Source organism: Aulonocara stuartgranti, assembly GCF_965226115.1.
Source record: "Aulonocara stuartgranti genome assembly, chromosome: 4".
NCBI lineage: Eukaryota > Metazoa > Chordata > Actinopteri > Cichliformes > Cichlidae > Aulonocara > Aulonocara stuartgranti.
The window spans coordinates 33,612,639-33,857,117 of NC_138942.1; the positions used below are offsets into that span (position 1 = coordinate 33,612,639).

Below are 244,479 nucleotides of genomic sequence, written 5' to 3' on the forward strand. Positions count from 1 at the left end.
CGTGTTACAGTAGTGTCCTCAATAAACACTTTGCTGATGGGCTCAATTTTCAGTTTTAACTCATACTGAACACAGCATGGTTTATATGTTCTAAATGATGGTACCGTGCAGTGCACTCATTTACACAAAAAACTACACCACTCAGGTTTTACAAAGGGACTTTCCAAACCAGGGAGTTAGCAGAATGTAGCTACATCCTTTACATACAGTAAAGGTGCAAATATTAACTTTTTCCCCATAAAGACAACATTTAACTGCTTCCACTTTACCCTTAACGGTGAGTTTTGCCATCTGAGTATATCAATAAAGACGTGATTTGACCATTAGAATCGTTTCTGGGTTTTTCCAGTGGTAGCTGTATATGCAGAGACCAGTTTGACTAACTTCTGATTTAAAACCAGTCATTTTGTTCTACAAGCATGAAAGAAAAAAAAAAAGTAAAACTCAAGCACGATTATTGTTTAGAAAACCAACACTGTTTCTGTTTTGCTCCTAGTTTTTGGTGAAGTTTAGCAGTGACAGCTTTGCCATTTATGATATGCTGTGTAAACTCAGACAAGCGTAATAATGTTAAACTGTCTAAATTGTATATATTGTGTATATTTTTTGTTTTATTCTTGATTTTATTTTCATCATGACTGAGATAAAGTGAGAAAATCAGAGCTCGACTCTACCGAGCTAAAAAAGTAAAGAAAAGAAACGTCATCATCCGTTTAATATACAAAATTGCCTTTATTTAATAAAATATACAAAGAGCACAAAAAACTCAAAATCAAATCTCACGAGTGGAGTCACTCATGACAGCCGTCTGCGTTCACAGGACGATGGATAGGTAGTCACAAACCTAAAGTGAGAGTAAACGAGAACATCTGGATGTTTTAGACCGACAGCACCTCAAACTCTGAGACGTTAATGACACTTGACGTGCGAGCTGTGTGGATGAACGGGCACCATACCTTGCAGCTTATCATGAGGTTGGGAGAGCCTTCTATGTTAGGAGCTACAGAGAACACCGGGTTGTGGAGACAGTCTTCCATGTGCTCCGACACCCTGGACTCCAGAAGATGCTGCAGGACATCAGGAGTGATGCTCTGCTTCTAAGGACAATGCAGACATTTCATCATGTTTCCACTTTCTCTCCTCTTCCTTTACCTTCACAGGCTTTCAGCATATTTTAGCCACGTACACTATTTTTATTTTATTCAAATCAAGACAGTCCATACAGTCATTCTAATAAGAAAGTTTTCAAATAAAACATCTGGTCCTCAGCAGGTTTGCCAAGTCTCTAAAAAGAACACAGTAGCTCAGCTTAGGTCTGGAAGGCTGCATATGAAGGAACTACAAGGAAAACCAAAAGAACAAATTCCTTTTAATACTACAAGTGGAGATGTTTGGCCATAACAGCTGTGAAGCACAGTGGAGGAGGGGTCATGATTTGGGCGCCTTGCAGTAACAGAGTCACACATCTGAAGAGTCAAATGTGAGGACATTAGTCCAACAGTTACAGCTGGGCTGAAACTAGATCATGCAACAGGACAATGATCCAAGAACAGCAACAACAACAGAAGGGCTCAGAAGAAGAAAAAATACTGAAATGTTGTGGTAGAAACTTAAGAGCAAAATTCTGGTGGTAATACAGGAAATGATGGCTTCAGGTTATTGCAGCTAAAGGTGCTTTTGCAAGGTTCTGTAGTTGTATTTAGATCATTTTAAAAGCTTAGTTTTTATAATGGCCTGTTCTTTTTCATGCAACCATAATTGTTGTGGTTAGGATGAACAGGCTAGGGAATACACTGTGAAGGAATCTCCTCACTAAGGCAATCGAGCTGACACAGCACTGTGTGCCCGTACACACAGAGAGGAGCAGGTTGTCACTTTTGGGGCATTTTAGCCTAAATCTAAACTCGGGACAGACGGCTGCTGGGACAGGGGAAGAACACACAGGCCTACGAAACTGTGTCAAATTATTAAGGAGGAGAACAAAGACTGAATTTACGATGCAAACTGACAGAAATAAGGCTATCATGGACAATAACAGAGTGCCAACCAGCTATGATTTCTAAAGTTAGTGAAGCCTTCATAATGAGTTGTTTTTTTTAATAGATTAGAGTTCAGCAGACAAACCTTAGTGTTGATATAAACTCCACAGGGGCAGGAGATAAAGAAGCTGTTGAGGTTCAAGTTGTTCCTGTAAGATTAAGAAGCAAGCTCAGGTTGACTGACAGGATCGCATGCCAAAAATTCTGAATTTCATGTCAGTGTTTCATGACACACTCGGTGTGAAATGGCCTTCAGATTCTATTTGTGACAAAGAAGAAAGTGTGCGTGCGACCGCTCTGACAGAAAACATTTTAAGGCAAGTCGACCGCTTTAAATCCCAGTTAGAAATCGCGAAATGAGAAACAACCGATTGTTGCTGTCACGTGTTTAAAGCGATTGATTTCCAAACTCACGTGTGACATATGGGGCAAATAATACGCATCTCATCCATTCCTTCCACGACAGATGATATGTACTGCTGCTCAAACAGCTGGTTCTTCTCGTACTCTTCAATAATGGACATCTCTGCAGCACAGAGAAACACAGAGGCTCAGAATCAACAGGAGCACACAGGCTGGATCTCCACTGAAAATACCCGTGTTACCTTCAGACATGAGCTCCTGCTGGATTTCCTCAAGCACCGCCAGTTCATCGTACTCCCTCATTACACCCAACATCTGTAAAGAAAAGTGTCAGACCAGTTCTCCTTCAGATTACACCAACTAAGCTCTCGTCTGCTCTCAGTGATTGTAATCAAGCCTTTACATGCAGCACAGTGTGAACGCCAAAGCAGTTTTCACATTATAAAGATTTGTATCTAAATTAACAGCTAAAAATGACCAAATAATGAGAGACAAACGAAATCCAAACACAGAAGATATTCCTAATAAGAAATGAGGATATGCTGGGAGAGACAGACCTCTGCCATGCCCGCAGGTCCCCACAGTGAGGGCAGTCTCTGGTCCTCGGACTGCAGCGCGCTCCACTCCTCCTCCATCACCTCCTGGACGATGATGGAGGCCCCGGAGCTGCTACACTGCTGGCTCTCCCCCATTTGCCGGTATTTCTCCAGCAGCCTGGCCCGACTGTTTTTTAGCCTGTCTACACAGCGCTTAAAAGCACAAGAAAATATCGCACTGCAGCGTTAGAGTCATAGCCTGAAAAAGTTAGCAACACGCTAGCTAACTAGCTCTCCGACACCTTGCAATACCTTGCGATATGTTTCTCTCCATGGCGGAGTCGTTCCTTTATAAAGTGAGCGGTGCCTGTGCAGAGCGTCCATCAACCGTCTGTGGAGGATGTCCGTTTACAATTGCTCTTTGAAACAACCGGCTAAAGTTGGAGAAGACTTCAAAATCAAAACATTCCGGCTTTACGCCCCGCCACCCGGAAGTTGACGTGTACTGGACCGGATTGCATGATGGGTTATGTCGTTTTTGACTGAAAAATACTAAAACAATAGATAAATAAATAATAAAATAAATAAAATAAAAGTCCTGTCAGCTTTAAAGAATTGAAATAATATGGGTAATGAATAATTGGATTCCCCACATTACTCATATCAGAGGCAAAATATCGAAGTCTCTATAAGGTCAAGGATCTCATAAATCAAACATCATTATATACTCTCTATTGTTCTATTATACATGACATACTGTGTGGAAGTGTGGGGAAACACGTATAAGACACACACTTATCCAATATACATTCTGCAAAAAAGAGCAATAAGGATAATAAATAAAGCTACTTCAAGGGAACCATCAAATCCACTTTTTATCAAATTAAATATTCTCAAATTTAAAGTGCAAACAATGTATAAAGCAGCAAATAAATCTTTTCCCCACAACATTCAGAACTTGTTCCAAATAAGACCAAATACTCATGACCTGAGAGGAATCCTTGTGTTCAGCAGGCCAGTAGTAAGGACAAATGTAAAATATCAGAGCATTACAGTCAGAGGAGTTAGTGTGTGGAACACCTGTACAGATGAAATCAAGACAAGTACATCAATACAAAAATTCACATGATTGTTCAAAAATAATAAATTGCATGAATATAAGAAATCTTCCTCTCAGTGACTGAGTTGTCTCATTGTGTCCTCATTTTTTTGTTTTATATAGATCAAGGCCTGAGTAACCCAACCTTAAGTGTTCATTAAGGTGTTTGTCACATAGATATAAAACAAGCTCAGAGATTAAGCGGGTGTTATAGACAGGGTGATTCGTTTATGTAAAAATGTAGTTTGTTGTTGTTCTGGTTTACGTGCTGAAAATGGTTTTTATTTGTGTATGTTCAATGTGTTAGACTTGTACATAGTTAACCATATATGATCAAATAATGTTGAATCCTGGATATGGATTTGTAAGCAATGAAATTTGAAATAAGGGGGTAGGAACAAGAAAAGTGTAAACTTCATCTACTCCTTTTCGAGCGCACGCATTCTGTAGACAAAGATATATTCATGAAAACTTGATGATTTTTAAGTTTTGTTTTTTGTTTTTTTCTGTTGTTATTTCAATTATATTTGCATGTTCGAAATAAATTATATCTATATCTATTATATCTATAGATTAGACACGAGTGTATTAAAATTTATGAAAGTCAAACTGATTTTACTTCATGGACCACGCAAATCCCACTTTAATCTTCTATCAGCATAAAGAGGTTTAATTGCATATTTAAGCCCTGAGATACATTAAAATAATAAGAAGTATAATTTCTACAGAGCATCTCAATGTTTCTACATGATAAAGAAACTGTACGGAAATAAACGTGTCAAATTTTAGAAAAACTTCTGGAAGGTGTAGCTCAGTGACTCGCCTCTAAAATTGAATGGGGGGGGGGGTTAAGTCACTGTGAAAAAGTGAAAAAACAGGAACTTTCCTCTTTCGTGTATTTTTTTAAATCTATTTCCTGATTACTTTGGTGTAACATTAGTAAAAATAAATAAATAAATAAAGCTGTAAAACTTAAACAGTTAAAAGTCCAAAAATGTAATTTTTCCTCCTTCATGTTTTCCAATGCAGCAGGGCCAGAATGGAGCTTTTGCCAGGCCAATTATGGCACCCAGGGCTTATGTTTGACACCCTTGCTTTAAAGATTTCTAAACTGTGTCCAAACCACCATTTATGGAATAGATGTTATGAGAGAAAACACCAAAAAACGAATATAAAGACATGTTTTTACTGTAGTAAGAAACTGAAGATATTTCAGAGGTTTTATTGGAGGGGTGCTTTGACCCTTTAAGATACTATACCACAAACAAAATTAATAAATTACACCTGAAATAATAAATAATAATAACAATAATAAGTTAAATATAATATTTCTAATTCAACAAAGCAAAACAATCAAATGTTAAAATTTTTAAAAGCTTTCCTGATCTGTTATACAGTAATGCATATACTATTATATATTGTACATATATTTATTAGTCTTAGATTTAGCCATTCTTATATTTTGCTTGTTTTATGTTATTGTATTTTTGCACAACTCTGTTGCTTGTGAAGCTCGCACACAAGAATTTCACTCACATGTACTGCACCAGTGTACCTGCACATGTGATGTGACAATAAAAGTGATTTGATTTATTCAGCTGTTGACACACAGTCTTGTGTCATCCTCAGTCTCCTACACTCATTTAAATCCTAAAATTACTTCTGCTCATTGCCAGGTTAACTACGGGCCACAGGAAAGGAAAAAGGATGTCGCTGGGCCAACTGGGAACCAACCAGGATGCAGAAATGTATCTGGCAACAGTTTGGTAATTTAAAAAAAGTTTTGTTCACTGAACAAACTGTAATTAAAGACAATTGTAAGTTGTAACCTTAGTGGAATAAGCTGAGGGTTATACCACAAGACACAGGACAAAGGACCAGGGAGAGATGACACAATGGTGCAAGAGGTGAGCCTGAATACTGCTTTGTTTCGGCATCCTGAATGCATCATGCCACAAAGCATAAGCTCAACAGCAACGCACTGATTGCTGATCAATACTGTATCCCCACTGTGCTTCATTGTACCTTTAAGAATATTGAAAATCATTAAGCATCTGATCCATAAATCTGAATATTAATTTATTTGTCATATATTCATACAGTCACCCATCAGCTGTGCTTTACTGTGTATCTTATTCTTTGCAGGATTTAGATAAAGCTTCCTCTTTAAGAAGCTTTACAAAAGTCCCTCCTCGTGTGCACTCAGTGGCCTCTGTTGCCCGTGGGTAGAGCTGTATTTGGGAAGAGAGCCATTCAGATAAATCCATTTTCCAGCTCACTGCCTTTTTACGGAGTCTGGATCATGGATGAAAAAGTGTTACTGCTGTTGGAAAACAGCTGTACAGGCTGATTTTACACTGACTTTCATCTGGAGAGAGACTGCGGGAAGCATCGGGTTTTGGTGTCTGCTGCAGAGTGTCAGGGAAGTGGCTGCAAAAGGGTTTGTGATTTTCCTCCTGATCAGTGCTGGTTGTCATTTTTAAATAATGTCATAACTAAGTACATTTTGGAAATATCTGGGTAGTGATTGGCTGAACTGACAAACTGATTATTGTCTCATTATCTTCTTTCAGAGTTACACTAGTTTTCCTTTTTTTTAAAAGCATTTTGCTGTTCACTGACTTCATCAAAATAATGCCTTCTTTGATTAATTGTGCTGACAGACCCTTAAACCTAATTTCACTGAAGTCACTGTTTATTTTCATAATAGTTTCCAATTTTAGATATTGTTTAATGCTACTTAAGTGTTAAATGACATTTTAGGTGAACACTCTCCTTAGCCAAAAAAGAGCAGCGGCGTCAGATCTGTATGTGTAAGTGCAACGTGTGTGTGGATGGGGGGGGGGGTATTTCCAGTAATCAGTGCTTTGATGAGCAGGAGGGTTGTGATGAAGGCCATAGCTCTAAGGAAGCAATTGTTTTTCAGTCTGTGCGTGTGGGCATTGATTGTTCTGAGCCGTCTGCCAGATTGCTGTGATTCAATCAAGGGGTGGCCAATGTAACACAGTTGGAAAGAGCACGCTCTTCATGGTTTTTATTGCAAAAAATAAGTAAATAAATGTACCAGCAATATCTGTGTGAACCGAGCCAGCTTCAGCTTTCTAACCAGGTTCTGATTGTGAGACGTCATCCCTGCTGTTGTAGTGATGTCAACCAGTTTACGGATAAAACGGTTCAGAAAGCAGGAATGTAGGAGTCGTGGTTTCAGGATCAGAGTGGAAGTTTCAGCTCTGAGGAAATCATGATCCCAGTAAACAAGGACAAAACACCTAAGGAGTCCTGAGGTCCCTTCTCAGGCGCAGGATGAGGTGGGGGAAGATCTCATCTCTTTACTGGGGTTTCACCCTTAATCCCGGTGATGATAAAGATCCACGCCTTTTTTCACACCTTGGCTCATGTGATGACTCGCATGATTAATAGGGTTAGTGACCCTCAGAACTATGGGAACAATCCCTACTAGGAGTTAAATACCTGGGACTCTCCACCATTTGGTTTTAGAACTGAAGAAACCTCTTGGATGAAGTCCATTTGACTTCCTTTTTTCAACCACTCAAAGAAGCCCTGACCTGGACAGCCACAACCTGCGCGGACACACTGGGAACATGTATGTAGCTTTCTGTCTCTTTAAGAATGTTAAATAGAAAATATAGTCCCAGGGCGCTACATTTATGTAGATTGTGTATGTAAGGAGAAAATAATTTTTTAACATCTTTCTGAGAGAGGAGCTGGTTAAGACTGAGTCAGCTGACTAAATGGTTCTTATCTACTCAGCTTGCGCACTTTATACAACCCCTTTCACTCATTTATACAACATAAGTTCTTTCTGTCTAACCTTCACACACATTCATATTTCAGTGAACACATCAGAGAGCAACTAGTACATCCCTCAGTATTAGCCCTGTGATGGAAGGGAAGGGGTGTGTGTGTGTGTGTGTGTGTGTGTGTGTGTGTGTGTGTGTGTGTGTGTGTGTGTGTGTGTGTGTGTGTGTGTGTGTGTGTGTGTGTACCTGTAAGAGGTGGATTCGCCTGTGAATCTGCTATTTTTGTTAGCAAACACGGTGTTAACGGGGCCTCACTCGCTGTGATGAAGTGATTCACAAAAATCACTGCGCTGATCCTCAGCAGCCACCCTCCACCACCTCCACCACCACAGCACGGCAGCAGCAGCTTCGACACGTTTGGCCGGCTGCTTCAGCACCTCGGAGAGCGATAGGCTGAACGACTTCAGCGGCGGCAGCAGCATCCAGGCAGCAGCCAATGAGAGAGCGCCGTTTCTCTCGCACATCCAACCCGAATAAGTGCTGATGCCCGCATCTCTCTCTCTCTCCCTGTCTCGCTCGCTCTTTGCTTTGCTGCTTTACTGAGGGAATAAGCTGCCGTCTATTTTTGGACTTTATCTTGGCCATGTTTTTCTGTCCCCCTCTCTCTCTGTCGCCGCTTTTTTGTGTTAATGTAGGTTTTTAGACCAGCGGGCCGGCGTGCTGTTTGATTCATGTCTGGGCGAGTTGTGAGCATCAAACAGCCTCCACCGTGTAGTTTTTTGGGCTTCTCAATGGAAGACATCTCTCCACTCGCTGCGAGCGAAGGAGTGCGGCACATATTCGCTTTGCGTGTGTATTCCCGCAGAGGAGCGAGAGACTCTTTCTGAATGAGGCTCTGAAGGGAAGGGGCGCGGGCAGCAGACCTGTCGGTGTTCGAGCGAGACCCGTTTGGCTGGACGAGCTCGTGCCGGCGGTTGTGGATTCCGTGGGCGGAAAGCCTTTTCACATTTTGATCTTACCCAGCAGCGAGGGTACGGGGGAGGTCAAGGTGGGATACATGGATTTCACAAGAAGAGAAGATTAATTAGAAGGTAGGAAACATGTTTTTCCCTGTAACACCAGCCTTGTGAGGTGATGAAATATTAAAGACGCTCAAATAATTCTCAGATAAACGCAGGATCAGTCAGTACACAGCCACCTGCTCAAAAAGAGAGAAAAAAGCATTTTCTCCTAATGTTCAGGGCTGCCTCTCGGTGTGTGCTTCTGATGCTGCCTGGTGTTGGTGGTGTTCGGGGGTGGGGGGGTGTTCAAGGCTTCCATTTTGAAGCTAAGATGGATGCTTGCGCACATTTCTTTTCCCTGCCTCCGTGGCCTTATCTCGGTTCTTATATAATGCTGGTGAACACTGGTAGGCCCATGCTGGGGCTACCAGTGCCGTCTATATGCAGCTTTATGTGGGGAGGTGCGCCATTTATACATGACTGCTGTGATGGAATGCCAGCTATTTGTGTGGCTGCACGATTTATTATGAAGTTTCTGCACAGACACCTAATGCAGTTGGCTGACTCTTTCTCTCGTTGGTATATTGCTGTAACCATAAGCTCTGGGGTGCTTTTCTTCACTTAATGAACATACAGTACCAACAGCTCAATGTGGACCTTGGAAGCAGAGATTTGCGCAGTAAAAAAAAAAAACCCACTCCCACCACCTAACCTAAACTCATCTTATTGACGTGTTCTGAAAGGGGAAGCTGGTCTTGTGACCTGCTTTCATCTGCATTTGCAGGCTCTTCCTCCAGGCAGGAGCTTCTTCAGTTGTCATTGTTACAAGTGGACAGCAGATTCACTGTGTAAATATCTATCTGGCCGGTTACAGGTTGTTTCTCATGGTCTAGCAGATAAGAATCCAGGTTTTTCACCAATGATCACCAATGATATATGTGTGATTTGTAAACATTGATATGATTGATATTTATTGTATGTTACTGCAGCTAGCAGGCAGCTAGCAGTGTTGCATCACAACAAAATTTTCCTGTAGCTTGAAAACCATGTTTGTCCACTGGGTTTTCTCCAGGAGCTTGGATTTCTTCCTCCATCAAAAGAAAACAAAAAGTGTCTGAATGCTGTTTGCAAAAGAGATACTGAAATGTCATGAATTTGACTTCCTCGTTAAAAGAAAATTTAGCCAAGCTGAGGGCCTTGGAGGAATAACTAGCAAGAAGACCTTGAGAACTGTTGTTTGGGCCATTTTCATCTGACTTGCTTTTGCTTTCACAAAGTAGGAACCAGAGTGTCCTTTCTGGTTTCGAAAACTAACCTCACTTTCTAAAATCATATTCAAGGTCTTTGTTACTTGGAAACCCAAGAGGAACAAATAGAAAGTATATCTTGATAGGTTTTCCCAAACATTTTCCCATGTTTTCCCATTTTCCCTCACTAAAACAAATAGAATGTTTCTGATCTTAAAGATATCAAAATATCTTTGGACTCTCAACCAAATTTGTCACTTTTTATGGTTAAAAGAAGGTAAGGGGTCATTTCTAGACTAGTGTGAAGACCTCGAGCACCAAAGTGTGTGCGGTCCTTTTTGGACTTAAATAGCCTTTCAACCACATTTCATGGTTGACTGGAGCCGACAGTAGTCAAACTCAATGGGCCTCAATGGTTACTTTCTTTACTCTTTTTTCAAAAGGAGAAGTAAAAACTCTCCTCAGTCCTGTGCGAGAAAACTGTGAAAAGTCTTATCTGAAAGTCCAGCAGCCATTTGGGGTGTTTCATCTGGATACCTTGTCATGGCTGTAGGCTTCAGTTCATTCTGCTCTTGGAAAACTAGTTTGTGTATAACCCAACCCATTTAACTCAGGGTCCACTTACAGATGTTTTGGGGAGATTTTAACAATGTTTCTTGGTTTTCCTCATTCTCTCCTCACCAAAACAAGCCAAAGCTCAGACGTGAGGATTGTAGCATTTGAAATAGTAAAAAGAAAACTTAACTCATACTACGATTACTACGAGCCTTTCTTTCATCCCAGGATCTTTTTCAGAGACTGTAGCTCATTTTTCATGTTTGACAAGGCTGACAGCAGCAACCTCATGAAATTATCTAACTGGATGGTTGAATTCATAGTGAGGAAAGTCTCTTAGCAGAGGAAGGCGATAGACTGAACGCTCTAGGGGAAAGTTCACCATCCCAACGATAAATATTCTCTTTTGAGTCAGTGTCTTATGTCACTTCTGGTCTTGCAAACAGGCAAAAAATATTCATCATTCATGTTCAATATTCATCAGCGAGTGGAGTGTTAAGTTGTCATGGTTGTGCAAAACTTTAGCGTCTAGGTCTATTCTTTGCTTTGATAAACCACTCCACATCTACATCTCATTCTCTACTGAGAGAAGACTGATGAAACTTCATCAGTTGAAATGAAATCGAACTAATATTGCTGCTTTTTTTTCTGTTGTTTGTTTGTTCACAGGTTCAAACTCCTCCAGAAGTGAGACGCTGACCCTTTCCAAGCTTTTTGTCTAGACTAGTCAAAGAGCTTTCCCCCACTACTTTCCACTGTACCCTGTTTCTGCTGCTAACTCTAACCAGACATCATGGGTACAGTGTTATCGCTGTCTCCTAGCTACCGCAAGGCAGCCTTGTTTGAGGATGGGCCGGCCACGGTGGGCCACTACACCGCCGTCCAGAACAGCAAGAATGCCAAGGATGCCGCTGCTGCAGCAGCAAAGTCCCTAAAACGTCCCTCAATCATCAGTGTGCTCCCATGGAAACGTATAGTGGCTGTATCAGCGAAGAGGAAGGGGTCCAAGAAATTACAGTCAGACAGCGGGGATGGGGGGAAAGGAAGCTCTCCGGATGGTCATGCAGCCGCCACCACCAACTCAGCCTCCAATAGCCTGAAGCTCAAGAAGTCTCAGTCCTGTGCTAACCTCTCATCCTATTCATCCAGCCAGGACCCAGCAGCCACCACTACCACTACCTCCTCCCACCTGCCCGCCTCCAAAACCTTGGCTAACGTAGCTACTGTCGTTGCCAAAAAGAATTCCCTCACAGGTTCTGGGATCCAGCCTTCCACTGCAGCTGGAACGCCAAAACGAGTCATTGTTCAGGTAACCTTCACTCTATAGCAAAAGGAAAACTAAAAACTCACGCATGCATAATTTGATCAAGTCTTCTCTCCTTCCCTCCTAAACACAGGCATCCACGAGTGAACTTATGCGTAGCCTGGGCGAGTTCCTGTGCCGTCGGTGTTACAGATTAAAGCGTCTATCCCCGACAGATCCAGTGCTTTGGCTGCGCAGTGTGGACCGCTCCCTCCTTCTTCAGGGCTGGCAGGATCAGGGCTTCATTACTCCAGCCAACGTGGTCTTCCTCTACATGCTGTGCCGCGACGTGGTCTCAGCTGAGGTGGCCTCGGAGCGCGAGCTGCAGGCCTCACTGCTTACCTGCCTCTACCTGTCCTACTCCTACATGGGCAACGAGATCTCCTACCCACTGAAGCCCTTCTTGGTGGAAGCAGAGAAAGAAGCCTTCTGGGACCGCTGCCTGGACATCATCAACCGCATGAGTGGCAAGATGCTCCAGATCAACACCGACCCACACTTCTTTACCCAGGTGTTTGCTGATCTGAAAAATGAGAGCAAGAAAGAGGAAGAGAAGACCAAGCTCCTCATAGGCCTTGACCGATAAGAGGGCGCCGGGAGTGGGGGGGTGGGGGTGGAAGGATAGACAGTGAATATGTTAAGGACAGGAAGACTAATGTAATCCAGTGTAATGTTACCTTTGAGCTGTAATGTTGTCTGGCGTCTCTACTGGTGATGATTAACCAACTTTTCAAATGTAGAAGATAGAGCTCGTTGTATGAAACAGTGTTGATGATAAATTTACCCGAAGGCTGCAGTTAAACAACAAAGTAGATAAAATCAGGGTTGCTGAGGTGTTTCTCAAACCGCCAGTCATGTTGACTGGATCTGATTAGATTCCCAAGATTAACAGGCTACTTGTTGGCATTCAGCATCCAGGTCCCTGAGCTCAGGGTAACAAGTTTTAAAGCTGAGATACAATTGTTGAGATAAGATAAGAGGAGATAAGATAAAACTTTATTAATCCCTCGGGTGGGTTCCTCTGGGAAATTCGGTGATTCCCAGTAACAATATATCTGACAATGAAGAAAAGGAAAGTCATATTTCATCAAAAGCATGACTAGCAGAGATCATGATGTGACATTAACAGCATGATAGAGAGAGCAAGAGATCCATTGTACTTACCTTTTACCTTGGGTGTAAAGAAATTTGTCAGTCTGGCCTTTATGTTAAGAAATAAAGTCCTGACTAAGTTTTATTGTGAAAGTTAATAGAAACATAAATGGGTTTAGAGACGCCAGACAACACAGATTTAGTTACTGAGGCTGGATATATAAATATATATATATACTGTATATGTATACAGTATATATTTAGCATTGAGGCATTTTTATCTATAGAGAATTGAACCATTGCATGAGGTCACTTCATATGTCCTTGCACATGACCACTTGCTTATTGCCAACTCCGCTTTACCTTATTCCTAAAGTCCTTCCCAAGCTTTATTGCACTCATCAAAAGTGGTTCTGCAAGGTCCATTCACATAACATAAAGAGTATTAACTTGCATAGCGTGGATGAGATCAAGTCAACCAGATTGTTTAATTGGCACTCCTATTTATTGTACTGAAGTGGATTCATGCATCCGCATATTATATAAAGTACTGTAGTTTTAAAGGAACATTTGGGTTTATCCAGTCAAATATTCTGGGAATTAGGAGACCATTTGTCTATTTTTAAGAGGATGACATGCTAAACCTTTTGGCACAGATGAATAATTATTAAACAAGCCCTTGTGTAAGCTGTTTACAAATACGTGGGAAAATGCAATACTGACTCCTCCAGGGCACATTTTACACAGGGAATGAGCTCATTTATTTCTCTTACCCTGCACTTTCTCCTGCAGTCCATATTGGTGCTGACGAAAGAAAGAAAGAAAGAAAGAAAGAAAGAAAGAAAGAAAGAAAGAAAGAAAGAATACTTTTAAACGACTACACTCGTGTTGGGTGCATCACACTGTGTGAATGACTGGTGGTGATGGGTCATGGAGGATATGTTCTTATAGCAGATCATGTGATCGCTTTTCTCGGCCAATGACTACACACATTAGTAATCAAAAGTAAATGTGAGTATGCTCCAGCTGTGGAAGTGCAGAGCCAGACACAACAATTGTAGATGTGACTTTTCTTCCACAACAACACTTTGATGTTGCCGTCACCACTTGGTACCAGAGACCTCGGCTGCTGTTTGAAGTCCCAACACCCACCCCTCTTTCTTCTGCTCATGGCTTTCCACAGCAACATGGACAAAATAAATCAACACAGATTCTCTCTCTCTCATTTCGATCGCTCCGGTCTGGTCTGAACCGGTCGTGTCCTGTCTGGTGCAGTTCAGTCCAGTTGTCCCATATTTAGAGACTCTCTGGTCCACTGACCTGATGGCTTACTTATTCACGGAGTTGTTTGACATGCATGTGTGCTTCTATAGGTTTCCTAGCATGCTGCTTTGTGTTGGGCATGCCATGCCTCATGTTACGAAAGAGACTGAGCAGTTGCTATGCTGAACTGCTGAAAGCTAGACTGAGTGATGTGACATCCAGGCGCAAGGACGATCCAATGAGGACAATATGTGAAAGGTTAGAAGTGGACATGCCATTACTATAAATCCATCAGTCAAGGCAAGGTCAAACACTTGCCCTTAAAACAGGTTTTTGGTATTCATGTACACAGAGGACTAAAAGAGCCCACCGAGATTAGCCTCTATGTCTCTTTGGTCACTTATTTGGTATGTCCAAAGAGAAATCTGAGAACTAATGAACTGTAAAAGCAAAATGTTTTACATTTTGGATCAAACGTAAATGCGATCTTAGTAAGAATTGATTTAGAAGGTAATTTCATCTCGTTTCTGCAACTATACCTGTTGAGCATGTTGCTAAAATGCATTTCATCCCTAATCCTACCCCTATGTGGCTCTACAGCAACCTATTGTACATTAACCATCTGAGATCTAAGCCCCAAACCCTAAGTTTTGTAGACAAGAAAAACAGGGGTTTTTTTGACAAACGTCAACACATTTTGATGTGTCGGTTAGAACCAATATGTTCTTTGTCCCCTTATTGCTAGAAAAAATGAACAAATATTACATATTCTGATAGTATAGGGTGATTACCCTCAGAGGGTAAAGAGTACAATAGTTCTGACTTTTGGTAAGCAGCCATGTTTTCAGGCTGAAAACTTTTAAAAGGCAGAATAAAATCTCCAGACTTCCTGTCTAAAAATGCGTGATCAAACAATTTCCATAATGTGCTTAAATCTGGTGCTTTTTTCTTCCTAAATCACCTAAAGTCCACCTTTAAAGACCCCACATCTTCAGATTGTATGGGTCTTTCTTGTTAGAAGCTTCAAGCCCAAAACTGAATTTTATGAAGAAGCTCAAAGGAATTATGATTCGGTTTTGGAAAGCTCCTCCAGAATCACAAGAGAGATTATAGAAGAGTTTTCAGTCTGTGTCACCAATAAATTTATGGAAAACTTTGATGGTCCATTACAGGACCATTGTAAGGGTAGTCCTTCAAAACATTATGATGGATAAATGGATATACTGATCCTATACATGTCCCCCTGAGGTGAGAGTGTTATCCTTGATGATGTCATATCTCTAAGTCTAACAACGGCCAATAAGATGTTTTCAGTTTTTGAAAACCTGCGCCCTGTCGGCAGGGCGGAGGTCTTGTGCCATATCATTCTAAGACTCATTATTTCATACAAAAAGAAAAAGAAAACAAAAAAACATGAGCCAAGAAAGACTATAAAGTTGTCATGAGTAAGCTTTTCATAATGTTGCTGCATTGTACATCCGACATGTAGACCAGAAGAAAAAGACTTTCTTTACATGGTAAGGAATACATGCCAAAATGGAAAGCTTGTAAATTCAATATACAGAGAAGTTGTGTGTGTCACTTTGCAAAATGTATGCCAAAATTGGAGTCATCCAACACTGGAGCGTTCAACATTCAGTTTAATTTGTGTATAATAATATTTGGCCTTCCCTTGTAATATGAAAAAAACAAAACAAACACAGAAATGAAGACTTTACTTTTAAAAATGAGGAAATGGATTTTTAATCAAACAGAATGTCATGCCTCTTTCCAGACTCGTGTCTTCACAAAGCAGGAGATGTTTCATGTTCAGATGATTACCAACTGGGCTGCAGCGCTTTCATGCTCTGAAGAAAAACATGTAGCCTTGTTCCAGAGTCAGACCTCATGAGACAAATATGCACTCTATGAATCCATGGCAAACATGCTTGTTTACATGTCCTTCCTCCTAGCTGTTTCTGATGGGTTGAATAGTAGACAAGTAGCATATTCCTCAAAGGCATTCACAAGATGACTGTTGAATAATCCTGTTTGTAATTTGTTGTACTTGACGATCCAGAAGGATCTCTCTCTGCAGGCAAAAGGATAAAAGAAAGGTCAAATGGTTACAAATCATCAACTCCATAACAAGATGTATGTGAACTGTAATAAGTTAATGTTATACAAGAATTTGCAATTTTTATTCATGTCAGTACTTTCAGTATCTAACAGATTTAATAGGAGAATGACACAGTTTTCCAATTAAAGGGTAAAGGTTTGCTTAGCCCCACAACACAGGCCAGGCCTTTAGTTGTCTAATCTTACATTGATAAGGGCAGCAGGTGTGGTGGCAAATCTTAGATTGTAATTGATACAAAAGTAAATAATTAATTCATTACTTAAAAGAATTCCATTAAACAAATTTCTCATTTCTAGCTAACAACGGTTACTGGCTTAAAGAACAACAGTCAAAGGCTAACTAACTTGATGGCTATTTGACATAAACATTAGCTAAAATATTCTCTAAATTATTTTTTATTAATCATAGCTGAGTCATGTCAAAATTACTTGTTGGAATGAATTCTGTCTGTAAAATGCAGAGGTGAACTGTGAATGCTAACAATAGCATTTGCCTTGTTTGTGTCACTATAATAAACCAGTAGCTGAAGCGAGCTATTGCTTTAGTGGCTAGTATTTTTTTTAAAGAAACCCTATCGCTGACACTTAATGGATAAAGTGTGCATATATGGTTGCTAATAAACAGCTAAATTGAAACAGGGAAAGCAAAACAACAGGTTTCCTAATGAGATGTAATTGTCCAACACCCATGGCTCTGTTAAATGGGGATTAGATGTCACTGTGGTTGCCAGTGTTTGTTCGTCACTGGTAGTCTCTTACAAAACAACCTTTAACCAAAGTATGTTCAGCAAAACACACCAAAAGTAAGGGTGAAGTAGATGAACATTTATCAAGAGTTTTAAGAACAGACACACTCAAGCGGATACAAAAAGTTATTGATTTATTAGAGAGATATGAAAAGGCTTTTAATGAAGCAACTGGTTGCTACAAACAACTTCATGCTTGAAGACAAAGGCTACAGCTAACAAGCATAAAGATTGCTTCTTCACCAAATAAAAACATTGGTCTTATCAACTTAGTCTGTTCAGTTCATACCTTATAGGGAATAATGTCAATAGGACTCTTATTTTTTCTTCCTTTTAATGCTAGGACAGTAAGATGTCTGTTAAATGTGACGTTATCTTGGGTGATGCTAGCTAGGGTTGCTACAGTAAATGTTATTGGATCTAATGGACAACACTGCTAACACTAGCTTAAACTCTGATAGGATCAACGTCACAGATAGTGTATATACAACTAAGTGGGTGTGCTAGTGATAAAAGGGGCACTGCATTATTTAAAAAATTAGCTGCTTGGCCTTTTAGGTAACAACTGTTGGTTAAGCTAATGATTGTATCTTATGTTAGCGATGAGAAACACACCTTAACTCATTTGTCATGGAATGGCACCGATAAGGAACCACCTTAAACTCTGGAAATACGTCTTTCCACATTGTGAACAAACCCAAAGCTTGAAAGACCTTTTGTGCTGCGTTACAGTTGCTAAGCTGTGATTGAACAATCATTAAACAAGCCGTGATTTTTCACAAGCGGTCAGCGCTACTCGTTCTCTGATACACTGAATATTCTATTTTCTGTATTCAGTACCCTTGTAGTGTCAGATTTTGACACTGATGTTAGGAGTGATGATTCTTAATGTGTAAAATTACCAAAATATTTATGACCACTTTCCACCTGCTCCAGGCCTGTCAGCTGTGCAGGGACAACAAAGAAAGAGAAAACTGAAGGTAAAGGAAAGCCGTCCTCTAAATGAACCTTTTTCTTGCAATGGAGAATGAAAGTATGAGTTGATAACACCCCCTCCGATTCATGCTCTCATTGATTAACTCATAACCATGTGCCATATTTTATCTTGCGAGACATACAAGACAAAAAAACAACAAAAAACAAAAGAAAAAAACTATTGTGTGACATATGCTTCTAATGATGAAGTTGGTTTTCCTTCCTTTTCATTTGTGAATCATATTGTGTAAACAAGAATCTTTGGTGAACAAAGTCAAGGCTACTAGTGTTACTAGAGTGCTGATGCTGCAATCTGTTACTATGTGGATGTATGAATATGTATGTGAGAAATAAGAATACTTTGATCAACTGTTACAGGTACTTTATATAAAAACCTTTACAAGCATGGTGTTCTGTATTTTGTTCAGGTGTTATGACTGACATTGAGACAGTTCTTACTCGGACCACAGAAAGGCAGCAGAGAGTCTCTGAAGCTGCACATTTGAGGCAGCTGAAGAGGAGCTGGGAGGAAGAGCATCATAATAATTTTGAAAAAATGCAATTACTGCTCACTAGCTCCCTAACCTGACACTTGAGAGTCATTAAGAGCAGGTTTAATTTTTATTGGTGATAAAAATTTTAATACCAAATCCCTCAATTCATTGATTATTCTGCTCTATACATCTGACATAAAGAGAAACGTACTGATAATGCTAAACACTTAAATACTTGAACTTTAATCGTAGTTTCTGATGAGTTTATATTCAATTGAAAAACTGATCATACTAACCTCTGTAGTCTGATAAAAAGCGAGAAACAAAACAAAACAAAAAAACAACGGCTGCTAGGCTTCTGAGCATATAGTACATACAGTCCTTCTACAGACCTAGTTTTACACTAGACTGAAGGGACAAAAGACCCAAGGTATTACCAGAGACTTGTCTAAGAAAGAGACACAGCACAGCATCCTGATTTCAATCCTGATTTGACACCAGGGACCGTTTGCAACTTTTATTAAAGAGGCTATGAAATTCACAGAAAGAGACCTTTAGGTCTGGTGAGTATAGCAAGTCTATAGATTATTTACAAGAGCCTAAATGGAAATATAGTTTGTTTCTTTAAGGTGGTGATGGTGGGGTAGCAGGCAGGCCAAGATAATCAACAAGAAGTGAGAAGAAGGGCAGTGGAGAATGGTCAGGTAGGCGAGATGCAGGTAGGTGCTGGTCGTGAGTGCAGGTGAACTGTTATTCGTGAGAGTTTATTTTTCCTCTGTGCTTACAGGAACCAGAGAGGATAACCATCCAACCATCTTTGAAGAAGAACATTTCACACCACCAGGATGGAGGCCCAAACTGGTCCTTAGATCCTGCATGGTGAGAAAATGACTAAGAAACAGACGAAAAGAGAAGAACGAGGCAGACTTACAGAACAGACCTCATATGACACAATATGACTGTACATAAGTCAGCTGATGTAACCTCTGACCTGCTTCCTTTGAATGCTTGGAAAACAAAGGAGCCCAATCAGTTGCTTTTCCCAGTGTAGTTGCCCCACTCTGGCAGGAATAACTTTGTGATTCCATTTTTTTAACAATAAATCACCATAACTAACTAAAGTGTGGAGTTGTCTGAATCTGAATCAAACACTAGTGAATATAGACGAGTCTAATTCTGTACATTTAAACTGAACTTAACTGAACTCTGTCAGCTAACCTTCTACCTCAACAGCTGAAGAAGTTACGCATGTTTGATCAAAGTTAGAGTCAAACTCAAAATTTTGGAAACTTAAAGATTGAAATGAAGTAATTAAAGTGCAGTAACAATCTTCTACTTCTTCCCTTAGCAAGTCTCAGCTGCTGTCAGGACCTTTAAGCGATCAAACAAACATACAGCCTGGACGGAGCGCTGCTGTCCGTGGTGCTGAATTAGTTCAGCCGTGGGGTGGTGCAGTTCAGCAGCGTGTGGGGCAGAGCGCTGTCCGTGGTGCTGACATGCAGAAATCTGAGGCTCTGGTTTCATTTACCAAAAAATAAAAAGCCGATGAATGGAGGCGGGATGACACTTACTGCACTGAAAGTCACTTTAGAATTTAGAGAGTTCACATTATTGTTATTAGAAAAAGGGAAAAGAAACTGTCTAATATATGTGCGCGTGCCAAATATGCAAACGCTATCCACCGGGATGCCACCCTTAACAATGTAGACCCACTTTTGCTCAAAGAGCCAGACGAGTAGGGTGACGTCTCCCTCCGCTTCCGCTCGAATCAGCCAATCAGAGCCGAGTGCGCCGCAGCTTATAAGCCCATCTGCTGTCGATCCTTTCGCCCTGACCGTCCCTGCTGTCCTGTGTGCCGCTGACTCAAACTGCAGCCCCTGATCTACCGCAACCGTGAAGATGGCGACCCGGGTAAGCTCCGTGCGCTGCGTTTATTCCTGTAACAAATCGCTCTCAGTCCGGCTCGTGGCTGGTAATGAAAGAAGCGCACCCGCAGAGCAAAATGTCGGACGAGCCGTATGTGCGGACTGTCAGGGGTCTCGGTACACGGAGCACCTGAATGTCACCGCGACTGCGGACTCTGGTGTTTATTTCACACCGTGTGATAACGCGTAGCTTGTGCAGCAATTTGCTACAGGACGGTGTGTTCGCCACCAGCCCCCCCACCCCCCCACCCCGTTACAGCTGCTTCGGTGCTTAATCCTGGGCTCTGCTTGTCCTTGACGCGACTGCGTGAAAAGCGACCACTGAGAAGCTTCGTGGATGCGTGGAAGGGTGCACGGTGTTGTGTGGGACGCGCAGAGTGGTGCTTTGGTGACAAGGGTGAAAACAGCCTTACGTGCTCCAGTGTGTGTGTGTGTGTGTGTGTGTGTGTGTGTGTGTGTGTTTGGCGTTAGGGAGCGCTGGATGCGGTGTGAAGCAGCAGAGCAGCACGGCTGACTGGTGGGCTGTAACCTACCTACATATGCACATGTAGGTTGCGTGCAACCTGTCGAAAAGGAGGGAGGATGATGTCAGGTAACCGGCCTCAGCTTCCCCTAGTGGCCCGGTGTCATTCTCACACAGCCCCAGTTATACAGGTCACACCTGGCAATAACACCAGGACTGGTACTGCAGTAGGAATTATTGGGTTAAACCCTGATACCCCCAAACTGCTGCCTTTATTATGCAACGCAGTAAATAGCAACCTGGTCACTAGGGTGGCATATACTGAGAAAAGCTAGCACCAACACCTCTGTGTCTGTGTTGTAATTTATTAGCCCTTTGTCCTCAGCCAACAGAGAAATCTTTGTAAACAAACAATACTGTTTGCAGGGCTTCTGAACTTTTAGCCAACACAAAAGATAAATATCGACAGTTGACAGATGTTCTCGTTTTTGCGGATGTATATATATCATTATTCCAGGCCTCTTTTACCTCCATGACTCCATGTATGACTTTGGAGAAACATATTGACACCTGCTATCACTATGATACTACGTCCAGCAGCTGCTCAGCTTAGCTTAGCATAAAACAGGCAAACAGTGGACATGGTTAGTCAAGTCAGACTAAGCTCTTCTCTAAAGCTTACCAGATAACGTTTTATCACATTTGTTTTCACTGTGTAAAAAGAAAGTGCCAAGACTACACTGTTATAATGGTGAATTATAGGGCAATATATCGAATGTACTCGATGTGTTCGTTTGTCCACGTACAATGGTTAAAATGGCTTTATCGTAACCATCGAGTATAAATTGCGATGGCAATATTAAGCTGTCTGCATGTAATCAACTTTGGGGGATTTTTTTCTCCTACATGCTGCGAATCGGAAAGTTTTCTACCTGCCCTGAGCAGGCGCCGCACAGTTTCAATTACAAAAAATAATTCAAGTTAATTTCTGTGAAATTAAGATCAGCAGTGTCATAAATAACCCAAACATTGAAATTCATTTAACTGAGTTTCACTCCTTACCCATATGGAAAAGATATATATAAATCTTATAAAGTTTGTATCTGTCTTGTGTGAAACTTGTATGAAAAGCATACAAGAGTGAAAACAGATATAAGATCCCTTGAAAAATTATATAATGAAACTTGTATGTTTTGGATACTTACTAAAACAATGTATGAAAGTAATGAGAAAGTGGCCACTTTCATGAGTAAATCATATAAGTTTTTACTATTTCTTTTCCATATGGGTATTCTCAGTGTTCCACAGCTTATTTGCATTGAGTCTGTCCCACCAGCTCTCCAGTTTAAGATAAATTTGACATCTGGCATCATGTAAGTCAGTTTGTCTCAGAGTGACAGAATTTTATCACTAGATACATGCGTGTCTGTCATTTTTTTGTAACTGCGAAGACCTTTTTACAAGATACTACACTATGATGCTAACTTACACATGTTCACTTCAGGCAAACTTTAAGTGGACTTGAAAAGCCAGTAATGACTATTTGTCCGCACCCTCTTACGCTGCTACGTGTCCATGACCGAGCACAAACCCTACCCTACAGGAAACACTGAACTGAGGAGCAGCATCGCATCCCAGTATAGAAGTTTTTCATGCAACATTATGTGGACTTTACACAAGAGCTTTCCACCATATAGGATGTGATACAACTACTAGTTACAAGGGGAAATGTGTATCTGATTGGAGAGTGGTTCCTGACGGTCACCAGTTGTCGCTGGAGTGTCTGTACCAAAAACCTCCTTATGATTTATATATGATAGCTTCCGCTTGACTATTATTGTTTGCAGACAAACTGATGTCTTCCATTCATATGGAAGGTTGCTGGGGCAGCTTTACTTTGGATGGAAGACATGTATTTGTCTGCAAACATTAATAGGCAATCACAGATTCCCAGCATGTTCCAGTGACTGTACCAGTCTGCCAGCAACCCAAAGCAGTTGCAGAGAGGTGTTTGCCTCACCGACAGTGGTTGCCAGATGGTTGTGGATCAGTCTGTAGGCCTGCATGACTCTGGGACTTTGTGCACTCACTCTACATTGTCACCATGATTGTCACTTATCCAAAATGGCGGGCAAGTTAATGACACAGTTAGCAGTCACATGATTCCTCAGTGAGATAAATAAGCAACTTCTGTAGACACAGATGATAAAATATGGAACTTGAAATTAATATAAGAAGTCCCCTTTATTAGTTATTGCCTGGAGATTCTTAATGTCTCAGGTTCTGCTGTTTTAACATGAAATCTTAGGTAAACAGTGGTGTTACCAACTGCATTAATGAAGGTCCAGCTTTATTTAGGTGCAGAACTTTAATTAGTATGGTTAACACCTATTTTTAATGTCAAATGGATGTTATGAAATAGGTCTTTAGCCTGGCACAAAGTTCTTCTTAAAAGGACAATTCTCATTTTTCCAACTCCGCATCCAGGCTTTGTGCTGAGCTAAGCACATCAGCTGTTGGCTACATACTACACAAATATGAGAAAGGTTTAAACCTTCTCATGTCACCATTGGCCAGAAGGCAAATGGATCAAACCAACAAGTCACTTATAAAGTCTACGACACAATGGCTTTCTGAAAAAAGCCCATCCTACCATGTCACCATGTAAATGGTGCAGTGCAGCTTCATTTCCAGTGCAGAGCTTGTATTAATTTGAGTTGAAGACAGACTCATCAGCACAAAAGTGCAGGTGGTCTGCCGAGTCATGATGCAAGGTGCTAACAGCCTTAGCATTCCACACAACAACTTTCTCACTGTGCTCATCTAAAAACAGTGAAACCCAGTGTGCTTCTGATTGAGGGTGTGCCTTGTGCTGGTACATTTACTGTATTTTAACATAACCTCTTTAACCTCTTGATCACCTCTCTGCATGCTAAAGCTGGAGAGTAGCACAAGCACACACCATTAGCTTGGTGCTGTTATCCAACGAGCCTCAAGCTGCGTGTGCCCGGATTTCATGTGTCAGTGGAAAACATGACTGCTACATCACACTTAAAGTGGAAGCACCTCCTCCCTCAGTGGGACTGTTTTCTGATACTCCAGCAGTCGTTTTACTCTATCAGCATGTCTTTACATTCCAACTGCTGCCTGATTTATGAGGTTCAGCATTCAAGGGAGCTCAGTCAACACTGCATGGAAATGACCACAGGTTTTATTTTTATCATGATTTAGATGAGGAATCTGCCTGCGTGTTATTAATGTGTTTTTGTCATTATATTGCTGTATATAACAACAATTCATAGTACTATATTTTAACAACTTAACATGAGCTAGACCCACGCATCATTTAATAATAACTGTGTGGCCAAAGCTTCCTGTATGCACAGAGACAAAAAGAGCATAAAAGAACAAAAAGACATGGACGATCATCACAAAGAGGCTCATACAAACTATTCAAGCCTATACGACTATGGAGACACAAAATGAGCACAAAGGATCAATAAAACTGCACAAAGACTCAAAACCAACGCAAACTAATACAAATGAAGTTGACAAGCCATGAAGACCATAAAGATTCAAGATGGAAATTTTTCTAAAACATTTTTAGAGGGAGCAGAAATCAAAGCTTCTTAAGATTTTTTTTAACACTTAGAGAAACCTTTCCCTGTCAAACAGCTTCTTTGGAGTTTACTCTGACAACAGAGGCTAGTTTAATTTCCATGTTCTTAGCTGTTTTTATGAAGCAATGCTTTTTAAAAAAAAATCTGTTAAGGGAACAAGCAGCTTCTTATTTCACATTAGCTAGCAAGCTAATTGTGCTAACCTCAGTTCTCCAAGTAAACTGACAAAACAAGATTGCATCTGTCTGAGTTTTTGATGTTTCCAGTTAATTTATTTTTAAAAGAAGTGCATAAAGTAAAAGAGTTACATCCTTAAAATCATGCTAAAAGACTGAAACTAGCTCTCTGTCACCAGGAAAAATGTCTTCCTTTCTCGAGCCATGAAGAATTAGCTTACATTTCAGTGTAAAAAAAAAAAATTAAATCTTAAGACCTTCACAGACCTGACACATAAAATTTGTATTAATATTTTGTGCATTCGATTTTTTTCTGCCAACTCACCTGTTCTTTATCAGCCATTTACACTGAACACATAACTTTAAAGGACCAATTTGCAGTATTTATTTTATCAGCTCAATAAACAGATCTGACCAATCAGACCACTGCATTTGGCAACAAGTGCACTCTGAGTTGAAAATGGTCACCAGTACTGAATATGCAATAATCTAAGATACTATTGTACCTGACACATACACACAGCTAGATGCCGATAAAGCTTCAACTCCTGGAAACCTTGAAATTCTCCCTGCTGCTGTCTTCTCCTGAGAATCGTTTGAACCCAGAATCTTTTCTTTCTTTCTTTTCTTGTTTAGAAGCATCATCATCTTTTTACAGTGCATGTTTTTATTCACAAACATCTAATGCTTCCAGTGTATATATACGTTGGGCCTCAAATTCACATCAGAAAATTTTTAAACTTTTCACAATTTTTTGACTTTAGTTTTACAAGATAAAAGGAAATCAATGACCGTGCTCTAATACTGAAAACATTCTGCTGTCTATATTACATTCTAATCATTACTGTGCATTCATTATCTTCTACCTCTTTGTTGTAGCACTGAGCAGTGTCTTTGCATTAGAGCATGTTCCACAAATGAATACAAAGCTTATCATGTTTCCCTTTACCAGACTTAGTAATGTATCACATTTCCCCAAGTCTGTGTGCAGTGTGTGTGTGTGTGTGTGTGTGTGTGTGTGTGTGTGTGTGTGTGTGTGTGTGTGTGTGTGTGTGAGATAGCATGTCCTCCCCCCTGGTCACCCAGCTTGTCAGAAGTGTCCACAGGCATGATTTTTGATGTCCCCAGCTGGCACTCACTCGTATACCCTTCATTCTGAAGTGCCCAGCACAGTTTGTACTGTTTCAGGGCATAAAGTCATCTGTCAGAGGATATCAGGACAAAGCAAACAGTTCCCCAAACTGAAACGGTCCTGGCATCAACAACAGTCTCAGCAAGAGAATCCTGTTCTAAAGCATATTACCACACAAGCTAGCAAGCATGAAATTATCAAAGAAACTTGCTAGGTCTGCTAAGAGCCTTAACATTTATTTCACTGGTGACCAAGATACAAATAAATACTTCAATATAAGTACATGCAAACTTGAGATATGGATACGATTAGTCAATAAAAACAAGAACGCTTATGCCCTCTAATATCTCACATGTTTACTATGGTAACCATACACCGGGACCATAATATAGGAAGATCGCACTGTCAACACTGTTATCACTGTTGTCACTGTTGTCACTGCAACACATCAGCTCATATGTTTTCTTGGTTCAGCTTTTCTCTGATTCTTTGCTGTTGAGGGTAGAAAAATGCTGCCTGTAGCATTTTGGAGTTTTCCGATGGATTGCTGTTCAGGAGTCCATGAATGCCACATCTCCTGTTTATAATCAGCCAGAAACCATTAAAGATTTTGTCTGCGAAACATTCAGAAAGTCTATGAAAGCAGTTTACAGTGTGCACAGTCATCCAGCAAAATGTACGCGTTAAGCCCAGAGCGTGGAAAGCTCGTGTGGCTTGTCAGCAAGCAATTTTTATTCAAGTGCATCCAGCTTTGAGGTTAGAAGGCAGTAGAGAAAAATCCTTAATGGACCAGACGTCGGCACGAGTTAGCATATTTGTAAAAGCCCAGCATTCATCTCCTGTTTCTGACACTGTGTTGGCTTTGCTCTAGAGGCGGGAATGACAAAAAAAGATACAACTATGGGTTTCCCGCTGTGATGCTGAACTCACAGTGTTTACACAGCTGCTAGCCTGACAATACAGATCAGGTGTGTAAAGACTAAAAGAAAGTGTGGCTCAATACCTTTGCCCATATCATACAGGTTTAGTTTATGCATCCACACCAGACCTCCAAAATCACAAAAACCCCACATTATGTTTTCACTTACTGAGTTTGCCCACTTTTTTTTAAACTCTCCATAAAATACAGCTTGTTAACAGAGTCTGTAACAGGTTACAGGAATGAATGAACAGCTGTTCATTGGAGCCTTTCCTCTGGGTTCACTACCGGCAATACCAGTCAGCAGCAGGACCCAGAGTTGTGCATTACACTAATAATAAATAACCACAGTCAAAGTGCTTATAATAAACCTTACATCACCTTTAAGAACAAGATGTGTCGACCCTGGGTAGTATGGTGAGGCAGTAAGTGACTATTGATCTGAGGTTAAATGCTAAACTGAAATTAGAATTCATGTGGGAATATTCTGCCTTTGCCTCGTAATAGCTTTCGTGCCAATTTGCAGCGAGTCAGGTTATGGTTGGAGAGAAGTAAATGGTTTAGTAAGACACTTGGGTTCCCTTTGCCGATTGAACTAATGACCTTTGGCTCACTATTCAGTCTCACCAGCCATCTGGTCCTCATAAAGCCTTCTGGATTAGAGAGCACAAGCTCAAGACTTAAAGCCAAAGTTACTGTAAATGCACCATACTGCTTGATTTACTGTATAAACCGTTTTGGTCTAGCATGTCCCATTTTTGATTTTTAGCTTTTATGTTCCAAGGATTGGACAACTAGGATGACTGGACAGAAATGTCAGTGAGATTCAGAATTTAAGAAATAAGTTCAGTCTTATGAAAAGTGACACCACATCCAATGTTTGTTGGTAAACTGATTCTTGACAAGGAGTTCAGTAAATCAGCACGGGGAATGCATTGGTGCGAGATGTCCAGAATTTTCTTGGCAATCACAGAGCAGAGAATTATGCTGAGCTTGTGGATAAAATCCTGAAACCATATCAGCTAATGAGGGCCAGAACGTCGCTGACGACGCACTTTTTACTTTCTCATCTCGACTTTTTTTAAACTAAATGTAGGCGATTATGAGCATGGGCCAAGAGTTCACCAAGACATAAAAGTGATGGAAAACCGTTATCAGGGAAATTTTAATCCAAACATGATATGTGACTATTGTCAGTTTTACAATACAGTAGGTTAGGTTTTTGATAGTGTTTGCGTGCGCGTCATTCTGTCTATAAAGACAATAGCTCGAAAAGTTTTCAATTAATTCTGATAAAACTTTGGAGGTGCGCAGAGTGGAGTCATGCTAACAGCTGATTAAAATTTGGCTTACATCCACCTTGGACTTCAGTGTCAACATATTTATTGATTTACTGGTCAAAAACTGACAAAAGGCTTAGACCTTTGACCTCAAGGTCAGCAGATTGATCTGAAGGTCAAAGTGATAATATTGAGACATTTAAACTATGTTTCTTCCCACCATCATTTGAATTGACAACATATAGGCATATAGGGAATGATATATGGGGACTTTGGACCTCTGGCCTCATCTTCAAGGTCAAATAAGGTCAAACTTTCAAAAAAATGTCTTTAAAACCTTATAAAACGAGCTGTTATCCATCACTTACCCTTTGTGCAATCAAACGAAATATCTGTCATGCTACTCTTGTCTGATTTTCACTGCATTATAAACAATATAGGAATATGAATGTAAACAACATACAGGACTATTACTGTTACAAAATACAATCCTGCTCAGAGAGTGAGCTGCCTTGCACTCTCATAGTGCTTCGTGATTTGAGCTAGTGTGTGTTAGAATCGTCTGACTGTGTTTTGCTTTTCTTACAGCTGATCCTGAATCAGCCCTGACCTGGACATGTAATGTTCATGCTATGGAAGCTATTTGTCAGGGTGATACTGTAACACTTAGGTTGCACGTATCATCAGGCAGCGCGGCAGTGCAGTGGTTAAAAGAGCACGGATCTTGGGGCCTCTCTGTGTGGAGCTGGCGTGTTCTGTCTGTGCCTGCGTGGGTTTCCTCCAGTGCTTTGGTTTTCTCATCTTTGTTAGCTTAATAGTTGCTTCTAAATTAGCCGTAGGTGTGGATGGGGGTGTATTGTGCCTCTGTTTGCTGGGATATGCTGCAGTTGGAATGGTTAAGAAATTGGACGGATGATTTGTAGCACCAAACTCAATTTAACCCTTCACACATGATTTTGCGTATGTAATTGAAAATCTAGCTGTTGTTGCCAGTGCTGATTCTTGCTTTCCAGCCTGCGCTGAGTAGGTGCTCTCAAGGACTGATTTAATTGTATCAGAATCAATAGCTGAATTGATTCCAGTCAATGAAGGGAAGAAAGAAACGCACACCTACTAGTGCAGCTGAACAAGTGAGTGGGCTACAGAAGATGACAGCTCATCTATTATGTGCATCTCCTTCCCAGTGGTCTCCGTCTCCTTCTCAACCTAATCAGCTGTTTGTTTCCTTCATAATTTCCCCCACTCATCTTCTGCTTTGAAGACATTTCCCAACAGTCTGTTATTCGTTCCTCTGCTCCCAACTTTTTTTTAGCACCTACACCCAAGCAGCAGACATCATTAAGGTGGGATCCTCAAAGACTTCCTCTGTCACATTCTGCATAAAATGTCTTCATCTGGGATTTTTTTAGGTTACTGATCAAACAGTTATGCTTTACAACCTTTGGCCCACTTTAAAGAAAACAGATGCAGCACCCAGTTGATCTCCTTTCTTCTAGTTACAGGGAGCAACGCAAAAGACACTGCTGTGCAATATCACAGCATCACCTTACAGTAAATGCACTAGTTGCAATTTGAACCCTAAAGTACTAAAATTATAGATTTACCACATTAAAAATGCAGCTCAATATTTTATTCTATTTTATTTTATTTTATTTTTATTTGGATGCCTGAATCTTCCTCTGTGTCGAGGATAGGAAAAAGGTGTTCTGCTATCCTTCACAGAGATGGGTTTTTGCTGGAGGGGTTGTGTTACTCTGTCTTTTACATACAGTAAAATAGGTGCTGTGTTGGTCTGAAGTCTTACTTTTCAACTTGTGTTGTTCTGTAGTAGTTCTTGTATCATTTTGACAGTTTACACTGGAAGGATGTTTTTATTTCAGGATGGTAGAGACTGGGAGTCTTAACATCCGATGTGCCAACTATAAATAACCTCTATGTCCTGTATTTTTTTACTGTGTGGAGTCCTGGTCAAATTTACACCGGGATTGTTCAGCCAGTCATTTTAAGTGCAAGCCATGCAAGTTCTTCTTCTCATTATAAGCGTGTGTTACATGTAGCCAGCTGTCTCGGTGCCTGCATTTTCCCCCTTTGAAACAAACTCTATTTGCGTATAACTCGCCTGTTTGGCCTTATTACACACCTTCACTCAGTCCAACAAATACTCTTGCTGCCTATGATTCAGACCCAGTGGTCTTTTAAAGTAGGCCAGGTTTCTCTCAGAGCAGATGTTTGGCATTAAAAGGACCTTCTTCAGCTTGTTTGCCACAATGTTACAATTTGATGACTTCTTCAGACAGTTATTGGACTTGCTCCTTTAGCTTGTTTGGCAAAAATGTGTCAGGAGGTAGAGCAGGTTATCTTTTAATTGGAATGTTGGTGGTTTGATCTTTGGCTGCTCCAGTCTGCTGCAGCCCAAATTGCTCCTGATGCAGTCGTTAGAAGTGCTTTGAGTGCTCAAGTATTTTGGAAAAGCGCAATATAAGAACAAGTCAATTTACCATGTATTACTTTTTGTGCAGTTGTACACTGAAGTACCAATGCATGGTCCAAACAAAATCACAAGGCACACCCAAACTTTCCTTATGATACATCATTTGGGAGGCACTGTGATAAACAAAGCCAAACAGACAACAAACATATTTTGATCTCATCTCTTAGAGGATTGTGCTCTCTGTAGTCACCAGTTCTTCTCCTTGGTGGCGCTGTCACTTGGTGTTTGCTCGCTCTGTGGTAGAGTATCACTTCCTGTTCCTGCTCAAACACAGTGGTGTTTCTGAGTAGCTTATCTGCTTAGAAATTTAATTAAAAACTTTTAAATACATTCTTTTCTCATAGTATAATCTTCACGTGCTTTATCCGAAGCACACTTTCTGTGTACTCACTACCTAATTTATACCCAAAGTATTCACTGACTGTCTCTGTACTGTTTCGCTAGCTTAGCTTAGCTCGTAGCCGACTCGTTAGCACCATGGCTACTTCATCTGTCCCTCCTGCACTTTCCTGCTCATTGTGTCAGATGTTTAGTTACTCCTCGGCCTCCTTTAGCAGTAATGATATCTGTAACAAATGTAGCATATTTGCAGCTCTGGAGGCCAGGATTACTGAATTGGAGACTCGGCTTCACACCCTTCATTCACCCGTAGCTAGCCAGGCCCCTGTAGCTGGTGCAGCCGAAGATAGCGTAGGCCCCGCTAGCTGTTCCCCGGCAGACCCCAAGCAGCTGGGGAAAGAGGGCGGCTGGGTCACGGTGAGGAGGAACATAGTCCTAAACAGAAGCCCCAGGTACACCACCAACCCGTTCATGTGTCTAACTGTTTTTCCCCACTCGGTGACACACCCGCCGGGGGTCAAACTCTGGTAATTGGTGATTCTGTTCTCAGACACGTGAAGCTAGAGACACCGGCAACCATAGTGAATTGTCTTCCAGGGGCCAGAGCAGGCGACATTGAAGGAAATTTAAAACTGCTGGCTAAGCGTAAACGTAAATTCAGTAAAATCATAATTCACGTCGGCAGTAATGACACCCGGTTACGCCAATCGGAGGTCACTAAAATCAGTATTGAATCGGTGTGTAACTTTGCCAAAACAATGTCGGACTCTGTAGTTTTCTCTGGTCCCCTCCCCAATCAGACCAGGAGTGACATGTTTAGCCGCATGTTCTCCTTAAATTGCTGGCTGTCTGAGTGGTGTCCCAGAAACGATGTGGGCTTCATAGATAATTGGCAAACCTTGTGGAGGAAACCTGGCCTTGTTAGGAGAGACGGCATCCATCCCACTTTGGATGGAGCAGCTCTCATTTCTAGAAATATGGACAAATTTATTAAACCCCCCAAAATATGACTATCCAGAGTTGGGACCAGGAAGCAGAGTTGCAGTCTTACACGCCTCTCTGCAGCTTCTCTCCTCCTGCTACCCCCCCAAAAACCCATCTCCATAGAGACTGTGTCAGCTCCCAAACAGACAAAAAACAAACTAAAAACCAGCAACAAACAACTTAAACATAAACAGTTACAAAGAAAGAACAATAAAGTATCCACATCTGAACCAAAGAGTAAAACAGTGAAATGTGGATTATTAAATATTAGGTCTCTCTCCTCCAAGTCTCTGTTAGTACATGACTTAATAATTGATCAACAAATTGATTTACTCTGCCTTACAGAAACCTGGTTGCAGCAGGATGATTATGTTAGTTTAAATGAATCAACACCCCCGAGTCATTCTAACTACCAGAAACCTCGAAGCACAGGCCGAGGGGCGGTGTGGCAGCAATTTTTCGCACCAGCCTATTAATCAACCAAAGACCCAGACAGACTTTTAATCCATTTGAAAGCCTGATGCTTAGCCTTGTGTAAAACTCAGAAACCAGTCTTACTTGTCCACCTGGGCCTTACACAGAGTTTCTGTCTGATTTCTCAGACTTTTTATCTGATTTGGTTCTCAGCTCAGATAAAATAATTATTGTGGGTGATTTTAACATCCATGTAGATGCTAAAAATGACAGCCTCAACATGGCATTTAATCTGTTATTAGACTCAATTGGCTTCTCTCAAAATGTAAAAGAACCCACCCACCACTTTAATCACACTCTAGATCTTGTTTTAACATATGGCATAGAAACTGAACATTTAACAGTGTTTCCTGAAAACCCTCTCCTGTCTGATCATTTCCTGATAACATTTACATTTACAATAATTGATTACACAGCAGTGGAGAGTAGACTTTATCAAAGTAGATGTCTTTCTGAAAGCGCTGTAACTAAGTTTAAGAATACAATCCACCCACTGTTATCATCTTCAATGCCCTGTACCAACACAGAGCAGAGCAGCTATCTGAACGCTGCTCCAACAGAGGTCGATTATCTTGTTAATAATTTTACCTCCTCACTACGTACAACTCTGGATACTGTAGCTCCTGTGAAAACTAAGGTCTCTAATCAGAAGTATTTGACTCCGTGGTATAATTCTCAAACACGTAGCTTAAAGCAGATGACTCGTAATCTGGAGAGGAAATGGTGTGTCACAAATTTAGAGGATCATCATTTAGCCTGGAGAAATAGTTTGCTGCTTTATAAGAAAGCCCTCCGCAAAGCCAGAACATCTTACTATTCATCACTGATTGAAGAAAACAAGAACAACCCCAGGTTTCTCTTCAGCACTGTAGCCAGGCTGACAAAAAGTCAGAGCTCTTTTGAGCCAACCATCCCTTTAACGTTAACTAGTAATGACTTCATGAACTTCTTCACAAATAACATTTTTATCATTAGAGAAAAAATTACCAATAATCATCCCACAGATGTAATATTATCTACAGCTACTTTCAGTACCATCGATATTCATTTAGACTCTTTTTCTCCAATTGATCTTTCTGAGTTAACTTCAATAATTACTTCCTCCAAACCATCAGCGTGTCTTTTAGACCCCATTCCTACAAAACTGCTCAAAGAAGTCCTGCCATTAATAAATGCTTCGATCTTAAATATGATCAACCTATCTCTAATAATCGGCTATGTACCACAGGCCTTCAAGCTAGCTGTAGTTAAACCTTTACTTAAAAAGCATCTCTAGACCCAGCAGTCTTAGCTAATTATAGGCCAATCTCCAACCTTCCTTTCATATCAGAAATCCTTGAAAGAGTAGTTGTCAAACAGCTAACAGATCATCTGCAGAGGAATGGTTTATTTGAAGAGTTTCAGTCAGGTTTCAGAGCTCATCACAGCACAGAAACAGCTTTAGTGAAGGTTACAAATGATCTTCTTATGGCCTCTGACAGTGGACTCATCTCTGTGCTTGTCCTGCAGCGTTCAATACTGTCGACCATAATATCCTGTTAGAGCGATTAAAACATGCTGTAGGTATTACAGGTACTGTGCTGCAGTGGTTTGTATCATATCTATCTAACAGACTCTGGTTTGTACATGTAAATGGAGAGTCCTCTTCACACACTGAGGTTAATTATGGAGTTCCACAGGGTTCGGTGCTAGGACCAATTCTGTTTACATTATACATGCTTCCCTTAGGCTGCATCATTAGAAGACATAGCATACATTTTCACTGCTATGCAGATGACACCCAGCTCTATCTGTCCATGAAGCCAGATAACACACACCAATTAGTTAAACTACAGGAATGTCTTAAAGACATAAAGACCTGGATGGCCGCTACCTTTCTGCTTCTTAATTCAGATCAAACTGAGGTTATTGTACTCGGCCCTGAAAAGCTTAGAAATATGGTATCTAAGCAGATTCTTACTCTGGATGGCATTACCTTGGCCTCCAGTAACACTGTGAGGAACCTTGGAGTCATTTTTGACCAGGACATGTCCTTCAACGCACATATTAAACAAATATGTAAGACTGCGTTCTTCCATTTGCGCAACATCTTTCTCACTCACTATGTATTAATAGACCTCTCTGCATTGAATCATATCTGTTATTAACCTCTGTCTCTCTTCCACAGCATGTCTTTGTCCTGTCTTCCTTCTCTCACCTCAACCAATCACAGCAGATGGCCCCGCCCCTCCCTGAGCCTGGTTCTGCCAGAGGTTTCTTCCTGTTAAAAGGGAGTTTTTCCTTCCCACTGTCGCCAAAGTGCTTGCTCATAGGGGGTCATATGATTGTTGGGTTTTTCTCTATATCTATGAAGCGCCTTGAGGCGACTTTTGTTGTGATTTGGCGCTATATGAATAAAATTGAATTGAATTATAACATTCTTAACAAATTATAATCTTGACATTTTGTGCCAAACAGCAAATGAGGACATCCATCTGGGATGCCATCCATATCCAGATGATCCCGCTGCCAAGGAACTTGCCTTTCAGAGTCTGTAGCGTTAATCTGGGATGGGAACTGCATTTCTGATTGGTAGAACTATGACTGATTTTGCACAGCTTGGTTATTCCTGGGTCTTTCATCATTTTACACCTTGTCAAGTCTTGCAATAAGATTATTCATCCCTGGCCATTCCTCTTGTGGAGCCATGTTATGGAGATTGAGTTAAATGAGCAAATTATGTTGATGCAAGTGGCAATCAATAGGAATGAAAGATACCTTTTCAAAATTAAACTCTCCTTCTGAATGTAATGGCATCGAAAGTAAATTGAGAAACACGGTAAACCTTTCTACAATTGATAAGAAAGCAGCATTTTAATGAGGCCGCATTTTTCCCAACCGGATTGCTATAATGATCTATTTTTATTAATGATCACAACTGAATTTCTATATCTACTCATGATGATAGAATTTCATGCTAATTCAAACAGAAACTCATATTAATGTGGTTTCAGTGAGATTTAGGCCAGACAGTAATGCTTGTTGTGGAACAGCTCACCTATAACAGTTATGTTTACAGCAGCTTACAGTCTCATTTACAGCACTTACCAAAACACTGCCAGAGATTTAAAACATTTTATGTTACATCATCATATTTACAGTTATAGTAAAACGAAGCTACACCTTAATTAAAGTCTAAGATTTTATGTCTCAGGACATAATAATAATCGGGTCATTAGGAGGTTTTAATATTAGGTAAATACAAGCTCAGATGAAGCCTGTAATATGATATATTAGGCAAGGCAAGGCAAATTTATTTGTATAGCACAATTCAACAACAAGGTGATTCAAAGTGCTTTACAGAGACATTAGAAACAAAAACAAATAAAAAGCATGATTTAAAATTGATTAAAACAAGCAAACAAACAAACTAACTAAACACACACATTTCACACCTGTTCGCGCGATCTGAACCCTTATCGTAAGGGGAGCTACCAGTCCTTCTGTGGACGAGCTACTTTCTATTTTAAATTCCCTGAATTTAAAATACTCTCTAGACCCAGTCTAGACCCAGTTGGGGAGCTACCCAGAGCTCTAATCCCACACCTGTTCGCGCGATCTGAACCCTTATCGTAAGGGGAGCTACCAGTCCTTCTGTGGACGAGCTACTTTCTATTTTAAATTCTCTGAATTTAAAATACTCTCTAGACCCAGTCTAGACCCAGCTGGGGAGCTACCCAGAGCTCTAAACCCACTTAACAAACAAACAAACAAACAAAACAGTATATAAAATCAAAACAGATAAAATCAGAAATAGATAAGATCAGTAGTTAGTGTAAGTTTTGAAATTTAAGCTTAAAAGTGTGGATTTGGTGCTTTATTCAAATGCAGCTGAGAATAGGTGAGTCTTCAACCTGGATTTAAATAAATTGAGTGTTTCAGCTGATCTGAGGCTTTCTGGGAGTTTGTTCCAGATATAAGGAGCATAAAAGCTGAATGCAGCTTCTCCGTGTCTGGTTCTGACTCTGGGAACTGATAAAAGACCGGATCCAGATGACCTGAGGGATCTGGAAGGTTCATACTGGGTCAGGAGGTCACTGATGTATTTCGGTCCTAAACCATTCAGAGCTTTATAGACCAGCATCAGAACTTTAAAGTCTATCCTCTGACGGACAGGCAGCCAGTGTAAGGACCTCAGAGCTGGACTGATGTGGTCCACTTTTTTGGTCTTAGTGAGGACTCGAGCAGCAGAGTTCTGAATGAGCTGTAGTTGTCTGACTGATTTTTTAGGTAGACCTGTAAAGATGCTGTTACAGTAATCAAGCCTACTAAAAATGAATGCATGGACTAGTTTTTCCAGGTCCTGTTGAGACATCAGATCTTTTATCCTTGAAATATTCTTGAGGTGATAGTAAGCTGATTTTGTTATTGTCTTAATGTGTTTTTCTAAGTTTAGGTCTGCATCCATCACTACACCCAAATTTCTCGCCTGGTTTGTGGTTTTTAGATGTATAGATTGAAGTTCTCTGGTGACCTGTAATCGTTTTTCTTTGGCGCCAAAGACTATTACCTCAGTTTTGTTTTTGTTTAGCTGGAGAAAATTGTGGCACAACCAGTCATTAATTTCCTCAATGCATTTACCAAGAGCCTGTACAGGGCCTCGGTCTCCTGGTGACATTGTGATATATATTTGTGTGTCATCTGCATAGCTGTGATAGTTTATTTTGTTGTTGTTTATAATCTGTGCCAGTGGGAGCATGTAGATGTTAAACAGAAGGGGTCCCAAGATGGAACCTTGGGGAACTCCACATGTGATACTTGTCTGCTCAGATGTGAAGTTACCTATTGATACAAAGTATTTCCTGTTTTCTAAGTATGTTTTGAACCAGTTTAGTACAGTTCCTGAAAGACCTGCCCAGTTCTCCAGTCGTTTGAGTAATATGTTGTGGTCAACTGTATCAAATGCTGCACTGAGATCCAGTAAAACTAGGACTGACATTTTTCCACTGTCTGTGTTCAGACATATGTCATTAAACACTTTTGTCAGAGCGGTTTCAGTGCTGTGGTTCTGTCTAAAACCTGACTGGAAGGCATCGTAGCAGTTATTCTGTTTTAAGAAGTAACTGAGCTGTTGAGAAACTGCTTTTTCAATGATCTTACTTAAAAATGGGAGATTTGAGATCGGCCTGTAGTTGTTCATTTGTGTCTTGTCAAGATTGTCCTTTTTCAGTATAGATTTGATTACAGCAGTTTTTAGTGATTCTGGAAACACACCTGATAATAAAGAAAAGTTGACGATCTGTAACAGGTCTGACTCTAAAGTCTTTGAGACCTTTTTGAAAAAACTTGTTGGCAGGACATCTAAACAGCAAGAGGAGGAGTTCAGTTGACCTAAGATGTCCTCCAGGTCTTTGCTGTTAATAGGTTGAAACTGTTTCATGGTGTTTAAACAGTTTTTCGGTGGACACAGTACATATCCTGGATCTGCTGTTGATGTACCAACTGCTTGTCTAATCTTTTGGATTTTGTCTGTGAAGAATTTGGCAAAGTCATTGCAGGCCATGGTTGAATGAAGTTCAGCTGCCACTGGCACAGGAGGGTTTGTTAGCCTGTCAACTGTAGAAAATAAGACCCGAGCATTATGGCTGTTTTTAGTGATGATGTCAGAGAAGTAGGACCTTCTTGCACTCCTCAGTTGTAAATTATAATTGTGAAGTTTCTCTTTAGGCAGCACGGTGGCACGGTGGTTAGCACTGTTGCCGCACAGCAAGAAGGTCCTGAGTTCAATTCCAACATCAGGCCGGGGTCTTTCTGTGTGGAGTTTGCATGTTCTCCCCGTGTTTGCGTGGGTTCCCTCCGGGTACTCCGGCTTCCTCCCACCGTCCAAAGACATGCACTTCGTGGGGATAGGTTAATTGGATAATCCAAATTGTCACTAGGTGCGAATGAAAGTGAGTGCGAATGGTTGTCTGTCCCTGTATGTTGGCCCTGCGACAGACTGGCGACCCGTCCAGGGTGTACCCCGCCTCTCGCCCTATGACAGCTGGGATAGGCTCCAGCGCCCCTGAAAAAGGATAAGCGGAAGTGAATGGATGGATGGATGGAAGTTTCTCTTTATAGATGTCATAATGAACCTGGAGGTTTGTTTTTCTCCATCTGCGCTCAGCTTTCCTACACTCTCTTTTTTCATTTTTCACCAGTGTGGAGTTTCTCCATGGAGACTTTTTCCTTCCAGAGATAACCTTCACCTTAATGGGGGCAATAGTGTCCATTACATTTAACATTTTTGCATTAAAGCTATTGACGAGCTCATTGACTGAACCTTTGGACAGGTCAGGTGTTAATGGGAAGACCTGGTTAAAGATCTCACTACTGTGTTCAGTTATACACCGTTTTGTGATCACTGCTGTTGATATATTTGTGTGGGCTGAGATTTTACTTTCAAAGAAAACACAGTAATGATCAGATAAGCCCACATCAGACACAGTAATGTTTGAAATGCTCAGGCTCTTGGAGATCAGTAGGTCAAGAGTGTGTCCTCTATTATGTGTGGCCTCTGTTACATGCTGAGTCAGCCCAAAGTTGCCCAGAGTGTTACTCAGGTCTTTAGTCCCTTTGTCCTGAGGGTTGTCCACATGGATGTTAAAATCCCCAACAATAATTACACAGTCGAAATCAACACAGATCACAGACAGCAGTTCACTGAGGTCATTAAAAAAGTCTGTGCAGTATTTGGGAGGCCTGTAAACATTAAGAAACACAACTTTGGATGGGGCCTTCAGCTGTAAAGCCACATATTCAAAAGACTGAAAACTTCCAGGAGATAGCTGCTTACATTGAAATGATTCATTAAATAAGACAGCAACCCCTCCTCCTCTCCTGCTCACCCTGGCCTCACTGATAAAACTGTAGTTAGGAGGGGTCGTCTCGATGAGAACAGCTCCACTGTTATTTTGGTCCAACCAAGTTTCAGTTAAAAACATAAAATCAAGGCTGTGCTCAGTAATTAAATCATTAATTAAAAATGTTTTCCCAGCTAAAGATCTAACGTTTAATAAAGCCAACTTAAGTGTTTTAGAGGCATTACTTGTCCCCTCGTGTTTGGGAGCAGTCTGTGGCACACGAGGTATGTTTACTATATTTAAAGATCTTTTAGAGTGCAGCTCTCTGTGTTTTGACCAGGCCACATGTCTCCTGTCACCTAAAAGTACAGAAATTTTAAAACCTTCTAGTAAACAGGGTCCCAGCTTCTCCTGGGAAAAGTCACCACTGCCATAATCCTCGCAGCCCGGACCCTTCACATATCACACATCAGACTGCGGAGACAAAGCATGAAGGTGGTAAGGAGGAACTAAGGGGGGCGAGGCTGGGCAATGTGACTTCGATTGCTCTGTTGAGGGTGGGGCTCGGTGGCGAACCTTTGGCTGCTTTGGTGGGGGGTTTATGGGGGACAAAGAGGGATTGGGCCGGGGGGTAGATCTGAGCCCAGCATTGACCCGCTCCATCATCTCTTCAGTGAATTTCAGGTGTGGGGAGGAGGGAGAAAGGGAGGGGGAGGAGGGTGATGGGGGTGTCATTATTTATTTAACAGTGTGTGTAAAAACTAAGTAAACCTTTACTGTTCTATAGGAATTAGGTTCTGGTTCTGCCAGAGATCTCTTCCTGTTTTCCTTCCCACTGTTGCCAAGTGTTTGTTCAAAGGGGGTCATCTGATTATTGGGGTTTTCTCTGTATTATTATTACTAGCTTAAGTACCTTGAGGCAACTGTTGTTGTGATTTGGCGCAATATAAATAAAAATTAAATTCAACTGAATTTTTGGCCATAATGTACAGTAGCATGAATTCAAACACCTCATCATAACTCTCAATCACGGTGGAGGGGTGATGATTTGGGCTTGTTTTGCAGTCACAAGACTCCAAAGTATTCTAGAGTCAAATGTGAGCCCATCTGTCTGACATCTAAAGCTTGGCTAAAATTGGGTCATGCAGCTGGACAAGCACAGCAGCAAATGGACAATTGAATTTCTATCAGTGTTTGACTTAGTTTATATTAAATATTAAATTATTAGACTGAGTAATTAGTCATCTGCAGTTTTTCATCTGATGTATCTAAATCATTTTAAGACCAAATTATTTTTATTATGTCCTGATACACATGTAAAGCCAAAGAACTGATAGATGTATTTTCCTTCTAGCATTACTAAATATGCCAAGGTGTTGTCCAGATGTTTCTCACTACTACCTGATGTTGCCATTCTTCCTTGCTATTGCCGTACCTTCTAGATCATCAATTTTAAAAACATTAATTTAATATATAGCCCTCGTTTGTTCAAATTAACCTTGAGTGTAATCTATTACACTGTTGACGTAAAGAGGAAAAGATGGTCTTCTGTTTTTTATAAACCTAATTTTTAACATTCATTTCTGTTAGCACTTTTATTTTGGTCCTCGTAGATATTCATTATTGGAATATTTTTCATTTTATCTACATATTAATTAACTAAATTATAAAATTACTTAACGTCAGTCCTTCAGTGTGACAGCCACTTATGTGTATGTCTTCTCTATGCATACTGTGTGTGCATCAAATACTTGTACGTTTGTGTTTAGAGTGGGAGTGTCTAAGTGCGTGTCTTTGTGTGAGTCAGACAGAGTAATGGTTAATCCCTGGATGTGTGAAGGGCCTTCCTCTGTGAGCCCTGAGCTGCAGCTATATTTAGATAGCTGCTTTCTGCTGTTGGGCAGCCAACACAGCAACACACAGATACTCACATTAAAGCACACAGCTGATAAATGGATGCACAACAGTGCAAACAGTGAGAAACACATACATACACTAATAATAATAATAATAATAATAATAATAATGGATTGCATTTATATAGCGCTTTTCTAGGCACCCAAATCGCTTTACAATTCCACTATTCATTCACTCTCACATTCACACACTGGTGAAGGCAAACCACAGTTGTAGCCACAGCTGTCCTGGGGCATACACACCTGGAAATGCGCAGGTTGACAAGTATACCCAGGATGAACTGAAAAAAATAATTGCACTGCAGTAACTGCTGGAATATTTAACTCTTATTATCCATTCTGTGCTTATGCCATTGTTCTGTTATTCCTTGAAATGTGAGTAGCCATTGTAAAGGTGTGTCCAGACTGAAACTAGTTACCATCATCAGGCATCAAAGGGTAACACTCTCATTTGTCTTATCTGTATATAATAATTTTTAGCACATTCTTTAAACACACTAATGACACAGACATAAACTGCAGCATTACTAAGGGTTCATTATATCTGTAATAATCAATATAATTGTTTACCAAAGTGTGATTAAAAATCAATTTTGTCCACGTAGGATCAGTGAGTCCAAACCTGTGATGGAATTTAATGAACTTTAGAAACAATGAGTTGTGAGTGTATCTGTAACTGTGTTGGGTTTGTGATGCACCAGTTTGAGGACTGGTTCAGGTGGACCCAGCTCTTTGTACTATAATAAGAGGGATAGGCCCTGTAACACCTGCTTAGTATAGTAGGGTTAAACTTATAGACTAGATTCGAGAGGAGTAAAATAAATTTGAGAGAATTGAGTGTTGAACAGCCGGCAGATTTATTACAATGTTACAGTGGTGCAATAATCCAATGTAAACAGCATAGAAAATTAACAGAAGATCAACAGAGAAGAGCGCTCTTTTGAAAATAACAACAAAATAAAATAAAATAAGTAGTCTCTTTAGACCTGACTCCTGATGAGCAGGATATTGGGAGTTCAATAGTTTCCCAGAGAAACAATCCGTATCAAGTAAGCAGTTTTTGCTCTTGCTTATCTGAAATCCTGCGATTCGAAGTAATTCAGACTGTAGCTCTACTCCTGCATCCAGAACAGCTGGCCACACTGCTTTTGGATTCGCCAAGAGTTTTCACAGGGTCTGGCTCACCATCCATATCCAGAACCACTTCAGATCCAGGATCACAAAAAACCAGTCTGCACATACAGTACAGAGCAATAAACAAAATAGTTCTTAACAGTTTTTCTAAATAAAATGAGATCTCATAAAGTTTTCAAAATCAAGTACACTGTCGTTTTAACATTGTTCTGTCTCTATGAATTCCATTTGTATTGCTTTACAGCATTACAATCAATTGTATTTATATACCCCTTTTTAAGGCATATGTAATCACATCATGAAATGTTTGTAACGTAACTAGTTTTAAATAACTTATTTACATGTATTAACCTATAACTGAAATGACAAAGTGCAGAAAAGCCACTGGACAACATTTATGGCTAAAAGAAAAGTGCATCCTGCATTAGTTTTGCACATTTGTGAAGATGCCCAATCAAATAGACAATAAAATAAAATACGACATTCCATTTCACATACGATTCAAGTACTCCGACTGGTTTTAGCTTTTTTTAGACAATACGGAATTCGCACTGTTGCAGTGTTTACCACATGTAAAATTAGCATAAGTTTTCCTGCTAACTTATCATCTCTAGTAACTCACCGGAATTCCCAAGAAACAAATACACGCTCTGCCTGGTTTTGGTCGAGAGTAAAACACATAAAGGCCTCTGAAAAGTACATAACTTTAAGTTAGAGACTGTTGAAAATACTTTATAACACTTATTTTATACCAAAAGACTCACTGTGTAGCTTGTTATTTGCTCTCGGTGTCTTGCTCCGTTTTGCCTAGCTTAATGCAGCAACGTGCTTTTGTTGCATTCACTGAACTACGGAAAATCAAAGTGTGTTCAAGGGGTGTCGGAAATAATAATACCAGGTAAAAACAAGAAAATACTAGTAACCATGTCTATAGGGGTTACAGGCCCCCACACCCCAAACAACCCCAAGTTTGGTACACAGTAAGGAAAAGTTTTACAAGGTATAATTTGCTATAATAGTGTATCAAAACTATATCTCTTATAGGTTTTATAAGAGATATAGTTTTAAATTGCTGAAGGAGAGACGTAAATGTTTGAATGGGCAACAACAAATACCATGTTTGAGTATAAGGCTGTACACAAGTCCACTTTTCACCATAACACCCCAGGTCACAGGTTGATGAAGAGTCTAGCAATCATCAGACCTGTAGCTGTATGTCTTGGGCACTTGGGTGAAAAGAGGATCAGAGCTGTCAGCTGATCAGCACCTGGTTGTGAGTTGGGTCAGGTAACAAGGGACGATGCTGAACAGACTTGGTGTATCCAAACATGTGGTTAGGGTGAGTTGGGAGCATCTGGAGAAGGCCCTGGTCTGCAAGAGTTTCATATTCCACCATCAGCAGAGCTTCAAAGTAGCTTAAGGGTGGCTGGAAACATTGAGTCCAAGTGGACTTTGTTCCAAACCAAGGTGCTGTGGCTGCAAGGTGGTTGGTGCCTGTTGTAGTGCTAATACCTGAAACAGATGGTGGATGCCAGAGATGAAGAGAACTATAAAGCTAAAGGAGCCCTATCAAACTTGGCTGGCTTGTGGGACTCTTGTAGACAGGCCAAGTGAAAGGCAGCCCTAGCACTAGCTAAAGCAGGACTGTGAGCAGGACTTCTGGTTGGCCTTGAGGCAATTCTGGGATATCGTCAGGCGACTCAGAAAGGGGATGAAGCTTTGATGATCTCCTCAATTCCACTAACACATCTTGTGTAGTGGAAGCTGAGTCTAGGGAGAAATGCTTAGACTCACCCATCACTGTGGGTGAGGTCACTGGAATGGTCAAAAACCTCTATGCTGACGGGTCTTTGGGGAGGGAAGGGATTCACTGTTCCCTCACCAGGAAACAGTGCTCTGGATGTTGTAGGGCTGTCTTCAATGACACACCTCTGCAGCACTGTGTGGAATTTGGGGATATTGCCTCTGCACTGGCAGACCAGGTGATTTGGTCCCCATTTTCAAGAAGTTTCAGAGAAAACACACTCCTCGGTCTCTCCAGGAAGCTCTATGCCAGTATAATCTGTCCACTAGTGGAATCTTGGATCCAGGAAGAGCAAAGCAGTTTCCGTCCTAGTTGTGGGACACTGGACTAATCCTCTCAAGGTTATGAGAAAGTGCATGGGAGTTTACCCAACTACTCTTCATGTGTTTTGTGGACTTGGAAAAGGCAACTGACCGTGTACCTCGGAGTATCCTATGGGAGACATGGTGACTGGCCTATACTGGCAATAAAGTCCCTGTAATACTGTAGTGAGATTGGTTTGCATTGCTGGTAGTAAAGTGAGAGCTACACTCCATAGGATTGCCATTTGTCACCAATTCTGTTTATAACTTTTATGGGTACAATTTCTTGGCACAGGTAGGAGTAGGAGAACATTTCTCCTTCGGTGGCCTCAGGTTCATGTTCTTCGTACATGTGGACATGTAGTTCTTCTTGCTTCACCAGCTAGTGACCTCCAGCATGCACTAGGGCAATTTAGCAGATGTGTTCTCGAGTCTAAGGTTGTTATCCTCAACCAGAAAAATGTTGAGCCTCACTCTGGGTCAGGAATGAGTTACGGCTCCAAGTGAAGAAGTTTAAGGATGTCAGGGTCTTGTTCATTAGTGAAGGGAGAGAGGAGCAAGAGATGGATTGATGAGTCATAAGCGTTGATGTGGACACTGTATCTGTCTGCTGTGGTAAAGGCAAAGCAAAGCTGATGATTTACTTGTCAATATATGTTCCTTCACTTTCACTTGGCTCAGGGGGCTGGGAAGCGTATCTATAACCGGAAGGTCGCCTGTTCGATCCCCGGGCTCTCTGTCCTGGTCGTTGTGTCCTTGGGCAAGACACTTTACCCTACCGCCTACTGGTGTTGGCCAGAGGGGCCAATGGCGCGATATGGCAGCCACGCTTCTGTCAGTCTGCCCCAGGGCAGCTGTGGCTACAACCGTAGCTGCCTCCACCAGTGTGTGAATGTGAGAGTGAATGAATAGTGGCATTGTAAAGCGCTTTGGGTGCCTTGAAAAGTGCTATATAAATCCAATCCATTATTATTATTACTTAAACAGAGATTGCCAATACAAGTGGCAGAAGTTTCCAGAAACTTCCTGCTTCTAAATTCAGATAAAATTGAGGTTATTGCACCCAGCTCTTATAACCTTAAAAGCATGGTGTCTAATGGCACATACTTGCACATACTTGTACAACACAGTTTTTGTGGCACTTCAACCGGTCGTTTTTGCACCACAGCTGGGTTGAAGACGTGAGTGTGTCCGTTTTTAACACCATTTTAATGGCAGAGGGAGATGCTAGAAAACCTGAGAGTTTGTGTAAAAAAATTTTTTTGACTTCCTTTCCTCCTATATCAGAGTTTATGTGGCGATATTGTGTTAGGAGAGCTGCAACGACTTCCTGCACCATAATGATGGGTATGTGGGACAAGTTTTGTTTTATTATTACATTTTTAACATGTTCCACTATAACCAGTGTATTGTATTGCTGACAAACCTACGTAAAACCTGAAGCATCTTTTATAAATCGATTACACCAAATGGGAGCAACCTTAAGACTGAGTTCAAGTATAAGAGAACATTTTTATAAATGTATGCAGGAGTGTGGAAGTGAGGACATCTGTCTCTGCCTCTGTCTCTGTTTGCTTCCAACAGAGATGATTTTCCAGCATGTTAGTGAGAGCTTATGCAAGTGTATTGTATATATTATGAATTCCAAAACACAAGGTTTAAAATGCTTGCAGGGCTGATGGAATTAACTGTGGGGCTTCACTGATTCTTTCACTTGGATGGAAAGAAATATCCATCTGATTCCCTTACAGGGAAGCAAATGTAACAAACGTTTTTTTTCTGAAGTACTGTTTACTGAACCGACAGGTTTATAGGGATACGCTTAAATGATTAAGACTGAAGATTAAAGATCATAACTAGGGCTAGGTTCTTGTAATGGAAGAACACAGCGTGTATTCCCTCTGGATGCTTCGACATCTCCCACATTACAAAGACATATTAGACTAGCTGGTAATTCTAAATTGGCCATAAGAGAGAATGGAAGCCTTGTAATAGACTAGCTACCTGTTTTGCACCCTGCCTCTTGCCTTCTGATAGCTGGGATAGACAGTATATATCGTATTATTTGATCATAGAGAACAGACATACATAAATACACTAACTTCTCTAATTAATCAATCTGGATTAAATTTACTACGTAAATTGCTTATGTAACCCACCTAAAATCTGCCTCATGAAAATGAACTGCTGTTCCCCAAGAATGTCAGTAGGTGGCACTATGAGATTGTTTAGTGCTTGTGAACTTGAGTTGAGAACTATAGAGAAGGAGAATAGCGCTAAGGCTACGTATGCTGGTCGGAGCTACTCACAGAGTTTTTCCTTAACCTTTTTCTTGAACAAGGATTGTGTGTGGAGACACAAATTGGATTTTACTTTTCCGCTTGTTGGGAAACGCGGACACTTTTTGTTGATGCTGATGTACCTCTGTTTTTGTGTTTTTTGTTCATTTCCGGTGAGTTGACTAACTGCGCTAGCATAGCAAGCTAATCGTTAGCTCAGTATAATGTAAATTTCATGTGTTCCTTTTAAGTGCTGTATTATCTTTTTATTTCTTCACTTGTGAATGTTTTAAGCCAATCGGAAATATTTCTTTGGAAGCTAGTAGGTAAGTTTTATTTATTGTAATGAGATGATAAATATGAGCAGTCTTTGGCTAAATAGTACTGCGACCACGTTTTGCACTTTCCTCGTGCATCAGTAATGTACATTCTCTCAATTCATTGGATTGATGTGACTGCTGTTCACAAAATATGAGATTTGAGTTAAATTTGTATGATGTGGAAATTGTTTTAAGGTTCTTTGATTAATTTTATTATTGATTGCATTAAGTCGTTATATACAAAGAGTGAGAGACATTTGGTCACTAGTGTTGATTAAGTTGTTATATGATATTCATGTAAAATATGTTCACTGCCCTGTGCAGGTTGGTTTTTTTTGTTGGAGTCTAAAGTTGCGAGCCAGGATTCCGGATCCCCAGCTGCGATGCAGGAAAGATTTCCAGCCTACTTAGAAGTGACAACTGCGTTACTTCTTGACAGATAAGCTTATGAGATCTCAGAACAATACACTACCCGGGTAGTACTACTAACATTAACACTATACACACACACTCACACACCTGAACTGAAAAGACTGAAAAGAACTCTGAACACTGAACTCTGAACTCTAAAACTGAATACACAGACTGACAAATATGGACAATTGGAACTGTTGTGAACTGTTGAATGACTGTTTTTGGTTTTGTTTTGAATAAATGTTGACTGTTCTTTTAGCTGTGTGTCATTCGCTCCTTAGTCGATTCCTAGAGGCCATAAGCCTAAGATCCTAACTTTCTCTACATTCAGTAGTGGTAAAGTATCGTGTGTTACATAGTACCTTTTCGTGGCGAGCCAGCCAGGAGCGATTAAGACACAGCTAATATTGAAATTACAGCATTCTGCAATAGCATAGTTAATTTTGAGATTGTGATTTATTGTGATAAGCTTTCAACTAAGACAACATTGAAAAGAGATGGATTTGGTACAGAATTACGGGGTGGATTTTAAACGGTCCATCAGTATTACTGGAGTTACTAGTTTCGATTCTGATGCTGATATTATTGCTTCCTTAGAGAAGTATGGGGTGGTAACAAGGATTCTGAGGGTCCCAAATGCACAACCAGATTGTGGGGAAACTGTTATTGCTGAGTTTGAGTCAGAGATTACAATGGGGGATAACGAGTCAGATTTTCCCCTTGAGATTGAAAATGTGACCAACAAGAATGTAAAATGGCAGGCTAGTCGCATTGAAATGCCAGCACTCCATCAAACTCCAGACCCTGTTTTGGCTGACTCAAGTGATGAAAGTGTTGACAGTTATTCTGACCACAGTACTACACCCTTGATAAAGACAGCAAAGTTAAAGTACAACCACAGACGGCCCCTTACATCCCAGCCAGTCACCCATTCAACTAAATCTCAGACTTGTAGAGTTGTTAAACCAAAGACTACTCCAACCAGACTTCCAGTGGTGACAGATGAAGTAACAAACCCACCAGAGATACAGCGTATAGTAGTGGAACATGTAATCAGAAATGACTCTGTCGCTACACATGGCCAATCCAAATGGTTACGCTCATTCTCAGGCCGTGTGCCAAAACCCCCCGGAGAAGTGGATTTTGAAACGTGGTGTTTACATGTTGAACTAATGTTCAATGATGGCACTCCAGTTGACATTCAGCGGAGGAAAATACTAGAGAGTCTTCTTCCCCCAGCATCAGATGTTGTGAAGCAACTTGGTTATTCAGCACATCCACGAGAATATGTCAGGCTGTTAGATTCTGCATATGGTCTTGTGGAGGATGGTGAGGAGATATTTGCAAGGTTCCTGAACACAAATCAAAATCCAGGTGAGAAAGCTTCTGATTACCTACAGAGGCTGCAAGCTCTCCTTAACACTGCTGTAAGCAGGAATGGTGTGATTCCAGCAGATGCAAGTCGACATTTGCTAAAGCAGTTCAAACGGGGTTGCTGGGACCATAACTTGGTCCTGCAACTGGAACTAAAGAAAGAGACCACGCCTGAGTTTGCAGAGCTTCTGCTAGAGCTGAGGACTGAAGAGGACAGAAGGGCTTCTAAGCTGGACCGGATGCAACGTCATTTTGGGCCTACCAAGATAAAACCAATTGCACACATGCATTCTGTCCCTGACTTCCCACATCACACTGACCCAAGTGCAAGTGTATTGCAGGCCTATATCTCTGAAACTGAGAGTCTAAAGAAGCAGGTTGCAGAACTGCAATTGCAACTGATGACAAAACCATCTAAAAAGCAAAGAAAGCGACAAGTTAAAGCAATGGAAACAACACAAGAGCCACCCGTACCTGTAATTGAAACTCTGGTACACCAAATTCCACCACGAACCCAAGTGAGAGCTGAGCCCAAGGCTTGGTTCTGTTTTAGGTGCGGTGAAGACGGCCACATAGCCAGGAACTGTGAAAATGCTATAAACAAGGCTGTGGTTGATCAAAAGTACAAAGAACTAAAAGCCAGACAGGAAGAATGGAAAGCCCAGCAGCAGGGTCAAGCTTTAAACTGGAGCAGGTTCCGGTAAGGGGACATACGGGAACCAAGAACATTCACAATAGTCCCAAGTCAGAACAGAGATGTCAAAGTAAACAACAACATGCTGAATCCATTCCGAATCACCTTCCAAATAGATTAGTTGGATCAAGATCTCTTGCAGAGGTTAAGATTGGGGAACTATCACATGGTTGCCTCATTGATTCAGGGTCTCAGGTTACCACAATTTCAAAATCATTTCAGTTGACCCACTTACCTTCTCATCCTCTTTTGCCATTAAATGATCTGTTAGAGGTTGAAGGTGCTGCAGGCCAAATTGTCCCTTATCTTGGGTACATTGAAGTTGACATCACTTTCCCACAGAGTTTCACGGGGAAGGACAAAGTTGTAACTATTCTAGCTTTAATTGTCCCAGATCACAGAGCAAATTCGGAAATTCCAGTCCTCATTGGTACAAATGCCCTTGACGTCTTGTATGAGGACTTCAATGAGCAAATGACCATTCCTGAGCATTGTGCTTACGCCCCTCTCATTAGACATTTGCATGCTATCTACAGAAGTAAAACAAAAACTGATAGTTTTGTGGGGACAGTCAAGTCACAATGTAAAACCAACTTAGTAATTCCAGCTGGTCAGAAAATAGCCTTAAATGGTCGTGTCAGAAATGTCTGTGCAGGCCCTGGATCCACTCTTCTAGTCGAACCCCACAGCCAGTCCAGCCTACCAGGTGGCTTGATATTTTCCAGCTATGTAATGTCAAAGCCACGACAGACATCCTTCAAAGTTCCCATTCTCCTAAAAAATGAGACAACGCATGATATCATTCTGCCAGCTCACCGTCCTTTGGCAGCGATATCTGTCCCACTTTCAGTTTCTCCTGCGAGGTCTGAATGTATGAATCGAACTGGAAGTTCAGAGCAGAAACATGCTCAGTGTTACACCACCCACGAAGTACAACCAAGTGACAAAATCCAGTTCGATTTTGGTGACTCACCCCTGTCAAACGAGTGGAAAGACAGGATCGCCGAGAAGCTGAATTCCGTGTCTGATGTTTTTGCTAGGGGTGAACTTGATTATGGTCACACCACAGTGGTGAGACATAAGATTCGGCTCTCTGATCCAACGCCTTTTAAACAAAGGCCAAGGCCCATTCATCCCTCTGATTATGAAGCTGTCCGCCTTCATTTGGAGCAGCTGTGCAACAGCAACATTATTAGAGAGTCCGAGAGTCCATTTGCTTCACCAATTGTAGTTGTGAAAAAGAAAAATGGGCAGATCCGCCTTTGTGTGGATTACAGAAAGTTGAACAACCAGACGATCAAAGACGCTTATGCCTTGCCCAATATAGAAGAGGCATTTACAGCTCTGTCAGGATCCAAATGGTTTTCTGTTATGGATTTAAAGTCTGGATATTACCAGGTAGAGGTGGAAGAAGAGGATAAACACAAGACGGCTTTTGTCACACCCATGGGGTTTTGGGAATTCAACAGGATGCCCCAAGGAGTCACTAATGCTCCAAGCACTTTTCAAAGAGTTATGGAGAAATGCATGGGCTCCATGAACCTCAAGGAAGTACTGGTCTTTCTTGATGATCTTATAGTGTTCTCCAATACTTTGGAGGAACATGAAGAAAGGCTCCTGCGAGTTCTGAACAGACTAAAAGAATTTGGTCTCAAACTTTCACCTGAGAAATGTCACTTTTTCCAAAAGTCAGTGAGGTATTTAGGACACATTGTCTCAGAACAGGGAGTGAAGACTGATCCTGATAAAATATCTGCCCTCACCACATGGCCCAGACCCACAAACCTGTCAGAACTGAAGTCATTTTTAGGCTTCACTGGCTATTATCGCAGGTTTGTCAAAGACTATTCTAAAATTGCTAGGCCATTGAATGATTTGACAGCTGGTTATGTCCCTGCCAGGAAGCTGAAACACCACAAATCACCGTCAAACGGCGACTTGAACAGTCCTTTTAATGAGAAATGGACTCCCTCATGTGAGGAAGCTTTCACGACCCTCATTGAGAAGTTGACATCTGCACCAGTGCTTGGGTTTGCTGACCCCAGAAAAGCCTATGTTTTACACACCGATGCCAGTTCACATGGACTTGGTGCAGCCCTATACCAGGAAGAAGATGGTCGGTTAAGAGTCATTGCCTATGCTAGCAGAGGGCTGTCTAACTGTGAAAGAAGGTACCCCACTCACAAACTTGAATTTCTTGCGTTGAAGTGGGCAGTTACTGACAAGTTTGCTGATTATTTGTATGGAGCTGACTTCACTGTCATGACTGACAATAACCCACTGACCTACGTGTTAACATCTGCTAAACTTGATGCAACTGGACACCGATGGCTTGCTGCTTTGTCGAATTTCAATTTCAACATACAGTACAGAGCCGGAAAAAGAAATCAGGATGCGGATGGATTATCGAGACGGCCGCATGTTTCTGTTGAAACTGATGACAGTACAACTGCTGAGGATGAGAGAGTAAAGCAATTCATTGCAAAGTTTACGGAAGAGGGAAATAGTGCAACATTTCCAAAGGATGCTCTAAAAGCTGTATGCGAGAAGCACCAAGTACACATATCTCCTGACACTACTTACCACTACTGCCACTACTTACCTGCTGCAGTGGAGTGTTTGGCAGTGGATGCAAGTGCGATACCTGACGAGTTTGTTCAAGCCGACATTCTGACTGGTACTAGCACTCTTCCTCAACTCTCCCAACAAGATTGGGCTGCAGAACAAAGGCGTGACCCTATAATAAGCAGAGTCATAGACCTTGTCCATACAGGAAAACGCCTTTCCTATCGTCTTAGGCAAAAGGAGGAAAGGGAAGTCCAACTCATGTTAAGAGTACAGGATCAGTTGTCCCTAATAGATAATGTCTTGTACCGGAAACGAGTGAGCCAGGGCCAGACTCTTTTTCAACTAGTGCTTCCGAAGGAGTACAGGGAAGTAGCTCTTGAAAGTCTTCATGATGCAGTAGGTCACATGGGATTGGAAAGAACTGTTGACCTTGTGAGAACACGTTTCTTTTGGCCCCGAATGTTCCTAGATGTTGAAATGAAAATCAGAACATGTGAAAGGTGCATCCGCCGCAAGGCTAGAGCTGAGAAATCTGCCCCACTGGTAAATATTAAAACCAGTCGACCACTTGAGTTGGTGTGCATGGACTATTTGTCTCTAGAACCTGATAGCCGAGGAACAAAGAATATTCTGGTGATAACGGATCACTTTACGAAGTTTGCTGTTGCAGTGCCAACTCCAGACCAGAAGGAAAAGACCGTTGCCAAGGCCCTGTGGGACAAATTCATCATTCACTATGGCATACCAGAGCGGTTGCATAGTGATCAAGGCCGTAATTTTGAATCTGCAGTCATCAAAAACTTATGCCAAATGTTAGGCATAAAAAAATCAAGAACAACCCCCTATCATCCCCGTGGTAATCCAGTAGAACGGTTTAACCGTACACTGCTAGGGATGCTTGGAACACTCCAAGAAGACGACAAACTAAAATGGCGTGATCATGTGCAGCCATTGGCTCACGCCTACAATTGCACAAAAAATGACACAACTGGGTATTCACCCTATCAGCTCATGTTTGGGAGACAGCCAAATCTTCCAATTGATGTGGCTTTTGGACTTAATGTGAGTAGGCAGGACAGTGTAACTCACAGTGAATATGTGAAGAAGCTCAGGGAAAGCCTACAGGAAAGTTACAAACTTGCTGTGGAACATAGCGAGAAAGCTGCCCTACGCAATAAGTCAAGATATGATCTAAAAGTGAGAGAATCCACCTTGGAGGTTGGAGATCGTGTTCTTGTCAAGAATGTTGGAATACGAGGGAAACACAAACTAGCTGACAGATGGAGTCAGACGGTCTACAAAGTTGTAAAACAGCTCAATGACTCTCCTGTATATGTTGTTGCTCCACTCAAGTCAGATGGGCCTGAGAGGACACTGCATAGAGACTTACTGTTACCGTGTGGGTTTCTGTCATGCTCAGCGCCAATCGAACCCAGTCATGGAAGCCGAGAGAAAGAGACACCCAAAGGCGACACCTCCAAAGAGAATCCATTTTCTGAAGTTGAAGGAGACTATCATTATCTGGGTGATAATGACATTGTGGATTATGACTTTCCAGTAGTTTACGAAGAAGTCAATTACCCGGCTTTCATTACTGTCAGTGAAATCCCCAAAGCAACTGAGTCTGTGTCAGAACAAAGTGTGGACCGGGACGAGTCTGATCTAAACCCTGCAGTAAAGGAGTTTCATTCTGCACCCGTGGAGCTGGATGAGGGCGATGGTTCACTTCAAGGTTCTAGTGGAAATGACATTGGAAATGACCCTCCAATGAAAGAAACAGGTGTTATTGTTAATGAGGAATATTCATCTGTTCATGATTCATGTGCTGATATAGATCCAGCTACAGAAAATGATGTTGAACCTTTGGAAAAGGTTATTGACGTAACTCAGGAGCAGTACCAAACTGAAACAACCGGGTTGTCGGATGGAAAAGAGGGGAGTGATAGATATGGATTGGAGGCAGAAGTTGCTAAAGATGAAAAACCTCCAGAAACAAGAGAAATCAGGCGGTCAACTAGGAACAGGACTGAACCTAGCAGACTAACCTACAACACCTTGGGAAATCCCTTAACATTAGTGATGCATTCTCTTTTAAACAGTCTTGATCAGGTTTTTTCACATGCCCTTGACTCAAACCCTTCCCCATGTGTTGGTAGAGTAAAAACCATTTAAAGTGACTGCTGTCATGCAGGGATGCATGCCCATTTAGGGGGGGAGGGATGTAACCCACCTAAAATCTGCCTCATGAAAATGAACTGCTGTTCCCCAAGAATGTCAGTAGGTGGCACTATGAGATTGTTTAGTGCTTGTGAACTTGAGTTGAGAACTATAGAGAAGGAGAATAGCGCTAAGGCTACGTATGCTGGTCGGAGCTACTCACAGAGTTTTTCCTTAACCTTTTTCTTGAACAAGGATTGTGTGTGGAGACACAAATTGGATTTTACTTTTCCGCTTGTTGGGAAACGCGGACACTTTTTGTTGATGCTGATGTACCTCTGTTTTTGTGTTTTTTGTTCATTTCCGGTGAGTTGACTAACTGCGCTAGCATAGCAAGCTAATCGTTAGCTCAGTATAATGTAAATTTCATGTGTTCCTTTTAAGTGCTGTATTATCTTTTTATTTCTTCACTTGTGAATGTTTTAAGCCAATCGGAAATATTTCTTTGGAAGCTAGTAGGTAAGTTTTATTTATTGTAATGAGATGATAAATATGAGCAGTCTTTGGCTAAATAGTACTGCGACCACGTTTTGCACTTTCCTCGTGCATCAGTAATGTACATTCTCTCAATTCATTGGATTGATGTGACTGCTGTTCACAAAATATGAGATTTGAGTTAAATTTGTATGATGTGGAAATTGTTTTAAGGTTCTTTGATTAATTTTATTATTGATTGCATTAAGTCGTTATATACAAAGAGTGAGAGACATTTGGTCACTAGTGTTGATTAAGTTGTTATATGATATTCATGTAAAATATGTTCACTGCCCTGTGCAGGTTGGTTTTTTTTGTTGGAGTCTAAAGTTGCGAGCCAGGATTCCGGATCCCCAGCTGCGATGCAGGAAAGATTTCCAGCCTACTTAGAAGTGACAACTGCGTTACTTCTTGACAGATAAGCTTATGAGATCTCAGAACAATACACTACCCGGGTAGTACTACTAACATTAACACTATACACACACACTCACACACCTGAACTGAAAAGACTGAAAAGAACTCTGAACACTGAACTCTGAACTCTAAAACTGAATACACAGACTGACAAATATGGACAATTGGAACTGTTGTGAACTGTTGAATGACTGTTTTTGGTTTTGTTTTGAATAAATGTTGACTGTTCTTTTAGCTGTGTGTCATTCGCTCCTTAGTCGATTCCTAGAGGCCATAAGCCTAAGATCCTAACTTTCTCTACATTCAGTAGTGGTAAAGTATCGTGTGTTACACTTAGGGTACCAGAATTATCAACATCTGTTCAGCTTTTGGAAATTATTTTTAGATGATCGTAAAAGAGGAACAACATATAATGGTAAAGGAAAAAAAACTGTAATAACAAGTCAATTTAAAGTCCACAGATTGGATTTTCCTTAAAAATAAGCTAACTAGAAGATGTGGATGAAAGATATGACCAATGAGGTTAGAACCCTTGGACACAAAATATGATAATGTCTCAGACGCATGTGCTATTTGATAAGTACAGAAAAACCCTAAGTGGGAAAGTGTATAGCTTAGCCAAGCTCAACAGGGAACAGCAGATGCGAAGCTATCTAATGAGTCACTATCTTGGGCACTGCAGATGCAGCTTCATTACCCATCGACTGCCAGAGAAGACATCTGACTGGATGAATAATTTAATGGGATGCTGGGATTAGAAAAATATTTAGAATGAAAGGGAGATGCAGGGAGTGTAGTAATTCAGCCACTCCCTGCTTCCACGGCACATTGCCAAAAGAGAAGAACGCTTTCTGAATAAAAAAATCAAGGAACCTGGAGGCAGCCAATTGGCTAGTTGTCTCATGGGAGAGACACAGGCAGATTATTAATTCAGGCTTTATTAAAAACGTGGAGAAAAATCTGGGTTATTAAATAATTAGTCAACAAAGAATTTTTGTCACAGTTGTGATGTATGCTGGCGTGAATGCAGAGCTATTAGATGAGGGAAGTGCAGTGAAATCAAAGTCATTTGACACTGAATACTTTGGATTACTTAATATATTATCATCCTTTTCATGACTACATGAATGTACTATTGCTGTGTGATTTATTACTATTACTGAAGGTTACCCGCCATACCAACACCAACTAGATTTTTAAATCTTAATATAAAATGAGTAACAGTATGTGGACATTAGGTAAGGCTGCACTTTTTGCAGCGATCTCGTATAGAAAACTATTTCACGCTTATATAAAACAGGTCTGCGGCTCCGAACCGTAGTAAAGGAACCTCTGACTAATACGTCGGGTTCGTGTCGGGCTCGTAGCTGAAAACTAGCTTTACTTTGTTGATTGGGTCAACTTTGCTAGCGAGAGACAGAGAGAGGCGCTGAAAGGCTGCTCCAATGGAACTTATTTTTTCAGAGGAAAACACAAATACAGCGTACAGTCAAGTCTTAATAGCTTACTTACAACTGGGCTCGTCAGGCACTCTGTTTGGCTGCAGTGGTTATTATTATATTTACATGCTTCCTGCTTCCGTTTCTGCTCGGTGACAACTCGTACTTTTCGACTGTCCTTTTTCTCCCTTCCTCACACTCACAGTCACATAACGGGTATGGCAGTCCATTCTCCCTGCAGCACGGACTACACTGCCCATGAGGCTACATTCTTTAGAGCTATGCCTGTAACTCTCTGCCCATTGCCTTCATATTAAATCGTTTTTTGACAGAATTGTTGTCTTAAGGCCAAGAAAGATGCCAAGCGGATTTATTTTACCAAGTGGATCATCATGGCCTTGCCATATTGGTCCATTTGATTGACCTTTATTATAATTATGAATTTATTTTATTTTCAAAAAAAACAGCACCATCACAATAAACTAGCTGGCAGTAGATATCAGTAGATACTAAATAATAAACGATATTGTGCAGCACGCAAGATAGACAGCGCACCATGTGCTTTGAGGCAGCAGCCAAGAAAGGTGTAGTCCGCGTCTGTGAACACCCGTGTGTACACCTGTGTGCACACCTGTGTGGATCAGCATGCTTGTATTCCAAAGGTTTCTCCATGTAACGATCTGCTAGGGAGTGTGGGGAGCCACAGCCCCGTCCCCCAGGGTATGAAGCAGGTATGGAGGAGATCCAGGCCCCAGATACTAGCGTCTTTGAAGAGACAGTTTAGGTCTTCCTGGCATTTAATATCTATATATATGGTTTCAGGTCGAAATATTGGAAGGTCTCTAGTCTTGTACTAGTGCAAACAAGAGATTCCAAGGACAGATTTTACCAAGTGGTTTGATAAGCTTGATTCTAACTGATGGGTCGATTGCACCAACCATACCTACCAACTTAGCCTTGGCTATGGCTGGTAGTGTTCAGGTGAGCCCACGAGTGACTTTGCCTGTTGCCTTGAGGCAAGTCATTGTGTTCTGCCAATTCTTGGTTTGAGCTTTCCATGGTCAAAGGAAAATGAAAGGCAATTTAACAGACCGCTACGGTCAGCACCAAAACATTATTTTTCAAGCAGTATAACTGAATAACAATCAACAAGAAGCAGTCATGTAGAAAATACTATATCTTTTTATTTGATTTGGGATCCTTTGCTCATAGAATTATGTGAGAAAAACTGGAAAGAACGCCAGAGTACATCAGCTGCAAAGGCTCGTACCCCCACGCTAAGCATGCCTACCGCAGACACGAGCAAAACAGATAAATATGAAGTCATGCCAGCTCGGATGTTGCCCTGATCCAGCAGATACCAGGAACAACATCAGAGATCTCTGTCCAGAAGAGTGCAGTCCTAGGAACAGCTAAGATACTGTGCAGGACCCTCAAACTCCCAGGCCTCTGGTAGAGAACCCAAGCTTGAAGGCTAGACTGCCTTCAGAGGCGAGAGGGGAATTAATAATAATAATAATAATGGATTGCATTTATATAGTGCTTTTCGGGGCCCTCAAAGCACTGTAGAATTCCACTATTCATTCACTCTCACATTCACACACTGGTGGAGGCAGCTACAGTTGTAGCCACAGCTGCCCTGGGGCAGACTGACAGAAGCGAGGCTGCCATATTGCAGCAGGTGAAGTGTCTTGCCCAAGGACACAACAAGTGAGACTGTCCGAGCTGGGGCTCGAACTGGCAACCTTCCGGTTACAAGACGAACTGCCAACTCTTTGAGCCACGATCGCCCCGATACTATAAAAAAAATTATATATAAGTAAAATATACCTGTTATATACTTGACGAGTGACGAATCATGCTTCTCTGTCTGACAATTTGATGGACAAGTCTGGATTTGGTAGTTGCCAGGAGAACGATTCTTGTTTGATTGAGCTGTTCCAAGTGTAAAGTTTGGTTGGGGGGGGGAGAGATTATGGTGTGGGTGGTTAAGGTTGTTTTTCAAGAGTTGGGTTTGTCCCTTAGTTCCAGTCAAAGGAACTCTTAATGCTTCAGCATACCAAGATATTTTGGACAATTACATGCTCCCAGCTTTGTGGACCACTTTCGGGACTTTGCACAAAGCAAGGTCCATACAGACATGGATTAGTAGAACTTGACTGACCTGCACAGAAATGTGACTTCAACCTGAGAGAACATCTTTGGGATAAATTAGCTTGGAGACTTTGAGTCAAAGATTCCCATGAACACACTCCTGAACCTTGTGGTAAACCTTCCCATAAGAGTTGAGTCGCTGTTTCTGATCTTTTAATGATGATAAATCAATCAGTTGCAAGGTCCAAAATTCAGCATACTTACTGAGACCAAAGTGAGTCTGTCTGTCTCTGTCTCACAGTGAGAGTTAGAGACTGACAACACAATGAAGCCTTTGAAAGGCTTTTGATAGATAGATAGATAGATAGATAGATAGATAGATAGATATGAAATCAAATGATCTTGTGTATCCTGTGTACTCTCGCAAGGTTGCTTCCTTTAAAGTTATTCACATGTTTTTTGTGCAGGTTGTATCCCTTTGCTGTTCCTACTGTGTTAAAAGAGCTGTCATAGGGGGGTCAGAGCACTGAGGCAAACACAGGTTTACTGATGACACAGAGCAAAATTGAAGACAAATGATGCTTGTTAAAGACCTGTTAATCTGTTTGCTTGTGGCTTTGGTACCCTTCCTGTGATATATGTTGTCTGTTTGAGCATGCTGGCTAATGCTAACTGATGCTAACAATGCTAGCAGCCATAACAGAACAAAGCAATTGCTTTGGAGCAATTCTAATCAAATTTTCAGATGTTACATTTTCCAAAATTTTGCCTCGTGATTGACTTGTTTATTGACAAAATTGGATGTGAAGTTGTTGTCATTTCACACACTGCAGTGAAAGTTTTCATTACCAGTATGATTACATTAATGCCATGTCACAATCCATCCATTATAAATGAATATTCACAAATCAGGGGAAAAAATGGCTGACTTCTTTCTCTGTCCATCATCTCTCACCACAGTGTTGCAGCTGTCACTTTGTCTCCAGTGTGTGGAAGACATATTGTCCTGTGACATGCATAACATTTTGTGCATGAGCCCACCAGACTTGGGGTTTATTTATTGGGAAAAAGTTCCAAAGAACATTACAGACATTTGTAAGTCTAAGTCTTTTAGTCTAAGCAAACCCCAACTCTGGCTTGTATGCACTTCTAACCCCTCACCACCCCAGGTAATCTGTATATGTACATGCATGAGTCATTCCATACATGTGAATGCAGTTTAAGTGCACCTGTCTGCAGCCACCACAGCTTCGCACCTTAGCTCCAGCAGCTTGCTGCTCTGAGTCCCCCTCCTTCTCAAATGCTGTCTTCTGTCCTTCCTCTCTGCTTGCCTCCACTGGCGCCCACAAGGTCGTAATATTTTTCAAGGTATGTATGGGTGTATAACTCTCAAAGAGAGCTGCCATCTTCTTTTATGTGGGATATATCTGCTATTTTCTGCTCACTCTCTGACCGAAGAGTCGGTTCTATAGCTTGCTTGCGTCACTGCTGTCAGCCTCCCGCTGCTGCCTGGATATCTGGCTCGAACCTCAAGAGATGTGAGGCAACCACCGGCAACCACCGAGTCTTTGGCAGCAAACTCAAGCTGGTGTCACATGTTGATTGGATGGAAATGCTAGCTCCTGAGCATCCATTAATCAACTCCCCTGTGAAACTGCAAGTCTCCAGAACAAAATGGATGTGTTCCATTAGGAACTTACCATTTTGATTCAGCAGGCAGATAGTTTGCAGAAATATATAATACTGTGAGGTGGATCCAAGCTTTACAGCATCTTAGCTAACTTTGCTGACACCAAAAATCCTAAAGTGAACAGTTGGCATTCCTTAACATTTGTGAAGAGGTTTTTGGCTTTAGCTATGATTAATGTATCATTTCATCAGAAGATTTTAATGACTATGATCCTAGGCTTAGCATATTGTTGAGCTCAGTAGTTACATATGAACAAGTTCTTCTTACTGTTCCAACTCATAGGTGAAGTTGGAGTCTGTCCATCCGTGGAATGACTGGGTAGCTGCCAGGCCAGGTTGGTTAGAAATGAATGAGTGAGAGGTATGACTTCTACTAAATCAGTTGCTGATTGTGTTGTTCTGTCAGAAGGATGAAAATAAAATATAAACACTGACCTTGGGCCAAAGTACAAAAGCTAGAAAATGTACTTGAAATGCACTGTAGCTGTCAAAAGAGCTAAAAGACAAAGGGTTGTGCTAGAGATGGACATCAAAAGGGGTTCTTTTCAAGGTATTGTGTTTTGTAAAGCTTTATACATCATTGCTATGCGTTAACCATAATAATAATACATGAACATGGATTATAGCTTGAAAACGCTTTAGACTGGGTGAGTCATCAGAATATGGTAGCTATATATACTCAGGACATCTGTCAGTTTTCTGGGTAGGCCTTAATGTTGTAAAACTGAGAACACTTACAAAGGGAAGCAGGGAAGCACCAGGAGTGGCAGTTTTCTTTTTCCTCTCGATATTTTGTCTTAAACACATTTTTCTGCTGCGATGTTCATGATACAGAATGTGAACAGAGAGAATAAGGAACCTGCTATCATTAGCTGGTCGTAATTTCCTGGATAACTCCTAATGACTTTGGTGATCCCTGCAGACATTCATGTTCTCCAAAGCAAGAAATAAATTTGCGAATGTGCATCCACGGTCTTCATCAGAGTGATTTAGTGGATTGTGAAAAACAGCCTGCAGTGCAAAATCCAAATGAGGATGGTCTGATATGCCCTGCTTATTATCTGAGTTGTTTTTTCACAGTTGATTCATTTTTACTCATAAATACCCCGGTGAAGTACTGCAGCGACAGCTTACTACTACCCCTAATGCACCTTAATCATTTGGCCATGAGGTTAAAAATAAAATGGCGAGAATTTACATGCAGACAGACTCTTACACAATGAGGAAATGTGATACATGGACTCATAAATTAACTTTCAGACAATGTTAATATAATCACAACAGGCTAGCAGTTGCTCTCTCTCTCTCTCAATGGAAAGTTCTGGACCGTTGCAACGATTTGTATGTCAGCACATTCAGCCACCATGCTGGATATGTGCATGCTCAATTTCTGAATATAAAAATGATCTTTATCTAGTATTATTTGGGCAAAAGACTTGGAAACTCCTGAAGATATCACACCTAAAGCAAGTGGCCAACACATCCCACATTTACCTCCACTTTATATGTTGAAGTATGCATAAGACAACCCACTCACCTCTTCTAATCATAGTGAATTTTATCACAAATGTTTGACAGACAGCCTTTAAAAATTAATTAGATCAGAGGCATGGCCTTTGGTTATAAATAGTCTGTTTAATATTCACTGTGTATAAGATGTTTTCTAGGTTAGCCTGGATGAGATGCAGCTGGCAAGCTTGTACACAGGGCTGGGTATCGTCACTCATTTCTAGAATCGATTCGATTCCGATTCACAAGGTCCCGAATTGATTCGATCCACGATTCGATTCAATTCGATTTGAATATGGGAAATTTTGCCTCAGACAGTCAGAAATATTATAATTTAGATCAGTACATTTACATATTTTTGTATCTATAAAAAGGAAGCTGACACTTTCCAGACTTTATCAAAGGTGTGAGCGTCACAGCAGATGCCTTTGTGTCAAAGTAGCTGAGGATAAAACACAGAAAAACATGAAGGTTTTCCTTTCCTGGGATTTTATAAAAAATATTCTGCAGTACATCAAAAACGAAAGAAAACCATTAATGAACATATGAACATTACCTGATGCTGCCGGCATGAAGCAGAGCAAAGTTACAGAGGTTTGATTACAGACACAGCTGAGCATTTTGCAATTTTGCATAATTTTAAAAAGTTTAAATTTGTTCAGTATTGAACGGCAGAAATGAGGCTTTGTTTTCGGAAGTACAAGAAAAAAAAACAGTGTCTGACAGGCTGTAAACAACCGTAGACTTGTGCGTAACAAGCAAGGGAATAATGCAGAAAACAGGTTTTTAGACGGGAAACTGTTCTTGAAGTACAGAGAGAGAGAGAGCTGTGCATGAAGTGTGATTTTATCGTGGTGGAAGCAAAACAATCAGAGGGAATTCATGACGATGTTTATGTGAAGCGTAGTTTGGATCTTCTTTTGCTGCTGGTTTACTCAATATTGTTTGGAGAGAGAAAAACCTGCAGCTTCAGAATCAGCGCAAAAACGACGTAAACACAAAACGCGGACCCGCCGAAACATCAGAATCAGCGAGCTGTCGGCTTTCAGCTCGTGTCCGTGCAGTCAGGTGAGAAAGTCTCACTGATTCTGATGCGTCGGCGGCTCCGCGCTTTGTGTTTATGTCTTTGTGCAGAATCCGTGTTGTTTTAGCTGTTTGGTGGTTGTTGAAATTTTGGGAGGTTTAACCTGAGATTCTGGCGTTTTGGCCAAAATAAATTTATATTAAAAAATCAATTCAGGATTTTAATGAATCGATTTCACGTTATCCAAGCGAGAATCAATAATAAATCGATAATCAAAACCCACCCCTACTTGTACAGTATTTGTGTTCCAAGTGTTTTTGCTTTTTACAGCATCACACGCATCAATTTCTTTGCCACTGCTAAAAGCATCAGCGTTACCGCATCTGTCATCAATTGCACTCTGCTCCAGAAAGTTAATTCATTTTCATTCCTTCTGACTAGAAAATGGCTTTCTCTGATCCCCCATGGTTAGATGTTGGTCTGTGATGATTTGCAAATGAACTCTAATGCATCATGCTTCCTCTGTGCACATTTGGACTAGTGAGGATAGTCTAGGCTTACTTGTACTTGAAAGAGCATCTTTTGAAATCTAAGAAAATCGAAGAAATTACAAACTGTATACTATATCATCAAATATATGGCATGTAAAGTGCGCCTGTATTTGAACAAGTTAGGACATCTGAGTTATTGTAGAAATAAATAATAACTCCTTTTTCTTCCCCACCAAAGGTTTTCACTCAGCTACGAGTTTCTCCTCGACACGTTCTCACTTCCAAAGCGTAACATTTTACGCTAGGTGACAAATCGTCAGTATATTACACTTCCGGGCACCCAACGCATGCCTATATTATGAGATCGCAAAAATGAGGAAACATGAGAGCCATTTGGAATGAATCTACACATGTACGTTTGTTTTACTCTCTAATGTCATTAAAGTGCTGGTTAAGGTTATGGTTAGGGCTGGAATACAGGGCTGGAACGTGTATTACCGAGGCGCGTCATTCTATGGATTTCATCCATAATATAAGAACGCGGAAGGTCACCTGTTGCGTTCCTCAGGAACGGCTCGGGACTTGACAAATGGTCTCTATATTACGCCTCGGGAGTGAGAATGGTCTTTTCTTCTTGGCTTCACAAAATTTACAGTATCTTTGAGCTCAGAGTTTAGTTTTATGAACTACAACTGCAGCTGCAGCAGTGTAGCACTTCCTTTTTTTATTTTGGCATAATTAAAAAACAAACTTCCCATTGCTTTAGTTGTTGTGTCCACATAGGGTCTGGAAGAAAGCACAGTCGATAAACAAGCTCATAATATACTTAAAACGTTTTTGATAGAACAAAAAATGTTCCACGTGGATTTATAGCAGCGGCATCTTCCACTGGTTGAATCAAAAGGGGAAAAGCCTTTTTTTCCATTGAACTAATGGAATAGATTATATCAACAAGTAGGGCAGTGCTAGGAAGATTCATCCAGAGCTACCATAATATCATAGCTTTCTTTTTCTATCGAGGCCTTAAACATCATGCATAATTTATATGCCTTAAATATTTGTATTTATTGAATCTATCTATATTATTAACATCAGTAAAGGTGAGAGAGTTTGTGTTTCGTATTTCTTTTGAAATAGTAGTAAATTGAAATGTAGCGTTAAATCAACAGACCACCAGAAATCCTCAGAAATATTTATACATACATTTGATTAGCTTTGATTAAAAACTACAGTCACTATGCACAGTTTTGTGTGTTGTGGGTTTTCCTGCATGTACCTCTTTATATTTGAGCACTACAGTGTACAGTATGCGATAAAGCTACACTGACTGGTGCTATGTAAGTTTTAAAACATGACGGCAAACCATAGAAATGACTAGAAACAAGCAGAGGCCATTTATTTTGATGATGTGAGATGCCCCTTTAAGGGTCTTGGACACAGCGGTCTTGCTCTGAATCACCTCTGTCTGCTCAGACTTGCTGAGGTGCAGGTGATGTGGGCACAGTGCCAACACTGCAGTGTTTGCCTCTCCTACCAGTATCGTGCTACAGCTGATGCATTTCATTCATTTTAGATGCAACAAACAGTTAATATTAAAAGATGTGTTTTCTCTTTATAATGTTGCTGTCATTTAAAGACACAAAGAATGTGCAGTATTGCAGTATTACACACATTCAGATACAGAAAATGACAAACTAAAGAAAAATGCATGCTAATGCATCGTAGTAAGGGTTGAAAAGTCTGTCATGGGATAAAGGTGGCTCTAGACAAGCTCGGATTTGCAGTGACGCTTCCCTCTAAGTGGACTCGGACCATTGTAGCAACATGTCGCCTGTCTATATTTTCTAGTGGACGTGAAAGAGTCAAAAAGAGCATGTAAACTTTGTAATCCATATGCGATTAACTGTGAGGTCATATTTCTGCTTGGACCTAAATCCCATTGAGATTAAAGTTGGATTTGGCAGAATTTTGGAGAACAGATTAAAGCAAAGATTGTTTTGTTACTCAGTGATCTGAATATGGAATTTTGCCAGTGCAACAATTTTCTGTTGACAGCTATTTTCCAGATGAGGAGGCTAAACACTCGAGCTGCATGCTGCTCTTTTTTTAATACCATCTCTTAATTACCAGATGCAAAAGTGATGAATGTAAAAACAAGTTACAGAAATTTAAGTGAGTCTTACCTGACTCCTAAATCTGCCGTTGCAAGCAGTGGAAGGAATTCCATCTCTAGAGCATTAATTATGAAGCATTTCAGTGAAATTTAGGGCAGCTGGTAACTCATCACTAAGTGTTCCAGGCTTCATTTACCAGAAAAGACTCACAGCAGTCTCACTTTTTCTCTGTGTTGTGAAAGCATCCGCTTTACACTTCCTGCACTATAAATACCAGATGTGGATGCATAAAAGTATAGCTGATGATAAGTCAGGGGTACCTTTTATTTTTATCTATCATTTATGATACTGGAATATAACTAATTATGGACGATGAAGACGCCAGTTTAAGATGTTTTTACTCTGAGGTTGCTTTCAATCTTTCAGATGAGCCAAATTAACAACTCCCTGTCATCAAAGGAGCTTGTAAAGAAAAGCGTCTGGACTTCTTTAAGTTGCTTGAAGACGTTTCACCTCTCATCCGAGAAGCTTCTTCAGTTCTAAGGTCAAATGGTGGAGAGTCCCAGATATAAACCTAGTGGGAGTTTCCCCCCACAGAGGGACAAAAGGACCCCCTGATGATCCTCTAATCGCCTGAGCCAAGCTGTGAAACTGGGTGTGGGTCCCAATCAGCCAGAGTTTCGGGTGTGTTCATTGTGAAACCTGGCCCCACCTTATCATGCGAATTCCTGAGGTCAGATGGCCCAGGATGTGAGTGGGCGTTAAGGCGTCTGGGAAGGGATCTCAAAACTGATTATAGATGGCAGAGAGTTGGTGTCGTAAACCCCCGCCTCTGTTCAAAGATGGTCGCTCACAGTGGACATAGATGGATTCTTTCACTCCTCTTTCAAACCATCTGTCCTCTCTGTCCAAAATGTGAACATTGGCATCCTCGAAAGAGTGACCTTTGACCTTAAGATGCAGATGGACAGCTGAGTCTTGTCCTGTGGAGGTGGCTCTTCTGTGTTGTGCCATGCGCTTGTGAAGTGGCTGTTTGGTCTCTCCAATGTAGAGGTCCGGGCATTCCTCACTGCACTGTACAGCATACACCACATTGTTAAGTTTGTGTTTTGGTGTTTTGTCTTTCGGGTGAACCAGTTTCTGTCTGAGCGTGTTGCTGGGTCTGAAATACACTGGGATGTCATGCTTGGAGAAAACTCTCCTGAGTTTCTCTGATACACCGGCTACATAGGGGATGACAATGTTGTTGCGTCTGTCCTTCTTATCCTCCCTCGCTGGTGTCTGATCTTCTTTTCTGTGCCTCTTTGCTGACTTTAAGAACGCCCATTTAGGATAGCCGCACGTTTTGAGTGCTTCCTTTACATGTGTGTGTTCCTTCTTTTTCCCTTCAGGCTTAGAGGGAACATGTTCTGCCCGGTGGTGTAGGGTCCTGATTACTCCAAGTTTGTGTTCCAGAGGGTGATGGGAGTCAAAGAGGAGGTACTGTTCCGTGTGTGTGGGCTTCCGGTAAACTTCGATGTTGAGTTTGCTGTTCTCTTCAATGTGCACAGCGCAGTCCAGGAAAGGCAAACAGTTATCCCTGTGCCATGGGCTCCCCCGTGTCACCTATTGTAGCCAACCTTTACATGGAGGAAGTGGAAAGGAAGGCTCTTGGCTCTTTCAAAGGAAGAGTACCCAGCCACTGGTACAGATATGTAGACGACACCTGGGTCAAAATCAAGACGCAAGAAGTGGAATCCTTCACTGCGCACATTAACGCTGTGGATAAAAACATCAAGTTCACCAGGGAAGACACAAAGGACAACTGTTTGCCTTTCCTGTACTGCGCTGTGCACATTGAAGAGAACGGCAACCTCAACATCGAAGTTTACCGGAAGCCCACACACACGGACCAGTACCTCCTCTTTGACTCCCATCACCCTCTGGAACACAAACTTGGATTAATTAGGACCCTACACCACCGGGCAGAACATGTTCCCTCTAAGCCTGAAGGGAAAAAGAAGGAACACACACATGTAAAGGAAGCACTCAAAACGTGCGGCTATCCTAAATGGGCGTTCTTAAAGTCAGCAAAGAGGCACAGAAAAGAAGACCAGACACCAGCGAGGGAGGACAGACGCAACAACATTGTCATCCCCTATGTAGCCGGTGTATCAGAAAAACTCAGGAGAGTTTTCTCCAAGCATGACATCCCGGTGCATTTCAGACCCAGCAACACACTCAGACAGAAACTGGTTCACCCGAAAGACAAAACACCAAAACACAAACTTAACAATGTGGTGTATGCTGTACAGTGCAGCGAGGAATGCCCGGACCTCTACATCGGAGAGACCAAACAACCACTTCACAAGCGCATGGCACAACACAGAAGAGCCACCTCCACAGGACAAGACTCAGCTGTCCATCTGCATCTTAAGGTCAAAGGTCACTCTTTCGAGGATGCCAATGTTCACATTTTGGACAGAGAGGACAGATGGTTTGAAAGAGGAGTGAAAGAATCCATCTATGTCCACTGTGAGCGACCATCTTTGAACAGAGGCGGGGTTTACGACACCAACTCTCTGCCATCTATAATCCAGTTTTGAGTTCCCTCCCAGACGCCTTAACGCCCACTCACATCCTGGGCCATCTGATCTCAGTAATTCGCATGATAAGGTGGGGCCAGGTTTCACAATGAACTCACCCGAAACTCTGGCTGATTGGGACCCACACCCAGTTTCACAGCTTGGCTCAGGCGATTAGAGGATCATCAGGGGGTCCTTTTGTCCCTCTGTGGGGGGAAACTCCCACTAGGTTTATATCTGGGACTCTCCACCATTTGACCTTAGAACTGAAGAAGCTTCTCGGATGAGAGGTGAAACGTCTTCAAGCAACTTAAAGAAGTCCAGACGCTTTTCTTTACAAGCTCCTTTGACTACGATGACCTGGATGACTGAGAACCTTCACAGACAAGTCCCTGTCATATTTTGCCATGTGCATGTATATAAATGCTGTGTGGATGACTATTATGAATGCCTGATTATTACATCAATTATTGACCACTGACATAGTGGGCCATCAAATCCTCTTGTAGTAGGCTACTGTGGTTAAACCTTTGCCAAACTTCACTTGATTTTCTCTGGGACACCCCAGTTGTTGCTGGGTCCTCTTTTCTTCCTAACATTATGAAGTTTCAAAGGTTGGTCGACACACACACTATGCTGACAATACCCAATTGTATCTGCTTCCCAGCCTGCTGCAAGACAGTTTTAGAGAAGAGAACTTGACACTATGGAAAGAGAAATGGGGGGTTGGATTTCATCTTTCAGAATTCAGAGAAGAAAGCCAGAATTTTGAGATTAATGTCAGAAATCTGATTTTTCTCACAATTCTGATCCCCCAACACACACACACACTTTTTTTTCCCTATTGGTCCTAATCCTCTTCTGTACAATTCAGAACTGGGGTGTGGCACTACTCTTATGTCCATCCACTGAGACCAAAGTCCTGGTGTACTCACAGACAGCTAAAGACAGCTATAGGCACTGTGGCACTGAAAGTAATGTAACAAATTACTTACTTACTTTACTCATTACTTGAAAAAAGTAATTGGATTACAGTAAAGTGTTATTTGTAACGCGTTACTGCCCATATCTGCCTGTAACCAGAGGACACTATTTATGCTCCTATGACAGTAAATTATTAATTCAACTTTTCCCTTTTTAGGAAAATGCTGTTAACCAATCATTCGACTGAAATCGTGGCCAGAGTTTAAGATGTTTGGCAGTACAGTGTACCCGTGTGCATAAATGTGATTTCTTTGCCAGTGAAAGACTTTGAAATTTTGAAATGCTAATATTGCTTATGTTCTTTGTGCCACTTGATTATATCACTTCTTACATTAAAGGAAAAGGGGGAATAATACAATAAAATGCTCTGTCTTAAACCAGCTCACATCACGCTCTGTGTTTCATTCCTCTCCACTGGGTCCCTGCAGCTGCTCACATTACGTTGCTAGCAGCATAGCACCCACCCACCTGAATTTTCTTTTTCAGATTTGTCAGCCTCCTTGTTAACTGCAGTTGGCAAAAAGCAACCAAAATTGATCTAAGCGCCAAGACGTGATGGATGACAAAGGTGTCTCCGTAAATCTTCTGCAGCTTAAAATGTACCAGGTACCCATTGCTGTCCACAAAATATGGCTCCCATAGACATCTGAACATAAGACCTCACCACTGAAACTGGGATATTTGCTTCAAAGGACCAAGTTTCCTCAGCATACGTCACAAACTTCTAAGAATGAAGAGCTTCAGTAAAAACAAAAAGCATGTGTTCACAGTGAGCGCAGATCTGTAGCCTGTGCTCCCGCCGAGGGATTCACATAGCAGAAAAGTAGGGCTGGGTATCGTCACTGACTTCTAGAATCGATTCAATTCACAAGGTCCTGAATCGATTCAATTCAATTTGATTCAATTCGATTTGAATCTGGGAAATTTTGCCTCAGACAGTCAGAAATATTATAATTCAGATCAGTACATTTACATATTTTTGTATCTATAATAAGGAAGCTGACACTTTCCAGACTTTATCAAAGGTGTGAGCATCACAGCAGATGCTTTTGTTTCAAAGTAGCTGAAGATAAAACACAGAAAAACATGAAGGTGATTTTCCTGTTCTGGGATTTTATAAAAAATATTCTGCAGTAGATCAAAAACGAAAGAAAACCATTAATCAACATATGAACATCACCTCTGAAGTTACAGCAGTTTTATTACAGACACAGCATTTTGCATTTTGTATAATTTTAAAAAGTTTAAATTTGTTCAGAAGGGCGTAAACACAAAGCGCGGACCCGCCGAAACATCAGAATCAGCGAGCTGTCGGCTTTCAGCCCCGACCGTGTCCGTGCCGTCGGGTGAGAAAGGCGACATCTCACTGATTCTGATCCATCGGCGGGTCCGCGCTTTGTGTTTACGTCTTTGTGCAGAAGCCGTGCTCCTGCTCTCATTTACTGTTTTAAATGTTTGGTGGTTGTCAAAATTTTGTGACGTTTCACCTGAGATTCTGGAATTTTGGGCAAAATACATTTATATATAAAAAAATCGATTCAGGATTTAATGAAACGATATCACGTTATCCAAGCCAGAATCGATTTTAATCGATGAATCGATTATTAAAACCCACCCCTACAGAAAAGCAAAACTCATTTATCACTCTCCGTCGTCACTTAATGCAGTAACCATGGCTACCACTTCATGTGGTCATGCTGCAGCAATGTGCAATGGAATTTCTCTATCTGCCTACTTTTGTTCAGTGTGGCAGACGTGGTTGTTCTGCAAAGGATTTCAATTTGTGTTCAAATGAGAGTGTGTCAGTGTGTTCGCTGCTGTGTCAGTGGAAAAGTGGATGAACTGAAAGAAGGGATTCATACTCAGAAAATTCCTCTCTTGAGTTGGAAGGTTGGTTGAGATTTGACATGGACTGAATGTAAAGCAGCAGGACACCCTTAGACGATGATGAGACTGGCTGTCATGAATATTGTGAAGAAAAATGAGACAAAAAGAAAAGCGTGTGCTCATTTGTTGGTTGCAAATCAAAATTTCTCATTCTTCCACATCCTGAAGGTGTTCTACAGAATATTGGGATTTCATAACTGTAGAGGCTCGAATTCACTGTTTGAGTGAGAACTAGTTTGAGATGATTGGAGCTTTGTGGGAAGGTGTGTTGTCCAGCTGGAAGCATCCATCAGAAAATGGGTATACTGAAGTCAGAAAGAAATTGACATGGTCAGCAACAACACTCAGGTAAGCTGTGACATTTAAATGATGTCTGTGGTGAAATGTGAGAAGTCAGATGCATTGCAACTTAAGACAACACCAGCTATCTCTTCCTACGAAGATGGTCATTTGTTGAGGTGAATGCTCATGTATCTGTAGCTCTCCATTAATGCTACGTCTTCTCCCAGAATGGAAATGTGTTCACTTTGTCCTAAAAGTTATCACCATTTCCTTTGTCTCTGCCACATTTTGGAGGAGGTACCACCCCACTGCACAGTGTGGTCCAACAGTTCCCTATACTCTGTCTCCTCCTCACTCCCGTCAGCCAAGAAGATGAAAATGAAGCTGCAGTTCACACAGGCTCACAACTGGACAATAGAAAATGATCTGATGAGTCTCGATTTCTGCTGTTATGTTCAGATGGGGAATTCAGAAACATGTAAACATGTGAATACAAGGATCCATCCATCCTGGTTTGCACCAACAGTTCAGGCTGTAATGATGTGGGGGCTTTGGGCCCCTTAGGACCAAATAAGCATCAGTTAAACACTACAGTCCACCCGAGTATTGTTGCTGACCACGTCCACCAATTTATGAAAAGAGTGGACCCATCGTCTTCCAGCAGGATAATGTCCCACGTCAAAAAGCTCAAATCATCTGAGAATGTTGCACCGAAATCTCTGAGGGATGTTTGAATTTGTGCCATGAAGAATTAAGGTGATTCTGAAGGCAAAGGGGGTGTCCGACCTGGTATTAGCACGGTGTCTCAGCAGCTGGATAGTGTAGTGGTAAGACTACACACCTTTTGGAGTGGTAATCGCATGTTCAATTCCCACCTGGTATCCAGTAAGGGTCCTGGCTAGATCCCCCATGCTAAAAAAACCAAGCCCTGGAATGGCGCAGCTAGGTCTTCATCTTGGACACAAGCATTTCACTACATGTTGTACTCTGTATGATTGTGTACGTGACAAATAAAGTTTGTGTATCTAATAGTGGGTATCTCAGGTTGGACCACCTTGTTTCTAACAGGTGGAATGCATCTACTTGAGCTATCATGTCAGTAATGTTACAACTGAATAGAAAAATATCACGGCAGTGTCCTATATTTCAAAAATTCAGTTTATAATACATTGTGTTTATTTTTCCTCCTTACATGACATTTCACAGGCTCAGTGCCCGCTAGGAGGAAATTCTTATAACAATCCCAAGTTAAAAGAATATAAAAAAGTGTACTGGAATAAAATGTGTGTGGTCATTCCCAGTATCTCTCAAACAATTATGGTTCTTTGCATCTCTGTCCTTCCTCTGCTATCTTTCTCTCTGCAGACCATGCAAGCGGCACGATGCCCGACAGACGAGCTGTCGCTGACTAACTGTGCCGTGGTGAGTGAGAAGGATCTGCAGTCAGGACAGTGAGTACTTCCTATTACCTAATCACCGTCGCATTTATCAATCTGAGCACACACCCGGGCATCTCTCCAATCAGTTTTCCAAATACCCACCTGACCGCCCACTTTATCACCCATTATTCATCCTGGAGACGACAGTCGGTGATCTGATGGAGTGACTTGCAGCGGATGATTATCATTTCACTTTATTATGGAACAATGATAAGTAAAGCTGCAGGAATCTGATGAAAATCTGCACTCAGGTCAAACTGAAGATTCTGTTGTCTGCCATGGGGCAAGAGGTGGGTCACATCCTGTACAGGTCTTCACTTTGGGGCTATCCTGGAGCTTCTGAGGTTATCATAGGTGTGGATTCCAACCCTGTGATGACTCAGAACTCAGAAGGTTAAAATCTACACATCTAATACACGGTTCATTGTGTTGCTTTTAAAAAGGGTAACATCTGATGTGATCCGCAGTCCATCCATCCATCCATTCGCTTCCCCCTATCCTTTTTCAGGGTCGCTGGGGGCCGGAGCCTATCCCAGTTGTCTTAGGGCGAGAGGCAGGCTACACCCTGGACAGGTCGCCAGTCTGTCGCAGGGCTTCATAAGTAAAACAATGAAGAATCTGTAGTACATGAAAGACTCTTCCCATTTGTTGGTTGTGTGTGGTGAACCAATAAGGCTGCTCTATCAAGAGATACCTAAAAGTGTGAGAACATGGAAGGTAAAGGCCAGGGCGCTGGAGCTGGTGATGCTCCCTGATTTATGGTCCAAGTTCTTCTCTGTCAATGACTGTTGACCACGTAATGAAACTAGGGGAGGTTTTCTTTGTATTTTGGGGTCTGTAATTATTGCCAGTGAAATCCACAACAGTGGGAATGTCGAGTGTCAAACACAGCAGATACAGCTGCGTTGTTTCGTGCGTAATTTTTTTCTCTTATTGTCACACTCACCTCAGTCTTGTTGGGTCAAGTCAAGTCAAGTCAAGTTTATTTATAGAGCACATTTAAAAACAACCAAGGCTGACCAAAGTGCTGTACAGTAAATACAGATAAAAATACAATAGAACACAATTTCGTAATAACACCTCGCTGATAAAAATAAAGTAAAAATATGGCATTGAGGCATTCTTCACAGTCCTCCTTATATTCATTTTTTGTGTGTGTTTGCATCATTTTGCACTTCTTGATAAGCATTTCAACCCTTCGCCTGTCATGTGATTCTTGCTGCATTTGGCATTTTAAAGTGAGAGACAGCAGATCAGTTCAGCAGAAGCAATAAATTTAAAAAAAGAAAATTAAAGAAAAAAAAAATCACAAACCACATACAGATAAGCTAGATACCAGTGAATCATACTATGCTTTTTGACATATATAGTGGGATGCAAAAGTTTGGGCAGCCTTGTTCATAGTCATTATTTTCCTGTATAAATCGTTGGTTGTTACAATAAAATGTCAGTTAAATATGGTACATGGCCTGTATTTATATAGCGCTTTACATATCCAGTCATCCACCCATTTACACACACACTGGTGATGGCAAGCTACATTGTAGCCACAGCCACCCTGGGGCGCACTGACAGAGGCGAGGCTGCCCTCTGACCACCACCAGTAGGCAACGGGTGAAGAGTCTTGCCAAAGGACACAACGACCGAGACTGTCCAAGCCGGGACTCGAACCGGCAACCTTCCGATTACAAGGCGAACTGCCAACTCTTGAGCCAGGATCGCCCTAATATAAAATATATGATATAGGAGACACACACAGTGATATTTAAGAAGTGAAATGAAGTTTATTGGATTTACAGAAAGTGTGCAATAATTGTTTAAACAAAATCGGGCAGGTGCATAAATTTGGGCACCACATAAAAAGAAATGAAATCAATATTTAGTAGATCCGCCTTTTGCAGAAATTCCAGCCTCTAAACGCTTCCTGTAGGTTCCAATGAGAGTCTGGATTGTGGTTGAAGGTATTTTGGACCTTTCCTCTTTACAAAACATCTCTAGTTCATTCAGGTTTGATGGCTTATGAGCATGGACAGCACTCTTTAACTCACACAACAGATGTTCAATAATATTCAGGTCTGGGCTGAGATGGCCGTTCCAGAACGTTGTACTTGTTCCTCTGCATGAATGCCTTAGTGGATTTTCAGCAGTGTTTCAGGTCATTGTCTTGTTGAAAGATCCAGCCCCGGCGCAGCTTCAGCTTTGTCACTGATTCCTGGACATTGGTCTCCAGAATCTGCTGATACTGAGTGGAATCCATGTGTCCCTCAACTTTGACAAGATTCCCAGTCCCTGCACTGGCCACACAGCCCCACGGCATGATGAAACCACCACCATATTTTACTGTAGGTAGCAGGTGTTTTTCTTTTTCCTCCATGCATAACACCCCTTGTTATGCCCAAATAACTTTTCATTTCATCAGCCCACAGCACCTTATTCCAGAATGAAGCTGGTTTGTCCAAATGTGCTTTAGCAAACCTCAAGCAGCCCTGTTTGTGCTGTGGGCAGAGAAAAGGCTTCCTCTGCATCACTCTCACGTACAGCATCTCCTTGTGTAAAGTGCGCCGAATGGTTGAACGATGCACAGCGACTCCATCTGCTGCAAGATGATGTTGTAGGTCTTTGGTGCTGGTCTGTGGGTTGACTCTGACTGTTCTCACCGTCGCTTCAGTCTATCCGAGATTTTTCTTGGTCTGCCACTTCCAGCCTTAACTTGAACTGAGCCTGTGGTCTCCCATTTTCCTCAATATGTTCCTAACTGTGGAAACAGACGGCTTTCTATATCCTTCCCCTAAACCATGATGGTGAATAATCTTTGTCTTCAGGTCATTTGAGAGTTGTTTTGAGACCCCCATGTTGCTACTCTTCAGAGAAAATTAAAAGAGGAGGGAAACTTACAACTGACTCTGTTCACCTGTATATGTAGGTCAGGGGTCACTGTGTCATGGATCGCTGTGTGGCAGGAGGAGGACCCAAATTGCAAAACTCACAGACTCGGGGATGAACTCAAAAATCACAGCTTTAATGCTGGAGAGGCAGAACGTAGGAAATACAAAACTAAACTGGGAAACTAAATACAAAGCTCGCTGAGGAACACACACGGCCATGAGGGAGAACGCGACACAGAACTGAGGGAGACGCAGACATAAATACACAGAGGGTTAACGAGGGAAGTTGGAGCACACGGGGAACACAGGTGACACTGATAGTCATAACAAGACACGGCAGGAGTGAACGCAACACTGACGGGAAACGGGCAAAGTAAAACAGGAAGTACAGAGGTTCAGACAGGAGGAGAGAGAGCGCGGGGAAAACACAGACATAACAGGCTGGGGAAAACAGAATAAAACACAAGGAGAGACGAGGGCTCACAGATACACAGGGGCACACAGGAGGTAACCAAATAAGGAACATTTTAACTAAATAATCCTAGGAACCAAGGCATAACTAGGGAATAAAATACAAAACACACAAAAACTGAGAATACTGGGCCCACATGGCCCAGGACCATGACACACTGAGGTTACCAAGCCAATTTGAGTTCCAATAATCAGTCCTAAAGGGTTTGGAATCAATAAAATGACAACAGTGCCCAAATTTATGCAGCTGCCTGATTTTGTTTAAACAATTATTGCACACTTTCTGTAAATCCAATGAACTTCATTTCACTTCTCAAATATCACTGTGTGTGTCTCCTATATGATATATTTAACTGACATTTTTTATTGTAACAACCAACGATTTATACAGGAAAATAATGACTATTAACAAGGTTGCCCAAACTTTTGCATCCCACTGTACAATAATTGCATATTTCAGCATCTGCAACCTTTATTTATTTACAATGCACAAGAGAAAAGCGCTTGGCTGGTTTAGACTGAGAGGGCAGATTGCTCTTAGTGATAGACGGAGTAAAGGGATGCAATGTGTCAGCCAATAGTCATCGTAATAGAGGCTTGCTTGTATAAGTGAGCACCAAGGGCACAGGAGAGGGTTGACTGAAGGTGAACAGGCTGAGGTTTGAAGGAATGCGGTGGAGAGTGGGCAGACAGGTATGATCCAAAGGATTCCAAGGTAAGTAGATATCCTGCAGTGCCTCAGTTTTTCCAGAGGGCAGGTGAAGAAAGAATTCACTTGAAGGTGAGAAGTCCAAGAACCATTAAGAAGATCAACTGGGAATAAAAAGGATTAAGTCACACTGAGGTTGGCCAAGTTATCCCTGTAATGGAGACAATGATCTTGTAGAGAACTGCTGCCACAGCCACTACTTAAATATCCGGTAGGGATAAAGGAGAATGACAAACAGGAGTGCGGGAGCAAGCACTGGAAATACAGCTCTGCCCACAGTTCTACCTGCTGCAAGAGAAAGAGAAGCTCCAACCAGCCCACAGTCCTAACAGCACCGTTTAATGTCTGACTGTTAACAAGTTCATGTGAGGTGGCAGAGCTGGGATCCTCCAGGCTTGGAGGCCATGGGCTCCATTCTTTTGCTATCTCAGAGTTGCTATCTCAAAAAATCTAAATAACCTTAAAGACACCTTCAGCTTCAACTTGAGCAATAACTATAAACTATAGCTATAACTATAAACATGTAATGTAAGATAAAAATTGTAATCCAATCTCTCTCCACAGACATGTGAGTGTGAAGACCACACCCAACCACAAGTTTGTGTTTACAGTCAAGACCCACCACACTGTGGCTGCAGGAAGCATCGCCTTCAGCCTGCCACAGGTACACACATGCAAAAACTCACAGACTTGTTAAGTACGTGTTAGCCACATGCTCAGGCTTTTCTTCTTGGTTTTTTCTCTCCTGTAGAGGAAATGGGCTGGTCTCTCCATAGGTCAGGAGGTGGAAGGTATGAAATGCGCTTCTCTGATTGCTGATTTTGATGTTTAAGAATACCAACTCAAAACCTCTGTAGTTACTGTTTTCAAGCTTTCAGCTGCTGCATATAGATGCACTCGTAAATTAAGACAGTTTACTTTCTGTGATAAATACTGACTTTTCAAGACAGCGAGTCATTAATGTAAAACTCCATTTTATTCAAATATAATATGTTAGGCACGAAGATTACATATTGCATTTTCAAATGAACTACGTTGGTTTTGCAGACTTTTCTCGGGTAATGTAAGTAATCTCAGGCACACAATAAAGTGCAGGACAGGGTGGTGTCTGCACTGCAGTTCCTTAAGATGTATTTTATGCTGAAATTAGAAGCATGTGATGTTAAACGTCCTTTTTTTAAAAGCTCCTTGAGCTCCCAGAGCTAATAATGTTAGCATAATAGCAGTTGTCCTATTAGATTGTTACAGATATTCTTGCATTTATTATTATTATTATTATGTAGTTCTAGAAATCACTGAGGCAGTTATATAGTAGCATTGGCCTGTTAGCTTGTTAAAGATAAACAGTTAAGAACTGTGACACGTGTTGAAAAAATAAATGAAAAACTTTCATTAACTTCTTGTGCTTTTTTCCCATATTTGAGAAGTATAAGACGAATACATTTTTAAATCTTTGCTTTAATTTCTTGTGCAGGCCACTTGGGCTTTAATGCCTAAGCATGTAGCTTAATTGCTACAGTTAAAATTGGACAGTTTACCTTTAGGATGGGGCTTTGCAAACTATTAATAATGTCAAATACTGCAAATTGTTCCTATTTAAAAAATCCATTAGAATCTCTTCTGTAATGGTTTATTATTAGTTGTTCATTTATATCCTCATGTGTTACATACATCTGATGTGTTACCAGTGACAGCTTTTACTTTTAGATTCATTGGGTTTTTTTTAAGGTTTGTTATAAAAATCCAAAGCAGATTTTGACTCATTAACCTAAATATGATAGTAATTGTAGCCTTGTTTGTCCAATCAGTGGCCAACTACAATTTTGACAAGTCCAAGCAGTGCATTGGCGCCATGACAATCGAAATCGACTTCCTGCAGAAGAAGAGTACTGACTCCTCTCCCTACGACTCAGACAAGATGGCCGCCGAGTTCATCCAGCAGTTCAACAACCAGGCCTTCTCTGTCACCCAGCAGGTTTTTAGTTCCATGCCTCAAAGTGTCAGACTCACACACACATCGATATTCAGAGGCATAACATTTGACTTTTGATGTACCATCATCTGCTTTCCTGTCTTTCAGCTAGTGTTTAGTTTCTGTGACAAGCTGTTTGGCTTGGTGGTAAAGGATATTGAGGCCATGGATGCCAGCATCCTCAAAGGAGAACCAGCGTCTGGAAAGAAACCGCAAAAGGTACTGAGTCACAATAACAAGATCAGCCAAATTATCCCAGGGAAAGTAAAGTAAATCAGGGTTTTGATGTAGAGGCTCTGAGTTATACAGCTTGGAAATCGCTCATTGGTAAAAAACTGGAACTGAGCAGTAACAGCCTGGTTGTTACTGGAAGTGCCTGCGGTTAGGGCTCGTTTAGTGGGGACGGGAGTCTGGATGTGAGTCAGTCCTGGCACCTGCGGGACTTTGTTGTTTGTGCTGGACTAACGCATTACGCTTTCATAATTAAACTCCAGGGAGGAAGCTTGAAATTGATTTGCATTTGAGAAATGAAGCCCTACTCATAATATTACCTCCTCCTCTACAAAGGAGGTTATGTTTTTGGAATGATGATTTTTTTACATACTTTTATCTTAATACAGTGTGCACAAATATAGTTAGACAAATAGAATAGACAAACTGAATTGTGCAGAGACTGAAAGCATGAAGAAGTGCAAAGTTTGTTGTTTTAATCAAAAATCGGTGTTGTTTGCAAATTATGCAAAAAAAATCCCTTTTAACTTTATTTCCAAGAAAGATGGGGGACTTCATCTCGTCAAGCTGTAGTCAAACCCCGCAGTGACAGCGCTGCGAGAATTTATGGATAAGGTGTCTAAATGAATTGTTGAGTTTCCTTTGTAAACACATTAGAGAGAATGTTACACCTCAAAGCTGTATTTCACATATAAAGAGTGATGATTCACTGTGTTCACTGAGGCCATCACAATCTTCCTGGTCTTGCATTACTACTGCAAAACAAGTCAAAGGTTGAATAACTGTCACAAGCTGCCAGGCTTACACCAAAACGTTCTGAAAAAGCTGTTCTAAAAGCTAAGAAGTAACAACTTGAGCTGGAAACTGTAACAGCAGGAGTGGCTATTTAGGGACATAAAGATTTGCATGATATTCCAAACCCTCCATGAAATGAAAGAGGATCTCACTGAGAGAAAACAAAGCGCTAAACAAAGCTTTAAAATTAAAGTGTTTCTGCAGAACAGCAGTTATTGAATTAAATGTAGTGCATTTAAATTCTTTTACTTTTTTTTCTAGACTTTTTGGTTTGAAAATGTCTTAAACTACAAGTCACATTCACCTGTTCACACTCGTGACACACTGGGGCAATATTGGGTCGACTTTCTTCCCCAACAACACTCTGACCCACTGCACCTACTGCCCCACAGCTGCACCTACTGCCCCACAGCTGCACCTATTGCCCCAAGATAGTGACTGAAGTATATTGCAAAGCCATACAACTCACCCAGATTCTTCTCAGATTCTTGTGGCGATCACAACTGTGTGTTAGAAAAGTAGAAGATGCTGCAGCTCTGGTGTCATATCCTGTCCTGTTTATAGTGTGCAGACCTTTTCCCTGTAATGTGCACAAGACAGTGTGGATTGAATAAATAGAAAAGCATTAAATCATTTTTAACTGGGCATCTTCCTAAATAAGTAGAGGATGAAGGGGAGGAACTGAAACTTGCACACAACTAACACTGTGTGGTAACAATGATTTCAAGTTAAACACCTTGCACAGTAAAAGCAGAACCATTAACCTTTCAGTACCTAAAGAGACGATAATAAAGAAGAACAAGTATCTGGACTTTAATGGGGATGCCAGACCTGTTGAAAGATCTCCAGCCATACAATGTTATACTGAAACAAACCTGTTTCAATTTAAATTCAATTTAAGAGACAAAACTCTCGCCAGGAGAGTTCACTTTTGATGTGAGCTCCATTTATTATTCATTGTCATCCACATTAAAGCTAATCCCACAAAAACTAACATGAATGAGGCTTGGATGGGACACAAAGATCCTTGAAGAGTTAAGCAATTAATAAACTCAAACCTGTGATTATTCCCAAATTGGAACTTACAGCTGCCATAGTAGCTCTGCTCATAGACCAGGTGACTGAGGAGGAAAATGAGCTTCCACTGTTGTTATTTGGAAATGCAAAAAAAAGAAAAAAAATGAGACATGGTCATTCCCGACCTTTGTCACCAACAGGGTTTTTGTAATGGGATGTTTTTTGATGTCATAAGACTCTGAGTGAATATACATGACGTTTATATTCAATCCAGTTTTAGTTATATATTACCAAATCATAACAGCTGTTATGTCAAGGTGGGTTTTTTACCACAAGGTAAAGACCCTACAGTAATACAGAAGCAACCCTAACAATCAGATGACCCCCTTTGAGCAAGCACTTGGTTAACGTGGAAAGGAAAAACTCGATTTTAACTGGAAGAAACCTTCAGCAGAACCAGGGTCAAAGAGCAGCAGCCATCTGTCATGACTGGTTGGGAATAAAGGGAGGGAGGCAAAGTAAAACATGCATGAATCCAGCTGATTCTATATAACGTCTCCATGTGTTTGAGATAAAGTGTAGCTACAGGTGCTGGAGAGTCAAAGCTAAAGATCTGACTCTGACAGGAAACAATTAGATATGAAGATATATTGTAATAAATGTTACCACAGTGACTCCAAAAGAATGCACCAGTGCATGCAAGAAGTTGCTGATGACACAAGAGAGCTGCTGTATGGCTTCTACCTTTAGCACATTTACTACATGTGTTTTTGGAAAGTACATCTTTTAAAAACAAAAGCAATTCTAGAACAAAGTTGTTTTGATAGTGCCCGAAGGTAAAACTACATGTACTATATGTACTACGTGTACTATATGTAATCACTGGGGCAGGTTTGTGGGAACCTGTACAACAACCACAGAATTCCTAGCAAGTTCAAAAATGAAACTAATAAAGTTCCCTATGATCTGAACTGTTAACGTTGTCCTATGTTACTAATAGGCTATGGTCGCTAAGCTAAGCCTGTTAGCTAACGCTTGTGCTGGTATACACAAAGCAGATACATGAATTTACCTCATGGTTAGACCAGGGGTCAGCAACCTTTAACACCCAAAGAGCCATTTGGAGCCGGTTTCCACGCAAAAGAAAACACTGGGAGCCGCAAATACTTTCTGACATCTAAAATGAAGATAACACTGTACATATTGTTTTTTTACTTTTATGCTTTGTGTGAACAACTAAGGTGTGTTGCTTATGAAATCCATGAAGTGCTACAGAGAAAATTACGTTTTATTTATGTAATGAACACATTTTGAACTCTTAAAGAAATATAACAAAAGGAAAGATGCTGAACTAAAATGATCCAGCAAACAAAAACTGTTATATCACCTTTGTGCTTTTGGAGCCTTGACCTGACTTTTAAAAACTAATTGGAAAAAAAGCACTATGCTGCTAAAAAATGAAAAATAGATATTTGCAAAATTCTGCCTAAATATGTATTTTACCTGGTTAATGTGTGTGGGTGGGCGTGGTCTGCAGCAGTCTTTATCCTCAAGTCTCAAGTCAAGTCTCAAGTAATGTCAGGCAAGTCAGAGTCGAGTCTCAAGTCACTGGCGTAAAAGTCCGAGTCAAGTCACAAGTCTGAAACTTTGAATTTCAAGTCCTTTCGAGTCTTTAAAAAAAAAAAAAAAACGAAAAAATAATGTTGCAGTTATGCTAAATGTAAATATTAGACCATGTAATTTTTAAATCTGTGTTTTTCTCAACACATGACAAAATAGGGAACTTAGAAAATATACACAAATTGTGAAATTGCACCTCTTTAGAATGCAGCTCAATTAAACCTAGCTCCAAGAATAATTTTCACCGACAGTTCTGAGATAAGCTGCATGTTATTCTTGGATGCGGTTGTAGGACCGGCTTTAAAATCGCATGACAAAAATATCATACATATTAAAAAAAACTGCATCACCAACGTAGCCTGGAAAACATTTGCTAGTTAGATGAAGTCAGCTATCTCATCGTAGCATATTTATATGCATATTTATAATCATACGGTTCTTGGAGTGAGCGCATACGATCATGAAGTTTAGTAACTTCAGGTCACTGCAACAAGCCCAGGTACAGTTTACCGCCGGATGGGTGCAGGACCTTGAAATGCACCGTGTAGAACGAAAGACCATCGTACCTATCATAAGTTTACCAGTCTCACAAATCGTCGTCATAAATACACATTCGTTAACCGTTTATTAATAGGACCTTTGAGCTCAACGGTAATTAATTAGTAGTGGAAATAATTTCTGGTAGCATCACAGAAATGTAGCAGTGACAACAATACTGTATGCTGTAATCGCACTGGACAATTAGTGATACAAAAAACCAGTTTTATCCTGTGAATAAAAGTATATGTTTTTGTCAATGTACCATAATAACAGAAGCGAAACGCAATATTGTGTCAGGACAATTCACTATTTATGCTCAATAAATAAAGGAGCATAGCGCGACAATTTCTGTTCAGCGCCAGACGTGCTTGTAACCTATATCACCAATTATGTTAAGAAAAATGACGCATTAACTACAACAGCAGACTGACCTTTGTGGAAATGCTTGGAGCAGACTAACCTGTGAGCTGGAGTGTTCTGGGACGTTATATTTGGTCTTTGAATGGCTGCAATCCAGGCCATCCGTCGCCTCTTTGTTACTTCGGAAACATGAACAATTTCTCTTCAACGACGTAATCCGATAAAAACGATATCTTTACCCGTCGGCTTCCCGTGGCTGTCATGCGACCGGCTATTGCAGTTAATAATACAACAGCTTCTTGACATTTTTGTGTTTCTTTTTATCGCTGTGTGACTGAGTTCAATTGAAAGCCTGCGTGCGCTAGTACCGCTTGCCACGAGTTCACAGAATCCTTTGCGGTTTTACCCCTGAATGACGTCACATTTTCAATCTCTATATAATATGCATGTTAAATTTTATATTTGGGGTGAAATATCAAGTCTTTTCAAGTAAACCGGTTCAAGTCCAATTCAAGTCCCAGGTCATTGGTGTAAAAGTCCAAGTCAAGTCACAAGTCTTAGAACATTTTTTCAAGTCAAGTCTAAAGTCATAAAATTAATGACTCGAGTCTGACTCGAGTCCAAGTCATGTGACTCGAGAAGTATTGACCCTAACTCTGATCTCTGACAGATCGACGTCGGTCTGATGGTCGGCAACAGCCAGGTGATTTTTGAGAAGGCTGAGAATTCATCCCTCACACTAGTCGGTACGTTCTGTCTTGTAGTTTGCTCATAGCAAGCATGAACAAAAAAAAAGCTTTGCAAACAGGCAAATTCAAGCTGTACTAACAATTCATGTCGGTATAAATACAAGTGCTCCACAAGATGGCAGCAAGAACACATTCTCAGAAAAAAGCATTTTCTATGCAGCACCTCTGCCCACAAGAAAAGCTTCAATGCTTTTTTTCCTCACTGACTTTTCCTTATATCTGAGAATCGTTCCCCTTTATGTTTTAACAGGCAAGGCAAAGACCAAGGAGGCACGACAGACAATCATCAACCCAGACTGGAACTTTGAAAAGATGGGAATTGGTGGTCTGGACAAGGAATTCTCAGACATTTTCCGCAGAGCCTTTGCCTCCCGAGTCTTTCCCCCTGACATTGTGGAGCAGATGGGTGAGGAACCATTCTCTCATTTGTACTAAGCTAGAGTGATTGTCTTTCTTGGAGTATTTCTTGCATCTTAACCTCTGTTTCCCATACCTTAATGGGCTGATGATGACAAAATGTATCTGTTTCTATTGTTTTTGCAAGACCTAAAAAATGCAACATAAGCAGCTTGTGACTTGTTATGGATCAAACATTGCTGGGAAAACCTCAGCATGTTGTATGTACTGTGTGTATTCCCCATGCTAATAAAAAATAATATATACTGCAATAACAGAGTGAAAGAACAAAGCCACAGTACCTGTACCATACCCTTTATTTTATTCATGATACACACAGAAAATAAGCATTTATATTGATTTTACAGCCCATTTTATGAATCTAGTCTCCTCCCTGTGGCACTGAACACATTGGACAACTTCATAGCATGTCTGGCATCATCTGACATCTTCAGTGTCATTCCCATTGTCTTTCCTGCCCCATCTTTTTCTTTTATTTTACATCTGCCTTTTCTTCTTTCTGATTCTTCTTCTTTGCTTTTTCCTCTCTGCCTCTGTCCCTTTAACATTCATCATGCCGTCAACTTTCCTTCTTCCAGGCTGCAAGCACGTGAAGGGCATCATGCTGTTTGGACCACCAGGATGTGGCAAAACGCTGATGGCCAGGCAGATTGGCAAGATGCTCAACGCCCGCGAGCCGAAGGTCGTCAACGGCCCAGAGATCCTGAACAAGTACGTGGGAGAGTCTGAGGCTAACATCCGCAAACTGTTCGCCGAGGCTGAGGAGGAACAGAAGAGGGTAAGTAATACTTGGTGTTTTTTTCTGTACTTGTATTAAGCTAAAAATAAATACACAACTTACAAAGTTATTCGGACTTTCAGCTGGGCGCTAACAGTGGCCTTCACATCATTATCTTTGACGAGCTGGACGCCATCTGCAAGCAGAGAGGAACGGGCGCCAGCAGCACAGGCGTGCACGACACTGTTGTCAACCAGCTTCTGTCCAAGATTGACGGCGTGGAGCAGCTTAACAACATCTTGGTCATTGGTAAGTAGCATCAGAGGAAATGACTGAACCCATTGTTTGTCATCGCTAGCTGTATATGTAATGGTTGGAGAGCAGGAGTCCCTTACGTTCGAACACATAAGAGGCCTATATGAGTCAACAACAATCATTTTTTTATTTCCATGAAAGCTGGGAAAACCATTTTATCCATATTAAACAATAAATTTAGTTAATGCAGTGTAGCATCTTTAACAGCATGAATTCTTCTGGGTTCACAGTTATCTTGCCTTCGCTCCTTCTCTCCAGGTATGACCAACAGGCCTGACTTGATAGATGACGCCCTGATGAGACCCGGCAGGTTTGAGGTGAAAATGGAAATCGGTGAGATTGCATTTTCTCTCTAAATACTTGATCCTCATTTGGGTACAAGTCTCAGGCACACGTGGAATAAAATGTGATGCAGTGTGCTCGTTTGAATGGCTTGCTATAAGGTGGGGCACCATTAATCCAAACCATTAAAATGTCAGCTAAATCCAAATAGCATCATTTCCACAGCAGAACCATGATGATATTTTTCTGGCATATAAACTGGATTACACGTGGATTATTTCAGAGTTTGTAGTTTTGAGGCTGCAGTAGTGGTATTACTGTAAACCCGGGCTTATCCAATCATTGAGGTAAATGGAAAATAAGGCAACCACCTTTAAGCTTCTGAATGACACAAACACATTTTATTATACTCGGCCTATAAGACGTCACAGTACAAAGTACATATTGTGTCAGGAAAATCAGTGTTGGAAAAAATGTTTCTTCTTTAAATAAACGTACTGTCCTGGCTTTCTCCTGATGGTATGTAGAGGCATGCCACGTTAACATACCCTTTTTTTTTCCATTTAATTGAATAACATTTTGAAAATCCAACCGCAGTTCCTCTTCCAAAAAACAGCGTCTTTGTTACTCTGAACAATCCACAGAACACAGTGTGCATGCCAAATGGAACAACTTTATCCAGAAAAAGTAGTCCCTGTTTCTCCTGTCTATAGCTCATGGCCCTGATCCTACTACACCCCTCTTTATAAATCTAGTTAGCATCAGACATACTACAGTTAGCAGCAGGTCCTTCGGTGAACTCAGTGTTTCCACAGATTAGATGTGTTGCCATGGTCAGCTTTCGTATTTTGCACTACACACTGGGTTTTGAAAAGTGTAACCACACGTGAGACTGCTTTCAGCTTGCCCTGGAGTGATGTCACATGGTCTTCCTTTCTTTCTCCCTTTAACTCAGATGTACTCAGATGTGCTGCTAATTTTTTTCTTTTTTTTTATTGAGCAATAGACTATGTGCGCCTTACCATATGCTACTTCCGGTGGGGAAACTCCTGTAGGGCGCTTCGTTTCCGGTGTGGTATTCGCAGCTTGTTTACGGTGGGGTTTTCCAAAAAAAGTCAACCAAATGGACGAATCAAGCGGCGATTTACATTTCTCAAGATGTCTTCAGCATTTACAGAATATATCTATAGATGATGTTCATCGACTTGTCGATATTTTTCCCTCGCGCCTCAGAGCAAAAGAGAGAAAGGATTGAAATTTCTTGGTATTTTATATATAGAGTTCCCTCGTTTATCGCAGGTGTTATGTTCTAAAAATAACCAGCGACAGGTGAAATCTGCGAAGTAGCCAGCTTTATTTTTTACAATTATTTTAGATGTTTTAAGACTAAAACCCATCACTACACACTTTATACACTTTTCTTAGACATGCATGAACAGTTTCACACTTTTCTCTCTTGTTTAAACTCTTTCAAAGTTCAAACCTTCGTTAAAAAAAAAAAGAGTCTATTACAGAATGAAACCAAAGATCAAAACCTGTTTTCAGTTCCAAACATTTATTTGAGAAATAAACCTACAGTATATTTGTTTTTCTATAAATAATAATGACAGTTTAAGCTTAATTGCACCTCAATGCACCATATATATATATATATATATATACACACACACACCTGTGTGGTATGGTAAAAAAAAAAAAAAACGATAACTTCTACCTTCCTTTAGCATGTCCAGTTTGTTGACATGCTGTGTAGGTGTGTACTGATATCGATATAACGGGGAAACATATGGCTTTGACTATTGTTCACCTGTAGTTTGAATGCTGGACATTTGCCTGATTAAATCATAAGAACTGTCACTATACAGAGATGTGCTCCTGAATGTGGACGATGTGTCTTCTGCATGCAGTAATGCAGTTCTGCTTGTGTTGAGTGATGTAAACCAGCGGTCCCCAACCCCCGGGCCTCGGACCGGTACCGGTCCGTGAGTCGTTTGGTACCGGGCCGCGAGAGTTGAGGCTCAGGTGTGAAATGTTTGGTTTTCAGGGTTTTTATCGGTTTTCAGCGTTATTTTGTTATCGTTTTTATCGTTAACTTGGTTTTCCTGGGTCTTTTCATGTGTGTTATGAATAAATCTTCTTTTTTTCGGTACCAGTACTAGTTTTATTTTGTTGTATTTATCCGTGACACGTTAAAGGCCGGCCCGTGAAAATATTGTCGGGCATAAACCGGTCTGTGGCGCAAAAAAGGTTGGAGACCGCTGATGTAAACAAACAATCGAGCTACGCTCTTCAAACATCAAAATTGATCATTCGATTTTTTTATGACACAGCAATGGTGAGTGTTCCCACCCTCTGCTCTTTGTAACTTAACGTAATCTTTCCGTTTTCGTATTTTGGACATGATTTTGGAGTCCACCTTCGCAGTAGCGATTGACTGCAAAATAAAGCTACCGAAAATGTACAACCCTACATCCGGTCTTAAAACAGGAAGTTAGCATTTTCTCGTGCACAGGGTCTAATGCAAAATACAAACTCTCTCTGCTGCTAAAATTTGATACCAATGGATTTAGTGTGAAGTGGTACTCAGTAGCACCCATGTAATTCAGTCAGCTCCGTAAAAAATATGAAGTTTGGGGCATAAGCTTCATTAAAGTGTCTCTAATCAGTAGCTAAAGCATTTCTGTTAGCTAGTTAATATTAGCACATAAAGCAAGCTAGTGCCCAGAGACAGTAGCTACTGTGCTTTCACCCACTAGTTTTTGATGACCCTTTCTCAAGCAACGAAATGAGTATTGTTACTGTTGCCATCTTGGATGTAACAAGAGTATGACCAAGACTTATAAAACCAACTTAATTTTTAATTCAGTATGAGTGACTGAGACCATGAACTCAGTAGGAAGGTTGTTCTCCCAAAGACTTGCAGTTCTTCTTGTAACCTCCGACATTGCTCCCTGGTGGGAGCAAATAATACACATTTAAGGGATTTGAATGTTGGCTTCCATTTTAATACCCAGAAGCTATATCCATCTTTTATACTGTCTACGGCTAGTGCTAGTTGGAAGCTCAGCTCGAATGTTTTTGAATAGAAGCCTGTATGCTAATGAACTTTCCTACTCTTTTTTTTTAACCCTCATTCTAATCTCTAGGTCTTCCTGATGAAAAGGGACGCGTCCAGATCCTAAACATCCACACCAACAAGATGCGAAGCTTCAACCTTCTCGCTTCCGACGTCAACGTCAAGGAACTGGCAGCAGAAACTAAGAACTACAGCGGTGCAGAGCTGGAGGGTCTGGTCAGGGCTGCGCAGTCAACCGCCATGAACCGGCACATCAAGGTCACAAGGCACTTCCTAATACACAAAGCATACATAGCGCTGTGTCAGTGTAATGACGAAGCAGAAACACCATCCACGTGAATAGTTTTCGTCTAAAACACAGATCAGATATCAGATTTAAATATCAGTGGCTGTAAAAACCATGGACAACAGCATCTCCCCAAAACTGAAGCAAAGATGTCACGTCAGTTTTGGTGCCTGGCAGCAGTATAGGTCATAAACCCTGCCTCCTCCAAGTTAGTGGATGGCACAAATATGCTTTCTGCCAATTTAGGTAGTTATGATTTTCTTTCTCATTAGTTCATTTTAATTACTGATTTGCTGCTGCGCATCTCTGTTCAAGAAATGCAGTTTACTGCAAACCACAGCAACTGATGCACTTCAGGGCAGGGGTGTTGAACTCCAGGCCTCGAGGGCCGGTGTCCTGCAGGTTTTAGATATCACCCTGGGTCGACACACCTGAATCAAATGATTAGTGCATTACCAGGCCTCTGGAGAACTTCAAGACATGTTGAAGAGGTAATTTAGCCATTTAAATCAGCTGTGTTGGATCAAGGACACATCTAAAACCTCCAGGACACCGGCCCTCAAGGCCTGGAGTTCGACATCCCTGCTTTAGGGCATCAATGCATTGTTTATATCACCCAATGCATATATATTACTGTCTCTAAGGGAGAGCCCAGACACACTTCAGTGGAGGTTAATTTCAGTGACCTCATTCTTTCGTCTACTACCCACAGCTCAAGGCCATAGATGAGGGTAGGAGCATAGATCAACCAGTAAATCGACAGCTGTACACTAGCTCCTCTGCTTTCCTTAGTCGATTTTATGCTCATCTGAAACTTACTGACTTTTGTTTTTTGTAGATATTTCAGATTAGTAGTGACAGGGGATTGAATTGATATTGCCCCATTAATTTGTCATAATTTAAATGTGATGATTTCATCTCCAGGCTACCTCTACAGTTGAGGTGGACATGGAAAGGGCAGAGAAGCTGCAGGTCACCAGAGATGACTTCATGGGATCCCTCAACAATGACATCAAACCAGTATGTCTCTGCTGTTTTCAGAGATGATGTCATGAGCTTATGTTATGAATACAGTTCAATCCAGTGATATGAAAAAGGCAAAACAACGTTCCTAATACTTCTTCTTTAAATTTTCTAAGGCATTTGGTACCAACCAGGAGGACTACTCCAGCTACATCATGAATGGCATCATAAAATGGGGCGACCCAGTCACTCATGTTCTGGATGATGGAGAGCTGCTGGTACAGCAGACCAAGAACAGTGATCGCACACCACTTGTTGCTGTTTTACTGGAGGGTAATTAGTCAGAAACACGTCCAGCTAGTACCCCTGCGAGGAGTATTAATAGAAAAATGTCCATCCATCAGTAGCAAACTGTACCTTCCCCTTTGCATTCCAACAGGCCCACCCCACAGTGGAAAGACAGCCCTGGCAGCTAAGATTGCAGAGGACTCACAGTTCCCCTTCATTAAGATTTGCTCTCCAGACAAGATGATTGGACACTCAGAGATCTCCAAGTGCCAGGCAATCAAAAAGGTAAATGCAGCAGTGTCTTTTTGACTTTACACCAGTTCATTAAATAATCAGATGTTTACATTTAAAATTGTAGGTTTTCTTGTCGTTTCTCATGCATTAATGCCTTTCTGTCTTCACTCTTCCTCTCTTTGTTTCAGGTCTTTGATGATGCTTATAAGTCTCAGCTGAGCTGTGTTGTGGTGGATGACATTGAGCGTTTGCTGGACTATGTGCCCATCGGTCCACGTTTCTCAAATCTGGTCCTTCAAGCTCTGCTGGTGCTACTCAAGAAAGCTCCACCCAAGGTCAGAGTTCATCTGAAAACTGTATACACACTTTAATGTTGTGAACAAATATATGTTCTATATGTATGTCTATATGTTTTAGCTCTGTGATGGATTAGCTACCGTATCCTTCTGTGGATAACTTAAAACCCCCTGAGATTTCAACAAGCCCATTTTTTTCAGCAGCTTTAGTGTAAGGAGATGCAAGCCAAAACCCCCCAGAAAACCCCCCAAACTATTTCACTAAAGCACCAAATGTGCATTATTACTATTATTAGTTTGAAAATAATAGAACAAACAAAACTACACTTACTTGTGATTCTTGTCCACTTGTTCTAGCAAAGAAATAAGCTGTGAATCAAATGTCGCAATATTTATTTATTGCAATACTACAATAATGATATCTCTAGTTTTATAAAGAATGGAGTGACATTATCTCTATTGTCTATAGTCTTTGTGGCACCAACATGTATGTTTCCTTATACGTAGTTCTGGTCTTTCTATGATATTCTGGTGATAATAAGAAAAATATAAAGCAAATCCAATGTCAGCGAAATTAGTTAGTTTCGTGCATACAGGTAGAAAAGTTCATCTGTATCTTCAGCTAGCTAGCTAATTTTCTTAGTTTAGCATAAATACTCAAAAACGGGCAGTAAAAATGAGTCCGTCGCTGTCCAGTAGGTAGGTTACACCACTTTATGCCACTTATCCTTCTAAAATTCATTGTTTGCCAGTTAGCAAGAGAAGTACTGGCATGTGGATTTGATTAGTTTTCAATAGAAGTGCTAGCTAATTTCCCCCATTAATAGGCTTTGTGCTAAGCTAAGCTAGGTTACAGCTTAGCAAAGAACAGATAAATATAGAATATAGAATATGAGTAAAACGCGCCGATTGTTGAGTGAAACGGATGAACCAGAATTTGGTTTGTAAAAATGGTGCAAGATCAGTGATGTGGAACTGGTTTGGTGTTTGTCAGATACAAAACAAAGCACATTTTTTGTAGAACATGCAAGCGGCCGTCGTTATTGTCATATTTGTCGAACTAAGGTGCTCGTAAATCTGGGAGTAATCTGGGTCCTAAACTCCGTTCCCTTCAGGCCCCAAAGTCAAACGAACACACAGCATCACTGAGAGTTAAAAACTATCTAAATTCTTTCATCTTTAATAAAACGATCAGCATTGCTGCTTTACCAGGTGCGACTATGAAGTTTAACAGCCAGGCATCCATGAAAACAGAATTTATTACATTTAACGGAGTTAGAAGTTAGCAGGAAGCTAGCGGAACTTAGCGCGCTAGTTTTGCTAGTTACCTAAACATGATATAGCATGTTCTGACTAAGAGATTTCTGAAAAAATTCAAACGTACAGCTCTGCTATCATTTCCAACATAAATGAAGACAGGAAACTAAACAGCAGTGACGTTTGTAGAGTTACTGAAGGAATAGAGCAGCTGTGATAGAATACAGCATTAATGAATTAATGGTACGGAAGTGGAGGAAGCAAGAAGAATGAGTTGAATAAAGTTTGATTTATCTGACTGCTTTGTTTCGCTTAATGTGCCTTATAATCCCGTGCACCTTATGGTCCGAGAAATACGTATTTGACTTTTTTATTTGGCACACTGCAGTTTAATGTAGCAAAGCACCTCTTTTTAACTTCAGTAGATATTATACATGGTTATACTCAGGATATGTCAGCCCATTTCTACTGGAAATGCCTTTTGGTTAAACTTTCAGCAAGGAATTTACATTTGCACTGTTAAATTGTTATATAGCTTTAATGCTTAAAAAACAGCTGCTTGTTTAAGTGAAAATAAATGGATGTTTTTTTGCGCTAGTAAAGTTGTGGAGTTGAATTTTGTCTCGCATCAATTATATCGTCAGTTATATCGTTATCGCAAATTTTCAAATATATATTGTGATAAATATTTTTGGTCATATCGCCCTGCTCTCTGTAGGTACTGATGGACATAACTGTGTTTGTTTTTCTGAAAAGTTTTGTGACATGAGATATGGTAGTAAATTTACTAATAACAAGAAAAACCTTTTGTAAAAATAAAGTCCACACAGGGCTTGTAAGACCTTTAATGAAGAAATTAATCATTCATAAGCACAGAAAATAACTGGATAATTTGCCGTAATTTATGTTGTAATCAACAACCTACAGAAACAAGTAATTTAAACCTCCTGCAGGGCCGGAAGCTGCTCATCATCGGCACCACCAGCAGGAAGGACGTCCTACAGGAGATGGAGATGTTAGATGCTTTTAGCACCACCATCCATATCCCCAACATCTCTACTGGGGACCAGCTAATCGATGCCTTAGAGGTAAGATGGCCCCATCGTTTCAGACGCACAAATGGCCACAACATACAGTACAGACAACAGAAAAAAATCACGTTCATTTTAGAATAGGTCAGCATGCATGTTTTATTGCTTAAAGATAAAAATAATCATAATTGTGCACTTAAACTAGCACTCAGAGGTGAAGGTGCTGAATTATACATAACCACCCCATTCCCAAAAGGATAAATGCATGCGCATACAAAAACAAGAAATCTTGTGGTGAAAAACCTATTTAACTGAAAATAAAAGCCTAGCTGCTAAAGCTGAAATAAAAGCATGTTTTTCCATAACTTATACCAGAGACTTTAAGTGCTGCTTGAATTGGCTTTATTGTCTTTGCAGCTACTGGGAAGCTTCACAGACAAAGAGCGGGCCAGCATCGCACATCAACTCAAAGGAAAGCGGGTCTGGATAGGTATTAAGAAACTCCTCGTGCTCATCGAGATGTCAATGCAGGTAGAGAAGCAAGGCGACATATTGAAAAAGTTTTGTGTGTGAGCTGTAGTGTGACAGACGAGTTGACTGATGGTTTAGTATTTATTTTAGTATTTATTTATTTATTGTCATTGTCAAGAACAATGAAATTGCGTTTGGGGCTTCCATACAACCCAAAAAAAAGAAGAAAATAATAAATACCCCTTAAAACCCAAGTGTACATATTTAACCCAGTGTGACTCCAATGCAATAAGACAATCCTTAGCAATAATGTTCGTAGAAATTCAGACAAAGACCTGAGAAACATGACAAAATACAACAATGCAACCCATTCAATATTATTGTACTGTGAGATATGATATCAGATATGATAGTTATCTATTTAAGAAAGAGGGGGGGGCAGGAGGGGGAAGAGAATAAAGATATGATGCACCAATGCAGACCAGTTCATTGCTATTAAGAAGTTGGATATGGTTATTGTCCGTGAGAGGGGGGCAGAGAGTTCAGGAGACTCACAGCCTGTGGATACAGGCTGTTGGCCAGTCTGGATGTTCTGGCCTGTATAGACCTGTACCTTCTCCCTGAGGGCAGCAGATGGAAAAGGTGGCGCGCAGGGTGATGTTGGTCCCGCAGGATACTGTGCACCCTCCTCAGACAGCGAGTGGGGAAGATATTACTGATCTCTGGCAGACTTGTTCCAATAATTCTGCCAGCTTCTTTCACCACCCGCTGGAGTGCTTGCTGATCGGCCTTGGTGCAGCTGGGGAACCACACTAGAAATCCATACGTCAATCCATACGTTTAAAGTTTGCTTGGTGATAAGCAGTAGTTTGGGAACTAGCAATAGAAATTCTAACTGGTCCATTTACTAGACCTTGAGAGGGCTTGTGTACCCATCTAAATTGTGTTGTTTGCTATATTTTCCAAAAGATGACATTCCTGGAGACAATTTGTGGCCCAAAACTATTTTAACTGTTCAGTATTTATCAGGTTATTACAAACACAATCAAGCTAGAATTGACTAGCATAGTGACTAGAGCCTTAGAAAGAGTTCTAGGGATGTAATGGAGCATCCTAGTGTCACTGCCTAATGTCGTTAGGAAATATGAGATGTGACTGTATGATTCAGTGTGAACCTTTTCCTTCTATTTCTACCACTCTTCAGTTCCTCTCCGTCTTTATTTTGTTGTCTCTAGATGGATCCAGATTACAGAGTGACCAAATTCTTGTCTCTGCTTAGAGACGAGGGGGCGTGAGTACAACTGCTCTGCAACAATTTCATTAACTTTCATTACCTACCATCATCTCTCATCAGCCTAAACCTTCTTATTTTTATCATTATCTCCTTTCCTTTCATATGTTTACCCCTTTTTTAAAATAGAGTATCAGGATGTTGGTAGCATCACTGAAAGAGTACACTTAACACATCTAATTTACAATAGCCAAGAACACAATTTGTTTTAAAAGGTTCAATCTTGTATTCCCAGATATAACAGATATAGTAGATGCTCCTATTGTGCCAGTAGCACAAAAAGGCTAACAATCAGCTACTCCGTTTTCAACACTTACTAACACTAATGGCTTTATTCTGCAATCACCAGGTTGAATGAAGGTGACCAAATCCGAATATAAGCTGTTGGTCGCTCTCGCTGTGTACTGGTAAGGTGAACAACAAAGCGATGAAACTAGAATATGGAGCTGTAGCTTGCTAATAAGGTATTAGCATTTTTACATAGAAATGGTAATTAATGGCCAAATATTACAACATTCACATTAGCATGTATAGTTTATTTTAGCTAAAATTGGCTATATTAAGGTTGTTGTAAAACCAAAAAAAGCATATAGACATAACATAAAAAATATATTGAAAGATATAGAAGAGAGCTCCCAGTGATTATTATTTATAATGGATTAAAGGTTGTAATTTGTAAAAGAAAAGGAATTATTGTTAATTAAATAGTTTAACTTAAAATGTTCCCGATTTTTCATTCATTATATCATCAGCACGTCATTTTTTTAATCCACATATATAAACATTATCTCATCAGCCTAACATGACATTCTAAATGTCATGCATGAAGTTTTACTACCCCTTTATTTTATTTCACTATCCCATGGTGCCTTAGTTCATGCTTATTAATCTTTGATTCAGAGTTTAAGTTTGTTTGCATGTTTTAGTTTTTATACAGGGTGGGCCATTTATATGGATACACTGTAATAACATGGGAATAGTTGCTGATATTATGTGAGGGGGCAAACTCCTCAAGATGGGCGGTGACCATGGTGGCCATTTAGAAGTCGGCCATCTTGGATACAACATTTGTTTTTTCAATAGGAAGAGGGCCATGTGACACATCAAACTTATTGGTAATGTCACAAGAAAAACAATGGTGTGCTTGGTTTCAACGTAACTTTATTCTTATTCATGAGTTATTTACAAGTTTCTGACCACTTATAAAATGTGTTCAATGTGCTGCCCATTGTGTTGGATTGTCAATGCAACCCTCTTCTCCCACTCTTCACATCCTGATAGCAACACCGCAGGAGAAATGCCAGCACAGGCATCCAGTATCCGTAGTTTCAGGTGCTGCACATCTCGTATCTTCACACCATAGACAATTGCCTTCAGATGACCCCAAAGATAAAAGTCTAAGGGGGTCAGATCGGGAGACCTTGGGGGCCATTCAACTGGCCCACGATGACCAATCCACTTTCCAGGAAACTGTTCATCTAGGAATGCTCGGACCTGGCACCCATAATGTGGTGGTGCACCATCTTGCTGGAAAAACTCAGGGAACGTGCCAGCTTCAGTGCATAATGTCATGATTCGGCTGTGTGGCAGGCAGGAGAGGACCCAAACGCAAACTCACGGAGACAAAACGTAAACTCAAAAACAGACGCAAAACTAGAAACACTCACATGAGGCATGGACCTTCAAAGTAAAACAGGAAACACACTGACTGAATTCTAAAACATGCAAACTTAACAGCAACTGGGGAGACAGAACATAGGAACCTGAAACATGGTACAAAACATCACAGTGGACATAACATGGAACACAGGGAAGCCATATAACAAAGCCAAAGAGCTAAACCTAAGATAACCATAACTGAGATCCAGGGAAACAAGAAACAGTACATCAAAGGACTCAAAACATAAACCATGATATAAAAGCACAGGATCTCTTCCAAATAAAATAGGAAACAAAGTGAGACGCAGACATGATAACCAGAACTTGACAACGTAAGACACAGACATGAAACACATGAAGAGCAGGGGAGACTTAACATGGGTTGGAAACACAAGGGGGAACTAATAAGCAAATGAACATAGGAGACCTAAAGAGCTTAACATACTATAAACATCAAAATGAACTAAAACTCAAAACACTGGCTCCTAAGACCCAGGATCGTGACACATAAAGAAGGAAACACATCATCATGTAGCAATTTCAAATATCCAGTGGCCTTGAGGTTTCCATTGAAGAATGGACCCACTATTGTTGTACCCCATATACCACACCAAACCATCACTTTGTTGTTCCAACAGTCTTGGAGGGATCCATCCAATGTAGGTTAGTGTCAGACTCATAATTCCGGTTGTGGCGTAAGATGGCTGCATCGACGAGAGCTCCCAGTCATCTCAGCAAAAATGTTATTATTTATTTTGTACTGCTTTCAATTTCTGTGCGCACAGCGCGATCATACACTCGGTATGACAAACAAACGCTTCTGGAGCTACGTTCGTCAGCCAGTTCGGACTTTACAGCGGGTTTCGACTCCGTGGACGCTCTGCTGTCTGGGATCCTTTGTTTACTCGCGCGACGTCGAGGTAAAACAAAGAGGGGGAAACGCGCTGGAGTTTTGTGCCGAACGCGACAGAGAAACAGCAAGCCACCTCTGCCCAGCATCCTGCTCGCGAATCTCCAGTCTCTGGACAACAAACTTGACGAGCTGCGTGCACGGATTAAACACCAACAAGACACCAGGAACTGCTGTGTTCTGGCCTTCACAGAGACATGGCTGGAGCCCAGCGTCCCCGACTGCGCCATCACGCCGGATGGATTCACTGTTTACCGGGGAGACCAAACGAAGGACTCAGGCAAGAAAAGGGGAGGAGGGGTGTGCCTTATGGTTAACTCCTCGTGGGCTAGAGATGTGTGTATCTTAAAAACTTACTGCTCTCAGAGCCTCGAGCTGCTGACCATTAAAGTCAGGCCTTTTTACCTCCCGAGGGAGATCAGCTCAGTTCTCCTCTCAGCTGTTTACATTCCCCCACATGCTGATAAAGCTAAAGCTATGGACGAACTGTATAACATCATTACTGGACTTGAGAACAAAAATCCATAAGCTGCCTTTATTGTGCTGGGAGACTTCAACAGAGCCAACATGAAGAAGGTTCTCCCCAAATACTATCAGCACATCTCCTTCCCCACAAGACGTGATCAAACACTGGACCATTGTTACACTCCATTCAAAGAGTGCTACAAACACCTCCCCCACCCAGCTTTTGGTAAGGCAGACCATTGTTCCATACTGCTGCTGCCTGCATACAGACAAAGACTGAAACAGGAAAAACCAGCTTCCAGGGTTATTTACAAACGGGACAGTGAGGCTGAGGAGGTCCTGCAGGACTGCTTTGACACAACTGACTGGCAGATATTTGTGGATGCAGCTGATGGCAACATCAATGAACTCACAGACTCTGTCATTGGATATATTGGAAAGTGCATGGATGATATCATCACAAAAACCACTGTCCGCATATATCCAAATCAGAAACCCTGGGTAAATAAAGACGTTCGCGCCAAGCTAAAAGTGCGGACCTCTGCCTTTAACTCCGGGGACGCTGATGCATATAAAGCAGCCAGGTACGACCTCCGAAAGTCCATAAAAAAGGCCAGAAAGGACTACAGGGACAAAATGGAGTCCAGCTACCACAGCTTTGACACCAGGCGACTGTGGAATGGACTGCACTGCATCACTGACTACAAGAAGGTCAACACAGGCAGTGTTCAGCCCGCTGCATCTCTTGCAGATGAGCTCAACAACTTCTATGCTCGTTTTGACGCAGACAACAGAGAGCAGATCCTCTACCCTCAGGAGGACAGTGAGGCTGCAACTCTAACTCTGAAAACAGAAGCTGTGAGATGGACCTTTAAAAGAGTAAATCCTCACAAAGCTCCAGGACCAGACGGCATCCCAGGCCGGCTACTCTGAGTGTGTGCCGACCAGCTGGCAGAGGTGTTCACCAACATCTTCAACCTCTCCCTGAGGCAGTCAGTGGTCCACACGTCCCTCAAAGCATCCACCATCATTCCCGTTCCCAAAAAATCAGTGGTCTCCTGTCTGAATGACTACCGTCCTGTTGCACTGACATCCGTCATCATGAAGTGCCTGGAGCGGCTGGGCAAAGGTCACATCTGCTCCTCCCTCCCTGACACACTGGACCCTCTTCAGTTTGCCTATCGGACAAACAGAGCCACGGAGGATGCCATCGCCCTGGCAACGCACACCACCCTCACTCACCTGGAGAAAGGGAATACATATGCAAGGATGCTCTTCATCGACTACAGCTCGGCATTTAACACCATCATCCCCTCAAAACTTGCCACGAAGCTCGTCGACCTTGGGCTGGGAACACCGATCTGCAGATGGATTCTAAACTTCCTCACAAACAGGCCCCAGGTGGTGAGAGTTGGTAAGCACACCTCCTCATCACTCATCCTGAACACAGGTACGCCACAGGGTTGTGTGCTTAGCCCCCTCCTATATTCCCTGTTCACACACGACTGTGTTGCTAAACACGAGTCCAACATCATCATCAACTTTGCGGATGACACAACCATCATAGGCCTCATCACAGACAACGATGAGACGGCCTATAGAGAGGAGGTGATGGCGCTGTACGAGTGGTGCCTGGAAAATAACCTGACTCTCAACATCAGCAAAACTAGAGAGATGATAGTGGACTACCGGAAACGCCCAGTCAGAGAACACCAGCCCATCCATATCAACGGTGTCAAGGTCGAAAGGGTCAGCAGCTTCAAGTTCCTTGGAGTCAACATCACTGAGGACTTCTCCTGGACCCTTCACACAGACGCTGCTATCAGGAAAGCTCGCCAGCGGCTTTACTTCCTGAGGAGGCTGAGGAAGTTTGGCATGAACTCCAACATCACCTCAAATTTTTACAGGTGTGCAATCGAGAGCTTGCTGACGAGCTGCATCACAGTTTGGTACAGAAGCTGCTCTGCCAGCAGCCGTAAATCACTACAGAGGGTGGTGAAGGCAGCAGAGCACATCACTGGCACGAGGCTTCCAGCCATTCAGGACATTTATCTCCAGCGATGCCTCCGTAAAGCACACAGCATCATCAAGGACCACAGCCACCCAGCACATCAGCTCTTCTCCTTGTTACCATCTGGCAGACGTTACAGTAGCCTGTCTGCTCGGACTACAAGACTCAAAAACAGTTTTTACCACCAAGCCATACGACACTACAACACTTAAACACACACAACACAGCACTCAGAAGCTACCCTGCAGCTTCACAAGTACTCTGTTTAATCTGCACTGGTCACTCCACTTTATTGTCATTGATATTTATATTTAAAAGTGCAATACTGTAATTTTCTGCTGCTCATTCCTGTGCAGTATCCCATCTGCCCTCCCGTCATATTTCTTTTCAAGATTTTCTTATTTAATCACTAGTGTACATATATTTATATTTATAGATACATATATATTTAGTCATCTTTTCTCTTTTACCATGTCTCTCTAATATTTTGCTCCTTACTATTTTTCTATTTTCTTTATTATTTTATTTTATTATATTTTCTCCTACTGTATCATGCTGCTGAGTGACTGCTGCTCGTCAAACACATTTTATTGCAATGTTGACCCTGTGCTAACTTCCATATGACAAATAAAACTGAAAACTGAAAAACTGAATAGTGGTGATTTTGTTTATTAACTTCAACACTCACATAGAAGTTTGTCTCATCACTGAACAAAATCTTCTGCGTGAACTGAGGGTCCTGTTCCAATTTTTGTTTTGCCCATTCTGCAAATTCTCCGCGCTGATCTGGGTCATCCTCGTTGAGATGCTGCAGTAGCTGGAGTTTGTAAGGGTGCCATTTGTGAGTAGCTAATATCCGCTGAAGGGATGTTTGACAGTTTGCTAACTGTAGCATGGGAGATGGGTGGTCTCGGTGTCTTGCATTGAAATCTGCTGCAATGACCCGGTTACTGCGTTCACCAGATATCAACACAATTTCGATCCGCTCCTCACATGTTAACCTCTTCGACATGTCAATGGCTGTGAACAAAGAGAAACTTGTAAATAACTCATGAAAGAATAAAGTTACGTTGAAACCAAGTCACTTAATCTATGACCTCAGTAAACACTGTCCTCTTGGGTTTGTCAGCTCAGCTTATCGAATACATTATGATGTTTATTTTATAAATTACAGTCTTTACAAGGAAGCTGAGAAAGAAGATAAAGCAGCGTGCGCTACCGCCATCTTTCACTGACAGTTTCTTGTTTACTACCCTGTTAAAGCCTGCTCATACCAAACAACGACTCTAGTGTTATGGTGGGGGTTGCTAAAACGGTTCAGTCTAAAATGGGAAGTGTGTTGATGGATGCAAACCAACCTGTAAGACAGCTTGCTTTCTTTTCCCACTCTTCCCTTTTGTAGTGATCGGAGCTTCTATGAGTAGAGCCAACCAGAGGAGCAAACCAAACACACGACAATAGACACGCCACCCAGAAATAAGGAAGAAGAGCAGGAAAAGAAGAGATCTTCCTCGAATCCATCGATGCATTTATCTATGTAACTACACACCTGGTCCAAGAGAGGAACAAACAGGTTCCTCTATAACTCGGCATGTATCTGTAGGCAATACCACAGAATCACTTCCCTCCTACTCGGCATTCTCATCATCAAGTACACACATCAGAGTAAAACACTGGAAGTCGTACTGTTAAAAAATATTATCTGTAAAAAAAACTAAAACCTGAAAAAAACAATAGATCATTGTAACAAAAAAAGTGGTGTTATGTGAATTGTGTGTATAAAAAGAAAAAAAGAAGAGTTAAGAATTTAAGTCATCTATGTTTTTAAGCTAGTCTTTGTTGTATTTGTTGCATACCTCTCGTCTGGCTGCAGGTAATTATTGTTATTATGTGTATCCTCACAAGCAGTATCAAATGGAGCACATGCAAAAATGCCGAAGCCTTTTGAATATCAAGATGTGATCACAAAGAGGCTTTTAGTGAATATTTAATAGTAGTTAAAAAAAGATGATGTTCCATGTGTAAATGTAATCCCTTTAAATATAAAGTATGTTTATGTTCTGTAAATAGTATACATAGATATAACGAAGATTATCATGAACTTAAGACTACTTCAAAATGTATCAGTATCACTCTTCTTCCCTGTTGCTATGGAGATGTTGACTTTACCAGATTAGTGTAATAGTGAAAGTAAATCTTGGATTGATGGCCGGCCTGTCTGTGTTGTGTACAGTACAGTTCAGTTTAGCTCTTATAGTTCTGGCATCATCAGTGTTAAAAACAAATCTATAAATATATCCTGCACTCTGAACATCCAGACCTTGACTACGTCTCTTGGTGGTCCTTTGTGGGAACTCGTGCGCGTGTGAGTGTGTGCGTGGAGTGTCGAATGGGATTGTGCGTGTGCGTTTCAGTCTGTGCATGTGAAGTGTAGAAAGCTGCTGGTTGATTTGCTACGTTTGTTTTCTCATGTCATGTGTTCAGTGCTTCAAAGTAAAAAGTTCTTGTTCTGTTTGACCATTGGCATCGTGAGCGTATGTGCGTGTGTGAGTGTAAATATATGTCAACATGCAGATATTGCAATAAAAAAAGAGCACATATGCACAGGAAATGGTGTCATTTCTTTTCTATGTGCCGTCCAGAACAAAAGGCTCTGAGATCCTGTAGATGCATTTTGAATTAACAAAGTGAATATTACATGAAAATTACTATAAAATGTTTATATTTTTATTGAAATGACTGCGTATGAGACAGCGCTACCCTTCTGTGTTCACATATAATTGGACACTAAAGATTCCGTAGTTTAGAATATTCTGGCTTAAATGTCAACGACAGGATTAGCAGACATCAGTGATTAGTTACTAACTCATTCAACTAATTGGCTTCCTGTAAAGACCAATGATGTTATGAAAGCATTATAATATCTGTAAAACAAACAAAAGAAACATCTTTACAATAATTCCAAATTATTTAGCTGAGCACTATAAATTTTAGGAATTGTTAGACATTTGCTAAGCCAAAGTGTCAAAAAACAAACAAAACTTTAGCTAAATCAATGGGAAGTGAAAACATACTTAATATAATAGAACTTGGAATATGAAATAAACTAAAATGTGCAAGCTGAGTAAGAAAGAGTCCTCAGCTACACTGTCACAGACTGCGTCTTTCAATCTTGTAATATATGTGAAAACACAGACTGTATATAAAAGATGGACAAAGCCACTGTTGCATTATGTATTAGTTTCTCCAGGACGTCACACCTTTTTGCTAGTATGCTTTGTTTGTTATTTAAGCCAGAACCACTTTTACTCCAACGAGTGAAATGCTAGGTTATTAGCTAACAGTAGCTTGCTCGGCTAGTATCTATAAACTTTACAGACGCAGAAACAAAGACACGTGGTGAGTGCGACAGACTGATGGAAGTATACTTTGCTGTGGTCTGTAGGGGAAGCAGCATCAGAGCTGGTAACACCAATAGACTGATTAAACTGATTAGGATGGCTGGTTCTGTGACTGGCTGACAACTGGACACTTGTGAGGTAGTGGAACTGTTATCCATCATGGATAATTCAGTTAACATGCTCCACAAGGTACCAACAGCCCAGTTCAGTAACTCACTGCTGGGCTTAGCAGAGGCCAAGCCCAGCAGTGAACAGCTACAGTGGCCTGTGTTCTCACACCTGTCAGTGAGAGTTCCTCCCCACTGATTTGCACTGAAGAGTCTCCAAACTGATGAATTGTAACTAAATGTATCAATAATTTTCTTATATGTGTGTATTTAAAAATGTGACCTGCTGTTACAGTTGGTGTTATATTTGGTACTCATTCAGTTTAAATAGGGTGCAGTCAGATTAGCATATCTTTTTAAGCTACTGGCCGAGACACAAGGGAAGGAAGTTCATGTCAGATAAATCCTTGGTCCTCTTCGGTCTTCAGCACTCTGGTACACTCTCTAAAAGTCTAAAATAAAACAACAGCAAAAGTCTGTTACTGTCAATATTGATACAATCTACAGATTTGTATCATCCAAGGCTAATTATTAAATGGACTGGTTCTTAAATAGCATTTTTCTACTCTGAGCACTCAAAGCCCTTTACACAACTTGCACCTTTACCCATGGACTTCTTTTTTTTCTACGCACTTCTTGTCTAACATTCACACACCGATGGATGCATCAGAGAGCAACATGGGGTCACTATACTTGGCATGCAGACTGGGATCAAACCACCAAACTTCCAGTTAGTAGGTGACCTGCTCTACTATCTGAGCTACAGCCACCACTACCTGCAGATAACTAAGTTCACCTTTTTAAGGTCCATGCACCATGTCTAGCAATCTGTGTTTGGGCAGAACAGGAAATATTTTTCTTGCTTATATTAAGAAGGTTTTACTGCTTCCTTTAAGTTGAATGAGAAATGTATATTTTGCCAAGTTGCCTTGTGTCTTAGCAATGTTATTTCATATGAAAAGGGTTCCTGAGGTCTCCATGATTAGAAGTCGGCTCTATGTACAGATGTGAAATAAGTCAAACCTCAAGTAGGCCAAAAAAACAACAAAATTAAACCCAAAACTGAAAGTGCTTTAAAAATGCCAGCCCTTTGCCTGTAGGAATGAATAGTAACAATGTATATTAATAGCAAACCTTTTTATAAGGTAAGCAAGTGTGTGGATTGTTTAAAAGGAAATTCATTTTAAAGCTTTTTATTTTGAATTTGCTGTAAAACAATTTTGTTTTACGCTAAACCTACAAAAAACTGAATTTTCAAGGCCAAGCAGTAATTCAAAACTGAGCTAGTCTGATGCAGCAGATGCACTTCTTAGTTGAATATGTCAGCAGTCACTGTCAAGGCTGTGAGGCCAGTCAGCAAAGGTGGACCCAAACGCAAAACCAACAGAGACTGGTGTCAAGTTTCACAGCCTTTACATTTACACACAAAACTAAGCATGAAGGTAAGTAACACAGGGACACGGACAATTATTTCTGATTACCACTAGCAGGTGTAGACGTGGACAGAACGATCCAAATATCAATACTTAGGCTACCAGGCGAAAGCGCATCAAATCCGACTTTTTTGACCCTATGCGACCCATATCCGATCATGCTATGACAGTGTGAACGGCACAAATCCGATATTTTCAAATCCGATCTGGGTCACTTTCGTATGTGGTACTGAATCCGATACATATCCGATGTTTTAGAAAGCGACTGCTGTTTGATGGTCATGTCGCATTAAATCCATCTTTTACGTCACTGACACAAGACAGACGCCAATTATCAGCGCCCGAGAAGACATCGCGAACGCTTCCTGGCCATCCTGTGTAGATGTTGGGAAGACAGCGTTGAAGAAAACGTGAACATTTCCTTTGAAGCCCTGCTCCTCTCTAAAACAGCAATAAGGATCATCATTACGCCATATGTAAATAACAAAATAACTTTATAACTTAAAGTAAAATTGGTAAACTTAAAGTCCGAAACAAGTCTTTATATTAAGGCCATCAGTCAAACAATACTGTTTGATCTGGGTCTAAACAGAGCGCGTTGTGCGTGACGTCTTCTTTTGCGCATGCGGCCGCTTTGATTCCGCGCGTTTGCTGTCACATTTTATTTGTAGTGTGAACAAGCAGACAAAAAAAATCGGAACTGAGCATTAAGACCTGCAGTGTGAACGTAGCCTTAGTTTCTATCCTCTCGGCTCAGTATGTAGCTCACTGGTGCAACACTAGCAGCTGGTCTGTTTGCACTGAAGTGGATAAACTTGATGGCAAACAGGTGCTACGACTGAGGAGCGGGAAAGTATACAACTCCACCCTAAAGGGAAGGAGAAAGGCAGCATGCGCTGTCAGGTTGGAGAAAGAAACAGAAACTGTGACAGCGATGCAAACATTTTTTGTCTTTCCGTTTGCAGTGCAGATGATCTTCTTGATTTTTAAAAAATTGAAATAAGTGTCAAATTAAAAGAAATACCTTCATCATTCAGCTTTACAGGGAGTGGATCTGGTAAGTTGGTGTTGGTTTTCAAGCTTTTTGTAAGTTTTGATATATGTTCTTCCTCTCAGTATGACTGTGCCTCCATTGAGAACAAGGGCTGATTTTAACAAAACAGAAATATTGATATTATCGGACGTTTATACTTTATTTAGTGTTAATGAAGTAAAAAACAAAACAGTATTATTGTTATCCAGGTTTTGTGCATTATATAACCCTCCGCGCTGGATGTTCACATCCGTCCGCTAGAGGGTGCTGCAGACCCTCGGTGTAGAGCCACCCTCGTAGGCTGCTGACCCGCGTTCACCCGTACTGTACAGGCATGGGGGAGGACCGAGCATAGAGAACTAGTAAACGCCGTGGGGTTCCCTGTGCACACCGTGGCCATGACTTTGACAGTACCGGCTAGCGGACGTTGCTCTCCCGTCTCCAGGCACCTGAAAGCGGACCGATAGAGGAGGCTAACACCGGAGGGAGAGGCATTAGCTGACGCCGGCTCGAGTCGGTAAAGCAGCTTTTATTTGATTTTTTTAACGTGTTTGTTGAGCTTGTTTCTTCACGAGATAACTGCCGCTCCTCGTTCAGCGGTTTTACGTGGACGCTACCGGGAGGCGCTTTTATTTGAGCGGTGGAGTGCTGCTGAGTGAGACAGTTTGACACTTTCAGCGAAAACAGGCTGAAAGCTTCTGCTCGGGGACGCCGGTGCAAGGTGAGCGCTGTCCTCACGGCCTGCTGTACTCCAGCTACAGGGAAACGCCGTCGTCGTGTGGCCGGTGCACTGCAGCTCTGTGACGTCCCCAGGTTCACCTACACCGGCTTCCTCTTACTGCCACCGCACTGTGTGAAACGAGTTACTCTACATTCTGCAGTCAGAGGTGAACGAGGGAAGATGTGACAACTATGTAGTGTCTGTGTGTGTCTGTAGTGTAATCTCCACCGTCACTGCTCGCTCCTTTGCTGTGACATGTGCCCATAGGTCGGTCTGTCCGTGGGCGCTTGCGTGCCAAAGTTTGCCTGAAAAGCTGCTGGAGGATTCAGAGTCATACCTGTGTCATAGGAAATGTGGCTCCCAGCCAATAGCTGCTTCTATAGGGAGAGGCCTAGTATATGAGTTTATGCCATTATGCACTGAGCTGCACATATAGGTATTAGCACCAGTCTGTTGTACTTCTCTGCAGTAAGGGTGTGGGTGGGTGTGTCGTTAATGTACGGCCTCACAATTCTTATTGCCATTCCTATTCATATGACTGAGTGTTTGCTAAGCATGTGGACCAGTCAAGGGGGGCTCAGTCATTCATTTTCTGTCCAGACTTGTAGTTCCAGACACCTTTGGTTTAAGTCAGGGATGTCAAACTCCTTTTCTATCGTTTGCCACTTACAGCCTGCATGATGAAACTGGAGTACTCGCAGCTGAAAATAGGAAGGTTTCATAAAATTAAAGAAAATGCCCTTTTCTTCCAAACAAACAAACTGTGGACTCACTATTAAAAGAAAACAGTTAATTCTATAGCAGATGATGGAAAACAGGAACTTATTTGTTATTTTGTTGTTTATCCATTACTTAATTACTTTTTTAGGGGGGCTGTCATACTTATGTAAATGCTGTTAAAAGTGTAAAATCTATGCACTCCTTTACATTTTCCAAAGCTTTTATGGTGGGCTGGAATGGTATGTTTGATACCCCTGGTTTGAGTGCTGCAACTAACTAGGGCATATACAGATACATGGCTCTAGTTTTTTAATAAATTGTAATCCTAATCTTTGAAAAATTCAGTAAAAGCTGATTTTTGGCTGCTTGCTGATTCATAAGGGGCTTGCACAGCAGGTAGCTCCACATGTGTGAGGTCTTTTTTTCTTCTTCTTTTTTAGCCAGATGCCGTTCTGGGGATTTGTCTCCTCCTGGATCTTTTACTTGTTTCGCAAATGTATAAACTACTTCACTGTGGTTTACACATTTGCACAGTATTATTCTTCTATCTGTAATTTAACATCCACCTTGAGCTACTCAGTGATTCATAACTTTGTAAAGTTACCTGCTTCACTGACTATTCAGTGCCTAGCAGAAGCTCCTGGCTACAGCTGCCTGTTTTGGCACAACTGTCAATCACAGCAGCCACCTCTGACTTAAAGCCTTAACATAATCCAAATGTGTATGTCTTAGAAGCATCTGAGGTTGTTATAGTGGAAGAATTAAGATGATATTCCTCCACCATAATATCATCATTAAAATCATATTACAGTATATTTAATCAACTCGCCCATCCAAATCATTGAAGTCATGTGTTCCAGTTCCTCGACCACAGGTGTATAAAATCAAGCACCTAGGCATTTATGAAGGAATGTGCTGCTCTAAGGAGCTCAGTGAAATCCAGTGTGGTACTATGATCAGATGCTAACTGTGCAACATGTCCGGTTGGTGCACTCAGTGACAGTCAGTCGCTACAGACCTCCAAAGTTCATGTGGCCTTCAGATTAGGTCAAGAACAGTGTTTAGAGAGCTTCGTGGAATGGGTTTCCACAGCTGAGCAGCTGCATCCAAGCCTTACATCACCAAGCACAACGCAAAGCGTCAGCTGCAGTGGTGTAAAGCACACCACCACTGGACTCTAGAGCAGTGGAGACGTGTTCTCTGGAATAACATATGACACTTCTCCATCTGGCAGTCTGGGTTTGGCGGTTGCCATGAGAACAATACTTGTGTGACTGCACTAGGCCAAGTGTAAAGTTTGGTAGAGGGGGAATTATGGTGTGGGGTTGTTTTTTGGTCCCTTTGTTCCAGTGAAAGTAACTCTTAATGCTTCATTTCATCCCCCCAACTTAGTGGGAACAGTTTGGGGATGGCCCATAAAGATGGATGAGTGAGTTTGGTGTAGGAGAACTTGACTGGCCTGCACAGACTCCTGACTAGGGATGGGTATCGTTCAGGTTTTATCCGATACCGGTGCCAAACCGGTACTTTTGAAACTGTGCCGGTGCTCAAACCGGTGCTTAAAGAATGGAGAACACAAAATTGGTCCAAAAACCTCTCATGTTCAGCTGGTTTTTGTAAAAAGATAACAATGTTAGCCTTTTCTGCAGCTATGGGGCATATATGGTATCACTCTTGGCTGGAAGCAGTGCTTAATCAATGGAAAAAATGCAAACTTTGTCCAAAACCTCTCATGTTTAACTGTTTTCCACTTCTTCTTTGGTCATTTTAGCCCTTCTGGCCAGGGTGAAGGGAGTATCTGCCATCAAACAAGAAGACAGCCGCATGTAGCTATGATGATGTTTGCTAGTTCACCTTACATGCATTAATGTAATAACGTGGTTAGCCTACTCAACGTAAATTACACACGAACAACATGAAGCTACTCACGCAGAGAAGAACGGCTGCTGCTGCATCATCATCCTCATCATTTCTGCTACACTGGCAGGGCTAGGGGCCAGGACTCTATTCTTCGGGTTCTTGGGGGATGTTGCGAACTCCGGGTCCGATAACTGGCAACCCACCCGCAGTAGATGTGCTCGGTGTGAGGTCTTGCAGCAAGCTATTAAATACGGCGCATTTCTCAGCTTTTAAAAAAACGCTATGCGTCGTCAGGTGTTTCATGGGATTTGAGGTGTTACCTCCTTTGACAGTATCACAGTATCACCTTAAAGCACTTGTTGCTGCTGAGTTTGCATCTTTTGCTGTGAAGTACAGCCAGACTTTTGACCGCTTCGCCTTGGACATTTTTAATCTGTAGCTCTGCTCTAAAAGAACGTACGTACCTGGCTCCGCCTACTATCCTCAGAAACGTAAAATGATTGGCTAGAATCTAAAGTGTATCACAGCTCAGGGAAAAAAAAGCACCGAAATGTGCGCTGCTTTTTGGTCTGGTTACTACCGTTTATGTCAGAACCGGTGCCATCCCTACTCCTGACCTCAACCTGAATGAACACCTTTGATATATTAGAGTGGAGACTGTGAGCCAGGCCTTCTCGTCATCCCCTTACAAATGCACCTCTGGAACAATGGTTATGAATTCCACAAAACACTCCTAACCTTGTGGAAAGTCAAAGCTGTTATAGCTGCAAAGGGTGGGCTGACATCATATTAAACCCTGTGGATTAAGAATAGGATGTCTCTCAACTTCATGTGTGTGACAGCAGATACTTCTGTGTCTGCGTCCATTTTCATAAATTTGTAGGGCTGAATGGGAGCTTGTACAAAGACAGTGATGAAGGACTGAAGGACTATAGGGGAAAAAACAAAAAACTCTGAGCAACAGCAGCCAATAAACTGGCTTCAGGGTTCTGGCAAAGAAAGTTTCCTTACTTGTAAGATTTCGTCCAGCATCGAGAGTCTGCACAGAACACTCCTTCAGTGTGTAGTGATGAATAAATGGAAGCAAAGAGACATTTTCCCCACATCTTTATTCATTTATCATTTTAAATAAAACACTGTCAGAGCCACAGCTGCGTATGAAACAAATTAATGTGGACCCCCCCTTTAGTATTTCCCCAGAGTGCAAAATCCAGACCTACATACAATTACATAGGAAGCACTCTTGAGTTCCTTAAGTTATGAGTTTGGTAGCTGGTGTTTTTTATTAGTTTTCAGCAGCCGTTTGAAAATGTATTCAGCTTTAAGAGTTTCCCCTCAGCTCTAGCTGAACCTCAGTGCCACAGCTTAATAAATCATTTCAAGGGTGCCTTTCATATATATTTTCTGTGTACAAGGCAACTCAGAGGATTTCATTTTATAAAGAGTTGTTTTTTTCTTTAAGGAATATTGCTGTTCTTAGTCCTTGTAAGGGAATTACAATGAACGAGTGGATGGAAGGAATTACAAAGCAAAGAAAGGCCATGTAAGTTTAAGCATGCGTACACATACAAAGCTTTAATCCCTGCCAGCAGCTGCAGGTGACCTCTTTTTGACATCCTCATTCTCCCTCCTCTAATGCAAGGCCTGCGTCCTTTTCTGAGGTTCAGAGTTAATGTGTAGCAAGAATGGGGTGCAGGCAGGGTGAGGAGAAAGTGGCATCCCCTCCACTGCCCGTCAACCCTTCACCCACTGATCCAGGCTCAGCGTGAGGGTTGCTGAGTGTGTTTGTCTGAGCTTGGTTACATAATGTGTGGAGGCAGCCGTTGCCCCAGTCCTCAGAGGTCCCTCGGCACGCTCGCATCACACAGATGTAGACGAGCGTGTGCGTTGGAGGGGTGGGGTTAAGTGTCAACATGGACCACAGAACTATTGTTTAAGTGCTTTTAGAATCAGATGGACATTTAGAATTTCACTGCAAGTAGTATTTGGGTGGCTGATGTGTTTCAGGCAAGAAAATGTCAAGAAAAAGTGACAACTTGAGCCAGTTTTGCCCTCTGCAATTGTAATTCAACCTGGGTAAACTAGCCTGTCTTCTCTGGGAACTCTCTGTCGACATTTTAGTGCAAGCAGCGGCACTAAAGCTGTTTTAAATGGCTCCCTATAGCATTATGGTCACTTTAACCTTCAGGTCAGTGTATTCACCTGGAAGGAGAGGTGAGAGGTCTAAGGCGACATATTTTAGATCTTTATACAGTGCGTTCTGTATGTTTACGATACACACCACACTTGTAAGAATCACAGTTTCCAAGTTCTAAGACTTTTTGTTGATATTTGATCAATAAATAAGTCGATCATGAAGAGCTTGGTGGATGTGGCAAATTGTTACCGTGACCCACTCCACACCCGTACAACGTTGATCAGAATGACATACACGTACCAAAGACACAACCTCCTTGGCAGCCGTTGTTAGTCATTAGCAGCTCTGATTCTCAGTGTACTCTTTCTGGGACCTCTAGAAGCATTTGTGGGCTTTTATTTAGAGACCGTGAATGTTTCAGTTGTCCTCAGTCTAAACGTACATGCAGATACAGCTGGCTGATAAAGTCCAATTTCACCTATGCAATCATTCTTTGGAGTTCGTTTTAACTGCAAAGCTCTTTGTATATTTTATTGTCAATAAATGAAATGCTTCCATTTCTTTACAGCAGCGTGCTTTTTCTCAACCCCAAAAGTTGTCAGTGGTTTACTTCAGCTGGAATCGCTAAAAAACAAGAACTTTGATCAACAAGAACCACCAAGATCTTTCCAAATCACCTCCTAAAGCTGGGCATACACTCTGCGATCTTTTGTTTTGTTTTTTTTCAGTGGCGTTATTCAGCTCCTGCTGAAACTGTACAATTGAATCGCAGGGGTTAGAAGTTCGTAGGTCACGATGCAGTCTCGCACTATATGACCTGATGCTCTGATGTGACCTGAGTGCTCAAACTGTGCGTCTATAACATGAAGCTTATCCAAAATCTTCCTCTCTGTCTTTCACTCACACAGACACACCACCACCATCAGCTTTGCTAAATTGCTAACGAAAACATTGACCAGGCAGCTGTGATTGAGCAGCAATGTCCATCCAACTATTTTCACGGTTGTTGTGGTCGTGATCATTTTGTGAGGCCACATCGAAAAGGCTCGGATGAAATTGCCAAAGTTCTACAAGTTGTGCCTCCATCGCTTGTGTCCAGATCACACGCTGCAGTGCTGCTCTCTTTTTCACTTTCATTCTTGTGTTTGCACGTGCGCAGTGTGAGAGGTTGCGTTGACACCCTCACGACAGGCGACAGGATTTCAAACAGGTTTGATTTTCTTGCAACCATACGATTGCTGGTCGTGAGGTGTTAATCGCGTCTCGTTATCCCACGTATACTTCACCATGCACGACACACGATTAAGGCAAAACTCGGGCCGATTTATTAATTTTTACTCTGTGATGTTTATAAAAATAATGTTAATAAGTAATTATTTAAAACAACTGAATTGAATATAGACCAGAATAAATGTGATTATGTTCCTTGCTGTAATGGAGCAGCATTCACATGTAAGCTGTTTTTGTATTCAGAGAAAGGAGTGTAACATGACACGGTCAGACGACTAATACGCAGAATGTTAATCCCTCGTATAAGAAACCATATAAACCTCCAGCTTAACTTTCTCATACAAACCTGTTGAAGGGAAACACTAACATACTGCAGATGGCTTCGTTCTCTTGGAAGGATAAAGGGGAAAAAGGGGCTGCCAAATAAACTTTGGCAGCCATTATCATACCTGGGCAGCAGCGCAAGTAAAAATCTGTGTGGAAACATTTTTCTAAACTTCATCAATCCTAGTTTGGCATTTTGTACTGCAGCTGTTGTTGCTTATTTACCAGCTTGTACAGTAACACTGATAAATCTGCTAATCTTAAATCCTGACTGACTGGTGCATTTACAGTCCAAAGTTTGGACACAAGTTTATTCAAAGCATTTTTTTTTTGGTAAAACAGCAGTGAAGACTTTACAATGATAAATATGAAATGTAGTACACAAAGTGTGTATACAAAGAAGGCATGTTTGTGTTGACTTGGAGCCTTCTAAGTAGAGCAGTTTCACCTTTGAGCCTTACCGGGTTCTCCCAGGATAATAAATTTAACATGTCATTACCTTGGAATTCTTTCCCAACAGTTCCCATTTAGTCTGAGCTCTCGATGAGTGCTTTTCTTAAACCCTGTGGTTCAGCTCCGCCCAAGTCATCTTGGGTGAGTTGAGGTTGCTAATTGTGGACTGCAACACGGCGTTGCTCTGCGTTTTGGTCAAAGAGGCCTTACAAAGTGTGGAGATGTGTTTGGTCCAGCTCTGCTTGGACTTGAAATGCATTAAGAAGTCAAAAACAGGGTCTTTCTGTGTGGAGTCTTCATGTTCTCCCCGTGTTTGGGTGGGTTCTCCCCGGGTACTCCAGCTTCCTCCCACAGTCCAAAGACATGCAGTTAGTGGGGAAAGGTTAATTGGAAACTCTAAATTGCCCATAGGTGTGAATGCAGGAGTGAATGTGAGCAAGACTGGTTGTCTCCGTCTATGAGTTAGCCCCACGACAGATTGGCGACCAGCCCAGGGTGTACCTTACCTCTCGCCCTAATACAGCTGGGATAGGCTCCAGCGCCCCATGTGACCCTGAAAAGGATAAGTGGAAGCGAATGGATGGATGGAGGATTTGAAGTCTTCAGTTTTGTCCTATGATATAAGAACTGTAAGCACATGTTAGTGTGAGCGCACCTTTTACAAAAATAGCTGTAATGTTCTCGTTGTGTTCTGTGGGTGTTCACACACAGACTCTGGTGATTATTGAAAAGAAAGAAAGCTTTTCCACAGCTTTCTTTGAAGTCATACTTTTCTGTTAAAGCAGGAACCTGCAGCTTCTGTTTAACAGAAGCTACAAACACCCACTGTTGAACTCTGCTTTATTGTTTGTGCTTGACAACCAGTTGTTGACTCCATAAAGATACTGATACAAAATATACTGCACTGAAATGAAATGCACGTTGGCCTTTATGATAGTCTGGACCTTTGTTTGAGGAAACTCTCTCTAACTGGAGTTTCTATACCAGTGCTATTCACCGTGAGTTGAGTACCAGTGGTGTTAGCTGTGGAAAAATGTGAGCACAGCCCACCTTTTTGCCTATTGTAATGAAACACATAAATAAATGAAACTAGGTGCTAGTAGTGTTACGTTTCGGTGTTGTCAGTTTTTTGTTTTTTTGCGTGACTGTCATGTATTTCCTGCTTTACTTTGAAAGTCTGTGTTATCTTAGTGTGTTCAGTTTACGTTTCCTTGTCTCGTCAGGTCTAATTTGCCCCAGCTGTGTTTCCCTCCTGTGGTCCATTCCCTGATTGCTCCTTCTATGTATTTAAGCCTTGTGTTTCAGTATGTCATGGTCGCGATCTCCCCCGTGTTGTAAATAGTTTGGTGTTTTGTTGTAAATAAATAGTTTGTTGTAAATAGATTTGTCGATACTTTCGTTTCGGGATTTTGGTGGTGAGCTTTAGTGGGGGGTTTTTGTGTGTGTGTGTTTTTTTTTTTTTTCCTTTATTTTTACTTTTTTCGTGTTGCACTCCGGTTGCCTAGGCCGGGGTGTAACATATGGGGGCTCGTCCGGGATTGCCTTCGCTGGGGGGTCCGGGGACCGCCCCAGCCTTTGTCGTCGCTGGAGGGTCCGTGGGACCGCTCCAGCCTTCATCCGCCTTCGCTGGAGGGTCCGTGGGACTGCTCCAGCCTTCATCCGCCTTCGCTGGAGGGTCCGAGGGACCGCTCCAGCCTTCGTCGTCTGCTGGAGGGTCAGTGGGACCGCTCCAGCCTTCATCATCTTCGTCTGCCTTCGCTTCAGCTGTCCGTCTCCGCTGGAGGGTCCGAGGGACCGCTCCAGCCTTCGTCGTCTGCTGGAGGGTCCGTGGGACCGCCCCAGCCTTTGTCGTCGCTGGAGGGTCCGTGGGACCGCTCCAGCCTTCATCCGCCTTCGCTGGAGGGTCCGAGGGACCGCTCCAGCCTTCGTCGTCTGCTGGAGGGTCAGTGGGACCGCTCCAGCCTTCATCAGCTTCGTCTGCCTTCGCTGAGGGGAGGGTCCGTGGGACCGCCCCAGCCTTCATCGGCTTCGTCTGTCTGGATCAAACTTTTCACTTGGTGTTAAATGTTTGATTTTTGGGTGGGGGGGAACTGTTACGTTTCGGTGTTGTCAGGGTGTTGTTTTTGGCGTGACTGTTATGTGTTTCCTGTTTTACTTTGAAAGTCTGTGTTATCTTAGTCTTTTCAGTTTACGTTTCCCTGTCTCGTCAGTTCTGAGTTGCCCCAGCTGTGTTTCCCTCTTGTTGTCCATTTTCCTGATTGCTCCCTCTAGGTATTTAAACCCTGTGTTTCAGTGTGTCATGGTCGCGATCTCCCCCCGTGTTGTAAATAAATAGTTTGTTGTAAATAGCTGTAAATGGGTTTTGTCAATACTTTCGTTTTGAGACACTTCCGTTTTGGGAATTTGGTGGAGAGCCTTATTGGGTTTTTTTGTCGTGTGTTTTTTCCTTATTTTTATTTTCCTGCGTTGCACGCCAGTTGCTTAGGCTAGGGTGTAACATATGGGGGCTCGTCCGGGATTGCCTTCGCTGGGGGGTCCGGGGACCGCCCTAGCCTTTGTCGTCTGCTGGAGGGTCCGAGGGACCGCTCCAGCCTTCATCCGCCTTCGCTGGAGGGTCCGAGGGACCGCTCCAGCCTCCATCAGCTTTGTCTGTTTTCATCCGCCGTCGCTGGAGGGTCCGTGGGACCGCCCCAGCCTTTGTCGTCTGCTGGAGGGTCCGTGGGACCGCTCCAGCCTTCATCCGCCTTCGCTGGAGGGTCCGAGGGACCGCTCCAGCCTTCGTCGTCTGCTGGAGGGTCAGTGGGACCGCTCCAGCCTTCATCAGCTTCGTCTGCCTTCGCTTCCGCCGTCCGTCTCCGCTGGAGGGTCCGAGGGACCGCTCCAGCCTTCATCCGCCTTCGCTGGAGGGTCCGAGGGGCCGCTCCAGCCTTCATCGTCTGCTGGAGGGTCCGTGGGACCGCTCCAGCCTTCATCGGCTTCATCTGTCTGGATCAAACTTTTCACTTGGGGTTACATGTTTGATTTTTGGGTGGGGGGGAAATGTTACGTTTCGGTGTTGTCAGTTTTTTGTTTTTTTGCGTGACTGTCATGTATTTCCTGCTTTACTTTGAAAGTCTGTGTTATCTTAGTGTGTTCAGTTTACGTTTCCTTGTCTCGTCAGGTCTAATTTGCCCCAGCTGTGTTTCCCTCCTGTGGTCCATTCCCTGATTGCTCCTTCTATGTATTTAAGCCTTGTGTTTCAGTATGTCATGGTCGCGATCTCCCCCGTGTTGTAAATAGTTTGGTGTTTTGTTGTAAATAAATAGTTTGTTGTAAATAGATTTGTCGATACTTTCGTTTCGGGATTTCGGTGGTGAGCTTTAGTGGGGGGTTTTTGTGTGTTTTTTTTTTTTTTTTTTTTTTCCTTTATTTTTACTTTTTTCGTGTTGCACTCCGGTTGCCTAGGCCGGGGTGTAACAGTAGTATGAAGCTGGGTTGTTTAACACAAACCTTAAAAAAGGGACTTATTGTTAGTTATGGATACTCTTTCCCGATGTTACAGTATTTGGCACCCAGGGGAATTGCTCCCAAATAAAAATGGCTGAACCTTGATTTAATCTTTATTGGTGTTTACTTGGTTTACAACCACCCAGTTTTGTCAGCACAGAGAGGTGTGTAGTGAGTTATTGGATTAGCTTAGCTTGGAAATCAGAACCTGTCACATAGCAATCACACAATAGTTTGTTGAAACACAAACTGACGCCAGAGTGCGCCCCAGTAAGAAAACGATTCTTTCCTAAATAGTTTTCACTTGTTAATTTGGAACTATAGAAAACAGTTAAAGGTTATTAAAGACTCAGAGTAGAAACCTTCATCCTTGGTTGTCCTGCACCAAAGATTTTTAAGATTTTTCAAGAACGACCCTTTTATATTTAAGGCTTCAGCTTTTATAAATGGTACTTTGTTCAGACTGTGTTACAATTACCTATTTATTATGGTAGTGCTAAAGAAGATTTAACTTCCTGTAATGGCCACTGGTGACTGGCTCCATGAGTGAGTCAGTGCCAATATTAAATCTTTACATCAAAGTACATTTTTATGGTTTTGTAGAAGAACAAAACAGTTCTGTCTGCTAAGTTTTATCTCTTAACCGTGTTTGCTGTGATGCTGCCTTTTGAAGCTTTTTTGGGGGTTTGTTTTGTAATTTTCTGACACAAACATGGTTTGCTACGAGGTACTGAACACAATTCTACTATTTAGTGTGTTGCCTTGTACTGATTAGCAAACATGGATCCAGCTAATGGTTGAACGTGCTAGTTTTGGCTTATAATTTAGCACGCCACCATCTGATCTTAATAAGGTCAATTATGATTAAATCTTTCAACACCGATGGCCACGAAGGAGCTGAACACGACAAATGTTTGTCTGCTTTTGTGCCACACCTAATATTTTGCTCACTTTAATCACCTGAATCCTCGGGGAAATCATGCATCTTGTCCGTGTGTTTCCACATTTGCTGTTACACAGTGATTGGTCAGACGGGGGCATTTTTGTCAGTCATTCATTTCATCGTCCAGTTGTCATGTGACAGTCCCGATCACCAGTGCGGTTCTGTTCCCCTTTGAACTGCTCTGATTGGCCTGTTTCTGTGATCAGTCTTCTCCCTCCATCCTTGGATCTGTTGCAGCACAGTTGCTCTTTCTTGCAGTTGCAGCTCTCAAGGGCTTTGTATTCTTTCAGGGGAGAGAAGAAAGACAAAATCTTAGTGAGATGAGAGAGATTTTATAACCGGCTTTTGTCTTTTGTGCCACATGCACACGCCCACATTCACTCTCTGGAACAAAGAATGGTGTCAGGAGTGGCCACAACAGGAAGTTGCCCAGGGATTAGATCAACAGTACAAGACTCTCTGAGGCCTTTGCTCCTCCCTCTGAGGGTTTGAGCAGTCCTATACAGTAAAGTTCACACTGTGAGTCTTGAAAGAATATTTTTCAGGAAGTTTGGTGTTTTCAATATCAGAGACACAACGAGAGAGAGAGAGAGAGAGAAACTGACTGCACAGCTGGGAGATCAAAATGGGAGGAGATGAAATAAGTGCAGGAAAGATCGTGCTCTGCACGTGGATCCACAGTGCTGGAAGGATTTGGGGTAGCTCCCCTGCTATTTCCAGCCCCAACTCAAAGAACTGCTGTACTCTGCTGGATTTAGTGAATGTTATCGGCTGCACCATAGGAACACTGATGGATATTTTAGGGTCACTAATTATTTCAGCTCTATTCAAAGATCATTCATAGAGTCATTGCTGTGCTTGGTTCCATCTGTCCACCAGTTCTTACATTGATCTTACTCAGTTATTATACACTAAAAGGAGTGTGTTGTAGTATTTTAACAGTCTGGCTGTTCAGCCTGACAGTGCTGTCTTTATAGTTCAGGAATTGCCATAGGCCAGCAGCTTTGCACGTCTTCTCACCTATGCAATATATTGAGCTGCTGCCAGTTCACCCGTTTGTAGATTCAATGTGTTTTTCCGCTTTCATTAAGCACTTTGGCTCGACGCCGGCAGCAGCTATTCAAAGGGAAGACTCAGGAGAAAAGTGTTAAGGTGGCTGGTAATGCTCCCTGATATCAGAGCCATGTTATCTGGCTTGAGGCACAACCTGTAATAAAGAGTGTTAACATCCAGATGATCAATGGATCAGGCTTTTTTTCTCCATTTTAAACAAAAACAGCTTAGTTAATCGTGTACACACACACAGTGGTGACCTATATTTTCTCCAGAGTCACAGAAATTTAATGAAACTTAATTAAAACTTAATTAGAGGCAGTGCTTTCTGGTAAATTCAGTGATTTAAAAAAATCCAAATTATAATCAAACGGCTCAGTTTCACATAAGAAAACGTCAAACTGAAAGTATTTAAGCCTCACTGCTTTTTGTAACTTGACACTAGCTGTCTGTTACTGGCCTACATAGCATTAAACATAATACTGTAAGCTAATAATAAGGTTTTTATATCTCTATGCATGTGTAGCACAACTTTAAACTAGTCTGTGAAAAGACTGACGGTGTATTCTACCCAGCGTGGGTTTACAGGGTCCCAGACACCAAATATTTTAACTCTTGAAAGATCAGGATTTCTTCACTGCAAGTAATTCAAACCATGCTGCAAAATATCATTGACTGTCCTCGTGTTGTGGACGGACTCATCTGTCTGATGTTTGGTGCATTTTGGCGTCTTCTTCCTGCCTTATGGTTTGTCTTTGCTGATTGGGAACACTGGACATGCTAAGTTGTTATTAAGAACAATTGAACTTGCAACATACTCACTGCTTTCGCCACTTCACCTCAAGGTAAATGTTGTTCCTTATATAGACAAGTATGCATTGGAAGGTTGGAAGCATGCAGGTTGTATTCAGATTTCCTGTTTGTTTTGAATGATTCTAATTCATTAACACATGCGTGGTGGTAAAAACAAAACAGGCTGGTGCAAAGCGGGAGTGTCAGTGCCAGCAGAGGGGACATCCCTGTATGTGCTTCTCTTATTATTGATCATTATTGTGCATTTTATGGTAGGTAATTTACCCGAAGAACATGCAAAGAATATTAGAACTTCACGAGCGAAGAGTTTTTCTCTTGCTAGCCTCAGAAATGACAAGCAAGCCATCTGGAAATACTGAAACAAAGAAGACTAAGCTGGCCAAACCAGTTACCTGCCCCGCTCCGAGCCTGGTTCTGCTCGAGGTTTCTTACTGTTAAAGGGAGTTTTTCCTTCCTACTGTCACCAAGTGCTTACTTGGCGACAGTATTATTGTCTATATTATTTTAGGGTCTTTACCTTACAGTAAAAAGCACCTTGGAGGTGACTGTTATTGTGATTCAGTCCTATATAAATGTAAGCATAAAGACTGGTGTTGTATAATATTTGTTAATAGAAATAATCATCTTGAAATATTTCTGTTTAACGCATTTTTTTCTTTTTTTTTCCCAGAGTTTCTGTGAAGGAAGACGCTTTGCCACATGATGTTTTCCAGTAAATATGTTGGTGAAGAAAGCCGGCCTCCCCCTCCATTGCACCAGGTGGGTTATCTGTTATTTCGTCTTCATAGCTGAACCGTTCACTCAAATTCATGCAGGTGGTTTAATTACTCATACTTTGTGTGCCAGTAATTGCACCAACACAGTGCTGTTCTGTAATTTTGTTGAAGTGTTTTCTTTATAATGTTAAAGATGTTCTCAAACCGTGCACCTGGATGTTAAAGTCATTCCTACTATGTATGCTGCAGAGCCCAGGCTCAGGAGTGAAATTGCATAAAACTAAGGAAAAGCAGGTTAAAGAACGTTTAAATAAAACACATAATTGTCAGCAGCTCTTTTTATGTCGCCTGTATCTGTGACACAGGCTGCTGCTATGATTGGTGGTTTCCAGCAGAACCTGTAAGTGAACTCAGGGTTTTTTGGTCAGCTCTGCCCTGTGACGCCTTCAGGGCAGAGGGCTGAGCATGTTCAGACTACAACTGAGAAACGTTTCTGCCACTGAAAGGTCTCAGAGAGAACTTTTTAATTAGATTGTGAGATGTGCTTTTTTGTGAGATTCTTTGCCTTTTTAGTGTTTGGGAGATTTTTTCTTTTCTGCAATAATGAGGACAGAATCTGCTGCAGCATAAAGAGCATGCTCGTGTTGCAGTGTTAACATACAAAGCAAAATCAAACTCAGCTGCTTTTCATTTGGTTCCCCCCAAAAAAGTCTTTGTTACATTTGTTACATTAGCTTGTCTGCATACACTGTAGCTTTTTTGGCAAATAAGCATCATAGGTTTTCTTTAAAAAGTGAATGTCTGCTAAACAAGAATAAACTCTCAAATCTGTATATTAACTTTTTTTTAAGGTGTGATTAAAAAGGAAGAGAGACTGTAATTGTGATAAGAGGAAAGGTGTTTTGCAGTGCAACACAACTCATACAATAATATAAAGGTTGAAGGTAATCAAACTGTTAGAGTCTACACAGTATGGATTCCTTATCTTTCTCTGTGTGCTGTAAATTTCCGCCTGCTCTTGTACCTCCTCGTTAGCTCTGCTGAGTGACTGTGGGGAAGGCAAAGCACAGAGAGCAGTGCAGCAGCAACACTCAGCCAGATGTTCTCTGATGCGATTCCCCACAACAGGACATATTGTGATCTGACATACTGTGTAGTTGATGTGATTTCTAATTTTAGTTCTCACATAGCCTCAAATCATTTTCACACCACTGAGTCCCCCATGATGCACATTTACAACACACGTTCAGCCCTTCCTGCCTTCTCATTATCCTAATTTCCTCACAAGCAACCAAAATCTCAACCAACTGATGTGCCAGCGTTATTCAGGAGTCAAATGTAATTAGGGTTGGCCTTGAAAACGCTCACTCACCACCTTGTAACAGCAACCCAGCTGTGTGGCTCATGCTTTATGCAGAACCTGCTGCACTGTGGTCATGCAGATGTGGTTTGGAACTCTTCCCCTTTAAGGCACAGTTGGACTGGCTGAACAGGGAAGCACCACAGTCAAGTACATTTATAAATATCAAGCAAAGCCACAGTTGACATATAAAGTGTGTGTGATGGTGTTGGTTGTTTCTTTTTGGTTTTGTTTGCATGCATTGAAAGCAGTAGACAGGGTGAGCAAGGCCCCAGCACAGAACAGAGTAGGCCTCAATTTAAATATACCCTGATAACATTATGACCACCTGCCTAATGTCGTGTCGGTCACCCTTTTGCTGCCAGACCAGCTCTGACCTCCAAGGCATGGACTCCACCAGATCTGTGAAGGTGTCCTGTGGTATCTGGCACCAAGATGTTAGCAAGAGTGTTCAATCAGACAAAGCCATCTTCCCTCATTGCTCCGTGGTCCAGTTGTGATGCTCATGTGCCCATTTTTGGTGCTCTCAGTGGCGAGCAGTAGTCAGCATGGACACCCTGACTGGTCTACGGCTACACAACCCCATACACAACAAACTCTGATGTGCTGTGTAGTCTGAAGCCTAACTCGTCTGTTGGATTGGACCACAGAGGCCAGCCTTTGCTCCACCATGACCCTGTTGCTGGTTCACCACTGTGCCACTTTTGATAAATACTGACCAACGCAGAGTGGGAATACCCCACAAGACCTGCAGATTTGGAGATGCTTTGACCCAGTTGTCTAGTCATCACAATCTGGCCCGACTCGCACAAATCTGCATACTTTGCCATTTGTTCTCCTTCTAACACGTCAAGTCTGAGGACAAAATGTTCACTTAATACATCCCACCCACTAACAGGTGCTTCAACGAAGAGATAATCACTGTTATTCCATTCACCTGATCGCCTGATCAGTGTGTAGTATAAGTTATAATAAGACTTTTCACCAAATGACTTGCTGTATTTGAAACAGTTTACAATAAGAATTACTGGTGTTTGTATTCAAAGTAGGTGGGGCCCAGCTGCCTGCACCTCTCACAGTAGGGAGTGAGGCACATCAGGGGGAGCAGCAAGGCTTCTGTGAATGCTTTTAAAGCTGTGACAGTCTTTTGCATCCTGAGCTCAATCAAACCAAAGGTACAGGATAGACGGACCTTTCTTGCTGATTAGTTAAGGAAACTGTCTGCAAGTTTTTCTTTTGTAACATAACAGCAAAAATGTTATTTGTAGGGACATTTGGATCAGATATCAGTCCAAGCTTACTCAGAAAGCTAGATCAATAACAAGTTGGTCTATATTTAAGAAACCTATACTACAGAAACACAGTACAATTAGTTCTACACTGTTTATGATGCTGACAGATGGTAGTTTCAAATTTGTCATCTATAAACACAGACTGTAAGATTTATTCTGCTCTCAACCTCCAGTGTCCTTTAGTGTTGCGTATTTTGGTTGTGAGGATTCAGACCCTGACCCAGTGACAGAAATACTTCAGCCTATATCAAAGAACAGGTGCTACTGCACATTCATAATGACATTTTTTTGTGTTTTACCAAGTGTGGAGAAATAAAAGCATGGCCTACTTTACTCTCAGGCACATGTTTCAAAAACCTTTGAAGGTCACCACATATGCAGACGGCTGCGCTCTCTAATGGTCATGGTAACTACCTTAGAACTACCTTTAACTACCTGGATGTCAAAGAGTTCATTCATTTCCACACAAAGTGCTCACTGCAAGAGTTTTTTTTTTTTTTTTTTTTTACATTAAAAAAACCCATTACTCACAGAGTACGTCATGAAGCTTGTCAGGTGCTCCTTTTTACAGCTTCTTCAGATTCTTTGTCTTCACCCGTGCTGCCCAGCCTCCACCTATAATGGCCTGCTAATGGGGGCACATCCTGCACACAACTTAAACTGCCCTCTGACCGTCTCGGCTTTCTATACTTTTAGTTGATCCACAGTGAAGCAAAGACAGAATTCATTGTCTGTTAAGTGCAGCTGCTGCAGAGTTATATATTGCATCATGCAGCTGGATAAAACTACACGCCTCTGGAGCGAGGATCGCAAGTTCGATTCCCACCTGGTATCCAGTAAGGGTCCTGGCTAGACCCCCCCATGCAAAAAAACAAAACAGCCCTGGAATGGAGCCTGTATGTCTGCAGCCTGTCCGCAGTTCAGGACACAAGCATTTCACTATATGTTGTACTGTGTATGTGACATATTAAATTTGTATGCCGGCATGGACGGGGCTTTGTAATTGTGGCTATATTTCTCATTTTGTTTACTGGTTTTGATGGGGTTTAACTCATTACCCCTTGAAAGCCTACTATGAGTAACCCCAGAAGCTGATTTCTGAGCTAAACAGTTGCTGTCATATTTCAGACCTGCTCATAGTACAACATGACTGGGTTTGTATCAGCCGTTAGAAATTAGTGAGGCTGGTCTCTGCCTATGCAGCCACCCTTGGAAAAATCCAGAAACTATGAGTAATGGTCAACAAACCACAACTTTATTGACAAATACTGAGGTATCAGAACGGGAACAGGGGAGGCTGTTACATGTTGTGTTTCCGGGAGAGAGAGTTAAAGCCGGTTATCTTTGAATTTGTTGTACAAATATATAAATGTCAAAGATGCTGAATTATTTTAGTCTGAAATAATCTGTCTTTACTCACAAAACTAAAGAAATGTAAAACAAACTTGGAGATCAGCTTGATGGTGTGATTTGTTTATACTCTGATCGTTTCCCTGTAGCCATTTTGCATGACTCTCATTTAGATTGAAATTTTGATTCATTTACATTTTTCATTTGCACCTTTCACCACGTATAGCTTTACCAAAGAAGACTGATTAAAATCCATCTGGGTTTTCTCACATTGGACATAAATTAGATGAAGCTTTACAGTCATTCGCTGGAAGCTGGTAATGCCTTTGAAGCGTTTTCATGAATGCCAAATATCAGCAGGGTGCTTTCTGCACAAGCTGGAGAAGATTTTACATGCTGTACAACTGCAAATTGACTTCATTATGATAAGACTTTGACTTTTTTTCCACACTCGTGAGAATTGGTATACTTCAGCATGTTTGATGTATTGTTCATTTAGCCTAATATGTTTAGCAGACTGTGTGCTGTGTATGAGTTCATCCAAAGGTCATGTGATGATGCCCCCCATCGCCAGCTGATTGGCTGAAGAGTAGATATGAGATTTGTTTTTATTATCTGTGCATCTTATTTACCTCATTATCCAAATCTGATCCAGTTTGCTGCCAAAACAGGGGAAAGAAAAACTCCTTGTCGCAGCCACATTGACTCCAATAGGAAATAACTCCAACAAGCAGGCACTCAACTGCTTGGGATTACCAGAAGTATGGGTAATAAGTAGCACTGAAGTAGGAAACCAATAGCACTTGCCATTTTGTCAATATTTTTGTCTGAAGTGCCTACATAAGCCTGAATCAATAGAAAACTATGTCCATCACACCACAGTTGCAGGAAAACCATTTGTTGTGTTGACAGATCTCGGGGGTTTCTCACTATTTTGTCATTCACAGGCAGCTCCAGAGTACATCAGCATTCTGCGTGAAACCGCTGAACAGAATCCCTGTAATCGTTTTTTACCTGAGGGATTTCAGTTGCATGAGCTGGTGTGTTATTCAGTAATCCCTCACATTTCCCGAGCAGTTTTAAAAAAAATAAAAACAATTTCAACAGAGAATCGTTCGAACAAAACGCGTATTTGCACACTTGTTCACACAGGAGATCAGAGCCGCTGAAGACAGCTTCTGCCCATGGGTGATATCCTCATTCACATTTCTCTGCTTCCAGTGTGTGATGTGATTAGGGCCTTACCCCAGCTGTGCATCAAATCAAATCACTTTTTTTATTGTCACATCACATGTGCAGGCACACTGGCACAGCACATGCGAGTGAAATTCTTGTGTGCGAGCCCCACAAGCAACAGAGATGTGCAAACACAACAACACAAACGAGCAAAATACAAGAATGGCCAACCTGAAACTAATAAATATATGTACAATATATAATAGTGTATGCATTTCTGGATGTGTATACTAAATATTTTCCTGTGTGTGTGTGTGTGTGTGTGTGTGTGTGTGTGTGTGTGTGTGTGTGTATACACATTTTTACAAATTAAATAGTAAAAAAATAAAATAATAATAATAATAATAATAATAATAATAATAAAAAAAAAATATATAAAATATACAGAGTTGAATATGTGCAAAACAAGTGGCATTTATATACAGTGTGGAGTGCATAATGTTGAAGTTCCAGTAGTGAAGCTGAGGTGTCTATGAAGTGTTCAGCAGTCTGATGGCCTGGTGGAAGAAGCTGTCTCTCAGTCTGCTGGTACGGGACCGGATGCTGCAGAACCTCCTTCCTGATGGAAGCAGTCTGAAGAGTTTATGGCTGGGGTGACTGGAGTCCTTGATGATCCTCCCCGCTTTCCTCAGGCACCGCTTCCTGTAGATGTCTTGGAGGGAGGGAAGCTCACCTCCAATTATCCGTTCAGAGCACCGCACTACTCGCTGGAGAGCTTTGCAGTTGTAGGCGGTGCTGTTGCCGTACCAGGTGGTGATGCATCCAGTGAGGATGCTCTCAATGGCACAGCGATAGAAGGTCCTGAGGATGCGGGGGCTCATGCCGAATCTTTTCAGTCTCCTGAGAAAGAAGAGGCGCTGCTGCGCCTTCTTCACTGTTTTGTTTGTGTGTACTGACCACGTAAGATCCTCAGCCAGGTGTACGCCAAGGAACCGGAAGCTGCTCACTCTCTCCACAGCAGCGCCGTTGATGGTGATGGGGGTGTGTACTTCTCTGCACCTCCGGAAGTCCACTATCAACTCCTTTGTCTTTGCGACGTTGAGGGTGAGATGGTTGTCTTGACACCAGTGGGTCAGGGCGCTGACCTCCTCCCTGTAAGCCGTCTCATCACCGTTGGTGATAAGACCCACCACTGTAGTGTCGTCCGCAAACTTCACAATGATGTTGGAGCTGTTAGTGGCTGTGCAGTCGTAGGTGTAGAGTGAGTACAGGAGAGGGCTCAGTACACACCCCTGTGGAGCACCAGTGTTCAGTGTGATGGGGGATGAGGTGATGCTGCCCAGTCTGACCACCTGGCGTCTGTCAGACAGGAAGCTAAGGATCCAGCTGCAGAGGGAGCTGCAGCTGAATATCCTCAGGGGAAACCTGCTGGTTTCTCCCAGCATGCTTTTAGAGTGGTGGTGGGGGAGGGAGGGTCACACCGTGGGGGTCCTCACAGAGCAAAAATGTTTATTTTCCAGGAAGGAAAATAATTTTAGTTCTTGACTTAATGAGCAATGGAAAAGGACCTATTGTACTCATTTCTGGCTGTAAGTTTTTTGTTTTGTTTTTTTTAACATTTGAACTCTACTAGAGTAGCTTTGCATGAGTCACGGCTCAAAATAATCCTTATTTATCTTATACTGGCACTCCAGTTCAGCCGCGGGACTGGTCTGAAGCTCGGGGGCCAGAATCAGGTCAGTAAAGGAGTCAAGCTGGACCACTGGAAAAACAACAACTTTTTGTTGTCCTTTTGAGGAGTGGGGGCTTTACGGCGGTTTACTGGTCCGACACTCTTGGGCTGTATGGGCCCTAAACTGAGTTTGACAGCCGCTGTGTAAAACAAAAGCATCAGACTTTGTGCTTTTCTGAGTAGACGCATGTTTGTCTTTTGGATGGATTTTACATCTTTCAACACACCAATGGAAACTTCGTTGAAACAGGTTGGGTTTTGGGGTTGTTTTGTATTTAGGTATTTTTGTCCTTTGCTTCTTGGTGTTGTTTTTATTTGCAGCGACAGACTGTGATCATTGCTAGATACATGGCTGCGTATCAGAAAGCCTATCTGACTCAGGCTGACAGTCCTTTCCATCTCTCCACATTCTAAATCCTCAGCAGTGACTTTTGCGGCTTCAGGCGCGTCTTTGATTGCTACAATTTGGATCCATTTTCCTGGTTGCTTGTGAAATTGGAAACAGCTGGCAAACACCAGAACAGAGCAGCGCATGTGGCTCTAATATAAATGATCTGCTGTCACCAGAGACCCGAGAACAGGAAAAGACGACCTGTTGGTCTCGTAGAATATCAGAAGGGGCTGCCGCTTGTGAAATTGACAGTATTGCCACTTGATATGTCCATGTCGGTGATTTTTTTTTTTTTTTTTTCCGGGGCTGCCTCATAAATATTAATCATCTCAGCTGTTAGTCAGCATGTGCAATCTCAGTGTGAGATTGAGATGAACCCAGAGAAACAATTAGCAAATTAAAAAAGATGAGCTTGTTTGTAGGGCTGTGCGATATGACCAAAATCTCATATCCCGATATCAGACATCTATCGTCCTGATAACGATATAAATCACAAAAATTTAACATTTTCTGTAAATTCTGTGAATCTCGGGCAGCTTGACTTGTGTGAAGTGTTTCCAGCTGCGCGTCGTGTAGCTGGAGTCGAGTGTTTTAACCGATGCATGAAACGATACATTTTTAGACATAAGTTGTAACGGCCGCCGTTTTCTTTGTATTCATTACACGGCGTGCTGCGGGGAAAAGCCTGTTCTAACGTTTGAGTCTAAGGTTTATTTTTTAGCACCTGACGGCTCTTTTTTACTTCTCATCCGTAAATAATCTGCTCTTTCACGTGATTCAGTTTATTTTGAAAAGTCTCAACAGGATCTTGAGCTTGATTGTGAAAGTTTTGTGTGGAACATAAACAAGCGGACACGCAAAGGTGTCACCGTCGCTGTTGCTAACGACAGCGCATAAAAACAGGTGCTTGTCCGTCCGTAGTGTGGTTATATTAAATATAAGAGAAGGAGAGAACTTTAAGACATTAATATAACCACTGCAGTGACCATCAGAACGATGAAAAAATATCGTAAACAGTTTATTTTGCGACACCACGAAACAAACGATAGCGTAAAATGAAACAATAGACGTTTTTATATCATCATCTGATATATATCGTTATATCAAACAGCCCTACTTGTTTGTTTTCTCTGGCTAGTTGCTTTTTTCTCGGGGTATCTGGGGAGTCTCAAATCAGAATATCCTCAGGGGAAACCTGCTGGTTTCTCCCAGCATGCTTTTAGAGTGGTGGTGGGGGAGGGAGGGTCACACCGTGGGGGTCCTCACAGAGCAAAAATGTTTATAAGCATAAACAGTCCATGAATGTGAAAATAAAGTGGAATAGCAGCTTGAGGTGTGAAACTTTTGTTCATTGTCATTTTGTTTATTTTGCGTTTGTTCTAAAAGAAGCACTGAGTAGCACCAGAGCCAACGCCGAGCTGTGAAAATGAGAGAATATGCATGTCTGCAGTGGCTAGTCTGGAAGGCTAGCTATTGCATTAGCATAATAACTAATTAGATACAATTACAGTCTATTACACGTTGTTCCATTGAGGTTTTATTCACATGCTAATCAGGGTACTGTGTTTCAGCATGTACCGACATTAATAGCTGTAAATAATTAGATTTTGATAATAGAATATTTCCATAACAGATTATTTTATGGAATACAACTTTCCATGTGCGTTATAATAACATCATGTGTTTTTTTTATCAATGTGTATCAAATTAAAGAAGTACATTTACTGTGCCATGAAAAAGGATTTAGCCCTTCCTGATTTCTTCTTCTTTGAGCTGACTATGGGTTGCCACAATACATCATCTGCTTCTGCCCTGTCCCATCTTTCCTCTGCATTTCCTCCTTCACTACATCCACAAAGCTCATCTGAGTCCCTCCTCTTCTCCTCCTGCCAGGCAGCTCCATATTCAGCATCCTGTATCTGATATATCCACCATCCCTCCCCTGCACATGTCCAAAGCATCTCAGCCTTACCTCCAAACTGCTCACCCTGAGCGGTTTCTCTGATGTACTCATTTCTAAATCTGTCCATTCTTCTCACTGCCAATGAAAATCTGAGCATCTCCACCTCGGCCTGCTGTCTTTATGTCAGCAACACAGTCTCCAAAGTACACATCGCAGCAGGTCTCAGCACCATCTTGCAAACCTTCGTATTCACTCTGCTGCCATCCTTCAGTCACAAATAAACCTCTGACACTCATCTCCACCTTGCTCACACTCTTCCTGTCCTCTATTGTGCACAGTCTGTTACTTTAGACAGTTGTCCTAAGGTGTACAAACTCATCCACCCACTCTGTCTCTACTCCTTACAGCTTCACCTGTCTCACTTTTATTTACTCCTGTAGTCTGTCTTGCTTTTACTGACTTTCATTCTTCTTCTCTCCAGATCATACCCCATCCTCTCCAGGCTCTTTTCCACCTGCTTTCTACTCTCACTGATCACAATGTTGTCTGCTATCATAGTCCACAGAGAGCCTTGCCTGACCTCATCAGTCAGCCTGTCCATCACCACTGCAAGTAAGAAGGGGCTCACAGCCGATCCCTGATGTGATCCCACCGCCTTGAATCCATCAGTCACTCCTACCGCACGCCTCACCAGTGTATCTGTCTGTCCTGCCCCACCTTCACATACTTCTCTGCCAATCATGCAGTACCACACTTCCTGTCTTGGCACCCTATCATACGCTTTCTGTTGATCCACAAATACACAGTGCAGCTCCTTCTGTCCACTGTCCTCTGTCCTAGACACCCGATACCTCTGAAGGCATGCCACCTGGACCAACCACCTTCTAATCCTCTGCACTTCCTCGCTGACTGTCCTTTTTTTTTTTTTTTTACTTTATTTATTAATTTTTTTAAGAAAAGGGGATTTTAAAAACCCCCATTGATGAGTGCTGACAAGACGAAACATTATTTGCATTTCTTGATATCATGCAGAAATATATGAAAGTTGAAAGAAATGTTTGTCTATGCTTCTTATTGCTGAGCCTGTAACCTTAGTCTGTTTGCACCATCTAAGCACAGCCAGCGATTGTTTCAAAGCCGCTACACTGACATTTACCTTGCAGATAAATAAAAGCTCAGTGAGATGTCATGCTCCTTTGCTTCCATATCCCTGTGAGTGAGTAAGAACCGACAGCTTTACGTCGTCACGTGTCGTAGTTTCCCTTAAAACGTTTGTGCTCATCAGACTCATCGTGCCATATTTTTCTGCGCTTGGACGAGTCGTGACTGAGGCGCCAAATGCTTTGACAACACAACAAACAGCCCAGCTCATTTAAAAAAAAACATTCAGCAGCATGAAGAATTAATGAAGCAGATCTGGGTATCCAGTGTCTTTGAGCGATGCCTGCTCATCTGTTCCAGGCCTTGTTTACAAAACCATAAAATGCTGCGGGTAGATCTGGATACTGGCTTAAAGCCCAGATGATACGGGTGAAGTGCACCACAAGAAAAGCCTTGTTCCCATCTAAGGGTAAGGCCCCCAACCCTAAAAGAAAAGAAAAAATCACTGTCATGAGAACTATCCTCCTTTTAGCTTTTGCATCTCTTTTTTTTTTTTTTTAACTTATTTTTCCTTTTCCTTAAGCTATCAGAGAGAATATGTCATCAGGCTGCAGTCAACCTTTGATTGTTGATATTGATGCCTTTTCTGGTTACATCTGTCCAGCTGTGATTGGACAGTTGCTTGGACAGTATCAAACTCGGCTGAGTTGCTGTGCTGTTGTTAAAGACGCATTCATAGGTGGAAAAGACAACACACAGAGTAGTGAAGCTAATAAGTCAGACATCGTAAGTGGGTCATTGGCTGTTTGAAAACACTGACGCTTCACTGCTCGGTCCTGAATAGGATTTTTCAGAGTTGGCTTGTGAGAGATTGGACATGACAAGAGACAGAGAAGCTGCCCTGTTTCATGAACAGTTCCCTGGGCTTGCTGAGAAAAGTCATCGAACACATTGACATAGATGCATTGGATGGAAGTAGAAGATTTGATTTGCTTTGATGTTTCAGATATCGCCCTCTAATGTAGCTCAGTATCAAAAAGACCTCAGTAATGTTATGTAAAGCTGCCTAACTGAAGATTTTTCTCAGGGCACCTTATCTGTGACAGCAAGTTAATCAGTCACTGAATTAATGACAGCAGCTGTATCAGCAGTGCTATCACTGCAGTTTTCCATTGTATTATACAGTACATTATACTGACTCTGTAATCAGAGTAATGTCTGTGACTGTTCCTGTTTGCCATCAGCTCTAAAAATGATAAACAAAACAGAAAATGGTGTCTGAGAATGGAAAGGGATATGATCTTCATCTGGATTTTAAATACAATTTTTATGGATTTTATGGCAGCAGATTAGCAGTTAGTTGAACTCTGCATAAATGGAGATCATGGTGTGGAGGTTTTGGGTTTGGTTTCTTGATGAGTTAAGTGAAAACCAGTGCGCATGCGCCAACCAGCGTGCAGCCTGTTACAGTCGCTCCTGCTTTTCTCTTAGTTTAGCTCTTTTTTCTTACGTATTCTTTTTTTTTCTGACTTGTATTTTCCTCCGTTTTCTATCTCTTACTCAATCATGTGGATTGAGAGAGTTTTTGTTCTTCTGGTGGCCGTGGAACTGTTACTTTTATCATGGAACGGGACCGCGGCACATCTCCTACACGCACGGACTGTTTACTCCAGAGATCAGCTGATCGCCCTGATGCCGGCCGGCTCGCTGGCCAGGCCCGCAGAAGTGCCCGCAGAAGTACCAGCTGAAATTTGGAGGAAAACACATCGGGGATGCAGAGGTCAAGGACAGAAGAGAAGAAAAAAGGTGACGGTGAGACAGCGGAGGCTCGAAGCGAGGAGGAGGTTTAAACCGTGTCTGCCGTCTATCGTGATGGGAAATGTGCGATCGTTGGCAAGTAAAATCGACGAGCTCTCAGCACTGGTACGGAGTCAGAGGGAATACCGAGAGTGTAGCCTGATGTGTTTCACCGAATCATGGCTGCACCAGGACATTCCCGATGAGAATGCTTCCGTGGAAGGCTTCCACACTGTTCGGGCGGACAGGGACAGCATCGCTAGCGGTAAGCGTAAAGGAGGTGGGCTTGCTGTTTTAGTTAACAACCGGTGGTGTAACCCTGCCAACATAACAATCAAAGAAAGGATTTGTTGCCCGGACACTGAACTGTGTGCTGTTGGACTCAGGCCGTATTATTTACCCAGGGAATTCTCTCACGTCATCTTGGTGGCTGTTTATGTTCCCCCCTCTGCTAACCCCACAGCTGCATGTGACACTATCCACTCTGCCATAGCTCGGCTACAGACTCAGCACCCGAGTGCCTTTATTGTGATCTCGGGTGACTTCAACCATGTATCACTGGACAATACACTACCATCATTCAAACAATATGTGGACTGTCCCACCAGGGGAGAGAAAACTTTAGACTTACTGTATGCTAACGTCAAGGATGCATACAGCTCCTCCTCCCTCCCCCCACTTGGTAGGTCAGATCATAACCTGATTCACCTCACCCCCCGCTATGTGCCAATTGTGAGGAGGGAACCTGTGACCACCAGGACTGTTAGGAGGTGGTCAGAGGAGGCAATAGCGGAACTACAGGGCTGTTTCGAGGTGACCGACTGGGAAACACTCTGTGAGCCTCACGCCGAGGACATCAATGGGCTTACTGAGTGTATCACAGACTACATAACTTTCTGCACCGACTCCATTGTTCCAGCTCAGACTGTTCATTGTTACCCAAATAACAAGCCGTGGGTGACTAAGGACATCAAAGCCCTCCTCAACAACAAGAAGAGGGCTTTCAGAGGGGGCAACAAAGAGGAGGTGAGGAAGGTCCAGGTGTTACTAAAGGACAAGATCAGAGAGGCTAAGGACAATTACAGGAGGAAGCTGGAGTGGAAACTCCAGCAGAACAGCATGAGAGAGGTGTGGAGGGGCATGAAGACCATCACTGGATTCAGGCCAACCAACAGCAGGGGAGCTGAGGGAGGTGAGAATAGAGCCGACGAGTTGAATCTGTTTTTCAATAGATTCGACACCACAGTGTCTGCTCCCACCCCCACAACCTCACCTGCAGTCAGCCTGGAATCCAGAGCCACACCACTGTGCCAGCCTCTCTCTTCACATGTTGCCTCCTGTGAGATTCCTGACACCCCTCCCCCACCCATCACCTTCACTCAATACCAGGTTGAGATGCAAATGAGGAGACTTCACTCAGGCAAGTCTGCTGGACCAGACGGAGTGAGTCCCCTTGTCCTCAAGGCCTGTGCCCCCCAGCTGTGTGGAGTCTTTCATAAACTGTTTATGCTGAGTCTGAGTCTGCAGAGGGTCCCGGTGATGTGGAAGACATCATGCCTCGTCCCTGTACCAAAGACGCCTCGTCCCAGTGGCCCCCAGGATTACAGGCCCGTGGCACTGACCTCCCACATCATGAAGACCCTGGAAAGGCTCATCCTGGACCAGCTGCGACCCATAGTAAGACCACATCTGGATCCCCTTCAGTTCGCTTATCAGCCTCGTCTCGGAACAGAGGACGCCATCATCTACCTGCTCAATCGTGTCTACACCCATCTGGACCAGCCGGCAAGCACTGTGAGGGTCATGTTTTTTGACTTTTCCAGTGCTTTCAACACCATCAGGCCGACCCTCCTGGGTGATAAGTTAGCAGCGATGCAGGTGGATGCTTCTCTGGTGTCCTGGATTGTTGATTACCTGACAGGAAGACCACAATATGTACGTCTCCCACAGTGTGTGTCTGACAAGGTGATTAGCAACACAGGGGCACCACAGGGGACTGTCCTCTCCCCCTTCCTCTTCACCCTCTACACCACAGACTTCAGCCACTGCACAGAGACCTGCCATCTTCAGAAGTTTTCTGATGACTCTGCGGTGGTTGGATGCATCAGCAGGGATGATGAGACAGAGTACCGGGCTGTGGTCGACTCCTTTGTCACGTGGTGTGAGCAGAATCATCTGCAGCTCAACGTGGCAAAGACCAAGGAACTGATCGTGGACTTCAGGAAGACCGGGAAACACTTGACCCCTGTTTCAATCCAGGGGGTCAGTGTTGACATTGTGGAGGACTATAAATACCTTGGAGTACACATTGACAATAAACTGGACTGGGCTAAAAACACCACAGCACTTTACAGGAAGGGCCAGAGTCGTCTCTATTTTTTTGAGGCGACTGAGGTCCTTCAACATCTGCCAGAAAATGCTGAGGATTTTCTATGAGTCTGTTGTGGCCAGTGCGATCCTCTATGCTGTTGCATGCTGGGGGAGCAGGCTGAGGGTCGCAGATGCCAACAGACTTAATAAACTGATCCGTAAGGCCAGCAATGTTGTGGGGATGGAGCTGGACTCCCTCAAGGTGGTGTCGGAGAGGCGGATGCTGTCCAAGATAAAGACAATGTTGGATAACACCTCCCACCCACTCCATGACATGCTGGTCAGTCACAGGAGCTCGTTCAGTGAGAGACTGAGATTACCGAAAAGCACCACTGAACGACACAGGAAATCTTTCCTGCCTGTGGCCATCTCCCTGTACAACGCATCCACTTAACACACTGGTTACTGCTCAGCTACACATGTTTCTTTTCCAAATATTTATTTATAAGTGACTTATGTATATATTGTACTATTCTTAGTTAGCGTATTGTCTGTCTTGTCTTAATGTTGGTTTAAAATGGAGCACTGTAACAAAAAATAATTTCCCCCAGGGATCAATAAAGTATTCTGATTCTGATTCTGATTCTGAAGGTGAAAAAGTTTTTATTGGTGCTTCCATTTTGAAACAGTGCTGGTATTTGCTTACGAAACTGCCATGTCCATTAAACTGAGCTTCAGGTCAAAGCACATTAAGGTGACTATTTAAGGACTCTGTTGTTTGCTAATGACTCTGGATTCTTACCTATCAAAGTGCAATTATTTTTAAAAGAGCTCATCGTCTTTGAACTTTTCCCAAATGATTCAGTCAATTGCACCCTTCCATATAGCACTACCAGGTCATTTCTGCAAATGCCATGGGAAACTGGTTCAGGGTTGGTGAGAGGTATAAACCCAGCCAGTAACGTGTCAAGAGCCCTAAACTAAAGTCCCATCTACATATGAAGAGATTTTCTTGTTGTGCATTGCTTTGTAGCTTAAACTTGGGCAGTTGTAGACATTGCAGGGGGAAGCTGTGTTGGTAGGTAGCTCACTTCATTTGCTTGCATCAACAGTGAGAGGAGCTTAACTCTGTAACCACTTAGATCGTCTCACTAATGATTATTGTGCCATTCCATCATCTCTGGTATTCAATTCAATTCAATGCAGTTTTATTCATACAGCTCCAAATCACAACAACAGTCGCCTCAAGGCGCTTTATATTGTAAGGTAGACCCTACAATAATACACACAGAGAAAAACCCAACAATCATATGACCCCCTATGAGCAAGCACTTTGGTGACAGCGGGAAAGAAAAACTCCCTTTTAACAGGAAGAAACCTCCAGCAGAACCAGGCTCAGGGAGGGGCGGGGCCATCTGCTGCGACTGCTGGGGTGAGAGAAGGAAGACAGGATGAAGACATGCTGTGGAAGACTGAGATTATTGTTTCAGTTTCTGTAGTCACAATGTCTCCTGCTTATTTCCATCATCCACTCGGAGCTAAGCATGTTTCTCTATACAGAGTAAGAGCGGAGTCATTCTGTTTCATAACAGCAGCAAGAACAAAATTGGCCGGTGTGCACGATTCAAGAATCTGATAGTTTGTTTTTTTGTTCAGGGTAAGAAAGGGTAAGTTAAGGTTATATTTTTCCTTTTTATGTTTCTTTTTAAATGATGGCTTAACCAGGAGCAGCGAGCTTTCATAGTGACACTGCTTTGACACCTTGTGTGACTTCAATGAGCTTCCTGTGGAGAGAATGCTTCACCGAGCGCAGAACAAGGAAAATAAAATGGATTTCAGTGTGGCTTGATCCGTTCGGAAAATGGGAACAGATCTGATGAGCGATCGTTCTAAAAGCGCTTTCATCATGGCTCGATGTGAGACTTTTTGTGGCTGTTTTTTCCCCTCGGCTGTGTGAGTGTCAGAGTGACACTTAAGAAGCAGACAGAGATGAAGTGCTCCCACCCTACAAAGTGCAGTCTCATTATCTCGGGCATGTCAAAAAGCCGCCTCTTTCTGAGGGCTTCTAACTGCTCCCTTTATGCATTTTTTTTCTTCACACCAAAGCGACGGCACTTTAAAAACCCATTTAAAGCAAAAAATGTTCCACAAACGAGACTGATGTGGCACCCGCTCCTTGCCATTATTTATGCTGTGGAGAGAAAATGACTGGCTGAGTGGAACTCAGCCTTGGCTCTCGAGAGGATCACAGCCATGTTCCACTTGGTAAATTACAGAAGGGCATATTTGCATTTAATAAAACGTCATTGATGTTACCTCAGAGCTAAATGAGATAACTTTTCGTACACGCCTTAACCCCTTAAGCCCAAAGCTACCTGGAAAGGTCATCCCAGCATTCAGCCGGGAAGTATGAGGTCTGAACAGGTCAATGGATATGAGAAATGAATCAGTACTGGTAGTAGCAGTTGTAGTATAAAGGTGAGTGAGCAACCCTTTAAAGTAGTACAGCTTTAGTTCATACTTACCCTTTTTGTAATTTCCTTGTATGTCTGGATCAAATTTTTATACCACTTTAAAGCACAAAAACAATATATTTTTTCGACAATAACACAGAATTGTGGATGTTGCTTTGTTACCACCTAGCACCTAGTGTTGTTGTAGGTGATGTGCAACCTTTCATGCATATTGTATTTCCTCATGGCTGTGGCCTCTTTCAGCAGTAAAGGGACCCTGACACAGAGCAAAAATGTTCAGGAATGGTTTTAGGAGCAGAGCAACGAGTTTGAGGTGTTGACTTCACTTCCAAATTCCCAGATCTCAATCCAACTGAGCATCTTTTCACTTTCCAAAAGAAAAATTCCAGTCTACAAAGAAACAATATTTGGTAGATGGTCATAATATGTTTGTTTTTTGTCTTCATCCACATCTGGAAGCTTTGTAGGATTTGCATGTGCAAGCTAACGTGTGTGTGTGTGTGTGTGTGTGTGTGTTGCACATTTGGGAGAATTATTTTGCCTTTGAGCGTTTGGAAAGGAGAGCTGTATGTTATTCCCCTTTTGGCAGCTTGAGCTCTGTTTTCAAATAGTTGCTATGCAACCATTAGAAGAACCTCTCCAGCTAATTCATATACATTTTATATCTTCGTCCACTCTATTTTCCCCCTCGTCCTCCTCATCCTTACCTCTGTTTCTTGTTCCAGGCATGTACTGCTTGTTTTCTTCTTGTTCCCGTTAGGAGGGCCAAATGATCCGCCCATCCTTTGGCTCTCCTGCCTCTCCTCCTTTCTCATCTTTCTGCCTGGCGGCTCTGCTCTCTGTTTTGATCTGGATGCTGGTGAAGCATCCAGTATCATACACACTGTACACTCAGTTTGACGAGGGGCCCAGTGTCAGTATATGTGTATAATGGTGTGGAGCACACACATCTGTGTGTGGCTGTCCCCTTACTGTACGCGTGTATGTTTGTCCTGCTTTGGGCTGCTTGTATAACTATTCTCTGTTCTAATGGAGGCACAGATGGAGAAAGCTACGTGAAACCAGCTTTCTGTCTGCATGAAAACTCGTCACTCAGCAAATATTGACCTCTGACTCTGGTTCAGAATGTAAGCAACGAATTGTCATTACAGTCTAAGCAAATAATGGAGTTTGAGTCTATGCAAGGTTACGTTATCAGTGATTATTAGTTCAGTAATCCTTTTGTACACTCCATGTATAAATCTGTCCATGACAGAAATTACACAATACATCGCTGCACTGTTAGAAATGACAAGTCTAGCAGGTTACACTACCTTCCAAAAGTATTTGGACAGTTTTTGAAAGAAGTTGTTGTTGTTGTTGTTATTATAAAAAACACAGCTTATCTGGGCATCAGTTTTCACATAATTTCTAATAATGTTGTTGAAATGGAAACTTTACTGACTTCTCATAATTCCTCAGAAATGTAGCTTCCTGTTATGAGATATGCTCAGTTGGTGGTGAGGTGCTGTGTACCTTTCTGAATTCAACCCCAACACTCCTACCTATGAGTTGTTTCCTCCTTATTTTCAATGGGCTTCCCCCAGAAGTCACCTTGAGGAAAAACTACCTCCGTTGTCAGGCGGCACATGGAGAGATGGGTTTCACGTTAGAGAGAAAAAATGGCAAGGAAAGATAAACCCCCACGTATAAGCTTAAAAACACTACAAAAGACCAAGGATAAAGGAGGATTAGAACTGCCTAACTTTCAGCACTACTTCTTAGCCAACAGGCTTCAGTTTATCTCAGGATGGCTAAAACACACCCTCTTAGATGAACCTTGGCTAGATGTAGAACAAGCACTTTGCAATAATCTAGAGATCTCAGACCTACCATTTATCAGCTCAAACATCCAACGACATGAATGCTTTAAAAGCATCAACATCAGCTCTTCTCTGACAGCATGGTGGGAGTTTCTAAAATTGACGGCGTCTTCATTAATCCCATGCAAACGTACACCTATCTGGAACAACCCTGACAAATCACAAAACAATAATATGATAAACTTTTCAGATTGGAGTGATAAAGGAATCAAATATTTAGAACATATACTAGAAGGAACAGAATTTATCTCATTTGACGGACTAGTTACACAATATGGGATCAACAAGAAAAGATTTTTAGAATATCAACAAATTAAATCCATAGTAAAAAAGAAATTTAAACCGGGTCAAGTTGAACTACAAACACCACCAAGTGTGGTTCAATTTCTTACTCTTAAAACCCCCAAATTACTATCCAAAATATACAGAATGCTTTCTAAAACAGATGAATCAATATCACTTCCTATTGCAAAATGGGAAGCGGATTTATCAGTTAACTTAGACCTAAACTTCTGGTCTCAGATTGGCTTAAAAACCTTTCATCTAATTAGAAATCCCAGTCTTCAATTAATTCAATACAAAATATTACATAGAGTGCACTATACAGGTCATCGGATGTTCAAGATGGGCTTTACGTCTACCAACAACTGCTCACACTGCCAAACCAATTCACCGGACAATTATATCCACGCTCTTTGGTTCTGTCCACCAGTTCAGAAGTTTTGGCGCGAGATATGTGAGGACTTATCAAAGTGTCTGAAATGTAACATTCCAACTTCCCCCTTAGTGTGTTTGTTGGGCAGCTTAGATAATGTCACTTCAGAAAAGAATATCGCCCATATGGTTTTCACTGCCCTATGCATAGCCAAGAAAACAGTCCTCATGAACTGGAAAAATAATTTCTAGAATTAAGATTATTTTTATCTATTAGATTACATTAGTCTTGATACAGCCTCTGCCACCACATCAGATCATCCATCACCTAGTGGGGGTGGGGGGTCATAGTTTGGTCCCACCTTCGCTGTTGTGATTGGTGTGGGGGTAGGGACAGGCTTGGGGCGTCGGGGGGTTCCCAGGAGCATCTTCCTTGGGGGACTCAACCCGGGGTTGCGGTTAGGGCTGCACGATTTTGCATAAAATGAGAATCACAATTTTTTGGCTTAGAATTGAGATCACGATTCTCTCACGATTTTCTTTTCCAGTATAAATATTTATTGCACTTATTAACTGCACATCAACTTCGTAACAGTTGAGACTGACCATAAAAACAATAAATAAACATAAAAACAACAAATGTCTCACGTTTTGTCGTTGCCGCAAAATGTTGTACTGCTTGAAATTCCGTCTCCACCATTGCTCGACGCTGCGTGTACAGAGCAGGTAGTGCAACAATAGAAAAATAGTTGCGGGACGGCACTGTGTAGCGTTTGTCTAGGGTGTTGATCATTTTCCTAAATCCCTCGTTTTGCACAGTGTTGATGGGAGCCATATCTTTGGTCAGGTGATAAGTGATAGCCTCCGTAATTTCTTTGTGCCTGTGGGAGTTCGACGGGTATAGGGAAGCGCTGTATAAGGTTCCCGTTATTGATGTTTGGGTGGTTGACTGGGACGGATTTTCTCCTGTCACTTTCTCGTCATCCGTGACGTGCTCTCCGTTGTTTTTTCCCTGCTAATTTTAGCATCACACGGCACAGCTTCTGTATCACGTGGTATAAGGCTCCGCCCTTGTCATTTGTTGAGCAGGAAGAGTGAGCGCTTGTTTTCATGCAGATTACGTCCCGGATCAAAATGCAGTACAATAGTCGTCGTCTTTTTTTCTTTTTCTTTTTTTTTTAAATTGTTGTCATTTGGAAATGAGATCGCACATAAGTATGAATCGAGATCGCGATTTTCTAACAATTAATCGTGCAGCCCTAGTTGCGGTCATGGCCCTTTAAGGGCTCTGTTGGCTCTTAGGTGACGGTTTCCTCGTGGCTGCGTGCAGCGGGGCTAGGGGAGGATCTGTGCTGACGGACATGGGTTACTGACCTGGTAGCCTGGCTGCCCCTGGGTGGGTCCTGGATGGGCGTGGGGTTCAGGGGGTGCTCCGTCTCTGGGCTGGGGCCCTGGGTGGGCCTTGGGGGCTTGGGTCCTGGTTGGTGTGTCGCCAGGGTTGTGGGCGGGTGGGTGTATGGGGACCCAGCCCTGGCGCAGGGTGCCGCCAGTGCATCGAGCCACCTGGGGGGCTCTTCAACTGGTGGGGGAGATTGTCACATCTTGCAGGAGGTCTCCTCTCTTCAGGAACTCTCTGCAGGAGTGGGAGATATAGGAGAGGTGGAGGAAGATCTCAGCCTGGGCGTCTGTTGTCTTGTGTAGTCTGGAAGATGAGTGGATGACGGGGTGGGTGCAGTTTTCTCTGTGGTGGGTTCGGGTGGGCTGTCCCGGGCTCTGTGAGTCTGGGCGGCGCTGCTAAACTGGGCCCCGGTCCGAATGGGCCTGGGCCCCCTTTCGCTGGCGGGGTCAGCGGGGGAGCTGGCCCCAGGGAGGGGTCACTTGCCTCTCCCTTCCCTCCCCATCTCCAGCTGCCTCCCTCTTTCCGCTCCACCACAATCACCCACACATGCAGGGCCTTGGAGTAAAGGTGTGTCACCAGGGTGCAGGGGAGGCATCCAAATTCAAATTCAAATTTTATTTGTCACGTACACAGTCATACACAGTACGATATGCAGTGAAATGCTTAGACAACTGCTCGTGACCTAAAGAAAAAAAGAAAGGAAATAAATATGAAAATTAAAAAGGGTAAATTTAACAAGGAAGGAATAAGATAAAATATATAAATTAAAGTTGAAAATAAAATAACTGTACAACAAAATACACAATATAGAAATATATAAGAATGTATGAAGAAATATAAATATATATATATACACAATAACAGCAGCTGTACAAGTATTAACTGGAAATGAAGAATATAGTGACCAGTGTTGTGCAATCCACATTATTTAGTGTCTTGTGCAGTGCAAATATGCTTAAAGTGATTTAAGTGATGAAGTGAAAACAATGTCCAGAATGTCCAGTGTGTGTGTAAGAACTATATGTGTGGGTCAGTACTGTGTGGTGGTGTGATTGAGAGACCGTAGCGCCTGCGGGAAGAAGCTCCTCCTAAGTCTCTCTGTGTTGGTCTTCAGGGAGCGGAATCGCTTTCACCAGTTCTCCAGATTCCTAATCTCCTTCAGGTAGGCCGTCTCGTTGTTATCAGAGATCAGGCCCACCACGACGGTGTCGTCAGCAAACTTGATGATGGTGGTGGAGCTGGTAGTGGCCACACAGTCATATGTGTACAAAGAGTACAGCAGGGGGCTCAGAACACACCCCTGGGGGGCTCCAGTGCTGAGAGTGGTGGAGGCTGAGACATGTCCGCCCATCCTTACTGCCTGTGGTCTGCCAGTTAGGAAGTTGGAGATCCACTGACACATAGATGAGCTGAGTCCCAGATGCTCCAGCTTGGTGGTGAGTGTGGAGGGAATTATGGTGTTAAATGCAGAGCTGTAGTCTATGAAGAGCATTTTAACATAATTCCCCCTTCTAGTGTCCAAGTGAGTGAGTGATGTGTGGAGGAGATGAGAGATGGCATCGTCTGTGGAACGATTTGGACGGTAAGCGAACTGTAGTGGGTCCAGTGTGTCTGGTAGTGAAGAAATGATGAAGTCTCTGACCAGGCGTTCAAAGCACTTCATCACTACTGAGGTGAGGGCTACAGGGCGATAGTCATTGAGAGAAGCAGGGTGGGGTTTCTTCGGGACAGGAACAATGATGGACTCTTTGAAGCATGTGGGGATCACCGACTGAGATAAAGAGATGTTGAATATCTCAGTGAACACAGGAGCTAGCTGGTATGCGCAGTCTCTTAGGATACGACCTGTCATTTTAATCTGTGTGCTGCTATCTTTAAGCTAACATGTGTGATCCAGCTACAGTCTGATGGAGGACCCTCAATAGAAAAAATAAAATGAGGCTCGACTTTCACATTTTCTCTGGAGAGAAGAGGTGATATGTGTCTTTAGCATGAAGTTGACTTGCATGAGTCTAAATGAGCCAGATAGTCACACAATGAGATGTGTGTCTGACAGAGAACCCGAGGCCAGCTCGCACAGATGGAGGGAGATTAACAGAGTGTGTGTGTGTGTGTGTGTGTGTGTGTGTGTGTGTGCGTGCATTTAAATGGGGGTGCCTATAATAGACTTTCCACCCAGTAGCTGCTTTGCATACTAAATAAGTCCTGTAGCTCTAGCAGATGCAAAATGACCTCCATGCATTTGTTGGTTATGAGCTCTATCGACACTACAGAGAAGCGCTGACGTGTAAGGAAGCACGTCATTGCATACTGCTGCTTTGTTTTTTTTTTTCTGCTGTGCATGAATCACTGTTCTTGTTTAACATGTCTGACATGAACAAATGTATGTAAATGCAGCCAGTGTTGAAGCGTCTTGATTATGCTTGAGAGCGTTTCCGTGAAGTACTCTGCCACTCCCAGCGCGCCTTCCTGCTGTACAAGCAACTCAGGGGTTTACACAGGGCCACCGACACAAACTGACAATGAAGTGCTTATCTGGATTATGGGTTGGAGTTATGGAGTGTAGCCTACTGTACCTTTACCTCATTGTATTGTGAGCTATACTGGTAACACCTCCTCCCCCACACTTTGGCTGAAAGGTAACTGTAGCACCCACATGGAGCTCTTCAAGCTCACAACTGGATACGCTCCACAGGCACGTAGCAGGGTTATCATAGTTGACTAAAACTAGATGTGAGAAAACATTCAGACGTTTGAAAAAAAAGTACAACTAACTAACTAAAAATAGAAATATAGAGGAAATCTGTTACTTTGGTTAAACTATTATTATACATTTTACGTCACCGAGTCGGTGACAGATGTGTTTGAGACTCTGGATGTCTACAAGACTGAGCCAGCTTCTTTCAAATAGAGTAGTAATACCTGTGCTGATTTTCCTGTAGGCCCTTCACACAGTAACAATTAAATGGACTGGTTCTTATATAGTGCTTTTCGACTCTCACTGAGCACAAAGACGATTTTATACAACTTGTCTCATTCACACAAATGTCGAACTGCCAAACTTCCAATTAGTAAATGATCTGCTCTACCTCCTGAGATACTGCCACCCCTAAAAAGATCAATTAAAAAGACAAATATAAACTCTGAAACGATTAAAACGAAGCTAAAACGAAACCTTTTGAAACAATAAAAACTAAACTGACAGAAGAATGAATTAAAAACAAATGAAATAAAATTAAAAACTCATTAGAAATGACAAAACTATAGAACCTCCAAACAGACTGAGTCAGAAACACTGCCTTTACACTGGGATTCTTTATTTGAAAAAGTAACTAAGCAACTGATTGCACGACTTGCATAAGCAGCCCTGTGGCCACACTCATTGTAATGCACGCAGACTTGCAGAGGATGGTGCGATATTACACTTCAGCTAGAATCAAATGAAAGCATCCAGCAGTGCTAAATTGCATGTGAGCCACTCTTGACCTCTTTAAGACCCCAGAATCTGCTAATGGGCCTTTCTGCCTATTGCCACAGTAACTTCTGACAAAAAGATTTGCTCTGTTTGTTGCTCTAAGAATCAAGCTCAATGCACAGCCGAACAAGAGCCAAAACAAATATTTATCGATCTGAATAGTTGTTGCCAAATCTTAACATGAGAGAATATTAATTTGGCAAAAAGCAAATTGTAGCAAATAAGAGTCCTGACCTTTGATGGTGATCTTTCTCTAATTTGTAATTTAAAAAAGTGTTCTTTTTTTAAAATCCATTTGACTTAAAGCACTTTGCAAAAAAAATTCTTAGAATGGTCAAAAATGATGGCTGGGTCAACAAAATGTGACTTTAACATCTGAGTCTAGTTTTTCATTTTATACATTGGGTGACATCACTGCTGTGATCTTTCCCAAGAAGATTCTTCACCTGTACAGACCTAATCCTCAACCATAGCAGCAGCTCATGGGTTGCCCCGATAATCTGTCTAATCCCTGGTCACACAGGCCTAGCACTGCTGGTCTTTGAGTAAAGAGTTTGCTCAAGGTTGATTGCAGCTGCTAGCATGAAATTGGTTGCAAGGAGGTATACAGGTCTGTCCCAAAACCCTCCCTGCAATTGCTTTGGTCAGTAGCTGGTTGCTGAGGTTGCCCGCCTTGCAAACTGGTCTCTAAGCTGCAGTGAACCTGAAGACCGTTTGCCTTCAAAGTAAAAGTTTAGTTTTATGAAAAGCGCAGGCGACTGTGGAAATTTGTCTCCTTCCTCCGTCCACATGGTTTTTGAACAGTTACAACTAGCTGATTGTGTACACTCTCACCTCTGTCAGACTGCTTTTAAATGCTCTTCAGCCTGCAGCACTTCCCTCTTTTGTATCTGCTCAAGGCATCTATTGAAACTGTGACCTCATGCAAATACTTGCGTATTGTGATTGATGATAATCTTTCCATTAAGCCACACATTGAGCACCTGTTAAGGAAACTTGAAGTTGGGCCTCTTTTTCTGAAATCTATTGTGTTTCTCTTTCACCGCAGGAAAAAGGCTTGTTGCTACCACTTTTTTACCCGTCCTAGATTACGGTGATATAATTTACACGAACACCTTTGCTCATTCTCACCATCTTTCGGACTCTGTTTATCACGGGACACTTTATGATTTATGACTGGTTGTAAACCTTTAACACATCACTGTACTTTATATTTTCTGGCTGGCCCTCGTTGGCCTTATGCAGGATGATTCACTGGTATAATCTATAAATCTATTTGTGATTTACTCCCTGCTTATATATCAGATTACATGTTACATAAACATCTTAGTCATAGTCTGCAGTCTCTTCATTACATTCATCGTTCCATCAGTTTGTACAGAACTTGGAAAACAGGATTCTCCTTTTCTGCTCCATGTTCATGGAAAACATTACAGAAGGATTTGCAGCTCTCGGCTGATTTCACTTGCAGATGTAAAAGACGTTCAAATGACCCTGTAAAATCATCACTAGGAACGTATTCCTGTTTCTGACATGACTGTGTAAACATTACTCTTCTTTTTTTTTATATTTCCTATTTAATTGCTGTTGTATTTTTGTTGTCATTTAATACGTTTGTCTCTCTTGTAAATGAGACATCGAGTCTAAATGGGGCTACCTGTATAAACAAAGGTAAAATAAAAACCAATTTTGTCATCTAAACTCTGGTAATTTTAGTCTTGTTAATTAAATAAAATATCATAAGATTCTTGTAGACTAAATCACAAGTTGATTCATTTGACTAAAATTTAAGGTTTGTTGTGTTTTTACCGGTAAAAGTTGCTCCATGTGGTTTATACAGAGTCGTATTGTTCTTGGCATCAAATGCAAAATGTGTCCAAGTGTTTTTACTTAACCTCCTAGGACTGCCGTCCACATATGGGGACATGACATTTTGGGTTGTCTAGACCACAAACTAAATTTTGCTCTTTCAAATGAGCCATATGGCTCAAAGGGGCACAGTTGTTGTTTCACAGTTGTTGTTTTTGTGCTCAGGAAAAATTCTGCTGTGTTCAGACACCAAATATAGAGTTTTGCACATCATTACTCAAATGTGACTTTATGGTCCCCACGGACCGGTTTATGTCCAACAATATTTTATGGACCGGCCTTTAAGGCGTCACCGATAAATACAACAAAATAAAACCAGTACCTGTACCAAAATTTGTTCATAACACACAGGAAAAGACCCAGGGAAACCTAAACGATAAAAACTGATTAAAAACCCCGAAACCATAAATTTCACACCCGAGCCTCAACTCTTGCGGCCCGGTACCAAACGACTCAAGGACTGGTATCAGGCCATGGCCCGGGGGTTGGGGACGGCTGTTCTATCGAACACTATAAAGCCGACAAAGAGAAATTAGAAATGCATACCATGAGTTCAGGTTTTAGGAGAATAATCGCTGTCTTGTTTTCGGCAAGGGAAAAAAGGTTGTAGAAAAAAAATCTTTAAAAATGGATCAAAGTAATCACAAGGAGGTTTTTTGTGTACCCAGCGACCGCCAGCAAGCACTTGCCAACCGATTGTGGGCCTTTGCTGTGTAAATGTAGCCTTTGTGAGGTCCTCTGTTGCTGTGATCAAGAGGGAAATCTTGTCCAGACCCTACTGACTTTTGCCTGTCTTTTCCTCTGCCAACACAATGTGGTTGCCTCTCTAACTTGTTTTTCTTTTCTTTTTTTCTTCCATAGGCGAAGCCCCTAAATGACCCTATCCACTCTGAATGAGAGGGCAAGATTCGACTTGTTTCAGACTCTGGCCACCAGCATTCTTTACCAGTGTAGAAGATTAGACTTGACAGCACAGTTTTACCTCCCGTCATTGGTTCCAGTCAGAGAAAACCACATCTGCTTTCTACCTCGAAGGGAAATAGAAAAGGAAGAAACATCCGTTTACTTTCCATGATTAGTTCCTCATCTTCTTCTCATTGCAGTGTTTTTCCATTTTACCTCAGGGATCCTCTCCCACTGTCTACCTCCACCACTGAAACAGCCAGCCCAGTGACTGGAACACGAAGCAATAATACACCCGTGACCTGCCGCTGTTGTTACCGTGACAACCAGTATTGCCTCTCAAGATCTCAGTGCAACCGTGACGTGAGCAAAGACCTTTGACCTGTAACCACCTGCCAGCCCTTACCTGTTCACGGCCTAAATAGAACCGATCAACACAAACCTGGTCTGCTTCTTACCTAAAGGAAAACCCTCATTAAGCTCACACTTTCTACTTCAGGCAGACAACTGTATACCTCAGCAAACACAACTTCTGGATAGTCAGGAAACAGAAGTAAACTTTCAGTCACGACTCACTATCCTGGTGCTTTAATCTACCCAGCAGGCGACACATGCTCACTAACCTGATGCTTTAAGCCACGCAGTAGACTTCTCACTCTGGAATCTTCCAATTGCCTTAAAGGCACGAGTATAGCAACAGTAGCCAGGTACTTGCACAAAACTTCAGTTCATCTGATCCTCAGCAAAGTCACATCATACACAAGCCTCAAGATCTGAGCAGTAGCAGAAATCAGCAATCGCTCAGGGGACGGCTTTGGAAGTACCCCCACCGCCTTGAGTTTGGACGTCTCTGTGGGACAGCTGGAGTAGTGAAGCTACCCCAGGAAGAGGAGAAAGTATTGGGAGCCTCATGTTCTCTTACTACTCTGCAGGAAGATGCAAAAAATAAAGAACTGACTGTCAGATGTAACAGAGCGTTATATGCCCGAACGAAGTAAACACAGAACATATCCGTATGGTGACGGAGAAGAATAAAAGAAGGAAACAAAACAAGCTTCTCCTACAGATGAGAATATAATGGTGAGTCGTTTTTTTTTTTGTTTGTTTCACCCCCCACCCCTACCCCCTTTAGTTTTATATTTTTCATTTCTTATAGGTATCACTAACTGACATTTGAATGACATTTCTGCCTTATTAAATGATACAGAGTGGAGCCAGACAGAAGATTAGGGAGAGATGGAAGGAGCGCTATGCAGTAAAGGTCATTAAATGCTTCAATAAATCTTAACAAAGAAACATCACACTACTTTCTAGCCACACTGAGGTTTATTGCTTTAAACAATTGAAAGTTAAATATGACAAATTATCAGTGGCTGTGTCACATTTTGATGGTGCATATGGTGCCTTTAAGTGGTCCTTAACATTTAGCTTGATGGCTATAATAGAAACAAAGTCGACATTTAGGGCCATCTGCCTAAAAACTTGAGTAAAACGTCTTCTAGTATTTCGAAATCATGTGCTGTGAGATGATAAAATGTTCAAAATATAGATTTTTCTAGTATGACTCCAGGAAAGGATGGAAAACAGTGTTGCTCTGTCACTGAAATGTCTCGGTGTCCATCGTTATGAAATCTTGTTGAGACTTTTAGGGTTCCAGGACACTGTATCAATGACTTTGGGAAGCTCCTGACCTTTTCATTTGTCACTGAAATATCTCTGTAGCTGTTGGATCGGATGGTTTGGTATAAAATCTGGTACATTTATATTCTCTATGGTGAATTTTGACAAGTGTGATCTTTCATTTTGCACCAATGTCACGTTTAGCAGTCGAAAATCTGCCATTCCTGTCAGCTACAGTAATACTTTGTGCTTGTGCTAATAGTTAGCATGCTAACACATTACACTAAAGAGAATATAACCAGCATGTTGACATTGGCAGTTAGCTCAAGGCTCTGATGTGCCTAAACTGACAGAGCACCTAGGTCATGAACATGTTCTGAACAGATCTGTGAACAAAGCTCAACTGAGCTCTACGAGATTAATTTTAAGCTCAGTGAGATTCTCGTGTGTTTCACCTGTGAGAACATAGCCTCCACCTGCAGATGTAGTTTGCTATAGAGAAAGTTTACTACTTTTGTTTGGGTCCTGCTCAGAATAATAATTTAGTAGGACTGTGAATTTTTCATTTAGGAGGTCTCCATCCTTCACTCCTGAGAGATTCAAAGGTCGTGCGTTGCATCTGCTGTCTTTTCTTTGGTCTTTTTTTTTCCTCTTTCTTTCTTCAGTACAGCAAACGACAGCTTGAATGTACGACATCGAATGCAGGGTTTGTTTATAGCTGTGATCATGGAACTGATCGTGCTTAGCTTTAATCAGCGTAAATCACTTTTTGAGGATCGAGTCGATGTGTTCCACTAACATTAAAGCCAGCTAATATTCATCAGATTAGCCCACCTGTCCCATGTTCTTGTTCAATCTTGTCTTATTTTAAGATATGTTCGCAATACTTGACATGGGTTACATATGTCTTCCTTTTAAAAAAAAAAAAAAAAAAAACATGAAAAGAAAAAACAAAAAATGGCAATTTGCCGGTAAACAATTGCACCACCTAGTCTTCTAGTACATCAGAGGCTGTCCATGAACCTAAAATTAAGTCGGGCTAGCATTCATTAATTTATGCTGCATGAGTGACTGACTGGAGCTTTCAGGACTCGAAAGAGTCTAATGAGAGTGATGGAACAGTTTCGAGAACAAGAAACGGATGCAGGATAACAGAGCACACAATTATTCAAAGCTTGTTAAAAAAAATAAATAATTAAAGTCTCTAAGAGACTGAGGAGTTGAAACTTATCTCAACCATTTCGCTTAATAAGTGTGATAAGTGTGCAAATCAGGACATTTATGGTTGGGAGTTTAGACGAACGTGAATTATAGATTGAACTTTGGTGGTAGAGCTTTATAAATGGATAACGTGAGATGGTTTAACTTTGAAGTCCATCCAACCTTTTCTTACAGAACAATGGTGAGTACAAAATGTCACTGTGACATATACAGAGTTTCATTACTGAGAATATCTCCATAGTGTTAGACATTTGGTTGACTGCACAAAAGTTTTATGGTTGGAAGGAGGCAGACATTCTTTAATTCTTTACAAAAGCCTTGTTTAATTTTTAATTTCAAACATGCAGAGAGGGGTTACTGTACTGGATTAAATTCCTTGCAGAGCTTTCAGATGTTTCATTTGATCATGGTTAATGTCAAGGGTGTTGCATGTCTCTTTTATTTTTATTTATTTGTTATTAGATTGTTGTCTAACATGTTGTGGCTAAAACTATCCGGTTGTTCAGTGATGACGCGACGAATCCTACTTCCGGGCCTAAAGTAGTCTGCGTTTAATATGGCTTTTGTGTTGTTAACATGTTCAATGTTATGTATTTTCTTCTATTTGATCTCAAAAAGCTCCTAAAACAGTCAGTGATCCCTGTTGACCTCCCTCGGCTTTTATTACCGCTAATTATTTATTTAAGCTCAGTTTTTAAAACCTTAGGATGTAACTACAGCCCAGCCCATGCAGCAGTATATGAATGACTAACCTCGTATTGTGGATGGATTATCTCAGTTGTTCTCCTGGCTGAAGTTTGGTCCTTTTACAGCATCCTGCCATGCGATTACATTTGTTCCTGACCACCGAGAACACTCACATTAACTTTTATCGAGTGGAAAAAAAGTTAGCTTGTTTATATTATGCTAACATAGCTGTGTCGCTAGCGGTCACGTAGCACATCATTATATACCAGCTAGCCCAACTTCAGTAACCCTACAAACGTCACTGCTGTTTAGTTTTCTGTCTTCATTTATGCTGGAAGTGATAACAGAGCTGTACGTTTTAATTTGTTTCCAAAACCCCGCAGTCAGGACATGCTATATTGTATTTAGATAGAAGCTAGCGAGCTAACTCCCTGCTAACTTCTAACTCCGTTAAATATCATAAATTCCGTTTTCATGGATGCCTGGATGTTAAACTCAACTGTTACACCTGGTAGAGCAGAACGCTGATCATTTTATTAAAGATGAAAGACTTTAGACAGTTTTTCAACTCTCAGTAATGCCATAGTGATCGTTTCATATATGGACCTGCAGCGTTTAGGTCCAGACACGGCTAGTGACGTCAGACTGAACAACCGGATAGTCCCCACCAAGGTGCTGTGACGTAAAACTACATTTAATCTGAGAACTGGTAGTTGGAGGTCTGGACTAAGCAATGTTACATTGTGGCTTAGATTAAAAAAAACTTTACTAAGTCATAAGGCGACTGTTGAGATACAGCTGTAGAGATGATGCATAACATTGGTCCTGCATGTTGACTGTTGTCTGAAATGCACTGACACAATACAGATATTTATTGATGTGGCCACACGCTGATTCCTCTAAGTGTGAAGATGTAGTGCAGAGGATGAGTTTGAAGAGGAACAGGAATTACAAAGTCAGATTTCAGCTGCGGTTTAGGGAACGGGAAAGATGGAAAAAGAAGTTTGAGGGAGGACGGAAAGAGACAAAGATGAATTCTCAGCCTCACCTGAGAACCTTTGTCCCCTCCATTCAGCTCTTCCACAGGCAGACAGGGAGTCTGAGTCATGCTTATTATGCTCCATCATTGATAGTCTCCTCACGTCATGCAGTGATGTATAGAACGCAAAGCCAGCATTAGTCAGTCAGGTCAGTGGTTTGTTAGCGTGGCAAGCACAATAACTGAGCAGTTGTGTTTTTGTGTTGAGTTTAGGAAGCTTTGGCCATGTTGAACCAGTCAGAAGGCTTGGAAAAGCACACAAGTGTGTTAAATGGCCCAGCTGTTCTGTCACTGCAGAAAGGGCACATGGGGCAACGGAGGCTGGATGACATCCCATTATCTCGTCGTGTGTGTGTGTGTGTGTGTGTGTGTGTGCATGTGCGTGTGCGTGCGCAGATACAAGAGAGTGGAGCTTTGAATGAGTCATCCATGTGCTCTCTGAGACAATTGCTGCAATCATGCTCTCCCTCTCTGTGTGTGTGTGTGTGTGCGTGTGCGTGTGCGTGTGTGTGCGTGTGCGTGCGTGTGCGTGCGTGTGCGTGTGTGTGTGTGCGTGTGTGTGTGTGCGTGCGCAGATACAAGAGAGTGGAGCTTTGAATGAGTCATCCATGTGCTCTCTGAGACAATTGCTGCAATCATGCTCTCCCTCTCTGTGTGTGTGTGTGTGTGTGTGTGTGTGTGTGTGTGTGTGTGTGTGTGTGTGTGTGTGTGTGTGTGCCCACCAGAGAGAATGAAAACAGTCCGCCTGTGAAAAACCTTTTTAAGCACATGAAACATTTACAGTGGTTCGCTGTAGTCTTGTGTGTTTGTTTAGTTTGATGTTGTTCAATCTGAACAATTAACATGCAAACTTCATGCATGCAGACACATAGACGTGGTGAAGAGGACCTGCTGAAGTCCAAGCTGAGCATCAGAATGAGAAATAAAATGAAGATTTAAACGACTTTGAACGTGTCATCGTTGTTGGTGCCAGATAGGCTGGTCTGAGTCCTTCACAAACTGTCGATGTGTCAGAAAGAAACAAATATTCAGTGGGCTGCAGTTCTCTGGGTGCAAATGTCTTGTTGATGTCAGAGAAGAAAGGATTGACTTCTTCAAGCTGCTAGAAATGCAACAGTTTAATCAGGGTATGCAGAAGGATATGTGTTTGGAAAACACACCAAGCCTTGAAGCTGACAGGCTGCAGCAGCAGGAGACCATACCGGGTGCCACTCCTGTCGGCTAAGAACAGGAAACTGAGGCTCATAATGGCTCAGCAGACATTTGGATGGTAGGATGAACGACGTGAAAGCACAGATCAAACCGGCAGGTGGTGGCTGTAATGGTGTGGGCGCATAAGCTCAAATCATGTCAAACTAGTTTCTGCTGTTATATCATTGATAGGAAATTATTAATATTACTGTAGAAAACCTAAACTAACAGCTCACCAGTATGTACGGTCTTTGGTGAAGCCCTTAATCGGTAATTGCGCACATAGCACTTGATTACTTGTTGCTTTTATTTGCACTGTGTTAAACTCTTTGGATCCTGACCAGAACATTCACACAGAAACATTTTTTTTTTCCAGCATTTTTTTTCTCTTAAATTATTAATCCATAAAAATATAATGAAGAGGGCTTTGAGAATATTGAAGCCCATTCCAACGCTCAGAGAACAGGCGTGCAAGAGTTTGTGTTATTTATATCTCCTAAAATGTCAGCTCTGTGAAGTTGGCGGTTAAAGTTTGTCGAAGCTGGCCTGTACAGAACAAGTGTGTTAACAAGTTGATTTGTCTATGACCAGTAAGACCAGACTTGGTTACAGCTGCTGGTCAGATTTCAGGGAGGTCTCGGCAGCTTTTAGACTTTATAACAGGACGATGCCGAGGAAGGCGACCTCTGTCATGTTATGCCTTTTATACCTGCTGCCGTTATCATGGTTAATAACACTAAACCATGAGTGTTGTTGCTACTACTGCACATTGCACTTTGTTGATGATCAAATTATGCTGTTGTGTCTGGGCTGGTTTTTGTGTTGTTTCATGCGTGGACATACTGCAGATCAGTTTTCCTTTGGGAACAATAAAGTTGAAGTGCTTTGGAGCTTCTGCTCACAGCAGCTACATAAAAGTGTCATGAACTGGCTGTGTGGAGGCAGATGAGGACCCAATCGCAAACTCACAGAGGCAGGAATGAACTCAAAATTCACAGCTTTATTGCTGGAGAGCAGAACCATACAAATTAAACCGGGAAACTATAACGTAACACACAGAGAAACACACGGCCATGGATGAGGGAGAACGCGACACCGAACTGAGGGAGACGCAGACATAAATACACAGAGGGTTAATGAGGGAAGTGGGAACACACGGGGAACACAGGTGACACCGATAATCATAACAAGACACGGCAGGAGTAAATGCAACACTGACGGGAGACTGTCAAAGTCTCCCAACAGCCCAACAGCCCAAACCCGAGAACCAAAAGACAAGAAAAAAAAGGAACAACCCACCCAGGGCGGGAGGCGGCGGACCAGGACGGAGGGAACGAAACCAAACAAAAGGCAAGGAGCATGAGACCAAAACAGAGTCCACAAATACAAAAAAATGGATCAAAACATGGAAGCACTGCCCAAAGAGGTCAGAAGGTTAACCCGGGGGGCGACAGCACAAAAGTTCACAGTTCAGCTGTTCCGGGGGCCGGCCACGTAAAAAGTGGCAGTGGCGGCAGAACAGATCCGGAGGCCGGCCGCGTGGAAGACGGCAGTGGCTACAGAGCGGGTCCGGAGGCCGGCCGCGTGGAAGGCGGCGGCTCCCAAGCGTCGGGCGTACTGGTCGAGGCTTGGTGGGCACAGGACGAGGCAGGACGAGACGAGGCAGGACCAGACGGTGGCGTGGCAGCAACAGGCAACGGAGCTGGAACAGATGCGGGGGCCGGACCAGGCGAAGCCGAAGCGGTGGCCGGACGAGGCGAAGCAGAGGCCGACCGCTGGACCAGGCGACGTTGAAGGCAAAGCAGAGGCCGGACCGGCGTGGGTGCAGCTGATGCAGAGGCCGGACCGGGCGAAAGCGACCTGGACCCTCCAGCGGAGACGAGGAGGTGCTGGCCGGGCTGACCAGAGCCGCTAGCGGAGATGAGGAGGTGCGGGAGGGGTTCCCCTGAACCCCCAGCGGGAACAGATGCAGAGCCAGCAGGTGCAGAGACTTCTGGCTGAGGGGACGCTAACTGTAGCTGCACAGGGCACGCAGTCGGCTTGGGATGCAACGGCTGGGGCTGTGGAGGGCAAACAGTCTGTCCAAAGTTTGTCAGCATCATGCAGTCCTCAGCTGGCGGAGAAAGCTCACAAAGGCTTCCAGCTGAGGTTGGCAGTGTCTGAATGGGTTGCTGAGCTATGAACTGGGCTGGTGACTGAGCTAACAACTGAACTAGAGACGGAGCTGGTGGCAAAATGGGGAACTGGGCTAATAACTGAGCTAATGACTGTGCTATGGACAGAAGTGCAAGTTGTAGTTGTGGTTGTAGTGATGGTGGAACAGCAGGTAGTTGAACTTGTGATTGAGCAGGTGACTGACTCTTGGCTGCTCTCCTCCGGGGAACAGGAACGGGTGCTGGGCCTGGCCGAACACCAGCCATCCCCACCCGAGGAACTGAGACGGGTGCAGCAGCCAGCAGGGTCACAGTTGACCTCACCCGGGGAACTGGAACAGGCGCAGGCAATGGCTGGGTGTCCATCAACCCCACCCGAGGAGCAGGTATGGGTGCCGGGATGAATGGAACCTCTGCCAGGCTGAAGACAGAAGCAGGGACCTGCTGGACCTCAGCCACCCTCACCCGAGGAACTGATACGGGTGCGAGGGAAAGCTGGGCCCGCGCTGCCCTGGGTACAGGAACTGGAGGCAGAGTTAAACTGACATGACCGGGGAACAGAAAAGTTAACCTGTGCAACCAGCTCTGCAGTGCTCAAACTAAAATCTTTTGCCAGTCTGTGTATAGCAGATGAAACCTTGCGGCTCTTAACCTTAGCAGGCATTGAATACACAGTTTCAAGGAGTCCACGAGGAAAAACAGAAACGGTCTCCTGCTTAGCAGGCACGAGAGAAGGTGAGGTTACACAGGTAGAGTCCGAGTTAGCACTTTCAAGTTGTGGTACAGAAAAAACCACAGCCTGAGAAACTGACGGAGCAACACTGGGAGTCACAGATACAAGAGCTGGTTCAAAGATTAAACTGTTCATAGCAGAGGAATGGCTACTAGTCTCTGTGTCACCTGGCTCAGGCAGAATGCTAGGAGTAGACCTTAAATTTGCTTGCTCAGCAACACAGGTCTCATTCTCAGTAACTCTTTGAGGAGCTGAGAAAGCAATGGCTGGTTGAGGAATATCAGACACATCTAAAGACAAAACAGGCTGGAACATGAGACAGTCACTAGAAGGAGCATCACCTAGAGAACACTCAGTCTCAGATGGTTTGTGCTCCTCAGCCTGCACTGTCACATCTAGAGCTAATGATGGTGGTGGTGTGTGGCTGAGCTCAGACTGGGAAACCTCAGAATGTACAGGCTGATTAAAGCAGTTCTGCGAGGCTACCATGCTGGTAGCAGTATGTAGGTGAGTCTGGTGTGGAATAACAGTCTAACTCTACAGGTGAAGCATTCATATTAGTTAACTCGGGGAGATCACTGCGAGCATTACAAGAATCTGAGGGCTCAAAAACACAAAGATTACTAGCGAGAGCAACTGGTGAATAATCTGACACGGAGGTGCCTCGCTGTATAGTGTCTCTAGAGTCCAAACACAAAGTGGCAGAATTGTCTGAGTTAGGCAACACAATATCCACGGAGGGCCAAACAGTGCTACTCACGGTGGTGGATAAGTCATGAAGTCCGTGTTCAGAACGTTTGGGCTGAGTGTGTGACGCTGAGCTGTACTGGCACGACGGCGGCGTGAACGCCGTTTACGTCGAGAAGGGGGAGGAGATGAACCAATATATATTGATGACATATATTTAGATTTGAAGGCTGCTGTAAGATGAGGCAAAGGAAGGGGACTGTAATTAAATAAAAGATCAGTGATTACTGCAGGGCTCAATGAAATTTGTCTCTAGTGACTGCTTTGGAAACTTTTTAGTTGGATACTAAGCTGATTTGAAAATATTACGTCGGTTAAATGCTGATGGTGTTTGCATGTATTAGGTTTAGTTTTGCTCTATTTAGATAAAGCAGCTGTCTGTTCTTGTAAATTAAGAGGAAGAAGAAGTATTGTAATTATAAAGTCTTCGTTGCTTCTGTTTCAGTTAAGTCTCATATCAGAAATGTAAGTCTTTTGAGAAATAGTCCCCGTCAAATGGGATGAGCCTTAATGGTAGCACTGCTGGTATAGTCTGTTGCTCTACTGCGTTGTTTTGCCATGTTATATATTTAATGTTAATACTTACCGTTCACCCGCATTAACAGTAGTTTTGCTCGTTAGCTTGCATTCCGCTAAATAGATTCGTTAAGTCAGCTGACAAAGTCGAGAGCTGTAGAAACTAGAAGCTGCTAGCGATTTACCTCCACTTTAAATGAATTAAATGTCATTATAATTCCATGCCCTGCTTCTTGTTCCTGCTGGGTCAGCAGGGCTGAGCATCAGGAGCTGATTGTTCCTACGTGTTTTGAGCAGCGGGGGCAATTATGCGGCTGCAGCAGGGCCGCAGCTTGTGAAAGAATAGCACCAACGGTTGACGGAGGGACGAGGGAGAGTGCAGTCATTCTGACACATCCACAGAAACATGGAGGAGAGGCGAAAGGAAGGTCAGCCGTGGCAGACCTACATTGTTGGCGGCCCTCACACACTGGCTCATCATTAGAGAGGTACACAAAGGAGCAGAGGTGGAGGGGCTGCAGGGATGTGGAGAAAGCTGGACAGCTTTGATGTCAAAAGGCTGGTGTGTTTGTGTGTGTGGAACAAATGTATCTGCTGTGAATAAAATATGGGCTTGCAAGTCTTTGTAATCTGTTTTTGTGTACATGTTACACAGCGTCCCAGCTTTTTTTTTTTTTTTTTTAAACCTACAAATAAAAAAAAATGACTGCAATAATTTATTATTGTTTAATCTGTTTATATTTGTTTAGTTTTTTGTGTTTAGCAGTTTGTCTCAAACTGTAAAAAAAAAATCAGGTTCTCACTAAACAACAAAACATTAAATGTTTTGTTATCTGTCAGCATTAAGGTAAAATACACGAAGATTACAAATCCTCACATTCTCAGGTTTTAGTATTTAATGTAATCAGTATCTGTTAATCAGTTGATAAGCTGAACTTTATGGCTTTTAAATTTGGACACACAAAAGATCACACGCGAGCTAGAATTTGGTTACTGTAGCTTCCAAATTCAAGGTGTTATTTGTTTTCAGACACAACTATAGCTCAGGGACTTCTAAATCATCATGCTGTGTAAAATCAGAGTGTACATGTTATCCTGTTAAGATGCTACTTGAGAAAAATGTCTTTGAACTCTTGTTTCTTTTTGCTTTTTTTAATCTATTTTCCCTCTGACTACGGAATAATTACTGAGAAGTGCATGGTACTCTTTAGACTGGTACTTTTCTACTCTATTTGACCAATGAAGGAACTTTCTTACTACAAGACTGACAAACACATTCATACAACATGCAGACTCGAGGAATCGGGGATCACACCGCCAGCCTTCTGAGCCACAGCCTTTCCTATTAGGAATTTTATCTTGATTGATAAGAACTAGTAACTATTACAAGTCCTTTGCAGACAGAGTACTTTGGAAAAGTCTTCAGCTACTCTTGTTGAAGATCTTTCAAAGATTTTCTTTGGACAAAGGCTACCTGACTATTTTGATAGGAATGATACTTAACACTGGTTCATCCCTTGAGTTGGGCACGTTTTTATGCTTGACTGAGTCAGTGATATCTACACAGAACTGACAATTTGGTAAATAACCAATTAATTTATAATAAGTGAAAAAGAAACAGTACATCATGTGAAGCGGGCTAACCAGGCTAAATGTCACGGCTAAAGTAGTTTTCACTTATGGGATTTTCCGTACAGAAAAGGACAGAAAATTAATTGTCCTTTCAGATGGAATGGTACAAAAGGAAGGCTTTGTGGCTGTGCTACATTAAACGAGCCGTTCTATTTCATATATCCAAAAGCAATGCAATGAAATTCCATTTTATGATTTTCAAAATGAAAGTAGCTCCTCAGTTGTTCAGGCATCATCTGACGCCCACACAGCTACTTTAAAATGCAAGTAAACAGATGAGGGGAAAAATGGGGGGTGATGCCCACTCAAGTGCACGCACAGATGCAAATTAAAAGGATAGGCATGCATACTGACTCGGTGCATACAGAGACAGTTACCTAAATTCACCCACACATACACACTCTTCCAACAGCCCGTAATTGCATTCGCTGGCAGAGAAAACAGCAGCTGTACATAGTCAAAGAGAGCGGAGGAAACAATGAACACACAGAGCAGATGACTGCTGTAAGTAAAAGAATGAAAGTGGAGCAAGCGAGGAATGGAGGAGGGCACGGCGCTGAAATGAACAACGGTGGAAACAAACAGGGTTTGAGTTTGAGAAAGTCGAGGCAGAAATTAGCATGCCGGGATTACAATTTGAAAAACATTTTCTACATATTCACGTTTATTTGTAATCAAACCATTACCTAAAAAGATAAGATAAGATAACCTTTATTAGTCCCACACGTGGGAAATTTGTTTTGTCACAGCAGGAAGTGGACAGTGCAAAAGTTATGACGCAAAAATTAGAATACAATAAGAATAAATACAGTACACAACTGTACAGAATAGAATAAAATACTATATACAGTAGAATACAATAAAATAAATATACAATAAGATAAAAATAGAATACAAATACAAATACTATATACAACTGAGTAAAAATACAACGATGACAGAAAGGATTATTGCACTTAGTATTATTGCATATGTATGGATGTGTGTGCTTGATCAGTTAAAGTCTTTATTATGGAGTCTGACAGCAGTGGGGAGGAAAGACCTGCGAAATCTCTCCGTCCCACACCGTGGGTGCCGCAGTCTCCCACTGAAGGAGCTGCTCAGTGCTGTCACAGTCTGCTGCATGGGGTGGGAGATGTTGTCCAACAGGGATGACAGCTTAGCCGCCGTTCTCCTGTCACTCACCACCTCCACTGGGTCCAGAGGGCATCCTAGAACAGAGCTGGCCCTTCGGATCACCCTGTTCAGTCTCTTCCTGTCCCCAGCAGAGATGCTGCCGCCCCAGCAGACCACACCATAAAAGATAGCAGAAGCCACAACAGAGTCATAGAAGGTCTTCAGGAGTGGGCCCTCCGCAGCAGGTACAGCCTGCTCTGCCCTTTCCTGTAGAGGGCGTCTGAGTTATGAGTCCAGTCCAGTCTATTGTTCAGATGAACACCAAGGTATCTGTAGCTGTCCACAGCCTCAATGTCCATACCTTGGATGTTCAGTGGTTGCAGTGGAGAATGCTTGTGCCTGCGGAAGTCTACCACCAGTTCCTTGGTTTTACTGGCGTTGATCTGGAGGTAGTTCAGCTGGCACCAGTCCACAAAGTCTTGGGTCAGACCTCTGTACTCCTTGTCGTCCCCATCAGTGATGAGGCCGACTATTGCAGAGTCATCAGAGAACTTCTGCAGGAAGCACTGGGTGGAATTGTGGGAGAAGTCTGCAGTGTAGATGGTGAAGAGGAACGGAGCCAGAACCGTTCCCTGTGGGGCCCCCGTACTGCAGACGACCCTGTCCGACACACAGCCCTGAGTCCTCACATACTGTGGTCGGTCGGTGAGGTAGTCCAGGATCCAGGTAGTGAGGTGATGGTCCACTCCAGAGTTCACCAGCTTGTCCTTTAGAACCGAGGGAAGAATGGTGTTGAAGGCACTGGAGAAATCAAAGAACATGATTCTCACAGTGCTTCCAGCGGTCTCCAGGTGAGCGAGGGAACGATGTAGGAGGTGAATGACGGCATCATCCGCTCCAGTGCCAGGCTGGTAGGCAAACTGAAGTGGGTCCAGTAATGAGCTTATTAGGCGCCGAAGCTGAGCCAGGACCAACCGCTCCAGGGTCTTCATCAGGTGGGATGTCAGAGCCACCGGCCTGTAGCTGTTGAGGTCCTTGGGGCGTGAAGTCTTTGGCACTGGTACAACACAGGAGGTTTTCCAGAGCTGTGGGACTCTTCCCAACCTCAGGCTCAGGTTGAAGAGGTGCTCCATCACCCCACACAGTTGGTCCGTGCAGGACCTGACGACCCTCGAGCTGATGCCATCTGGACCCGCTGCCTTCTTGCCATTAATCCTCCTCAGTTCCCTCCTAACCTGGGTGGTTGAGAGAGACAGGCTGGAGCCTTGTGTTGAGTGTGTATTGGATGCTGCAGTTGGGGGTGGGGGGGAGTGAGCAGGGTGAATAGAGGAGGTGTGAAGTGTCTGAGGTGGAACAGCAGCAGTGGGGGTGGGTGAGTCTGCAGCCGATGTTGCAGACTGCCTCATGGCTGAATCAAATCTGTTGAAGAAATGATTCAGTTCATTTGCCCACCTCACATCCCTCCCAGGCAGAGAGTTCTGCTGTTTGTGGCCCGAGATGGTTCTGAGGCCTCTCCAGACTTCACCAACGTTGTTTTGTTGAAGCTGGTTCTCCATCTTCTGCCTGTAGCTCTCCTTCCCATTCCTTATCAGTCCCCTCAGCTCTCTCTGCACCCTTTTCAACTCCTCTTTGTCTCTGGATTTGAAGGCCCTCCTCTTCTGCTTGAGGACGGTTTTAATTTCTGGGGTAATCCAAGGTTTGTTGTTGGAGAAACACCGTACAGTCCTGGTAGGTACAGTGTTATCCACACAGAAGTTTATATAGTCAGTAATGCATGTAGTAAGGCTGTCGATGTCCTCTCCGTGGTCATCACAAATCACCTCCCACACAGTCGACTCAAAACAGTCCTTAAGAGCCTCCTCGCTCTCCTCTGACCATCTCTGTACTGTGCGGGTGGCTGGTGGCTCCCTGCGCACTAAGGGCTCATACACAGGGACAAGGTGCACCAGGTTGTGATCAGATCTGCCCAGGGGAGGGAGAGGTGATGAACTGTATGCCTCTTCTGCATTGGCATACAGTAAGTCCAGTGTTTTATTGACTCTGGTTGAGCAGGTCACATACTGGGTGAAGGTGGGCAGTGTGGAGTCCAGTGAGGCATGATTGAAGTCCCCTGATATTATGAGAAGGGCTCTCGGTGATTGTGTTTGCAGTCAGCTGACCACAGAGTGGAGAGAGTCACAGGCTGCATCCGCGTTGGCCGAGGGGGGGACATACGCTGTTATTGCGATAACATGCGAGAACTCCCGGGGCAGGTAGTACGGACGCATGCTAACGGCTAACAGCTCAATGTCTCTGCTGCAGAGTTGCTCTTTTACAGTGATGTGCCCAGGGTTACACCATCTGTCGTTCACAAAAACTGCCAGTCCCCCTCCTTTCCTCTTACCGCTGTCTCTGGTCCTGTCCGCTCGCAGCAGCTGGAATCCCGGTAGTGACACGCTTGTGTCCGGAGTTAGCGATGTTAGCCACGACTCCGTTAGCATCATGATGCTACATTGCCGGTACTCCCTCTGTGACCAGGTTAGCGACATGAGCTCATCCATCTTATTGGGCAAAGATCTTACGTTTCCAATAATTACAGAAGGAAGAGATGGTCGATAACGTCTCCTTCTCGGGCGACGGCGCTCCTTCCCAGCACGACACCCCCGTCTTTTCCTCCTCAGTTCGCTGGGAATATCGGGTCTGTCCGCCGGCAGTACCGCTGCAGGACGCAGCGCTAACAGCTGATCCTTACTGTAAACAAAGGATCTCTGCTCTGGGTCCCCAGACACGGGTGAAAAAAGTAGAAATAAACTGAGAAAAACGACCAGGACTAGCACAAAACGGTAGAACATGGTTGCAGAGTCTAATTACTAATACGTTAGTTATAAAAAAAATTACGAGAAAAAAAGATAAGAAAGAAAGAAACTCAGAATGAGCAGAGCTGCTGTAACAGGCTGCCGCACACGGGGGGCGCCGGAAGTAATTACCTAAAAAGTCTTTAGGTAAAGGTAGCTTTAAATGTGCAGAGGGCTCTAAAGCATTTAATGGAAAGGTAAATGTCGAAGCGACTGATAATTCCATGTGGTTTGGTGGAAGGAAATGAAAAGGGTAACAGACATGATAATGCTGAGATGATACTTTGGTGTGATCTTCTTTGTCTGGGCTGGTTTTCAGCAAATCTTAGAACAAGGTTCACATATACAATACTGTGAAAAAGTCTCAAGGCACTGCTTTCTTTTTGACATTTGTTTAGGAAAATGGGAAATGGGTACATTCTTGAAATAAGCAAACAAATGAAAATACACTATAGAAGCTCACAAGCTCAGAAGTCAATGTTTGGTATGATGACCTTTATTCTTCACTCAGTCTGAACCTTCTTAGGCGAGCTTTCTGCTTTTTCCTTTAAATATTATTCAGGAATATTTCTCCAGACTTCCTGAAGGACACATTCCAAAGCTCCTCTTTGGATGTTGGCTGTCTTTTATTACTTTCTCTGTTAAAATGGTCCAACACTGCTTTAATAATGTTGAGGTCAGGGCTCCGGGGAGGCCGAGTCCATGACTATGAATCCTGTTCTATTGTGTGTTTTTCTATCCAGGAATGTTTTTACTGCACTGGCTGTGTGTTTGGGATGAACAAATGAGACCTCAGAGAAATCAGACACTTTCCTGATGATGGTTCAAACTCTAACAGCATTTATGTGTTTTAATTTCCATCAATTTTGACCTGATCGCCCACACTGCTGACTGAACTGTAGGAGCAGGCAACATATCGAACGTATTTGATGTATCACAGGTTATTCCATGTGCGTTGGTTAAAATGGCTTTATTGTAACCATCGAGCATGTTGCCATGAAAATATTAAGCACTTTTTTTTTTCTTTTAATGTCATTAACCCCCGTCCTACCCGGCACACTGCGCTGAGCATGCGTGTTTATGTCCTGCCAGATAGGGACAAAGCGAGGGAATGAGACTCGCTCGTCATTTGGACTTCAGGAGGAGGATGTCAAACAAAATGCGAAAATTTGCAAAGCATGCAGTAAAACTGTTGCCACTAAAGGTGAATTTATTCCACCAGCTGAAAAGTCTTTCACTATAAAATTAAGACTGTTCTTGGTCAGTCGCTTTTTATAGTCACTGTCTAGACTTTTGTTTCTGTAATTTGACGTCATCAAAAATTTTATTTAACAGTTTTCTTATGTTAGAAGCACAAAAGACACCCTTTTAATTTCAGTTGTTTTGTTTGTCTCATGAAGTCTTGCTTGATGTACTTTTTTGTTGCTGTGATCTTTTGTTGTGTTGATCACAGAAAGACACTGTGAAAAACCTCGGTGGAAACTGATGGTTAAAGAATGGTTAAAAATAAAACATTTCAATTCATTCTGATTTTTTATTTTCACTAGAAAAAATCACTGAATGGTTGATTTGAATGAGTAAACCAGTGCAATTCTAGGCACGATATGACTGAAATAACATTGTTTTTGGAGTTTATTTAAACATATCGTGATATATATCGTGTATCGCGATATTGTAACAAAGTGCCTAAAGATACAATTTAATGTGTTACTTGCTCATTTTTCTGCAACAGTGGAACATCATTTGTGTTCGGTACCTTTTTCATGGTTGCATGACTCATGAACCAGAGTTAAGTGGTTTAACCAAAAAAAAAAAGGTCAGGTACAAGAAGTAGACTGACTTACAGTGAAAAAATTATCTTATTTATCTAATAGGTGACTTCAGTGCTGCCTGAGCCCTCAAATAGTAAGAGATCCATAATCAGTGGTTCTGACCACAGCGTCACCACATGGTTCATTCTTCAGATACTTCCTTGAAGTGCTTAGCTGGAAACTGGAATGTGTAACTGTAGAGAACTAACTCAATCTTAGATGTAGAAGTAAAATATTCAAGAATTTGTGTTAACAGCAAGCCCTACCTGCCTTTTGACATATTCTAAGCTTATATTACCATACAAGTATACATCTTCTCAAAAACATGTTTTGGGGTGAACTGTCCCTTGTAGGTATACGACGTTAAAAGGTTATATTATAAGGCTTATTCACAGTTGTTTTTTGGATTCAGGGCTGGCATTGCCCGTCTTTCACCACTCTTTAAAGAGATTCTTCCCTGTCGTTACCTGCTGACTCTTCTTGGATACCTCCAACTTGTTTAGTGTATTTAAATATACATCTGATCCACATGTCCATAAACACAATTTTTAGTGTGCACATTAGTTTTGGTTTCACTTATACCTACAAAGCTAACGACGTTTTGATGCGAGCCACAGGTTGCCGACCTCTGGCCTAGTTAGACTGACAGCTGAGTGTAAGCATGTATACGTCTGTAGTCAATGCACAAAACATTCATCGTAACGTAGTCGACCAGGTTTGACAGGGGTTTTACACAAATGAGTCGCTAACTGAAACTTCTTTCGTTTTATGTCTGTGAAGGTTCTCAGTCATCCAGGTCATCGTAGTCAAAGGAGCTTGCAAAGAAAAGCGTCTGGACTTCTTTAAGTTGCTTGAAGACGTTTCACCTCTCATCCGAGAAGCTTCTTCAGTTCTAAGGTCAAATGGTGGAGAGTCCCAGATATAAACCTAGTGGGAGTTTCCCCCCACAGAGGGACAAAAGGACCCCCTGATGATCCTCTAATCGCCTGAGCCAAGGTGTGAAATTGGGAGTGGGACCCAATCAGCCAGAGTTTCGGGTGAGTTCATTGTGAAACCTGGCCCCACCTTATCATGCGAATTCCTGAGGTCAGATGGCCCAGGATGTGAGTGGGCGTTAAGGCGTCTGGGGAGGGAACTCAAAACTGGATTATAGATGGCAGAGAGTTGGCCATTCCTGGGCATTCCTCACTGCACTCTACAGCATCTTGACTTCTTTCGTTTTAGTAACAACAATGCAATTCAAATAATATTAATGAATAAGAATTATTTTTAAAAGACACATTCAATGAGCATCATAAGAAATACTTTTTTCTTTTTAACTGTAAAAATAGTATGTGTTTATATTAGATTTATTATATTTGACTAATTGTTAGGACAAACATCTAACCAGTGATCACAAACATCTCAGTGTAGTTAGGCATGTAAACATGGTCAGGATGATCTGCTGAAGTTCAAACTGAGCATCAAATGAGAGATTTAAGTGACTTTGAATGTGTCATGGTTGTTGGTGTCAGACGAGCCGGTCTGACCTGAGGTCTGTAATAGTCAACGAGCAGCAGTTCTCTGGGTGATAACACCCTATAGATCCGAGGGCAGAATGGCTAATCCGCTATGTCGATATGAATGTTTACAGTAACTTAAATTACCATTCATTACATCCACAGTATACAGAGGAGACTCTTTGAATGTACAGCACGTCAAACCTTAAAGTAGACGAGCTACAGCAGCAGAAGACCACACTGGGGTCCACTCCCTTCAGCTAAGAACGGGAGACTGAAGCTGCAATTCACATAAGGTCATGAAAGTGAAATGATGGAAAGATTGTAAAAATGTTGACTGCTATAACAAGTCTCAATTTTTCTATGACATTGAGACGGTAGAGTTAGAAGTCACAGCATGAATCTATGCAGCCTTGTATCAGTGGTCCGGACTGATGGTTGTGTAATGGTGTTAGCACACTTTGGGTCCTTTAGTACCAACAATAGTGAGTCTACCTGAGTATTGTTGTTGACCCTTCATGAGGACAATGTGTCCATTTTCTAACGCACCGTGTCCCAAAACTGAAACAGTGTCAAACTGGTTCTTAATGAATGACGTGTTTACAGTTCTCAGATGCCTCCCAACCAACGCCTTTTGTTACAGCAAGCCTCCGGAAGTGACATTAGGTTATGCATACATTAAAATAGGCTTTTTGCAACATCATTTTGCACATTTAGATAAATATAAAATGTGAATATACAAAAAATTATTAATAACATTAATCATTAACATCTGTCATGGTGGAACATCTGTCTTCTGCTGCAGGTATTTTGCATCAAAGCACAGGGCGAGCGTCGGAGAACGCTGGTGTGCTCACATTTCTTCACTGCCGCCACCACCACAAGCTCGTTAAAGGCTCGAACACACAGAATCACTCATGTGCAAGCAAAGTCACACACATACACAAACGTACATGTTCACAAAAACACAAAACTGTCAAAACTCTTTGATTTTTTTTTTCCCTCCTTCTAATGTGAGGAAGCCTTCCAGACTACATGTCTGATTTTATGGCTTTAAGTTAAATGCATATTTGCCATTACTGTAACTGATGGTTATTTCTCTGCACTTAACAAAATGTTTTCTTTAAAAAGCGATTTTAATGTGACGTAAATGAAGTTGAAATCACGTCTGCCAGTTGGAAATGCTGGAATTTGAATAGTATGTTTGTGTTAAATCATTTTAAAGATATCGTGTCCATATATTTTATAAAGTATCTGTGTTGTAGATGAATTTCTAAGCGCTTGGCTAAAAAATTTTTTTTTAATCTTATCAATAACAATGATCAGACGAGGCAAAGCAGGGTGAAATTCTCTCTGTGCAGGTCACCAGTTTGGATGGATTTATACATGAAGAGAAGATGTTGATCTAGTCCTACATGATAAAAAATGCAATAATTCATAAGAGCTTACAGTGAAATCATGACACAACATAAACGTTTACTGTTGTTGTTGCTTTGATTCACTGAACCGATAAATAATTTATAACATGCAGATGATGCTTTGCAAATGTTTTTTGTCTGTAAATGTAATTAATGTTTCATTGCTCCATTCCACTCTCTGGAGATATTACAGCTTTAAAAGTCTTTGAATTCTCCTGGGGACTAAAGTGTGTGTGTGTGTGTGTGTGTGTGTGTGGTTACAGTATTTGGACTGTTGGGTCAAAAGGACATCGCATCTATAGATTTCTCACACTCTGATGCCACCTAGTGTCATATTTGAAGAAGTGAAGGTGCTCAGGCAGCAATATTCAAATCTGTTCACATAGAATCACTGAGACGGACAGATGCCGACATGTTCATGTAAATATTTAGGAATGTTAGTGATATTTCATCATGATGATGAAGACATGTATATAACCAGTTACTTAGTATGGAACCGGTTTTGAAATTAAGCAGAAACTAAAAAGAGACCAAATCTCAAAATGTCTGTGAAGGTTCTCAGTCATCCAGGTCATCGTAGTCAAAGGAGCTTGCAAAGAAAAGCGTCTGGACTTCTTTAATTTTCTTTAGAGTGTTGGGCCCGCTGAGCCTTGTCCACAAACTTGTAAACCTCTTCTAAGATTGGAGAGGGTAGAAGGGTTTCCAGCCAGAGTCTGGCTGATCTTGATCTGGAGGGCATCCATAGTGAAATGGACCTGTCTTATCCTTTCACTTCAAAGGTGATTTTGTCCTCTCTGTAGAATCAAGTCTGCTCTGTATCCCCTGAGAGTGGATCCAAGGCGCAGGCTCTTAGGAACAACTCTGCTTTGTCCACATCTTAGGTTGAAACGGAGATAGACGCTAGTTTCCTTGATTCCCTTTCATACTCCCGCACCAGTTGAAGGGTGTTCCTCCCAAAATGTACGGCAGTATGTCTGTGAAGGTTCTCAGTCATCCAGGTCATCGTAGTCAAAGGAGCTTGCAAAGAAAAGAAGTCCAGACGCTTTTCTTTGCAAGCTCCTTTGACTACCAAATCTCAAAGTTTTACTGCTTATATTGATTCCAATAATGAAAAGCTGCAGATCAGGTAATAATCTCTTCTGTTCCTGTTATATTTGTGCCCTCACAGAAATGACCCCCCCCCCCCCCCAGTGGTTGCTCAGCAGTTGTGAATTGGTTTCTAGGCCTGTGTGATGGACAAATCAGTGAAGTTAAATAATTTTGATGGTGCTTTTATATGACGCACTGATCTACAGTGGACTATTTTCTCTTTATTGCAAGTTTTGCTTTTGGATTGTTGTTCGATTGATCAGAGACTTTTGAAGAAACGAGTCTGAGCAAACTGTTACCTTCTGATATTAATCTGGAGTAAGAAAAATAAATTCTTTAGTGAATTCTTAAACAGATTCTAATCATGACAATAACTGTTCTTGAAGTCAGTCTAAGGAGCTTGGAAAGAAAAGCGAATGGAAAGTTTCATGAAGACGTTCACCTCTCATCCAAGAAGCTTCAGAAGGTCTTCAGGAAGCTTCCAGCCCTTCTTCTTTCCAGCCTGCTGAGATTACCATGAGCTGGCTGACTGAGAACCTTCACAGACGATCTCTGTGTTATTTTCCAATTAAAAAGAGGGAAAATTGTCGCTCATTTCTTTTTAATGCAGTTCTATTAAGGTTTGTTTACAATCTTATCAAAATCCATATAACCCCTGTGTCATTAAAACGTGATTGTTTAGCATTTTAAGGGTCTGAGCTCTAACACTGTGATGAATTTAGGCATCAATTCATAAGTGTGTATTCAGACCTCTCGGTTTTCTTCACATCTAACTCAATCTTTAAAGTCACACTTCAGAAGTTCTCATTAGACTTGCTGCATGTGACAACACAGAGTCTGTGCCGGACGCAGGTCAGCTCAGGTTACACAACCAGAACAGCAGTCCTGCAGTGACTCTGGTGCCCTCATCTGGCCCTTCTGCTCCCCACACAGTAATACTGTAAGCATGCACTGACGGATGGTGGGCTGTGAGGGGTTTGTGGTTGTAGTCATACATAGTTACGTGTGTCTGTATAATCAGCTGGATTAAAGGTGTATTCTAGTTTTTATAGTTGAGTTCAAAAGCCTCAGTGAGCGGCCAGCTTTGAAAGGAACAGTCACTGTCCAAAAGGATCATGACTGTAGCACCAAACTATTAGCAGACGGTAATATTTTAATCCCTGGCAAGTGTCCACAGTGTTGACATACTAATCCGTGCTGAACCCTGCAGCTGCTGAAACATGACTCAGTTAATAATGAATAAAACTGAGAGGGCATTGTTTTTGTGAGACTTTGGAAGAACATGGCTCATGCAGTACAGTCCTGTAAACACAAAGGGAGTGTAAAGACGGGAGTGGAGCAGCGGTCCCAGGAGCCTGGTTCCTGATGGTTCCTGATGGTTCCTGATCACATGGTGCACGACTGAGTTTGTCAAAAAGGAAAGTTTGAAGTCTTAAGTTTCCTGAATCGAGTCGGTTCGACAGCTGAAGGCTCTGCTTCCTGTTCTTCACTTGGATGCTTTCAGTACACATTACAATGCACCGGCTCCAACTTTAGCATCATCTTAGAAAATGCAGGGTTGTCCATAGACATCAATAGAAGTGCTCACGGCATCATCAGACATCATGAGACCAAAACGTTATGAAAGGCTCCGTTGTAGTTTGTTTGTTTTTTCAAATGCACGATAAAACATTTTGCTCGTCCCCTCACACCTTTCTCATTTTAGCAACAAAAACGTAGAAACGAGTTGTACAGACCTGACCTTGTGAACCTGAACTGCAGACTAATTGAGAGCCTGATGATGCTGTGAACTGTGAATCTGTGAAAGTTGTCGAGGATTTTAGTCGGCATGTCAAATCTGAGGTTGCTGTGGTTGATTTGGCTTGAAGGTGAGATGGCTGTGATTTCTTCACAGCTCTTTGGTGTTGTGAAATCTGGTGAGATCCTGATTATTTTAACAGTTTTCATCTATGAATGTTGAAGTATGCTGCTGTGTCCTCCTCTGGTCTTACCTGCATTTAGGGAGAGATCATTTTGCTGACACCACTCCTGCCACTGCTCTTGTGTTTTCTATCACCTCGCCGTCAGCGATCAGCACAATGATGTAGTGTCATCTGCTGAGTGTATAAAGGGAAGTCTGGTCTGGGAAGTCACCCAGTCATATGTGAAGAGGGCGTATAGCATCGGATTCAACACTTATGCCTGGGGGAATCCACATGCTCACAGTTGCTCACTTATGCTTAACTGGTTTCAGACTCTGATATGGGTGTATGTGATGGATCCACTTATCCAGTTCAGGGTCGTTTGGGGCTGGGTACGCCCTGGACAGCGTGCCAGTCTGTCACAGAGCTCACAAAGAGACCTATTCATTCATGCTCGCAGTGATTCACACATGGCAAAATTTAGACTCTCCAGCAAACCTAACATATATATCTTTGGGCTGTGGGGGCAGCCGAGGTGCCCAGAGAGACCCCACACAGACCAGACTGGCCCCGGCCGGCCGAGGGATTTGAACCCTGGACCAGTGTTGCTGTAAAGCAAGTTACATGTATGAAATGGCTGTTAGGTTTCTGCAAACCAACCATATTTGAGAATATTACCAAGTTTGTGTTTACAACATTGAATTGCTGCATTGCTGCTGAAATAACAGTTGTTGATATTTGATGTGTTCAGAGCATGAAAGCCTTTCTTATCCTGCCTGAGATCCACAAACTGTAAATCTGTATTATCCAGATCTGTCTTTTAGCTGTGAGGATTTTAACAAGCTATAACAAGGATCGCACACAGCGTTTTAATTGCACACTTTATGGTGTACATAAGAAGTCTGATAAAAAGTGTAAAAACTGCAGACAAGTAGAGAAAGTTTCGTTTGCTGCTCTTGCTCAACAGAGTTTAAATGTAGCTGTGTGAGGGGGCAATTTAGCCTTCGGTCCTTTCAGAGGACTTGTAAGTAGCTTGTAGTAAATTAGATTTGGCTGGAGTCGGTTTCCTCTAATAGAAGCAGGATTTCTGCCGTTAACATAGTAGTGAGAACACAGATGTTGTTTTTATAAGAGCAAACAATCCCTGAAGTCTGAAGTCGGCCTCAGAACGTTTTCAGATTAGGCCGCAGTAATCTGCACCCTCCCCAAGTACCACTGCCCCTCCCTCCTAGCTCCCCCGTTGGCCAGTGGTCCCATTACATCATTGTTCTGGAACCAAGTACCCTTTACATCATCATTCACTCGACTCTTGCGCCCATGCTACGACGTACGCCAAAACCAGTGATGCAGTACCTGCGGCTGCCTTCACAGTCGAGTCCTGCCTCGACTGTGAAGGCAGCAACAGTGAGGACGCATTCGTAACTGTCCTGAAACCTCGTTTTGTCACACGAGTCGATGCAGGTGTGGAGGTCTGCAAAGTTTTCACCAGTGTTCTGTTTTGTTTTTTTTAATTTTTTTTATACACATCCTGGAATTTGAGTTACAAAAAACAGACGTGACAGGAGTCAAGAGAAGCCATCATGAAACCACCCCTGAAAATGTGACGAAGCAATTAAAGCACAAACTGGGTCGGAGGGCCTGATCAATAAAGTCAAACGTTACATCGGAAGCCTGTTCACGGGAAGATTATTGTTGTTACATAATAATAATAATCATAATAATACTATGGGAAAAAGAATTCTTATTATAAGTATTTTTGTGCGGCGTAGAGGTTAGCAGTGTCGCCTCACCGCAGCGAGTGTCTGGGTTTGAATCCACAGGCCGGGCCTTTCTGCGTGGAGCTGCAGTTTGCATGTGACTGCCCGAGTTCTCTCGGGATACTTTCCTCCCACAGTCTCGCATGCTTGTGTGTGTGTCCTGCCAAAAATCACATTTTATCCTCATTTCTTCTCAGACTTGTTGCCACTTGTTCTGCACATATTCAACTCTGTATATTTTATATATTTTATTATTATTATTATTATTATTATTATTATTATTATTTTTTTTTTTTTTTTTTTATTTTTATTTTTTTTTACTATTTAATTTGTAAAAATGTGTATACACACACACACACACACACACACACACACACACACACACACACACACACACACACACACACACACGTAGGAAAATATTTAGTATACACATCCAGAAATGCATACACTATTATATATTGTACATATATTTATTAGTTTCAGGTTGGCCATTCTTGTATTTTGCTCGTTTGTGTTGTTGTGTTTGCACATCTCTGTTGCTTGTGGGGCTCGCACACAAGAATTTCACTCGCATGTGCTGTGCCAGTGTGCCTGCACATGTGATGTGACAATAAAAGTGATTTGATTTGATTTGATTTTGACTTTCCTGATTCAAGGGGTAAAAATGTGTAAATCTAACACAACGCTTTGTGGGAATCTGTGTGAAAATTGCAAATCGGATTCAAATCTATCGCTGTCTGCATACACAAGCTGGCATTAAATGTGGGCACACGGCAAGCTTGCGTTCATATGGGAATATAAGCATGATACAAAGGTTTGAGCCACTCGTCTTAGACGTGCTGTGCTCATCGGCTCAGACTGATTACAGCTTGCTGCCTCTGTCTATGTTTATTAATGTAGATGTCAGTTATTTGCAGACCTTCAGCAGCCGGGCCAACCTGTGCGATCTGCTGCAGTCACAGTTAATTATTTTGATTTGAATTACTTTGGATTATAGATAGAATTAGCTAAGCGCTACAGACATTAATACTACAGCTACCTTAAATAACTGTGACTTTGATATTGAAAAAATAATACATTTTTTAATCCAGCCTTTCATTCACATGATTGGATGAACATCCAGCGCTGAAAACAAATGAAAAAATGTGGTTTGGAAACAAAAGAAGAACCTGAAATATCACAATCGCATCTGTCATTATGTAACGCTGTGAATTAAAAATGTAGTGAAATATTTTATGATCCACATCATGTGACTGCCTGTTTCTCACTGCATCGTTTCTCTGCCCTTCCAGCTTTCTGCTCCGCCCACTGCGCTCCTCCCAGCCAACCGCTGCCTACAGTCTGGGATGGTTAGCTACTGAGCGGGCTGCCAGTGAACGCTGAGCAGGCTGGCGAGCTCAGCGTCTGCCTCGCTGTCCTGTGATTGGCTGCTGGATGGGACTGAGGCCGAATGGAGCCAATGTCCAACAAGCAGGATAGCAACTCGTCTGAGGGAGATGAGAAAGGGTGAGACAGAGGGGTGGTGTGTGTGGTAAACAAAATGTGATGGAGTGTACATCTGCCTTTGGGTGTGTGTGTGTGCGTGCGTGTGTGCGTGTGTGTGTGTGTGTGTGTGTGTGTGTCCATTTTTGATGTAAACATGAAAGGAAAGCTAAGATTAATGGTGTGGCAGGGACAACAGATGAAAGCAGAGCTGTAGGCATGGATGATTAATGAAAGATTAAGAGCTGCAGCAACACACTTTTTTTTTTTTAGCTACCAGTTCAAATAATTTGAGGTAAGAAGTGAAAAATAGAAGCTGAACAAATGATTCAGACAGGCTGTTGTCTCAGCAGGTAAAGAGAAGGAATGCCATGAATTTAGCAGAATTTTAGGAGCAGTAAAAGGGACGGCTGAGCACTGTCACGCTGCCTGCTGTACTCGCTGTTCCTCCTGCACGTGCAGCTACACACACACACACACACACGCTTTTACCGCTTCACGAGATAAATTCACAGAGACTCACTTCAGGCCTGATGAAGAAGAAACTAAAGACACAGCAAACTGAAGCCACTGCTGTGTGGCGAGGATGTTGGAGTACAGAGACCCAAAGAGTGTATTAATTAAATAAAACTAAACTAAATTAACAAAAGTGTAACAAAACGACGGTGAGGAGGAGCTGCAGCTGAACCGTTAGAAGGGCCAAAGTTTGTAAACAAACGAAATAAACATGGACCAACAAGAATCCATAGCTTGTCCCACACGTCCCTCTTTGATGCTACAGTCATGTAACTGTTTATAAATAAGTGATTATTATGTCTCAGTTCTTTTCTTCATAGTGCTTTCATTGTGAAGCATTTTGCCATATGTAGCAACAGTCACATGGAGTTTCTTTCCCTCTGGGCTTTATTAGTCACACCCACTGGTTTTATTTGTCTCCACTGGTTTTATTTGTCTCCACTGGTTTTATTTGTAGAGATTGTGGAAATTGCAAGAAAGTTGAAAAAGTAAATTTATTGAGATTTGCTTTATGTCGGCACATATAGAAATCAATATTATAGATATGATCACCAGCAAATTTAGCAGAACACTATTATCGCGCGTTCCTCCAACAAGCTGCACTGCATCCCCTTCTTTTCTTTTAGCTGCCAAATATATTTTCTTTTAATGAGAAGCTTTTCTTGTGAAGCTGCTGTCAAATATTGAGATTAGTTTAAGCCTGTCGGTGAAACACATGTTCCAAATCAGACACGTCCATTATCACATCCAAACTCCAAATTGGTAAACTTGTATTTTTATTGCACATAAAGCAAAATCTTTATTTTTTTTAATAATGAGACATGAGCTGACTAAACCATCTTGTTTGGGGGCTTTAATAGAAACGATATTGTAGTCAGTCAGTGTATACATCATTACAGCTTCCAACAAACTGCATTCTGATAGTTAAAATAAATCCATAATACATTACAGCAGGCGCTGGTTTGTGGAAGCCGCCATGTTGCCCGGTCATTTGAATACAAGCTGAACTGATTGTCCTTAATCATGTTTTATGTGTGTGGCTAAAGAGCAGAATCAGTAAACAAAGGCAGAGAAGAGGACTTAAAGGCATTCACGTGTCGAGGAGGCGAATAATTTGTGCACCATCAGACTCAAGATGTGAAGGGTCATAACCGGTGTTGGGCAAGTTACTTTGAAAAGGTAGTTAATTATAGTTACTTCTTGAAAGAAGTTACTGAGTTACGAGATTCTAAAAGTAATTAATTACTAGGAAAAGTAACCATTTAAAGCGTTACTTTAAAGAATCTCTCTCTCGCCGTCACTCCTGAAACTTGCCCCTCTTCCTAAACAACTAAATGTCAGGATGTTTTTGTTTTGTTTCTTTTTTGCTCATAAGCAGAGAGTGCTTGTTAGCGTTGTCCTTCGATGTTAAACGTGACGAAACTATTGAGGAAAAACAGACGTGTATATTGTTTATCATGACTCTGGTTTTACGTGGCCGATCAACACAATTAAAACACTGGTATATATCACCTTGTTGCTTTGTCATCTTAAAGTGGTCATGTGATTGTTTAACCCCTGAGCTCCAGGTGTTGTACCAAAAAGTGATCATCTGTCAGAAAGTGATTGCCGTCTGCGCGCAGCTGCTTAAAGCTGCAGCGCCCAGATTACTTACAGCTACTTCCGTGCAGCTGATATAAGCTGCGGTAAGCTGAACACAGCTTCAACCGTCTGTTTGTTAAAAAATAGTAATGCGACCGCATTTTCTTGTTAGTAACGGTAACGGCCTTGTAACGATAGGAATAATAATTAGATTACTCGTTACTGAAAAAAGTAACGCCATTATTCCCATCACTCGTCATAACTACTATGTTTTATCATCCAGCAGTAACCGGCATCTGGATAAAATGTCAGCCTCTTCCTGAGCAAAGTCAGGGCTCTAATGCACAGAAATGTGCATAAACATCCTTATTTATTTCTTATATTGTACTTAATGTCAACAGATTAGACATGCGATCCTTCTGGACAGCTGACCACAAGCCAGAGTTGTTTGTCCTACAGCGGACGATCCATAGCTGAATGCAAATTAAGAGTGTGAGCTGATCTCCACCATTCAATCATACAATCATTCTGTTGCTGCTATTTGCTATTTATTATGTTTCTTTGTCTTTCTTTCGTGCAACATTTTGTTCTGTGCAATATTTCGGCAGATGTGCAATTTCCATCCCTCAACATATCCTTAACGACCACAGCCATTCTGCCCTTATTTATTATTTATTATATTTCATTATGATGCCTGGAACACACCCCATGCTTCCTGTAACCCAACATCGTGTATATACTGTACATAGTGTTCTTACTTTTCTTACTTGTATATTATTTTCTTTACTTTTGCATCTTTGTGGTCTTGCTACCTAATTTCATTGTGCAAGCAACAGTACGATGTCTAAGTCTAAATCCATAGCTATGACTTTCCACATGAACCAGGAGATGGTGAAAACAGAACTCAGCTGACTGCACTGTGTGATCTGCTGATATCTAGATTTTACACACTGTTCCTTTAAATGTCAGGGCGTGGCTCGTTTGATAAATGCAACCTTTTTGCACCCGTGTATGTTACTCGGACCACATCACACACTCTTTAATGTGAAACACTGACTATACCTTAAAGTCACATATAGATTGTTGGATTCAGCACGGCCACATGTTTCCAGCAGAGCCTGTTTGGTGCTTCTGGGGCAATCAGAAGCACAGTGTATGTTTACAGCGGTCCCTCGTTTATTGCGGTTACGTTCCAAAAATAACTCACGACAGGTGAAATCCGTGAAGTAGCCAGCTTTTTATTTATTTTTTTACAATTATTATCGATGTTTTACGGCTGTAAAACTCCTCACTACACACTTTATACACTTTCCAGAGACAGGCGTGAACATTTTCACACTTTTCTCTCTTGTTGAAACTCTCAAATTTCAAACCTTCGTAGAAAAAGAAGTCCAGTATTATAGAATGAAACCAAAGATCAAACCTTGTTTTCAGGTCCAGAACATCGTAATAGAGCAGCTGTGAGAGAATTCAACATTAATGAATCAATGGTACAGAAGTAGAGGAAGCAAGAAGAACGAGTTGAGTAAAGTTTGACTTATCTGACTGTTTTGTTTTGCTTAATTATAATCTGAAAAATATGGTAATTGCTACCTTCCTTTAGTCCAACTTTTTGTGCGATGGCATCTTCCCCTCCCTTTTGGGTGCTACCACAGGTGCCTTTGACGGTGCAAAACATTTCATCGACATTGTTGTGTTTGTTGGGGAGAAAACAAACGATATGACCAAAATCTCATATCCCGATAAAAGACATTTATCGTAAATTCTGTAAATTCTGTGAATCTCAGGCAGCTCGACTTGCGTGAAGTGTTTTCATCTGGGCGTCGTGTACCTGGAGTCCAGTGTTTTCCCCGCAGCATGAAGTATTTATTACGTGCTGCGGGGAAAAGCCTGTTCTAAGGTTTCTTTTTTTTAGCACCTGACGGCTCTTTTCAGCTTCTCATCTGTAAACACTCTGCATACAATTACACGTGATTCAGGTTATTTTGAAAAATCTCAAAAGAATCTTCAGCTTTATTGTGAAAGGTCTATGTGCATAATAAGCAAGCAAACCGTCGTTGTTGCTAACAACAACGCATAAAAGCAGTCGCTGGTCCGTCCGCAGTGTGGTTATATTAAATATAAGAGAAAGAACAGAGTACTTTGAGAAATGAATTCTATAGTGACCATCAAAACGATGAAAAACATATTGCCGTAAACAGTTTATCTTGCGACACCATGAAATAAACGATAGTGTAAAATGAAACGATAGACGTTTTCATATCGTCATCGGATATATATCGATATATCGAACAGCCCTGGTACAGCACTTCAGAGTCACACTGCTAGCCATCGAAGATTTATGTAAATTTGACCAGCTGAACGCATTCTGTACTGACCGGAGACACGGAGGAGATTGATTGACAATGGTCTACAGCCAATCAGGACGCAGAACACAATGCGCTGTTTTTATTTATTTTTTTTAATTGCACACAAAATAAATCTGCGAAACAGCGAGGCCACGAAAGGTGAACCGCGTTACAGCGAGGGACCACTGTACATTCATTACACATTCACATGTTTGAAATTGTAATCATGTATTTGGAGTGCTACCTATATTTCCTCAGACACATAGAAGAACATCCAGACAACAGTGTCACAGCATTTCCTCTTGCACAGAGCACAGCAGAGAGCCGTCCATTAAGCAGAAGGAAAAAGGCCTCAAAACAGAGCTGCTGTGAGTCTCTGGTTATCCCAGTCACATGAGCAGAAATGTTGCTGGGACAAATCAGAGTTATTAAAGAGTAGGGGTTTATAAATTCTAAGAAATGCATTTATCGTTGAGGTGAACAGATGTCATATGCACAGTTAAGCAGGTTACCTCCTCTAACAGGAAAAAATATCAGCCGGATATCAAACAGAGCTGCCAGCTCTTTACACCATGGACTCACCCAGACCACCACCAAAGACGACACAGGTGTGATTTTGTATATAAATAAAGACAACTGTCATAAACAGCATAAAGATGGTCAGAAATTAACACACAGGTCTCCAAAAAAACCAAAACAAACCTGCTTATTGCCATGCAGAGCTCCTCGCCACTCTGAGCCAGAAAAAAACCCCGATTAACTTTCAAAAGTTGCACGTGCCATGTACCTACCCAGCTGTATGAATAATGTATGCATGTTGGCGTGTGTGTGTGTGTTTACATGCATGCCTCGTACGAGCGCACGTGTGTGCGTCTGTGTGGGGATAAGCGGAGTGAAGAGAGCTGGATTAGGAGCAGTGAGGGCAGATGGAGCCGCAGAAAGCAGAGGACAGTTTGGGACGCCTCAGTATGCGACATCAACAGGGGATTGTCGCTTTGTGTTGTTTTTGCGCATGCGCACGTGTGATTCTCAGAGTATCATTGGGCACGCACGTGTTCCTGTGAGTGCTGCCTCATGCCCTGACCCCTCCCCTCTGTGCTGTCTGAGTCACGGCGTGTTCTTGATACAAGTGCGCGCACACACACACACACACACACACACACACGGCTTCGCATAGCCTGGAGTCGGGGAGCTGAAATAGAATTTGGTGTGTGTATGTGTACCAATTTGTTTGTGTGTATGTCTCAAAATTAACCGCAGTGCAAAGCCTTTGAATGTTTCAGCAGGCAGTTAGCTTTTATCAGAGCAATTCAATTAATGTCTGCAAAGCAGAATTGCAACTGAGTGATTGGATGTGTGTTTGAAGAAGTTTGCATGCAGAATTTTGTGTGATTACAAGAATTTCTGTGCTTTTCTTTTTACTTCTGTGCTTAGAATAACCTCGTATGTTTGTAATGCAGAACTGAGATCAGTGCTTTCATATCGCTCTCAGCTAGTTGGATGGGGGGGGTGGATTGGCATTTCATAGATACTGACTCCAATATCAGAAGTAAATTCTTTTAAACTCCTCGAGCCCACTTCAGTTCAGCTTTCATCATTTATGAGTAAAAGTTGAAAATAAGAATAGAAGGCAGTGATTTAAGATGTCCGGGACGCTGAGATATCGTAACACATGCAATATCCGTGCATATTGGAACAGGAATTGCAGTGAAGGCAGGTTCCAAATTTTTTGACCCTTTGCAGTCATTTCCCTGAAGTTTTTCACTTTAGTTTATTGTTGCCTATAAGTCAAAGTGGCAGTGGAGCCTTTGAATAGCTGAGACACGTGGAAGTCTTTGGAATGCAGAGATAATAAAATAGTTTTGTTTGGTCTTTTTTTCCACACACAACTCATCAGAAAACAATGTGGTAATTGAGAATTTGTAAGCAGAAAAAACTAATGGCAATGATGGCGGAAAAATTAGCTCCAGTGTATGAAATGAGTTGGTTGACACTGACTGGAGATGACTCACCGCTCATTCAGTGTTACACTTCCCCCACTTGAAATGCCTTTGAAACGTCAGCACAAAGGATGAATGACTGCATTAAAACCATGCTTCGTTTAGAGGTGTTTAAAGGCTCAACCTTTGCCAGGTTTGCCACCTCCAAAGTCTCTGAGATTCAAAGACAGTTATATTTCAGAGTGGTACCTGCATCTGTTTTAAACAGTCTTTGGTGTATTAGACCCAGAGCAGAACATATTAAAACAGAGTGCATTAAATATTTTACCTGTACTGATACATCCCAAGAGTCTCATTGAGTCACTGGCAAAACATTTTTGTCCACCTGTGGTTCCCACCATGATGTTCCTGTTTGTGTAAAATGTAAAAAGGTGGATTTCTACATATGATATTTAATTGGTGTCAGTATTTTTGCTGTAGTTTATCATGGCTGAATGCAGGCACATCGTCACAACACACTGTTTTGAAGAGGATCATTTCTGCTGAGAGGAGCTCAGATCCTTCAGATTTTTCAGCTCCAAAGACATAGCACAGTTCTCTGGGTGCTATTGCTAGGAAAGAGCACTGATGGTGGCATTTGCTCTGTGCTCTTGCGATTGCTATTGGCAGTCAGACTTAAAGAACATTTCTGTGCAGCTTGTTTTGGACATGAAAGACTGCACTAGATTTAGCTTTTCTACTCTTTTATGTGTGTATCTTTTTAGTCAGTGGAATCTCTGGTTTCACATTTCTCCTTTAAAAAAATGCTCTTTTCCTGTTTTATTCATTGATGAGTATTTTTTTTATCCTGACGTTTATATCAAACTGCATGGCTCTTTACAGCTTCCTTCATATTTTAGTAAAAGATTGAGCTTTTTGTAATTTTGTAGTGCATGTGCGCACAGCTGTTTAAAATAGTTGTTCTTACACTAAAATAAATGAGTTTAAAACAAGCAACAGAATCAACCATTGAATTCTGGGATAGATTGGGCCACGAAGGATACACCCGACCCATCCTTCAAATCTAGGGAGAAGGAGGACGCATTTGGAGGAGTCTTCAAACGTGGACAGCCTTCGTCGCGTCGCTGTCATGTAATCGGCCTATCAATGTGGCCTCCGAAGAATGCGGCCCCTGAATTTGGACACAGCTACGATACCGAAGATTGCTGCTTCTTCTTCTTTGGCGTTTAACGGCAGCTGGCATCCTTGTAGATGCATTTCTGCCATCTTCTGTTTCAGTCCGTTATTACACTCTTAAATCCTACTACCTATTCCTGCGTCTTTCTGGTTCTTACAAAGCTTCAAACAACTCGTCAACTATTAAATTAGTCGTCAACAATTTTGCTAGTAATCGTGACTAGTCATGGCAGCCCTACCTGTAATTTAATTTTAGCACGAAGGTTATCTATCATATGACATCCTGTGTCAAAATCAAGTATTAAAAGCTACTGTGCAGTTTGGTTTTTAGGTACTTGTGCTGTTTGTCATCTCTTTTGGCCTCACATGCCTGCAGCGTCACTGTGAAGAACAGAAGACAGATCAACAGCCTGTAGGGCAAACATAAAGAGAGATGTCGCAGCAGTGACACCCATATGACCTCCCTCTTAACATCAGTAAGACTTAGCAGGTGGTGCCGGATTACGAGCATTCCTATATTGACAGAGGCAGAAAGAGAAAATTAGCGCTTTGAAGTTCCAGGGTGTTAACAATACTTAGAACATGTTATAAGATCTGCACTCAGGAACTGAAGACACAGCTGTGAATTTGTTATCTGAGTCAGCTCAGCAAGCTTTACTCAGACCTTGAGCATTTCAGTCCACTCTACAACTGGAGAACATTCACTCGCTGTCTTCTACAACAGAGTCGCTTCTCTTAACCTCCACGCTTCAGCATTTGTCTTTAGGGAACGTTCCACCAGAGCCGCAGAAGACAGTATTCAACTGTTGCCACAGGATTATTGGTCCACATCTTGAGTAGAGTGAAATTCACATGTTAAAAAAACAACAGAAAAAACAGTTGCATGCTGTTCTTTAAACATTGACCTTGAACTCTCAAGTCTTCACCATTTATATCAAATATACAGATTAAAGGAGAAACCACCATGAAAAGGTCTCAGTGACGGATTGGGCCACAGCTTTGGTATTGATTCTTCAGATCTCTGGGATACAGTTCCCCCAGGAGAGCTTAAATAAGCTATTTCCTTATGGATTGTTTTGAAGGTGATTGAGATTGACCAGTGCAATCTATTCAGATCAATCTGCTGCCCATCACCTACCTTCCTGTCTACTGTAGATTTAAATTGATAGATTCTGTAAAAATTTCCATAAACAACAACACAATATCTGACCGTTCCACTGCTATTTATTGAAAAATCATGACTGTAAACACTTGGACATTGAAGTTCTGATAGTTGGTCCTATTTCTTTCAGAAACACATGCACCCTGGTGTTTCATTGTTGAGGTTCTTGAGGTTATTCTAAAAGGGGATGGTTTCGTCTACACCAAATCTGTCTATTATTACTCTGGCAAACAACCGTCTTTGTCTCTTCTATTTAGAGCACATTATTCCAGATGGCCTTGCCTTTGTTTTTCACATTCATCTGCTTTCGTTTTCCTTTTGGACAGCAAAGGATTTGTCCCAGTGTGCTTCCAGTGTTTTAGTTTTGCTGCCTCTTTTTTATTGTTGAAATGCTTTGATACCAACAGTTTTGAAGAGTTCCTCTGAGTTACTTGGATGGAATTTTGGATTTGATGGTATGTTTGGTATAAGAATAGTTTTATGGCAGGCGTATCTAGCGACAGCTTTGGCACTGTAATCTGCCAGGAGCAGCAGCTCCACCCAACCCAAGCCGTAGGTGTAGCCTTCTCTGTCAGTAAACTCTACATGTATAAAGTCTAATTTACATTATGGAGCCCTACTCTTAACTCACATAAATGTAATACTGCAGCTGGGTTTAAGAAATAAATGTTTAAACTTTAAGTTTTAAGAACATGTTTAACGCTTTCTTGTGCCAGTACAGAACATTACGTCACCGGTTGGTTGGCTGGTTGCGACTTATAGACTTACATTAGTTTACGTTAGCTAACTAGTGACAGAACTGATAACACTGTGAAAAGTAATTGACCAAAGTATGAGAAAACGAATTATGAGTCCAGTCCAGTTTATTGTTCAGATGAACACCAAGGTATCTGTAGCTGTCCACAGCCTCGATGTCCATCCTTGGATGTTCAGTGGTTGCAGTGGAGGATGCTTGTGCCTGCGGAAGTCTACCACCAACTCCTTTTACTAGTGTTGATCTGGAGGTAGTTCAGCTGGCACCACTCCACAAAGTCTAAGGTCAGATCTCTGTACTCCTTGTTGTGTCCATCAGTGATGAGGCCGACTATTGCAGAGTCGTCAGAGAACTTCTGCAGGAAGCACTGGGTGGAGTTGTGGGAGAAGTCTGCAGTGTAGATGGTGAAGAGGAACGCAGCTAGAACCGTTCCGCCCCGTACTGCAGACGACCCTGTCCAACACACAGCCCTGAGTTCTCACATACTGTGGTCGATCGGTGAGGTAGTCCAAAATCCAGGTTGTGAGGTGATGGTCCACTCCAGAGTTCTCCAGCTTGTCCTTCAGGACCGTGGGAAGAATAGTGTTGAAGGCACTGGAGAAATCAAAGAACATGATTCTCACAGTGCTCCAGCGGTCTCCAGGTGAGCGAGGGAACGATGTAGGAGGTGAATGACGGCATCATCCGCTCCAATGCCAGGCTGGTAAGCAAACTGAAGTGGGTCCAACAATGAGCTCACCAGGTCCCGAAGCTGAGCCAGGACCAGCCGCTCCAGGGTCTTCATCAGGTGGGATGTCAGAGCCACCGGCCTGTAGCTGTTGAGGTCCTTGGAGCGTGAGGTCTTTGGCACTGGTACAACATAGGAGGTTTTCCAGAGCTGTGGGACTCTCCCCAGCCTCAGGCTCAGGTTGAAGAGGTGCTCCATCACCTCACACAGTTGGTCTGCGCAGGACCTGACGACCCTCGAGCTGATGCCATCATGATCATGGCTAAGCTGGAAACCTGGACCCTCCGTGACTACATGAAGTACCTTCTGAAGATCTACTAGAAGGTGTGAATGGGGCATTATGGGCAATCCCTACTTGCTACCATCACGAAACCAACCAGCTGATCTACACCACAGCAGCAGTGATCACTGAGATGAGGCTACAAGCTGAACAGCAACAAGGAGAGTAGACTTTTTATCTCAAGATTCAGTTATGCTTCCTTATTTTATACAAGTAAATATGTAGTCCTTAGTGTGGCAGTTTTCAGTCCTCTAGGAAATAATTAGGAAGGACACCAGCACTGCAACATGAGTACCCAGCACTGATAGTGACATAACACTGCCTCTATCTGTGTGTGTTTTTTGTGTAACCACCAGAGGAAAGCAACTGTATGACCCTTCCACAGTCACAGAGGTCAGACCTCTGCATCATTTTTTAATGCTGCAGAGACGATGACACTTACAGAACCATGAAGGCTTTTTAAAAAGTTATCAGTGTGGGCAGATGCATACTGTAGCAACACATTCCTGCGTCAGGCGGGTTACCTAGTGTGTCTAACAGCAGAGTCAGACATAAAACTGAACAACTGCTCTGTCAACAGTAAACTAAATGTACAAGTATCACCACAGTTTTCTATAAAAACCTTTTCAATGCTGTTTCCAGCTCTTCAAGTCAGCGACGCAGCTGACGGATAGCTGACGCTGTGGAATTTACCTTGAGGTGTTGCTAAAACTGTCAGTGGTTTGTTGGAGCCTAACAAAAAGGGTGACATTGTCAGTAAAAAGAAAGACGTTAGCAGAGGTGGGGAACTAAAGGAGAGGAATGACAGACAAAAAGACACGATGCAAGATAGACAGACATAAATGAAAATATTCTATTCAATAAAAGTTACATTTTATGCATCATTTGAATGCAGAATCATTGAAGAACTGTTTTTAAGAGAGAAAGAAAGATGAACAGTAAAGTGGGGAGCAAATATAACGCTACCTGAACTGAAGTGACTTTTGCAATTCTTAATGGACATTTCTTCCTCACCTTGTAAAGAAACGCATGGGAGTTTTTGCTGTTGTGTACATCAAGGACTTCTCTGTGTAGTACAGTGTACCCTCTGTGCCAGCACTGATGTCCTCGTATCCACTCTTGCCACTCTAGTTAAGCTAATAATAAATGTTTAATAGGTTAGTATTTTTTCCTCTCAAGCAAATCCATTTGATGCATAAATTGCATTAACTACTTAATTTCATTGGTAGTTTTGTGGCTCTGCAGCATTCCCTCCTTTCTGTTGGTGGTTATTTTATTAAGAAGAGCATGTATTATGTGTACCGCCTTGTTGTTTTTGGATGCTGTTTTATTGTTCAGGGTAACACAAAGTGCAGATTGTCTGGTGGGAATGGGTTAGTGATGATTGGATCTTCTTAAACTGAAAAAGATGAATTAATTGCATTATTAGATTTTGCAAACTGAATAAGCAAATATTCTGTTTGCTCACCAGGAGGAAGAAGGTGATGTCCTTTCATTTCAGTGTGCCACATCAGGACTACAATTATGTTGCCGTTGTTTCTCCCTCTTTTTAACAAGTCTTAAGCTTCGTGAAACAGTTTGTTTTTTCACCTCATCAGCTGTCCTAAGGGCTAACATTTTTGGATATAACCGGTGTTGATTGGTGTATTTATTTTATCAGGATTTAGTTTTAACTCTCTTCCTAGCAAATGTCATAATTCTAAGACTTTTCTAAGAATTTCGTCATGAGGAGTTAATCTTAGTACAAGGACGCTTTGTGAATACAAGCCGTGGTTGTATTAGTCTGTTTAACAGTCCATCAGTCTATTTACAGCCACAGTCATTCAATGAAAAAACAAGATTTGGAGACTGCGGCATGACTGAGATTACTGCCAGCATTTACAAGGAACCTGACATTTTGTTGCCTGTTTTTAAAAAAACAAAAAACAAAAAGAGACCATACTGTAGTTACAGATGCATCTATAGGCTGCATGTGTGCAAGGCAAAAACACACATATGCTTGTTAGGCAACATACAAATAAAATACTAGAATTTCATTCATGCAAGTGAGAGAACATTTCCTCATGTTCTTTCTCAAATTTGCTCCAGAAACCAGCAACATGACAGACGTGATGGAAACGTGTAGTTCAGAGGAACTTCTTGTACCTAACGTACAGTATTCGAAAAGCTGGAAATTAGCTATAACACTAACTAAACTAGGGTATGCACCTGCTGTTTAGCAGTGTAAAATTCAACATTATAAAAACTCTATTAGCCAGTGCAGTTTTTGTCTCCATTGGCTTCATGTTTCAGGCCACAGGTTTCTGCTTGTCTCATACCCAGAATCACCGTTTACTTTATAGTAAATCAAGAAAACACAATTAGTTCCACTTGGAGTTGGACATCTCCCTCTTAATTTTAGTGATGTGGTTTTATAGATCTACAAGTCAGTCGACCGCTTTTACCCTGATCTCTCATACTTCTCTCCAACTATTGGGTGAATTGCCATGAAAATTTGGCATTTACATTCTCCGGAATAGTAAGTCTTATCACTTTGAGGTTGACATTTCCCTGACATTTTCCTTTGGTGAAACCAGCAAGCTTGAAATGTCTTGAAAAATAATAGCTTAAAGCAGACCATAATACATTTGATTGAAGACACACATGATCCCCTCAGGATAAATGTTATCACTCTGGTAGTCCCCGACTTCCCCGACTCCCCAACTTATCTGGACCTATCATTACTTCAGCATTCTCGTTTGCCAAACACTGATTTGTTTTGTTTAATGGTAATTACCTAGTTTTGCCACACTAAAATGTCAAAGCAAGCTGTTGTGCGCATTATCAAAATGTTGATATCAGTTCATATAAAAACTTCTTGCTTAGTTGCTTTTTTTTTTTTAAGTTTAACTGCTGCTGTCAATAAAAGGCTCCAGAGCTGATCAGTCGTAGATGTGTCTAATATGTTTAGCCTTTACTGCGGACGACATGCTAGGAGTGCACATTTTGCACTCTCATATAAAAACAGGTCCTGTGATTTATTGCCACAATAGCTAACATAAATGGAAACATGTGGAAGCCAAAAGAAAAGTCATCTTTATCATTATTTTTATTTAAATTAGCGGGAACTCTCCTAGGCAGCTTTCTTTAAGTACTCTTCAGGAAAAGTTCAACAGGCTTCTAGAAAGGCATCCAAAGCTCTTCTCTGGATGTTGGCCACCTTTGTGGTCCTTTCTCCACACTGCTTGAATAATGTTGTGCTCCAGGCTCTATGGAGGGCAAAAAAACACACGCACTGGAGCACTATCCAGGTGTGCTTTTACTGCATTGAAAGTGTGTTTGGGATCATTGTTGTGGTGAAAAATGAAGCTGTTGCCAATCAGATGGGCTCCAGATGGTACTGCATGGTGGTTCGGAATCTGATGGTACATTTTTATGTTCATAATTCAAAGAAGAAGAAGAAAAAAACGGAACAACAAATAAAGACATGTCATTATTATGTAAGCAGTTTGCGTTTTTAAGAATGACAGAGTCGTGGATATTGGTTAAAGTGGGACGTACAGTAACCTGTGGAGTCAGAAGGTCCTGTATGAACGTGCAAGATATTAAATGACAATATTTTATTTTGAAACAGAATATTCATTTAAATAAAAGTTTGACAAATAAATTTGCATGCTGTCAGTTATAGTTCTGCATCTCTAAAGTCAAAGCAATCCATCAGTTGGAAAGGCAAAGTCAGTTTATAAGTCATTCCCTTTCATGGTCGGCCTTTAATGTTAAAGCTGCTGGAAGTGAAACTGGGAAAACAGCAAGAAGAAATAATGAGCAAATGAAAGCGTTACTTATGTATTTATGGCTTGTTGTGGAGCTTGTTGTTTGGCTCTTCTGCCTCAGATGAACCCTGCTTGGGATCATTCAGCTACACCCTCCCAGGTAAATTTGAATCAGCTACAACTTATGATTTCACAAGGAGCAAAAAGAGATCACAGACAAGGCTAATTCAATTGATGAGATATCTAGCATCTCTGTGTCCTCATAAGACTTCGCTTGGCTCTACTAGGGAGACTGCATCAGACTGCTGTTATGTAATCAAGTTAGCATTAAAGCTTAAGTGAGTTTGGATCCAGAGAGGCAACAGTTTTGTTTTTTTCCTCTTGGGGAACAAAATAAAAAGGGCAAAGTAGAAGGATGCTAGCAAAGAGGTCATGCACCAGAAAAGTGACAGGAGTCAAATGTAAAAATATCAGCAGGAACGACAGGTGACAGAGCCGGAGAGGGAGAAGAGGGAAAGTCGCGCTGAAGAAACACGTAACGTGAGTAATAAAGCAAGGACAGGAAGAGACAGAGAGAGGTTGTACAAGGTAAATCTGGGCATGACGAGTTGTGTTGTGATGACAGAGAGCATGACACTTAGGGGGGAGGAACTACACCATGCCGTGCAGACATGGAGGGAGGGAGGGAGGGAGGGGAGGCTGGACGAGAGCAACTAGAAAGAAGGGAGAGCAAGAGGGAGGCAGGCTGGTGGAGGGAAATAAACAGAGTGGCCGTTCCTCCCAGCAGCCAGTCTGAGGCACACAGCTACTAGTGAAGTCTGTTTCAGTTGATTGCAGCAACTCAAGCTCAGTTCTTTTGCATTTGTCTGGGATCAACTCGTTGCTGAGTTCAGTGGGAGGCTTATAGTCGGGGATTTGAGGTCTGCAAACACAGCTTGTGTTCATGTGAACCAGGCTGAGTGGGACACGTGCAGTAACTTCCTGGGAGGCTGGATCAGCAGACGGTGCTGCTGGGCTGCATCATCTTCTGCTGATATTCCTTCAAAAGGAGCAACATGCATATCTTACAGCCGTACTGCATCAACAGGTTGGTGTGATTGCGGGAATGCATTTCTCTGCGATTGCGTGTATGTCTGTTGGAAGTGGGTGTGTGCTCTGCTGGCATCTGTGCCCCCTGTCACATGCTCATAACAGATTAAGTATGAGATGTCTGTGTGTGTTGAGTCCTGTTTATGGTCTTCGCTATCTGTAAACCAGTTTATTAGTCACAAATTCATAACAGTAGTCCAGAAATTTGATTTCCAAGGGATGATTGCATTAATTTACTTTCATCTGATGAAATGTCTGAAATCTGAAAGGATGTTAGTGATTCTGTAAGCCTTGCTAGTTTAACAATAAATCTGTTGTGAGTGCATGTACCACATCCAGATCATTCAACTGATGCCCCAGGACAGAGCTCTAGACCAGCTCCTGTGTCTGTCTTTGCAACCACATAATTGTTTCCATTTTCACAAAATGTATGTTATATTTTAACAGAAATGCACTTTGGATAGTTTCTATTTATTTCTTTGTCAAAGGGAATCTCATTAAGGCAAAGGTTCTATTTAAAGCTGCCGTAGCATGGATGCCAAGTAGCTTGTTACAAGAGTAGTAACATTAACAAATCAGCCTAAGACTGCTTGTTCAACTAACTCACAAAGTTATCAATTAATTAATTAGGTAGTTATAGTGTTTAAAATCTAACGAAGATGGTAATGGTTTAAACAAGCTCATTAAGGGTGTCACAAGAACCGATCATTACAATACGTTTTGAGACCAAAAGCCAGGGCAGAAAATCCTCAGAACTCCAGGGGACATCTATAAGAAAGTTGTGTACACCCACACACAGTGAAAACTACTGTCATTGGAAGATGGGCTAGTCCAACTGTCGCAGTATCTCTGTCCCAACTCATTGATAAGAATGGCAGTCAAAGTTGGGTATGGTGATATTTGATATGCAAAAGACAATATGCAAAAATGCTGCCCTGCTTTTCAGAGCAATTAAGGCTCATTTTCAATTCAGTGACGCACCTGCAAGAGATCCATTGTAAGGACTCAAGCTGACTGAGTTTCAGCTCAACATGTAAAATGATCTGTGCATTTCTTTTTATCCTAAAATTATCCAAAAATGCGTGTTACCGGTTTGTCTGGCAACAAAATAAATGTTCCCATTTCAAAGTAACATCCTGCTACCATCCTGTCAGGCATTCAAACAAACTCATTAACGGGTTTATGTTTAAGGACACATTGGTTTGGTATGAAAGTAGATATTAAGAATGATTTTGGTACACAAATCAAACGCAAAGATTTGTGCTCTGATAATTGTCATATATGACTGATTGTTTGCTCTAGCAGTCGCCTTTTGCATAGATTTGCAGCTTACTGAGATTCACAACATATCAGGTTTTTCTCATTGATAAATGGCAGACACCACAACAACTTGCTAAAAAATATATGTATAAATACAAAACTGTAATTGTTCACCCTTCTTCTCTATAACCACCATGGAGACCACTGAGGGCTGGACGTCTTCAGCCTGTTCTGTTCTGCTGCCCCCATAGCGGTCAGGAATAAATGGTTGCAGCTTTATGATTGCAGTTTTCAAAAGACGTAAACTTCCTCTCCCCTGTGGATTGTCATTTTTTTTTTTAAGTTGGATTTGGATTTCAAGTAGCGCTAAATCATTCTCTGGAAATTTTTCCAAACCTCACTAACTTGCACATTTGAGTTATTCCTTCACATTGTAGAAAATGTATACAAGAGCTGTCAACACTGACATAAACTCCAGTTCAGTTTACATTGATCAGCTACCAGAGCAGGCAGTTTCCCACCATGTTACTGCCTCACCATGTGCACTGCTTTAATTTAAAGATAATATGTTTCATGGACCGTGAAGAGCAGCAAGAACTGAAAAAAAGACGTCAGAGGATTTTTTTTCTTTTCTTTTTTTTAGGTTGGAAGAGCAAAGTGGATTTGACAGCCAGTGAGCAGGGGGAAGGAGGGACGACAGTGGTGTTACCTAATAGTGTTGATGGAAGTTGAGGGAGGAGAAGAGGAAAGAGGTGGGGCGGAGGGAAAGACAGAAATCACTGGGAAGATCGAGGGAATATAGCAGTAGCTGTGAGCCGACAAAGTGACAGTGGTTTGGAGAGAGAGCTTTTAAAGAGACAGAGAAAATGGGAATGCGAGGGGTGTGGAGCAAACAGCCAAACATGTGGATAGATGGGGGGGAAGGGAGGGGGAGATGGAGAGAGTGTGGTAATCCAAATCTGCTGCAAATAACAGAATTTGTCATGTGAGCGTGATAAAGGAGAAGGATACAAAATTATAGAAAGCGACAGAAGGTGGGGATGAATGGTGCATGTGCAGTCTTTAAGTGGAGAGGATGGAGTGGAGTGGCCTTCATTTCCATGCATGGGAAGCATTGGTATGATTCAGTTTTGAATCCGTGACCAGAGTTTGTCAGTAATCCCCCAAAAGTTAAACTTTGTTGCCTATCAGTTCATTTGTCCATCCAGCCATTCATAGTATGCTAACATGTGCAGAATGCTTGCAGTACAAACTGACATTAGAGCCCGCCATAAATGACGCGACAACACTCGGTAATTTGTAAACTATCCTGTTCTTATTCTATCGTTTTATTTGTTTGTTTTTAAACCGGTCATTACCGTGTATGGTCAAGTGTTTGATCTGTGCCATTATCGACTAACACTACTCAAGCTAGCTTGGGTAGCATAGTTCGTCAAGTAAGGTTAAACAAGGTAAGAATTTTGCCTAGCAACAAAAAGGAAATGGGCTCAAACCAAAGTCTATTTGCAGAACAAACTCAATAGTGCAGCGAAATAACAAGATTCAAATATACCAGCCTGTTTCTGCTGTAACCATAGACGAGGCTGAAGTGGCGTTTGAAGAGACTGTGCTGTATTTGTTTACCATGCATATTGTGGTGGTTTGGATTGCTAATTAGCACCACGCTCAACCATGACTTTAGCAAATTTATCACAGGAACTCATTTTGGGACCACGTGTTGAACATATTTCAAAACAAGCAAGACAAGGAGACACTGAGATCTTGAAAGATCTTAGAAATTAAAAAGATTTTCTTCTTTTTTATTACTTAGTTTTTAATAAAGGTTTTACGTATTTTAACAGAAAAGGAAAACAACAAACAACCAAAAACAACAATAACAAAACAAGCAGTCGACTGAAAAGCACAGCTTTTTCCCACAAAGCAATTCTGGCAGTGAGAACATGACTTTATATCCATGAATTGACAGCACATATACAGATGTAAGAGCAGCCTCGGAGAGGCATGCAAGAGTTTATATAGATGTGGGTAGGCACAAACAGGAGAAAGGAAGAAAAAAAATTCTAATTTCGGATATATTTCAACCACTTGTCCCATCTCGTGGTATAAATATTAGCTTGCAGCCTTAACAAAAAGGTAAGTTTTTCCATTTTATGAATCTCCTCAACAATGCTCAACCAGTCGACCAGAACAGGGGGGTCAGTACATTCGGCAAGTACAAAAGGACATCATCAGCTATTTTGTGTTCTCTTGAATTAACTACGACCCCATGAATACTATTATTTTCTCTTATTGCCTGTGCTAAAGGTTCAATGTAAAGAGCGAAAAGAGTCTGAGACAAGTGACAACCTTGACGAGTAGATCTTTAGAAATTAAAAACATTTTCATAGCAAACTAACAGCTCTTATATAATGTCAAGTGTCAGACTGGTTACCCAGCAAACCAAATGTAAAATGTAAGTCTGTGCTATGACTGCAGACCAACATATTTATGGAGAGGATTCCTTTAAATATCTAAAATGCAGCATAGTTTCCAGTTTTTCTAGCAGTGTTATCTTATGTCTTTTTTAATGTAGTTAATTACCAAAAAAAACAAAACAGAAACTGTCTTTGCATTATCTGACTTGGAAAAAGAAATCTTATTAATGATCTTTTTCCTGAAGCTGCTATAATGTTATCTTTTTTTAATCACTTATGTCTTTTTTCCCTTCCACCCTCCCAGATGGCCAGATGTGCCGAAAAGGAAGAGAAAGAACAGCCAGTGCTCAGTGAAGAGCATGTCCGGTAACTAACTTCATTATCTCTGCCTCACTCGTGTTGTTTGTGTCACCCCCCACATGGAAGTGAACACAATTCAAAGCATATTTCCTCTAAGACGATGTCTTTTGATGTACTGCTGGATTCGGCCAGTGATTGGTTTAAATCCGTGACTCGGCAGCTCCCCTGGGTTTTCAGTGGTGTCCTTATTGTCAGGAATATGATTATTCCTCGTCACCATTGTATAGTTTCCCTCAGAGGCCTTGTTGAACACAAATCAGCTAACCAAGGGGGATTGGTTAGGCAGGTCTATGAATGTTCAGGACTAATCTTTAATGGATTATATCAGAAAAGAAATAGATGTATGCAATAATCATTATTCATGTTATGGATAAATAAACAGAATCAGCATTTATTTCTACCTGTAAACTTTGTATTTTGTTCATGATTTTTTTTTTTCCTGATTTAATATGCTAGCCTCAGATATCGTCGAGCCAAATTAATCGGGGCAAATGTAGTGTTTTCCATAGTGGTAGCTTGTGGTGTAGGGGTGCTTAATTACAAATCTGGATTATGAATTGTATGTATTGAAATTGCAAAATCACAACAGTCTTTGAACCTAGACATGTCTTTAATTGGGCTCTTCCTGCGCACTAAAACTGGAACGTTCACATTTAATACAAGGTGGGCCTTAATGCTGGAACCAGTGCATTTCAAAAGATCCAACTTTTACTTGATGGCTAAAGGTTTGGGCCACACTTTTCACAGTAGTTGCGTGTGGTTTCAGACAAATTAACATTTTCCACAGAATCCGTAGTTGAGTGTGCTAGTCTGCTAACGACCAAAACAGTCACAAGGAATTTTTGGATGCATCACTGTCAGGAAATACACTTTTTCCCGAGATCCCAATGGTTGCCAGTCACCAATTAGTTGGTAGGTCTTGTACAAGATAACTGTTACATCACGACCAAAGCTATGTTGCAAATCCCGTCTGTGATGAAGATGCAAAGACTTCTTGTAAACCACTTGACTCAGGAACAGCATTGTTCGTTCACTTTTATATGTTTATTATACATTATCGCATGAAATTATACAGAATCAGAATGGATCTACTTTTTTTCCTTCTTCGCTTCAGTAGTACAAGAGGATTGACTGAAGAAGTATGCTCCCTGTGGAGCAGACTTTACTTTTGTGATTTCCAGCAGCGTCTGTACATGTGGGTTATTGTTTGCACCTGTGCTTTGGGTGGTTGGTGGTCCTTGTGCAACTACATGACAGCTTAGAGGTTAGAATTCTTATGTACGTTACATATATTCATATTGTGTGACTTCAGAGGATCAAAGAGTTCAAGGAAACTTCTGAAGAGAAATAAATTAGTCAATGAAATGTGAAGATGAAAAGCATATTTCATGAATTCTGGGAATGTGAGTGTAAACCTTATAAGCTGGCATGATATCGGAGTCTGCGGGGAAGACGGCCTGTCTTAAAGTTGCAAGAAAAAGGTTGTTATACAAGGATTTAATTAACCGGCTTTCCACTCTTAATCTTTGACCTTAAGTCTAAGTCACATTTACAGACAAAAGCAGGGAAGAAAAACTTTGTGCGAGTGATTTCTCCAAAAGGTTCTGGGAGTGAGGTGCTCCTATTAAGGAGACTGCAATTGTTGGTCATAGAGCCCCCCTCCCCCTATTAGTAAAGCCATAAAAAATCTGTTTACTAGTCTTATCATCTTTAAAAAAGGCTGGCTGGTGTGAACTCTTCCTCAATTATTGCTCAAAACTTTTAGACGACCTTAAAAGAGGTATGAAGCTGGCAAAGGCTACAAAAACAAGACTTGGCTGTACATCAGTCCATGGATAGGCAAACTGCCTACAAATGGAGCAAAGTTCAGGACACCAAGAACACAACATGCAGTCCTGGCAGATTGGAAAGAACCCAGCGTTTGGAGTAAAATGTTTGCAGAAATCCCTACACTTAGCTTTAGTCTTTGTTCATGAAAAAGCACGTAACGTGAAGAGACAAAAGCTGAGCTTTTGCCTGACACTGAAAAGGTACTGCACCAAAACATCATCCCCACCGTGAAGTGTGGTGGAAGTAGCATTGTGGCTTAGAGTTGATTTCCTCAAGGCCAGGATCCTTGCAGTCATTGAGGGATATGGGAATTCCGAATTGTGTCAAAACATATAAGATTATAGGAGAATGAAGCTTCTGATCCTAAAGCACACAAGTGAACAAATATCAGAATGGCTGAAAAAGAGGAAAACTCTGGTTTTGGATGTCTGTGAAGGTTCTCAGTCATCCAGGTCATCATAGTCAAAGGAGCTTGCAAAGAAAAGCGTCTGGACTTCTTTAAGTTGCTTGAAGACGTTTCACCTCTCATCCAAGAAGCTTCTTCAGTTCTAAGGTCAAATGGTGGAGAGTCCCAGATTTAAACCCAGTGGGAGTAACCCCCCACAGAGGGACAAAAGGACCCCTGATGATCCTCTAATCGCCTGAGCCAAGGTGTGAAACTGGGCGTGGGTCCCAATCAGCCAGAGTTTCGGGTGGGTTCATTGTGAAACCTGGCCCCACCTTATCATGCGAATTCCTGAGGTCAGATGGCCCAGGATGTGAGTGGGCGTTAAGGCGTCTGGGGAGGGAACTCAAAACTGGATTATAGATGGCAGAGAGTTGGCCATTCCTGGGCATTCCTCACTGCACTCTACAGCATCTGGTTTTGGAATGATCAAATCAGAATTCTGACCTTTGAGATGGAGCTTGCTGTGTGATGAGAAGAAATATCGATGAACTGAACTCTCTCTCATCTTGATGTGCAAGTCTTGGCAATAATCAGGTTGTGTTGTCTGTAATTGTGACTAAGATGAAGTTTAATCGTCTGACTTCAAAACTCACATGTTATTGGTATACTGTCTTATTCTTGCAACTGTGTATATGTTTCATCTGGTATCACAGTCTGTAGGGGCCATGTATGCAGGTCTTTCATTGAGGCCCCTGTGATAACACTCATCCTCGCCCCTCCTTTCCTTCTCCACTCCTCCTCATCACTACTTCTCCTCTTCTTCTCTTCCTCCCTCTGACCCCATTCATCCTGATCTTCCTTTATCACTCTTGCCCTTACGTCATCACGCCTCACCATCCATCTTGCTTGTACTCCCTTGTTCGCACTCCTTCACCCATCTCTCATTCCATCCTATCTTCCTTTTCGACCTCCTCTTCCTCTCCTATAGCTCTTAGCGTCTCTGTTCCAGGGTACATCCCCAGCTACCTGGAGAAGGACGAGCCATGTGTAGTGTGTGGGGACAAGGCGACTGGGTACCACTACCGCTGCATCACCTGTGAGGGCTGCAAGGTACATAACACCTCTGTTGTATCAACATGGTGCAGATATTAGTTTGTCATGTATTATACACTCTGACAGCTCTGGCAGGAGGTAGAGGTGGCTGATCCAGCTCTAAAATGACAGTTAACATCACCACAAAGGAACTTATAAATCTGAAAGCAGTTACTTCAATTCTTTGTTATCTATATATCACCAAGTCAGAACAACAGTCATCTCAAGGCAGTTTATATTGTAAGGTAAAGACTTAATATAATCGAAAGAAAACCTCAATAATCACACAACCCCCTATGAGCAAGCACCTGGCAAGAGTGGGAAGGAAAAACTCTGTTTTAACAGGAAGAATCTTCAAGAAGGAATGGGTTCAGGGCAGAAAGGCAGGACAAAAGACACACTGAGGAAGAAGATCTAATGACTAAACACAGAGTGCAAACTGTATAAACATGTGGAGAGTGAAAAGAGTGAATGAAAAAAGTGTTTCATGGAAAGCCCACAGCGGCCTGGCCTGTTGGAGCATAAGTAAGCAAGATTCAGGCCATAGCGATAAGTTTTATCAAAAATGGAAGGTGTAAGCCTAATCTTAAAGGTAGCACACTGTCTTGTAAACTGATTTCAAAGAGCTACAGGTAGCTGAATAGTTAAGCGTGAAAAAGCTCAGTGTTCGAAACACATAAACGTGAAGTTGGGTGGGCTGCCCAGGTATCATTTGTGCTGTACTTTAGTACTTTTGCAGATAGTGAACAGTGTGATTTGTAAGTTCTTTCACTGCTAACGAGCTAGCCCCAGCCCGTCATGTCTTCTGTTGCCCTACCAGCAACTGACTTGTTCACTGTTATGATGACATTCAGCTGTTTCTCCAGGACGTCTCTTGTCTTGGACAGACTCCAACTCCAGTGCCATAGGCTCCCGCCACCTCTGTAGGGTAAACATGAGAGTCTGCATAAACCAAAATCATGTGTCCCTACGCCAAGCTAATTGAAGCTGCGGAGGAAAATGGTACAAAAGTCCGTCGGCTCCCTGACGAGGCAGCTACGATTACTCCTCCTGATTATGTTTCCTTTCACCTGCATGTGCCTCCACTCCCACCTCACTCTATACATAAAAATTGCATTTACTTCTTTAGGAAACACTGAAGGATCAGTAAGAAAGAACCATTGTGAGCTCAATGTATTTTCGCAGCTAACTGAATTATTCTGACGAGGTTAGCTAGTTCCCTCAGGAGTCTTTTGTTCAATCCGGAGCCGAGCTGAAAGCTACCATCAAAATTCATTCTCCAACCTCAGATTTTAGTATGTTCAGGCTGTCTCATTCTTAATGCTTTGTATTAATCCACCTCAGTAATATCTTACACCATTTCTTTCACTCGTACTGATGCAGAGCTGTGTTGTTGTGTAGATGAAGATGAGCTCATTCTGTGCAGCTACAATATGTATGTAGTCAGAGAGCTGAATAGATGCTCTGCAGTGGAGAGGAGCTTTTTCTCAGGATAGCATACAGCAGTTACATAGCTCCCAAACGCCCCTGCAGTGTTGCTATAATTTGAGTATTATGCAACCTTTGAACCATGTTAACAAGCATTCATGCAATTTCAGTAGCAATAGCCTCTTTGTTACTTTCTGATCACGCCACAATCCATCCTACACAATTTAGGTTGTTAACGATCCTCATGTGACTGGGCAGCATGACTGGTTTAAAAATATTCAGTTTTTACTATTTAAAGGAAATCACTTTAGTCTTTATTTAGTCTGTTTGGTACCACAGTTGCTGTACTCCCAGCATGAGTAAGAATGACGACTTTGTTTGGGACTGATTGCAGCCCAAGATGAAAACGCATTTGGTGTCCTAATATACACAGTAGGTGAGTTTGACTGAAAATCTGTCACTACAGTTCACATCAGTGCTGTCAGACTGGTCTCAGTTCATAAAACCAATTAAAGTTGAGTTTGATGTGAAGTAGAATGGACCAGTAACACCACTGCCTCATAAGCTACGCCAAGTTTTCTTCTAATGTAAACAAGTGGTTTTTGAAAATGCTCATATTTATAAACCCTTTCCACATGAGCAGATGAGCAATCTGACACGTGTTTAGAAAAATAAGTGCAGTTTCACATTCACTCAAAGCAGCCGGCTCTTTGATAGTAAGAAGGCTGTAAAACAAGGATTCACACACAGGAAATTAACAGTTCCACCTTAAATACTCTAAATGTTGTTTAAAAAAATGAGTTTCTCAGCACAAAACAAGAGTAAAAAGCCCCATCCCCCTGTGCACTGCAATTTTACAAAGCACAGCCAAAGAGTGGAAAGATTGGTTCCTTCCATTCTGTGATCGGGCCTCATGTCTGACACGTCTGATAGCGTCTTTATTTGTCCCTTTTGATTTGTGGGCTACAGAAAAACAGCCTTTTATGATGTTTAGAATCCAGGTGTTTAGCAGTTTGACATTCAGGGGAAAAATCACTAAAGGAAGCACTCATCCCCCCTCCCTTCCAAACGCCTTCGATGCTTGTTTCCTGAAGGGGCAGCACGGCGGGTCTGTGTGCCGCGCTGGAATGGTAGCGCTGTGCAGGGTGGCTGCTGTGTTCGCTTCGGATTACTCCTCAACCCCCACCCACCCCTGTGGCTTGTCATGTCTTCACAATGTTGTGCTGTGGACATTTATGTGCTTCTTGTGCAGAGGAGTTTTTTTGTTTCCTGTTCTCATGCTGTCCTACCATGGAAGCATAGCATGAGTAGGGGTCTCTTTTTTTCCTCTTGTACTTTCCCCAGTGTAGTGTACATTTCAATGTTTTTTTCTGATTCTACCAATCTCTGACCTGTATCCCCATGTAATGTTTGTGCTATATGTGTAAGGTCGGGGGGGGGGTCCTATTTCACTGCAGGGCAACCTGCATGTGACGAATAAAGCTTTGATTGATTGATTGATTGATTGATCAATCTCCTGTGTCAAATACAGTGATATGTGCCATACTGTACATTAGTGAGTTGCCAGCAGACTCCTTGATGGCTGGCACAGAGGTGCTGAGAACTGATCTATTATCTGAGGACTGGCAGCAGCCCCTCAAACTGGCTGCAGTTATTCTCAATATAACACACTCACAGGGAAGCAACATTTAAATTTAAATGTGTTTCCTCAGGCAGAAACACTTGTTTCGTATTCACTTAACTTTCAAATAACAGAGTAACACTTCCTACCTCGCTCCACTTTTGGTTCAAACCAGGTCTTTGTAAACCACGTCTGCTGTGTTATTCCAATCGAACCGTCTCGTGTAAAGCTTGCGAGAGATGTTCAGTCATGCCATCAGTTCATTACTTCACGATTTTTGGCAAGCAGGATCTTGGCTCACAGTCACCAACATGCCTTGTGATGTGACTCATTTAATGAACTTGTTTTATTGTAATCAGAACACAAGAACATTTAATTGGTGGATTTAATTTTCACAACAGTTCAATTCATTTTTATTTATACAGCCCCAATAACAGCAACAGTCACCTTAAGGCGCTTTATGCTGTAAGGTAGAAACTACAATAATACATGCAGAGAAAAACCCAACAATCAAATTGACTCCCTATGAGCAAGCACTTTGGTGAAAGTGGGAAGAAAAAACTCCCTTTTAACAGGAAGACACCTGTTCCCCTTTCCTTCTCCTCAGGGTTTTTTCCGTCGGACCATCCAGAAGAATCTCCATCCGTCCTACTCCTGTAAATATGAAGGTTGCTGCATCATCGACAAGATCACGCGCAACCAGTGCCAGCTGTGCCGCTTTAAGAAATGCATCTCTGTGGGCATGGCCATGGACTGTGAGTTTTTTTTTTGTTTGTTTTTAAGCTCGTCATAGATTTTAGAGAAAAGGTAATGATTTTTAGTTCACCGAGGTTCATTTATTTAAAAAGCAGCCTTCTTACACAAAGGCAGATTGAAGGTGCTGTGCAGAGAAAGTAACTCACACTAGAAAGCACAACAGAAAAGTAAAACAAAAAAATTACAACTAGTAACTAGTAAAAATAAATATTTCACATAGAAGTAAAAAAGTAAAATAGATTGTGTCTGGCAGTTACGGTGCTAGTTGATTGTAACTTCTCAGTTTTATCTGCTGTGTTGGACTTTTAGAGCCAGAAGTTACTCTGTTTAGAAGAGAAGGTGATTAGTTGTTAATCTGATAATGCCTGCAAGTGTGCTTAGCTACGGGCATTCATCAAATGTACAAGTGCTGATAGCTGCTAACCAGTGCTGAGTAATAAAGTGATAAAAATACTACAATTTTACTCATCAAAATCAAAATGTTCGCTGTGTTACCTCACAGAGAGTCAAATTGTTGCTCAGTTAATTCCACTAAAATGTTCCAAAAGACAGCAGGAGCACAAACAGGGTGAAGAGGTCCAGTTCAGAGGCTAGAGTTAGCTCCCTGATTTGTGACACCTGTCAAACCCCTGCACCAATCTCAGCATCCAGATGGATTGATTAAAAGAACAGAAGAAGAAGAAAGAAATCATGCACTGTGTCATTTTTATGTAAAGTGAAGCTATGCAGTAGTTTTTGCTACTTTTGTGTTGGCTTTATCTTTTTCGGCCCACGTGAGCAGTGCACATTGTTACAGTGTTTGGCAGTAGCTGTGCCTGAAGCTGTGCTGGCATAATCATCTATAGCATCTATAAAAATCCTTCATAAAACAAGCTAACGGAGCTTTGATTAGCATGAGCTAAGCTAGCTATCGGCATCTAGCGTTGTTCGCATACAACTACAACAATCAGTCATCCTTATCCTCAAGCACAGAGAGGGAAATATTCATCACAAACAAAACAGAACGATGGATCCACAGCCCCATTCAAAGTAAGTGAGAGGCAAGAGCATCGAAGCGTGAAACCCGTGCATGCGTGGGTAGCCTGAGCCTTTTGTTCTCACATAAAAACTTTGTACTGGACTCTAATTTGAGATGAACAGTACACCCTTTCAAAATTTGCCAAAAACGTGTTACTGGGTGTTCACACAGATTTCTGCACAACGTTGCAGTCTAACTAGTTAGAGTGATGAATAATGGGGAACTCTCACATGCTCATCAGCATCTTTGCAAGTGCATCTGCTTGTGTGGATCTAGGGAAGGGTTTGTTTTTCCCAGGATGTTTAAAAAAAACCTCACACACACATTCAGACTATTTGTAGCATATTTACTTTATGTTTGTTTTAGTATTTGCTTTAGCAGCATTAGTGCTTTAAATTTGTAAGCCATTTACTGCAGTGGATTAGCAGAGGAGGAGACTTCAGTCACGTCTGATAAACACACTCAGTGTCACCAGAGCTCCTTGCAAGCACGAGGATGGCAGTGTACACAAAAGTAGGTGCTTTTATTAGCACTGAGTGCGTAACCAGGATATCATCTGTGCAACCTTGTATGCAAGCTGTTTGTGCCTTTATACAGCAGCATATATAGGATTTTACTACAAAGTGTTATGCAACAGAAGTAACATCTATTTGTGATTATTCTCCGCTTCTGTTGTCATGTTTGGAACACGTTTGCTAAAACTGATTTAGCCCGTGTCCTTACAGGAAGGGATTGATTATTACTGACTGAATGTGCACAGAGTACTCATGTTGGAAGAGAGCTGTGATTATAGGCACTCGGTGAAAGAGTCATCCAGGCGTAGTGCATAATTAGCCTATTAGCAAAGTCCTTTCAGTGTAAAACCTACGATCAACAGCTACTGCATTGGAAAGGTTTCCAGCTCAGCTGTAGACAAACATATCAGAGCTCCTCGGTCCAATAATGCATGTTCACTGTGCCTATTTTTGACTAAACTGGCAGGCTTTCCATAAAGACTCATCTCCCACAGAAAAAAGAACAATTCCATGTTACTGTGTCCTTCCTGCCCCTGTCCCTGTCTGATAGTGGTGTTGGATGACTCAAAGCGCGTGGCCAAGCGCCGTCTGATCGAGGAGAATCGTGAGAAGAGGAAGAAAGAGGAAATGATGCGGATGCTACAGACGAGGCCAGAGCCAGACACCGCAGAGTGGGAGCTGATCGGGATGGTGACCGAAGCCCACCGGCACACCAACGCCCAGGGCTCCAGCTGGAAACAGAAGCGCAAATTCCTGGTAGGCTTTTAGTTGAGTGGACATCGGCTTTAGGCTGAGCACTGTTGCATAAACTAGAATAGAAATCTTTTCACATGAAAGTCAATAGCAGTGTCATGTTCAGTTCAGAGAACTGAACATGACACTGCTGTAAAAAGTGATGTAAAGCTTTGCAGAGTTTTACATCACGCTGTTCGTCTGTGTCAGCCGTGGCTGTGGCACACAGCCCGTGGAGGAAACCGAGGTGCCGTTTGCACCTTAATTGCCAACAATCGCTCTTTTGCGTCATGCAAAAATGTATTTATTACACACAGATCTATTCAATGTGACCAAGAAGGATCCCGTGCAGGAAAAAAAACTTCCAAACGGTCCAATAATGACTGCCTGCACACCCAAGGTGCTTTAGAGATAACAAATATGAAGATTATAGAAAGCAAAAATGTAAATTATACAGCAACAGAGATGGAAAAAGTATAAAGCATCATCTTAGATTATGAAAACGCAGCAGAAACTGCAAAAAAAATTACATAACACAGATCTGGGCATTTGAATCGGGCTGCTGTTTGGTCCTCGCAACAGCTCCTTCCTTCTTTCATGTAGCTCGTTATTCCAGAATTCAACAGCGCCTTGAAAGTCAGTTCCACTTCAGATATCAAACATCAACATAAAAGAAGGCGACTTCTTTTCATTTCAAAAGAAGCCGTTTTGAGAGCTCTCCTTTTCATCATGGCCAGCTTGCTCTGTGGCGTCCCATGTGATCAGTGTAACGTGCAGGCGCACGTGCTTTAAACCTCAAAAGGTTACCTTGACGCAAAGGTCAGATGTTTGTTACCAGGCAACAGTTCCATGAAGGTAAAGACGGCTTTAAAGTTTTTAACAGTCTTCAGGTTACAGTTCGATTCAGCTCACTTTTATTTATGTAGCGTTCGCCAGCAACTGGAAATAATTTCTTAGGCATTGTGCTCATATTACAAAAGAGCGAACATTCATGTGCTTAAACTAAAACAATGCAACGACTGTGATGTGATTTGCATCTTGCACACACCGCTGAACAGTTGGCATCAAAGACCAGAAACATGCAGTTTTAAATATTTGTTTCCGTTTTGTAACATCATAACGTAACATTGTATATGCTGCATTTACATTTATATTACATCGTGTTCTTCTAAAGCTGTAATCTCCTAAACCGACTCCATTTTTCCTTGAGCTTCTTTGATACGCCTCCTCTGCAAAGAGAATCAACCCACAGGCCGGGCGTTAAGCGCCTCATTCAGCAGATATTTCTTGTGGTATTTAATAGTTGAACAATGTCTCCTTTCTAGCCCGATGATATTGGCCAGGGTCCTATGATGCCCACTTCAGACGGAGATAAGGTGGATCTGGAAGTCTTCAGCGAGTTCACCAAGATAATGACCCCTGCCATCACTCGCGTCGTCGACTTTGCCAAGAAACTGCCCATGTTTTCAGAGGTATGTGGTATGCGTGGGGCTTTACATCACTCTTTGTTTTGTATTTATCTTCAGTCTTTGATTCTGCTTGCACATCACGTCAGTTTTCCAACTTTCTGATCACTCTCGCCTTTTATGCAGTGATAACTTCACAAGTCAGGATCCTCTGCCTTGGATGCTGTGTGTGTGCTCCAGACAGACTCGAACTTTTCTTCACATCCCGCTTACACAGGACTAGATTTATAGTACAATAAAACAAATCTGCTTTTTATGTGGATGTCTTTAATATGAAACATTAGCTGTAAGATGGATTTCGTCTGCTATCAGTTTGCAGCTGAACAGGATTAAGTTAGCATGCAATCTGTTCGTGATGACAGAGTTGGGATAATCGCAAAACTGTTGCTGTTTATATACACAAAAGTTTCAATTACACAAAATTTCACATTAGTGGCGTACATTCCAGTCCAGACAGAACCTCATCAAAGAAAAAAATCAGATATTTCTCTTTAAATTGTGACATATTTGCTGCAAGACTGCAATTTAACAGTAAATCACATATACTCTTATCAGTATTGCTTTTATGTAGGAATATAAGCAGAATACAACCAGCTGAGTCAAATCTCTTATTGAAAAGAGATGCAGACGAGTTGCAGTCATCAGCACAGCCTGCCTCCGATTGACTGCAACGTGTTTGCGTTTGTTTGCCGACAGGTCGCTTCCCACCAGGCAACCTGTGCCATCAAACTGTTGCCTGCCATCAAAATCATTTTACCGTGAAGGTCATGTTCTCGTGCAGCTCTGGACTGCTTCCACTTCTGCTGCTATTTCTAGATCACTGCCTGGAAGTCCCGTTCTGTCCCTTGCAGTTGTGCCTTTGCATTATATGCTGGATCTCCTCCAATGTGTCACAATGGCAACTCTTCAACTTAACTTTCCTTCAGCTGGCCCAGTGTGTTGCCTTCTGGCTTGGATATCATGAACTTTTGGGTGACCCCAGCTGTCATCAACAGAAATTACTCTTAACATGAAAGTCGGGTAACAAGATCAGTTAGCAGTACAGATTAAAGAACCTCAGTAAATAATGTGCAACATTTAACTGAAGAGGCTTCTAAAAATCTGCGATAGTATTGTTTAAGTTTATGCTGCATTCAGTAAGAGACAAGTTTTAAGAGAAACATCAGCAGCAGTCTGATTTCTTACTCTGTGCCCCAGGAAAGGTTTCCAAACCCCCATTTCAGTCTTTTATATCTTTTCCCAAAATGTCAGCTCACACAGTACCTAAATATAGCCCGTCTACTTCAAAGACAAGAACAATTCAATCCAGCGGCTTTAAAAATGTGTCGCTCTCTCGAGCTTCCACTTTTACTGAAATTAACACTGTGAGTTTCTTTATTGTCATTTCTTTAAATTCTGATTTCCACTTTGAATTTAGACGGCTATAAATGATTTAACATTGTTATCTAAACTACACGTGTGCATACTCTGGTTTCACGGTAATGTTTAAAGGCAGACTGTGAGCGTAGCTCGCCGTTAAAACACTAACAAGCTCGTTAACCTAAGCTGGGTCTTTTGATTGGGAACTTCCTCCATCTGAAGCTTTTGTCCTGCTGCGTGTCAGCTGGGATTACACCGACTAATCCACCCCACACCCCCACCGCTGTCTCCCTCTCTCTCTGTATTAAGTGGTGACTCACCACTTACTGATATTGCTTTGCTCTCTGTGCAAACGATCTGTGAGCAAGTGCCATCGCATGTCTTCCCACCTAACTGAGTGCACTCATCATGTATATTGTAGGGGCTTCCTGGTTACATAAAGCCTGGCAAAGGACTTGTTGTGACTAGAATATTATAACCCTTCAACTCTTATAATGGGGTGGAGGAAAAGCAGTCCTAATCCATTTCACTGTGTGTTTCTGTTTGTTATTGTGAAAGAGTCGGGACACTGTGTCAATGTAAATAAAAACTGAAAAGATCATTGCAGTTGGTGTAACTTTATTTTTGTAACAAATTGCTTAATGTTGCTAGCTAGCTTTTAGTTACTATTATATCATCAATGTCTCAATAGTTTAGAAAACAAACACAACTGTTGACTTCCAGGACAGACTTTTCTGATTGAAGTTCAGCATTGTCTCATTTCCTGACAAGCTCAAATCTTGTTTCCCAGCTGCCTTGTGAGGACCAGATAATCCTGCTGAAAGGCTGCTGCATGGAGATCATGTCACTGCGTGCTGCTGTGCGCTACGATCCCGACAGCGAGACTCTTACTCTAAACGGCGAGATGGCTGTGAAACGCGAGCAGCTGAAGAACGGCGGGCTGGGCGTGGTGTCGGACGCCATCTTTGATCTGGGCAAGAGTCTAGCACAATTTAATCTGGATGACTCGGAGGTGGCGCTGATGCAGGCGGTGCTGCTCATGAGCTCAGGTGAAAAACGAATATTGTTACCATCGTCTAAAATCTGTTTAAGAGAAAAGATGTGATGTTTGTCATTCGACACTGGTTTTGTTAGATTTCAGGTTGTATTCCCACCACAATCTTTACACTGAAAATATATTCATATATGAACCAACAAGTGAGGATTTTTTTTATCTTTTGTGGTCTTATGAAAGAACACAATTTCTTTTTCCCTGAAACATGTTTCAAAACAAAACAACAATGATTTTTTTTTCACATTAATGCGACACTATGTTGGAAACTAAGTCACTGTTGCTACATCACACAATGAAATTGCTCCACTCACGAGTACAAATCAGCCAATAATAGCAGGATTGATTTGTCTTCTCTTTTTTAATTTTATGGTTTGGTAGGTTTAAAAAAACATTAATAACATTACTTGATGTTAAATCTCAGGTGTGGTGGTTCTGACCGTCTACGAAGTCAACCTCAGGATTATAGTTGCTGTATGCTTCTGCCACTTTGCAACCCCACTCCACCTGGCTCTTTTGTATTGCTTGTACAGTTTTAGTGTAAATTATTTAGTGCTTCAAATGTTCCACATTTTATCGTTTTTTACAGATTAATTTAGCAAATTATTAAAAACAAAAAGCTAAAATATGTACATAAGTATTCACAGCCTTTGTTCAGTACTTCGTTTAAGCACATTTTGGGGCATTTTCTTTTGCAGAGTGTCTCTAACTCCATCAGATTAAATGGGGAGTATCACTGATCACTGCACAGCTATTTTCAGATCCCTCCACAGATCTTCAGTCAGCTTCAAGTCTGTACTCTGATTGGGCCACTCAAGGACATTCACATAGTAGTCCCAAAGCCCCCCTTTGTTATCTAAGCTATGTGCTCAGAGTCATTGTCCTGTTGAAAGTCTGAGGTTCAGAGACTCTGGAGCAGGTTATCATCGAGGATGTCTCTGTACATTGCTGCATTTATCTTTTTCTGCCTGCTGCCAAAAACATCCCAACAGCATGATGCTTCCACCACCATGCTTCACTGTGGGGATGCTATTGGTGATGAGCGGCGCCGGGTTTCCTCGAACACAATGCTTGGCGTTCAGGCCAAACAGTTCAATCTTTGTTTCATTAGACGAGAGCATTTTCTCGTTGTCTTGGAGGTGTCTTTTGTCAACCTCCAGGCGGGCTGTCATGTGCCTTTCACTGAGGAGTGGCTTCCATCTGGCCACTCTACCAAACAGGCCTTATCGATGGAGTGCTGCAGAAATGGTTGGCCTTCTGAAAGGTCCTCCTCTCTCCACAGAGCAATCCTGGAGCTCTGTGGTCACGCTGAACGACCATTGGGTTCTTGGTCATCTCTAAGGCCCTTCTACCCTGATCGCTCAGATTGGCCGAATGGCCAGCTCTAGGGAGAGTCCTGGTGGTTCCAAACTTTTTCTATTTATGGATGACGAGGCCACTTTGCTCATTGGGACTTTCAATGCTTCTGAAATTTTTCTGTACCCTTCCCTAAATCTGTGCCTCAATACGATCTTGTCTCAGATAATTCCTTGGACTTCATGGCTTGGTTTGTGATCTTTTCAGATCATGTTTAATCAACTGACTTTACCACAGGTGGACTCCAATCAAGTTGTAGAAACATCTAACAGACGATCAGGGAAAACAGGGTGTACATAACATGGCAAAATGTGGAACAAGTAACAGAAATACTTACTTTCTGCATGCACTGTAAATAATAGAGTTGACTGCCTGTTGTTTTCTGTGGTGGGTCTTGCTGCTGCTTCTCCTTTAGTCTCTCTATATAATTACATAGAAGGGCAGAGTGCCCTCCTGACAGAAATCACATTTTCAATTGTTTTCAGTCGTTAAACGGGAGATAGCTGGAAAGAATAGCAGACTTCTGTTCTTCCACTCTGTAAGGAGCTTTCTGACAACATTCTTTTGTGTCCCAGAACGATGGCAATTAGGCAACTTTGCAGTTTCCAGTGCGTTCATGGTCAGTCCTTACACTGGTGCAGGTGGAGCTTGCTCATTGCCATTTAAAGATATTTGTAAGGAAGTTATTTGCTTCCCATTTTTCAATCATTTGTAGTGGAAAAACCCCCACCATGGGACTGGCCCTGTAGTTTTAGTTCTGCTCTAATGCTAAAAGTCTACCATGGTACCTACAGTTTGACGGACTTTAACCACAGACATAAAGCTGATCACACCGGCTTTATTTGCACACTGATGGAAAAGGGAAAAACACATTAACTAAATTCCCACACTCCCTAAACAACCTGAATGGGAATAATCTTGTGTAATCTGCTTTTAATCCTATCACCACACAGCCCTAATTCCTAGACAGTCACTGTCTCTGAAGCTGGGCCACAAAGCCCCACTTGAGGTGGATTTCTTCAAAGTGTGAAGTAAAAGACACCCAGATGCAACCTTAACAGTGTTGGGGAGTAACGGAATACATGTACCGCCGTTACGTATTTAAAATACAAAATATGAGTAACTGTATTCCGTTACGGTTACCGTTTAAAAAGGTGGTATTCAGAATACAGTTACTTTGTTGAAATAAATGGATTACACTGCGGTACTTTCCTGTTTCATATTGTCGCGGGTCAGGACTGTTTGGGTTTTGTTTGACAGCTACGTTCTTTCGTTCCAGGCGGCAGCGTTACGGTTGCCATGGTTACAGGGCGACGCTCTCTCTCTCTCTGCGACTGTGTGTTTCCTGGGTGAGAGAGCGCCTTTTCGTTGTTGTTGTTGTGCTAAGCTAACAGGCAGAATGCTACAAGCATAGCTCTAAAGAATGTAGCATCATGGCCAGTGTAGTCCGTGCTGCAGGGAGAATGGACTGCCATACACGTTATGGGTCTGTGAGCGCGAGGAGGGAGAAAAAGGGGAGTGGAAAGGTACGAGTTGTCATCGAGGAAAAACGGGAGCTGGAAGCATGTAAATATAATAATAACCACTGCAGCCAAGAAGAGTGCCTGACGAGCCCAGTTGTAAGTAAGCTATTAAGACTCGACTGTACACCGTGTTCGTGTTTTCCTCCGAAAACAATAAGTTCCGTTGGAGCAGTCTTTCAACGCCTCTCTCTGTCTCTCGCAAGCAGAGTTGACCCACACAACAAAGTAAAGCTATTTTTCGGCTACGAGCCGACACGGACCCCGCCGTATTAGTCAGAGGTCCCTTTACTACAGTTCGGAGTCGCGGACCTTCAGTAATAGTAATAAATCACACAGCAATAGTACATTCACGTTGTTGTAAAAAGCACGATAATATATTAAGTAATCCAAAGTATTCAGAATACGTTACTGTCATTGAGTAACGTAACGGAATACGTTACAGAATACATTTTGGGGCATGTATTCTGTATTCTGTAATAGAATACATTTTAAAAGTAACCTTCCCAACACTGAACCTTAACATTGATTATATTAGATGCTTATTCACAAAACCATCTGCTATAAAATAAAATGCAATAATAGTTTCTCATAAATCTCTAATTCTCTGTTTCATAGTTGAAATGATGTAACTAGTGTGCAGTGATACACTCAGAATAATATCTGAACAACACTACAAGGGAGGGACAGACAGTATCGGCATGATTGATAGTTGGAAAGCAAAGCACTGTGCATCACTGCAGATCAGAAGAGCAGATCCTGCAGGTCATTCAAGGTCCTGGAATCTCTCCAAGACCTAGGATGACCTAAGGCAGCTTATTTATGGACATGCTGCTGCTGGAATTCTGTCAGGGTGTGTTTGCTTCTGAGTACATTTGAGATATTTTTAGGGGTAAAGATACTGAACACAGCAGCTTTTTTCCAAATTGTGAATATTGGGCTTTTTTCCCTTGTAGCTGATGGGTGCTAATTCTCTGGTTGCAAACACGCAGTTCCAGTGTTTGAACTGCCACACTTTTGCCACTTTCAGTTAGGTTTGTCGACTATCAAAATCGTTGACAACTACTTTAATAGTTGAGGCGTCGTTTGAAGCTTTGCAAGATCCTGAAAGACACAGGAATAAGTAGTAGGATTTAAGAGTTTTATAACAGACTGAAACAGAAGATGGCAGGAATGCGTGTCCGGAATTGTAGCTGTGCTATAATAGGGGCCGCATCCTTCGGAGGCCGATTACGTCACAGTGGTGTGGCGAAGGATGTCCAAATTCAAAGACTCCTCCAAATGTGGCCGACAAATGTGTCCTCCTTATCCCCAGAATGGAAAGATTGGTTGGGTGTATTCTTCGTGGCCCAACCTATCCCAGAATTCATAGCGCAGCCCAGCTAATTCCAGCTGGCAACAATGGTAGCAGCTATTTATTTTAATAATACTCTGATTACTCTTTCTGGGTCACAAAATAAACTTTTAAGATATTTTCAGGTGAGAATGTAGCTGTGTAAACTTCAAATATCTGCTCTGTTTATCGAGACATCATATACTTGCAAAAGTGTTCCAACGTTTTCGGAAACGTTTGTTACCCTCAGCTCTATAGGTTCAAGGTTCAAGGTTCTTTATTTGTCACATGCATAGTTATACAAGTATAACACACAGTGAAATGTAGCCTGACACGCTCCTCGACATGTGCAAAAATATATAGCTGACCGGGGTCACTAGAGCCGAGAACAGCAAACTCCCTGCACATCATTTCAGACTTAAAAATTTTATTATTTGGCGTTTTTCAGTGTTTTATTTTTTCCTGAGTAAATCGGTTTGGCTGTGATTAAAGTTATAGTTTTTACACAGCTGAATAAACGTCAAGCAGACAAATGATTAAACAGAATTTGGTAGAGAATTTACTCCAGTCTGCTGTTATATTTTAGATAGCAAGGAGCAGACGGCTGAGTTTATTAAACTCCACCGAGACAATCTGCAAATTTCATTAAAAGTTCAATAAACTATCATCTTGTCTTTATTTTTAGTTAGCACATACCTTAAACACTTAAAGCTGTAAGCTAATGATAGTTATATAAGAGCAGATGCTGCTGGTGCAATAAGCTGTACGTTTTACCTCCAATGGATGCATGATTAGTTGACTAATCACAAAAATAATCTGTGACTAGTTGACTATCAAAATAATCCTTTATACTACTTTCAATAAACCAACAGCTTCATTTATAGAAGTTATATATAAATACGATGTTCTGTTCAGAGTCTCTGTTTCCAGTACACACTGTCACATCACTTATTCTGCCCTCTCCAAGAAAAATGTATGCAGCATTTCAATTTGCAATCTTTCTCCTGTTTTAAAAGGAACCAGGCAGCGGAGGGCACATTTCCCATGTAATTGTTCCTTTGTTCTTTATTGCCTGCAGACCGTTCAGGGCTGACCAGCGTGGAGAAGATTGAGCAGTGCCAAGAGGCTTTCCTTCTGGCGTTCGAGCACTATATAAACTACCGCAAGCACAACATTCCCCATTTTTGGCCCAAGCTGCTGATGAAGGTGACAGACCTGCGCATGATCGGGGCTTGCCACGCCAGCCGTTTCCTTCACATGAAGGTCGAGTGTCCCAATGAACTGTTTCCCCCGCTCTTCCTGGAGGTGTTCGAGGACCAGGAAGTGTAACTGTACATCACCCTCAGAAAGAACACTTTTGTGGTGGCTTTGAGAGGAAGTTTGGCTGAAGGACAAGCGAGGACGAAAAACTGGATTTTTTTTTTCTCTTCATGGAGAACACACTCTGTAAATTTCTTTTGTTGCCCCTTTGTGTGTGTTTTTTTGTTTTGTTTTGTTTTTTTGATTTGTCAAGCAACTACAACATCCACCACCAGCAAGCACACATCAATATTATCAGAGGAATGCAATCAGTCTCACTAGGCACACACACAAAGTACAAGCAGTGTAAATACTTACATAGCTATTCACACATTCATACACCATAAAAAGTGTATTTATATGCAAACAATTGCATTGCCTCTTTTTGCACCCCCATGGATACACAGCTGTACTGCTCCTGACTAATGCAAACTGAGGGGCTTGGTTATGTTTCTACTAGCTGCACAGCCACCTATCACCTCAGATAAGTGCTTTTTTTGTTTTGTTTTGTTTTAATCTCTGGGACCTGATCATTAGCTTCTCTTTCAATCCCTACACCTCCCTCGCATCTCCTTAACTGCAAAGTCATCCTCTGTCCGCAGCCTAGCCCTCAACCTGCCAAGGCCCCGTGAGTCTTTGTTGACCTACCTCCCTCACGTACTGACCTCTCTCTCTCTCGTGTATACACAGGCACATGGTGTACATGCACAAAAGACACCCCTACAATATTACCTCAAACAATATTACCTTTCTGATTAGAAAACACAGACTCGTGTAATATTTAGTCAAACCATATGCAAGCTACAGTGAGAAAACTTTGTATGAAGCCCTTATTTATATACAGATATGTCTTATAACTGCAGACACGAGATGGTATCGCTCTGTTTCCTGAGCAGAGACTAAACCCAGTCTAAAAAAACACTAAAAACTTTGTTTTCAGTTGAAATCTTCATTGAATTTTCCTTCAAGTGTGGACACTGCCTGGGACACTGAACCCATAGGTATTAATTACTGTAGTGCATCAGAGGTTACAAGATGTCATGAACATCACGGTGCTTTCTGTGATCACTAAGCGTTTTGCTTTAGTGGATTTGATATCCATCTTTGTGCAGTAAATTCTCCTTGTTTACTGACATGGTTTGATATTCTTGGAAACAGGTTTACTTTCTTTCTTGCTGTGACTTAAATATAAAGTTTGATTCCATTCTTATGCTGTATTTGAAGCTAACGCTAGCGACTGCTTAGCTTAGCATAGCTATGTTAAGCTATGCTAAGCTATGCTAGCATAGCATCGTCACTGCCAGGCGATGAAGGCTGTCCCAATTCGAGGGCTGCTCCAAATGCGGCCCACAAATGCGTCCTCCTTTTCCCCAGATTTGAAGGATTTGTCGGGTGTATCCTTTGTTGCCCAGCCTATCCCAGGATTCATAGCACGGCGGTGGCTGTGGATGATTTTTTTTTTTATGTTTAGCTTAGTTGTTGTTGTTTGTTGGAATGTTTAAAGCCAGATGTTTTATTATTTCCTGTTTTGTGCTAAGTTAGTGTTTTTATTGGCTGTAGTTTATTTTTTAAAGGACAGATTTGGAAATTGTGTTATTTTTACCAAAGTAAGAAAGCAAAGAAAGAAATCCTGTTTCCCAGAATATCAGTCACTATTACTTTATTGCTTCTTCAGGAGTTATAGGATGTTGTTTTTATCATTTCCATGTCAACAGTAGCAGCAAGGAGTTATAAGGAGATTTATTCTAAAACGTATTTTTCATTCATGATCTACCAAAATAAAAAATAAAAATAATACTTTTTTTTCTTGTTCATTGGATTCAGTGGATTTGGATCATCTTTACCTCCATTATACCCGAACTGGCAATTAGCTGCTGAAAGGCTAATGGCCAGCTCCAGCCCCGTTCCTCAGAAAGCACTGATTTAGTCATGGCATCTTGAGCATCCAGGAAGAGAAAAGCTGATTGCGACGTTGTTTTTATACTAAATATAGCATACACAGGACGTCTGCTTATATTTATACACAGCTGGAATACCTCTCCAACACATACCTCCTGTTGTCTTTACCTCACATACTCATATGCATATTAAACACCCATTTAGTTATTATCACATGTATTACCTCAGTTGTTTTGTGATCAGCACTTCCTCCTCCTGAGTTGTGCACACTTCCTGTGTCTTTGGGTCAGTGTTTGAGTATCCCATTGGATCCCCCTGCTCTATGGTCCGCGCCCTCAGCTTTCCACTGATTTGTGTTAGGTTCAGCACTAGCACATGGTGGTGGTTGTGGAAACCTCTTCAGGCTTCTCCCCATCGCCTGTATCCATTTCAAGTCCCGCCTGAAACTGGCAGATTCTACCTCACCTCTCATTTAAAAGGAGCTCCCCCTCTACCTGCAGCGCATACACATAAACATGCACAGAGATATAAAAATACAGATATATGTACTCACCGTGCACAAAGGACTTGCAAGCATGGACCCACTGAGTGTCTTTTACATGGGCCAGAGATCAACAGCTGAAATTCAGTCCCCCCCCCCCCCCCCCCTTTTTTTTTTTTCAGACTTTATCACAAAAAAATTGGGATCAAGAGTCATTTTTAATTTTTATTTAAGAACCTAAAGTGACAACACTGCAGACATGAATCTGTGAATCTGGATCTGTGTGCCAATTGAACTTGGAGGAAGCTGTCAGGACACAGTGACAGCTGGAAACTGGCACCACAGTTGATTTTTAGCCCTGTTGGATCAGCCCAAGAGACTCTTCTGGGTGGTGACTGGAAGGTAAATAAACAGCAACTGAGTCAGCAGAATCCGCCTGAGGATATGACTTTTCGTCCTGGCCGAAGCGAGGGAAACGGCGAGTGTGTGTGTGACCGTTGCAGTGTGACGCAGTTCAGGCCACCAGCAAACATACGCAGACACGGACCGGGCGATGCGTCCCTGAATTCTTCCCTCGCCATTGAAGCACAAACGGAAAACACTGGCCCAGAAATTCAAATCATGAATTTAACATTGCTGAGACCATCTCCACCAACCATATCCCGCACTGCCATCCTCTACAAATGATTATCAGGTTTTTTTTCTGTTGCACTAAAACCATGCCTGTATTCTTCAGCAGCCCTGAACTCCTTTCCTCTATGACCTCTCCTAAATCTTTCCCTTTCCTGCTAGTCTGTAGCATTCCCAATATCCTCCCTGATGATCTTATATAACCAACAAGGACTGACGCGACGCTGCCACTCTCAGTGTTACCAATCTATGTTGCAGGGTATTTAAATAGAACGTGCTTATACAGGGATACAGTTGCGCACACACACACACACACACACACACGGCAATAGGATGATTGAGCTGTCCAAGGTCAGAGCGGCCGTCTCCAGACCTGCTGTGTTTGTACTGCACTCACTATCACTGTGAATGAAAGCCACGCTGCAACCGGGCTAAGGCTCAGACAGGGTACTGCTGGCTTTCTAATTCACACATGTACATGTGCCTCACAGAGGTGGTACAAATATACACAATATAGGAGCAAATATTTATACACAAACACAACACAGTTATTGTATGTGCCATTCGAGCTATCAGTGGGTGAGTTTATGCTGCCAGTTCCAATCAGATCGTGAATCTGACCGCTCATATAGCACAAGAATCAATGTCTGTACAGTTGTTTTTAATACGTTGGACTTGGGGTTAGACTTTGGACCTGATGTGCGTTTTCTTATATTCTGTCACTGTGTTTAAACAGAGAAGTTTCAAATAATGAGTTGAGTGTATGTACAAGTAATCCTGCGAGTCAGAAGTCGCTCATCCCAGAGAAACAGCAAGTTGTTTATCGGGAGGGAAGGAGAGCGTAGAATCGCTTGTTTCAGGCAGTGGATGAACTAAAGTGTTACACCGAGCAAAGGACGTTTTTTGAACCAGCTAAAGTAATAAAGAAACAGAGCTTTAAATAAGCATAACAGGGTAATGTAATTGACATATGATTTGCAGTAAATACATTCAAAGGTTACCATATTAGTTGGCCATCGGTAACATCTGCTAAGCACCAACGTTCAGCTTCAAAGTGATGCACTTCCTGTGTGGATGCATACATATAATTTTTATAGATGCCTTGTGGAGATCATCAACTCATGGCTGACTTGCTTTTTGCAAACCTCTTGGTGAATCCCCCCCCAAGTCTGAGACTGAGGTCAACTTCGTGATTTAGATTGGAGCTGGCAGCATGGCCTCTCTGTCTCTCTCTTTCTCTCACCCTCTCTCTCCTTCTCAGCCAAATGATCACTGGGGAAATCCTCTTCCTGTCCTTTAAAAAGAGAAAAAAAACACAGCACACCAGCACCACAGAGCACACTGCCTTCAGCCGTGATCAGCTGCACCAGCATAGTGGAGAGACAGCAACCATCCTTCCCACCTTCCACAGTCATCATCACATAGCAGACATGTCCAGGTAGCTCTTTAAGTCTGATCTCAGCAGTTGGGTTTTTAAACTCTAATGAGAAGTAGCTGCACAGGACCGTACCTTAGCCATGCATGTTTTTTGCGTGACATCTCTGTTACTAATAGCATGGAGTGCTTCAGTGACAAGACAAAGAAACCAAAAAATCATTTTACATTAAGAAATCAGAATAAAAGAACTGATTTGTTCTGTCTGCTTGGACATGGCTCAAGTAGTTGGTGCACTTATGCAGGCGAGGCAGAATGGAAAATTCCTTCACCTGTGTGAGCCATAGAGTCAAAAACACGTGTTCTTGTGGCAGTGTAGCATTGTTGGACATAATTGAGGCCACTCAGAGGTAGGCTACCTCCGTCCGCTTCATGTCCCGACATCCCAATCAAGCTGTAGAATAACAGTCTACATGTTTTCCACACCATCACTACAGTTTGCTTTCTCTGTCTGCCTCTGAGATCAAAGGAAGGGTTATATTACGTTTACAATAAACTCAAATGTGAACTTGATGCTAAGCTCTGCAGCTGCAGCCTGGCACAAAGCTAACAAATACTACTGTTTTTATTACTTACCCAGGGAAAACATCCGTAAGCTCTCATCCTTGCATCCACCTTTCCACATCCTTCCAACTCCAACCCCCCCGGGTGTTTCCTCCATATGCCTCTCCTTCCTTTCCCACACCCTCTCCCAGAAACCTGCTACGGCTCATGCTAGCACTCTCTGGTGGAGAAAGACGACAATCCCTGCAGGAATATGTCCACACGTGGAATGTAAAATACTGAAATTGTATAATTAAAGACACGATGTGAAGTCCCACACTCATGTTGCTTTCGATGTTGCTTTTGTTGTGCACCAAGTGTTCGTCGTTCTGCTTTTTCTTGGGCTGTTGAGCTTTGGAGGTGGACATGAGCCACGTCCTGTGACAGACTGCTACTGATGAGTCGTTTTAAGAAAAAACTAGTATGTTTATGAAAGAACCGTGTGATGACTGAAAACGTTTGAGTGATTTAAAGGAAGGGATGAAGTGAATGTTTTGGGTATAGAGGAACTTTTTAATTTTTGTTTTTTTTAATGATACTTTTGTCTTTATTTGCATCTGATTTTTCTTGGTAAGTGAATGTCTATCTGTGTTGATGCTTTACTGTGAGAATATGGCTGTATATGCACTTTCAGACCATCATTGGTGCAGTGGTAGCTAGTGCTCAGACATCACCCATGGGTCAGGGTTCAGCTCATCTTCAGTTTAGCCAACTGAAAAAGAAGCCATATTAATAAATACGATTGAAACTTCTTGGAACAGGCGATTGCATTTGGCACCATAGTTGGCTGTATCTAGCAGCTGTACTGCTTGCACTGTAATTCACATTGCTGTATAAGAATGAATGAATTGCATTATTCAAAAATATACGTTTAGTGTGACAAGCTAGTCAGTGTTTTGGATTCATACTTTTTTTTTTAAGGTTTTAAATCGTACGTTTTTCTTACTTCTAACCTTTTTTTATTTTGTCACTACTGCAACCTCTCATACGCTAAAACGTAATATACCACTGTCCCAGTCACACAGGCTTAGAGACCAGTTAGTGACTGCCTGGCAATCACAAGTTGTTCGGGAAAAATGTATTTTCTCTGAACAGTTGCTGAAGTTTGCTGGCAGTTGCTGTGAAGTCAGTTCCTAAACGCTCAGTTAGGCTTGCCTACACTAGTCTGTGATCCTGTGGTAATCACCGGCAGCAGGTGAAAAATCTCTTCCCAACCAGTTGGAGAGTGGTAGCAGAAAGTTGCTTACTGTCACCAGGTGAAACTGGTCATCTAAGGGTTTACGACGCTGCAGCGAAAACCTCCTCGGGATTACTTTGGTGGATGCTAGCACTCTGTAACCACTTGCTAACTATTTGCTAAGCTGTAGTGAAACTGTGAAGAGTGTCACACAAACCTTTTTAGCGCAGTCCCTTCTTTGCAAATAATTTCACCCGGTGACAGCCCGCAACGTCCTGCAATTCTTAAATTAATTTTAATACATAAATGATAAACTAATCCTTGCTCTGACAAACTCTCTTGAATATTATTCTAAGTAAAACCACTAATTAGCTAGCTAGCTGATGATGTTGTAATCTTGCTGTTCTGAGGTTTACTCATGATAATACTTTTATTTGCTGGTCATACTTGAGTTATCAGCAATTTGGTGTTGGGCTAATTTGATAGATGTAGGTGATTAAAAAATACTATAGTCAATTTGAGCTAATGTCAATTTTACAACTAATGTTGGGCCCAAAGATTAGCTTACTAGCTTAGAGCTAACTTCACTCTGTCTACTGCCCATTTGGTGTTGACACCATATTTTAATAGTTTTGCTAAAAGCTGATACAATGAAAGATTTTCTTTGACAAGGTACATAAATAATTGGTGTGGAAAAAGTCATTGAATTCCTTGCTGGGCCTTGCTCTTGACTCAGAAGGTAATCAGTACAGTTAATACTTTGGCCACAAATACCAATAACAAATACACAGAGATGTATGGTTTCAGGTGTACTATTTTATTCAATTCTATATATATTTACATTTTTGGGGATTATTTATATTTGTATATAAACATCTTTTCTTTCACACCCCTCATTAATAATTTACGTACAGTCCCTTATAACACCTCTGAAATGTGAATAACCAGGTTACCGTCTCAGTGAAAATATTTCTGAACTTGTTTAAAAGATAAAGTGTTGCCAAATCCATCGTCCAGTTGGAACTGAAAGTGAATGAACCTGATTTGTGCTCTCCACAGTTGCTTTAGCTGTATCATTTGTTAAGCTAGAGTCAATAAAAATAAGAAAAAAACATTCGCATCCTGATGTCAGCATCTATCAAACCTCCAGCTAAGGTTAATCGTGCAATCTATACATCTGCCATATGTAAAAGTGTCAATGTTGTAACGATAATATAGCTTTTGATGGAGAACAAAGCTCACTATACAAAAAAGAAGTGTAAAGAAACACATGACGATAAATCACAAAACAGAGACCAAAAAAAGAAGAAGAAAGATATATATACAACTGTTCATACCTCATTGTACTGCTGTGTGCCAGAGGAAGGGACTGGGAGCGATCATTTTGATCATGGAAAAATAAGGAACAGGAGCAAGGAAGAGACACTTGAAAGGTTTTTTTTCTTTCGCTCGCTCTCTTTTGGCCTCTTCACATGCCAGAAATAATAAGCTGAACTGGATAAAAAAGTAGCAGTGTATATGGTTAATGTGATAAAATGCTTACAGTTTCTATTCAGGTTATAAGATATGTCACTGTGACAGTGTTGTTTTTCAGGAAAAAAAAAAGCAGACTTATTTTGTTGTGTCTGGTGAAATATGAAGCCAAACTTTGAGGTATTAGTCATCAGCTGGCATCATGGCACACAGAGAGGGAGGACTTCATCACTACAGGAGGGGTATACCAAGTCGAAGTCAAATAAAATTATTAATGCAAGTGTGAATTAGAGTCCAGTAGTCTTAGGAATTGCAAAAAAGTGCAAAAATGCAATTAAACATTTGCATTTAGTGTATATAATACAGGCCAGCAAGTTGTGCCTTGAATAAGAACAGTTTAGGACCCAGCGTCCCAAACTGCTATTCCCATGATTAGACTTGTCTCCTTTTTTATTTCTTTGCTGGTCCCTGCAGGAGAATCCATCCCGGCTCTAATTATTCTATCCGAGACACATCATGGGACGATGATGTGTTTGTTGGCAGAGCACAGTGTTGAATTTAACGCTGAGTGAGATACAAGCCGGAGCTCCCCAGACGACAGTTTGATATTGTATTCAGTCTTGCTGGTCGTGGGTTTGTGACGGGCATGTTTGCTGTTTGTTTTGCTTTTCTGTGACATCATTTATGGCACAATCAGACAATGACATCTCAGTGGCTCGCAGCTGTTTGTGTTTGTGGCTCTGTGGCATTCGTTTACAGCGTTATAAAATGATTTGAGAACAGTCTGCCTACTTTGTCTCTGTCCAAGTGATCAGGAGTTATATCGTCTCGGTTTCAGATGCACGCATGAGCATAAGTTAATAGACAAATAAACACTAAACTAGCTAAATATATAAGTACAGTGTTCGATATGCTGCAAAAGTCTTAAAGCATCCCTCATTTTTTTTTATAGTTTGCTTCCAAAAAGGGGGCAGCAACTGTAATTTCTTTAATTAGAATAGCTGACAATACTGTTTTTAACTATATGCAGAATTTGTTTTAATGTCACATTAAGTCCAACTGAACCTAAAAGATGTCATTATGTGTGCTGCAGTAAAAAGAAAGAGCAAACTCATTTGCCTCAGAATACACTTCAATACACACACAAACAATGTGACCTGGTCATTTACAATGATGCTGCTTAAGCTTCTTAATCTGCTTATTTTCATCTTTTAGGATGAAGAGAACGCCAAAACACACTTTATTGTACTATGTATAACAGTAAAGATCATACTCAGACATGTTTCCACATGTGTAAGTATTCAGATCATTTGCAGAGGCATTCCAAACTGTGGTCAGGTTAAATCACTCATACAGTGTTACGCTTTTTGGATTTTCCTTCTTGTGTTTTTTTTCCTCTCCTGCATGTGGTTTACAAAGGCCTAGTGTCCTTGCCACAAAAAATACTGCAGCACAATCTTTTCTTCCAGTCCCAATGTGTACATTACTATGTGACACAGCAACTCGACGCCCATGTAGTGATTTGCTTGACCAGCTCTCAGCAAACACACCTCTATTACTCCCACACTAAACACAGATACACCCCATGGGGCTGTGTGCTGAGTCCAGTGCTCTACGCAATATTTATCTACGACTTCACACCATCTGCTCCCCAAACTCCAAAATCAAGTTTCCAGATGATCACCCACAATTTTAATGAGGATGGAAAGGGCCTGCAGGCTGGAAGTGGACCATCCGACTGATGGTCAGCAGTGTAGATACAATGATCCTCAGCACCTCTGCTCTAGGTTTTAGCGCTTTGGGTGCCTTGAAAAGCGCTATATAAATCCAATCCATTATTATTATTATTATTAGGTCCATGGTTAGGAAACCACATCTCCCACTTGCACCTGCCAGCTGGTCAGGTTTGCACGACAGAGGCTCTTCTTCCTCAGAAAACTGAAATAGGCCAAACTTCCACATCTGGAATCCATCTGTGCCATCAGGATAAGGAAGGCTGCAGACAGGATCAATAGTTTGAGTCACCGCCATCTGGCAAACTGTTCATGACAATAAAAACAAGAATCAACAGACTCAGACACGTTTTACCCTATAGGGTCGGCTTCCATCACCCCAGTTTCAGCCACACTACACAACTGACTGTAAACACAGAAATCCTCAGAATACACTTCAAAACACACACAAACAATATGACCTGGTCATTTACAATGATGCTGCGTAAGCTTCTTAATCTGCTTATTGTCATCTTTTAGGATGAAGAGAAAGCCAAACCGAATGTTATTGTACTATGTATAACAGTAAAGATCATTAATTCATTCACTCGAGCAAAGACTCCCTTACAGTCAGCCGTTGTGTTTCCACTCAGACGGTAACCTGGTTATTCACTCAACCCTAAAATGTCTTGGCTGTAAGCAAAGCAGACCAAATGCTGCATTTTATGCTGCAAGAACAAACACAAGTCTTCAAAGCACTCCTAGCATCTGAGTAACTGAAGACCCAGTGATTTTTTAAATCTCTTTATGTTTACTGTCCTCACAGTGGCAGCTGACGTGGTTAACATTACCATCTGCTTGCCCCTCTCCTGTGTTCACGCTTACTCTTTTCAAAAACAGGCTGTGCTTTCTTACATATCTTCCATTTTTGCTGTCAGACAGCAGAAGACACATGATGTGGTGACCCAAATGCTGCACATTCAGACTCAGTTCTGTAACCTGTAAACCAGCCGACACTTTGAAGCCATTTTTCAAGCTTCTTTTAAAACCCTGATGTCATAACATAGTCTGACCATTGATGTAATATGAAGATAACAGCCATGCTTTCAGCTCTATTGTTTATTGTGACTGAAGCTTATTTTATTTTACTGGTCAGCAGCTCTTTAGGGCTGTGCCTTATATACACAGAACCTTTGCTTTGATCGTGCCAGCTGACCGATTAAAAGGAGACGTTTCCAGAGGCGCAGCAAAGAGACGGGAGCTGAAATGCAGCAGTAGTAAATGAAGAAAAATATGTCTTTTGAACGTTAAAGCATGTAAAGCCCATACACTCCAAGCTTTAAGGTTAGTGTGAAAAATAGGGGGGGTGATATAACCTAACTCTGTAAAATTGGCCACTTGGCAAAATCGAGTAGGAAAGCCAACGAGAGCATCCTGTGAACACATGATAAACAGGCTTTTCTACTCGGTTTAAGTACTCCATTATTTCTACTACACTACCAACATCCACCGACCTTCCATTGGTAGCCAACTCCCTCTACCACCTGAGCCACACCCACCCCAAATAATATGGAGATCGTCGTTACCCTCAAGTTACACCCTGTGGATATAAAGCTTCATGGCAGAACAATCAAGATTTCATAGGAAAGACAACCACCTAGGCTTTTCTAGTGGAGCAGCAAGACAGAAGCAGCTCTGAATAAAAGGCACATGACAGCACATTCAGTGTTTGCCAGACTTATCAGAGCCTCCTCAGAGCATCACATACAAACATCAGTCTATTTAGACCGTTGCCTGATCATCCGTCACCACTGTGAACACGCTCAGCTCTCGGCATAATCCCGTTTCAGCTTTGAACCCATCTGTCACTCCTACCATACACTCACTAAAGACTCCTGACTTCCTCTTGATCACTGCTCACTATTGCTTCACAATAGCAAATAAATAAAACACACGATGATTAAACTCCACTGGCTAGAAGAAAACAACCAAATTAGGCACATGTATAAAAATAGCAATAGCACATATAAAAAGTGTCCAAGGTGTTTACACATTCCCTGAAAGATCCCTGGTTTGATCCCGGGAGGGTGTTCTGTTGGGAAGGTTGGAGTTATCTGCTGTGGTGACTCTTTGGGAGTAAGGCAGCCTAGACGTAGCTACTTCCTCCCCAAAGTGTTCCTCCTGTGGCTGCACGTTACCCCCATTCTTGAAGATCAGATCCATAAAGTTGCAAACCTGTTGTACTGAAAAATGAAGGCAACACAAAAAAGGAGAACAACAAACAAACTGCAGTTCTTCAAATGTCTGCTTGAGGCCAGCGCTAAAAGCGAGCCAAACTCCATAAACCTTCATTAAAACGCCCAACTTCAGTGAGGAAATGAACATGTTTACAGCTTGGTACGAAAACGGTTAGGGTTACGATTTCTTTCTCTAAATCAGTGGTTCCCAAACTTTTTTGGCTAGGTCCCCTTTGTTTTACAAGAAAATCTTTGCCTCCCTCTCTGTGCAAAATGGTTTTAAAAACATAAACAACTGTGGGATACTGTTCGTCCGTGATTGGAACAAACTGTGGCAGGATCAGCCTGATATTATTTGCATCCTACTGTAATGCCAAAATTCCATTATAAGAAGTGTTTGTGAACTAAAAGTCAAGAATGTGGGATACTGTTTGTCTGTGATTTGGACAGCCCAGCGTGTGCTCCCGAGGGGAGGGGAAACAAATTCTGTTAGGGACGGGGATAGCTATCTTGGGGCCGCCAATATCATCATATTTTCTAGTCTCAACTCTAGGAAGTTGGCTGGAAGCATATTTGGTGATGCTTCATCTCCTGCTTTGTGTCTGTGTGGGAGCCCCGTCAAAAACCTGTCCATTATGCTAGCAGTGTCCACGCATCCTGTTTTGTTTTTTTTATTCTTACCACACCCCTCCGCAAAGACTCTGCGTCCAACCTTTGGGAACCACTGCAAGTCATCCATTGGGATGGGAATTGAGTGATGCTGATTCCATTATCAATATCACTTATTGATTCGATTTCTTATCAGTACTCATGGTACACAGGTTCTCACTGGCTCTGCTTTGAGATTTAACACCATCACTAAGCAACATGTCAAAGAGATTCATGCAAATTTCCGTTCCCCCACACAAACTGAAATCAGCTGATTGTGGCGCGAGTGCAAATGGAATCGACAAGTAGCTCAACTCCAAGAACCGGTTCTTTACAGGACATCAGTTTCAATTCCCATCCCTAGATATCCATCTGAATTTTGTTGACAATTGTTTCTATGGCAAATATCTCTTGTTTTAAACTAAGTTAAAAAAAAAATGTAACACCATGCAGTGTAGTGAAGAAGAAAACGTATTTAATAGTAGCCGTAATATAATAATGTAGCATTTCATGCCTGAGCTTATCGTAAAGTTTAACTTTAACTTTAAGTTTAACAGTATTTTTCCTGAAGTTTCATAGGTAAGTAAGTAATAAGACTTTTTCTATTCACATACACAAACTCGCTCTTGCATTGTGGCCACGTACAGCTCACTTTGATCTTAAGTGGGTCGAACCAGTTAAAATCCTCTTTCTGTCAGTAGATTAAAAAGAAGGAAAGAAAGAAAGAAAGTGCAATTACAACATCAAGTCTCAATTTTTCTGGACGATAAAGAAATGCTCGTGTGGTAAATGAAAAAAAAATCTGTTCTGTTGGCTCATGACTGTCCTGTAACTATAAAACAGAAAGCTTCTGTTGATTCACAGATGTTTTTATTTTGGTGTGGTCACACAGCAGCGAAAAAACACAAACATTTGTGTAATTCAATGGATTTCTGTTGCTTTGGTGTAATATGAATGGCTGTGGGTCTGTACCTCTAAGACAAGTTGTAAAATCTAAGTACTGTTAAAATTTTATGTCCTCTTTAACATTTTTGCCAGGCTGATTCTGGCCCCCGGGCCTTATGTTTAGCACCCCAGACCACAGTACGTGCTGTAATTTTTGTCATTATCCTGGAATTCGAGGTCATCTGTTCTGTCGTCTCAGCTCTCCAGAGTACAGTCAGCTGACACAACTTATGCTTAAGGCTGGTTTCGGGGTTGGACAACGTTTCAGCTGTTTCACCACCACACATGACCTTCATCAGATGCAGTGAGTCAAACCACATTAAATGCAGTTCTCAAATGAGCGAATCCAAAAATATTAATCACGTTTTTTTATGTTGGTTTTATTGTGTGGATGCTGATTAGCATCCACACTATTGAGTTCCTCTTTCTCTTTATTCTTCATCTTTTATTGCTCCGTTTCTTTGCCGCTTAACTACTCTCTCAGTTTTCAGCCGATTTTCACCGTTCAAACTTTAAACTGTTCTGCTATTTCTGCTTTCGACTGCTATATCTTTTGGTACTTATTACTATTATACTAAAATATTACAGTTTTTTCCTTTTTTTTTGTCCCATTGAAATGAATGGAGAACTTCCACAATTCTGCTAAAGCTTGCTTGTTTTTGAACATTCACTACTTCCTCATACTTTCACGTAGAATCTCCATTCAAACTTTAAAATGTTCTCAAATTGTTTGGCTATTCATCTGCTTTTTCATATCTGTTACCATTTTAATCTTATCCCTCTTTAAGTCTTCAGGTGGATCATTGTGATTTTTCAGAAAATACATGCGTTGTTATGGTTGCTATGCAATTAACTTAGAGTGCCCACTCAATGTTTCTGAATTTTCCCTTTATTTCTGAACAACTTCTTGCTACTCGCTCAATTTTCACTCAACCTCCACAATTTATACATCAAAACGTAGGTATTTCTGCTGGCTTTTAGAAAATGTCATTGTCATTGTTGTGGGAGTTACAGAATTTTTGCAAATCTCCTCAGAGCAATACAGAGTCTGAAAACTCTCCATAGACAGTCAATGGAGAGTTTGTTCAAAATCACCGCTTGATTTCTCTAATGAGAGGCATTTTCAAATTGTCATAATTCCTTAACGAAGCAAAGTTAAGACATGAGGCTTGTCCCGATATATCTTCAGACACTCCTGACACTCACAATTTGAGGGTAGGAAATTCGTCCCTCGCTCAGATTTCTTCAGATTTCAAACTCTGGAAATGAGGCACTTTTTTCTCTCGTCATATCTTTTTGATGGATTTCAACAGAGTCCTGAAAATTTCCATGACTGTTCACCAAAGCCTGCTGTCTCTTACGGTGAAAGAATGATATCGATGCTCCAAATAGATTTAGAGTTAGAAAGCGTTGTTTGAGGGCAAGTCAAGGCAGTTTTTGCTTCGCCTCTACTCAGTCAGTGTATTACAAGTAAAATATCTTTAATAATTTATATTTTAATTATGAATTATGAAGACCTGAAGATTCCCCCATCTCCTCTGAACAAAACGGTGTCAGAATGACCGTTCTAGCCTGTACGGTTAGGGAATTATGGCCATTTGTTCGAGGGAAATCCTGAATGTCAGAAATACACTGAAGAAAACTCATACCTCTCTCTGTGGTCGTGTCCAAATTCATGGGCTGCATCCTCCTAAGGCCGCATTTGTAGGCCGATTACGTCACAGCGACGCACCGAAGGCTGTCCAAATTCGTAGACTCCTCCGAATGCAGCCGACAAATGCGTCCTCCTTTTCCCCGAATTTGAAGGATGGGTCGGGTGTGTCCTTCGTGGCCCACCATATCCCAGAATTCATAGCCCAGCCAATTTCAGTTTCCAACAATGGCGTCCACTACTAAGTTTTAAAATTATTCTTATTAATCTTTCTGGGTCACAAAATAAACTTTTAACATATTTTCAGGCGAGAAAGTAGCTGTGTAAACTTCAAATATCTGCTCGGTTTATCAAGATATCGCATATTTGCAAAAGTGCTTCAGCGTTTTCGGAGACGTCTGTTACCCACCAGCTCGATAGCTAGTCGGGAGCTCAAGGGTCACTGAAGCCGTCGAGAACGGCACAACTCCCGGCACATCATTTTCAGATCTCCGCGGGCTACTCAGGTTAAACGTAATATACAAGTGACTGAGACAACCTAAAAATGTTATTGTTTGGCTTTTTTCAATGTTTTATTTGTTCGTGAGTAAATCGGTTTGGCTGAGATTAAAGTTATTAGATTAGATTAAATAAAACTTTATTAATCCTCCAGGTGGGTTCCTCTTTGGTTTTTACACAGCTGACTAAACGTCAAACAGAAAACTGATTAAACAGAAGTGTGAGACGGTCGACAGTTTACTCCACTGTCCTGTTATTTTAGATAGCAAGGAGCAGACGGCCGAGTTTATTAAACTCCACCAAGACAGCGGTGACGCTAATCAGAAGGCTAGACTGTCCAATTCCACAGCCGTTTACTTCCAGCCTACCCGACCTTCTGAGGACCCAGCCCACGTAGACCGCGAAGGCCGGGTCCTCAGGAGGATGCAGCCCATGAATTTGGACATGACTGTGTCTGTGTGTGTAAGGGCTGATTACAGCAGGTGCAGCTAATTTAACTGACCTAGATATACCAAGCCCAGACTCTTAACAGCCCCTGTTCACTTTACGCTCTGTGTATATGTGTGTCAATCAATTCTCCTATGTTAAAGTATTACTCCTCAATCATAGTATTTTTGCTCAATCAAAGTACTTCTACTACATCTTAGTTCTTCCTTTCAATCATAGCATTTCTGCTAAATCATAGTACTTGTGTCAAATCATAGTGTTTGTTGCAAATCATAGTATTCGAACCTACTACTAAGGCATAGTATTTCTGCCAAATCATGGTATTTGTGCAGAAACAGTATTGCTGCATGAACATAGCTTTACTGCAATTTCATAGTATTTGAGCAAAATTATAGGATATGTGCAAAAACATAGTATGTCTGCAAATCATAGTATTTTTGAAGAAACATAGTATTTCTGGTAAATCATAGTACTTGTGCTGAAACGCAGTATTATTGCCAAATCATAGTATTTGTGCAAAAACATAGTGTTTGTGCCAAAGCAAAGCATTTACCCAAATAATAGTGTTTCTGCTATGTTATATTATTACTGCTCTTAGTATTTCTGCCAAATCATGGTATTTCTTCCAAAGCATAGTATAACTGCAAAATAAGTTTTTAAGCCAAATCATAGTATTTCTGCTAAATCCTAGTAATTCTGCTCAATGATAGAATTTCTGCTGTGCTGTAGTGTAGTATTTTAATACTATAACCTAGATTATAGTATTTCTGCTAAGTCAAAGTATTTCATGTAAATCATAGTATTTCTACCAAGTCCCAGTGTTTCTGCTAAATCATAAATCATAAATAATGTTTTAGCACAAATTGTATGATTTGGCTCAAATACTATGATTTGGCAGAATTTTCCATGTTTCAGCACAAATGCTATGATTTGGCAGAAAAAAAATATTATTTAGTACAAATACTAAGTTTTAGCAGAAATACTATGATTTGGTACAAATACTGTGATTCACCAGAAATATTGTGATTTGGCAGAAAGACTATGTTTTAGTATAAATACTATGTTCAAACAAAATTCTGTTATTTCTAATGTGTGCTATGACTGTTGACCATTGAAATAAATGGAACACATTATCAATGTGGTTACTGATTTTGCTCACTGGGTTGAGCTGTGTTTTAGCTCAGTGAGATGAGCAGCCATTCTCAGACCAGGAGGCCAGGGTTCAAATCCCGCTTATGGCAACATTTTCTTCAGTTAACACTTCAACTGTTTAAACTCTTTTCCACACAAATTTCAGCTTTTTCACCTCTTTTTAGCACAATTTTCATCCTCTTCTGCTCTTTTCAGCACAATTTTCAGGTTCCTTATCTCTTTTTTGCTGAACATTCAGCATTTTCACCTCTTTTCAGCGCAATTTAGCTTCTTCTGCACAGTGCACAATTTTTTCCTCTCATCATATCTTTGTTTGGGAGCAGAACTGGTTTGGTGCAGTGGGATGCGCAGCTGCTGTGATTGCATATAATCTGCTTTCATGACACTCTTCAGTGTAGTCTTTCAAATAAAGCAGAGTTCAGCTTCTACACCTGTTTTCAACAGATAGCTCTCCTTCTTCTGCTGTTTTCAGATTCCACTACACGGCATTCACACTGCATTTTGGCAGAAAATGCAACTTTTTCTAGTTCTTCTAGTTGCTCCGTTTTTTGCCGCTTAACTACTTCCGCAATTTTTGTCTGATTTTAACCGTTCAAATTTTAAACTCTTCAGCTATTTTTGCTAACGACTGCTATGACTTTTGGTATTTTTTAATATTATAATTTTCAAAATATTAAGCTTTTTTACTTTAATTTGTCCCACTGAAATGAATGGGAAACGTCTGCAATTCTGCTAAAACTTGCCCGTTTTTGAAACTTAACTACTTCCTCATGCTTTCACAAAATCACCGCTGGATTTCTGTAATGAGAGGCATTTTCGAATCGTCACATCTCCTTAACGAAGCGAAGTTAAGACATGAGGCTTGTGCCAATATATCTTCAGACACTCCTGACGCTCACAATTCAAGAATTATTTTATCAGTCACATTATGAGTCACATTTGTTTGAGGGTAGGAAATTCGTCCCTCGCTCAGACTTCTTCAGCTTTCAAACTCTGGAATTGAGGCACGTATTTCTCTCGTCGTATCTTTTTGATAGATTTCCACAGAGACCTGAAAATTTCCATGACTGTTCACCAAAGCCTGCTGTCTCTCACGGTGAAAGAATGATATCGATGCTCCAAATAGATTTAGAGTTAGAAAGCGTTGTTTGAGGGCAAGTCAAGGCAGTTTTTGCGTCGCCTCGACTCAGTTATGGTGCATTACAAGTCAAATATCTTCAATAATTCATATTTTAATGATAAATTGTCAACACTTGAAGATTCCCCCATCTCCTCTGAACAAAACGGTGTAAGAATGACCGTTCTAGCCCCTACGGTTGGGAAATTGCGGCCATTTGTTTGAGGGGAGTCGTCACTATGAGAAATACACTGCAAAAATCCTGTGTCTCTCTGTGCTGCGTGTGTGTAAAAACAGGTGCACCTGTTTTGGTGGGAAAAAAGTACACAGCCTCTCTGATTGGTGGATTCAAATTGAGCAGGCCAGGCTGCTTGACTAACCCTAGAAACTTGCTTCTCTCTCCCTGTGTGTGTGTGTGTGTGTGTGTGTGTGTGTGTGTGTGTGTGTGTGTGTGTGTGTGTGTGTGTGCTTTTTGGCTACGTTCACACTGCAGGTCTTGATGCTCAATTCCGATTTTTTGATCAAATCCGATTTTTTTGTCTCCTCGTTCACACTACAAATAAAATGCGACAGCAAACGCGCTCTAGTGTGAACGCTCAAAGCGGCCCGCATGCGCAAAAGAAGATGTCACACACAGCGCGCTCTGTTTAGACCAAGAACAAACAGTATTGTTTGACTGATGGCCGTTAATATAAAGACTTCGGACTTTACGTTTCCCAATTTTTGCTTTAAGTTATTTTGTTATTTACATAATAATGTAAATAACCTAATAATGATCCTTATTGCTGTTTAAGAGAGGAGCGGTGCTTCAAAGGATAGCTGCAGATTTCTGTCAGAATCTGCAGATTATACAGTACAAATAAAATGTTTACGTTGTCTTCCCAACAGTTTCACTAACATCTACACTGGATGGCTAGGAAGCGTTCGCGATGTCTTCTCCAGCGCTGATAATTGGCTTCAGTCTTGTGTCGGTGACGTAAAAGGCGGATTTAATGCGACTTGACCGTTCAAACAGCAGTCGCTTTCTAAAACATCGGATATGTATCGGATTCAGTACCACATACGAAAGTGACCCAGATCGGATTTGAAAATATCGGATTTGCGCCGTTCACACTGTCAGACCATGATCGGATATGGGTCGCATAGGGTCAAAAAAATCGGATTTGATGCGCTTTCGCCTGCAGTGTGAACGTAGCCTTTGTATAAGTTCATACTCAAGTTAAAAAACAAAACAAAACACTTAAGCTATTCTGTTATACCTATATGCAAAAAATACACTGCACCCAAAATATTTCATAGTTCAGCAAAACTGATCAATCTAATAAACTTAAACCTGCTCCATCCTCCCTATTCTGGTATTTTAAAGAGTAAGCAACCTAACTAATAGGGTTCTAAAACTCCCAGCAAAAAAAAACAAAAAATGGGGAACCACCCACCCTCCACCTCATGATGCTTAATCGACGTAATCAACTTTAATTTGATGCAGTGTGAAAAAAAATGCACAGAAATCAATTAATTTTGAAGAATAATTAAATAGATTCAACAGAACTGCAGACTGCACAGATGGTTCCCAAAGGAAAAAGTACTATAGCTTACTAGGGTATATTAGACTTAACAGTTACTATATACAGTAATGGACTTCTATACATTTTACATCAGATTAAAACTTTGAGTGTAAGATTCGGATAATTATTTATTAAAAGCTAGACATTTTAAATGAGAATAAGAAAGAAAAGTATTTCTTTGTGCCCCCTTTTCCCTGTTAATGCCCTACCTGCCCCCCTGGCTAAACTTTGCTAGATCCGCCCCTGCACAGTTTCCAGCCGTCAGCTGTAGAAAAAGATCCTGGTGTAGAAAGTAATATTAAATAAATTCTAACAACAGCTTATCAAGCTTAAACCTGCTGCTGTTGTTCAGCCGCTGGTTTCCTCTTTCTGGTGCAAAGTGGGCCAAAAACAAAGAAGAGAGACAGACTCGCGACAGAAAAGCTGATCAGCTGATCATTGATCAGTTTCATGATTGAAGTAGCAGCAGGAGAGAGAGGCAGTCGCGCCATATATCGGTTGTTAAGCTTAGCGCGGGAATGCTTTACAAACATTCAGAGATGAACTTACACACTTGCATTACTTCTCTCTGGGATCACTTTGTCGGAGATGAAATGCAGGGTTGGTAGCGAAGCTCCACATGCTCAACCAGACCACCTTTGGTCTGGTTGAGCCACAGCCGCTCTATCACGTGACGCATACTGCTCCGACGTGCTACGGTTATGAGCAGAGTTACGCCGTGTCACAAGTTTTGTGAGGTGCTTTTTTGATATTTAATGGATCGGATTACATATTTTTATTTCCCACCGATATCCGATCCAGTAATTTACGTCAGTATCAGACCGATACCGATACGTAATATCAGATCGGTCCATCTCTAATCATAGTATTAGTTGTAAATCATTGTTATTAAGCTATATCATAGTATTTCTACTAAATTATATGTTTTTTTTTCTAAATATAGCATTTCTGCTATACAATGGTATTTCTGCTATGTTATAATATTTGTGCTAAACCAGAGTATTGGTGCTGAAACATAGTATTTGTGCAAAATTACCGTATTCATGGTACATCACAGTCTCTGCTAAATCACAGTATTTCTGCTATGTTGTAGTATTTTTCTAAATCATAGTATTTCTGCTATGTTGTAGTATTTTTCTAAATCATAGTATTTCTGTAATGTTTAAGTGTTTTCGTCTAAATATATTATTTCTGTTATTTTATACTATTTCTCCTAAATTCTTGTATTTTTGAGAAGTTATCATGTTTCTGCTAAGTTATAATATTTCTGCTAAGTTCTGCTATGCCAGTGGTTAGCAAAAAATTTTTTGCTGGGCCCCCCTTTGTTTTACAAGAAAAATGTTTTTTTCTTGGTTCTTAGAAAAAGGTTCTTATGCTTCTGCAAAGTTTTTACAATTTCTGCAACTTTTCAGCTTTTTCATCTAGTTTCAGCGGACAGCTTCAGCATCCACAAAGCATTTTCGCAGGAAATGCAAATTTTTCTAGTTAAAAGTTATTATTGACTTTTAATTCTCCATCCTGTCTCTGTACAGTTGAAATAGTTTAAGTATGTTTCCTTCACCGTGTTTGAGCTACACTTGGACACAGAATACTAAATTATGACCAACACCACGAGTCATAAAAGCCAGTCGATGTCAAATTTGTTGTGGAGCTGTTGTGGAGGAGATGATGTAACAATGTGCAGCTTTTATCTCCACCAATCCAAAGTCCCTTACAGCCCACTCACACCCCCAACCCACCCCATCCTTCCCTCTCAAAAAAAAAAAACAGAAGGGCACAGTTGGTACAGAACAGACGTGCAGCAGACTGGCGTGGAGTGTGTGTGTGTGTGTGTGTGTGTGTGTGTGTGTGTGTGTGTGTGTGTGTGTGTGTGTGTGTGAGTGAGTGAGAGAGACAGACAGACAGACACATACATACACCCTTGTACACAGACACAGATTGACAGATCAGGACATCCATTACAGATTTTTCCCCTCAACTAAAGGAAAAGCGCTCGCAGCAAGCCTCTAAAAATAGAACACTGTATTTTGATGATGCTCACATTCACAATGACATTCCCTGCAATTTTAATCTTTCTAAGAAAAGCACACATGTCTTTTTTTAAAAACATAAACCCACGTGTTACAGATGATTTGATACAAAATTGTACACTGTTGGTACCCTGTTGAGTAAAACCTTAGATATACATTATTACAAAGCAGGTGTCTCACCCAAGAATAATCAGAATTTAGAGTTTCTTCAGCCCGTGGGTTTAGCTGTCTCTAAACCCACGGGTCCCTTGCAAAGAGAAAGTCGGAACATCTAAATAGCTGTACATGTTTTTTCTGTGCAAAAGTCTTGAGCCATCCGTCATTTCTTTATATTTTGTCTCCAAGCAGCTGGATTTTGTTTTTTAAGTGGTCTTGAGCAATAATTTTCAGACCAATATTTCTTTGTTTGTTAACCCTGATCTATGAATCATTAATCATTCAAACACAAAAAGGCAACTAACTTGAGGGATGAGTCAGTATTTTGTCAGCCCACAAGAGACAACATAGCAAAGAAACCATATTAAAAATTATCTTTGGGTACTTTGTTACTGCTTTAGTCAAGTTTGACAGCCATAAAATATATTTGGCAAAGAGCTATTAGCTGAAAGCTTGACACAGCTCAGCATGGTGTGGTATAAACTTGGAGAAGTCTGAGGAAACTGAACCAATGGAGGACACAAGGAGAAGTGGCAGGCTTACTAGGCAAAAATATGTACAGCAGACGAGCAGTATCTGAAAAGTCTTTAAGAAATAGGAAACAAAATCTTCTGTTCATGATTACATCACACAAGAACTGGGCTGAAAATCAGTGACAACAGGTCCCATTAAGGGATTTCTTAAAAATTGAAATTTTTGGTTCAAATCATTATCTGAACAAAGGAAGTCAGTGTCTACTCCCATCTGCAAAACCTGGTGGAGCTTCTGTCATGATTCGGAGCTGCATTTCAGCCAGTGGTGTTGGGAATCTCAAAACCGATGGAATTACGAACACAGAAAACTACTGCCAAATTTTGACCCACCATGCAACCTCGAAGGCATTTGATTGGAAACGGTTTCATTTTTTTAACATGACGATAATCCCAAGCACACTGCCAGTGCACTAAAAACACACCTAGATAGAAAAACACACAATAGAACCCTATTAGTCATGGATTGGCCTCCTTAGAGCTCAACCTCAGCATTATTAAGACAGTGTGAAAACTGATTTGAACTGCCTTATATACTGTATTCTCATGTTTGCTTGCACATTTCAGTAAATTTCTGCACCTATTTCCCATTTTCCTGACAAAATATAAAGAAATGAGAGCTTACTGAAGACTGCATTAAATAGATATCCATGAAATTTACAAAAAGATCCAAAATCAGCCTGAGCTGTTCTGATTAGTGCTAAGCGGTGATCAAAAGGAGTTAAAGTTGACATTAGCATGTTAGCATTTAACACTGTCTGACACAGTTGTAAGGGGCTATTTAATAGGCCACTCCCATCACCGCCAGAATTACAACTGAATTTCAATATTTCGTCTGTGATGACTGTGCCAGCAGCAGGGTCGGTTAGGTTTAAGAGGCTAAAAGTGGATCAGCCAGTTGGAAATAAATTCTTTCAAATACTGGGGAGAGATACACAGAGAACCACCTCACACACTGCCCCACCCCCCATGGATTCATTCATGCACATGGGGGTTATGTAAGAGAGTTACCCTCCTCTCCTAACAGACATGTCCTTGCATCAACTCAGGCATGAAAAGACGAGGAAGGATAACATCAGGGAGGGAAGGGGCCCCACCACGGAGCTCAACCTGTCAAACCTGTGGAATGCACATGTGCACGGTTTATCAGTGAGGACGAGGTGCTTATTAAAATGTCCTTGTCAGGACGCCAGAGACTTGACTCTTGGTAATATGATAAATGTGATGGAAGTCATGTACTTTTTATTTATTTTTTTGAAGTTAGTGACAACACAATAACGACTGGTGGAAAAAATGAATGTTGAGTACGAAGCGCATTAGAACATGTTGGTCCAAATATACCCTCTAGTGGTAACTCTGAGAATAACACCGTCTTTGATGTTAGCCTCAAAAAATGTTGTCTGCACCTGATGGCATCATCAAAGTTCTTTTTGTGCCAAGAGCTACACTACACCGCACTCACTGGATCACTGGAATATGTTGCGCCCTTTAAATCTTAAATATGCGAGAAAATTTTTTTGGTTTTTTTGTTTCTTTGTTTTGATTAATATTACTTTCTGTTAATTCAAAAAAGGTAAATTTTCATATAGTTCAAAGCTTTTTTGCTTTTATTTCTATGATTTTGGCTCACAGTTCATTGACTTCAGTATCTCAGGCTGCTCATTTATACCCTCAACACCTAGCTGGGGCTTCCTTTCCATAAATTACTGCATGATTGCAGCATGGCATAGAGACAGTCAGCCAGCAGCACAGCTGACATGATGCTGAAGCCCAGGTTGCTTTGATAGCAGCCCTCAGCTTGTCTGTATTTCTGGGTCAGGTGTTTTTCCCATAGAGTTCCTGATAACACAGATATAATCGAGAACTCTGTGGGGTTCAGGTCAGGTGGGATGGCTGGCGAGTCAAACACAGTGATAAAAAGGAAATCAGCATCTTCACGTAGCAGATAAAGCTTCTTGTAGGTTCTGTGTTGATTCTGGACTTGATAAAACAAAATGCACCAACCACCAACAACAGCTGCAGATGACATGAAGCACTGTGGAAATGTCACAGTGGATTTCAAAGATCTTGCATTTTGAGTTTATTATTTCAAATCAAATCACTTTTATTGTCACATCACATGTGCAGGTACATTGGTACAGCACATGTGAGTGAAATTCTTGTGTGCGAGCTTCACAAGCAACAGAGTTGTGCAAAATACAAGAATGTAAACAAGCGAAATACAAGAATGGCTACATCTGAAACTAATAAATATATGTACAATATATATAATAGTATATGCGATATATTTCGATTATATATATATTTTATGTGTCTTGATTCTTTAGTTCTTAGCTTCTGCATATTTCAGTCTTCCAGGAATTGGCTGGAAACCCAATGTGGAAATGTATTTGTTTCATAAAACATATAAAAATCAAGATTTAATTTCCTCTAAAATGGCCTTTAAAGGTATTCAAAAGTGTTAAATACAGAACTCTTATATGGGTTTTTCTGCTTTCTGTGGGCATTAATGCATGCTACACTGAAGCAAAAAGACAGCACAATTGTGACTGAAAGTCTGGCATAGAACTTTTAATGTTGTAAATATAGCATCGTGATGCTTTGCTTAACCTGCTGTTAAAACTCTAGTAGTCCCACAGCCCCCTCTAGAGGACACAGTAAATGACAACCAGCTATCAATGTTCAAAGTTACCAGGGTTTATGTTTGTGTCTTTTTGTGCCTCGTTGTCTAATGACAAGTACAGACAGTGCACGAAAAAATATTTGGATGCAGGTAAAAATAGATGTGAGATTAAAATATGAATTCAAATGTTTTGAAAGACTATTTTGGCTGCTTTGCTGAATCGTGTGCATGGTGTCTAGATTGAAATATATAAGAAAAAACTCTACTGGCAGCTTCCACCATTAATGAAGCAGGTAGGAACTCCATGGAGAGACTGGGTGGAAACAGATGCATTTCAGGTGCATTTCAACATAGTGTGTGCAGCATTTCATAGAAACATGCAAACATACACAGGAATACACCACCAATACTTCAATATCTGGTAAGAAAACCTTGACTATTCAACATAGAATGAATTCTCTTAGGCAACTTTCTGGGAATTTATTTAAGTAGTCTTAAAGACTACTACAGGAATAGTTCTCCAGGCTTCTTGAAGGATCGTCAAAGCTCTTCTTTGGATGTTGGCTGCCTTTTGTTCTGTTCCCTGTCCAGATGATCCGGCCTCTGGGGAGGCCAATCCATTACTGATGATGTTCCATTTTTCGATTTCAAATTTTTACTGCATTGGAGGTGTGTTTTGAGATTATTGTCATGGTGAAAAATTAAGCTGTTGCCCATGTTGTCCATATATCTGTCAATTTTGACAACATCCCCCGATTTCTGAAACAAATTAAGACGTACAGCTCTGCTATCACTTCCGACATAAATGAAGACAGGAAACTAAACAGCAGTGACGTTTGTAGGGTTACTGAAGTTGGGCTAGCTGGTTTAATATAATGATGTGCTATGTGATCGCTAGCGACGCAGCTATGTTAGCATAATATAAACACAGTAAAGGTGGAGGATGAATGCTAACTTTTTTCCACTCAATAAAAGTTAAGATGAGGGTTCCTGATGGACAAATGCAATCGCATGGCAGGATGCTGTAAAAGGACCAAACTTCAGTCAGGAGAACAACTGAGATAATCCATCCATAATACGAGGTTAGTCATTAATTTACTGCTGCATGGGCTGGGCTGTAGCTACATCCTAAGGTTTTAAAAACTGAGTGTTACTCCCCACTTAAAAACGAAGCGTTATCTAGGGTGGGGGGTAACACAAAGTGAAAAAGAAAACAAACTACTGAAAAATAGATGTCATTAGACATGATTTATTGTAGTGATGTGTCAGTCGCGAACGAAACGGCTCTTAGAGCCGACTCTTTGGAGTGAACAATGTGAGCCGACTCCTTATTGGGAGCCGTGGTTTTTTTCTTTATTTCTCTCACCCTCTCTCTCGCACTTTTTTTCCGCTTAACTCAGCATGCAGCCTTGTGCTTTGCGCTGGGATGAGGGGGAGGGGCGGTAGTTACACTCGCAGTAGCACAGGAACAGAGCGGGAGGGAGGGAGAGAGAAAGAGTCAGGGACAACAACATCACAGTAGAAAGGTATAGTAATCATCCACAACTATTTTCAGTTGCAGATGATAAAGGATTCAGAAAGTTTATTCATGCAGGCCCATATGACAGAGAATATGCATGTTCTTTCTGTTTTCATATTTTAATTTGTATTTAATTGTGTTGTGATTTGCAGTGTTTTGTGTTGTTTTAAATTAGTTTAAAAGGAAAAAGCTGAAAATTTAAATAGTTAAAAGTTGAAAGGAAAATAGTTTGCTTTTGTATTATATGATTTATTTATAACATTGTATGTGGAGTGAATAAATAAAAGTATATTTACAGTGGCCCCTAGAGACAAAACACGCACAAACTCCAAAACATGTAAAAACTACAAAACACGTACAAAACACAACAGAAGTACTCCAGGATGCTAGGCGCAGTGTTGAGCTTTTGTTACCTAGTGCAAGTACCAAGCCAGCAAGTACCAACGACCGGATTTGGTGTGTGGTAGTAACAGGTAAATGAACATTGTTTTTTAATTATTTGAATATATATGAGTGCTTGTATATAAATACACAAACAATAGAAATATGCTTTCAATTGTGTAATTTAAGTAATCCAGGTAGCTCTGTTTTGGAAGTTCAGTTAACGCCAGAAATGTGGTGGTGGTGGTCAGAGGGCCCGGTGGCGCCAGTGTTCGGCAGCCTCGCCTCTGTCAGTGCGCCCCAGGGCGGCTGTGGCTACACTTGCCATCACCAGTGTGTGAATGTGTGTGTGTGAATGGGTGCATGACTGGATGTGTAAAGTGCTTTGGGGTCCTTAGGGACTATTTGTAAGCTATACAAATACAGGCCACTTTTTATATATAAACATATATAAATAAAACCACTTTTTTTAACATTAGTAATTCCTTTTGTGCATAATTTTATATTGTTGTTAATATCAAATTAATGAAAGCAACAAAACAACCTGAAATGCCGGTCGTGAGCCGAAAGAGCCGGTTCTCTAAAAAGAGCCGGAATTCCCATCACTAATTTATTGCACAAAACTACTAAAGTAAAAATGAACACAGGGAAGCTCTTTTCTTCAGGGTCTCCAGGGCCAAAACAACAAAAAAAAGCACCCCCTTTAACTAAAAAACAAACCAAGAACTCTCTGTCCAAAAACAAAATACAATGGCCGAGGTCCCTGTCTAGCCAAAAACAGGAGAAAACAATTGAAACAAAAATGGCAGAGAACCTCTGCCTGCTTCCACTGTGATTAATGATTAACACTGTAAAGGCACACCTTTGCTCACAATAAAGAAAGAAAACCAAAGTTACACAGAGTTTAAATTCTCTCTCTCTCTCTCTCTCACACACACACACAGCTAAAGCCTGCTGCCCAAACCACTGTAGCTCACAGCTCTGGCAAATGGGGGAAGTGGAGGGGGTGCGGCGGTTTGAGATGGCAGTCTATGCCGTGGCTGACGAGCTGCAACACACCTCAGCTGTGGCTCATCAGGCAGACCTGGAACACAGGAGAGGGAGAAAAAGGCTCTCTCACATAGGGAGAGCCACGCGAGGTCAGCGACCGTAACACCTCCCCCAACATACAATATCACATAAAGTAAAACAGATATACTTTTAACACATGTCACCAAGTTTGTTATCAAGATTAACACTGGGTCCTGGACAGTGCGTCAGCTACCACATTGTCCATACCTCTCTGATGTCTGATGTCTATGTTGTACTCCTGAGCAAGCAACGCCCATCTCCTCAATCTTTGGTTGTGATTGTACATATGCTTTAGCCAGGGTTTCCTTCTCAATGGTGGAATAGTTGAGTTGATGAGGCTTGAACTTAGCTGAGAAGTAGGAAACCGGGTGACTGATGCCAACAACTCTGTCTATGAAGTCTTCCATGCGAGGATGTGAATCAGGGACTGTGACTGCACTTACCCTCCTAAAATCAGTACAAAAATGAGGAGAACCGTCTGACTTTGGTGTCAGCAGACATGGAGAGCTCCAAGAGCTATGGCCAAACCATTTTCAAGTAGGTACTGTACCTCTTTTTTCATTAACTCCCTCTTGAGCAGAGGCACCGGTATGCGTGTTGCAGTATGTGACCGTAACACTGAGCTTTGAATTGATTAGCGGTAATAAAAACCGAGAGAGGCCGACAGTGATCTGACAGTGACAGTGACAGTGTTTTTAGGGGCTTGTTGAGATTAAACAGAACAAGATACAAAGCATTAAAATATGTTAAAAACACAACAGCCTCATTGAACGCAGGATTCATTATGTCATCATTTAAAGACTGGATAGACACTTGCTGTTGTATCTCTCTCCTGACCACCTCCATACGTACTGATGATGATTTGAACCAAAAATTTCAAATTTGGATTTATCATTTCATGAAACATTGATTTTTAGTTCAAACACTCTTTTCTCCCATTTTCCCCTCCTTGCCTTCTTGACAGCCACCAGATCATCTGTAAGGTCCTGTGTCACATCTGCATTCTTCTTCTTGACTTCATGACTTTAAGATACTGTTCATCTGCTGTAGACAGTTTTTTTTTTTGTTGGCTTGTTTTGTTTTGTTGCTTTTAGGCTTGAAACTTCTTTTGCTGCTTCAGACCTTTTTCAGGACACACTGGACATCATGCTGAGATATGAAAACATTTCACCTCATAACTGTTTGGGAATCTCCTTGTTGGTAAAAAATACTATTGTGTGGTACTGCATTCTGTATGATGGGATAAAATAAAATGTGCTATTGTGTAACTGCTGCTATTATTCAGTAAGATCATAAATTCAGTAAGATCATAATTCACGTCGGCAGTAATGACACCCGGTTACGCCAATCGGAGGTCACTAAAATCAATATTGAATCGGTGTGCAACTTTGCTAAAACAATGTGGGACTCTGTAGTTTTCTCTGGTCCCCTCCCCAATCAGACCAGGAGTGACATGTTTAGCCGCATGTTCTCCTTAAATTGCTGGGTGTCTGAGTGGTGTCCCAGAAACGATGTGGGCTTCATAGATAATTGGCAAACCTTGTGGAGGAAACCTGGCCTTGTTAGGAGAGACGGCATCCATCCCACTTTGGATGGAGCAGCTCTCATTTCTAGAAATATGGACAAATTTATTAAACCCCCCAAAATATGACTATCCAGAGTTGGGACCAGGAAGCAGAGTTGCAGTCTTACACGCCTCTCTGCAGCTTCTCTCCTCCTGCTACCCCCCCAAAAACCCATCTCCATAGAGACTGTGTCAGCTCCCAAACAGACAAAAAACAAGCTAAAAACCAGCAACAAACAACTTAAACATAAACAATTACAAAGAAAGAACAATACATTATCCACATCTGTACCAAAGAGTAAAACAGTGAAATGTGGATTATTAAATATTAGGTCTCTCTCCTCCAAGTCTCTGTTAGTACATGACTTAATAATTGATCAACAAATTGATTCACTCTGCCTTACAGAAACCTGGTTGCAGCAGGATGATTATGTTAGTTTAAATGAATCAACACCCCCGAGTCATTCTAACTACCAGAAATCTCGAAGCACAGGCCGAGGGGGAGGTGTGGCAGCAATTTTTCACACCAGCCTATTAATTAATGAAAGACCAAGACAGACTTTTAATCCATTTGAAAGCCTGATGCTTAACATTGTCCACCCCAGCTGTGAAACTCAGAAACCAGTCTTACTTGTTATCATCTATCGTCCACCTGGGCCTTACACAGAGTTTCTGTCTGATTTCTCAGACTTTTTATCTGATTTAGTTCTGAGCTCAGATAAAAATAATTATTGTGGGTGATTTTAACATCCATGTAGATGCTAAAAGTGACAGCCTCAACATGGCATTTAATCTGTTATTAGACTCAATTGGCTTCTCTCAAAATGTAAAAGAACCCACCCACCACTTTAATCACACTCTAGATCTTGTTTTAACATATGGCATAGAAACTGAACATTTAACAGTGTTTCCTGAAAACCCTCTCCTGTCTGATCATTTCGTGATAAGATTTACATTTACAATAATTGATTACACAGCAGTGGAGAGTAGACTTTATCAAAGTAGATGTCTTTCTGAAAGCGCTGTAACTAAGTTTAAGAATATAATCCACCCACTGTTATCATCTTCAATGCCCTGTACCAACATAGAGCAGAGCAGCTATCTGAACGCTACCCCAACAGAGGTCGATTATCTTGTTAATAATTTTACCTCCTCACTACGTACAACTCTGGATACTGTAGCTCCTGTGAAAACTAAGGTCTCTAATCAGAAGTACCTGACTCCGTGGTACAATTCTCAAACACATACCCTAAAGCAGATGACTCGTAATCTGGAGAGGAAATGGCGTGTCACAAATTTAGAGGATCATCATTTAGCCTGGAGAAATAGTTTGCTGCTTTATAAGAAAGCCCTCCGCAAAGCCAGAACATCTTACTATTCATCACTGATTGAAGAAAACAAGAACAACCCCAGGTTTCTCTTCAGCACTGTAGCCAGGCTGACAAAAAGTCAGAGCTCTTTTGAGCCAACCATCCCTTTAACATTAACTAGTAATGACTTCATGAACTTCTTCACAAATAAAATTTTTATCATTAGAGAAAAAATTACCAATAATCATCCCACAGATGTAATATTATCTACAGCTACTCTTAGTACCATTGATGTTAAGTTAGACTCTTTTTCTCCAATTGATCTTTCTGAGTTAACTTCAATAATTACTTCCTCCAAACCATCAACTTGTCTTTTAGACCCCATTCCTACAAAACTGCTCAAAGAAGTCCTGCCATTAATTAATTCTTCGATCTTAAATATGATCAACCTATCTCTAATAATCAGCTATGTACCACAGGCCTTCAAGCTAGCTGTAGTTAAACCTTTACTCAAAAAGCCATCTCTAGACCCAACAGCCTTAGCTAATTATAGGCCAATCTCCAACCTTCCTTTCATATCAAAAATCCTTGAAAGAGTAGTTGTCAAACAGCTAACAGATCATCTGCAGAGGAATGGTTTATTTGAAGAGTTTCAGTCAGGTTTCAGAGCTCATCACAGCACAGAAACAGCTTTAGTGAAGGTTACAAATAGGGATGGGTACCGGTGTCCGGTGCCATGATGGCACTGGTTCTGACATAAACGGTAGTAACCAGACCGAAAAGCAGTGCACATTTCGGTGCTTTATTTCGGTGCTTTTTTTTCCTGAGCTGTGATACACTTCTAGCCAATCATTTTACGTTTCCGAGGATAGTAGGCGGGTCCAGGTACGTACGTTCTTTTAGAGCAGAGCTACAGATTAAAAATGCCCAAGGCGAAGCGGTCGAAAGTCTGGCTGTACTTCATAGCAAAATATGCAAACTCAGCAGCAACAAGTGCTTTAAGCTGATACTGTGATACTGTCAAAGGAGGTAACACCTCGAATCCGATGAAACACCTGGCAACGCATAGCGTTTTTTTTTAAAAGCCAAGAAATGCGCTGTATTTGATAGCTTGCTGCGAGACCTCACACCGAGCGCATCTACTGCGGGTGTGGTGCCTGTTATCGGACCCGGAGTTAGCAACATCCCCCAAAAACCTGAAGAGGAGAGTCCTGGCCCCTAGCCCTGCCAGTGTAGCAGAAATGATGAGGATGATGATGCAGCAGCAGCCGTTCTTCTCTGCGTGAGTAGCTTCATGTTGTTCGTGTGTAATTTACGTTGAGTAGGCTAACCACGTTATTACATTAATGCAGGTAAGGTGAACTAGCAAACATCATCATAGCTACATGTCTTCTTGTTTGATGGCAGATACTCCCTTCACCCTGGCCAAAAAGGCTAAAATGACCAAAGAAAAAGAGGGAAACAGTTAAACATGAGAGGTTTTTGGATAAAGTTTGTGTTTTTTCCATTGTTTAAGCACTGCTTCCAGCCAAGAGTGATACCATATATGCCCCATAGCTGCAGAAAAGGCTAACATTGTTATCTTTTTACAAAAACCAGCTGAACATGAGAGGTTTTTGGACCAATTTTGTGTTCTCCATTCTTTAAGCACCGGTTTGAGCACCGTTTGAGC

The 244,479-nt window shown here is 41.6% G+C and overlaps 4 protein-coding genes across 13 annotated transcripts; 3 read left to right on the forward strand and 1 right to left on the reverse strand.

The window, feature by feature from the left end:
• Positions 1-712: 712 nt before the first annotated feature.
• Positions 713-3,438, reverse strand: rpain (RPA interacting protein). Of its 2 annotated transcripts, none has more exons than XM_082531224.1 (7): positions 3,251-3,438; positions 2,960-3,151; positions 2,645-2,717; positions 2,454-2,565; positions 2,125-2,188; positions 957-1,094; positions 713-844 (listed from the first exon to the last, which is right to left on the reverse strand). In XM_082531224.1, exons 1-7 carry the CDS (start codon positions 3,320-3,322, stop codon positions 815-817), a joined length of 681 nt encoding a protein of 226 aa, XP_082387350.1. In that variant the 5' UTR covers positions 3,323-3,438; the 3' UTR covers positions 713-814. The 2 variants fall into 2 exon arrangements, with proteins under 2 accessions (XP_082387350.1, XP_082387349.1); XM_082531223.1 differs by having other exon boundaries at positions 957-1,097.
• A 4,911-nt stretch (positions 3,439-8,349) lies between these two features.
• On the forward strand, positions 8,350-18,497 carry LOC309705163 (cyclin-dependent kinase 5 activator 1-like). Its single transcript, XM_082530787.1, has 3 exons — positions 8,350-8,889; positions 11,271-11,910; positions 11,999-18,497. The coding sequence occupies exons 2-3, from the start codon at positions 11,395-11,397 to the stop codon at positions 12,488-12,490; spliced, it is 1,008 nt and encodes a 335-aa protein (XP_082386913.1). The 5' UTR covers positions 8,350-8,889; positions 11,271-11,394; the 3' UTR covers positions 12,491-18,497.
• A 1,889-nt stretch (positions 18,498-20,386) lies between these two features.
• Positions 20,387-102,257, forward strand: LOC309704679 (vesicle-fusing ATPase). Of its 3 annotated transcripts, XM_082530026.1 has the most exons (22): positions 20,387-20,503; positions 60,013-60,030; positions 72,572-72,657; positions 77,275-77,374; positions 77,462-77,501; positions 78,519-78,685; positions 78,791-78,901; positions 83,916-83,991; positions 84,245-84,400; positions 84,990-85,189; positions 85,273-85,438; positions 85,703-85,777; positions 88,873-89,060; positions 90,013-90,108; positions 90,228-90,384; positions 90,491-90,624; positions 90,762-90,908; positions 93,080-93,214; positions 93,575-93,688; positions 94,864-94,919; positions 95,269-95,326; positions 101,367-102,257. In XM_082530026.1, exons 1-21 carry the CDS (start codon positions 20,492-20,494, stop codon positions 95,297-95,299), a joined length of 2,265 nt encoding a protein of 754 aa, XP_082386152.1. In that variant the 5' UTR covers positions 20,387-20,491; the 3' UTR covers positions 95,300-95,326; positions 101,367-102,257. The 3 variants fall into 3 exon arrangements, with proteins under 3 accessions (XP_082386152.1, XP_082386153.1, XP_082386154.1); XM_082530027.1 differs by lacking the exon at positions 95,269-95,326; XM_082530028.1 differs by lacking the exon at positions 60,013-60,030.
• Positions 102,258-105,792: 3,535 nt separating this feature from the next.
• LOC309704702 (thyroid hormone receptor alpha) lies at positions 105,793-220,411 on the forward strand. 7 transcript variants are annotated; one of them, XM_082530088.1, is made up of 12 exons: positions 105,793-105,962; positions 120,349-120,437; positions 147,401-148,522; positions 165,523-165,779; positions 173,702-173,915; positions 193,195-193,256; positions 196,457-196,578; positions 200,217-200,364; positions 202,449-202,654; positions 203,956-204,102; positions 206,246-206,504; positions 211,794-220,411. In XM_082530088.1, the coding sequence occupies exons 5-12, from the start codon at positions 173,860-173,862 to the stop codon at positions 212,042-212,044; spliced, it is 1,251 nt and encodes a 416-aa protein (XP_082386214.1). In that variant the 5' UTR covers positions 105,793-105,962; positions 120,349-120,437; positions 147,401-148,522; positions 165,523-165,779; positions 173,702-173,859; the 3' UTR covers positions 212,045-220,411. The 7 variants fall into 7 exon arrangements, with proteins under 7 accessions (XP_082386214.1, XP_082386215.1, XP_082386211.1 ...); XM_082530089.1 differs by lacking the exons at positions 105,793-105,962; positions 165,523-165,779 and adding exons at positions 106,199-106,455; positions 148,650-148,703; XM_082530085.1 differs by lacking the exon at positions 105,793-105,962 and adding an exon at positions 106,199-106,455.
• The last annotated feature ends 24,068 nt before the right edge of the window (positions 220,412-244,479 follow it).

Bases quoted from the DNA above. Each gene is read 5' to 3' on its own strand.
- rpain (XM_082531223.1), bottom strand. From the start codon at position 3,322: ATGGACGCTCTGCACAGGCACCGCTCACTTTATAAAGGAACGACTCCG. The intron at 3,152-3,250 runs GTATTGCAAGGT...TGTGCTTTTAAG, and splicing joins GGAGAGAAACATATCGCAAG to CGCTGTGTAGACAGGCTAAA. The intron at 2,566-2,644 runs GTAACACGGGTA...TCTGTGCTGCAG, and splicing joins GCAGGAGCTCATGTCTGAAG to AGATGTCCATTATTGAAGAG.
- LOC309705163 (XM_082530787.1), top strand. From the start codon at position 11,395: ATGGGTACAGTGTTATCGCTGTCTCCTAGCTACCGCAAGGCAGCCTTG. The intron at 11,911-11,998 runs GTAACCTTCACT...TCCTAAACACAG, and splicing joins CAAAACGAGTCATTGTTCAG to GCATCCACGAGTGAACTTAT.
- LOC309704679 (XM_082530026.1), top strand. The intron at 77,502-78,518 runs GTATGAAATGCG...TTGTCCAATCAG, and splicing joins CATAGGTCAGGAGGTGGAAG to TGGCCAACTACAATTTTGAC. The intron at 93,215-93,574 runs GTAAGATGGCCC...TTGTCTTTGCAG, and splicing joins AGCTAATCGATGCCTTAGAG to CTACTGGGAAGCTTCACAGA.
- LOC309704702 (XM_082530088.1), top strand. From the start codon at position 173,860: ATGGAGCCAATGTCCAACAAGCAGGATAGCAACTCGTCTGAGGGAGAT. The intron at 193,257-196,456 runs GTAACTAACTTC...CCTCTCCTATAG, and splicing joins CTCAGTGAAGAGCATGTCCG to CTCTTAGCGTCTCTGTTCCA. The intron at 206,505-211,793 runs GTGAAAAACGAA...TATTGCCTGCAG, and splicing joins GGTGCTGCTCATGAGCTCAG to ACCGTTCAGGGCTGACCAGC.